The sequence below is a fragment of the Lutra lutra genome, chromosome 7 (genome assembly GCF_902655055.1).
Source record: "Lutra lutra chromosome 7, mLutLut1.2, whole genome shotgun sequence".
Taxonomy (NCBI): Eukaryota; Metazoa; Chordata; class Mammalia; order Carnivora; family Mustelidae; genus Lutra; species Lutra lutra.
The window spans coordinates 136,242,006-136,488,343 of NC_062284.1; the positions used below are offsets into that span (position 1 = coordinate 136,242,006).

Below are 246,338 nucleotides of genomic sequence, written 5' to 3' on the forward strand. Positions count from 1 at the left end.
GTGTGTGTGTGTGTGTGTGTGTGTGTGTGCACTGATATTTTGAAGAGTACGGGCCAGTTACCTTTAATATGGATTTGTCTGTCCTCATGATTGGATTCAGGTTTAATATTTTGGGGATGAATATTCTGCAGGTGGTGTTGGGTCATTCAGGAGACATGCAATGTCAGTGATGCTCTATTTTATCACTTGGTTAAAACAGTTTCTTTCCATCATAAAGGCATATTTCCCCTTTTTTTTGTGAATAAATGTTTCATGGGGTGGTACCTTGAGACCATGGAAATGTCCTGTTCCCCAATAGTGGTTTTTAAATGCTCTGACAATCCTTGCCTGAATTTTTATATCAGTAATTGCAAAATGGTGACTTTTTTCAATCTGTCATCCTTTTTCTACCATTGTTAGCTGACCATTTTCCCCCTCTACTCCTCTTTTTTAATTTGATCACTATGTACTTAAATTCTTTTTGTTTTTCATTCAATGTGTTAAAATTCATTCTTATCACTATACCTGTTGATATTTAAATTGTCCCAGATTTGGCTAGTGGGAGCCCCTGTAAGCCAGCTCCCTTTTCCCGTCCACTTATCACCATTCATTCTGGCACACTTCTTTGCTTTCTGGCACACCAAATATGCCAGTCTAACCTGGAACTTTCCCTGCCCTGGATCTGGAATCCACCCTTTCTACAAAAAGCCCCTTGGTCTCTTTTCAATGGATAGTATTTAGAAACAACAATCTCCACGTTAGAATATCCCATAACAATTTTTTAAATTGCTAACCACCATTTTAAATTGCTTCATAATATGTCCACTGGGTGGCTGGACTACAACTTAACCATTCTGTTCATTCTGGATATTTTTGGAGACAATCCTTTCACCATTCAAAATAATGCAGCAATGGAAAGGGGTGTGTGTGTGTGTGTTTTTTCAACTCAAATATATATATATATTTGAGTTGAGAATGAGTGCCTGAGAATATATCCCAGAGTGGAATTATTAGGTAAAAGGGCAGAGACACTTTTCAGACTCCCGCTGCAAATTGGCTGATTGCCCTCCAGATAGTGCCAGCTTACCCACCCACCAAAAGTGAGTTCAGTTCCTGGTGCACTCGCACCAGCAGTGTTAGAATTAAAAAGACAGATGAGGCACCTGAATGGTTCAGTCGGCTAAGCATCCAACTCTTGGTTTTGGCTCAGGTCATGATCTCAGGGTCCTGGGATCAAGCCTCGTGTCAGGCTCTACACTCAGTGCGGAGTCTGCTTGTCCCTCTCCCTCTGCTCTTCCCCTGCCCCAACAGCAAATAAAAACAAATCTTTAAAAAAAAGAGAGAACAGTTCTAGAAGTCCAGCAGAGAGCATGGTGTCTCATTGGTGGAGCATTCGTTTCTTCGATTATTGGTCAGTTTGAGGATAGTCAGAACACTTTTCTTACTTATTATTTGTGTTTTCTAAAATCAGGTCATGTTAGCAGGAAGACTCAGCACAAGAGGAACTAAGGCAACACTGTTGATGTTCCTGTCACAGTGCAAAAGGCAGGGCAGGGAATCACGAATCATTGGGCCGGGTTTTTACAATCAAAGTGGCTTTGAAGGAAAAGCGACGAGCTAGTGAGGTGTGGCTCTAACAGAAGTCTGGGGACACAGTGACAGCTCCCAGGCACCATGCTCTGTGCTAAGGGATACATGTGAATATCATTTGGTCCTTAGAACCACCCAACGGTTAACCTGACCAAGGTCTCAGAGCCTCTAGTAACGGAGCTGGGACCGGAACCAGGGCAACCCTGACACCCACCACTCCATTGCCTTCCTGCCATGACACTTTCTGTGGGTTTCAGGTGCTTTAGCTTTTTGTTTTATTTATTTTTTAAAAAGATCTTAGAGTATATGAGAAAGAGAGAGACTGTGAGGGAAAGCATACGAGCAGAGGGAGGGGAGAGGGAGAGGTAGAAGCAGGCTTCCCACTGAGCAGGGGGCCCTAAGCTGGGCTCGATCCCAGGACCCTGAGATCATGACCTGAGCCAAAGGCAGACTCTTAACCCACTGAGCTGCCCAAGTGCCCCCAGCCTTTTGTTTTCTTAATAAACAAATGTGAACTGAGATGAAATAATGCTTGGGATTACTTTGGAGAAAGAAAAAACATGAGACAAGTTCAAGGTTAGAATAAAATATGATCAAGACCATTCCTCCAGCGAGTCGTGGAAATGGATGAGCCTGCAACTCAGACCTGGCTCTGCCAATTGCCGGGCAAGTCCCTGGGCCTCTCTGAACCTCTGTCTCCTCATCCATCAAGTGGAGCCCCAGCTTCCACAGTGACGGCAGGGATCAGATGCGATGAGTCTGGTTCGGCCTGGCGTGCAGCCAGCACCGGGTAAATGTGAGCTCCCATCCTCAGTCTCTGCCTGTTCACTGGGAAAATCCCAGAGGTGTGGAAGGAAGACTCGGAGCAGCGTTGCCAGGCCACCCGAGGGGAAGAGGGCCTCTCTGCGAGCTCCTTTCCCTGCTCATCCTGTGTGGATTGCTGTTCCCTGCCAAGGCTTAATTAAATCCTGGAGCAGCGAGCCCTGATAATTAACGGTGAGGCTCGTTAGGCGTGACTTTGGTTAATGTCTATGACTGTGGAAGATTCTAGTCACGGGCAGTTAGTATTAACGTGTAATTAGGATGCTCAGTTGGCAGGAAGTGGGTGAGCGGCTTGCCTGCTTGGGCAGCAGATGGAGGGCTGGAGCTTGCCCGGGCGTCGTGGGCCGGATGTAGGCCAGACAGGGACAGGAGTCCCGCGAGGGGGTGGCCCAGCTGCCCTGGGCGTGTGAAGGCCACTGGGCCACTCGAGCCCTGAGCAGCTCTGCCTGCAGCTGGCACCTTTCGGCTCAGGGAGTCAACATCAGACGCCTGGATGGGGCGTATTTGAACTTCAAATTACAATAAAATGGAAAAGCAGACTATTACAATTTTTACATTGTATTTATTTAAGTTCTAAATAGGGAATACATTCATGTGGTCCTACCAGCAAAATGCATGAAAAGACAAACTGGAAGTCTTCCTTCCCCTGCCTCCCCCTACCTCACTCCCTTCTGCTACGTCCCCCACCTGTCCCCACCCAAGGGTGAGACAGGGAAATGCTAATACCGGCTTCTGTGGGTCCTTTCCAGAAGCTGTGTTCTGCACATGCAAGCAAATCCAAACACACACTCTGTCTCCCACTTTAAATAAATAAATAAATAAATAACAATCGTTAGCACATACATGTTGACCTTTGAACAACATGGGTTCGAACGGTGCGGGGCCACTCATACGTGGCATTTTTTCAGTAAGTACAGCGCTGCAAATGTGTTTTATGATTTTCTAAACATTTTTCCTCTAGCTTAGTTTATTATAAGAATACAGTAGATGACACTTGGGGCATCTGAAATATGTGCTCATCGACTGTTCGCCGTCAGTAAGGCTCTGGTCACCAGTACGCTATCAGTAGTCAGGTGTGGTTTTGTTTGTTTGTTTTGTTTTCTTACTTTTTCTTTTTAAATCTTTATTTACTCATCTGTGACCGGAGTCATGGTGCCCACTGGCTGAGGGAAATGTATCTGCAGGAAGCGTACCCAGGAAGAAGAGGGCACGGAACTGGGAAGACAGCCAGCAGTCAGTTCCCAGGGAAACCCCCGGACCTGGGTAGAGATGAGAAAAGAATGAATTCTTGGTAAAGTGTGTTTGAGAGACAAACATCTCTTGAATTGTGAGCTCAAATGAAAGTCATGACCTGGGACGCATGGGTGGCTCAGTCGGTTAGGCAGCGGCCTGTGGCTCAGGTCATGATCTCAGGGTCCTGGGATCGAGTCCCGCATCGGGCTCTCTGCTCAGTGGGGAGCCTGCTTCTCCCTCTGCCTGCTGCTCCCCCTGCTTGTGCTCACACGCTCTCTCTTTCTCTCTGACAAATAAATAAATAAAATCTTAAAAAAAAAAAAAAAGTTGTGACCTTTGGGAACCACTAACCAGATGATCCCTCTGGGCTCTTAAAAGAAATTTAAAACGAAAACAGAAAAAAGCAAGTGTTGACAAGGATGTGGAGAAATCAGGACAATCAATAACCCAGTTCATAGAAATGTCACTGGTGTGAAAACTATGGCAAACGGGATGGAGTTTCCGCCAGAAATTAAAAATACGATCCAGCAGTTCCACCTCGAGGCATGGACCCGGAAGAACTGAAAGCAGGGACTGAGACAGAAATTGTTCACATATTCATTGCTCTATATTCCTAGCAGCGTTATTCACAACAGCTAAAAGGTGGAGTCCACCCAAATGTACATCGTCAAATGAATGGACAAACGAAACAGTGTATCCATACAAGGGAATATCACCAGCCTTAAAGAGGAACAACATGAATGAATCTTGAGGACATGATGCTTAGCGAAATGAGCCAGGCACAAAATGACAAATACTAGGATTCCACTTCTATGTGGCGTCTAAGGTAATCAAACTCGCAGAAACGTGGAGTGGGATGGTAGCTGCGGGGGGCTGGGGGGCAGGAGGAACAGGGAACTGTCGTTTCAGCGGTAGAATTCTAGATCCGCAAGATGAAAAGATTCTGGAGATTTTCTCACAACATTGAACATATACTTAACATTATCAAGCCGTACGCTTAAAAATCAAGATGATAATTTTTTTTTTTTTTAAGATTTTATTTTTAAGTAATCTCTACATCCAACGTGGGGCTCGAACTTTCAACCTCGATTTCAGGAGTCACACGCTCCAGGATGGAGCCAGCCAGGTGTCCCCCAATTTTTTTTAAAGATTTTATTTATTTATTTGACAGAGAGAGACAGAGAGAGAGGGAACACAAGCAGGGGCAATGGGAGAGGGAGAAGCAGGCTTTGTGCTGAGCAGGGAGCCCTATGCAGGGCTCAATCCCTGGACCCTGGGATCATGTCCTGAGCCGAAGGCAGATACTTAACGACTGAGTCACCCAGGTGCCCCAGGTGCCCCAAATTCTATGTGTTTTTTAACCCACTGAGCCACCAAGTCGTCCCTTATGTGTTTTTTAATCACAATTAAAATACATTTTAAAAAAGAAGGAAATCAGGGCACCTGGGGGGCTCGGTCCTTAAGCATCTGGCTTCCTGCTCAGTGGGGAGTCTGCTTCTTCCTCTCCCTCTGCTGCTCTGCCTCCTTGTGCTCTCTCGCTTTCTCTGGCAAATAAATAAATAAAATCTTTAAAAAAAATAAAGAAGGAAATCTCTGGGATGTCTTTAAGATATTTGAACTCTCTGACTTAGCAACTCCACTTCTTAGCAAGTGGCGGGGTACCTATACAATTATTTAAGCACCAACAGCTCAAGATAGACTTATTAACATCGGCCTACAATTGAAAACCATCCCAGGGTTGAGAAACAGAGGCATGATTAAGAAACTGGGACATCCCCAGTCGAGGGAAAATACTGGAGTCACTTCAAACCATGCCCAAGAAAAGACGCTTATAGACAGCTTGCAACATGAAGAGAGCTAAGTTATAAGTAACGGGAAAAAAGAAGAAAAATGTTACGTACCACGCTATCTTAAACCCCAAAGCATGTCCGTACACACGCGCGCCCACACGCACGTGCACAGAGGAATGCGAACAGCGTGGTTTCCAGGCACAGGATGACATGGGGATTGTTTTTCTTCCTCCTCTCTTGGTTTTTCCCCGTTTCTAAAAGTTAACATACAATTTTTTTTTATCATGAAAAAGTCCTTATTTGGGGATGAACAGACTGGGGCACATCCAGACAACAGAATTGAATTCGGGGCTGAAGACAAATGAGCTGTCGAGCCACCAGGTCCCTTAAATGAGTGAGCTGAGTGCCGGAAAAAGTGCCGCACTGTGTGATGGTGACTACAGGCTATTCTGGAAAAGGCAAAATTCTAGGGACGGTGAAAAGACCCGCGGTTGCCAGGGATTAGGGGAGATGAGGGGGATGACCAGGTGGGGCCCAGGCGAGGTTTAGGGCAGGGAAACTCTTCTCTGCGACGTGTCACGGTGGAGACAGGTCCTTCCACTTTTGTCCAAACGCACAGGATGTGTGTGAACCCCAGGAAGGATTCACCAGCAGACGCGAGCCCTAAGGGGGCCGGGGATGGGGGGAGCGGCCACTGCTTGGTGGGCACAGAGTTTCAGCCTGGGAGATGATGGTGGTGGTCGGGGGAGGGGCAGCAGAGTGAAAAGTCCTTTAAGCCTCTTCGCTGCGCACTTAAAAACGGTTAAAATGGTAAATTCTAGGTGACGTGTGTTTTACCACCACGGCCAGAGAAGAAACTGTAAACTGTGAGCTTTGGGTACAAATAAGGTCACAACAGTGGCTCGTGGACTGTACCAAATGGGCCGCGCTGACATGAGACGTTACCGGGGGAGACGTTGCGGGAGGGTGGGAGTCCCTGTTCAGTCTGCTCAGTTCTCTACAAATTAAAACGGCTCTAAAGAATGAAGTGTTAATTTATTTTTAAAAGGCCTCACTTTGCTTTTCATGAAAACCAGAGCCTGGGGTTTGTCAACAACTATCTTGCGAGCCGCAAAGTCTACGGCTGTGTGTCTTCCCAGCAGATCTGGGCAGGTTCTCGCGCTGGGGGAGAGGTCAGCTCTGACTCATGCCTTGGTGCAGAGAGGTGACAAGCCTCGGCCAGTTCAGAGCAGACGTGTGTCCTTCTGCGAAGACGGTCGGCTCTCTCTAGGGATGCTCAGGGGACAGGGAACGCTGGAGAGTCTTGCTTTCCCCCCAGGGCAGGTCCAGTAGGCAGGGTGAGAACAGGGCTCAGGAGGGTTCCTGGTTGTCAGGCATGGTGGGGTAGGCACAGATGCAATGAAAGCCAGCCCCCCTGCACCCTGGACTTAAGCTTCTGGACCTCAGGCTCCGCATCTTCAAGGGAGCAATAATCTTCATCTCCTCCCCACTCCTGCCAAAGCTCCCCAGGTCCATGGCAGACATGGAGGGGTGCTGACCCCATCACTCTGTGCTACACACCACACACATCCTCACCTGCCCCACAGGGGAGGCACCAGGGGCCACCGAAAGTTCCAATGACCTGCCTCTCGTCACAACCCCTCCTACCTCTGTGCGACTGGGCTTTGGGAATACTGATGCCCCGGGAGGTTTGGATGCCGTCATTTCCGTAACTTTGACCCTTTTTCCAGAGAGAGCCTGTCTTCGAGGACCATGAGAAGAAGATGACTTTTTTCCAGTTTTTAGTTACTGTTTTATTTATTTATTTTTAAGATGTTATTTATTTATTTGAGAGTGAGAGAGCATAAGCGGTGGGGAGGGGCAGAGGGAGAAGCAGAGTCCCTGCTGAGCAGGGAGCCCAATGCGGGGCTCGATCCCACCATCCTGGGATCATAACCTGAGCCAAAGGCAGACGCTTCACGGACTGAGCCACCCAGGCGCCCCGTATCTACTGGTCTAAATAATTATATTTATTGTTTGGAATTATTCACAGTATTTTTTAACTAATTGCTTATACTTTTTAAAAAAGTTGACTGGAAAACTGATCAATGCTTGATGTAGAACATTCAGACCGTACAGAGAGAAAGAGGAAAAGGAAGATCGTCTGTATTTACTCCACCTAGAAACACCGTTACGGAATTTTGAAGTCCCGCCTCCCGCCCCTTTTACTGCAGCTCTTAATTCATTCACTAACCTCTGCCTACCATTTGGGCATGTGTCGGGCATGGTTCCAGGCACGGGGAGTACGATAGTAAGTATGGCTCGATTCCTGACCTCGAGGAGCTTTACATGGAGACACACACCCACACTTACATACTCACACACACTCGGAGTTTGGTTTGGTTTTGACTATTACTCAACACAATGGTCCCACTGAACATAATAGAATCTTTTTTTTTTTAATTTTTTGAAGTTTTTTTTTAATTTATTTATTTGAGAGAGAGAGACAGAGTGAGAGAGAGCATGAGAGGGGAGAAGGTCAGAGAGAGAAGCAGACTCCCCGTGAAGGTGGGATCCCGGTACGGGACTCGATCCCAGGACTCCGGGATCATGACCTGAGTCGAAGGCAGTCCCTTAACCGACTGAGCCACCCAGGTGCCCCCTTGGAACCTCTTTTCCCCACTTAGTGTATTCCACACGTCTCTCCGTGTGATTACATCCTGATCCACAGAATCGTCTAAATGATGACGCCGCGCTCCCTTCCGTGAATGTTCACCCCTTACTGAACCAGCCTACAGTTGAACCCTTAGGGCATCAGTGAAAATTTCTGTACCTTGATCTTCATACAGAGGTGTGCTTATGTTTTGGGGCTTACCACCTGCAAGCAGAAGGTCCGGGTCAAACCTTGTGCTCTTTCTGCTTAATCCTTCAGATTCCATATGTGGTTTTTCTCTCCCTGGGGCAGGACAAGAACTTTCTGGTCCCTACTCCCTGCAGCACTGAGCATTCATGGTAAGTTTTGTTTTGTTTTGTTTTTTTCACATTAAAAAAAAACTTTTTGGTATACAGGCTTTCCCTCCCACCCCCAACTATCTGACAGTGGGGTCTATGCAACCTTTCATTAAGTTGAAATGACATAAAGCAGAGAAATAATTACCATGAATTTTTGGAGGCTCTGCAATCAGTCCGGAGTCTGCTTGGAATTCTCTCCCTTTCTCTCCCCGCCCGCCCCACCACTCGCTCTCTCCCTCTCTCTAAAATAAATAAATAAATCTTTTTTTTTTTAATCAGCAATTTAGCTTTGATACAATCCTATTTTCTAACTCATATTCACAATTTACCCACCATTTCAATAATGTCCCCCAACCCCCCACTCCGGGATCCAAATGCAGGATCACACGGTGGGTTTGGCTAGCCTGACAGGCCCCAGTGATATCCTGTCATGATTTTTTTTTTTAAGATTTTATTTATTTATTTGACAGAGAGAAATCACAAGTAGGCAGAGAGGCAGACAGAGAGAGAGGAGGAAGCAGGCTCCCCGCTGAGCAGAAAGCCCGATGTGGGGCTTGAACCCAGGACCTGGGATCATGACCTGAGCCGAAGGCAGCGGCTCAACCCACTGAGCCACCCAGGCGCCCCTCCTGTCATGATTTTCATCTCTGATTTCTGGCAAAGCGCTTGCTTCTTCCCGTGAGCATGGGTCACTCACGCATCTCCTCTCCCGGGACACCTGCCGCTGCCCCCTGGCTGTTGGGCCTGTCGGGGTGTCCCTCTCTCATGGACTCAGAGCAGCCGCACCGCAGGAAATAGACCTGATCTTTCACAAGCAGACTCTAGCCTGGAAAAGGGGTGACCCGCTGCCCCCTGGCTCCTCCCCGACCCCGTCTCCCCCCTGCCTCCGGTCAGCCTTTTGGCCAGGGTTTTGAAATAATGCAGTTGTCTGATCCGAGCGAGGACACCCATCCATCCTTTCAAACTCTGGGGAGAACAAACGTGATTCCTGTTTGAGTTTCGGTCTGACATTTCCTGCGGGATCTGACCCCCAGCCAGCTCCGGCTCTGTTTCCCGAGAGGCCACCTGCTGAGTGTCAGTGGCCCCACGGGGGCTGTCGCTCAGTGTCTGCTGCGGTGGGTTCCTGGCATCCGAGGCCAGGCCTTGTCCCCAGAGAACCCGGGGGTGGGGGTGGAGGGGTTGTGCGCAATGGAAAACCCCCAGGGCATGCTGCCAGGTCGGACCCACACTGGGCTTCTCCCAGCTAACCTGATGAGCCCCCAGGCCGCAGCCAAGACTTTCCGTGCTGGAGAGCCAGCAAACAACGAGTCTCAGAGCCCCGGAGGAAACCACAGCCAATGCCCCCGCGGCATTTACCCCTCATGTCATTTTGTGTGTGGATTTTATCCATCAGTCCTCACTCCTCTGTGCACTCATGAAAACGAAACTGTAGGAAAAAGAAATACTCTTCTTTAATATTCAAGGTCTGCCTCTAAATCACGTTTTTTTTTCCCCCCTTCTCTCGGGTCTTAATTTTTCCTAATGAAGGAAAATTGAAATACATAAAGTTAGAGGAAATAGGATAATGAATCCCTGGGTAGTTATTGTCATGTCTGGGCTCCCCACACCCCTCCCGGATTAGTAGAGACTTCAGGCATCCTACAATTTCCTCTGTAAACACGTCAGTCTGTGTCTGCAGAAGACGAGGTCCCTTTGTTTTTCACATCGTCCTAATATCACACCTAAAATATAACAATGATCTCTTAATATCATGAAATGTCTAGCTAATGTTTAAAGGCTCTTTTTTTCTATAGCTGGCTGGTTCAAATCAGGACCCAAAGGTGGGGGGGATGCTTTGCATTTGGTCAATGTGTTTGTGGGTTTTTTGTTTTTAAGATTTTATTTATTTGACAGAGAGGGAGACAGCAAGAGAGGGAACACAAGCAGGGAGAGTGGGAGAGGGAGAAGCAGGCTTCCTGCCAAGCAAGGAGCCCAGTGTGGGGCTCCATCCCTGCGATCATGACCTGAGCCAAAGGCAGACGCTTAATGACTGAGCCACCCAGGAATCCCAGGTTGATGTGTCTTTAAATCCCTGTATTAGGTGTCCCTCTTTCTCCCCCTGCAATTCATTTGGGGGAAGAAACTGGGTCATGTCCTGCAGAGCTTCTGCGTTATGCATCTATCTGACGGCATTTTTGGTCCGTCTTCTTGTGTTCCTCCGTCCCCCGGTGTTTCCTGCAACCTGGTGGTTAGACGCAAAGGTGTTTGACAATCAAAGACAGGCTTTTTCCAAGATGCCTCTCTCAGTCCCTATGAATTGCCCTAAAGAGGGTTTAGAAAGGGTTAGAAATGATGAAAGAGATTGGGACAATACAGCCCCAACTCTGTTCCTGACCCGCTGCCGCCAGGTAAGCAGTCTGCGGTGGGACCTGGGCCTCTCTGGGCTTCAGCAGGGGAGCCCGACATAGGGTCTCAGGCCTTCTCTACGGTGCTGACTTTCTGGAATCAGGCCTCGAGGGGGCATCTCTGGTTGGCAGTGAGGAGCTCAGCCCTTTCTCTGACCTGGGAACTGAAGGCGGCTGGTTCCCCTGGTACTGGGACACCCCTGCTCCCCAAACAGCGCTGTCAGACCCTGCATGGGATGCCCAGGGGTGGGGGCCGGGCAGCTGACCAGTTTGGTTCGCAGATTTCCAACGGTGATGAGATCTGCCTGCCTTGGGGTGACCTCAGCTGGAAGATTTGCTCCCAAGGCCCCCTGGGGCACGCTGGCTGCTTGCTTTGATGACTTCAGAGACACTCCAGCAGATCTCCTCCTGCACGTTCCTGGCTCCTACTTAGACTGATAATGGTTTTATTCCTTTCTTCTCTCCGCCTGCCTCCTCCCATCCCTCTTTGTTCTTTGCCCCCTCCTAGCACAATAACCAATCTCAGTGCACTAGAGGGAGCTGCTCTTTAACAGAAGCTGCTGGAGAGCCAGCGCAGGGGAGAGCCGCCCCAGGCCCTTAAGGAAGGGCTGGGTTATGGCAGAGTCTTAAACACAGCCGGGCTGGGTTCGAGGTCTGAGTTCGAGCCCTGCTCAGCCACCACCAGCTGCAGACCGAGCTCCTTCTCTGCACATGGTCCTAAATCCCCACCCTGGCTCTTAGCTTCGGGGAAAGGAGCAAATTCCCCTCCCTCTGCGAGCTTCCTTCCCCAAAAAAACAACACAGACAGTCCCTGCCTGCAGGGTTAAGTAAGATAGTGCGCTTAGCGCAGAGCCCAGTGCATAGTAAACACTCGATGGTATTATTATTTATCAATAAGAGTTCGGCCCAGGGAACTGCGCTATCACCTCTCAGGTCTGAGAGGTTGCAGAAGAAATTTTCATCAGATAAATTGGTAAACATGGTCACGTGCAAACAAATAACTCACCTTTGGAAATGACTGTGGAGAGTACTGGTTTTTGTGGGTATTTTTTAAAGATTTTATTTCTTTGTTTGACAGAGAGAGAGAGATCCCAAATAGGCAGAGAGGCAGGCAGAGAGAGAGGAGGAAGCAGGCTCCCTGCTGAGCACAGAGCTCAGATGCTGGACCCTGAGATCATGACTGAGCCGAAGGCAGAGGCTTTAACCCACTGAGCCACCCAGGCACCCTGAGAGTACTGGTTTTATGGGAAAATGCATTTTGTGGATATGGTGAAGCTGAAGATTCTGAGATAGGGAGATCAACTGGGGTTATTGGGACGGGCCCAGTGTAATCACCAGGTCCTTATAAGGGAAAGAAGAAGGCCAGGGAGTCAGGGTGAGAAAAGCGATGTGAAAACACCGATGGGAATGATGCGGCCAAGAGCCAAGGAATCCCAGGCGGCCTCTGGAAGCTGAAAAGGGCAGGAGAGAAACACGAGAACACGGCCCCAGACCACGGAGACACCTTGATTTTAGCCCATGAGACTCCCGAGTACTCCTGACCCCTCCACATTCTCAGTGACTGGAGCCAGGAAGCTTGTGCTAATCTGTTATAGCAGCAAGACGAAAATAATACAGACCTAGGACGATGGTGGGGGAAAAAAGAAGAAATTCTGTGCCCTGATGACAAGGGAGTTCCTCTGAATTCCCTACGTCCAGATTTCCATTGCCTGAGAGGGAAATTTCTCTCTCATTTAAGACATTATTTTTCCACCCACTTTAATTCGTAAGCTTCATACTTGATACAGTGACAGAGATCACTTCATTTTAATCTTGAATTTCATGGGAATTCCTTTCGTGTTCCATCATAAAATGTGATACGAGTATAGAAGCTGAGATACCTACTCCTGTCGTGTTAAGGCAATCTCCTTATCGTTCTAAAACAAAGGCTTGAATTTCACTGAAGGCTTTTGGAGTATCTCCTGAGATAATTGTATGCTTTTGCTCACATGATTTATATAATACTTGCTACACTTTATTGGAACACTTCCATCATTAGGCTAAATCCCACTTGGTTATGTCAGATTACTCTCTTAATATACAGTTGAGTCCTAACTGCTGAGAAAGGTAGAGATTTATTCCAGACATCCATGTGTTGAACTCAAAATCAGGTCTCCATTACAAAAGGAGGGACCATGAATGAGTATAGCTCTCTGTATTCATGAGCTGTCTATAGATTTTGCTCTACTTCAGATGTTATCCAGGATTTTGTTGGCTTTGTAAAATAAATTAGGTGGCGTTCTACATTTTTCTATGTCCCCCAGAAGAATATATATGTTCTTAGGATTATTCGCCCTTTGACAGTTTGAAAGAATTCATCCATTAAAACCTCTGAGATGAAAACATTTCTGTTATCTTTGCCAGTTCCTTTCTTGGCCATTGGTTCACTCGGTCTTTGATTTCTTGAGTGGAAAGAGTTGGGCTGGGGCGCCTGGGTGGCTCAGTGGGTTAAGCCTCTGCCTTCGGCTCAGGTCATGATCCCAGGGTCCTGGTATCGGCCCTCGCATGGGGTTCTCTGCTCAGCAGTGAGCCTGCCTCCCCCTCTCTCTCTGCCTGCCTCTCTGCCTGCTTGTGATCTCTGTCTGTCAAATAAATAAATAAAATATTTAAAAGGAAAAAGAAAGAAAGAAAGAGTTGGGCTTAGAGCCCTGAACTTGGGTTTTGTCACCTACTGGCTGTGTCTGTTCATTCATTCATCCATTACTCATCCATCCACTCCCGAACTGCCTGTTACCACGAACTAATGCCAATCACTGCGTCGAGCCCTGGAGATCAAACGGTGGGCAAATCAGACAGGGTCCCTGTCTTCCAGGCCCTCACATCTTCCAGGAGGAGAGAGACTGCAAACGGGCAAAGAAACAAGAAAATGAGATGCAGGCGGTGTTCTGTAGGGAAGAAAGACAGAAGGGCTGAGACTGTGGAGATGGGGAAAGACTCTGATGGGTGGTTGAGGATGGCTTCTGGGGCAGACATTGTGCCCAGATGCCCTCAGCTCCCACCATGTGGTTCTGTGGCCGGTCCTCCTACTCTGCTCTCCTTCTCAGGCTTCACGCACACAGCCCTTCCCAGAAGTTTCTAGAGAAACTTCCCTTAGGCCACTGCAGTAGGAAGTGTCTGGGTTTTAGGTCCCCCCCACCCAAGGGCTGGGGGATTCTGGCCACTGACTGAAGTGCAGGGGTACAAAAGCCAGACCCCTTGCTTGGAGTCAAAGAAAACTCCAAACTGTGATTTACTCTCCAGGACCCCTGGCTGAGAGGTTAAGGGGATCAGACCAGAGTTTGCTTGGCCCGCCCCCTCGGCCTAGCCTGCTTTCCCGACTCCCTTCAGCCTTGTTTCCCAAGGCCAGCACTTCCTTAATCAATCCCTCACCCATGTCTCCCTACTCAGGGTTTGGCTTTGCATGGAGCTGACCTAGGACAGCCTCTATGAGGGGTAATCCTGAAGCTGACACCTAAAATGTGAGAAGTGGCCAGTTATGAGCAGAGCTAGAGAGGGCCGGGGCAAGGGGCTCAGTTTGGGGGAAGAGGGAAGAAGAGCATAGGTGAAGGCCTTGAGGTAGAAAGACATTTGAAAGTGCATATTTTGTTGGGGAAATGGTGAGCGGATCTTTCAAGTGGGAAGGAAGACAAGGCAAGATGGAACAGGAAAGGGTTTTGAATGTTCTATCAACGTCCTTAGATTTTATGCTGCAGAGAGTGCGCGGCGAGGAAGGACTCTGTGCAGAGGAGAGGCAGGGTGAGGGCTGTGCGCTAGGCTGTGAACCAAGGAGGTGAGTTCTAGAGTAAATCTGGCAGAAAGGCAGATTTGGTGCCTCCCTGGTCCCCGACGCTCCTCCACCATTTGAAGCCCCAGGGAAGGGCTCCAGGACTGCGCTGGGTGATGGGAGCCATTGTGCTTTCCAAGCAGAGAAGAGATTTGGCCAACTCTGCTCTCTAGAAAGACTTCTCGGGCAGTGATGTGGCGGAGAAATAGAGGACATCAAGATTGGGGACTGAGTGATCATAGGGGTGGGACGGGGCCACAGTGATCCGGGCACGGAGTTATGCGGGCTTGAACTTAGTGGCTGTGGGGTCGGGGGGAAGCCAGCAGCAGAGATTAGAAGATAAAATGGAAAAAGACTCAGGAGGCTGAGTACTCTAATGGAAAAATTTTTAATTCACAAAAGCAATCTGTGAAGATACAATTATGAAGAAATGATTCAAGTTTAGGACTTGAACTCCGGTGAGGATGTCCACCTGTCTGGGCGGTGGGTTCAGCGTCCCAAGCGGGACACTTGGGAGGAAGAGATAAGGAACAAGACTTGCCCAAGTTTCCACTCTCTCTTCTCTTTAAGATGAAAGGGCCGACCCAGGGAGATTCTCAGAGCTGCCTTTCAGTGCAAGGGACATTCTGCAGTTCATGTCACCCTACAGACCCGGGTGCAGAGAGCTGGAAAGCCATGCGTCTGAAGAAGTGTGCTTTCCAAGTAAGCAGAGAGGGTTGCAGGCGAAGGCGTTAAGTGGTTTCTGAATGGCTGCAGCGTGATTAAATTCACCACTTAAGCAAATTGCTTTCTATTGCTTGATCAGATGCAATTGCAGGAGATAAAGGGGCTTAATGTGAAAAGCTTGGCTGGTCTGTATGACTAATAAATTCTCTGTTCCCTCCCTCTGTGGAGCCTCCTGCTTCCTGGCCCCCAGCCTGCTGTCCTGCCCCCTGACTGTTCCCTGGTCGGAGGTCACTGGTTTCATAGGTCACCATGAAGATGGCCAGCATGATGTCCTCACTACATGAGGTCTTGGCCCTGGCATTTCCCCTCCTTGGCATTTTCTCCCTACAGTGGACAATGGTCAGTCTAGTCTCAGGAAAGAGACAGCATTGGGGCCGTGAAAAGAACAGTCACTCAAATCTTGGGTCCTGTGGCCAGCTCCCCCATTTACCAGTGAGAGACATCTAGTGAGATATTCATCGACAGAGCTCCAGATCCTAAGTACTGATGTGCACCAAGTGCTGGGTGCTTTCCCACACTCTCCCTACTCCCCCTTCCTCAAGGCTGTCAGTAGCTCCAGGAGAAGAGATGTCTTGTTGATCTCTGTGACCCCAACTGCAAGCCCAGGGCCCGGCATATAGCAGCCCCCCAGGAGACGATCTGTGCAGAATGACGGATGTATGGAAGGATGAACAGTTGGGAAACAGTTGGAAAAATGCTTTGGGAAGTGGATGAATAAAAGGATGGGGGATAAGTAGATTCAGAGAAGGAGGGAAGAGGTGGCAGATGGAAAGAAGAAAGGACAAATGGATTCAGAATGAAAGGATAGGTGGATAATGGTTAGAAAGATGAGTGAAGGTTGGTTGGAAGGATAGAAGGATGGAAGGAAGAATGGATGGATGGATAAAAGGAAGGATAAATGCACAGAAGGATGAGTGATGGCTATAAGGATGGGGGGATGGATGGATGAATGGAGGGATGGAAGGTTGCAGGGATTGAAAGACGGCTGGATGCCTTGCTGACTGCTCCTCACGAGGAGGTGCCAGTGCCTGAAAGGTTAGTCCAAACTGTTTTGTCCAAGCCCATCCAGTTTGACCCTAGAAGTGACTTGGGATTCCAAAATGTAAGTATCTCTTATCTTCACCTGTAAAGTAATGAGTTAGACTAGCTGATCTCAGTGGTCTTCTTTTTAGTTCCCGCCCTTTGGGATATTAATTCTTTTTTTTTTTTCTTTTTTAGAAAGAGAGAGCATGTGCAATCATAAAGGGCTGGGGGTGGGGGTTGGTGTGGAAGGGCAGAGGGATAGGGAGAAAGAATCCTAAGCAGGCTCCACACCCAGAGCCCCACACAGGGCTCAATCTCATGACCCTGAGATCATGACTTGAGCCAAAATCAAGAGTCAGACACTTAACTGACTGAGCCACCCAGGCGCCCTGGGATATTAATTCTTAAGAGTGAGGGGAAAATGACAATCATCAACATTTATAGTTTAGAGAACATTCACTCACAAACATCATTTCATACGATCATGCCGGACTGGAGTGACCACTGATGAGCTCTTGGTACTTCTGCTTCCTCATCCAAAACACTATTCATTCAATCACATTTATAAGGAGCCTACTGTGCACTGAGTCCAGTTCTAGGCACTGAAGATGCAGAAAGGAGCAAAAGCTCCAAACTTTTATCGTCGTGAAGCTAGTACTCTAATGGAGGGAGACAACAATATATCAACAGATGAGTAAGTTATAAAGTGTGACAGCTGTGGTCAGTGCTATTGGGAACAATGATGCAGGGAAGGGGCAGGGAGGGCTGTCAGTGGGACTGGAGCTTCAATTTTAAGGGTGACCACTAAGAAAGGCCTCACTAAGAAGGTGACATTTGAGTCAAGACCTAAAGAGGTGAAGGAATGAGCATGGTGGGTATCTAGGAACATGGCATTCCAGGCAGAAGGAACAGTTTAAGTGCAAATTCTGTGATTAGAAGTGAACCTGGCATGTTCCTGGAGTTGTATGGAGGCAGCAAGGAAAATCTAGAAAGATGAGGTCAGAAACGTAATGGGGTGGGGAAGGCATAGATTACACAGGGCCTTGAGGGCCATAGTGAGGACCTCAGCTTCGAAGGAGGTAAGAGGTCACCGGAAGGTTTTGTACAGAGAAATGACAGGATCTGATTTAGGTTTTAAGAGAATCACTTTGGCTGTTGGGTTGAGAATAGACAGGAAGGGTTAAGGTCTAGAGTGGAAGGAATGGTCACAAGGCCAGGGCTAGGGATGGCTTGAGTCAGAGTGGCTGTGGAGAAAGTAAGACATCGTGTCTGGATTCCAAATACGTTCTGAAGGTAGAGCCAATGGGATTCTGGCAAGTTGGATGTAGGTGAGAGAAGAGGAGAGGAAGAAGTCAAGGTGGATGGACAGAGGATGGGATTGAGGAGGGTTTTGTTTGGTTGGTTTTTTTTTTTTTTTTGAGGTTTCATTTTCAAGATGGGAGAAATTATATGTTCATATATTGAAATGATAATATGTTCATTATCCCTCCTTCACCCATTCACCTACTCATCCATGCACTCACATACCCACCCACCATCCAGCCATCCACTCACCAACCATCCACCACCCACTCATCCATCAGTCCATCCACTGACCTATCCATTCATCCACCCAACCATCCATCCACCCTTAAATCCATTTACCCATCCATCGACCCACCCACCTATCCATCCATCCATCCATCTATCCATCCATCCATCCATCCATCCATCCATCCATCCATCCATCCATCCTCCCCCTCAGCCTTGCACCAACTTGTCCATCCCACCAGCACTTCCTGAGGGTCCCCATAAGCTGATCCAGAACTGAGACCTGGAACAGAAAAGCCATCTGATCTCAAGTGCCCACAAGCTAATAATAGGACCCAGATAAGTCAATATCAGTAATGGTGGGGTGGAACAAGTGCTGTGACTGGGAATGTACAAACAAGTATGGGAGCAAACAATATGGAATGCCTACAGAATTTAGGAAGACTTCCTAGGGGACTTCAGTATCTGGGATGGGTCTTAAAGGAAAAATAGGAGTCTGCCTTGTAGACAAAGGAAGGGTGGCACATGGCAAGGGAGGGAGGAATCTTAGGCAAAGGCAAAGATGCATGGGAGTGGGGAGAGCTTGGACTGGAACCAGGTTTATAGGATCTGCATCCCTTCTTTGCAGATGGGAGGAAGCCAGGGAAACTGTTGGCAAGAGGGTGACATGATCAAGCATAATTTTTAGGAAGAGGGCGTGGCCTGGAGGATGGGTTCAGGTATGTAGAGGAGGGCATGGTCTGTGTCCAGGAGGTGTTGAATCATGGGCATAAATGAGAACATCCAGAAGAGTATAGAGTGTGAAGCTAAGAGGGAGCCCGAGAGGACACCAGCCTGGAGGGAAGGTGAAAAAGAGGAGGGGTCCCAGAAGGTGGGTCCTTCTGCTGCCCCTACCCCTGGTCCAGCTGGTCCCAGCCTGATGTTCCATGCTCTGCCTCTCCCTCCTTCACAGTGAGCTGACACAATCTTCCCCACCTCCCAGAACCTAGAATGCACCTTGTCCAGCCACCCCATCACAGGGAGTCCCCTCCTCAGCATCCAGCATCCACCTGAACAGCCCCAGAGATCAGAGGGGAGCTCACTACTCAGGAGGACTCTCGTTGCCCCTAGGGAAGTGCAGGTCTCCTTCCTTCCTCCTGCTCTCCTTCTGGGCCCCCGCCTGGCCCCAGATCCCAGCTTGGAATTCTCCATTTGGAAAAAGAAATGATCTCCATGTTTTTGCAAATTGAAAAAGTAACGCATGCTGGTTTTATTTTTTAAATCAAATAATATAGAAAGATAAAAAGAAAATTAAAATGACTTACAACCCCATTTCCCAGAGAAAATCATTGTGTACATTTTGCTCTGCGTCCTTCCAGAATGCTTTCGTGGGTGGGCACATGTGTGCACCCACACGCACTTTTTCGTTCAATAAAAATGACAACGCACCACACACTATTCTGGAACCAGCTCACTGTTTCTCCCTTACATTGTGAGAATGTTTCCCTGTTGGCGCACCAAGAGCCCCGTCACTGTTTTTTATTAGCTGAGGAATATTCTGGGGTGAGAAGGGGCCTTAACTGAATCACACCCTCTGACAGACGTTGAGGTTAACCCCCCCAAACGCTTTTCTTATTATAAATGATGCTCTGTGTACATTCCGTATTCATAAATCTCCAAGCAATAAAATCGGACTGTTTGAACTTGTGGGTTAATATGGCCCTCTGGCTCACGTCATGAAGGAAATTGATTTTTACTTCCAAAGTCAATGGCGATGAAATGAACAATGGTTGCCAGGCAACCTGAGCGGGGGGGAATCAGAGTGGGGGCCAGAGCAGACAGCAGCCTCCACCCCTACTCCAAGAACCCAGAGCTGCTCTGGCTCTGGGTCTAGCTAATGAGCACCACCCAACCCCCACCCCGAGCTGCCCCCAAAGACCCTAGCCTGAGCAACAGCCCCCATCCTAACCTGTTCTGAGGACAGAGGCCCCGTGGTTTCCTCCAGCCCAGCCTCCTGCCCTGAGTGCCCAAAAAATGGAATCCAAGGACTCAGCCTTTCTAGGATTCCCTTCCAAAGCTACTCCAGGTGGTCAGCAAGAATCTGCTAGAAAGGTCTCCTGTGTCAGGCTACAGTGGGCAGGGCAGCAAAGGTGCACAGAGTAGCCCAGATCCCAGCCCGAGATGAGTCTCAGGCATTCTTGAGCAAGAGGCTTAGGAATTTGGGAGTGTTACCCTGTAGAGTGTATCTATAATGTATAAGGGACCCGTTCCAACTAGTACTAGTGTACCAAGTCAGAAGGTCAGAATCTCTGAGGGGCAGGTAGAGTTTGAAAAGGGTCCCGCCCTGCCCTCCTCCGTCCAGCAGCTTGGGAATCTGGTACAGCTTCCCGGGGGAGGAGCTTGCCTTCCACCAGGAGGAGTGTTTGAAGGATTTTGAGTTAAAGAAAACAGAAAAAAAAAAATCTATAATTTAGCACTTTTCCCTCCACAGAGGAAGGACTGTTGGTGGGCCAGGAGCCCTGGCACCTGTCACAAAGAGGGACTCGAGGGCCTGCATGGGCTCTGGAGGGGTGTAGGAAAGAGCAGAGTGAGCCAGGAGCCAGCAGGGATGGAGTGGGCAGCACATGGTGGGATGGGGGCACTGAGGGAAGAGACAAGGACCCCCCCCCCCAATCCTGCAACCCCTGGGTGAGTGCAGGAGAGGAGAGGAAGCCCGTCAGCAGAACCCCCTCACTGAGTTCCCTATGCAGGATTCTAATTCCCTGTCCTCCTTCTCATGGACATAAGCTTAACAACCATCTGTCCAAGGAAGTCACCTCGGTGTCGTGTGTGCGGGGACTTTCACACTCATCTTCTCATTTAACTAGAAGCAGGCACTCTTACTCTCCCCGTTTTACAGATGCAGAAACTGAGGGTCAGAATATGCGTTTCTGCTAACCACGCACATCCACTAGTGTCCGAGCCAAGGTTTGAGCCTGTTTGCTCCGCAGTCCCCTTTCCCTCCTACACCACTTTTTAAAAATGAGATTTTAAAAAACAGCCCTGGCTCCTGCACCTTTGCTGATAGGTGTAGCTCTGGGTTAGAAGGACTAACTTCGGCCCATGTCCCATCACATGTGACTCCAACCCCACCCCTTTGGTCTGACACCTGTCATCACTCAGGACTCCTCTGAGAGAGAAGAAAATCGAAGAACTCACCACAGTTACATCAGCAAGCCTTCTGCTCTCCAGGGAGGCAGAAGAGAAGCAGATGAGCCCATCGCCATGGTGTGGCTTGGGCTGGCGGGCCTGAGGGCATCTCCTCTCAGGGTCCTCCTGGCCCCTCACTCTGGGCGAAGAGTTGAGGCAGCCCCCCATGGCACCGGGAGAGATGGCGTTACCTCCCTCTGAATGAAACTGACTCATGCAGCGTAGGGGGGATGAGCCTTTCTCTCCTGGATGGCAGGCCTGCTAGGAAGGGGCCTTAGGACCAGCCACAGGTGACCCAGGTGTGCACCCTTCAAGGTAGCCTCCCAAACCCTTGCCCCCCAGCATTCACACCCTTATGTAGCCCGCCCTGTGCTACATGAGGCTGACCTCGGTGGCCTATAGGATATTGCAGAAGTGACAGTGAGTGAATTCTGAGGTCAGATCATAAAAGATATAATTTCGACCTGGCACGGTGTTGGATCGTTCCCTCTGGGGGAAGCCAGCAGCTGTGTTGTGAGGACACTCATGCAGCCCCATGGAGAAGCCCGTGGAGTAAGGCACTGAGGCCTCTTGCCAACAGCCAGCACCAATTTTCCACGAGAGTGAGCGAGTCACCTTGGAGGGGGACCATCCATGCCCCTCGAGCCTTTGGAGGAGGCTGTGGCCCCGGTTGTGTCTGGCCCACCAGCTCCCAAGACCGCCTGAGCCAAAACCGTGAAGCCTCCATCCAGACCTCCTCACTCTCAGGAACCATGAGATAATAAATATCTGTGGTTGTTTTAAGCCTCTATGTTTAAGGTAATTTGTTACCCAGTTATAAATAACTAATACTAACAGAATGCCCCCCCCCCGGGAAGACTCGGGTAGCTTGAGAACTATTAGTGCCTGAGTGATTCTGGAAAAATCTTTAAGACCAACAAAGCTCTCACATTATGACTCAAGAATGACACCCCAAGAGACATCAGCCTTAGGGAATGTATTAGTGAGAATTCTGTTACGAAAGAAACTCAACTCATGAGCCGAAGCCAATGAAAAAAATCTAAGGGAAGACTTAGCCTATGATTAGGTCAGGTGACTTGGAAAGAGGGGGCGGAGTTGGCTGTTAGCATGGGACGATTGGGGTTTGCCTAATCCCAGGCCCCCAAAGTGCAAAATCATGAGTCGGCGGTGGGGGTGGGTGCGCTGGGGAGAGGAGCCGAAGTTCAGCAGGACGGGGCTCTTCTGCATCCCCTGGACTGTGGGTAGGAAGGGATGATGGTGCCAGAGACGCATCTGTGGGGTCAGGAGAGCAGAGGGTCCCAACATACCTGTGGCCCGTCCTCCGCCTGTCCCTCACCCCTCAGTGTCCTCAAGCTTCCATCCCTCACCCCCCACTCGCCTTTAGCATCAATATCTCATAAGAGCTCATCCCGCCCCTCTGGACAGTTCCACGTGGCCCCGGCCCTGCCCAGCACTGCCCTCATTTATCCCCAAGCCTCGATTACAGCAATAAGACGGCACCATCCCCTCGGTCTCCTGAGTCTGAATCCTTACTTCATCTCCCAATCCTCCCTTCCCCACCCTCCCCCAACAATCCTATCCACACCCTGCCCTCCAACAAGCTCCCAGATCGTCTACAACTCTCCGTTCCACCACCCCCAAGCTGCACCCTCTCCAGATTATGGTAATGGGCTCCCCAGTGATCTGCCTGTTACCAGTCTTCCCTCCTCCACCTCTCCCCTCTGCCTGGCACCCAGCATTCCGCCGCCACCTCCTGCTTCTGCTCTGCTGCTTGGCTGGGGCTGTGCGCTCCGACAGAAGCTGAACTCCCTTGTAGACTTTAGAGTTCTGCAAGCATCACCTCCTCCATGAAGTCTTCCTGGATGCTCCAGAGCTAGTAACTCCCTCCTTGGTGCTTTGCTGAATCGTCCACACACAGATTTGCAGTGCCGCTATAAATACGGTCTCCTGAGTCAGAAATGGGATCCCAGCCCCACCACTCACCAGCTGTAGAATCTCAGGAAAGCAGAACTTCACTCTATGCATCTATAAAATACAGATAATTCCTACCTCAGTGCTAGTGGGAGGGTCCAATAAGATTAAGCCTGTGGACATAATGAATTCCATCCTGACTCAGGGCCCAGATTATGGATGGGCCCTTCAAGGCCATTCCGTGGAGGACAGCCCAGGCAGGGGCACAGGTGAGGCCAGCCATCAGGAAAAGCCCTGGAAACAGGAAAAAAAACAGAGCTCCCACTTTAGGCAATGCAGAGAGAGAAGAGCAGGCAGGCTGTGGGTGGGGAGTGAGGCTGGCACAGAGTGGTGGGGTTGGCAGGGGGGCAATGGACATTTGTGGAGCTAGACTCTTCATCCATAGTACCCTCGCTTAGCCTTTGCAACAAGAGCTAAGTATTACTGGCAACGTTTTCACGCATTTCGGAAGTAAAATTCAGGAAATGTCACTTATGGGGGATAGGGGCAGGATCCGAACACCATGCCTCCCCGACAGCAAAGCCTTTCAGCTCCGCTACACTGATTCTTTGCAGACCCAGCTGGAAGTCCTGGACTTGGGACCAGGTCACCAGTCCCCAGGAGGGGAGTAAAGCAAGGGCTTGGTCAGCCCAACCCATCATGGACTATCCCCTCCCTGTGTTGCATAATAGACTTCTAGTAATACAACCATAGATGGCTGTGGCTTTGGAGTTTCCTCTTCCCAGTTGTGGAATTAGTCCAATATCGCTTACCTCCAGGTCAAAGCAGGAAAACCCTCTGCTACCCGAGAGCACCCTCCGTGTCATACCTTGAATTTATCTTCTAACTGCAGCGAGCCCTAATTCACCCCTACCTTCTGCTGGTGCCAACAGAAGGATCGCCACAGCCAGCAGCTCAGAGCAGCTTGTGCTGGATGAAGGGTATGGAATGGGATGGGGGTGTTGTTCCTTTTCTGGGGATAAATTCCTTTTGTTTCTCTGCTCAGCCCAGTTCAGCAACCACCCACTTCCACCTCCCTGGCTAATTAATCACCCACTTTCCGTCAGCCCTGATTAGATGCATCTAAGCTGCCACCCTCAGCAGCAGGAAGTCTGACTTGGACTCCAATTAGAGAGGAAGTGGCTGATTCAGGGCGGCGAAGGGAGTACAGGGCAGAGGAGGGAGGGAGGAACAGAGCTGCTGGCCATGGGGAGGCAAAGAGGAATCAGGGGCCTTCCTAGAACTTTCAGCCCTTGGAAGCCACACCAGACAAGTTCAGTCATTCAGTAAACATGAATGTACCACTTCGGCTGTCTCCGTGGCAGTCAACAAGATGGACAATGTATCCACCTATCCGTACAGGGCTGACATTCTGGATAAGCAGCTAGACAACACTGTACTGTAACGGTAATGGCCACAGTGGAAACTGACCCTGCCAGAGTCTCACGGAGTTTTGAAGTCAGCTGACTTTTTCCCTGCGGGCACGAGCCCCATCCTTCCCTCTTCCACCCTCCCGCAGCACATTCTTGATCTCGGCTTTCCACCTGCTTAGCACAGTGCTGGCCTGGCTCTCGACTGCTGGCTATTTTCTTTTACAGAAAAGGAAACTGAGTCGCTCCATGAGAGGGTGATGGAACTGGGGATAGAAACCAGGTCTCCAGACCCCTGGTCCCAGAGCTCTAGACACTGCAGGTGGCGAGGGGGTGCGCTAAGTGCCCAATGTGAGGCTCTATGCTTGGCTAACCCACCAGGAGCCACGCAGGGTTCTGGTCGTTCACACACCCTGAGCACACAGGCTGAGTCCACAGAAAGTGTCTTCCTTGTACTGTTCGCACAGGAGAGCTAAGCATTTATGGGATGGCTGGGAGTCAGGGATGAGGGCCTTGGAATTCCTCTTTTGGGCAGTTGGGTGGGAATTGACAAATTCAGACGTCTGCAGATGAAATGCCCTCATCTGGAAGTCAAGGGTCATCCAGCCCAGCATTTACCAAATTGCTACCAAATTGCTCTGATGTGAAAACCCCAAGTGCACAACAGACATGATGGGAGCGGTTCTGTTTAAAGGAGGAAGACAGGGAGCACTGCCACCAGCCCCCGGCCCCAACTCTCGACATTTCTGTGGGCGCAGGGGCTCTGCAGGGGAGCTTCTGAGCCGCTGACCTCGTCCCACCTCTTCTCAGTATAAATGGGGAACCCCGAGGCCAGGTGGCGGATTAGGCACAGAACCTTTAAGGGGCTCACTTGAGATTGGCCAAGGGGAAGGGAATGGAAATGGCCACTACTTTGGCCACACTGATTTGCTTCCTGATGTGAGGAAACGAGTAGAGGCCTCTATTGGGAACAAGAGTTGCCTGCACTGAGAGAGACTGCCTGTGTTCCGGGCTACCTCCCCCCCGCCCCACCCCCGCCACTCTGCCGTCAATGCCCCTGGGGCTTGGTTGTGTGTCAGTCCGGATGAGCTAGGTCACCCTGCAGTAACAAGTATCCTCAAAATCTCTGGCTCAAAACAACCAAAGTTTATTTCACAAACAGAAACACACACACATACACACACAGAGTCACCTCCTGAGGGGCAGTGACCCTGGAGGTATCCAGACCGGAAATATAGATGGATAGATAGATAGATAGATAGATAGAGATATCTATTTTTATATATACACACAGAAACACACACACACACAATAGATAGATATCTATCTATATAGATATATAGATATGACAGTGTATATCCAGACACTGGATATACTGTGTCCTAAAAATGCCAACCATAATCCAAATCAGCAAAGTAGGCAGAGTGATACCCACTTTATTCCTTCACTCCTTCATTTATGTGTTCAACTCACTAGCAGTGAGGTAGGATCAGAACTCAGGTCTCCCGGCTCCCAAGCCAGGGCTTGCCCCCTTTCCCATACCCTCACCAGCCTGGCTTACATTTTGGTCTAAGTTTGGCTTCTCCCTCAAGCAGAGCCTGAGACAAGGACTTGGGTGCAGAAGGTTTACTTGGAGGTGAGACCAAGAGGCCACGGGGAGGGAGCAAGAGAGCAAGGCAAGGAAGCCAGGAATGCCGACCAGATGTGCATTAGTGAGTCAGTCACCAACATGGGCAACTGCGGCTCCATCCCACCAGGGAACCCCTGAGGAATGGTGTAAAATGCACCCCAGACTGTCCTGCTTGATGGGAGGTTAGAGCATGTAGCCACCAACCACTGTCCCCCGCTGAAAGAGAAGTGAGTTTCCCACAGTTCACCAGGGTCAGGGCTGCAGCTGCTGTCTGATAGGGACAAAGGGACTGAGGACACCAGAAGCATCCACCACCGAGCTGAAGGAAGAGCCACGTCCGTCACACAGCCATATGGAAACCCAGCACAAACAGCCATGCATTGGCCCAACAACGGAGGCGAGAGCGTCTCGGGACGGCTGCTGAGCTATTTTCTCCTAACCTCCTTTCCCGATCTGGAAGGAGGTAACTCCTCCACAGGGAAACAATGAGGGAAAACAGCAGCACTGTGGTGCCAACTGACACAGGCGCAGGAACGGGATGGCGGGCAGCCACAGGTGCCGGGAGGTGGGCTCCTCACTGGCAGGGGGAGGCTGGAAAGGGCGACACAGAAACAGATTTGTTAGAGCAGCGCCTGTGGTCAGCCTGTCCAGGCCTTTCAGGAGACAGAAGCACCACCCCTGTCTTTAAAGCCTCTGGTCTCTCCAGGAACTTCCATGGCAAGAGGCAACATGGCACAAAGGGAAGGGTCCCAGCCTTGGAAGCAGATGCCCTGAGTTCAAGTCTTGGCACTGCCATTCCTTGCACATCAGCCAAGGCTGATACGGAGACAAGAATGCTGTGGGCGCTGCGGCCTGTTCAGAGTGGCATTGGGGGTTATCAGTGACCCTCACCTCGCCAGAGCAGGTTCAGCAACCACTGCATCTAAACTCAGAGGTAAGTTCTTGGTCTTGCCCTGCAAAGCACCAGACCCCAGACTTATAGCAGGCCTCTCCTAATCCAAGTTCCTCTGATCCCACATTTCTGGAAGAAAGCTGAAAGCAGCTCTCCAGCTGGGGACCCCCCCATAGAAAAACCTTTACTCTCTCAATATGGCCCCATGAGGATAAGAAGGGACAGGATAAAGGCAGGCAGGTGGTGTGACCACATGACCAGGCCGTGTCCCTGGAAAAGTGCAGAAGGCTCACAGGGTATCCAAAGGAGCCAGGGAATGAAGGTCATGGCCAAAAGGTCCTTGGGTTGATCTTGGTTTTCCCACCAAGGTGATCTGTAGGGCTCCCTTGGTGTCTGTGACATTATGGTCAAGGTCTGAGAGGTCAGTGAAGGCTGGAGAGTCAGGTAAGGCTTCAGAAGGGAGCTGACCCCTGGGGCTGGACAGGTGGCAGGGAAAGACCCTCCTGTCCCAGGACATAGTGGAACTGTAACAGATGGATCTAGTCCCCCTTACTCCAGCAGTGAGGACCTTCCTGCTCCAGCCCCGATTTTCCATTACCTCGTGCTCCCTGTCCTGCTCAAATCCCATGACATCCATGTGGCCCAGCTCTTACCTTCCATAGGAGGGAAGGGGTGTGTTGGGTTTGTGAAGAGGCCAGAGTGGGGGAAATAGTCCCATGTCCACCCCCGAAGTTTCTCAGAGACCTCCTCCTATCTGAAGAGCCATGGGGCAGGGCCCACACACCTCGAATCAGAGTGCTTAGTGCAGCTAGCCTGGGTCTCAGAGGCAGCCTATGGGCTGTGCTCATGTTCATGGAGCTGCATATAAAAGGCACAAGGATGTGAATATTGATGCTAGGATTTGGGACCTCGGAGAAGAAGAGAAGAAGAAGAAAGAAGAAGAAGAAGAAGAAGAAGAAGAAGAAGAAGAAGAAGAAGAAGAAGAAGAAGAAGAAGAAGCAGCCTGCCCTGGGAGAGGGTCTTAACTCTCAGATCCGGACAGAGTCAGCTCCCCCAGAAATCCTACAATGACGTATCTGCCCAGGGCCCTTCTTACTGGGCAAACTACCCTCTCTGTCTGTCTCCTCACCTTGTACAAGGGATCGTAACAGTACCTTCCTCATTGGGCTGCTGGGGGGCAATTAATTAATACATAGGAAGTGCTAAAACTAATACGACACTAACTATAATGGAATTACAATAAAATAAAATACATTATCACGTTCTCATCTCTGATGGAAAAAAAATACACGTGAAGTACTTAGGACGGTGGCTAGCACGTGATAAAGTCTGAGTGCTGGGGATTCGGGGTGGTGGTTGCTGTGATTGTCATTAACTCATTCATTCAGGCATAGGGCCTTACAGGTGTTGGGTTAGTGCTGAGTGAATGACTGAAATCAATGCAAGTGGATAAAAGGTTGGAAGGGGATGACATCAAAGATTGAAATAGACACTCGATTTGCACTTGATTTGGTCTAATTAGTTATTATGATCCAGTATCCATGGAAACTGCTGAATGGCAAAGCTCAGACGAGGCAGTTTTCCTCCGCGCTGAGTACACCAAGGTCCACGTGGGGCTTGGGCTCTTTGCAACCCACGAAGAGGGCAGGTTCCTCTCCCTGCCCCCCAATTCATCTCCCTCCTCACCAGGCAGTGAGCTCTTCCAAGCAGGACCCATGACTTGCGGGCACTCAGAGACCAGCATCAATGTGGTCTGGGACATAAAAGCTCATGCATTTTGCTAAAGGAACAGATGAGTGAATGTCATCTGATTGGCTTGGGAAATGGCAGGACTGGGCTTTTATTCAAGGACCTCAGAGCCTCCCGGTGGGGCTAGGGAAAGCAGGAGTTAATAATCCCCTCTTAGATCAGACTGGATTAGATGCTAGAATGATTAACACCATTCACTGAAACAGAATTGGGCCCTGTTCAAATTCAAGTTCAAAGTGATGAAGAGCTTGGGTCTGGGGGCCATCAAACCTGGGGGAAGATATCGGCCCAGCCACTCACTAGCTCTGTGAACTTAGGCAAGTTATTTAACTTCTTTGGAACTCAGTTTCAGCATCTGTTAATTGAACCTAATGATACTCACTTTGAAGGGCTGTTGTACAGTAAAAGTGATCCAATGTGTATAGAGTCATTTGACCCTAGGAAGGGAGCCATGCCATCTCATCAAAGATTCTAGGGAGTGTGGATGATTAGCAGCCCTCTCCTCTCCCAGGGGTGTCAGAACCACTAATGATCTAAGTGATGGGAGAGTTTGTAAACTGCAGTGTGCGGTGCCCATACGCCAGGTCATGAAGACAGACAGAGAGTACCAGAACCTGGAGGCTTGCCAGGGCCACCCCCCATCCTCCTCCTGTCCCAGGAGGGCAGAAGCCAGAAAAGGAAAGACCCCAGAAACCCAGCAAGGGACGTCATCCACAAGGCCCTAAATTTGGGAGTCAGACAACTCGAGGCCCACCGATGCCCCTTTCTACTTTCTGTGACCTTGGGCAAGGGAGAATCTAGAGAGGCCTGGATGTCCTTGTTGGTGATGTGGTGTGACAGTAAACATTTCATGGCTCATTGTGGGGATTAAATGGGATCAAGCCTGTGAGGTGCTCAGGCCAGGGCCTGGGAGGCAGTAAGCACTCTGCAAATATGTCCTCTCAAATTTCTCTACAACCTCAGTCTCCCACTCTCAAGGGCCAGCAACTCCTTCTTTCCCAGCTATCCTATCTTTGTTGTGCACAGTATGAGGAGAAAATAAACCAGAAGGACAGAAGGGGAGGGGGGAGCAGGGTGACCCAGCCTTATGGACAGGTCGTTATTGCATGAGGCAGGGACCACTGTTACCCCCATTTCCCAGGTGGGATCACTGAGGCCCAGCAGACACCAGGTTTTGCGTCCATGCACAAAGCTGATGCTGTTTCAGCTCTTCCAGGATCCTTCTGACCCCAAGTACTGTGTGGGTCCCCAGGGCCAGGGGAGAAGCCAGGAACAAAAACTAAATGGGTGCTCGGCCCAGCCTGGCATCCCCATCCCAACCTCCACCCCTGATGCCTGCTTAACCCTATCCCTTCCACCCCCTAACTATGACCCCTTGCCCTGGGGCCCTCTCCTGGGCTGGGTGGCCCTGTCAGCCTCTCTAGGATGCTGGAGCAGTGGCAAGAACCACCAGCCTGGCCTGTGTCCTTCTCAGCCACCGATAACAGCATCATTAACTAACTGCATTTGTCCCTTATCTCACACTCCTCTTTATTACTTCTCTGGGGAGATGCTGTAACCATGGCCTCTCTCTGCAAATTAAGCCAGTCTCCGGGCTACGAGCACAAGCCAAGCCAAGGGACGGCTATCAGGGGAGGAGTGTGGCGGGGAGGGGACATTACATCTTCAGGTGGCAGGGACACCCTGTCCCTCGGCTCAGAGCGTGCTAAGCCGGGAGCACAGCCAGTGCCCCGCAGAAAAAGCACTGGATCTGGAAGAGGAAGTGTGGGTCTTGCCATGGCCTCCACCCTGGACTGGCTGCACAACCTCAGTCCCAGCATTTAACCTCTCTGCATCGCAGGCTCTTCATGGGGCTCCTCCTGTCCAATGGGGACAATAATTCTTGCCCCCAGTGAAAATCAAGCTGGCTTGGGACTGGAAGTCACCCACCGCTCCATGTATTCTCTGCAGGCTCTATATTCTCATGCCAGCTTCTTTTTAAAAAACAGCTCTATTGACATACATTTGCACATATTTAGAATATATGATCTGGTGAGCTTTGACATATGCATACACCCATGACATCATCAGCACCATGAAGATAGTGACCACATCCATCCCCTCCCCAAATTTTCTCTTGGCCCTTTGTGATCCATCCTCCCCTTCATCCCCTTCATGTTCCCTCCTCCCCATCCCAGGCAACCACCAATGTGCCTTCTGTCACTATAGATTCATTTGCATGCCCTAGAATTTTATATAATTGGAATTATATAGCATGTACTCTTTTTGTCTCACTTCTATTTTGAGATTCATCCACCCATATTGTTGGTATGATAATGGTTTACTTCTTTTTATTGCTAGGTCATAGCCCTTTTTGTGGATACAGTACAACTCTTCTATTCATTTATCTGTTGGTAGATATTTGGGTTGTTTCCAGTTTAGGGCTATTACAAATAAAGCTGCCATGAATATTCACGCACAAGTGTTGAATGCTTTCACTTCTCTCGAGTAAATACCTAGAAGTGGATTGGCTGGATCATATGGTAAGTTTTATGTTTAATTTTTGAAGAAACTGACAAGTTGTTTCCAAAAGTAATTGTATCATTTTATATTCCCAGCAGCAATGTATGAGTTCCAGTTCCTCCACCTTGTCACAAACACTTGGTATGATTAGTCTTTCTAATTTTAGACATTCTAGTAGGTGTGTGGTGATACCTTGTTGCATAGTGAGCTCTGCTCAGAGAAGCACCCAGCCCCAGGGTTTCTTTCTTAGTTAGGAGGCAAGGCAGGGCTTGGAGACCCCTGAAGTTCTCTGTGTGCATCTTTTGTTCTCCCTTTCTGCTATTAGTGATGCTGTGGGAGACACAAGGTAACTTCCCCAGGACACTTGCAGCCTGTGGTTCTGGGACAAATACATTTGAGCTTCAGCTATCATCTCTGGCAAACATTCTCTAGCTTCTCAGTATCATTGTTCTGTGTCCACTTTGACATTTAATATTTATTAGCATTCAATGCCTCAAGAATAAGATCTCTCACTGGGATCCTGGGATGAGGTGGTTGAGTAGTCTAGCGACTGGCCTGACCTGAGAGAGCATTGTGTAACCACTGTCCTGAACCACTTCTCCTGGAGATGGGAGCCAAGAGGACTGGAGGCCTATGTGCTGTGGCTTCTTCAGAGTGCCCTTATCCAGGGTATGACAGCAGCCAAAGTCCTCTAAGACCCTTGTTCCAAGCTGGGAGTGTATCTGGTTCTGAGGCCAAGTAAGTAGGCTTTTTTTGTCTCTAAAACCTCCTGTGTAGGCACAGATCTTCTCTGGAAGAGCTGGCATGCACAGAATAAAGTGCATCATTTACATTAGGGTCCAAATCCTCCTCAACACATGACTTCCACCAGAAGAAGCTGAGATACTGTTAAAGTCACCTCAATATAAGAACAGAAGACTGGGTGTTTTGGATGTCCTTCTAAGATGGCTGTGGGTATCATTGGCAGATCCTTCACCTTATTCTTAGCAACGGGAAGTGAAGCCACCCACAAAAAACTGTCTTTTGGGTTTGATGTGGGAAATGTCCTAGATCTTCTTGTTTATTTTAAAGGGCTTGAGGAGTGCCTGGGGGGCTCAGTTGTTAAGCATCAGCCTTCAGATCAGGTCATGATCCCAGGATCCTGGGATTGAGCCTCACATCAGGGTGCCTCCTCAGCGGGAAGTCTGCTTCTCCCTCTCCCACTCCCCCTGCCTGTGTTCCTTCTCTCACTGTGTCTCTTTCTGTCAAATAAATAAATAAATACCTTTTTAAAAAATAAACACCTTTTTAAAAAATAAATAAAAAATAAAGGGCTTGAGAGGGGTTCCTGGAGATGTGAGAGACCAGCCCAGTGACTCAGGAGCCATCATTTCAACAAAGAAAGGTATCTCTCCTATAATCAACTGCAACCCCCTCATCACTTCAACTATTTGTAAAGGAAAAAAATTGAGTTCCAGATAGGTGAACTGACCTGCCCAAGATCAGTCAGTATGAAGTAGAGCTGAAACAATGTCTCTAAAAGGAAGCAAAAAGGTGGGAGAGCATTAGTTCCCATGAAGTAATGAGGGTCCTTAAAAATATAATTTTGAGGGACTTGATGGAGTAGACACATGACTCCCCTGCCCTCCATCTTCTTAGCTGTAGAAAGCATCCAACCCTTAGAAATAAGATAAAATGCCATGAGGTAAATCAACTTCATCGACTGATAAACATAACTATTACTCCAATTACTTTGTATTGATATAAAAAGTTTAAATAATCTTGAAAAAAACAATAAGATCTTTCAGCTATGACTCCTAGGACATGTTGGACAAGATCCCTCTCTAGCATCCTGGGATTTCTGGTGGGTGATGCTTCAGAACCACGGACAGCAGCACTTGGGCTTCTCATCTGTGCCTCTGCTCTTGGTTGGCACTGACTCCCGTCCACAGCAGCCAAGTAAACCAGAGACTTTGTGGAGCATCATTTGAATTCACCTGCCTGTAAGTGAGGATCCAGGGTGAATACTAATCACAGTGTGACACACACAGACATGGGGTCCAGGAAGAACCTAGCTCCCCAAATATCTCCCCAACCAGCCTTCTACTTCATCAGAAATCGTGCCAAATTTCCAGTGTTTAAGTGAAGACATTTTCACCTCCATGAAAAAACATAGATCTTGTTCCTATGAATGTGGGATTGGGGATGGTTTAAAGCAATGTTCTTCTCCTCAAAAGCCTTGAAATCTAGTTGAGCAGACAGAATAGTTGCATCAAGGTTAATCCCCAGGATAATGGTCTGATAATGGCCAAACATTGGTGCTGATAGTCTCGGCTAAACGATCTCTGTGGATGGAGATCTGGGCAGGTGAGGCCGGTCAAAAACACTTCCTGGGTGAAGGGCATAGAGTGGAGCTGATCTGAGCCTGAAAGGCTGAGGAAGACAAAGAGGCAAGAAAAGGCATTCTTGGAAAGGAGATGTATAAAACACGTGTGTTTTATAGGAAGTACTGAGCACGACACCGGCATATGACACAGGGGAGGTGGGCGAGTGTCAGGACTGGTGTGGCTGAAGCAGTCACCGGTGTGGGGAGGGGATGGGAATAAGAGAGAAAAATCAAAGAAATATGAAGGGGCCATTCTGAGAGTATGAATTCCTCACTTTTCTGGAAGGTAAAGCTGTGGCAGAACCTCCTATTTTTTTTTTCATAGTTCCTTTACCCCCTGAGTAATACCTCCTCATTTCTGTGCATGCTTGGTACCTGTCACCCTACTGACATGGATTCTCCCCCCAACTGTACTGCAGAGTAAATGGTTGAGAAAGTCCAATGCCTGGCACGTCCTGCTGGGGGTTAATTTGGGGGGAGCAGAGCTTTGACCACAAGGATGGAATTCAGATGGAGAAGGATGAGAAGTCCCCTTGTGCAGGTGAATGAAGCTGAGGATACCAGCCAGCACCTGGAGCACCTCAGGTCTTGGTAAGGAGGAAGGTCCATGATTAAGCCCCACATGGCCCAGGATTCCCTGCCAGCTCCTGCAAGGTGGAAAGGCATGAGGAGAAAGAGTTCTGTTCTGTCTCTGAGCTGGGTAAGAGAAGAGCCTGTTCTCTACGGGAGAAGGTTGCTCAGCCAACTGAGCCATGAATTTGGAGAAGGTAAGAAACTCATGTGCTGCCTTGCAGGCCCCACGTGCGTAGGAGCTCCCTGTGCATCCCTTTAGGCCAGAGCTCCCCCAAAGACACCTTAGCCTGTGCCCCTGACCCTCAGCTGGACTGGCTAGGGAGGGGCAGGGTCTGAGTGTGGGGGGAGGGGATCAGTTCACCACCTGCCCCCCTATAGAAGCAGAATTAGCATGCCCTCAGGTCTCCAGGGCACCCCCACACACATCACAATATCCCCTCTCCAGGGTTCAACTTCGTAGGATGCTACACACAGCAGTGGGGAGCTCCACTGTCTAGGACATTAGAGACACACAATCACCTGAAGGAAAATCACATCCTGAAGTTTCTTTGATAACGGGTGGGTGCTGACATTGACCTGGCACTTACTTTAGACCAGGTCCCGTGTGAAAATGCCCGACAAAGAAACTCCATGAACCCTCACAAGAGCCCTAGGAAGTAGGTATTACTAACATCATCATTTTACAGATGGGAAAACTGAGACTCCCCCAGAAGTTGAGTTTCCCAGCCCTGATGAGGCTGAGGCTTCAGTCAGCCGGTCAGCAGCAAAATGGAACCACACACAGGGGCACCTGGGTGGCTCAGTGGGTTAAAGCCTCTGCCTTCAGCTCAGGTCATGATCCCAGGGTCCTGGGATTAAGCCCTGCGTCAGACTCTCTGCTCGGCAGGGAGCCTGCTTCCCTTCCTCTCTCTCTGCCTGCCTCTCCGCCTACTTGTGATCTCTATCTGTCAAATAAATAAATAAAATCTTTAAAAAAAAAAATGGAACCACACAAACAAGTGCTTCACCAGGGGACAAAGCCTGAGGGAGGAGAGAGGGAAGCGAGGGACCTGGGATGGCCTCCTGGGACGAGGGAGGGACGGTCACACATGCTGAGTGCCCAGGAGCTGTGCTGGGGTTTTCTGTCCTTTCTTCGGTGTCCCTGAGCTGCCCCAGACATAGTGAATGCTGACAACTGTTGGTGAATGAATTTTCTCTCGGTTACATTCATAGAAGTTGCCGGGATTATTTTGGCCATCTAATAAATAAGAAACAAGCTCAGAAAGGTTAAGTGCCTGTTGCAAGGTGACACAGCAGTACAGGGAAAAGTCAGGATCCAAGCCCACGTCTCCTCGGTGTGAAGGGCAGCTCCTCCTACCAGCCTAAGCTGCTTCTCCCAGCTGGCGAGGGGCTCTGGGAACAAGGATCACCCAGAAGTCCCCTGAAGACTCTTCCCTGGAAGCCCTCGAATGCCAGGTTTTGGAGGTTGGGAGGTTGCCTGGGCAAGGGCTCCTCTCTCCCTCAAGGTCCTGGCTACCCGGCCCCATCCTAGAAGCCCCACTATGTTGCTCTGACCGTGTTCTTAGGGCAGGGGCGCCTTCCACCTCCCTGTCTTCCCCAATGCCTTGGCCAAACTTGTCCTTTTCTCTGCCCTGGGCCTTACCCTCACCCTTCTTTCCCCCCAGAGCCTAGTGTCCACTGCTCTGGTCTGCTCGGCATGGCTTGGGAGCTTGCGCACTGCAAGCTTGCGCACTGCTAAATAATTCTTGCCCAGCACCTTCTCCGTGGAGCCCCTGCAGACCCACCCCCTGGTGGTGCCCCCCTTGGATACAGTAGATTCTGACCACAGGCTGTCTCCCTAGAAGACATCCTGCCCGGGAATGTGGCACCCCTGTGAGATCCTTGTGGCAAGATAGCCCCGGGAAGGAGGTGGAACACAGGGAGGACCTCTTGCATCTGGTCCTTCTTTCCATCCTTCTGTGCCTTGTGCTCCTAGTGAGCTAGCCTCGACGTCCAGGGCTTGACGCCCACACGCTCTCCCCCACCTCTCCTACCACCTCCCGGGACAGGGCCCACTGAGGCCTTCATCCACACATTGAGGCCTGTAAACCGCTTTATTAGATTAAAGCAAACATCTGCCAAAGAAGAAAAGCAATACCTTAATTGGAGGCTGCTGGGGATGTTTGCAGAGACAGATGGCAGAGGGTCTAATGAAATCACCTCGTACTGGCCTCTGTGCAGACCTTGCAGATAAAACAACATTGCCCAGCAACAGGGCTTTGCCACCTGGAGGCCTGATAAGAGGCTTGGAGGAGCTGTGTGTTTGGAAAATATGATTTTGTAAGCTGGGCCAAGGGTGTGTTGACTCTGCTGTCCAGTGCCCCAGCACCCTGCCCCCACCATCAGATAAGCAGCTGCCACTTTCCCTGGGGTACAGGCAGAAAGTTGTTCCCAAGGGCCCCCTGTCAGGGACTTCCCAACTAGAGATGGCCTGAGCCCTAGCCAGAGGAGAAACCGGTCCCTCCCAGGGATCTGGAGCTCATCAACAGGGACATGTCTGGCCACCATGGGCAAGTGATGGCAATGGCTTTGTCTTCCCCTCTCCCTGACACCTGACTCTGAAGCATCTCTGCAGGGCCCCTGGGATAGAGTGGGGTGTTGGGGCTGCTGGAAGCTAGCTAGGTTTCATGCACACAACCATATAATGCCCCTGAGCATCCCACCACCACCTATCCTCTCTCAGCAACTCCTGTTTTCCTCAAAGTCAAGGCTAAAGTCTTCACCAAGGCCCATAAGGCCCTGTATCATCTGGCCCAGTATTGTCTCATTCCCAGCTACCCTCTGCTGACTCACTCTCTTTCAGCAACCTTGGCCTTTTGATCTGCCTCAAACCTGTTGAGTATACTCCTGCCCCAGGGCCTTTGCACTGGCTCTTCATTCACCTGTAATGTTCTTCTCCCAGATATTCAATGGCTCTCTCCTCGACTCCTTCAAATCCTTACTCAAGTTACTGTGTCAGTGAGGCCTACCCCAACCATCTGTTCGCTGAGGCCACACCCTCCCACCCTACTATTCCCAAGCCCCTTACCCTGCTCTGCTTCTCCTTTTCTCCCACCGCATCAGCACCTCCTAACCTATTATATAATGTACTTGTTTATTATGGCTTATTGTTTGCTGCTCCCAAGCCTAGAGCACAAGCTCCAAGAAGGCAGAGGTCTTGCCTGTTTTCTTCCCTAGCATATTCTGAGTATTGACAACAAACTTGGAATATAGTAGGCACTCAATAATGGAGTATTATACTCAATAATAATTGAATGGAGGAATGTTTTACCTTCCCAATGCCTCCCCCTGACAAGTGTGGTGGAGCTAATGGGAAAGAGGCTGGGTCCAGAGAGGCCAGATGTGCGTGCATGCGGTAACTGAGCCCCCTGCCCCCGGAAAGCCCCCGGGTAACCATCCCCACAGTCCCACTACAGGGGGACCACCAGAGGAAAGCAGCCTTGTCCAAGAACCCAAGGCTGGGTACCAGGAGAGCTTGGCTCCCATCACAGCCCTCCTGTGCGACTCGGGACGAGCCACTGTTCATCTCTGAGTCTCAAATTACTCTTTTATCAGCCAATGTTAGTATTTACTCTCTTCATCTAAAATCAATAAACTGCTACATTATGGCTTTTCACACAAGAGCCTGAGGTCAGATTCTGACTCTGCCGTTGAATAGGCTGTGTGGTGTTAGGCAGTTCAGGCAACCTCTCTGAACCTCTGTCTTCTAATCTATGAATGAGGATAATGATAGCAGCCGTGTCACACGTGTGTGAAGAGTAAAACAGTCAACACCTGCCAAAGGGTCAGTTACTCTGGTTCAGAGTTCATTTATACTCCTTGAGCACAACTGTGTCCTGTGTCCTCAGAGCCAGGTTTCAGGTGGGGACCCTGAGGCACGGAGTGGGAAAGTGGCTAGTCAGGGTCACTGAGCAAGTCAGTGGTAGCTCCAGGGAGCACCCTATGTCTCCCTGACCCCAGAGCCCGGGGCTCTCTGTGCCTCCTCACTCCATTGCTTTAGTGGATTTCCCCAACCCGGAGGATTTGGCCTTGGCCCATCCTCCCGCTTTGGGCCTCACCTGGCCAGAGACCCTGACATGGCCTAGCATTGCCAAGACACTTCCCAACTAGGACAGGGGTCTAAAGAGCCACGCCCCCAAATTAATGCAAAGAACGGTCAAGCCCCAGAACCAGGCATGGAGGGAAATCTATCAAGGCCCAGGAAGGGGCGAGGCTTGGAAGACACCGAGCTCCATGCGGCTCAGGACCAAGGCGCGTGATCTGGATGCTGTCAAACCACCCATACCCCAGACACGGCCGACAGGGGCCAGTGTCTTGGCTTGGGTTCCCTGAGTCAAGGATGTGAGTGCACTTGGTTTATCAGGAATCCCTAGTGAGGATGGGGGTGGGGGGTGGGGAAGGAAGGAGATGGAAGGAGGAGGGGAGAAGAGAAAAGATGAAGTCAATAAAGTGTGCAATGCAAGATTAAGCCAGACACCGCTATGAGAACGGAGCTGAATTCCTCAGGGAGCCACAGGGAAATGATACCAGGATCCTGTCCTCAGGATCCCACCCAGGGATGAGGAAGTGGGGGTATTTTTTTTTCTTCTTTTTTTTTAGAGAGTGAGAGAAGGAGAGAGAGAGCACAAGTGGGGGGAGCAGCAGAGGGAGAGGGGGAAGCAGGCTCCCTGCCGAGCAGAGAGCCCGATGAGGGACTCGATCCCAGGATCCTGAGATAATGACCTGAGTCGAAGGCAGAGGCTTAACCCACTGAGCCACCCAGGTGCCCAGTGGGGGTATTTTTGAATGAACATCTGACACTGGCTGGCAGAGGGCAAGCTCCTTAGCTTTGGCTTCTGGTGAATGTGAGCAGAGAAGCCTTCCAGGTTTCTGTTAAAAGGCTTTGGGCACTGAAGGCAGATCCTGGCAGCGAGAGGTGTGGGAGGTGGGCCAGGACCATGAAAGGTCCCAGAGACATCGGCAGAACTCGGGCTGGGCCTCCTAGTTGGAGGCGGCTAGCTTGGGAAGCAGCCAGGGTCTCTGGCCAGCTCTGAGCCTGCAGCTCCCAGTGGGCAGAGATGGAGCCTCCTCTGGGGTCTCTCTCAGTAGCAGCAATCTGGGGAGCCGCATATCTGTGGGAACCACCTTTAGCATCCTGGGAGACCAGCTCTGTGGGAGGCTCTGGTGTGCCTCCCTGGCATGCACCCCCAGCGGGACTCCTACTGTCCCGGCTTCATGCCTGGAGTGCTCCCATGTATGCCAGCTGGGTGGATAGCCTTTGTCCCATGACAAGACTGGGACACTGTTCTGTCCCCTGCTCTCCACCCTTCAGGCTAGCAGACAGCCTTCTGCAGCCAACACAATCACACATTAGTGGGCAGAGAGTGCTTTTTTAAAAAAATTGTACATAACGTAAATTTACCATTTTAAGCATTTTTAAGTGTACAGTCCGGAGGCATTAAATACATTGTTGTGCAAAGATCACCACCATCCATCCCTAGAAGCTTTTCATCTTCCCCAGCAAAAATGTTGGTCCCATGAAGCAGTGACTCCCCATTCATCCCTCCCCACTGCTCCTGGAAACCACCATTCTGTTTTCTGTCTCTATGCATTTGACTAGAGTGATTTTTTTTTTTAAAGCGTTGACAAACACCAAGTGTTTTATGCAAGTGATATGTAAGAGAACTCTACATCTGAAACTAATGTTGGCTAGCTGAATTTAAATGTAAAAAGTAAAAAAATAATTAAAAAACTTCAGCACAGTTCACACTATATAAATCTACCTTCTCTTCTCTTCCCTCTCCGCCCCTACCCCCAGGTTGGCCCTCGGACTCTGGAATCTGGGTATTTTGGCGGCTGGTCCCATACCTCTGACATCATTTCTTCATTCCTTTGGCATTCACTGCAGCAGTGGAAAAATTCAGTTAGAATCGGAGAATAAGTTTTGGCTCTTACAACTTGCTGTGTGGCCTGGGTAAGTCCCTTGCCATCTCTGAACCTCAGGAATAGGACTAGATTCTTGGCCACACCAATGTCATTCAGGGAGTTTAAGCAGTTATTCAGACAACTCCCCATTAACCAGGAGATTTTTTACCCCCATGATGAAACCCTGAAGGCTGGTATCCTTTATAAAGTCTGTAGTTTGAATGAATTTATAGGGCTTTTTTGTTTGTTTGTTTGTTGTTTTTTAAAGATTTAACTAATTAATTTATATATGGGGGGGTGCAAGTGGGGGAGGTGCATAGGGAGAGAGAATCCCAAGCAGACTCCATGCTGAGTGTGGAGCCTGACCTGGGCTGGATCTTATGACCCCTAGAGCATGACCTGAGCCGAAATCAAGAGTCGGACACCACCCAAGCACCCCAGTTTGAATGAATTTGAACAGTGCTGTCTGGGATTTGGAAATAAATATGTGCCTGGCATTGACCAGTCCCTCTCCCTTGACATAGAGAAGAGGGTCTAAAAACACACCCACCCTGGTCACCTGACCACGCTCACCCTGATGTTGCTGTTTGTTGTCAGAACTGCTCCCTGCCCTCACAGGACATTTCCCTGTTCCAGTTGGGGTTCAGCTGAGTGAACAGAATGCTAAAATGGCTTACACAGTCATTGGGAGGACTGGAGAAGTTGACCATACTGTATCAACTTTTGTCAGCTGTTTCCAGAAGCAGCTTGTAAAGTCACACCTCAGAACTGAGCTGCCACTGGTACTGCAGCCCCTGCTGGGATCAGGGACTGACCTGCCTGCCAAGTAGGGACGCTGTCACCAGAGCCACCCACCTCTGCCATGTCCACACTGGCAACATGATTGTTCTGCACCTTCTCTCTCTCTACACTTGACTCCAACTCCAGTTTCTCTGATTGGTGGAAACAAAATCATTTCCAGGTCCTTAGCTGCAAGGCAGTCTGGGAAATATAGTTTTTCACTTTCCTACTTCTGCCCACCAGAAAGAGGGTTGGGAGGGAGGTTGAGCAATCTAATCCACAGTGTCTTCAAAAAGCAAAGACTTCTTTTTTTTTTTTTAAAGATTTTATTTATTTATTTGACAGATCACAAGCAGGCAGAGAGGCAGGCAGAGAGAGGAGGAAGCAGGCTCCCCGCTGAGCAGAGAGCCCGATGTGGGGCTCGATCCCAGGACTCGGAGATCATGACCTGAGCCGAAGGCAGCGGCTTAACCCACTGAGCCACCCAGGCGCCCCAAGACTTCTTGACTCTATTCTGCCCCTCACTTCCTCCTCTCTGAGCTACAGCTCCCCCCACCCACAGCACAATGCTTCATCCGACATACAAAACCAAGACACTATACAGACAATCTTGTTTTATTGTGCTCTGCATTATTGTGCTTCTGCAGATACTGTATTTTTTACAAACTGAAGTTTTGTGGCAAACCTACAGTGTCAAACAAGTCTACTGGCACAATTTTTTGACATTTGCTCACTTCATGTCTCAGTGCCACATTTTGGTAATTCTTGCAATAGTTCCAGCTTTCCTATTACTATTACATTTGTTATCTGTGATCAGTGACCTTTGGTGTTACCACAATAATTGTTTTGGGGCACCACAAACCACACCCACATAAGAGTCAACTGGATACATAAATGCTGTGTGTGTTCTGACGGCTCCACTGGCCAGCCATTCCACCATCTCTCTCCCTCTCCTCAAGCCTCCCTATTCTTCAAAATGCACAACAATATTGAAATTAATTGCTAACCAATTGTCAGTTACTAACCCTACAATGGCCTCTAAGTGTTCAAGTGAAAGGAAGAGTCACACGTCACTCACTTTAAATCAAAAGGGAGAAATGATTAAGCTCATTGAGGAAGTCATGTCAAAAGCTGAGATAGACAAAAGCTAGGTCTCTTATGCTAAACAGCCAAGTTAGGAATGCAAAGGAAAAGTTGTTGGAGGAAATTAAATGTGCTACTTGGTAAACACATGAACGATGAGACAGCAAGATCAGTCTATTGCTGATATGGAGAACGTTTTAGTGGCCTGGACAGAAGATCAAAACAGCCACAACATTCCCCTAAGCCAAAGCCTAATCCAGGGCAAGGCTCTAACTTCCTTCGATTCTAGGAAGTCTCAGAGACGTAAGGAAGCTACAGAAGAAAAGTCTGAAGCTAGCAGAGGTTGGTTCATGAGGTTGAAGGGATGAAGCCATCCCTAAAACATGAAAGTACAAGGTGAGGCAGCCAAGTGCTAATTTAGAAGCTGCAGTAAGTTCTTCAGAAGATCAAGCTGTAATAATTAATGACAGCGGCTACACTAAATGACAGATTTTCAGTGTAGATGAAACAGCCTTTATTGGAAGAAGATGCCATCTGGGGCTTTCATAGCTAGATAAGAGAAGTCAATGGCTGGCTTCAAAGCTTCAAAAGACAGGCTGACTCTTGTTAGGGGCTAATGCAACAGATGACTTTAAGTTGAAGCCAATGCGTACTTGCCATTCCAAAAATCATACGGTCCTTAAAAATCATGCTAAATCTGTTCTGTCTATGCTTTATAAATGGAACAGCAAAGCCTAGGAGACAGCATATCTCTTTACAACAAGGTGTTACTGAATATTTTGAGCCTATTGTTGAAATGTACTGCTCAAGGAGGAAAAAAATGTTTTGTTTTGTTTTGTTTTTTTCAAAATATTACTGCTCGTTGACAATGCATCTGGTCACCCACAGGTCTGATGGAGGTGTGCAATGAGATGAATGTTGTTTTCATGCCTGTTAACATAACATCCATTCTGTAGCCCATGGATCAAGGAGTAATTTTGATTTTCAAGTCTTATTATTTAAGAAATACATGACAGAGGGGTGCCTGGGTGGCTCAGTGGGTTAAAGCCTCTGCCTTCAGCTCAGGTCGTGGTCCCGGGGTCCTGGGATGGAGCCCCGCATCGGGCTCTCTGCTCGGCTGGGAGCCTGCTTCCCTTCCTCTCTCTCTGCCTGCCTCTCTGCCTACCTGTGATCTCTGTCAAATGAATAAATAAAATAAAAATCTTAAAAAAAAAAAAAAGAAATACATGACAGAAATGCTAGAGTTGCCATAGATCGGGGTTCCTCTGATGAATCTGGGCAAAGTAACCTGAAAACCTTCCAGAAAGGATTTACCATTTGAGATGCCATTAAGAACATTCGTGATCAGAGTGGCTGGGTGTCTCGAAAGTTAAACTTAAGTTAAACTCCCTGCTCAGCAGGGAGGCTGCTTCTCCCTCTTCCTCTGTCTGCCACTCCCCAGCTTGTGCTCTGTCTCACCCTCTCTCTGTCAAATAAATACATAAATAAAATCTTAAAAAAAAAAAGAGCATTCATGATTCACCAGGACAGGTCAAAATATCAACATTCTCAAGAGTTTGGAAGAAGTGGATTCCAACCCTCATGGATGATTTTGAGGGGTTCAAGACCTCATGAGAGGAAGAAACTGCAGATGGGGCAGAAAAGGCAAGAGAATTAGAGTTAAAAGTAGAGCTTGACTTGTTTCAATCTCATGATAAAACAGAAACAAAAAACCAAACAAACCAGGAAATCTATCTATACGTTAGTCAAAACAACTGTGGCACACAATAAATTTTGGTGGGCTGCTATGCTCAGGACATGGGTAAGTCTGTAGGATAGGACTCCAGAGAGGAATCTGCAGCCCAGTCAGGGTGACCCCACATCAGAAGGGCCTGGTGCCTGTAATCTGTCAGGGCTCAGCTGACGTCTTTCACTGGAAACTCTGTTTTACGAAGGGAGCTGCCTCAATAAAGACTATAGAATACTGTATATACTTAAAAATTATTGATGCCTATCTCTGGGTGGTGTCAGTATGTTGTTTTCCTGCATTTCTGTGCATTTTCCAAGTTTTTGAGATCGATTGTGTGTTACCATTCAGCTGTATTTTCCAGGTCACTTTCGCTTTATCTCCTTGTTATTCCTGGAATGTCAGACACATTCCTTCCACTAGACATTTGCACTTGCCATTCCCTCTACCTGGAGCCCCCTGTCCCTGGACACATGCAACCTCCTTCCTCCTCACCTTCAGATCTTTGCTGAAACAAACCTCCTTGGTCAAGACCTCTCAGACCCACCCCATTTAAAACATAGCCCCCTCCCCCTCAACACACCCATCCCCCTTCCCTGCTTCATTTTTGTCCATAGCACTTGTCCCCACCTGACAGCTGTGTATTTCACCTCTTTACTTATTCATTGCCTGTCTTTACCCTTTAGAATGTAAACATCATAAGAATCAGATCTTTGTCTCTTTGTTCACTGCTGTATCCTCAGCACCTAGAAGAGCTGAGTGCCATTCTAGGGTGTTCAAAGCACACAGTAGGTGCTAAACAAATAGTGGTTGAATGAAAGAATAAATTCATGAAAAGGATCATTTCAGTGTCCTTTGGGCTCCTGCCAGGTCTTCCTTTAGGGGCAGGAGTGGGCACAGGCTGGGGCAGGAAGTAGGGAATAACAGCAGCAGATGCGGGGAGAGCCTCGCAAGAAGGACAGTCTGGACAATGCCAACTGGTGCCAAACCCTAGCCCAGTTACCAAGTTCACTAGGGCACTGGGCTCAGGCAGCAAAGGGCTTCCAGTGTGTCATCTAGGTTGGGAGTAGCAATGTGGCCCCAGGGCAGAAAGACACAAACCAAGAAACCAACCTAACACACGAAACACTCAGACGTTGAGAACACTCAAAGAGACGTGAGACACAGTCGGTTACCAGCAGCAAGAAGGTCATCCTAGGGCTAATGAGTCCACGTTACAACTCTTATTTTGGTTTGATACCAAGAGCTGTCCCCTGTTCCTGCCCCGCCACCCCGCATGAGAGCTGTCCACCAACAGCCAGAGCCCAGGCAGGATTCACTCATTCATCCCTGGCTGGACCTTTCTTTCCATCAGTAGGTTCAACAATTATCTATTAAATGCATTAACTCTGTGCCAGCTGCCCCTTTCAGCGCTGTGGAAGCAATGGTGACCAAACATTTTCAAATTAATACATATATACACCATGACAAATTGTGAAGGCACAAAACTGGGTTGTCAGAGAGAGAGAGGCCTCTCTCTAGGACTCCTGAGATATCTGAAGGAGCCCTGAGTGGTGAGCCAGCCTCCAGACTCTATCAGGGCAGGGGCGTCCCCACAGAGGGAACTCAGGAGCATGGTAAGTGCTCTAGAGCTTGTAGGGACATTGGAGGAACACGAGGTCCAGAGACTGGGAGTATCTGCCCACGGACACAGCAACTCGGGGAAACTTCTAAGAGTGGAGGGTTAGCCGAGGCCCCTTGTCACCTCCTGGAAGCCAGAAAACCGCCTCGAAGCCAGACCCAAGGCAGGTGAGCGGCGGACACCAGAAGCGAGAGGCCTGAGGATGAGGGCGGAGCGAGCTCCGGCCGGACCCCCAGAGGGGTGGGAAAAGGGGTTAGGGGCGGTCCCGATGACGTCATTTCCGGGGTCGGGGGTATATAAATTCCTGCAGCACCAGAGCCCAGTGGAGAGAGGCTGGTGGGTGGACCGACAGACAGACGCAGACTGGGAAGCTGAGCCCTCCGCCCCCAATCCGCGCCAGCGCCGCCACAACCCGCTCCCACGTCACCCGTCCAGCCAGCCCTCGCCAAGGTGCCTGTCGTGCCCAGCCCCAGACCGCCAGCTGCTCGGCGCCTCGGCTTCGCCATGCGCTCCGCTGCTGTCCTGGCGCTTCTGTTCTGCGCCGGGCAAGGTGAGCGAGCGCGGGGTCTCGTGGGAGAGGGTCCTCGGCGCCCCTGCCTGCCCTGAGGTCCAGGCACAGAGCGCAATGCGCGCCCCTCGTCCCTCCCCTCCGGCGCGGCCAGTTGTCAGCACCGCGGACAGCGCCCCCGCCTCCCTGCTCACCAGGCATAGTAGCCTCGGCGCCAAAGCCGCAGACCGGACTCTCTGGGCCTGACTCCTGACCCCACAGGACAGGACCCCCTGGCGCCCCAACCCCCTGTCTGGGCTCGACGTCTCGACTGCATCTGGGCCAGTTCTGGCTCCGTGCCATGGCTGGCCAAGGTCATTAGGGGAGATGGGAGAGCTGTGGCCGACTCCCACTCTGGCCTCTTTCTCTTCCCTGCTCCTGCTCTTCCCCTTTTTCTGCCCTTGGCTTCCATCTCCCTATCATCTCTCACGATCCTCCCTCTCCTCGTCTCTTTCCCCACACCTCTGGGGTCTCTCCTCCTCTCTCCACTTCCTTCTCCACCCCAATCCCACTCAGTGGCTGGCCTTGTTTTCATAGCACTAGCCTTCAGCTCCTCCCATCCCCCCCCCCACCCCCACCCCCACCCCCGGCCCCAGAGCGGGTGCTTTCCCAAAGGGAAGCGTTAGGGAGCTCAGTGCAGCCTCTGGGGACCATCCCCATGGGGGCAGCAGCCAGGGAAGGGAAACAAAATCAACCCTAGCATCTCATTGGGTAGGGGCAGTTTTGAGGGGGAGCACTGGGGTGAATGGGCCCCCTATAAACCCAGTTAGGAAGGACTGGGCTCTCCCCTCAGAGCAGAAGAGTCACCCCAACTCTCTCTCTTTTTTCCCCCAGTCATTGCCTTTCCTGTGAACAGCCCTATGAATAAAGGGGACACCGAGGTAAGAAGGGGTATGGGGATGCCCCGTGATGGTGGGTAGGAGGCTCCAGTGGACACCTCACAGTCAGGTTTTGGGCAGCTAGCTGCAGGAATGAGTTTGGCATAAATCCAAGAGCCAGCACTGCGGCTGCTAAGCCTGGGGACAGCTTGCAAAAGAAGATATCAAAGACTGCTAGATTTCTCTGCTGTCCTGCTGTGGGGACTTCCCCAGCTTCCTCTGAGCTGGGTACACTGCCGATGGAGCCTGTGCCTGAACCCTCCAAATCTGGCAATGCCCAGCCTGAGCTGCTGGGGGGCACTTCCTGTGGTTCTGGGTTGTGGCTGTCCCCAGACCTGCAGGGACAGTCTTCACTTCTCTGGTTCTGGCCTCCCTCTTTGATCTTCCCCTCCTCCCAAGACTCTGCTAGCAACCCCCACCCCCACCGTATAGGCACTCCAGCCCTGGATCTCCCAAAGGGCCCCAATGGAAAGACTCTTGATCATGGTTTCTGTACCCAGGGTCCTGGCCGTTTGGGGCTGCCGGGGGATGTCACCCAGGAAAGGGCCTTAGGAGATACTAGCTGGGGGGCTCTGCAGCCTGTGAGACACTCTCTGTTGGGGGGCACAATTGAAATTCATTCATGTCTGGGCTGGGGCTGTTTTTACAGTCTCTGGTGCTCACAGACACCCCACCTGTGACCCAGAGAAATTTCTACCCTTCACTTCTCAGGAAGTGTTTTCTTCCATTCTGGAGAGGCTATGATTCAACCGAGAACATCAAAGCAATTCCAACCTCTGTTTGCTCAATTATATTTCCTGTGTTTTACTTGCAGACAGGCCTGTATATGCCTCTTCCACTCTTACACTGTGTGGTCTTGGTAAAATTCCTTAACTTCTCTGAAGAGGATTCCACTTTTCCCATCTATAGTATTTCCCTTGAGGGAAGTTGTGAGCGATGGAATCATAGACGGGAGGCACCTGGCAAAACGCAGGCCCTCGGTTAATGAGCACCTGGAGTTTCCCTGCAGAGCTCCTTATTATTCTTGGGAACCATACCCAATTCCTCTCTCCCTAAGTCTGTCCTCGTGCCCTAGTGGTCATCTGACATTCCCAGTGTAAGTTCCCCAGTTGCAGGGCGATGCAGGGTACAGGCTGCAAGGTCCTTCCTACCAGATCCTCTATGGGAGACACTTTGGTCCCTATACGCAGCAGCCTGGGGTCAGGAGCACTGTATCCACTGGTGAAGACCTAACTATTCCATCCTACAATGCTGTGACTACTCGAGAGACTGTTTGAGGATTTGCTAATCCTGAATTTTTGGATGGGTTGCTTTGGCATCCCATAGACCCAGCCTGCCACCCCCTCACTCCCCACCAGCACCGCCTGATGCATGTCTGACACTTCCTGCTTTCCTGCCCGGCTCTCAGCAGCTGAAGCAAGTTCAATGTTACAAATCCTTTCCTTGGTGTGTGTGGCTCATCACGCCTTGTAGAGTGTTTTCCCTTCTGTTTCTGTTCACCCTGGGAGGGGAGCTGGGAAAGTCTCATCATACAAATGAGAAAATCGAGGCTCGGAGAGGTCAAGTCCTGTGTCCAAGATCACTCAGCTAGGATACCGCACTGCAGTTGGCCCTACCTTCAAATAAGCATTTATCAGTCGCCTGGTTAGCCAGCCACAGCACCTGCTGGCCGCTGCACAGAACTTTCAGAGATCTGGCTGCTGGGACGGGCACCCAGATGTAGCTGCTGTGTGCCCTCGTCCAGCCACAAGATCCATCCCATGGGGGAACACAGAGCCAGACCGTGAGGCTGTCACTCGCTGCATGTAACAACATGATGGGTTTTAGGAGACAGGGATCCCAGTCCTGTTTCCAGGCAGGGTAGAGCCAGGGAAGGTCTTTGGTCTCTGGGCAGTCCAGAAATACTCCCTGGAGAGAGCTGACCTTGTCGCCATCTGCAAGACTAAAGTACTTCTGCAAGACATACCTCAATGCCCAGCAGCAGCTTCCCCATCTAGAGAAACACTTGCTAGTGGGTACTGGGTACCCACACCCACCATGTCCCACAGGAGAGGGGCAGCTGCTGGCCAGATGATCAGGGTGCCTGGCGCATGGTAAGCACCATATAAAGGGTTTCTATTATTGCTATTATTGTTTGGCTAAAAACACAGATTATCTTGGGCACAGGCATCCATGGACTCCTGAAGACAAAAGCAAATGCCCCTATATTCTTATTTAGAAATCTGCCCTCAGGGCACATTGAGCCTCGGGGCGGTGGGGGCGAGCCCCATACACAAACCTGCCCCAGCCCGCCCCCACTCTCTTCCTAGGTGATGAAGTGCATCGTTGAGGTCATCTCTGACACGCTGTCCAAGCCCAGCCCCATGCCTGTCAGCCAGGAGTGTTTCGAGACACTCCGAGGAGGTACGGGCAAAGGCTGGGGGTGGGAGGGGCTGGGCCCATGTGGCTGGGGAGTGAGGATATGGGTGTGTGACTTTGGACAGAACCCAGTGATTTAATTCAACAGTCACTGATCAAGTGCCTGGCCTGGCCTGTGCTAGTGAGGGAGAGGTCTAGAGAGATGAGAGGGTCACAGCCCTGTGCTCCCAGAGCTTACAGATGAGCAGACAGAACAGAGAGGAGCACAATTAACTAGAATTCCGGGCAGAATGAAACCAGGGCCAGAACAGCAAGTCACCTTGTCCACCCTGTGGACAGAGATGTTGTGTTGCTATGTCCCCAGAGCCCTGAACAGCCACTGGCACCCGGCAGACAATCTGTAGGTTTGTGATGAGTAAAGGACTGTTGCAGGTGGGCAGGGCAAGGACAAAGTGTTTCCAGCCGAGCAGTCAAGTTTTACCCAGCTGTTGGAGGGCTGGGGTTGGACTTTCAGAGAAAGTTAGAAATCAGTAGAAAAATCAAGAAAGGGTAGTCCAGGTGGAGTAGACCCTCGAGCAGACACGGAGATGGAAACACATGGGGTGGGACACCCCTACCTCCCCTGCGGGGCTGGCTTCTCCTGGGTGATGTCTGGGGGCCGGGCCAGCAGCTGACCTTCCTGAGGCCGAAGGATGCGCTAGCCACTTGGGAAGGAGGCCACCTCCGGTGCTATCTCAAGACCCGATCTTGCAGCCACCACCCAGGTTTGGAGTCTCCAAAATAAATTCCTTGTGCTCAGCTGAAAATGTTGATGGTAATCTCTTTCTCTGCTCTCCTCTGGAAACCACCCATAACGACTCTCCTTCATTGCAGATGAGCGGATCCTCTCAATCCTGAGACATCAGAATTTGCTGAAAGAGCTCCAAGACCTTGCTCTCCAAGGTATTTTCCAGTCCCTGCTTAGGAATCTGGGTAAATTCCAGTAATTGAGAGAAAACCAGGGTGGAAGTTTGAGCGAGGTCCTAGTTCTCTCTGATTCGGTTATCGCCCTGCAATTACAGAAAGGTGGGTTCCTCCCTGCCACCTGGTCCAATCTGGCATGGATATAGTTAAAGAGATTAAGGCTCAGAGAGGTTGTGTGACTTGTCCAAGGTCACACGGTAAGTTAAGGACATGCCAAGACCAGATGCGGCTCACCTAATACCCCGCCATCTCTGGGGATCAGTCATTTCAGTGGGGGACACTTTTAAGACTAGGTTGCAGAGAGGACCCCTTTAACTGAAGAGCAAATTGGTTTCCAGGAAAGAGGAGGAGGGACCCCTTTCCCCTTGTGAGCTTCTGCTAAGGGTAGATGGGGAAAGCAAGGTCTTGCTTGCCCCCCAAACTCAGACCAGACTTTCAGCATGTTTTAGAGTAAAGTATGTCTTTCTCTAAAAGATTAAGAAAATCCACTGACACTCTTGGGACTGGAGTGACTTTGTGAGGTAGTGAGCTCCCTGTCACTGAGGGTATTTAAGCAGAGCCTGGAGAGTTAGACTGATGTCAGATGCCCACCCACAGATTCCTTCATGGGTTCACGGGAGGCACAAACTCCCTGGCAAGCTGGAAAAAAAATGGGTTCTGGCCCTGCCTCTGCCCCACGCTGATGCCCTGTGGGGAGCGGCTGCTTATCAGGGGCAGGCCCCCGGCCCCGTGCCTCTACCCCAGCATGGGCCCCCCGTCGGGAATTTCGCATCAGTTTCCAAAGGAAGTAAGGGTCTATCTTCAGGGCTGGACTTTGGTCTCGGGTGAGGTGGGAGGCACGAAAGCTGCTGCAGCTCTGGGAAGCCCCCCTCTGAGACCCTTGAGACGGACCAGGCCACCTGTGAGAACAGGTGCCAGGCGTCTGGGTGAGGGCCCGGCATGGAGCAGGTGCTGGCTAGAAACATGGCTCTTCCTTGCTTCTCACTTCATCTCCATTGACCCTGGTGGGATTTGTTTTTAGCTAAACATTAAATATTTTATTGCAATATGATAATTTCAAAATTAAATATTGAATGACTAACGTATTACATTTAAATAATTAAAGATAGTGTCAACAGAGACTGTTCTAGGAGGAGGTGTCCTGAAATGTCTATGTACACACAGATGTGTGTGTATCCAATATGAGCCATTTTCAAGACGTGTCCCTATTACTGTTTTCTGTTAAAAGAGTACAGGATGTAGCTAGGTGTCTGCCTGTCCGTCCACCTACCCAGCCATCCGTCCACTCCCTCTTCTACACTCTCAGAGTGACTTCCGAGTACCTCTGTCTTAGGGCTTCCCAAGTGGCAGCCCCGTCCTGTAGGTGAGCACCTGCTGCTCGGAGAGCTCCACTTACCCCAGATCACAGAGCGAGGAGTGACTAAGCAGAGGTCTGCCCGGGGTCAAATCTGGGTAGACTCCCTGGCCTGCAGCCACTGTGGCAGGTACATCTGCTCCCATCCCCGCAATTCCCAGCTTGGGGAAATCACAGCAGCGTCTGCAGAGTTAGCCTGGCTGAGAGACCCCATCATCTGGAACTGGGCACAGATGGGGATAGTCAGAGGAAGTAGCAGCAGCCCGGGGCCAACACAGGGAGAGAGATGTGTGGATTATCAGCAGGTGGCAGCCCGGGGCTGGAGCTCAGTCACCTGCCTGGCCTTCTCCCAAGGACCTGGATTTACGGGGTACAGGGGAGCAGCGATTGCCTGGTTCAAGATTGCCCATGAGGGGAATAGCAGTCACGGCAGTCTCCTGATGCAGGGTCCCCCTAACTACCAGGAGAAGAGGGACCCCTCCCCCCCGTTCCCATCCCTGGGACCCTCTGGTCCCTCTGAGTCTTTGTGGCTGTCCAAGGTAGCAGACAATGCTTGTTCTCATTCCCCAGGGGAGAAACGTGAGTGGGGAGAGGAGCTGTGGTGGCCTGATGGGTCCCAGCTGGGAAACTGGGAGGGGGCAGGGGCAGCCAGCACACACACACCCCCCCCCCCCCCCCCGCCAACCTGGAGCTCTTGCCCCCTCAGTGTCCCGTTAGGCAGGCTTGAAACTGACCTGCTGTTTACAGATGAGGAAATGGAAGCCTTCACGCTCACAAAAATGCCAAGGCTGGGCGTGGCTAAGTGAACTTGTTTTCTCCTTTTCTCTCTTCCCCCTTCCCCTTTTCTCATACCAGGTGCCAAGGAGAGGGCACATCAGAAGAAACACAACAGTTTCGAGGATGAACTCTCAGAGGCTCTGGAGAAACAGAATGACCAGGCCGAGCTGAAAGGTCAGAGCCGGCCGGTCTAGCCAGAGTCTGGAGAGAGAGGAGAGTAGGAGATAAGAACAGTAGTTAAAAGATCAAAGATTCCTAGGGGTCAAGGACCCCCTCCTTTAGGCACTATGAAGTACCTAGCTATCATTTTGATCTTCCCTGTCCAAATGGGGGAAACTGAGGCCCAGAGAGTTTTAAGTACCTTGTCCAAGGTAAGCAGTGTAACTAGAGATGGGAATCTGGGTCTATCTCACTCCAGAGTCCCAGGTCAGTCCCGCCTGCCTGCCATAGGGGCTCACACTCAGGGCAGGAAGTCTCTGGCCTGGCAGGAGGGCAGGCTTGATGCTGGATTTTTCCCAGAGTCCATTGCAGCAGAACCCACTCCCCCGTGCCCCCCCCCCCACCACGCAGCACCTGTCCACCCGGGACTTGGTCATGCCACAGGAGGGTCCTGTTGTAGGAGGACCCCAGAATGCGTCTCAAACACTAAATGAAACTGGGTCATCTTTCTTGGAGCCAGAGAGCTTCTAAAGGTCAAAGAGAGCATGGGCTAGATCAACAGGATGCCCCAGTACGCATCCTCCTGTCTGGAAACAGTCATCAATGGCCCCCGAGGGGCCTGCTGTTAGCACGTGTGAAGGGGGTGGATAGGCCAGGTTCTAGGACCAGGGATCTCAGTGGACATCTACTATCCGGGCCACCTGGAAGCTTTCATGGGGGAGGCAGCTGTGTGTCGGCGCAAAGAGCACCCTGTACTTGACATTTGGAGACTTGGATCCAAGGCCCTGCTGCTTATGGGATGTGAGCATGGAGAAGTCGTGTGACTTGTCTAAGAGTCGGAGGGGAGAGTTTCTGTAGAAGGGATGGGAACACCATCACTGGGGGGTCCCGGACAAATGGTGGAATGCACTTGATAGCGCTTGGTCCAACAGTAATTATTCTAGAGCTGGGAGGTATTTTTACTGGTGAAAAGGCAGCCACCAGAAAATGCCTTTTAATGAAACTGTACAAATAGGAATGGGGCGCTTCCACAGGACACTCAAGCCTCGCGTGGAAGGGAGAACGAAGTTGCAGTAATGGTGCCTTGTACACAGAGAGGTTACGATATTTGCCCAAGGTCATATAGCAATTAAGCTGATGTCCTAATTTTCAATTCTGGGGCCATTTTCAAGGTGGTGGTTGTTTTGTTTTGTTTTGTTTTGTTTTAATCACTTCCTACTTTAAGAAGTAGAATTCCAAAGAAAGAAACATCTCCCAATTGTGCTCAGATCAAACCCAGACACGGAGTGGGCAATGCTAATCCTGGCATGAGTGTCTTGGGCCGCACTTGATGGAAACCAAAAGACACAAGGGCCAAGTTGTGAAATCAGGCTCTCGGGAGCCGCCGTGTGCAGCCTGGTCCTCAGGGCCTGCCTGTTGTTTCTGCAGAGGCAATGGGAGAAGCGTCCTCCAAGGAAGCTACAGAGAAAAGAGGAGATCCTAAAGAGACAGAGAACGGTGGAGACACGGATGCAGCCAGGCCCCAGGCCTCCCCGGAGCCCGGCCAGGGGTCCAAGTTCAAGGAGGACAGTCAGGCCCTGGCGGAGCAGGAGGCCGCCAACACCAACCCCCGAGACAAACTTCCCAGCCAGAAACACCCAGGCCCACAGGCCGAGGAAGACAGCGAGAGCCCCCCCCAGGGCCTGGTGGACAGAGAGAAGAGCGTGGATGCAGAGCAAGGGCAGCAGACCAAGCAAGAAGAGGAAGACGAGGAGGGCGCAGAGGCTGGAGAGAAGGCGGTCCCTGAAGAAGAAGGCCCCACCGAGGCATTTAACCCCCACTCAAGCCTTGGCTACAAGGAGATCCAGAGGGGCGAGAGTATGTATGATGTCTGAGACCGAACAAGTGTGTCAGGGAGAGGGGGAGGGTGGGAAGAAGGACCACATCTACAATTGCATTCCACCTTCACAACAACCCGGAAAGGTAGGTAGTATCTCCATTTCCCAGATGGAAAACCGAGGCTCAGAGAGGTTAAGTAATTTGCCCAAGGTCACACCGCTAATTTGCAGTAAAAGCTGAGATTCCAACCCAGGTTTGTCTGACTCCAAAACCCTGCATCTCCCACTGTTCCACAAAGCCCCTCCCCTCCGAGCCAGGAGACCAGAGGGGCTTTGCAGCCTGGGTGGGTGGGTGGGCTTCGGGAACAGAGGGACAGCATGACAGGTAAAAACAGGCTGGTCTAGGGACAGTGTCAGCTTCACCCAGGGTTTATGAGAGCTCCTGGCAACTCATGAGGGCCTTCTCAGGGCCTTTCCTCCCTCCCCAGCTGGGTGGCCCCTGGATCAGGGCTTCCGGGGGGAGACGGAGCACAGAAGAGGCAGCCTCCCACCAGCCCACTCCTCGGAGCTTTGAGAGGGTCTTGCAAAGTGTTCTACCAAGATGGTTTTTCCTCCAAGTGGAATCACAGACCCTGAGTGCGGTCTGCGGTCGCAGCAATGGCCAGAGAGGCCCCAGGGAGTGGCAGGGACCAGGGGAAGTGGTGGTCCCTCCTTCAATCTCCTGCTCTTGTCCACCAGCTGCTCCAGGTTGGTCCGAGTCTCTGGCCGTCGATGGAGCCAGGAAGTCTGGGGCTGAGGAGGCTCAGCGCCCCAAGGGGAAAGGGGAACGGGAGCACTCCCGGCAGGAGGAGGAGATGACAGAGGCTCCTCAAGGCCCCTTCCAGGGAGGGAAGAACCGGGAGCTGGAGCGGGAACAGGAGGAGGAGCAGCTCTCCAAGAAGTGGGAGGACGCCAAGGAATGGAGCAAGATGGACCAGCTGGCCAAGGAGCTGACGGCCAAGAAGCGGCTGGAGGGGGAGGATGAGGAGGATGACCCTGACCGCTCCATGAAGCTCTCCTTCCGGGCCCGGGCCTACAACTTCGGGGGCCCTGAGCTGCAGCTGCGTCGAGGCTGGAGGCCGTCCTCCCAGGAGGACAGCGTGGAGGCGGGCCTGCCCCTCCAGGTGCGCAGCTACCCGGAGGAGAAGAAGGAGGAGGAGGGCAGCGCCAACCGCAGACCAGAGGTTGGTATGGGGCGGGTGCTGGCCCCAGGCCAGGCCTCCAGAGTGTGGGCCCAGCTAGACATACAGCCCCCCTGCCCCACGGAGGGGACATAGTCCCCATGGGTCTGAGAAGAGAGAGGCACATAGATGGCGGGGGTGAGGGGGGTGGGGGCTAGCGGGAGCCAAGCACAGCTGGGGCAGAGCTGGGGCAGGGGTGGGGAGGGTCAGGGCAGGGCGTGAGTGCTGCAGGCAGGAGAGGGAAATGCTCAGATTAAGGGAGCAGGAGAGGGTGGGGAAGCTGATCCCTGGGGCACTGAGTAGGTCTCAGCCCTGGAGGTGACAGAGGGAATCTGCGGGATTTGAGAGCGGAGCTGTTGACACAGGCAGCTTGGAAAGGCCAGGACCTGGCAGGGTCTGGTCTGGGGGTGAGGGGAGCCCACTGGCCCCAAGAGAGCTGGGGGGCCTGGGAGGAGGGGTCGTGAAAGAACATGTGGCATCCTGGGAAGCTCCTGAGGGTGGGCTGATCCAGCAACATCCTCTCCAGGCCTCCAGGCAGCCCAGGCACCCCCCTTCCTAGGTTCAGAACCTGCCTCTGTCCCCTGGGGTGATGAGTGGGGGAGGGGGCACGGATGCTCCAGAAGGCCCGGGGTTCTGCCTCTTCCTAGCTGTGTGACCTTGGGTGGGTTGCTGTCCTTCACTAAGCCTCTGTGGTTCCCCCATTTGAGAAATGGGGGTAAGGAATCCTTTCTGCTTACTTCATTATTATGGTCAGAACACACACGAACTTTCAAAACCTGGCCGTGTCCAGGGATCCTTGGTTAATTCACTGGGGTGCTGGGACATAGCCCCGGAGGTGAGGAGGTGCAAGCTGGGGTCTGTGGCAGACTGGCAACGCCAGCTCGGAGCTGGAGGAGGCCTGAGGGGTCTGTGGTCCAGGCTCAGTGCTCAGGTAGGAATCAGGGCCCCACGGGGCCTGGGACCTCTCCGTGGCCCCAGTGCTCGCTGCCCCTCCAGATTAGGGTGCGGTCCCTTCCCCGGGCGCCAATCCTCTCTCCCTGTGGGGACCAGGTTCTTGCGGCCTGAGAGGAACATCCCTGGGCAGTTGGAGCTAGGAGAGGTCATCTGTCAATGTCCCCGGGAGACTGCCCTCCACCCCTAGCTCTGGACCAGGACAAGCGAGGGCACCTCTGACCACCCCCTTCCTCACCCACAGAAGCTGGAGAGATCAGGGTGCCGTGAGGTGCCTGCCAGCCTGCCTTCTCCACAGGCAGAGGGAGCTTGGACTGCAGGGCGGGGAAATGGGGACCCCAGGGCCATGTGGACAGGACAAGGGCAGGGTCCCCTCCACACCGCCCAAGGGTCTTCTTACAAATGCTCCAGCATCACCAAAATCATGCCCCCGGGGCTACTCCAAGACAGAAGGCTCCAGGGTCCCTATTTCCATGACAACCACTGTCCATCTGTTCCAAGCGGCCCCAGTGGCTGTCCTCAACAGCCTGGCACCCAGCAGGTCAAGACTGGGTGTGGGGGCATGGCCTTCCTAGACTCCTGCTCCGAGTCCCGGGGCATGGGCTTGTGGGCATCAGTACAGGCTCAGGGGGTCCTGGAATCTTCCTGAGGCTGGGACACAGAGCAGGGCTCCCAGAAGGGTCCTCTGCCCTGAACCACCCTGGCAGCCAGAGCTGGGGGCCTCTATGATGGGGACCAAAGATCCAGGCCCACCCTCAGCAGGTAGAGGAGGACAGCTCTCATCCCCTCGAGCCTGTGCCAAAGGCCCACGGACCTTCCATCAGGGAAGCCTGGCCTTGCCCTTGGGGTCACTGTCAGTCTGGGCCTTGGGGTGAGGCGCCTGGGAGGAGCACGGGAGGGCAAGGAGGCCTCATTTTCCATGTCTGCCCAGAGCCATTCAGGAAGAGGCGGGTCTGGATCTGAAGCCACCAGGGGCTGTGTGGGGTCAGGGGCCCTGTTCCCTCTCCATTTCTTGTGCACAGTAACCCTCAGTAATCCCAGCAGGGCAGCATCTCCCATCCCCGTGGTATGAATGAAGGCCCTAAGGCTCGGAGAGGCAAAGCTGCCTGTCTGAGGTCACACAGCTGGCCAGCGGCACAGCCCATCTGGCAGACTGTGCCGCCCACCAGCTGGCCCAGCCCTTGCCGGAGCCGTGGTGTTCTCTCCTAGGACCAGGAGCTGGAGAGCCTGGCAGCCATCGAGGCGGAGCTGGAGAAGGTGGCCCACCAGCTGCAGGCGCTGCGGCGGGGCTGACACCCCAACCGCCACCACCCCCCCACCCCGGCCCAGCCAGGGCCCCGAGGCAGCCAGTGGTCCCGGCTCTGTTGTCCCCTTTGCAGGTCCTGGCCAGACGGCCCAGGTGCTGCTTCTGGTAGAGAGGCTGCTCCCAGCCTGCCCAAGCCCAGGCTCCCCCATTGCCCCCCTCACTCCTTTCCTCCTGCTCTTGACTCCCGCCCCAGTGCGCCCTCTGCAGGGCAGACCCCCTCCCCACCCCTCCACGCCCCCGCCATGACTTTAAATGGTGATCTTTTCTCTCTGGACACAGGCAGCTTTCTAGAAGTTTCCTTTCCACCGTCAGAGCCATTGGGCACAACTGCAATAACTTCTGACCTTTTGGTGAAAGCTGAGACCTCCTAACTGTAATATATTCTGTACAAAATTTATCTGAGGAAAAATAAATCTGCTCTGGGCTTTCTGGTTTTTGTGGATATTTCCCCCTTGACTCGGGGGTGGGGGGTGGATTTAGGCAAAGGGACAAGTGGAGGTTTACTTCCGCTGGAGCAACTCCTTTCTGGGCTACTTTTTAGCCATGGGACTCTGGGCAAGTGACTTTGTACCTCTGGACATCAGTTTCTTTGGCTGTAAAATGGGGAGAATACGTATAATTTCCTCTTCAGATGGTGATGAGGATTCCAAGGGCCCAGGCAGCCTGGACCATAAAACCACGACGATGATGAAACAAGGTCTTTGAACAAAGGGTCCTGGCAGGTCTAGGCCTCGCCTGTGAGGCCGGTGAGGGGCTGCCCACTGCTGCCACCAACCGTGCCAAGGCAGAGATGGACACCCTCCGAGGCTGGAGCTCTAAGCTGTTTATTTCTTCACACGTTTCAAGGGTGCACTCTACCCCCGAGAGTTCGAGAAATAACACACGCAACCCCACACTGTATTCCACGAGGCGGTCAGATACCAAAACATCTGCTACCACAACCCATTAAAGAGAACACGGGGTCGCCTTGTCCCTGAAATAACCCATCCCAAAGATGGCCACCTGTGTTGTCATCACGTGGGACACAGGGGCGCCCGGGTGGCTCAGTCAGTTGAGTGTCTGCCTTTGGCTCAGGTCATGATCCCAGGGTCCTGGGATCAAATCCAGCATCAGGCTCCCCGCTCAGTGGGGAGCCCACTTCTCCCTCTCCCTCTGCCAACCTCTCCCCCTGCTTGTGCTCTCTCTCTGACAAATTAAAAAAAAAATTTTTTTTCACACAGAACACAGAGCCCCATCAAAAGAGCCAGAGGACGTTTCCTGGCTTTTCCAGAAGCAGCAATCTTATGTACAGTCTGTATATGCACAGAAACAGCGTATGTCTGTACACAATCAAGCACGAGGCAGCTTGGGGTTCCGGTCAATGTCGCTTGTGGCTTGTGGGAACAGGATCGGAGCATTAGTGCTGGTCACAGAGCACAGGTGTCCCTACAGCTGGAACCGCCAGATTTGGGGTGAAGTCACTATGGGAGAAGAGTTTTGGGAGAAAACAGATGACCCCACAGACAGCCCTGGAGGAAGAGGTCAGCCAGGCTGTGGGGAAGGGTCAGCCCCTCCAAGCCACCAGTCATGATCAGTCTGGAAGTAAAGGAGAAACGCAACCATTTCTGGAAAAGGCTCCAGGTGGGCTGGGCAGGGCAGGTGGTCAGAACCAGAAGTAGGAGTGCCCAGGTCCGACCACCCTAATGGTCCTGCGAACGGTCTGTGTTGGAGGCTGCGGGTGTCGCTCCGAGATCACACTGGCCATGCTGAGCAGCGACAAGGGGCAGAGGCACAGGCCCTTCCTCGTGGAAGGCAGGACCTGCGAGAGCATCACGGGTCTGGAGTCTCAGCCACATCATGTCAGGCTGGGGCTCGGGCAGGGCGGAGCAGGGCAGGGAAGGGCAGGGCCGGGCCAGGCTGGCTGAGGGAGGGAGCCGCCCCGAAACTTCATCACAGATCAGCGCCCGTGGCCTTCAGGACAGCCAGCGCGCAGCTCCAGGTCTCTGCAGCTCCGGGCCAGGCCCATGGAGGGTGAGGGGCTGTCGGGGACCCCGCCGGGCGAATGATCACTTTCTAGAACACAGAGGAAAAGCCGATGCAGACCCCAGGGACGCACGTGAAGCCATTCGTCTGCTGCATGGCCAATGGCCAGTGTGAGTGCCCGAGCCGACAAGTTTCCAGAATAGGATGAGGACATGGTCTCCTTTGGTCTCAGAGTGGCCACATGGCAGGCAACTGCTGGGTATCCTCGATGGCTGGAAAGCTCGTTTCTGGCTGTGGGCCTTCCACCTTCCACGAGGCCCACGGGCAGGATTCTGGGTAGGGAGGAACTCCTTTTCACAGCTGTTCTCCCCAGCATTGACTGAGGCCCACTGAGAGGCTGCACCGTGGGACTCCCCAGGGTTCCAGCTATGTCCACCTCCATGTTACGAAGAGCGGTTCCGGCCCGGCACACCCACCAGGCCCCTCCGTGAATGTAAGGACGCCACCCCAGAGACTCCACGGGGCCCTTGGGAAGAGGTTAGATACCAAGAGCCGGCCCTCGGTTGGGGCCTGATGTCTGTGGAGTCACATCATTTTAGAATCAAAGCACCTGTAAGCAGAACTTAACCCCAGACCTCAGCTCCAGGTTGCCCAGGGCAGAGACCTTGCACGTGACCCTCTGGACCTACCCAGGGCCTCAGCCAAAATTCGGCCCTGGCAGTTGCTCCTGGAGCCCCTGACATCAGGAGTGCCTCCAGCAGCCCCGGCCACTGAGACCCCCACCATGCCCGCCACCCGGCACCACCCAGATGCTTGGCAATGAGAGTTGTAACTGCCCTTGGGGTTCTGGTGGGGCGGGCTCCAAGTGATACGCACGCACACCACAGCAGACCACTCCCAGCGGCCCTGACCCGGGGGCAGCACCAGCAAGCCTCTGGGGAAGAGGCTGCCAAGGCCAGGTGCAGGTCAGTGGCTCCTTCCCTGATGCAGAAACCACCAGGCCTGAGGGGCAATGAACTCTATGGAGAGCGCGTCCCAGGACCCAAAACCATCAGTGCGCCCACCTGACACTCCTCCCCACCGACAGCCCCTCCCCTTGTCTCTGATCCTGAAACCCTTGATCAGAGACGGTGTTTGCTGGATGGTGCTCACCAGCCCAGGCAGGAGCGGCCCACTTGCTCTCACAGGGGGTCTTCCCTCTGCCGCCACCTGCTGCTCCCAGGTCTTTATGAAGGGGAACCCCACCCCTCAGTTTCCGCCCCCAGAAGCAGCAGTCACCCTGCTTGCCGCGGGCATCGAGGCCAGTGGGTAACGGTTACTGGATCTGTGGGCCCTGGACCTGAGCGTGTGTGACCCTGGGGTGGGGGCAGGGGTACACTTAAGTTACACAGGAACACGACCTGGCCAGGGGCCCCAACCTGGCATCGGGGGTCACACTGCACCACCCCCACCTGTTCTTGAGGCAGATAGGGACTGGAATTTCAAGAACAGACCAGGAGAACGGCATAAACTTTCAGCAACATCTGTAAACACATATGAAATGCAGTTTGATTTCAGTAGTTTATTTTGGAGACAAAGCAGTGCAAGAGGCCAGTCGCGCTTTCCTGCTTCCCCGGGGCTCAGGGTTGGGCTAGGAAAGGCGCCATACAGACATTATAATCGGGGTTCAACACTCAAGTCGTGTAAACGCAGTTAGTTGGTGGGCCCTCGGGTTCCAAGCCAGCCGGGCGCTCTGATGGCACCAGCTCTCCCCGTAGGCCCAGCCCCGGCTCGGTGGCGGCCACCACCCAGCCCTTCCTTTCCTGAAGGTGGGTGACCCCCACACCCCTGCTGAGCCAGGCCTGAAGGTACCTCCAAATGCCCAGGCCAACAGCCTCTCTGGGACCATCCTCACCAGACCATGCAGGACAGCCCAGAGGCCTTCCGACTTGCTCAAAGTGAAGGGATATCTGAAGACACGAGATCATGCTCAGAGGGTCCTATGCATCTCACCCAGGTTCACCCTGATCCAGGCTGACAAAGCCCCTGGCCAGCCCCTTTCTCTGTGGAGGGGTGGGTGGCCTGCCCGCTGCACCTTGGGAACCAAGCAGCCCACGGGATCTGCTGCCATCGGGGGCCGGGCTGAGGCTCATGGAGGAGGGGGTACCGGTTTCCTACTCTCTGGGGCTGCAGCTCCCTTCACACTTGGCTGGCTTAGTGCTTAGGGCTTACAGTGAGTATGGGAAGGGTGGGCAGGCCCGCTGGGCGGATGTGAAAAGACGTGACGCACAGAGGCAGCTGCCCCCGAACACCTTTAGGCCAAGGGGAAGTGCATCAGGCTGACTTCTCAGAGAAGCAGGCTGCCCCGTCGGGGGCTGGGGCCTCATGCCTGCCCTTCCGAGTTCTCTGGGCTCAAACGCTCATCAGACATAAGGACACAGAGGCCCGGCAACTCCTGGGGCGATCTGTCCGCAAGTTGCAGCCCAAATCCTTGGCACAGGCAGGATCAGCCCGGGGGCTCCCAACCAGGCAGTTATCCTGGGTCCTGGGGAGCAGTGCCTGGTCAGGGCAGGAGGCCCCCTTGCAAGGCTGCACGGGACCCTGCATGGTCCACCAGGGCCTGGTGGACCCCTGGAAGCTGGACGTGGAGAGAAGCCAACTCAAGGCCTTGGCCTCGCCCGGGAAACTTCCTTCTCCTTCCCTTTTGGGAGCAGGCAACAGGTGGACCACAGCCCAGACCCCTGCACAGAATCCCCCAAGGAAACAGCAGGTGTGCCTCTCACTTGCTCTCGGGAGGGACAGCCGCACACCTGGCTGGGGCTCTAGGCCCTGTTCCTCACAAGGCTGCGGAGGCGGCCAGTCGGAGGGGGACAACTAGAGGGCCTGGCCTGGGTGCAGGGGGCTTGGAGAAAAGAGAGAGAGAAGGAACCCCTCACTCGCTCTGCTCAGCCACTAAAAGCCTGCTCCCCTCCGGGGTCCCCGAGGCCTGATCCACAGCAGCCATCGAGACGAACAGACGTGGATGGACACACACACACGCTCACAAACACACGTGCGCGCACGCGCACACACACGCGCGCACACACACACACACACACCCCACCTTACACTCAGACCTAGTGTTGAAGACACAGCAAGTGTAAACCCAGTGAAGACATCTGCACAGCAGGCATCCGGCGGGACGTCCGTCTCCCCTGAGGCTGGACCACTTGGGGTTCTTTGCCATCTCCCCCCTCCACCACCCCTTATCAGGTTAAAAATTAAAAAAAAAAAAAAAAGAAGAAGAAGAAGAAGAGGAAGAAGAATCAGATCGCTGGGAATTCTCGGTCGGAGCGTCACCGCCGGGAGCTGCCGGCCCAGCAGGTGCACTCTGCGGCCCGCGCCGCCCTCTGGGTCCCGGGCTCCACGGCTACTGGGAGGAGGCCTTGGTGGCCAGCGAGGCCACGCAGTGCTGCTGGAAGCTGGGGGACACGGCGGCGGTGCAGCCGAGTCTCTGGTGCGGGAGCTTGGCGGTGCCTCCCGGGCCCACGCCACCCGCGTCGGCCTCCGCCGTCCAGGGGGGGTCCGGGCCCATCAAGTTGCTGCAGCAGCCGGGGCCCGCGCTGCACGTCCGCTCGCCCGCCAGGCCGCCCGCCTGCTCTGCTAGGAGCCTGCTGTGCCTCAGCGGGGCCGCGTCCCCCGCCGCCGCCGTGGCTGCGCTCTGGCCCTGCAGGACGGTGGCCACATGGTTCAGGAGGTCTGTGAAGAACTCGCTGACGCCCTCGTAGCCTGCGGGTGGGAAAGACAACAGGCGCTGAACCAGGCTGCGGGGAAACGGGTCGGGGGCACAGGGCAGAGCCGGCGCGGGGCGCTCAGGGCTCCCAGGGCTCCCAGAGCTCAAGGTGGGCGCGCTCGGGATGTACAGGAAACCGAGGCTCAGTAACGAAGGGGACACATTAGAGCCACCAAGCCTAGACTCGAAGTTGGGTGTGGGCGGCCCCCAAGGGCTAGTCCTTGAATTCAGCTGTCCCCAGGGCGTGAGAAGTTGTCATGCTCGAGTGGACGGGGAGACGCCCTGCGCCCGGCCCCTCTCAGGCACGGTGTCGGGGTCTCGCGGACTCACCCACCCGGTGTGCTAAGACACACGTGGGGCAAGAGGAATGGCGGGACGCGGCAGGACCAAAGGCCCGCTCCTCACACTCCATCACCAACAGCCCTCTGCTCCACACGGCCCAGCCTCAGAGGGCACCGGGACCTCGCCCGTCCTCTAGGATGGCCCTCGCAGCCGCCAGCACAGCCCGAACACTCTCCTGTTACAGGAGAGCCCGCCCGGGGCCAGGCAGCAGGGGTGGCCTCCACTGTCCACAATCTAACTTGCCCAGAAAATAACATGGTGATTTTGAGGGACCCGAGGCGGACGGGAGGAAGCGGAGGTGCCCACCACAAAAATAAGCAGAACAGCTGAGACGCGGCACACTCATTCTTCACAACGCTGACAGCCTCTCTGCCCACACTGGCTCAGAGTGACTCTCTCCTCTGCGCACGCGGGATGCCCTCATGTCACCCAGCCCAAACCGCGTAGGCTGGGAGAGGCCAGCTCGGGACCTTGCACAGAGCCAAAGCGCAAACAGAGAGCTCCACGCTCTCACCACCTCCCAACTCCACCCTTCTAGAACTTCCACCCTGACAGCCCTGCATCGCCCCCCTCCCCTGTCCCACCAATCCCTGGCCACCTCTTGTCCTCACTGTCCTCACACCCATGTCCTCCCTGCTTTAGAGCCCCTCATTTATTTTCATTGTTCCCCAGACATGTCCTGGATTCCCTTGGTCTCTCTCATTCTGTCCCTTACTCATCAAAACCCCACCTCTACCAACACCCAGGTCTCCGTGCAGGGTGCACCCAGGGTGACTGGAGAAACACAGGCCATTGTCCCAACACGGGCCTCGGTGACTCACTCCCACCTACCTCAGAGTGAAACCCCACGCTCTCAACATGCCACAGGGCAGGGCTCTTCTCTGGCCTCCGTGTCCCAGGCCCTCCCGGAGCCCTCAAGGGCTAGCTCCTTCCCTTCCTGCCAGGCTCTGCTCCACCACGTCAAGAAGGAGCCCCCGGGTGCCCCGTCCTCTGACGTCAGGGCTCCAGCAGCCTCGGTCACACTGCACCTGTGTCCAGACCAGCTGGGACACACAGTAGGCCCTCGAATGAATGACGGAAAGAGCCAGTGGTGTCCTGCCAGCCTTGGTCTCCTGGGCAGTGACTTGCGATGGTGGCTGGGCCTGGCTACATGCTGAGTCAGGGGACACACGTCAGGCACGCAGCCCAGGAGCCGCTCAGCCTGGGTCACATGCCACACCCCATGCGAGAGGCCTTATTACCCTGCATACCCCCACCCCGAGCACTCCCCACAGGCCACGCTTGGGCTCTCCCCCGAGACACTAACCTCCCTGAAGGTAAAGAATCATTCCTGAAAGTTTTTATACGCATTGGGTGGTGACAGTGACTTAACCTCCACATGGCTACTTAATGAAGGGGGACAGTCCGAGCTAGCTGGGAGGGCAGACGGGCCAGCCACGGGGTGCGCCCATGCAAGGAGGGCTCATTCCGGGAACACCAACTAGGGACATCACGGCCATCACCCCTGCAGGCTAATGGTTCGCTGGGTGCTCTCCCACTGAGCCCCCTTGCTGTGTCGAGACGAGGAGGCACGACAGAGCCAGGCCATGACAGCAGCCTATAGGGGCCTGAGACAGGCTTCCCGCTCAGGGCTCTGGCAGACAGCAGGGAGCAGGTGCTGAAGCCACAGGGAGCTGGCCGGTTCCGCATCGCCAGAACCACGGCTCAGGGCCCGGGCAGGAGCACGGCCACACCACCACCGTGTCCTGTGACCTGGGATCAGTCCTCCCTCCCTAGAGACTCGGTTCCCCGCAGGTAAACCATGGAGAGTGTACTCCCTCCGGGATCCTTTCAGCTCATTCAATCTAGAAGTACTCAATAGATTAGCTGCAGTTTGGCCAACAAAGACTAATGCTGACAGTACAGCGTCAGAGGAGGAAGGTGAATGGTGTTTGGTGCTGTGCCCACTAAGTGCCCTGACCTCCCCCGGCTAGAGGCACCGACCTCGTCTGCCAACTTCATCACATGCTACAAACCCATTCTGCACGTGGGCTGAGGCCTAGTGGGACCGTGTTGACCCCAGGCCCCACGGACGGGGAGGGAGGGAGCTGGTCAACCTGACCCGCCTGTGCCAGCGTCCGAGGACACGGGTCTACAGACTGACGAAGGCGATTCCTGGCTCTGCTGCTCACCTGGGAAGGCATTGATGTCGATGACTGCGTGCTGCCCAGTCTGGTTGTTGATGATGATGTCAATCCCGAAGAGTGACACACCCAGTGCCTGCCGAAGGGCCCGGGACAGCTCCCGGATGACTTCGTCGCTCGGCCTTTCGAACACGCCCTCGATCTTGTCCAGCTGTGCGCACACGCACGCGCACACACACACACGGAAGTCAAGTCAGGCCACAGGTGGGATGGTGCAACACCTATACCACACACAGAGACCCCACTCGGGTGCCCCAAATCCTGGCCTTCCCCTCTGGAGGGGGCAGGACAGACCCCTGGTGAGCAGCACTCCCACGGCCACTCCCCAAGTCCCACAGACGACTGGGCAGGTATTAAGTGTCTAGGATGCACCACCCCCTAGTTCCTGTAACAACCCAGACGGACGGCCCCACAAGGCTGGTCTGCTCTAGTTCCAGCCAGCCGGGGACAGACACATGGATTTTCATGGGCTCCAGCTTGGCCCCTGGAAGGGCCACCAAGGAAGGGGAACCTTAGAAAGGATTTGGGATCAGGAGGACAGGGATCTGAATCCTGACAGTGACTTTCTAGCCCTGGGGGCCTAGGGAAAAGTACTCGGCCTCATCGTGCCTCAGTTTGCTCATGTGCAAATGGGACCAAGAAGGTCTCTCTCCTCTGCTGGTCGCTGATGTGGTGGAACAGTATGGGCCTGGCCATGAGGAGATGCACACCTGCATTTTAGGGCAGGGAGGGCCCTGTGACGCTTCTAAGTCCGTCAGGGGAAGGTTACAGGAGATACCCCATAAATACCGGAGTCCTGAGTCCTGGTGGCTGTGGGGCTCAGGGGCCGGAGGGGAAGAAGGGTGGTAGACCCGTCAGATGGAAAGTGAAGCTGGGTCAGAAACTGACACAGAATTACCAGGTGACCAGCAATTCCTATCCTGGGTATATACCCAACAACCTGAGAACGGGCACTCGTCTGTCAGCATTCATAGCGCTGTTCACGACAGCCAAAGGTGGAAATGATCCAAGTGTCCATCAATGCACAGACAGACACACAAACCGGTTTCCACACGACGGAGCATTATTTGGCTACACAATGGCACAGCATGGGCGAACCCTTGAAATGCCAATCCAAGAGGAAAAAGCCAAACACCATCGGTCACACATTGTATGACCCTGTCATGAAAGGCCCGGAATAGGCAAGTTCATTGAGATGAAAAGCAGATTCGTGGCTGCCAGGGGTTGGGAAGAAGAGGGAAGGCGGGGTGACAGCTGAATGGATACAGAGTTTTATTCAGAGGTGGTGAAAATGTTTTAGAACATGGTAGGAGAGGATTGTACAACATTGTACAACATGGTGAACGACTAAATGTCCCTGGTGAACGACTAAATGTCCCTGAACTGTTCACTTGAAAATGGCTACATTGTGGGGCGCCTGGATGGCTCAGTAGACAAGCCTCTGTCTTCAGCTCAGGTCATAATCCCAGGGGTCCTGGATCAAGCCCCGCATCAGGCTCTCTGCTTAGCAAGGAGCCTGCTTCCTCCACTCTCTCTGCCTGCCTCTCTGCCTACTTGTGATCTCTGTCAAATAAATAAATAAATATCTTTTAAAAAAAAGAAAAAAGAGAAAATTGCTACATTGTATGTTATGTGAATTTTACTCCATTAAAAAATAATAATAATAAGCTGAGTCAGGAGGGCTAAGGACAGAGCCCTGGGCACAGATGGTCCTTCCCCCAGCACAGGTAGCTAGAATGGCTGATAGGGAACTTCCAGACACACACAGAGCAAGGAGCCTCCACCAGGGCACCATCAGTGGTCCCCCGTGAAACCACAGCCACCAGCTCTGCACAATCTGCAGGGCCCCCAGGCCCATGACCCTGCTGCCTCGGTGTCCTAGAAGAGGAAACACCTTCTAAGGGGCAGTACCAGCCTGGCTGTGACAAGCCCTTGTCACTGAGCCCCTGCCCAAGCCAGGACCCACCTTGAGGTCACTCCTACCAGCCACAGGCTCAGCCCAGCGCGGCAGCTCGGCCACCAGATCAGTGGCCCGGGGTCCTCCCCAAGTCAGAGAGAGCCCGACAGACGCCTCGGCACAGCCCATATCCCCCTGCAGGCTCTGAGCCGTCCCGTCCCCTTCGGAGTCTGGTTTTCTCGCTCCAAGAAATGGGGTAATAGAATCACAGGCACCGGGGATGTGGGAGCCAAGAGCCGGCACCCAGGCACGCCAGCGAGGGGCTCTGCAGCTCTCCACCACGTCTCCTAACACACTGCTCAGAAAAGCACTTTCTCAGCTCAGCTAAGGCATCTCAGAAATCCTTCCAAGGCTGTTTGATGATCTTAAACTCAACAGCCATCCTAGGACAAGACAAAGGCACAGAGATCCTGGGTTGTCATCGCAAAGGCGACGATGACCCTCTGGGAAATGGGGAGGCAACGGAGGTCACCCTCCTCTGCGTCCACTAACTCCCCGCATCCCCCGACCACCCTGCAGGGCAGGAGGGGAAACAGGCTCAGAGAGGCAATGGGGCTCCCGGGCCACACGTCTGACACCCGGTGGAGTCCGTCTCACCATGGTCTGCGCTCTTGACTTATCCCCTAGACGCTGCTGTTTGGGGGCCCGAGAGTTAGGTGTCGGTGGGGTTCACCTTCAGCAGCCTCCAGAGGGGGAGGGAGGCTTCAAGGCTAGGCCATGGCTCCCTGCACGGCCCCCTGCACGAGGCCCTGATGGGGACTAGAGGTACTCCGGGTGGGAGGGAGGAAGGCAGGAGGGGCTCACATCTCCCACAGAAAGGGTCCGGCTAAGTGTGTGCTCTTGTCTTGTTTCATGTGATGTCAGTCCTGGGGGCCTCCTGCGCGGCAGTCAGGAGCTAAGGGGAAGGAGGAGATGGGGGCACATCCTATAGGTAGAGAGGAGGCCCCGAAGTCTCTCTAAGCTTTCCCATTTCACAGATGAAGAAACGGGCCGAGCAGCAGGCAGGTAATTATCTAAGAACGTTACCTGAGACCCTTGGGCATCAGTGAGCAGCCCCCGGGGCCGCCAGAGCCACATGGGACTGGTAGGGATAGCATCCCGGGAAGTCTGTGGAATGCCATCTCCCTCCCCAACTGCGAGTCACTGGCCACTCAAGGACTGAGAGCCTCTTAGGGAAGAAGCCCTGTGGACTGGGTCAGTCTAGAGTCTCTGAAGGTTAGATGACCAGCAAAGCTTTTCTTGTACAAAACAGCTTCTTACGTCTTACAGTGCACACAGCCAGGCGCTGAGAGCTTCTGTTTAAAACCTGACTCTTCTCCAAGCTTCCTGGACCATGGCACTTGTTCCTGGGCAACATCTACCAATATCTTGAGGGACACCGGTGCTCCCTCCAGGTCCCTGTCCATGCCTGTGCTCTGTCAAACCCTCAGCACACGGCTGGCTCCTCAGAGGAACCAGACACAAACAAGAAATGAACAGGCGGCCTGGGCTGGGGAGGGGATGGGGGGGGAGGCAAGATGAAATGGGTACATGCATGCCCCCAACACAGGAAGGAGGGGAGTAAGGCCCAGGGGCAGGGGTCGACTGTGGATGCTGTTGGTGAGAACAGCCTAGGACAGGGAGGAAGACCCAGGCAAATCCTCCCAGATTAGCCAGCACGGCCATGACTCAGGAGACCCAGCCCAGGGCTCTAAGGTCAGGGGCAAGGGGCAGCAGAGACCGCCAGCCCGCTGGACTTGAGAGGGATGGAAGCAAGCTGCCCCAGGACAAATTTCTAACTCTGGCTGAATACTGTGCTGCAGGTACCAGCGAGGGAATAAGTCCTAAATTCCCAAGACACGCAGCTTCGGAACAGACTGCTCTGGGATCATGAGCCAGTGTGGCCCCTGAGTGAACAGCCCTGTGAGTTTGGAGAAGTCACTCAACCCTCCTGATCACAAGCCTCCCCACTCCAGAAAATGGAGCTGTCTGCCCGGCTCCCGAGAGGCTGTGGCGAGGCCCGGCTGTGACGCCATGGGGCACCTCCGACGGTGCCTGACCCGCCGCCATGTTCACGGAACTCGCCCCGAGTTCTGCCATGGGGGAACTGCCACCCCGCCCCCACCGAGGTACTAGCAGGCCCTTAACAAACGCTTACTGGATTCGCGTGGACAAGGAAAGAGAAAGGAAAACGAGTGTGATGTTGCCTCCTACCCCCTTTTATAAATCAGGAAAAAGGCAGATTAGAAAACAGGTCTTCAAATTCCCCGTGACTTGGGATATGGGTGGGGAGATCCTCACTCTGGGAGAAAAGTTAGAAAATCTTTCCTCGGGAGTAGCCCAGAAGTCCGCGGGTGTGGCTGTGATGGCCTGTAGCAAGCCAAGAAAGGGGGTCTCTGGTCCCCCCACCCTGCTCTGCTGGAGCTCAGCCCTCAGCCCCACTGCCAGCGGCACCCCCCACCCCACGTTAGGAGGGAAGGTCGCCACAGTGGAAGGAACATACCGCGGTCAGGACCGACGAGGACTCCGGCTTGGACACGTTGTGACTGTTGAAGAAGATGGACTCCCGGTCTGAAAAAGCAAAGACAAGAAGGAGCAGGCGTTAGCTCAAGGCGGGGATGGTGACTCCAGCACCTGACACCAGGGGGCAGCACCACCCAGGCCACAGTCTTGGTGGCCTTAGCAGCAGCCAACCTGGGGCCCCCGCGAGCCAGGCACCCCCACACCAAGGAGACAGGGCATCATGACCGGAAACACGTCCACTCAGGGCTCCCGTTTCCCATACAAAATTGTCTTAGCGAGCCTACCTCTGCTACCATCTTACTGTATCCTGTCTGCGTTTCCCAACACCTATGGCCCCACCCATTCCAGAGTGCTTCTGGTGTGTCTTATGGACATGGCACTAGAAAGGGGGCTTAGGGGATGGTGCAGGGGGCTGAGCACATGGGAAACACAGTGTACCGGAAGCATCAAAGGCCTGAAGTCAAGAGGTCCAGTAAATGCCATTTAATCCAGTAGTCCCAGCCCCTCCCGGTATCTGCCCATGGAACTCCTTTTCAGGGCAGCACTTGAGAAATACACCCACGCAGCCGCTTGGCACGTGCATGTTTAGAACACAAAGGTTCTCCTGCTTCCCGACTACACACGAGGCAACGGGAAATCAGAACATGAGCTTCTGTAGGGTCCGTTCAAGGAAAGTACACAGAACGATCTGTTTGGCTTTGGAAGCTTTGGAAGCTGGCACAGCCCCCCGAAATACCCTCCTCCTCCTCCCACACCATACTTCCTGGTCCACCTCTGCCTCCCAGTACACCCTCAGTCCCACTGGGGCACCCAGGCGGGCACACCGATCCCAAGAGTGATGAGTGCAAGAAGTAGTTGGTGAGTCTATCCGTCCCGTGGGGTGAGGCTGGCCGGTCGCACGTTCTGGAGCACTTGGAAGCAGGGGCACAGGAATGCAAGAATCACAAAACCGCGAGCTTCACCACCCCATGCCCCCCCACCAAGAATGACATGGGGATGTCCTGGGCCATGAGCCCCTACGGGGCACCAGTGGCCTCTGCTTCAGTCCCTCCAGGATGGGGCATGGTGACTCCCGTCCCCAGGACACACTGATCACCCCCGGGACCCAAGGCCCTAAGCGCAGGACAGAAAGGGCCTTGGTTGAGCACCACGGTGTGGGGGGACCAGGCTGCAGGGGGCACCTGCTCTGATCGCCAAGGACCCCCGCCCCAGCTCCAGGATTACGACGCTACAACAATCATGCATGAGAAAGTGATTCGGGCGGAGGCCAAGCAGGCAGGTGCTGAGATGTACCTGGCGTCCTTCCCGCTAGTGAGGCACACAGGCCCCTTGCCGCCCCGGTGTACCCGACAGTCCTCCCGCCGCTCCGACCAGAGCCATTCCAGACGGGGGGCACGAGAGACGGTCCTGGGGAAGAGCCTGGGGAAAATAAACACCCTGCAGGACTTGCGCCAGGCAACCCCACCGATCTCTACTTCTGGGCGCTGACAGCCAAGAAGAGTGAGCCCTGAGCGGTGGCAAGGCCTGTGGGCCAGGGGACAGAGTGGGGCTCGGGCAGCTGGAGTGGGGGTCTGGGCCTTCTGCAGGCACTGCTCACCTACTTACCCTGCAGCCCAGCCAGGCCCAACCCTACCAAACTCAGGGTGCCTCCCACCCACCCCAAGGGTCCCCAATGGTGGCAGACCAAGCCTGGGTGTGGGGGGCGTGGGAAAGGGTCACACAGAGCAGGCAGACATAGCCAAGTTCAGGGAGGCCAGGAAGCCTACAGGAGCGACAAGGGATCACCACGAGTGTTTATGCCAGGAAGGCAAGAAGCTGGGCACTCAGAAGGGCAGAGCCAGCAGCTGCTGAACTGGATAGGCCGTGCCACCCAACGGCTCCTTGTGGCAGGAAGACAGACCACACATGTAGATCATTTCACAGGAGACTGCTTCCCCCTTAGCTACCTCTGACCTGAGCTCGGGCCAGAGAACTGCTCAGGACTGGTGTGGGGGGCATCCTCTGCTCACATCCTACCCGTGCCCGGCCCAAGCAGGGGCCACAGGGCATGTGGGCAGCCTCCAGCCACTCCCTGACGTAGGAGACCAGGGGGCTGAGACGGATCAGAATGGGTCACACGTCCTTTGACGTGGGGAGCTTTAAGAGACCCAGGTCCTTCTAAGGATGAAGCTGGCTAAGCCCTGGCATGCCAGTCGCAGGGGCACTCTGGATCTGAGGCCCCAGGCATTGCCTGTGTCCACAGCAGTCCTGAGACACACGGGGGTGGGGAGACAGTGAGGGGAAAAGGAGTGCCGTGGCCCCCAATTTACAGATGAGAAAAACAGGTTCAAAAGAAGAGAGTAAATGGCCAGCTCACTCCCCCAGTGCTCCAGTAACCCGGCCGTCAAGGGCAGCGGCCACCGCTCTTCTGCTCTGCCTCATCTCCATGTGTGTCTCTGGGCCGGGGGAATGGGTCACAGCGCTGCAGGGGGGACTGGGAGGAGCAGATGTTCTTCAGGATCCCATACATGTTTCCGCTGCACAGAGGGACTGGCCCTGGCTGCCCTGTCCCAGAGGCTCCCCAACCCAGTGGTGGCCCAGGACCCCACGGCTTCCTCTGGAGCCTTGCATCTGTGCCATGATGACTCTTTTCATTCTTTCTTTCCAAGTGCGTGTTCTCTCCCGCCAGAATACGAGCACATCGGGGCAGCGTGCTTGGCTGACTGTCTTGGGCCCTCCTGGATCAGGACCTGGCACGGGGCTGGGCACATGGCAGATTCAAGGCAATATGGCATCTATGGAGGCTCGAGCTGACAGGTCAGCGAACCAGAGCCTGGCGGCCTGCCTCTGTAAGTACAGTTTGTGGGACCGCAGCCATGCCCAGAGGCTTCTGTCTTGTCTGCAGCCATGTTCCTGCTCCAAGGGCAGCAGGACATAATTACAACAGAGCTGGACGAACTTACTACCTGGCGCTTTGCAGAAAAAGTCTGCTGAGCCCAGCTCTACGTGCTAAGTGATGCCATTCTTTTATGGACCCCGTGGGGGAAAAGGCCCAGGAAGGACAGCAGAATAAAGGCGCCAGTCCGCACAGTCAAGAAACAGGAGTAAACCTACCACGCAAAAGGGGGAGCAGAGAAATGTGCCCATCTGGATCTGGGCCCTAGGGGGAGAGGGGGAGCAACTGTCCCAATTGTGAACCACAGGCAGAGAATGCGCCTGGGGCAGGCCAACATCAACTGTCTCAGCCGAGGCAAGTGGCAAGATGCCGCTGGGCCGAAGACACACCTGACTTCATAGAGGTCATCCGGTAAAAACCAAGATCTGACAATCAACAGAGCACGGTCATTATGGAGGGAAGGCTAGTGTCCCTGGCTCCCCCGGGGGTCCTGAAGAGTCCCACTCAAGGTACCCCCAGCTCCGTGCGTGGACCGGGGAAGCTGCAGGCCTGACATACTGGACGAGAACCAGAAAGCCTGGATGGGGGCTGGAAGGAGGCCGGAGCCCCAGAGCCCCCGCCCCCCCTGGCTCCACTGGTCCAGCCTGAAGGGCCCCTGCCGAGTTATGCTTCTGATCCGGGAAGAAAACCCTCATCTAGAGGACAAAGCCCGCACCAGCTCCCTGGCACGAAGCCGCGAAGGCTGCAGACACGAGACCAGCTCTGGGGATGGACGGACTGACGCTGAAAGTTACTCAGCTTGTCTGAGCACAATAATCATTTTGGCATCAGCTCTGTGTGCTTATCTACTCATTGACTTAGCCCCAGCCGACATTTTATGGAAAACTGGCAAGCTGGGAATGGTCAGGAGGAGACACACAGACTTAGAGCCCAACCCCTGCTGCTAAGGGCTCCTGGTGCTGAGACAGAAGCTCGCCCAGTACTTTGCAACCAGGAGGAAAGGAAGGAACAAAAGGGATACTTTTTGTCTGCACGGCAAGGAAACCTGGTAATAAATTTCTTTTACAGGCACAGGGATTTTGGTAAGGAAAAAAAAAATGAAGAGAGAAAGAAAGAAAGAAAAAAGAAAGGAAGCTACATAAGGTATACCACTCTAAGTTTAATATATTTTCCACAGACTCCAAACACACATTTTTTTTTTTTAAATCAGGAAAATAATAGAGGATTTTTAAAAACTAGTTTCTTGGGGAGCCTGGGTGGCTCAGTTGTTTAAGCATCCGACTCTTGATCTCAAGGTCTTGATCACAAGGTTATGAGTTCAAGCCCCAAGTTGGGCTCCAAGCTGGGCATAGAGCCTACTTAAAAAAAAAAGAAGTCTCTTCCAGCCCATAATTTATAAGAATGCCTCTTCCTGGTATATAATCACACGCAAAAAGACCTCCCCAGACTATGGTCCTCTCACCCCCAGGTCATTCTATCATCCCAGGGTGACAATGGGATGTCCCAAACCCGGACAATGCAGCCTTGAGTCCTGGAGCCCCACACCGGATGGGGAAGCTGTCTGCACTCAGAAGGAAGTGAAAAATCACACATTTACCAAGTATCTGCTCTCTGTGTTGTTTTAATGGGAAGAAAGAGGCTGTCTGGGGAAGAACAGCTGAGAAGGGAAGACGAGCACAGCTGAACTTCATTCAAGAGGAGTGGCTTAAAGCCACCAGGAGCGGATGGTGACAGGCAGTCCCAGCAGGAGAGACTTTAAGAAGACACAGCTGTTGGCTCAGATGAAGACGGAACAGCCTGGTGTTTCAGCACACCTGGCAATGGCGGGTCTCCCTCGCAAAGACGGATGCACGGCGTGCTGGAACAAGCCACATGAGGACAGTCGAACGTCCTCCAAGCGGTCCTCTTAGAAGGCTCTGCTTATTTCCAAGACGCTGTCCCTCTGTTCCAAAGCTTTCTAGAACTTGCCTTAGAGATGCCTCAGGGACCCCAGAACATTCTTTTGAGTAGCCCCAGCACCAGCAAATCCCTATCTTAGTGTCTGTTTTTGAAAGGGCCAAAGGTCACCTGGTGTCAGGAGAACAGATAAAAAAAGGTCCAGCTCGTGGAGCCCTCGGCCTGCAATGATGGCAGCACCCCGCGGATACCGCCGCCCTGTGACACCTGAGGCACACCCAGGACCCGGAACCCTCAGACTTGATCCTTACCCCTGCAAGGCGGGGCCCGGTGGGGGTGACTGTGCCCACCCGAACTCACAGGAGGTCCCAAAGTGAGGAGTGCCGCAGGACTCCTTAGGGTGCGCACGGTCACCTCAGCGGCCGCAGAAGCAGCTAGGAACTTGGTGTTTCCCCACTTGGAGAAAGGGGACCTGATAAAGGAGTCAGCACTCTGGCCCTCAAAATACGATGGGGCCCCTTCCCAAGCCCTCACTTCCATGAAGGGCACATCATCCATTCCAGCATGTTCCTCGTGACTCTCCTTTCTGCGTGGGGCCCCAGGAAGCACCCTGAGTGCAGAAAGCTTTCAGACGCTTCCAGGAGCTGCCTACAGTGGTTCGCATGGATGGAGCCCCTACAACGACCTGGTGGGATGGGGTTTCACCTTGTTCTCCGAGACCTCCTCACCCAATGCACGCCAACTCCAACCTTCAGACTGGCCCATCCCCGCCCCCCCACCTCCAAAATAACACAGGGTAGCGGGGGGAGAGCTGTGGGACGGACGGCTGATGCCTGTCCCAGATGGGCCCCGGGACAGCGGTAAGCCTGGTTACCTGACGTGCCCGCAGAGAAGTTCTTCAGCGAGGGCCTCTGGACCACAGTGTAGGACTCGCCCACCACAAACACCTTATACAGGACAGCATTGTGGTTGATGAAGTTCTGGACCACACAGGGCGGCTGGATGGCACTCAGGCCCTCCTGGTTGAACACGATGGCCATCTGTGGAGATAGGGGCCAAGGGCTCTGTCAGAGTCCACCACCTACTCGGTCTTAGATACAGGGGCATGTCACCGGTCCAGAGCTCTGCCACCAAGGACCATCCCGGTGAACCGAGGACTCTCTGGGAAGAATCTCAAGCCAGGGCGAATGGAGTGAGAGTTGAGAACACCTGGGAATCAATTCACTCCTACTGTAGCGGTCTGGAAACCCTGCACCATCAGGCTCTCCCTATACGGCTGAGCGGACAGTATACTGCACAACTCCACTTTTCACACTGTAATCCAGGGAATGGCACCTGAATTGTATATTACTCAATCTTTAGGACCTCCTTAGAGGTTCCTCCACAAAGATCCAGGCGAGGCAGGAAGAGGAAGGCAATGGATGGGGAGTTGGGAGGCTCTGAATCAAAATCTGTATGTCAACAAGGGCTGCCTCTGGTTGAGCACTCACGACATGCCCAGCCCTGTTCTGACTGCTTTGTGTGAGTCACCTGGTGCTGTCCTGACAATACACCTCTAAGGCGGGTACTGTTCTCATGCACCTTTTACAGATGAGGAAACTGGGGCCCTAAGAAACTCAGTGGCTTGTTGGAAAGCGACAGAGCCCAGGATGGGACAGGGTCTGCCCAGCATGCAGCCTTGGCCTCTGACACCCGGAGTAAGCTACTCGGATGCTTGAGGGATGAGAATATGCTGCTCCCAGTCCCTGACTCTCTGGGGACAAAGGTGCCGCCCTGGAAGGATCTGGTAGGCCACTAAAGTAGGGAGAGCAGAGGGGTAGCTGGAGAAAACTCTGCGTTGGCTGTCAGCTGCCAGGGCTGGGGCCACAGCTAATCCCTCGCAGCCCATAGGCCCCAATAAGGAGCCACCAGATGCCCAGGACTCAAGGCAGGAATGACGGAGCCTGGACAGCTGGCCGCCTGCACTGGCTGCTGCCCCTGAAGTCCATGGTCCCTGAGCACCACCCCAACATTCCTGGGGCTTAGCTGCATGGGGCAGAAGTAGAGATCCTGGTCACATGGGGAAATGGAACGTGCATGCACTGTGTGTGTGTGTGTGTGTGTGTGTGTGTGTGTGTGTCTGTCTGTCTGAGCACGCGCATGCACGCACATGCGCGCGCCCCAGGGGCTGAAGAAGGGAAAGAACACAGGGGGCTCTGGTGGGGAACCTGCTACATGCTCCATCTTCCCCACTTGTAAACCAGCAGCAGTAACTACCATGGGACAGCTTCAGGGGCGCTCTGGCTTCCAGCTCAGTGGTTTAACAGAACGGGGAAGCGGTGGTAATTCCACTCTGAGCAAATCAGTGTGCTTGCAGTGGCTTAAAAACAAAACAAAACAGACAGCTCTGTGAATATACAATGAAAAGAGAGTAGTTTGCCCAAACCAGTTGGTTTTCATTGAGCTTGGGGCTGGGGAACTCAGAGGCAGGGCTCAGGGAGACCACAATACAGGCAAGGACCCTAATCAGAAAGCTTTACTTTAAAGTGGTTTAAAGCCAACCACATCCACAGAGCTGTCCCCTCTATCCTCGCTGCACTCATCCCCAGGCACCCTTGGAACAGGTGAGGAGCCTGACCCCCAACCTCCTGACTTATGCTGTGGGGGTGTCCGATCCGAGGGGGCAGCCCTCTGATGGGAAATCCTCCAGAGAGGCGGGTGGCCCGTGGCACACACAAACTCCCCGAGGGCCTCCAGATTCCAATCCTGAAGGCCCCGTTCCCAGCCCCCCACTCAGGAGAAGAGGAGCTCCCCCCCACCCACGAAGCAGCCCACCGTGGGTCGGGGGAGATGGGGAGGCACATGTGTACATTTTGGAGCCAGACTCCGACAGCTAGACTAACAGAGGAGGGCCTCCCTGGAACGCACTGACCCCATATGTGAGGGTTGAGACTCCTGCCACGGAGGGGGCTCACTTGGATCTGGATCCCCCATCATTCTGCAGTGACCTGGAGGTCACTCCATACCTGGTTCCTTCCCAGCACACCGAAGGCGCTCCACTCCATGCCAGGCCCCACAGCAGCGCATGCTGCAAGCCTGTCCTCCACAGCCCCCCTCACAAGTGCAGACACACACTCAGAGTGGCTGGGGATCGGCTTAACATCACACAGCTGGCCATGCACAGAGCCAGATCTGCTTCCCGGTCTACATGATTCCAGAACTCTCTCAGGAAGAGAGAAGCGGTTCCTCTCTTGCCAGCTGAGCTCTTCTGCATCAGCGTGGTCCAACCACGCTAAGAGTGACAACGGCCACCCTTCCATTCAGAAAACCACAAGGCGCTGACCCACAGAGGGACTGGGTGCTAGTGAAAGGGGCAGGTGGAACGTTGGCTGGTGCCAGCGACGAGAACGTGGGCTCTGGCAACAGGACTCTGGCTGCTCTCGAGCATTCCTGCTCCCTCCCAGCGCTTGGCAGGGAGGACATCGCTGGCCTGGAGCCCAGGCAGGCCCAGACAGAGATGGCTCCGTAACCCCAGCAGACAGCTGGCCTTTGCAGCAGGCCATGACTTCCAGCCGCTGCCCCCACATGCCTGCCCCGAGAAGAGGCACAGCCCCACCCCGCAGCTCCCATCACACCGCCATCTGCTCATGGACATCTCCCCACAAACGCCGGCTGGGGATAAAGAGCGCCCCAGAAATCTATAGGGCACTGCCATGGAACTGCCCATGTTTTGTCCTAAGGTTTTGAGACGATGTCTGACTGGGAGATGGCCCAAGGGCAGGCTTTCCCCACAGGGCCCTCCGGAGGGGTGATGTGTCTGCTGCCCAGAGCACCCTCCCAAGTGCCTAACAGGAAGGCCCCAAGGCCGGGCTGTGTCCCTGAGGGTACGAAAAACACATGGCAGAGGTGAGAACAGGGGGGAAGCCCTGAGAGCATGTCCTGGCTGTGGTTCCGAGGACAGCAAGGGCAACCAAGACCCGACAGAGTCCTTGCCCGGCCATCTGGTCCTCTTACCCCAGCAGGCTGCCTCTGCTTACGGTTTGGCACATGTCACTGGGGCTGCGTGTCTCGGGGACTCGGGCTCTACCACTGTGGCAGAACACCCATCTTGCGCATTCTTGCCCTGGCACTGAGGGGAGCTGGGAACGTGCACGGGGCATAAAGAACGACCGAGAAGGCGGAGGAATCACCACACACTAGCATGTGGGGTGCCCGTGCCTCTCCCGCCCTCCTACAGCAGGGCCAGCTGGTCCGTGGGGGCGGTGAGAGCCTCCCTCCAGCTTGCAGCGCGCAAAGGGGCCCAGGGCAGTGCCTGGCACAGGGCGGGCGCCCAGGCAGTGAGTGACACAAGCCAGAGGTCGCGGACCTGGACAGGTCAAACTGGAGATCCACAAGGGCTCAGAGGTGGCAGGCAGACCCTGGCACACGCCTTCCATCCCTGGGGACAGGACAGGCACGGGGCAGAAGCTGGTGACAATGTATGAAGCCACAGCAGGACAAGGAGCAACAGGGGTGCGGGCTCCCAGAGAGACACTGTGAGCTGGAAAGACGTGCAGGGTGGGGGTGGGGAGGGAGAAATGGGGGGAGAGGGCAGTCAAAGCTCCACTTACCTCATGAGAGTTGGTGCCATGCGCCACTCTGGTTTTGCAAACTACGGAGCAGGGAGAGAAAAGCAGAGAGAAACCAGTGAGGTGATTTCTCCACGAAGCCTGACCTGGCAGACACGGGGTGAAATTCTCGAAACTCCTGCAGCCCGTGGGGATAAGGGGCAGGGGAAGCTGGGGAGACACGCCGGCTCACGGCGGCCGGCATCTGCACTCAGGGTGGCCCGGACAGCCCATGCCGCCGGCGCACCCCTCTCCCCTGTGCAGGCAGGACGTGGGGCTCAGCCGTCCCTGGTAGCCAAGGCCCTCGTGCATGCTGGGGAGCCACGGACAGCCCCCACCCAGCCCACGGCCCGCCGAGCCTACCCAGGGGTGCCCAGGGCAGGGTTTGGGGGGGGCGGACACGCACTGAAGGGGAACGCCAGGCCATTCTGCTCCAGGAGTCTCATGGTGTCATCTCCACTCAGGCTCGTGAGCTCCATGAAGGGTGGCGAGCAGATCCTGTCATCTGCGGACAGAGAAGAAGCCCACGTCAGCAGACCACCCACGAGCCCTCCGGCCCACTCCCTGTGACAGACCCACCTCCCTGGGGCCACCCTCGGCCTCCCCATTCTCCCGAGCGGACACCCCCAACTCCGCAGCGAGGGCACACACATGTGCGTGCACACACACACACGCAGTGACAGTAACAGCGGCATGTTCTTTAATTACGTTTTCTATTAACATTTCCGTAATTACAGAACCAACATACGGTGAGTATCAAACCCGAACACCAAAGAAAAGAACCACGTGTACCCAGAGATGGGGCTGTTTCCGGGGCCAAGCCTTCACGAGCACAGGACTTCACAACCGGATGCTGTTCGGCTGCCCAAACCCTCACTCAATGAACTATGACCGTTTTCTGGTTTGGTGAAGGCTTCTCCTACCACACGCCTTCTGGGCTCCGCGGTGACCCGGTGACCGCAGGAGGGCCGCCGCGGGCTTGGCTCCCACCGTGTCTGGCGCTGTGTTATGGGCTGGGTGTGCACCTGCTCTCAGATCTGCAGAACAACCCTGGGAGGAGCCAGACGAGGCATGTGCTCCAGGCTACACGAGCATTCCTGAGCCTGGGGACACAGGGCCCTCGCCCTCTGGCTACCTTCAGGAACATGTCTCATCAGCCACTGCCTGCTGGGTCTGGCCTGCCGACTCCGGCCTGCCGACTCCTTCCTTCCTTCCCTCCCTCTCTCTCAAGCGCGCTCACAGCCTTCTCCAGACACACTCCAGCCCTGGCCCTGCCCCGTTGCCAACACCTTCTCACACCCTGGCTTCCCTGAGTCCCTGGTCTCATGGGGCACCCAGCCAGTGGGTTCTCAGCACGACTGGTTTTTCTGAAAAGCTCTGGGAGCGGAGTCTGCTCTGGTTATCGGGATGCTCCTGGCGCCACGCACCGAGTTAGGGCCAAACAGGTGATTTGTGGAATAACCAATGTATTCTGATGCTCCCTACCACTGGCTAGCTCACACTACTGGTCTGTTATCACTACTCCTTGTTTTGGCCCCTTCTCAGATCAGACCGACAGCTCCTCAGGAGGGGGGACTGCCCTGTACTTCTGAGCACAGGGGCCAGGAAAGGCCGAGGGTTAGTGAGCGGCCCTCCTCCCCTAAACCTTGGAAAACAAACCCAAAGTAAAGAAGCTCTGTGGCTTGTCTCCAGGAACTTTGAGCTACTTGGCTGGCCTGAAGGTCAGTACATTAAACAAGGTAAGATCCAGCCTTGTATAGCTCATAAAAACGAATGCCAAGAATTACGCAGGGCATGTTGAAAATGTTTCTCTCTCTCCCCCCACCCACCTGTAAAACCCAAACTCCATAATACAGACGCAGAAGGGCTGGCAGACGTCGGGGCTGCGGGGCTTCTGGGGGACCACGGGAGGGTGGTCGGGGGCGGTGTCTGCTGAGCCCCAGCAGACAGTGCTGCTGACCCTCCAACAGAGCCTTCGTTCAATCCTCAAACTGCTGTGCCAGCGCCTCTGTGGACAGAGGCCCCAACAGGCCCTGACCGGCAGTCTGCCCCAAGTCATAGGGATGCCCAAGTCACAGGGATGGTCAACGACAGAGGCAGGACGAGGAGCCAGGTTGAAGGGCAGGCCAGGAAAAGAGAAGTCAGGGAAATCAGGGTGGGGAGGGGGGGCTGCATGCCGGCTCTCAGCGGTAGCCACTACCTACCCAAGGCCCCATTTCCGCACCCCCAGCTGGACTCGGGGCCCGGGTGGGTAAGGTTGCTGCTGCGGACGTATGGCCCCGACAGAACATGACAGTCAACGCCTGGACACACTGGAGGCTTCAGCAGCAGACCGGCGCTCACCCGGGCCTCATCCGCGGCCCATCCCCTCCCACAGCAAGACTCAGAGCCCAGTGGAGCCCAGCGAGCCACCTCCGGTGAGAACTTCCAGACTCCCCACCAGTGGACTTGTCAGAGCACGGGCATCAGCCCGGCCTTAGATTATCAGCCTTGCACTGCCCCCAGTGGTGTCCCCTCCCACCCTAGCCCACCCACACTTTCACACGTCACCCATCACAGCCAAGTGCTCTTTATACCTGCCAGACAACACCATCTACAGAGCAACTCAAGGCCCCTCATAAGAACCCCATGAGAAAGCAGTCACCCCCAGTTTACACACCAAGTCCCCCGCCCAGAGTTACACGCTGAGTATGCGGTGTACCTGGAGAGGCTCAGACCCCGGCAGCCGGCTCCCTGGGAGATAAAGGGCCCACTTCGTATTAACACGATAAAGGACAACGCTTTTACCTAGAGGATCATCTCCACAGACTCAGAAAAAGCATCTGACGAATCCAGTGCCCTTCGGAATAAAAGCACGCCACAAACCAGGAATACAAGGAAATTTCTTCAATCTGATGAGATAGCATCCACAGAAACATTGTGCAGTGGGGTGAAGGACTGGACGCCTTCCCCCGAGATCAGAACAAGATAAGGATGTCTGTTCTTGCTGCTCATACTCAACACCGCCCTGGAGGTCCCAGCCAGGGTCACTAGGAGGGAGAATGAAATAAAAAGCATTCAGACTGGAAAGAGGAAGTAAAACTGCCTCCATATGCAGAGACATGGTCCTGTACACAGAAAATCCCAAGGAATCCACACACACAAAAACCCAAAACCTATTAAGATGAGTAAGTTCAGTAAGACTGCAAAAGAGAAGATCAATACACACACACACACACACAAAATCGTATCTCTATATGCTAGCCATGATAATTTGAATATGAAATTAAGAAAATAATTCTACTTACAGAAGCCTTAAAAAAATAAAAACACAAGAAGTAAATTTAACAAAGACCTAAATGTTGAAAACTACAAAAGATTGCTGAAACACATTCAAGAAGATCTCAATAGACAGAAAGACACCCCGTGCTCACGAATAAGACAATACAGGTGGCAACACTCCCACGCTGATCTTTAGAGTCAAGGCAATCCCCATAAAATCCTGGCTTTCTTCTAGTGGGAACTGACAAGTTAATCCTTGAATTCATATAAAACTGCAAGGACCCAGAATGGCCAATCTTGAAATACTGAAAAAGAACACAGTTGGAAGACTCACACTTCCCAGTGTGAGTCATCATGCAGTACGGTAGTAGTACAAGAACAGACATACAGCTCAGTGGGTTAGAATGGAGGGACCAGAAACAAACCCATCCATCTGGGGTCAACTGAGTGTCCCCTAGGGTGCCAATACAATTTAAGGGGGGAATGACAGTCTTTTCAACAAATGGTTATAGGAAAACTGGATATCCACATGCAAAAGAATGAAGCTGGAACCCTACCTCTCACCATACACAAGAATTAATTCAAAATGGATTGTGATCTAATTATAAGATCTAAAATAATAAAATAGGGGCACCTGGGTGGCTCAGTGGGTTAAGCCACTGCCTTCGGCTCAGGTCATGATCTCAGAGTCCTGGGATCGAGCCCCGCATCGGGCTCTCTGCTCGGCAGGGAGCCTGCTTCCTCCTCTCTCTCTGCCTGCCTCTCTGCCTACTTGTGATCTCTCTGTCAAATAAATAAAGTAAAAATCTTTAAAAAAAAAATAAAATAGTAAAATGCTTAGAGGAGAACACAGGTGTAAATCCTCATGACCTCATGTCAGATAATGGTTTCTTAGACACTAAAAGCATAAACTACCAAACTAAAAATAGATAAATCTGATGTCATCAAAATTAAAAACTTCTGTGCTTCAGAGGACACTGTTGCCAAGAAAGTGAAAAGACAACCCACAGAATGGGGGGAAATATTTGCAAATCATACATCTGATAAGGGTTTAGTATCCAAAACATATAAAAAACTATTAACAAACAATAAAAAGACAAACCAAATTTAAAAATGGGCCAACGATTTGGGTTTTCTGTGGTTCTGTTTTAAAGATTTTATTTAATTACTTGTCAGAGAGAGACAAGAGAGAGAGCGAGCCTGAGTGCACAAAAGGGGAGCAGCAGCAGGCAGAGGGAGAAGCAGGCTCCCTGCCGATGCAGGACTCAATCTCAGGACCCTGGGATTATGACCTGAGCTGAAAGCAGATGCTTAATCTGACTGGGCCACCCAGGCATCCCTGGGCAAAGGATTTGAATAGACAGTTCTCAAAGTAAGACCTACAAATGGCCCAAGTGCATGTGAAAAGATGCTCAACGTCACAAGCCACCAGGAAAAAGTGTATCAGAACCACAATGAGATATTATTTCATATCTACTGAGGATGTCTATGAGCAAAAGGACACAAAGTAACAAGTGCGGACACTGCTGGCGAGAAAGTAAAAGGGTGCCCTGCTTTGGGAAACAGTCCGGCAGCTCCTCAAACACTTAAACAAAGAGTTACAGACATGATAATTCCCCTCCTCATTCTACAACCAAAGGAATGGAAACGTATGTCCACACAAAAACCTGCCCAGGACTGTCCGTGGCAGCATCATTCGTAAGAGCCGAAAAGGGCAACAATGCAAGTGTCCGTCCCCTGACGAGTAGATAAATGAAATGTGATGTGCCCGTTCAACAGAGCATCCTTCAGCCAGAAAAAGGAATGACATACGCTACAAAGTGACCTTGAAAACAGCATGCTGAGCGAAGCGAAGGAAGCCAGTCACAAACGCCGTATGACTTCACTTATACGAAATATCCAAAATTGGCAAATCCAGAGAAACAGAAAGGAGACTGGTTACCGGGGCCGGGGCAGGGGCATGGGCATGGGGGGACAGGGTGGGGGTGGGCGTGGGGGACGGGACGGACTACAGATGGGTACATTTCTTTATGGGGTGATAAAAATGTTCTGGACTTAGTGGTGTTGGTTGTGCAATTTTGGGAATATAGTCAAAGCGACTGAACTGTATGTGTACTTCAAAAAGGTGGATTTTATGGCATGTGGATTATATCAATTTTTTAAAAAGAAAGAGAAAAAATCCCCCAGGAGCAGCAACAGCTGTCTTCCCCCAAGTACTGGCTCTCTGCGGGCACTGGGCTGAGCAAATGCTCCCTGTACGGTGTCTCCTTCAAGCCTGCAGAGTCCTGTCCCTCGCCCCACGCCCGGCCAAGGTGCAGGAGGACGGGGACAAGGCGAGTGCTTCCCCCCAGAGATGCTCGGGGTCCCAGTGAGAAGCAGAGATTAGACATTTCCAGTGAATGGACCACAGCATTAGGCCAGACATCCCCACCTTTCTGAAATTCCAGGCTTTGGTTATGAGGCCGGGCCCAACACAGAGCCACGGCGGCAAAGAACCAAGCACGCCGAGGAAGAGGGGCACACACACACGGTCACCATCTTGCTCCTTCCTCCTCGCCCGGAGCCTGCTGACCACACCACGAGCAGCAGGCACCACCAGCTGCCTCCCCCACTCTCCAGGGGAGGGGGCCAGGACGGGGACTGGCCCCAGCATCCTGCCAGGAAGGACCCGCAGCTGAAGCTCAGTACCCCACAAGAGGCCAGCCCTGGGCGAAGGCAGTCCCGAGCCTGCACGGCAGAGGCGGGAAGAAACCCCAGTCCCTCAGGAGACCACGGCTGCTCCGTGCCCCAGGCTGCCCCACTCTGGCCTCGGGGCCAGTGGACCATGAGTGTCTTCCTGAACAACTTTCTGGCTACTTGGAACAAAAACCATCCTGCATGTCTGTGAAATCACAGTAAATTAGAAACAACTGCTTTTGGTTTCAATAACCATTCACCACCAATGGCAAAAAAAAAAAGGTTAAGGTTCCACTAAATGCTAGGAGCCAAAGCTACAGCACCTCACCCAGACACAGCCTGCCCTCACGGAGCTCGCATTCCCAACAGTACACCCCTGGCAAGTAAAACGCACAGCTGGAAAGTGCTGGTGGGGGCCACAAAGTAGGGACTGAGGGCAGGGAGCGTCTTGCTGAACAAAGACAAGGGAAAATGGGGGGTAGGGGGGCACAGGCGACGCAGGTGGGGTCCACGTGCTCCCAGGAGAGGGGACAGCCCATGCAAAGGCTCTGCTTAGGGCCGTGCTGCTGCCTCTGTGCAACCTGGCCCCAGCCCGAGAGGAGGATGCGGACAGCCGTCTAGCTCTCAGACACCGAGGCCGCCTGGGTCCCCGCAGCATCAGAGCCAGTGCCTCGGTGGCAGCAGACACACTGGCCCGGCCACAGGAGCGACAACAGCAGGGGCTCACTGTGGGAAACCCACAACATCGCGTGCGCTCGTTGCCCCAGAGACAGACAGAAGGAAGACTCTTGCTCCAAGTCAGCACTGGGAGCCCAGGAAGCTATTTCTGGTTCCCAGGAAAAGGCCACTGTTGCTTATTTGTCTACCGTCTTTATTTCTGGATGAGAGTTGGAAAGAGGCTTTTTTTAGTTGGATGGTGGGTTGTGTTCTGTGAAGAGCTGAAATCTTAGCCCCTGGGAAACCGAAACTCCGCCCCCGTCTTTCCTCTCCGCCTGCCCCCATCACAGAACGGGAAGCTGGGGGCCCTCGGAGATGCGCCAAGTCCCCACGGCACCACGCGTCCACCCGTCCAAAGAGGAAAGCGTCAGAGTTCACAGCCACATACCAGTTACTGGCAGGCCAAGGCGGAGAACCCAGGCATCTCGAGTCACACCGCACCCCACTCAGCCAGGGGGCCACGCCCTTACCTGGCTAGAGGCAGCTGCTGGAGAGCTCCCCAGAAGATAAAAGGCCAACGACAAACAGGTGGAGACAGGGGAAGAGCCAGGGGTGGGGGACAAAGAGAGAGAGCACTCTGGAGCCTGACTTTGAACTGGGGGTAAATTACTCATCAGCTGTAATCTTTGGCAAGTGACCAAATTCTGCTGGGCCTTAATTTCCCCATCTGGAAAATGGGAGCGGTGTTTCCCTGGAGGGTGGTTGGGGGGCCTGGTATGGAACAGGTACTGCACAGCGGCCAGGCTGGCTGGGGACACCTGCGGGAGGGCAGGCAGATGCTGCATCATAGCTCCTGGTCACATCCAGCTTGTCGGGTGCCGCACTTGCTTTCCCGTGCTCCCCATGTGGTGCCAGCAGAGCAAGAGCAGGCCATCGAGTGGCTGTGAGAGATGCCCCAGCAGGGTACTTGAGGGGGTGGGCAGGGAAGGCCGGGATAGCTGTACAGGGACCCTACCTCAGTTCCCATTCTCTTGAACAGTTTTAATTTCTTCACCCAGATGGTATCTGCTGAAAAAATGACACAGGGGCAGCAGCAGTCCCTGGGGGACACAGAGGGCTGGAATGGTCTGAAGCCTCTGCAATGGGCAGGGTCCCAGGAGTGAACAACACCCAGGAGCCAGGGCTGGGCAGAGGGGAGAAGCGGGAGACAGACCAAGGAGGGGACCCAGGCGGCCAGGAGCCTGCTGCGTGGTCCTGAGCAGCGGGACAACACCACGAGAATGTGCCAGGAAAAGCGCGCGTTACGTCCACTGGCTTGTCTTGTCTCCCTTTCTAGAACGTTAGTTCCAAGCAGGCAGGCGGGAGATTCTGGGTTTGGTTCGCAGCTGCAGGCCGGTGCCGAGAACACTGCCTGGCACACAGCAGGTCCGAAACAAAACCTTGCTGAGTGCACGACCTGGGCCGCTGAGGGAGGGGCAAATGAGGGAGGGGCCCATGGTGCCTAACGCACAAGGCTGGCTCCTCGGGCATCCGGCCCCATCTGGACAGATGCAGGGCATGTGGTCAGCGTGTCTGGGCGCAAAGGACCACGTACCAGGTCTCACCTGCCACCAGGCCTCACACCACCACGTGGTCACACCCCTATACCCTGGGCTTGTTCCACTTGGAAACAAGAAAGCAATCACACATCCCTGCTCCGCCTGGCCTTTCCCTCCCTGAAGGGCTTTGCCTGCACAGGCATCCTCTTGGCCTACTTTGCTATGATCGTGACTGGACTCGCCACTTGAACCTCACATTACTGGACACCTGCCGTCGGTATCTTCCCGAGATCCTGCGTTATCATGGACACTGGACCAATGACGTTTTCCCTGGAATCACGGATTTACACTTGTGCCAATTCTTCTCTACCAGACCAGGCTTTGATGACAGTCCCTCATGCTAAGGTTTTGTGTTTGCAGCAAATCACGTCCAGGGGCCAGATTCCCAGAAGTGACTCTGGGGGTCTGTGGGAATCGGAGTTTCCGGGGTTCCTGCCGCGTGGTGCCACACTGTCTCCTGAAAGGACTACAGGACTTTGCTGTGGCACCTGCAGTGGGCAATCTCGACCGCGCCGTCTCAGCCCTGGGTAGTCCCGTGTTCAGAAACCTGGGCCTTTCGGGCAGTCCTTTCGGGAAGGAGGACCGTGGGTGACCCGGGGAACAACCCCATCACCACACATCCGGTCCCTCTGGGGCCAGCGGCCCACCCGGACCAGTGAGGGAGGCATGAAGACAGCGAGGCTGGTGTGGGGAGTCACTATCAGCAAAAGCTCTGGACATGGGGGCCTGGAGAGCAGCGTGTGATGCCAGCAGCTCCCCTGCGCCCTGGGCTCCTGGCCGGCAGAATGGGAGTCCTCAAGCCAGCCCTGTCTACATGCGGGGACGGAGGACAAGGACAAAGTGTCATGGGACCTGCACAAGGCCAGATAATGAAGTCAGCCCCTCGGGAGCAGCAGGGCCTGGTGCTGCCGTCCGTTCACACCCTCCTCACTCAGTGAGGGAGGCTCTGGGCCCCGGGGTCACCACAAGCCAGACAGGGACACAGAGCCCTTGGCCACCCCCCACTCCAGACAGGGACATAAGCAGCGGCCACAGGAGCATCCCTACCCCGTGCGTGCCGGAGGCAAGGCCGGCAGAGACCGTGTGACTCCGGTACTAGCCAGCGGACAGGGCCTCCCCAGCCCCAGGCGCTAAAAAGCATGTGGTTCCGGAGGGCCAACTTCTAGCTGCATCCTGGGAAGACTGGGAGGGCTCCATGGGAGGAGGCCATGCCAGCGGACCCTGGGGAAGGCAGGAAGTTTCCACCTGTACACACCCTCTCACCTTAGCCTGAGTAGCTGCACAGACGCGGGTCTGCCTTTCAGGCAGAACGCAGGCTCCGTGAGGGCAGGGAGCTTCTCTACCGCGTTCATGGCCCAATCCCCAACAGACACGTGGATGAGGGAAAAGCAGACACTGGCCTGGGCTCCCACTGCCCCCGGCCCGAGAGAAGCGGCCTCTATCAAAACGCAGTTCCCATGGGGCCGGCATCATCTCAGACACGGGCCCTGCACACCAGTCCTAGATGCGGCTTCGCAGAGCTGGGCTCTGTCCTGCCTTCCTGGGCCATACTCCACCCCCAGGGGCCCCCTGTCCCAGAGCAGGAAATGGGTGAAGCAGGAGTGTCAGTGACAGAGCCCCCACAGGACAAGACGAGGGGGCCGCAGGATTCTGGTTCCCTCTCAGTCTTCCGAGAGCTGAGGGAAAACCAATGCCCTGAGGTTGCAGGCCAGGAGCCTCAAGCATGCTGATCTCTTGGCCAGCGGATCCCTTCCTTCTAGCCCCTTCTTGGGCTGTCATCCAAGCTCCATCAAACCACCTTCCTGCTCTGGCGGGCTCCACTGAACACCCCTTCCCATGCATCGAGGAACAGGTCCCTTCTGGCTCACCTCATCTGGGTGGCTCATGACGTGTCAACCTCTGCTGAGACTGGGGACCCCACAGGTCCTACAGGGGACGCCGGCTACCTGGGTTTGAACCCCAGCTCCACCTCATACAAGCTGTGTGCCTCTGGCCAAGTAACCTTACCTCTCTGCCTCGGTGTCCTCACCAGAAAGTGAGGACAACAGTACCTACTTCGCAGGGCTGTCCCCTGCCCCCATTCAGAAAACACACTGTAAGTCAGGAAATGGTCCGTAATTACAGAATATACCTTCATACTTTGCTAGAGTTACATGACACCTTTTTTATTTAACAAAAAATAAAGCAGCTGATACAGCTACATCCCAGATCGCCAAGTGTAGGTAGCAGAAGTGGGGGTGTTGGCGAAGAGGAGGCCTGCCAATTGCCAAATACATATCCCAACCATGTCAACTGGGACACACGGGGCCAGAGGAGTCACATTAGACTGCATGGAGGTGGCAGTCACCACAAATCGTGGCCCAGAAAGCAAAATGCAGCTACGAGAATGAGCATCAACTTTGCAGCTGAGAGCCAGCCCAGTCCCTGCAACCTGTGCCCCCTGGGCCAGGCCACTGATCCTCTCTGATCCTTTCTCTCATCTGTAAAATGGGACAGCAATGTGCCCACCTCCTGGAGCAATTCCGGAGACTCAGTGAGGCCATATGCATGAAGGGCATTTGGAGACACCTTGCGAACCAGTTAGCCCTGTTTCTGTGGACACACCACCCTCCTCCAGGCACCTGTGCATCTGGGAGGGGAGGCCCCACCATCCACCCGCCGGCCAGCAGCTCCGCCCCAGGGTCTGGGCAGCTGCAGAGGCCTCAGCCGGCCCTCCTGGGACCCTGACCAAACAAGTGCCCTGGCCCAGCACTGGGGCTTCTCCCAGCTGCTTGACGACATGCTCCTGGAGTCTGGGAATCCAAGCACCTCCTTCTCGGTACCCCATCCCATAACCATTATCTCCCACAGCATCTGCTCTACCCATAGACCACGGATTTCTGGTGTCTTGCGCACCTTTTTCACCATCTGACCCAAACCACACATCGGTTTTAGATCCTGAACCGTCTTCCCAAAGTGCCCGCCTACAAGTGAGGCTGCTCTCAGCTCAAGAACTCTGTGGCTGACTCAAGGCCAAGTCCAAAGCCCTTCCAGGCTTCTGCAACCTGATCCTGCTCACCTCTGCCTGCCTGTTATGGGCTGGACTGTGTTCCTCCCAAATTCACATGCCGAAGTCCCAACCCCCAGTTCCTCAGGATGTGACTCTGGAGACAGGGCCTTTAAAGAGGTGAACAGGTTAAAATGAGGTCCTCTTGTCAGTCCCTGATCCAATCTGACCCGTGTCCTTCTAAGAAGACACTAGGACCCAGACACACACAGACGCAAGAGCAGGTGACTCACTTCTCCCAGCAGGTGACTCACCCCTTGGGTTTGTTGGGGGGATTTGTGCTGGGCTTCAAAGGAATGGAAACAACCCAACAGCTGTGACATCATCGTGTGTGTCTTCAGACCCATTCACAGCCTCAGATGAGATGAAACGAAAACCGTATGTTTTAAGACCATCACAGCCCTCAAAGCTGCCGTGCCCTGGGGAATTGGGGACCGGGGAGCCTGACTCATGGAAACCACCTGGGACTCTGCCGGGGCTTCGGGTCGGCCCCGGGAGAAGCGCTTCCTTATCCTCATGGCTCCTCGGAGGCTCCGGGTATAGACAGTCGTGGGCTAAGTGTTGGATTGAGTTCCAATCCTAGGGCCACTGTCTCAATCCAGGCCACTTCTCTGTGCCTCAGTTTCTACATCTGCAAGATGGGGACAACCGCCAGCAGCGACCACACACAAGTGAGGACTGAATAAGCCATCAGGAGTCACCGCGCTGGGACCATGGGCGGCACACGTGAGACGAACAAGATACAGCTTTGCAGTACCACCAGTCACTCACTGAGGTCCAGCCAATACCCCAGGCCCATGATGAACCTACAACGGGGCTGAGGACTCCTCGGGAGCTGGGACCATCTCTGACTCTTCAGCATAGGACATGGGTGTCCTTATCGTCCCCTCTGGGATGAGAGAGAGCCACTCACATGGCTCTGGCCCTGAGGAGCTCAGACAGAGCCGGAGGGTCAGGGCTGAGAGGGAGCGGCCCATAGGAAACCAGGTTCCTGAAAGGCAGCCTAGGGCAAGCCCTCCCCAGATCATCCGCGTACTTCACCCTGAGCAGCTGAGGGCAAGAGGGCCCGGCACCTCAAAGGCCACTGTTGAGGACAGTGGCTGTGAGGGAAGGCCAGCCAGGGCTCCTTCTACCCGGGTCCCCAACCACACAGACTAGGCAGGGACCTGGAGGTCAATGGGCACAGGGCCAAGCTGGGATGGTATTCCAGAGGAGGGGAGGGGAGAAACGGCACATCCTGAGAATGGATGGGCCTCACGTGGTCTCCTGACTGCTCCCACAGAGCACAGGGTAAGGCGTGGCAGGGAGGGAGGCTTGGCAGGTGGAGGTCCCCATCCCCCACTCCCAAACCCTGGGCTCACGCCCCAGCATGTGCCTCCCACCACTGTCACCCAGTTGCCCCTGACGGGACCAGGGACCACTCCTCACCTCAGTATACACAAGGCCTGTCCTAGAGCTGAGAACACTGCAGGCCCGCACAGGCGATACGCTGTGGAAAGCTGTGCAGGCTGACGACATGGTGCCTTCCACAAACAGGCGGACCTGGTGGGCACACACAGCCCTGTGCCAGGACCACCACAGACACCTGCAGGGCTCACTCACAGGACTCTTCTAACAACATTACGGGTAGATTCCTACTGTCCCCTTTGTTGTGCGTGGAAGGACCGAGGCCCTGGGAAGCGAAGCCCAAAGGTGGGAGAGCATGCTTGCCCAGGCCTTCACAAGGCCCAACTGCCTCACGACAGCCTGGAGGTGATACCTCTCTCCCCAACTCTCCTCAGGCCCACTGAAGGACTCTGGGCCGTGCTGAAGGACTTCTAGAAGAAGGTTCCTACTCCCATCTTAGGGACCAGGAGACAAGAGGACTCAAGCTGCCTGTGTCTCCCCACCATGGTGTGGCCAGACACTCCAGGCTGCCTGGGTACATGTGACCTGGAGAAAGTTCCCTCACCTCTCCGTGCCTTAGTTTCCTGGTCTGTAAAATGAGGATAAGAACAGTCTTCAGTCCTGTCCATGGAGTTGTTGCATCAAATGAGTTAATACAGAAAACACTTAAGGGGTGCCTGGGTGGCTCAGTGGGTTAAAGCCTCTGCCTTCCACTCGGGTCATGATCTCAGGGTCCTGGGATTGAGCCCTGCCCGCATGGAGCTCTCTGCTCAGCACAGAGCCTGCTTCTCTTCCTCTCTGCCTCTCTGCCTACTTGTGATCTCTGTCTGTCAAATAAATAAATAAAATCTTAAGGAAAAAAAATTACACAAAACACTTAAAACAGAAACTGGTCCATAGTAGGTACTAAGTGGCAGGTCCCACCGTCCCCTCCACCACTGTTACCAGCCCAGTTATTTGAAGGTCTGCCATTTTAAAGAGTCCAAGATCACCTTTGTGAGCCCAGCACCGCTCTACGTGGTCTGACAAGGCTCCCCCGGGGGGGGAGGGGGTGGGGAACAGGAAGAAAAGAGAGCAGACATGGAAGAGCGACATGCTTGCTTTTTCCTGCTCAGAGATAGTGCCCTTGACGCCAAGCACTGAAAAACACAGAGCCTTCTTGTCCATCTGTCCCCCGGGACAGAACTGGGACTCTTCCGGCAGATGAGCAGCCATCATCCAGGCCGTCCCCCAGAGGGCCACTGCTCTCCTCTCAGCAGGGCGCACGACCCGGGGCAGCAACCTCGTACTCAGAAAGCAAGGTCAGATCTGAGCTGTCGGTCCCCGGCAGGGCCAGGGAAACAGCGATGTCAACAACGGGCTGAGGAAATGTGACAGAGACGAAATGTTCGCAGGCCTGACGGCATTCTTGGTCACAGTCAGAACCCTCTGAGGCCACACAGAGAAAACTCCCCTGGCAGAGTCTTCTTCCAAAGGCAGGGGGCAGGGGGCCCCGGCCCTGACAGGGGTCCCTGACTCGACTGTGTCACTGGAGACAGAGGGCGGAGGGCACATTCCACTGGCGGCTGCAGCCCCTACCCTGCTCCTGGAGGCTCCGAGGGGCACTATGGCCTTTGCTGCAGCTGCCAATGTCCTGCCAGGACCAGTCCTCGGGCTCTCTGGCTATAGGTGGGGTGTCAAGGTGGGGGTAGGGGGACACGACACTGGAAGATGTGGAATCAGCCTGAATTTGAGGCAGGGGGTTGCTTGTGGGCAGGGCCAGAGGGAAAGAAAGGCCACAGATCTGACATTCCCTGGTCTGATGCTGCCCTGGCTGGCCAGGTGACCATTTCCTCCCGTCGGACTTCACGGATGACCTGTTTCATCTCCAGGACCCAGAGCGCCGTTTGCACTTGGGTGTTCCAAAAGGCCAGGAACAGCGGAGCCAAACACGGGCCCGGGCAGCGACACAGACATTCCTGAGCCCCGTTCCTGCTGATGAAAACGGCTGCTGGCAACGTGGATTAGCTTCATGGCAGCTGGGTCCAACGATTTATGGCCCCTTCCAGACCAAGGCAGACACTCACTGCCCCCGCTCAGCCCCAACTCCCCAAATTTCACAGCCTTTTTTTTTTGTTTTTAAGACGTTTCAAAAATAATGTTTAAAGTGCTCTCTCTGGCAGGACATATTCTAAAAGCAGAACAGAAAATGTCAGCTTGGCTCCAGTGCAAATATGAAGGCTTCCACCGATGAAACACAGTCCGTATTTTTTTTAAAGATTTTATTTATTTATGGGGCGCCTGGGTGGCTCAGTGGGTTAAAGCCTCTGCCTTTGGCTCAGGTCATGATCTCAGGGTCCTGGGATCGAGCCCCACATTGGGCTCTCTGCTCAGCAGGGAGCCTGCTTCCTCCTCTCTCTCTCTCTGCCTGCCTCTCTGCGTACTTGTGATCTCTGTCAAATAAATAAATAAAATCTTAAAAAAAAGAGAGAGAGATTTTATTTATTTATTTGTCAGAGAGAATGTGTCACACGAGCAGGGGGAATGGGAGAGGGAGAAGCAGGCTTCCCACCGAGCAGGGAACCTGACACATGGATCGATCCCAGGACCCTGGGATCATGACTTGAGCCGAAGGCAGAGGCTTGAAGACTGAGCCACCCAGGCGCCCCCCCCAGTCTGTATTTTAAACAAGAAGACAAGTTCCTTAATCCAAAAAGGGCTCTAATCAATCGATAACAGAAAGACTAACAACCCAGTAGAAAAGTGGGCAAATGACAGGAAGAGATTCACACATGGAAGAAATGCAAAGAGCCAATTAGCGAATGAAGAAATGCTCCATCTGGTCGAGGATGGAAACCGTGCAAATTAAGATAGGTATCATTTCCCTGGCAGATGGGCACGGAAGACTGAAATCCACTCAGACTTTCTGAAGAGCAATCCAGCAGTACCTGCCCGTGAAGGGATGTTTATAAGAATCTCTGAGGGGCGCCTGGGTGGCTCAGTCGGTTACGTGTCTGCTTTCGGCTCAGGTCATGATCCCAGGGTCCTGGGATCGAGCCCCGCATTGGTCTTCCTGCTCAGCGGGGAGTCTGCTTCTCCCTCTGCCCCTCCCACTCTCTCTCTCTCTGTGTCAAATAAAAACAATAAAATTTAAAAAAAAAAAAAAAGAATCTCTGAGAAAGTGTACTTCTAAGGATTAATTTAACAGAAATATGCAAAGATCTATGCTTACCACAGCCCAGTTAACAAAAACAATTAAAAGAGAATGACCTTACGAGCTCGACGTGATGGAGTAAATGGTGATTCTTTCAATCACATGCTGAAATGTTAAGCCGCCACCAAAAAGAGCCATGCGGACCCTTCTCCCTCTTCTTTTATGGGCCATGGAAAGAAGGCAAGACAGATACGAAGTTGGGGAAAAGACAAGTTCTACGAGAATACACGTAATATGATGCTGCTTCTATTTTTAAGTACATAAATCTGTATTTGTACGTGTACAAGAAGGGTCTAGAAAGATGGATTCCACACTGCTCAAAGCAGCAGCCTCTGGGATGTGAGTCACCGACAATCAGGGAATCCTGAATTCCTAGGTCTGGGAATTCCTAAAGTGTGTTGGGTGCAGCAAGGCTCTCACAGAAGCCCTACAAAGAGGAAGCAGAGGACCTACGACCGATGACGTGGAACACGTCAAATAGTGCCATATTCCACCGATTCGAAGACATGCGGTTTCTCATTTTCTATCGCTGAGGTTAAGATGTGTATCATTATTGACCGCGTATCACAATTTAATGAGCACTTTCCCCCTTATTAGTGGGATATAAACTACCAGGGTGTCTTACCTTCAGTGGTAAAACTCAGTACATCACCCTCTAGAAGACTCAAGATTCACAATCACATGCTAAAGGCTCTGAGAAGTTCTGTAGCAAAGAAGCTTCTCCAAAACGAACCCCCTTTCTTCTTCCTTCTTAATTCTCATCTTTGCCTTTCCCTTTACTTACAAATGAGATGATGCTAGGGCTCTGCGAAGTGTCCCCTATGAACGTCTGCAGAAGTCCGCGTTAGAAGAGAGGCACGCTGACTTTTTAAAATTCAGCATAACGACCATTTGGCAAATACCACCGCAGCAACTCCTGTCATCGAAAACCATCAATGGATGCTAAAACACCAGGCAAAAGTATGGCAAGAAACAGGACATCTGCTAAGGGTCTCCTTAAAAGATCACTGCCAATGACAAAGAGAAAAACAGAAATGAACAGGGGAGAAATGCGGACAGCATTCCGACCAAATGACTGGTTAACCAGATGGGCCCCACATCAAGCTCATGCCCTCCTGATAGACAGGAGGGGCAAAGGAGGGAGAGGCATCGCCGGTGTGGCATTCCTGCCCAAAATGCGGAACGTCAACCAAATCCAGCAACACCGGGGAACGTCCCAGAAGTCCAGGCCAAAGAAGGGCCCTTCCGAGTGTCATGGTCATGAGAGACAAACAGCCTGAGACCCTGGCCTGGAAGCGAGGAGGCCACAGAGGACAACCAGAAGAAGGGTCACAGCGGGGCAGCTGGGGACACGGTTCATGACAGGACCGCTGCTGATGCGAGGTCCCTGGGTCAGAGAACTGTATCACGATCACGGGAAGCGTGACCTCAAGATGCAGCCATGGGAAGGGCATAATGAGGGTCTATGGGAACTCTGCGAGCTGATTTTCCAACATTTTTGGTAAATGTAAAATTACTTAAAAATAAATAACTACACTAAAAACTGTATAAGGTGAACTTCATTACTAATAAATTACTACAAGTAATACACCTGTAATGTACGTCAAGAAGCCAGGAAGACAGGATGAGAGCCCTGCGTGGACTACAAGACGGGTCACCCTGCAGAGTCTCATTTAGGGAAAAAAACCAGGTGACGAATTTATGAACGTGGGGCTGGGTGTTCGGGGAGGATGGACCGGGGTGGGGAGCACTGCCCTGGAGGGGCCTGGATCCCGTTGGGGTCACAAGGCCCACAGTCCAGAAGGTCAGCACAAATCCAGTGCTGACCAGAAGTGCAGGAACCCAAGACTAGTAAGGTCACAACACACAGGGTGGGGTCTGACACCCACAGTGCAGGGTCACCTGGGAGAATTACCGTCCTCAGGGTATTTATGCCTTAAATGCACATTTAATCCTTTCAACGACCCTATGAGAAAGGTGCTACTGTTATTATCCCCCCTCTCGGAGAGGAAAACTGAGGCTCAGTACGGTGAAATAACTTGCCTAAATCAGTGAGGGGTCAGGACAGCGTCTGAACCCAGGCGATGTGACCTGTAAAGCTTCTGGGAAGATTGCAGCAGAGGGGCAGGTCCCCTGGAGAGGGCACTGAACTGCGAACAGAAGGCATCGGTGGGTTCTGGGTCAGTCCTACAGCCTCTCTGGGCCCCTTTTCTCATCTTTAAAGATATGGAAAAGCTTCAGAGGCACTGAGAGCTCAAGATCTCTTTTAGTTGGAAAGACACTAAGTTGGTCTTAAATTCACACTAACGTGTAAATGACTGGTGTGTGACACTTTCTGATCGAATGACCAACACAAGTATGTTTTGAGTCTCCATCTGCCCTACTCTGTCCCAGGGAAGAGCCGTTGAGAATTTTTACATGGGACCTGGGAGACTCTGAGTGTGATGGGGGAAGCAGGGGATGGACTCCTGGGAGTCTCCAGTCTGGAGGCGTTGGTCGTCACAAGCGCAAAGAAACTCCAGAAAGGGGAGCTAGGGTCTCAAAGAGAACCAGCGTCCAGCTCTCCAGCTGGCCCAGGGGCAGCCCTGCATTTGCAGGTAAGAAAAGAGTGGCCTGCAGGAGCCATCAGAGCCTGGTGGGGTCCCTCAGGAGGAATGGAGGGGTGAGTCTGTGGGTCAGGAGGAGACAGGGCTTCCCAGCAGACGAGCAAGAAGCCGGGTAGCTCGTGCAGAGGTGCTGAGCTAGATGGGGCTAAAGGGAGGCACCTGTGCTGCAGGTCCCCATCTCGCTGCTATAGTCCCAATGGCTGGGAAGGCCCAGTCAGAAGCTTGGAGTGCAAACAGTAAAGTTCTTTCCAAGAATGGGCCTGGTCTCCTCCAGGGGGGTTTTGGGATGGGCCTGCAACCAGGCACCATGAGAGCTCACTTCGTTCCCTCCATCTCTCCTCAGAGCCTCCAGTCCTGTGTCCTGGCGCGTAGCAGAGGAAGTGAGGAATGTGGCAGAGGACTGCCAGCGCAGCATGGAGGGGGCACCCCCATCGGACACGCCACGGCCGCCTGAAGGAACGGTGGAGAGTGGGGAGCCAGGGGCCAGCCTGCGGTCATTTGGTCAGAACATCCCAGCTTTGGGATGCTGGCTTCTGGTAGAACTCTAGAAAACAGGGAGCAAGGGGACACTTGCACCCTCCCCCTGGAGGGAGTCACTGCTCCCTCTGGCCTGGCAGGACGAGCCCGTGGGCCTCAGCACCAGGACGCCTGCACCCGGAGAACTCTAAGGCAGAAGCCGAGTCTGTGTCTCCAGGGAAGAGAGGCCACTGCCCTCTGGGCCCCACCTTGGCCTTCTGGAATGCAGGAGTGCGGCAAGACGGCAGCTGCTGAAGAGTGGGCTGAGGTCTGCTCGTTCCCCAAGGTACCGCTCTACCCCCCGAAGCAGGCAGGCCAGGGCAAGGGGATGCCAAGGAAACAGCTCTCTGGCCAGAAGAGAATGAGCAGGCCTGGGCCTGTGGGGGCAGGTGAGGGGACTGGCGGCGAGCAGACGTGAGCCTGTGGGGTGTCCTCCCTGTGCTCTGGGCTCTTCAGTCTGTACTGTGAGTCAGGCCAACAGGGCCGAACACTCTCAGGATTCGTGGGTCCCTGTGGGGGCGACACACAGCCTCACCTTAGAAGGGGACCTCTGAGAGCTGAGGAGGAGTGGGTAGGGAGGTGGATGGAGAAGGGAGAGATGCAGAGTCCCTCCCAGGCCCATGCAGCCCGCGTGGCCTCGGACCTGGATGCAGCCAGGGACAGGAGCAGACCCCACCCAGGGTCAGCAGAGGGCACAGGGATGGGTGGGATCTGGAGAATTTGCTGCATCTGGTGTAGGAAGGAGGCTCAGCTTTGGAGTCAACTCAGAGCCGGACGTGAAGACTTGGCAAACCGTCGTCTCTCTCGAGCTCCACTCTCTCGCCCCCAAGGGGAAGAGCCCAGCTGCGCTAGGAGGACTCACAACAAGGAGAGGAGGAGCTGCCTGCCCAGGGCCAGACCTGGTCCTGAGGATTATCCCCTCAGCCCCCCCCCGGGAAGGGCATCGACCTCCTCTTGGCAGGTGACAAAAGGAAGATTCACCAGGGCAGAGCTGGGGTTCAGGCCCAGACGCCAGGAACGTGCCTCCCTCAGCCTGGCCTGCAGGGGGCGCTCAACACACCGTCCTGCTCCGCAGACCCCTCCACTGCCGGCCGCACACGGGGGTCTCTACCCAGGTCGCTGGAAACCTGGATGGTGTTTCTCCCCCAGGCTCCAAAGTCCAAGAGGAAAACCAGGAGCCGAGCACCTACCCGAAGTCCCCATCCCCAGCGCAGCTTGTAGAGGCTGTGCCACTCGGATGGCCACCTGCTCTGGGAATTGGTCCCGGCCTGGCCTGGTCCCATCCCCTTGGCCTCAGCACAGTGGGCTGGGCCCGCTGACACTCCAGGAAGACACAGGCAGGCAGCGAGGCCTCCCGAGAAGTTCACTCAATAGTTATGAAGCATTTTCACGGAGGGTTTATCCAAAACTCTGGCCTCCTGCACAAAATCAGGCTGGCGGCTGGCTGACTTGGGAGCAACAGTCCTTAGGGTGCGTTCCCTCCCGTCCTCCTTGTCCTTCATGACTCCAGGCCCCCTTACCCCCTCCCAGCTTCTACCTTCTACACGCCTCCCACCTAGAACCCGGGCATCCAGCAGGTGTGATTCTGACACCGAATCCTGGGCCACACCCACTGCCGTGAATAGGGCCAGACCTGCTGTACCACCCCCCAGGGAGGTGACGGCAGCCCCCCACCCCGGGGACAGGTGCACCAACGACTCAGAGAGGCCCACGTCAAATTAGGAGCGCTGAGCCCAGGTCTGTCAGTGCCAAAGTCTGTTCTCTTCCACGACTGTGTGCGGCTGCTCTCAAAGGGAACCGACTGGACTCCCGGCTCCTCGGTTACTCTAGCAGACAGGGACTCTGATCCTCTGTCAAGCAAACCCCTGACCTTCTCTGGGCCAAATCATCTCCTGAACACCAGAGGGCGCCCCAGAGTGCCACTGGCTGGCAGTGGAAGTGCACCTGTCCCCAGGCGGCAGAGCCCCCACTAGACAACCACCCGGGCTTCGGCTTTGACCTCAGCTGGTCCCTGCTGTCAGGGACGGTGGGGTTGGAGGCCGCAGTACGCCCACGGGTTCAGGAACCACCAGCTAAGAGCACAGACGGACAGAACTGCGTTCAAATCCCAGCTCTGTGGCCTGAAGGGACACGCACTTCGGTTTGGAACCCTTCTCACCGGCTACGCTGCAGATGCAATCAGCTGGGGCGTGCTGTGCTCCCAGCAGCGCCCGGCATGCGGCAGGTGCTCCCCCAGGACCTACCGCATGCTGACAGAGCAAGCTCAGACAGGAAAGTGACCTGCACAGGCCACACGACGCAAGGGACACAGGCAGGTCTGAGGCCCAAGCCTTGACTCCAGGCCCCTTCCCTGGCCTCTCCTTTCCCACCCACAGGCCTATGCCCCCCCCCCAGCTCCACCACGGCCCTCCCACCCCACAGTCCTCGCCCAACGGAGGCTCTGTGGGCAATGAGTCCTCCAGGCTCTGAGGAATGTTCCTTTCTCTTCACTTGCTGTCTAGATTACTCCATTTTTCAATCCAGTTCCCCAGCAGCCTCCAAAATGAGCCCTGATTAAACTCCCATAAAACCACAGGCAGAAATGCTCCCATGTGTGCTGTGTACCTCCCTCCCCAGGGAGGCCTGGTGTCCCGAAGGCCATCTGTCACCTCCAGAGCACATGTCACCCATCACCCACCACTGTCATCAGCTCTGAAGGGTCTCTCGAGCCCTCTGTCCTGTGGCCTAATGCTCTCCATCAGCCACGGCCCACCGCCACCGCCCAGGGCTGAGAACACCAGCTTGTGTCCTCCAACCACAGCACAGCTTTCTCTCGTATCGCTTCGGCCAGTTCAGGAGGAAGCTAGAGCCTTGCCCATAATCGCTTGACCTGCAGTGGCAGAGCCAGGCCCTGGTCTCGGGGCTTCCATCTCAAAATCTTGGCCTTATGCAGCAAAGCAGGTGGCAGGGAGAGAAGAGCCCTGTAGATGCGTGCTCGGCAATCATGACTTGGTGACCCAGCCTCACCCGCCCTCCCCCATGCCTGTGCCAGGCAATGTTCCATTTCTGGGAGGTTCCTGCCCTGGGTTTGAACTGGATCCAGGTTCAGTGCCATCTGTGCCTCTGGCTAAGGGGTGGGGGTGCAGCCCCGCCCACAAACAGTCACTCAATTAGAGAACCCCGTGGCCCAAATGCTCTGGGGTGGGTCACTCTGCAAGCCTAGGGACCTCACACTGCTTTGAGCTGCTGTGTGGAAGGAATTTACTGCTAGGGTCACAGGCTGAGGCCAGTGCCCCCCGGCCAGCTGGAGGAGGAATGGTCTCATTCCAAGAGTCATTCACTCCTGGGTTCCCCAGGTAGCAACCCACTTCTCGGAAGGTAAGGTGACAGACAACTTGGTGTCCCTCGGAACTCGTTCTCCCCCTTCTTCCACAGTGGCAAAGCTCCCAATTTCAGCTGAGCACATGGGGGCCCAGAATAAACCCACATTTCCCAACTCCCCTGCAGCTCCGTGTGGGACTCAGTCCTGGCCAGTGACATGTGGACTGAGCACTGTGTCGTGGCTGTCAGAGCCTTTCCTTAAAAAGATAACCACCGCTATCTCCCCTGGATTCCTTTTCCTCTGTCCCTCCCAACCCGCAGGTCTAGACCCTGGACATGATGGCTAGAGTTCCAGCAGCACCACATGGACCAGCAGGCTCGCATCACAGAACAATCAGCTGGAAGAAGTCTGGGTCCTTCCTCTGGGCTGCTCCATGAGAGAGAAATGAAGCTCTATCTCACTTAAGCCACCGTTATTTCAGGTCTCTGTTGCTACGGCAACTTCAGGGCTGAGCAAATGGGCAGGTTTGAGACTGATGGGTCTGAGGCACCAAAAGAATCCCACCTCCCCTCTGGGCTCTGAACTAGAAGAGGATGGACCCTGGGAACAAGGAATCAAGCTGGCACCGAGATACTCAGACTGGGAGCTGGGGGTCCGGGCAGCGGGCCTCCCCTGTCTCCACAGCTGACACTCTGCGTGGACCTAGAGCGTGGACCCCCGCTCCAAGTGCTCCGCCGCCTACCGGGGAGGCCGCCACCCCCGCTGCAGAGCAGGGAGCTCTGGGCACCTCCCCACGGCAGCCTCCCCGGCCTTACTGTGCAGCTGCCCTGGCTCTCTGAGGCAGGCACAGCCACCCTGGCATGAAGGACGGTGACACCCTCAGGAAGTCTCCAGCAAGCCCCTTCTTCCAGTGCTAAAGCAGTGTCACTTGGGCTGCTCTAACTGTCTGCAGAACTTACAAGGTAATTATGGCCATTTGCAGCACGCTTAACTGGGCTGCCTCCAGGAATAGCAGGAGGGGGGCGGGGGAGTGCTGGGGATATGCCTCCCGGAGAAGGTTCTCTGCACCTGCGGGGAGGAGCCCTGGCTCTGGGAGGCTGGCGGGCGAGAGCCAGCACTGCTTCCATAAGAACGGCCGTAGGGGTGGGGAGGGGGTCAGGAAAAGGCCCCAGGAAATCCCAGCTTCTGCCCACCCTCCTGGAAGAGTGCCAGCCTGGCTCCATGCACAATAAAGGAAATCCAGGGTACAGCGGTCACAGCCCACCCACAAAACAATTCCTGCTGGCCTAGGACCAAGCCTGCCTTAGGGTTCGGTCAACACGTTCCTGCCCGGCATGGAGGGGCTTCCCCACCGCACACCGCCCGCCCCTGCCCTGCAGGCAGCTCCTGGGCTGAGGGCCCCTGGGGTTGAGGTTTCTTGGACCCAGCAGAGTGGAGGCTGATTCTCTCCCCACAGGGGGTCGGTCGCCACCCCGACAAACATGTGGCTCTGTGTGGGTCACCTTTACACCAGGATACAGGTAATGGCCACTGGAACCTGTCTCCAGGCCATGTCTGCACTGATCTAAAATGTATGCTCATGTCCTCGCTCAGCAGCTCACACGCCTTCAGTGGGTGCCCACGAACGACGTCCCCAACTGCACGAGGCATCCCACGTCCCTGACACTGACCCAACGTCTGAGGCACGCACAAGCACAACCCATCACTGGTCCCCTGCCCCTGACTGTGCACAGTCCCACTCCGGGCCCAGACTCACCCTTGACGCCAGCCCTGATTCTCTACCCATGAAAACTGAGAGAGACTCCAAGATCAGCCCCTTCCAACATAAGGGGAGCTGTGCCAGCCGCTGACATTCCCAGGTGACCCCATGGGCCAGGACCCATGCTAAGTGCTCACCAGACGTCATCCCACTTATCTCAACCGCAGACCCTGAGGACAAACCACTTATTATCAACATCTTAACAGGAAACAGGCCTAAGCTAGGTAAAAGGACTCGGCCAAGGGCACAACAGCAGCAACATCCCAGATTCAGATAGGACCTCAGTCTGTCTCCCCCCAAAACCTGTGCTCTTTGCTCTGAAAAAAATCTTCTCAGCGGTGACTTCCCTGACCCCATTGGTACACATCACTCTTCTCGTGGACTTGAGGACATGAGATGTGGCCGCTGACCCACGATTCCTCCCACTCACTAAGCAGCCCTTCTCATCAGGATCGGATTCATCTCCTGTCCCTTCACACACAGCTGGTGTCCAACGCACACAACTCCTGGGATTTCCTTTCCAGAACCAAAGTTTAGCCGGAACATCCCTACAGATCTTTCTTCTCGTCTGAGAGTTCTAGTCGGACCCAGGGAAGGAAGGCAAAGCAAAGGGAAGCTGACATCATCATTGACCATTCCACACCCAAGGGGAAAAGGGTGTCGGCATGCTGAAAAGGTCTGCTGCTTGGGGGCCAGGCTTTACGCCACCTGCTGAACACCAGGCACCCTCAGGAATAGGCCCTGAGACCCCCTCCAGGACGGCCCGTCCAACACCCAGCTCTTCCACAGGGCATGCTCCCTAGAGAAGCAAGGAATCGCCAACTCTCATGGCCAAGGTCCGTGAGGACAACTGCTTGCTAGATCCACGGCCATCTGGCCACAGACACGTAAGTTAAGCTTAGGGGCTGCGAGCTGACAGCCTGAGTCCGGGGAACCTGGCAGGATGCTGATTCTGCCACACACAGGCTGTGTGATGCGGGCCCGTCTGCTAAGCTCTCAGTCTCCACTACCGTCTGCGAAATGGGGAGGGTGACCGCCCCACTTTCAGGAGTGTGGACAGACAGAGCACAAGGAGAAGGCTGAGCCCTGGTCCAGCCAGCCAAACTCTTCCCGCCGGTCCCACTGTCACACGAAACAAGGACTGGCCAAGTCACCACCCAGGTCAGGGCCAGGCGAGCCACCGTCATGGTCTAGATGGCAGGAGTGGGGGCTGCCTTTCCTCAAAATTAAACGAGAACTCTCAGCAGGGAACGCAGGGCCAGGCAAAGAGAGCTACGTTACTGTTAACAGGACTCTTTCCCAAAAAAGCCCTTCTCACAAAAACAAACACCTTGGGAAGGCCGTCCAACTTCTCCGGAGCGGCCGGGCCCAGGAAGGTGGGGAGAAAGAGCCCTCAGGGACGAGAGGATGTTGCTGGCAGGAAAAGCTCCCGCAGCTAAGCGGGAGGCTCCTGAGTCGAGAACAGAGCGTACCCCGTGAGGTCCAGCCGCCACATGACACATCTCCACGGCTTTGATTAAAGGCCCTTCAATCTCTCTGTTTGTCTCCATTGCCCGGTTACACAACTCCCCTTCCCGGCCCGCTGCTCCGTTATTCTGCACACAGCCCTGCTCTCTAACCACTATGTTATCGGGACACTTCATCACCACTCTGTGGGCTCAAGACAACAAAACAAAACGTCTTGAAGTGGCTGCAGCCGCTCTCTTTCCCGAAGAGCACCCTGGGGCTTTTATTTCCTAATTCTGCTGGTCAGAGGAGGAGCGAGGCCCTCCTGAGAACGTGTGCCCCTGGGGAATTCAACTCCTTCCTGCCCCAAAGGGCTTAAAAATGATCAGACACCCCCCTCCTCCCACCCCCATGCAACGACCACCCTGTCACTGCGGGGGGGGGGGGGGGGGGGCACATGCGATGTGGGCCAAGCCACGTGTGTCCCTACCTTTCATGTAGGCCTCGATCTTCCGGATGAGCTCATAGGACTTGGAGCGGTCGAGGAGGGTCCTGATGGCGGGAAGGGGGTCCAGGACAATGGTCTCAGGGTGTGCATCGATGTACTCCTGAAAGGAAAACACACCTCTTCTGGTTGGAGGCTGGAGGCCGAGTTAGAAACGAGTCTTCCACAACATTCCATCCGACGTGCCCTCACGGCATCCATCCCCCTTCTCCTCCCTCCCTCCGCCCCCCAGCCCTGACTTCACAAGTCTGAGGAGGATGCCTTCATGCTCTTGGCCCCAATGGGGTCACATGATGCTGGTTAGACCAATCAGCACCTTCCACCCTGGCCATAGGCTCCAGAACAGGGCATGTGACCCAAGTCGGCCCAATCAGACGCAGGCTCAGTGCTCTCGCTAGGAATGCTGGGATAAGACCATTCTCTCCCACACCGAGGGGACCAGGCAGCTGGGAGCAGTCACCCTGAAATCTGAGGGAGAGGCCTGGCAAAGCCAGAACTGAGAACGAGAGGCCAGCCTGAGAGAACAGAGCCAAGAAAAGGAGCGCAAGCAGGCTCCGGTCAACTCGTTTGGCTCCCGGATAAAGCCTCACCTGAAACTGGCTCTGCTGCCCCTGTGGGTGACACTCAAGGAGAGGGGCCCAGAGCCCCGCACGGATAAGGATTCTGGGGCAGGGCCGGCGAGAGCAGAATGAATGCTGGGATTCAGGCGAGGATCGGTGTGGAAGGCAGGATGACAAACCCACCCCAGGGCGGCCCCCGACCCCCAGGTACCCCCTGCAACGTGCTTCTTCTCTACCCACGAGCCTCAGGGTAGACTGCAAACACTCAAGCAAGACTGGGACCAAATCAGCCTTTCAGGAATTTAGGGTCTCCCTGGTGAAATAACAGTTAGGCACCTGGGAGACGAGAAACTACCGTCTCTGACAAAATTCAACAAGAGACTGGGCAAAAGGTGTCTGGGACAGGAACACAAGGATCCCAGCCCTGCCTCTCAACACCTCTGTGACCGCAGGAGCCCAAGCCACATCCGTGGGCCATGACAGCTCGGCAGGCAGATGCAGTAAATGGGACCACCCGCCTGGCCCCAGAACACGGATTCCAAGAACAAAAATATGGAACGCTGGAGGAACAAGAGAGGGGCTAAGAGGAAAGGCTGGGTGGAAGGGAGGCCATTCACCAGCTGTTGTTATTGTGAGCTGAATTGTGTCCTCAACAGATCTGTTCGAGTCCTAAGCCCTGGTGCTTGTGAGTATGACCTTATTTGGAAATAGTGTCTCTACAGATGGAAGCAAACTAAAATGAGGCCACAGAGTATTAGGATGGACCCTAATCCATTGACTGGTGTCTTTAAGATGGGGGAAGTCTGGAAAGAGACCACTGGACACCGCGGAAAGGCAGGACAGCAGCATGGGACAGATTCTCTCTCAGCGCCTCCAGAAGGAACCAACCCTGCAGACACCTTGACTTCAGACTTTGAGCCTCCTTAACTGTGAGAGGGAAAAGTCCCTGTTGTTTTAAGCCACCCAGTTTGTGGTACTTCATCAAGGCCGCCCCATTCCCCTGCCCACCCAGTCTATGAGATCAGTCTGCGAGGTCAACAAAGGCCAAGGAGAAAGCCACAATGCTTCTTTTCAAGTCAGCCTTATCAACAAAAAAGAAAGCGCCATTTGGAATTACTCTTTTTTTCAGTGAACCTATTTTGGTTCCTAGTAATCATTTTTAAGAGCTCTCAACACAAAGCCAGAGATTTCTATCTCCTTCTCCTCTGAAATCTGCTCCCCACCTTGGGTTTCATACCAGAGTATCTGCTTATGGGCTCATTTGTATCTTTTTCTTTGAAAGTTTAAAAAAACTTCTCTGTTCCTAAAGGGTGGCCGGTACGTGCCGGTGGGGAGCCCTTCTTCCCATCCTCCCACCCACGAACTCTGTGGGGCCAGCACTCTCTTGGCGCCTCTCCCCACATACCCATGCTATAGACACAAACAGAGAAGACAAGCCACCTTTCCCCCTCCTCCCGAGAGAGAGGCAGCCATCAGCAAGTCACCCCAGTTCCTGGCCCACTTCCCTGCTTATACAGGACAAGACTGTCAGCTGATGTGGGCAAGTCCACATCTGCCACCCACCAGGGCCACGAAGACAAGCTGAGAAGTGTCCTCAAGGAAGGAGTATCCAGAGCTGCCTTCAGGCCGGGGGCCATGCCTACACCTCCTCTCTCTAGCCTCAGCCTTGCCTAAGTGCCTGCATCTCTCCATGGCAGGCTCCCCATCAGCAAGTACCCGCTGTCAACACGGTTCCGTTGGCCCAGGTCTACACTGCCATAAGACAATGTCATTCACGAGACACCAAGGTTCCTGCATACATATAAAATTGCATTACTCTCTTCGTGTTAAAAGGTCATCCACACGACAAAGTGCGTATCACTCATGGTGCCCAGGGCATCGTGCGGAGTACTAAAGACACATGGATGAATGAAAGCCTTCTGGGCTTCCCCTTACTGGATCTATAATCGTGGCCAATGAGTTCATGTTCCAGGTTACAACCTAAACGCACTGAACTGTCCCCACAACCCCTCCTCCTCTCCTACCCCAACATGCCAGAAAGCAACCCAGTGCAGAGGAAAGAGTGAGGGCCCAGGACTCAAGAAACCCAGGCTCCCACTGTTAATCACCTTCCAGGGTCACCCTGGGCAGGCCACTTGGCTTCTCTAGGCCTCAGTTCCCTCATCTGCAACTTAAAAGCCTACACTGGAAAAAACGGAGGACTGGGGGCGCCTGGGTGGCTCAGTGGGTTAAAGCCTCTGCCTTCGGCTCAGGTCATGACCCAAGGGTCCTGGGATCAAGCCCCACATTGGGCTCTCTGCTCGGCGGGGAGCCTGTTTCCTCCTCTCTCTCTGCCTGCCTCTCTATTTGTGATCTCTCTCTGTCAAATAAATAAATAAAATCTTAAAAAACAAAACAAAACAAAACAAAAAAACGGAGGACTGGTGCTTATGGAGGCAGACTTCAGGGCCGCACACGGCGGCTGCTGTAGAAGCCATGTGCTTCTGGCTGCCTGCCTTCAGCAACGGGGTGGTATCAGGGGTGCTCGCCTCGGTGGGCTGGCCCAGGTCTCCCCCAACAACTGAGTCCCCTGAAGTCCACACATGCTCCTTCCTCCCCCTCGAAAATCCACCCCCACCCCCCCAGCCCCAAGAAGAGTATCCGAGTAGTTGTTGGATCTGGTTGCACTTTTCTGCGTTAGGGCAGTGACCTTTAAAGAGAGAACTCCGAATCATCAAGACATGAATTTAAGCCAAACTCACGAGGGAAAGAAGTCAGAAGAAACGAAGGGGGAAAATATATGACAAGCAGGCGCCAACAAGCTTTTGACCCGGGATGAATGCATCAGTATTAACAGAAGAATTATTCCTAAACACGATCTCTTTGGGGACGAGGACAGAGAAGGCAAAGAAAGAGTTTTTCCAATCGCCCGCTATCCACAAGTGGATTTCCTTCCAAGCCTTTTAGCTTATCTATTGTACCACAGGCCTCATGCATTTTTCACAAGACTCTTAGAATTACCAAACAAATTGCTGGAAGGGTGAGCGCCCTGTACCATTTTATCACGACTCAGAAGAAGAAAGGCCCAAACGGTCTCCATGGCAAATGGTAAACACATGTTCCTTTAGAGCGCCCGCCGCGAAACACCTACAAAGGGAGCCTGGACATGACCAAGGGCCAGCCCGGCTCGAGGCAGACTGAAAAGGGGGGAGAGCAGACACAGCCCCCGTCAGGGGGCCAGGAGGAGGGCTAGAGAGCGCAGACTGTTTGTGGAGGGGACAAAGGGGCAGAGGCCGGCCAGGTGCCCCTGGCCCCCAGGCCCAAGGGATGATGGTGCCAGGAGGGACCCGGAACCCTCTCTGCTGGGCTGGAGGAAGTCGACGCTTCCCCACTGCAAGAGTGAGCCCAACGAGAGGATCGGGGGCGCCACAGACACCATTTCCTCTGCGGTTCCATGTACAGACAGGAAACAAGCCGGCCGATGCAAGGGTTTGCTCTTATCTGACAGAAAATGCAGGCAGAAGTCCCAAGTTCAAATCCTGCCTCTTGCACTTACCCTATGTCTGTGAAAGAAACTGCAGTTTACCTCTGAGATTCTGTTTCCTGGTGTGCAAAATGGGCATTTTTATTCCCAAAGACCCACCTATCTATTAGAGAGAGAGTGAGCGCACACACATGTACACACATAGGAGGGACAGAGGGTGAGGGAGAGCGCAAATCTCAAACACACACACACACACCCGCCCCACCCTGAGTGTGAAACCTGACCTGGGACTCGATCTCCTGACCCTGAGATCATGACCTGAGCCAAACTCCAGAGTTGGGACACTTAACCAACTGAGCCACCCAGGCGCCCCTGCATTTTAAATAAAAAACCATCTCAGGGAGCTACTTTGGGCAACAAGACCCGGACTGAAAAAAAGAGGATTCTCACGGTTGGACAGCACGTGGGCTCTCGGCACTGCACCTGGCCCAAGGTCTCTGAGCTCACCCAGCCATGCCCCATGCAGCAGACTGTGGGGCAGGCCAGCCCTGCACCTGAGGAGAACGACAGGGCTCTTCTGGATGGGGCCAACCCTCCCGCTGACGCCCAGAGCACCACACAATCCCCTGGCCTGTGGCAGCCCAGGCTGCAGGGCGCATCCCTCTGTGGACAGGTCCTGGCAGAGCCCACAATGCCAGTGGCACCCAGCCAGCCGGTCCCTTATGGGGGCGTGGAGAGAAGTGCCCGTGCCCAGTTCCCGCCCCCTCAGTTCTCAGACATAGGGGACGTTCTGACCCACCCCCCCCAACCACTGCAGGCCCCTTTTTAGAAAGCGGTGATTCATTTTTTAAAGATACATACTAAAATTATTTACAGATTAGATATGATGCCTGCAATCTGCTTCAAAGTAACCAGGCACGGCGGATGGTGAGAGACGTAGGTGAGGCAGGAGAAAACGAGAGTGGTCGCACGTGGCTACTTCGTGAAGCTGGGTGGCGGGACGGGGGAGGGAGCTGCAGCCTTCTCTCGAGTATTTTTAAATTTTGTGTAACCAAAAAACTGGGGACAGAATGGAATGGAGGATGAAATGACCAGGCCCTCCTTTCTTCAAGCCCACACACCCCTAGCTGTGCCAGAGACCGATTCAAACACCAACACTATCTTTCCCGAAGGAGCAGGAGGCAGCCAGCCAGATGGGAAATGCAGTGAGAGATTATGGAAAAGATAATAAATAAAAACAATCATCACCATAATTTTTAAATAACAGCAGCCACCATTTACCTAGGACCAGCTGGCGACATGTGCATTGCTGGGAAAATACTCTTTTTAAAGCACGATGTCCTTTAATATAAAAATGAGGTGAGATGAGGTGAGAGCTCAAACTATAGAACTCACAGAAGAATGCACGGGTGTACCTCTTCGTGGCCTTGAATCAGACAGTAGTTTCTTAAGATACGGTACCAAAAGTAGAAAAGAAAAAGTAAACTCTGTGTTCTCAACATTAGGAGCTTTTGCGAGTCAAGGACACCACTCACCTGAGACCTGGCACAGAGCCTCACCTCGTGGTGCTCATGACCCAGCCACTGAAAGGCCATCAGCCAGCACAGCCTAACCTCTAACCTCCATGGCAGGACTGGGAAACTCAGGCCCAGTGGACTGTTCCAGTAGGGTCGGGGGAGCTGGGATAGAAGCAGCAGCACCACACAGAGCCCTGGAAGCCCCTTCTCCTCTCTAGGCCTCTGGCACCTCTGTAAGGTGAAGGCCAATCCTGTGAAAAGGTTACATGCATGGGAGCCAGAGGCAGTGAGAACTGGGGTAGAATCCCGTCTTTCCCGCCTGTGACTCTGCCTCCAAAAGCCTTGGTCCTCATCTATAACATGGGGACTGGAGCAGCTCCTACCTCACAGGATGTTTAAAAAAAAAAAAAAACAGGTTTATTGAGATAGATTTCAAATACCATGCGATTTACCCACTTACAGATTATAGTCCAAGGATTTTAATACATCGACAGAGCTGTGCAACCATCTGCACGGTTAATTTTAGGACATTTTCATCACCTCAAAAAAAAAAAAAAAATTCCGTATGTTTGAGCTCTCCGTTTCAATCCACACATTCCCCCCAGCCCTTGGAAACCACTTTCTGTCTCTACAGACTTGCCTATTCTGGACATTTCATACGAACAGAATCAAGTGCGGTCTTTTGGGACTGGCTTCTTTCACTGAGCGTAATGTTTTCAGGGTTCATCCCTGCTGTGACACGTGTCTGAACAATGCTCCACCGTGTGGAAATACCGGATCTGTTCATGCATTCATCAGGGGACGGGTCTCTGGCTTGTTTTCACCTTGGGGTTACTACGAGTAGCGCTACTATGAACATCTGGACACAGGTTTCTGTGTGGACTAATGTTTTCATCTCCCTTGGATTACACACCAGATATTCTTGGGGTAAGAATGCAAAAGATCACAAAACTTCTCAGCTGCTCAAGCACAGAGGTTCTAAAGGTAGCAATCACAGAAATCTACCACAGTACACAAAAGAAACCAATTTTCTGATTTTTCCAAAGCTGCAGTCACACAAAATAAACGCTAGATTTGATTCTCAAAGCAATCTCTGTGGCCTGTAGCATAAACAACTATATTTTTATTCCCATTTTATAGATGAAAAAGCTGAGTCTCTGACCGAGGCAAAGTGACCGGCTCAAGGTCACACAACCAGCTGGGGCTTTGCCAGGATTCGAAACCACCCATTACAAGGTCAACCCCACAGCTTCTGCACTGCAACCCTGTCACCTACCCCAACAAGTTATGTGGCTAAAGTGCTTTTTAATTCCCACAAAGTCTAAGGACCCTCTTTGAACCTAAGTGCTGGATAACCTGTGCACAATTCAGTCAGGCAGGTCTAGAACAGGAAAGAGAGGACCAAAGCCTGGGGCCTGCAGGGGGCAGGGGGTGGTGGTTGAGAGGGAAGAGGCTGCGAGCTGCCCAGACCTCCCGTGGATGGAGCAGCCTCTACCGGGTCTCTGGGGAAGGCTGGCTATCTGAACGAGAGCTTCCTGAGTATTTGCACTTACAGAGCAAATCTTATGCAAGCACTGCAGCAAGAGTGAGCCCCGCCTATGTTCCAGAACTCTCCATCTCCAGTGAGGTGGGACAGGAAGCTGCACGGGGAAGGCTAAAAAAGGAGTCACATGTAGGGCTGGGCAAGCTAAGTGCCAGGTTCCCTGCCAAACATTCTGCACGTTAACCTGAAGGCTGGAGGGAGAAGCGGAGGTGGTTTCTAGGAGGAGAATTAGAGGACTGAAGTGAGTTCCAGAAAAACCCTGCTGGCCAGGAGCAGTGTGGGAGGACCAGGCTGGAAGCCACTGATAGAACAGGGATTTGAGAGCATTCAACTTTTTGGAGAAAGTTCATCTCCAGCCTCCTTCCTTCCAGAGTCCCTGTTCCCCACCCCCCAGGAAGAGGTCTTGTGAGAGGACAGCAGGACAGCAGGTCCTCACTGAGAATGCAAACAGAAAGAAGGGGCAGGGCAGGTCGGGAAAAGGCAGGGAAAGAGTTGGGGAGCCCAAGAGTGGCTCTAAGGAGCACTCTGCTCTGTTGTTTGATCTGGTCATGGATAGGTGGTGTATCTGGTTTGCAAAATTCGTGAAGCTGCTCACTTATCTGTACAGCTTTCTGTGTGTATTATCTTCAATGCATTAAAAAAAAAAAAAAAAAGATAAAGAACGAACCAAAGCACCAGACTATTCAAACAGCAAGGACCTGCTCCAGTCCCCGCTCTGCTGTGTGGCCTGCCTTGCACTTACACTCTCTGGGACTCCAGCCTCCCCTGCGGGGTAGATCAAGGATGGAAAGGGGGGTACCCATCCACCACACCTCCCCGGGGCCGCGGCAGCCATCACCACCAATTGAGGCAATGATGGCTTGGGGACCGTAACAGCCTTTTGCACTAACCCCAGTGGGATTCAGAATCCTGATCATCACTTAGTTCCAGAAGTCAGACAAGCATGGGCACCCAAGGTGTACCCCACACGCCATGCACGGAACAAATGCTCCAGGCTGATTCCTTAAGACCCCATGAGTCAGAGTTTGTGTGTTTCCGTGAGCGCTCAGTCACCAAACAGATGCTGGGGAAGACCTGACGTTCTTCCCTGTGGCTGTTAAAAATTACTCACCGGGCTTTTATGGGAAAAGAGGTAACCTTGGGCTTACTCAGCATAATCTCACTCCTTCTGACTCTTCCTGAGAGCACAACCCGAGGCCAGACCTTCCAGCTGATGGCCACAAAGGCTGGCCTTTGAACTCGCTCCTTCCACACCAAGTGGTGGATGAAAGACAGGAAGCATCCAGTTCCTAAAGTCTTACCACTGTGATGGAGGTCCTGGCAAGACGCCAGAAGGAGTTATTATTAATAATTACAGTAATAATGGTAATGATAGGAGCTAACTTTTCTGGAATGCTCACCAAGTACCAGACTGTTGTACACACTTTGAGGAATGGACACACTCATTCCTCAGAACAACCTATGCAATAGGTCCCATCAGCAGCCCCATTTGACAGGTAGAGAAACTAAGGTTCTGAGCCCCTCGGTACCTGGCCCAGGCTCGCCCAGGATCCAGGCCATCTGGTTCCAGAGCCCTCTAGCTGGCAAGACAAGGCATGGAGGGCCCTGGCTAAAGGAGAGGCATCTCAATTTTAGCTACAGCTAGAATTTCTCATGTGCATTCTTTTAAAATTTACGTTGAAGAAAGAAAACTAAGTCTCTCTCACAGTCAGCCAACCCAAGCCTAGGCTGCGAAGCACCCCAGCAAAAATGGCAACAGAGCTCCCAAGTTCCTTTCCCAGGAACAGAGTCACAGATGGTCAGACTTTGAGAGTCACAGATGGTCAGACCTTGAGAGACTAAGGTCCCTTAGTCCAGCTGGTCTCTTCAGAAAGAAGAAAGAAGCAGAAACTAGCCAGAGGCGACATGGGGAAGGGGCAGAGATGAGACCATGACCTCATCTGCTCCTTCTACTACCCCAGGGTCCTCCCTGGCTCATTCTGTCCCAAACGTCCCAAGAAGCGACCACAGTGGGCTAGAGTCTCTGCTTCCATTCCCAACCCTGGATCATAGACAAACTAACAACCACCAGAAGACAGCCACTCTTAGGAGAGTACAAAAATGACATGACCAGACGCTAGAGCCCACAACGGCCTCTGGGATGAAGATCCACATGGCACTGAGGGAAGATACGTGTAGGGTTTGAACGCACAGGATGCCTGCAGCGGACGCCTGCTGAGTGAAGGAGTAGGACCAGCGGGAGGAAGACTAATAGATGAAATGGTGTCACGGGCAATCACACCTTCAAAGGCATGTATGCTTCTGCAGAAAGTGAAACACGTTCCTGGGAGATCAGCTCCGCATGATGAGGTCATGACCCATGCTGAGCAAAGCTTGCTGGGCAGGACAGCTAACAAACACTCTGGGCAGACTACCGAAGCCATGAAATCAAAAGATTTCACGTTCATGGACATGAAATCAACTGAAGCCAGGGCCAAATGTCCCCCAGGCAAAGCCTTCCTGGCACCACCCAGAATACCTGTCTGTTCATTACACCCCACAGAAAACTGCAGAGAGCCTGAGCAATCCATGTTAGACCCAGGTGTCTTGGTGCAACACAATGTACCAGGCAGCCAACCTCGGCGCTGGCTAAACCAAAGCACCCACGGCTATTCAAGAATCACGGGCCAGGCGTCTGAAGAGGTAGCCGGGTCTGGCATAGGGCTGGGGCTAGAGATTCATGCAGCTAACCCGTGGGCCAAGAGAAGGCTGTGGTGGGATCTAATACATACCAGGGGCAGGACTGCCAAGTCCAGCCACACAAGATGACATTCACGTAGTTTGCCACTGAGCTGTGCAGTAGACAACCTATGTAACAGTCCCTGACCATCAGCCAAGGCTTCAGCCTTCCAATCACTGGCTGAGCACCTCTTTCCACCCAGCACCACCTGGCCAATCCCAATTCCGGCACATGGACCCTAAGACACTGCAAAAGTTAAGGCGAAGACCGTCAAGAAGTTTCAGTTCAAGTCTTAACACTGTCATTAACTTTATGCGTGCTTCTGAAAACCACTTAAATCATCTGTACCTCAGTTTTCCCACCTACAAAACAAGTAGGCTGGAATAATGCATTTTTATAATATCCTTTCTGACTTTGAAGTCCTAGGATCCTTGGAGGCTGTGAAGAGATAAATGAATGAAAAAACCTCTCAGGGCCCTGGAGTCTAGGACCTACGGCCCTCAGGCATACACAGTGCAGTGACTGAGCAGAACCCAGTCTCGTTAGGACAGTGACATGCGTGCCCATGACAGCGGAGGGAAGAGAGTGAGCGGGACAGGCACACAAATGACAGACAGCCAATGGCTCTGCGTCGGGGACAGACATCAGTTCACCAGCTCAAGCAAGACCACACATACCCAGACTGCCTTTCAGAGCAGCCACTAAGACAACTCCCCAGTTCTCACGGACTCAGCCCTGGCATGGGGAAGGCACCTCCTCACCTGCCACGTCTCTAACTTTTCTAAAATGGCTCCTTGGAGAGAGCGGGGCTGCCATGTCCTCAGCCACCTTGGTCTTAATCAACCCTCATCCTATTCTGGAGAGATCGCCAGTGTCTGAGCACTCAGCCTGAGGCCTCCCAGAGAGCACGAAGCCAGGAAGGGAGGGAGCCCCTATGTGTGCGCACTCGTGTGTGTGTGCGTGTGTGTGTGCGTGCACGCGTGTGCACACCAGAGTGGGGGTACCTCTGCAAGCTCAGGGAGGCCGCATTCCACCCATCCTCACCAGGAGCTCCTAAGCGCGGAGAGATGCAGGGAATGATCCTGTCTCCACACGGGAACGCGCAGGGGTGCGGGTCGGGACACTAATCTAGCCGCAGGAGGAGGGAAGCAGAGTGGGAAGCAGAAGGGCAAGAGAGAGGGTTTCCGGAGGCCAGGGTGGCTGAACCACCAAGGGTCACCGGCATGGACCACGAGGAGAACAGGCATTCCAGGCAGAGGGGACAGCACAAGGAAAGGCATGGGAGGAGGGAGCCCCACATGACCAGGGAGACGCAGGTCTCAAAGAGGAGTTTACGTAAGGCAGAGAGCAGGACAGACAGCTGGAGACACAGCAGCCAGGGAGTCTGGACATGATCCTAAAGCAACAGGGTCTCCAGCCGAGGAGGGGCGGGGCTGGTTTTGAGTTCTGCAGTGACCCGTCTATTGGCATGCGAGGCCCAGGGGCTGAACTTGGAAGGGACAAGCCTGAGCAGCGTGTCTGGAACAGAGCTGGTATTAGAGGCATGGGTGCCAGCCTTTGCCATTCCAGAAGGACCAAGATACTGCCTGACCTCTGGCATGATTTGTCAGAGCCAGAGAAAGGAAAATGATGTGCTCTGCCCCTCAGCCTCGTTGCTCTTCAGACCTGTTATTTAAACCCATGAACTCAGGCTGGGGTGGTCAGGCCCCCACAGCACAGGGAGCTCAGAAGAGAAGGGCAAGGTGTGAACACATGAGCGCCAGACAGAAGCGAGGTGGCCTGGGGTCAAGGTCCAGACAGGCTGCGTGAGCCTGGCACAGACGCTGCCCTTGCCAGGGCCCTGAGCGCCAGAAGCAAACACTACAGAATGGGGAACCAGCTAGGGGTGCAGCCCCCGATTTTCCAGAACTCAAGGCCAAATTCAACTGATGAGAAGAAGCATGTCCAAAAGTGGAGGATGACGGACCAGCTCTGTTGGTGGGAGTGTAACCGGATCGACTCTATGGGAGGAAACCGGACACCAGCAAAATCAAGAACACATGAACTCGGTGTCTCTACTTCCAGGTATCTGTCCCACAGAACCCCCCGCGTGTGCACACAGACGCATGCACTAGGGCATTTCATCACCAAGGCATGTTCCAGAAACATCAGTAGAGAGCTGGTTAAGGGAAGGATTTAAGACCAGTTAATGGTATATCATGTAGCCATTAAACAGAATGAGGCAGCCCAAAGGGCTGATGTGAAATCATTTGCAAGATCTACTGTGGGAACAACGGCTTTGTGTGGGGAAAGGAAGACCATATTTGTTCACACACAAAAAGGCTCAAGGTCCCGGGGAACCGATGGCTGCACCAAGATGGGAAGTGGTTGGCTGGGCAGCAGAGGTGGTGGGGGGAAGACCCTGACATTACCGAGACCAGTCCGTCAGGACTGGTGAGAGCCACCCACAGACGACACAGGGAAAGCCAGGCCTAAGGAATGCACCAGAATCACAGTCCACGAGATGATGGCGATTTGCTGTCCCAGACGGGGCATGAGGTGGGAGAAACACTGGAACATTCACGAAGGGCACAGCAAGTTTCCATGGAGCAGAACACCAGCAATAACCACCCCCCACACCCGTCCCCACCGATGAACAGAACACTCATAGAAAAAGGGGCTCGGAAGGGACAAGAAGCCGGAGCCCCAGGCCCCAGACTCCAGAATGAGCTGTACAGACTCATACCACTGACAGGGCCCATCCCTTTTCCGGATGAGGTAAGGTGCTTAGACAGTGCCCGTGTGGAGCAGGGCTGGGCCTGAGCACCCCTAAAACAGCAGGTTCTCCTGGGCATGCGACTCTGCATGCCCGCCTCAGTGTCCCTAACGGGCACCCCCATCCCAGAGCCGGCTGCCCCCCCATGGCTGACTGTCCACCTGACCCCCAGACAGTCTCACGTCACGTGCCTTGCTCAGCCACCCGGCGAGCAGCCTGAGTCCGACAGTGTGGTCCTGACGGGTGAGAAACCTGTTCATAGAGTGGACAAAAAAGTCCACGAATGAGCTCCCGCCAAAACATATCCCCAAATGCTGAGGAAGAAAGGGCTGGAAGTAAACAGAATGCTCTATTATTTAAGATGGCAAATGCCTTCTCCCTGGCCTTCCCAGCAACACCCCCCCCCCCCGCCAAACCGTGGAAGACAGCCCCTCCCTCTCTATCCCCAAACTACAGCACCAAACTCGTAAGTGGGCTCTCCATCCTCCGTCAGCAGGTGGCTAGCACAGGGCCGGGCTGGACTGTTCACCCGACGAATGTCCCATGCCCTGTCACAGCGCCATGGCCCTACTCAGGTCCTCTGGAGCCGGGGAAAGGACCCCCAGGGCTGGGTGCTGGTCAGAACGCGTCCCCTCACAGGCCAACGCTAAACCAGGACAGACTAGCACCTCCATTCAGGGATCCCTGTGGGGGACTGGACGGGTCCCAGCAGTCCCGGGGCCCACTCATCAGAGCCAGCAGCTGGGCAATGTCAGGACCAGAGAGAGGCAGCGGCTGCTTGGGCCCTGTGTTCCTTAAGCACCTATGTTAACACCCCTGTGTACCTCTGCCACACATGGGCCCCCACGAGCACGAGCACACCCCCTCCATGCCTGCATCCCCCTACAGGTACCCCCCAGGTGCCTCCAGTGAGCTGTGGAGCTCCCCCTGCCCTTGGGCCGAGGGACACTTCCCAGGACAAGGCCACAGGCCTGCTGGGTGGCCCCACCCACCCACCAGCACCCAGCCCTCCAGCCAGAGTTGAACTCTCAGTTCCCAGAACCAACCAAGGCCTCCCCAGGGCCCGCAGGCTGCCCAGCCTGCTGTCAGCGGGGTAGGGGGTGGGGGGAGTCATCGGGGAGCCGGGCAGGGTCTGTGGAGTGCTGCTGAACAAGGGGAAAACCAGGGGCCGCTCTAGCCAAACATGCCTTGGCCCCTCAACTCCGCACTTGGTGCCCCCAGCCATACCCCCCAGCCTTCCTAGCTTCTGGAAGGAAGGCTCCAGCTGCCCCACCACACAAGCACCACACGCCCGTTACACATCCCCCCTCCTCCCCGGCAGGAACCCTGGTTCTGAAGGTGACTCCCCTCGGCACCCTGCAGCCCCCCGCTAACCCGCAGCCGTCAGGCTCACTAGGTTCCTCCAATCCACCCACCCGGCCCACACCGCCTTCGTCAGGGTCCTCAGACCTCTGGGCCTGTCCGGCCAAAGGACTCTGTCGCCTGGCTTGCTCCCCTCTATCAAAGACCTCTCAGGCCTCAGCTCAAATGTCAACTCCTCAGAGAGGCCGCAGGACCGGGTGATAAGAACTTCCCTTTCATCTACCACAAGCCCCAATTTGTCTTATTCCCAGAACTTTCCGTAATTGGAGACCGTGTTACTTTTCTCTCTGCTTGCTTGTGTTTTGTGTGCATTCCCTCCCTCCCTCCCACCCCACCCCCACACACCCAAATACAATTGTGTGGGGGCAGGGGCTGAGTCCCCCTGATGTGATGTATTGATTACTGTATCTGCCATCTTTGAAGATTTCTGGCTCAATTAAGACTTGGCTGAATGAATGAGGTAACAGATCTGCGATGACTGATCCTGGAGATCAATGAACAGACTGAGAGATGCGGGCCAGGTCAGGGGCTGGAAGCTGGGGGCTGTGAGAGAACGGAGACAGTGGGCGCAGTTCTTGGGGCTCAGGGAGGTCCTCGTGCCTCAGAGGACCGAGGTCAGCAGAGGCCAGCTTGGCTGGTGAGCGGCTTTGTGACTGACCACAGGAAGGCGAAGTAAACCCCAATGGCTTTATCGTGAGCACGCAGCCCACATGGGAAACACAGAAGCAAGTCAGGAAGTCATGGCCCCAAAACAGGCCAGGAGGAGAATGGCAGAAGGTGACCTTTCTGTTGCAGGTGTTGTTGAAATAAGAGCCCGAGAGACTTCAGTCCCCCTGGACTGAGATCCCAATCTCCAAAACCCAGCTGCATCCAACGAGGCCTCCATATCCACGCTTTTAGAACAAGAGAGGCTTCACTTATGCGTGGAAGCCGTCAGAGCCGCTGTGCTCTGAGAAAGGCAGGGGTCTCAACCAGGCGCAAATTTGCCTCTCGCCCCCCAGAAGCCATTCAGCAACAGGCATTTTTGGTTGTCACAATTGAGGGTGGTGGAGGCCAGGGATGTTGCCGAACATTGTACCATGAACAGGACAGCCCCACAATATAGAATCGTTCAGCCCAAGACGTCAATAGTGTCAGAGCTAAGGAACCCTGAAATCACATGCATAAGTTCTTTCTTCAACCTTGGAAAACTTTACTATTAATAAACGTTAGTATTTCTAAAACCCAGTGTACCTCAAACCCTGTGCCATAAAACGCTGACGGCCCACACGCCGCCGCCGCGAGCTGGGTCAGAGCTCAGGCTTCCAGGGCAGCTGGCCCCTCCCACTGCACCACCCAGGGCTGTGCGAAGTCCAGCTCTGTGGGGAGGGGCTGGAAACAGGGTCATGAAGTCGTGGGCCTGCCTGGGGGACCGGTCTTCCTCTCTCTGCAGGAAAGGCCCTGCAGACAGCCGATGGCACTCAATGGCACCAACCCCGCGGGGAGAAAGAATGACTCACTACCCCCGCCTGACCTGGGCCCACAATGGGCAGATTGTGCGGCCATCTCCACCACTGGGGGAGGGGCCTTGTCACCCGGGGCAGGAGTCCTGAAGAGCCTGACCTCATGGCCACCCCAGGCCAGGACCTGTCCTCTCAGGCCAGGGCCACCACCAAGGCCCAGTTCTGACTCCCCTGGCATCTGGTGGCTGCTGTTCGTCACCAGGCGGCCCCAGCTGTGTCAGAGGCAATCCCGGACGGTGACCTCTTCCCTAAGGTGACCCTGAATCGCTGGCCCTCCCCCCCCCACTCCAAGCTGCTGGCCAACACTGCCCTGAGGCCTACTTGGAAGAACTGTGAGCGACAGACAATCCAGCCTCGGTGGTACTCTAGCTGAGCAGCCCCAGGCGAGTGCCTTAACTTCCTTGGGCCTGTATCCTTACCTGAAAAAGGGGTAAGTAAAAATCCCATTCTCCCAGGGACTGACCTCTGCACAAAATGAGATAAGAGATGCGGAGTGCCCAGAGCACATGAGGCCAGCTGGGACCTGCTCGGGAAGCGTGGCCTCTGGCAGGCCTCCGCAGAGACCACCCCAATCCCTCGCTGGCACCTCCAGCCGGGAAGCCCACATGCCACTAAGCTCCACTCCCAAAGAGAAACTCACTTGATTTTTGTCGGGTTTAGATGTTATCTCCCAAATCAGGTCAGAAGGCCCAGAACCACAAAATCATGCTGCTCCTGCTTCCACTCCATCCCTCCGGCATGTGGCACCAAGCCCCAGGCTGCGGCCACCCAGTGAACAATGAGAACGGACAGGGTTTGAGCCGGTGCGGCTGTGAAAGTGTTTCTGAGCCCCAGGGGTCGGGGGCAGAGCGGAGCCATGGTCCCGGAGGTGATCGCTGCCGCTTAGGACCACTGCCTTTCAGGTGGGGACGCCACAGCAATCAAGGTCCCATCCCACACTGTCATCCCAGCACGTTCCCAGGGAGGCAGGCAGGGCCCCCAAGGCCCTGGTGAGGGGACTGGTGAGAGGCAGAGCTGGGCACAGAACCTAAGTCTCTTGACCTCCACCCAGCCCTGCCTCCAGAGTCACTGCCCGTCTCCGCTCCCGGCACAGAGGACACCTGTCATCTGGGGGCATTTTCAGAACCATCGCGTTGCTGACTACAGTCACGACTAAGAACTCCTAGGTCGGCTGTGACGAGTAGCGCTGATCACAGAAACTCTTAAGAGCCAGGAAGTGCTTCGCGGGGTTCTCCTCCTCCTGCCACGACGATCTGTCCGCAGCCGCTCCGTCCCCCCAGCTCCCGCCCGTGCAGTGGGGCCCAGTTGACCCTCCGATGACGGTGTCGCAGGCAGAAATGAGCCTGGGCCGGGCTGGGGGAGCCGCTAGTTACTGCTGCGAGCCAGTCCTCATACCCTGTCGTAGGAAGGGCCTCAAAAGCCACCCCCTCCGCCCTGCCCCAGTGTGAGAGGAAACCGGAGTCTACAGCCAGCCTGGGAGGCAGGGGCAGGTCACACACCGGCCAGGGCCAACAAGCGCCCGGCACGTTTAGCACACGCGGGCCTCCAGCAGCCCTGGGAGGCAGGGACGCCGCCTGCCCCTATTTTAGAGATAAAGGAACTGAAACGCAGGAGAAATGAGAAGACGTTCCCAAGGCTAGTGGGGAGAAGTTGGGGGGGAGCTCTGGACCCAGGCTACAGGCTCTGACATCAGTGTACCTAACCACTGTGCCCTGGGGGGACGAGAGCCCGAATTAGGAAAACGGCCAATTCGCGGACTCCAGACATCGACACTCGAGACAGAATGAGGGCTGCAGGGAAGACACACAGGTGACCAAGAAGCACGCAGAGAATGCCCGCCATCGTCAGCCATCAGGGAAATTTGAACCAAAACTCCAAGATGCTACCTCACACCCACTAGGATCGCTAAAATCAACATCAGATCTAAGTGCTGGCAAGGAAGCGGAGACGCTGAAACCTTTATGCACTGCTGGCAGGGATGGAAAACAGTGCCACACGAGGAAAACCAGGCTGGGGGTTCCCAACCTCGGAAACCGCCCCCACGTGACCCAGCAGTGCCCCGCCCCCACGTGTATTCCCACAAGAAAGGAGAATGTATACAGAAGAGCTTATAGCAGTGCTTTTTTTTTTTTTTGAAAAGAGAGAGGGATGCCTGGGTGGCTCAGTCACTTGAGGGTCTGCCTTCGCCTCACGTCATGATCTGAGGGTCCTGGGTTCGAGTCCTACATTGGGCTGTCTGCTCAGCGGGGAGTCTGTTTCTCCCTCTCTCTCTGCCCCTCCCCCTGTTCATGTTCTCCCTTTGTCTCTGAAATAAGTAAAATCTTTAAAAAAGAGAGAGAGAGGGGCACCTGGGTGGCTCAGTGGGTTAAGCCACTGCCTTCGGCTCAGGTCATGATCTCAGGGTCCTGGGATCGAGCCCCGCATCGGGCTCTCTGTTCAGCAGGGAGCCTGCTTCCTCCTCTCTCTCTGCCTGCCTCTCTGCCTGCTTGTGATCTCTCTCTGTCAAATAAATAAATAAAATCTTTAAAAAAAAAAAAAAAGAGAGAGAGAGAGAGAGAGAGAGGCAAAAGAGAGAATCTTAAGCAGACTCCACGCCCAGCATGGAGCCTGACATGGGGCTCTATCTCACAACCATAAGGTCATGACCCAAGTGGAAATCAAGAGTTAGACGCTTCACCAACCGAGCTGCCCAGGTGCCCCAGCAGTGCCATTCCTGAGAGTGAGAACATGGAAACGACCCATCAGCTGATGACCGGACACACAGTGTGTGTCTCCAAATGGAATGTTACTCAGCCATCGGAAGGACGGAAGTGACGATTCATACTATGACACGCGGCGGGGCCAGCGGGGCGGGGGGTGCCTGGAAAGCCTTATGCTAAGTGACAGAAGGAAGTCACAGAAGCCAAGTATTCTAGGACTCCATTCACATTAAAGTCCAGAATAGGGAAAGCTATAGAGACAGAAAGTGGGGGTTGCCTAGGGCCAGCAAGGGAGGTGATAGCAAAAGATTCGGGGTTTTGGGAGGGGGAATGACAAAAATGTCCTAAAAGGGACTGCACAGATCTACGAATACACTGAAACCCATCAGACCGTACACTTCAAGTGCGTGAGTGGTACGGTATGTGAGATACAGCTCAATAAGCCTGTTTTTCAAGCTACAGGGGAGGGGAGGGGGAGCGGGGCTACTGAAGGTTTATTCTAAAAGCTGCTTCCTTTTAGGTAAAACCGACGTGCAAAGCGTGCATTCCCTGCCTGCATCCACGAGGTGAGGAAGGAGCTCCCTTCCTAGATGCATGTCACACAAGCCGATGGCCAGCCGGGACCCAAGAGGTGAGTGGGGCGTTGCCACGCACGGGCCTATGGGTGCCAGCCTGTCACAGCCCAGGGATCCCCGGGGGCACTGGGATGAGGATGGGGGCACTGCTGAGCCCCCAGGGGCATGAGCTCTCTTTCTACTGCAGAAACTGCCAGGCTCCGATGACTATGGTGTCCTCGCTCCTCAGAGTTCATCTTGCCTTGGCAATGGCCTCCTCCTAAGCAGGGCCTCTCTCATGCCAGGGAAATCTGATCTTATCGCCCTCACCCCCGGCCTGCAGGATGAAGTCCAAGCTCCCCAGCCTGGCAGGAAAAAGCCCTCTCCCTCCAACCTGTTCATCCTGCAGTTCCCCACCCCCCGGAGGCATCCCCACACGTACCCGACGGCCCGGGCAGCACTGTCTGCCTCATGAACCCTCCTTGGGCCCTTCTTCCAGCTGGAGCCATTTGCTCCCTCCTCTGACCCACCAGGGCACGCTGCACTGAGCCAGCACCACCAGCACCACCCCATCCCTTCACAAACACATGGACACAATTCCTATGTGGCAGGAATCATGTGTGGCAGTGGGGATCCTGGTGAGCTCAACGTGGGTGCGATCTCTGCCCCTGTGCGGCTAACCCCCAGATGGACAGACAGACAGTAGCAACCACTAGAGCATCAGGCACTTCCCAATGGAGGGAAGGAAAAGCAGAACCTTATGAGGGCCTAGGGTGGTGGGTGTGTCCTTAGAAAGGTCACCAGGGAGGCCTTCCTAAGGGAGGAACACCTGAGCTGAGAGCTAGGGGAGAAGAAGGAATCCCAAGCACGAGGACGGCTGGGGCAAAGGCACTGAGGTGGGCAAGAGTGCAGAGCTGGAGGGCAGAGGTGGGCCGAGGTGAGGATGCTGGGGGGAGGCCACGGGCAGATCACGCAGGCCTCAGGGGCCTGGTTCAAGATTGAATGAAGTCTTCATTATCGCTGCGAAGAGAAGGCACAGAATGGTCTGACACCAGGAAATGTAGCGACCAAGTCTGTGTGTGCCCGAACTCATCACTCTGGGGGCCGTGGGGCAGTTCCTGGTTTCCCCATCAGCCTTGCCTCAGGGCTAGGTCCTCACCTAGTGCTTGCGGAGCACTTACCAATCTTCTAGCTGATCGAGGTGGGGAAGAGCTGTCAGTTTAGACTCAGACCCGCCCCCCTTCCAAGCTCCTTCAGGGAAAACCCCAGGAAGATCCACCTAGACAGCCCCACATGCCCCACAGAACATAACCACTGTGACCCTTCTGGGTGATTCTGGGGATGGAAGGGGCTGCAGGAGGACCACCCCCCAGCCCCTCCTCCCAGGTGGCCATGGCTGTCACAGTGAGAAGGTTCTCCATGCTCCCCAGAGGAAACAGATCAAGAGGGCAGAGCACCCTTGAGCATTGCGATGGGGACCCTCGCACCACCCCAACCCCACTGGCCTACATGGGCAGGGCCCCCCGAGGCCTGTTCAGTGACAGCTGACCCTTGGGCAGAGCCGCAGCAGCACCAGGCCGCTGGCTCCACATGAACCCCGGGGCAGAAAAACAACTGAATCATCCTGATGATTCTCCAGGCAAAGCTCTCTTGGGGCCAATATTTAAAAAAAAAAAAAAAAAAAAGGCTTGGGGAGGTGGTTTCTATGGCAACCTGTTTTAGTGATCTGCAATGAACCCCAGGCCCACACCCTCCAACCTGTCCTCAAAGGCAGCCAGGAAAAAAGCATTAACCTCTGAGCTCAGAGAATTCCTTTCCATCACAGGCTGGAGGCTTCATGGAAGCATCCCAGGGGCAGAACGCTTTAGGGCTATCAGGAAGACCTCAGAAACACCTCTTCCTCGGCTCACTTCTCCTGGGACCTGAATACGGCATCTGGAGAAGGCCCTTCGAGATGAGCCCCTTCTGGGTCAAAATCTTTGTTTCCTTACTCACACCAAAGGCAGAAAGGCCAGCTTTGCAAACCCAAGCCCTGGGCTTGGCCTCTCTGCCACGGACCCTGTGCTCCCTCCCCACCCAAGCCAACAGCCCCTTGTTAAAGTCTTGCATGAATATTAAAACAAGAATCTGAAAACAAGCGGCATGACCAAGGTCACATGCCAGTTTATCTGGTCTGGCTCTGAACCCTACAGGTCAACTCGGTCAGTGACTTGGTGGCAGGAAGGAGGCCGGGAGTAGCCAAACGGGCCTTCCCCCTGGCCCTCACCCGGAGTCCCTCTGTCCCCCTCTTCACCAGCCCCCGCTGTCTCCTCTCTTCCCTAGGCCTCTGGAAAGCTCAGCCTATCACCCTTTTCCCCAAAGGATTGTTCTCTTCACAAAGGAGGAAACGTCCGGGCCTTATCAGATATCCGGCTTCATGCTCGAGCACAGAGTGCAGTGAAAATTTATCCCAAAAATACCAAGGCTAGAAGGTTACACTGAGGTCACCTCAGTCATCTGAGGGCTGGCTGAGCTGTGTGTGCCCTGGCTGGGACAGACTCCAGGGACCCAGTCCAAGGCTTCCAGGGGAAATGCACGCAGTGGCTGAAACCCTGAAGCCCCACGTCCCCGTACCCCCACCCCCGCCACGTTCTCCTGTAACCTTGTCTTCCACCCAGATCGGAACTCATGGACCCAGTTCTCCTTCACTATTTGGCTACCACCTGCCCGGGGCTGTGGGCACATGTGTGATCACGGGAAGTGAAGGATGGGAGCCCCCCGCTCCTCGGGGCAGTCGTTCCCAAACTCCCAGGGGCTGCCTGGGGCTGCCTGGGGGCTACCGCCCTTGATGCTGGTGAACAGAGCAACACAGGTAATAGCTGCGGCCCCCTCGAAGTCCCAGCTGCAGGAGCAGAATGCCTGCACGCTCAGCAAACAGTAGGCACCTCTACATACACAGACATTTACTTCTCATGGCAACCTGGCCGTCCTCAGGACTAGAAACTATCTGCATCCCCATTTTACAGAAAAGGAAACTAAGGCTCACGGAGGTCACATGATCAAAGTGGCCTTGAGCAGTGTAAGAACCACTTCACAGGTTTGGCATCGTGTGCTCTGACCAACGTTGTAGGAGGTTTTCCTGGTCCTGATACCGTCTCACAAATAGGAAAACGGGAGTGTAGGGAGGTTAGGGAGGAGCCTTGGGTGCGCCTTGCCCATGGCCCCCAGCCCTATGAAAGCATGAGGGACTTTGGGCCACGGGCAAGACAAAGGCCCTGGAGGACATGACATGGGGACAGCACCCGCTCCCCCCCGGCCCCACAGGCAGGGGGCCACCAGCAAGGCCACGAGCAGGACACAACTGCTTTTGGGCTACTTGCACATGGGAAGTGGGAGTCCGTGGCAGATCCGGCCAAGAAGGGGGAGAGCCATGGGGAAGCAAGCAAAGGAGGCTGAGGTCACGACCGCAGACACAGGCGGGAAAGAAAATGTTTCAGCAGGAGGGCTACTGTGTGGCCAAGGAGGCTAAGGAGAGTCCCCTTTGTGTGGCTACAGAAGGACAGGACATCAAATCTCCAATTATCACACATTGAAAAGCACGCTCAAGCATCCCCTCCCAGCAGGGAGGCCCTCCACGTTGGCTATATTTCACTGATAATACGACTCTGTTTTTCAAGGGGACGAATCATGGTCTCGCCTACAACAGAGAAATCACAGGACAAGTCAGTGGGGACAAAGGTAGCACCTCCCAAGGTGGGCGGTGGGTCACGGAGGGGTCAAGCCCGTGGGGGGATGGGGGATGAAGGCAGGGAGGAGGGAACAGCGGCCATGCTCAGAGACCAGCACACAGGGGTCAAAGCAATGAGCACGGGGGCGGGGGAGGGGGGGCTGGTGTTCTCCACCAAGGCAGGACCCGGGGAGCTGGGCAAGCTATTCTACCTCAACAGCCCCCAGGGATCCCTTTCTCAACATGAGGCAGGAGGGTCCCAGCCCCGGTGCCAACTCAGAACCATGGACCGAGACTGTGTGTGCTGCGCGGGCAGAGGCCACATCTGGACAGGGCAGCGCTCTGATCAGTAATGCTCATCTACCCCGGCAGAGAGCGAAGGGTGAGCTGACCACACCCTGGCTGGATCCTGTCTGACACCCAAGGAGACAGAGGCCCTGGCAAGGAGGTGCCCACCCACAAGCACAAATGCTGGGAGCAGCAGGACCACGACCCCGGACTAGACGGCAAGACAGCCGTTGAAGTTCTAGAAGCACACAGGGCCATTCTGGGGCCGTCCCTCCTCACTGTCCTCGCTCACCTGGAACCTGTGCACCAGCTCCAGGGACTGGCTGTCGTTCTGGTCGGCTTCGAGGATGACATCGGTCAGCTTATGGATGATGACGTCCAGGGGACCCTGCTCCTCAATCGGCCGGCTAAGGTTCAGCTGCCAGGGAAAGGCGGGGAGGACACAGAGAAAAAGAACAACTTCAGCACCTGAGCCACTGCCCGGCTGTCTCCCCCCATCCACCCCTGCCCGTCCCTGCAGCCCTGGGAAAGCGGGCAGGAGGAAGGCCGGCGCTCATGGGAAATACAATCAGGACAAAAGGCGCAAACCCACTAAGCTTCTAGAATGCCCCCAGGGCAGGCCCTGTGTGCGCATTTCTGTCTCCAAGCCCCCACAGCACCCTGGATACCCAAGACACACACGTGGAACCAAGGCATCTACGAGTTAAGCGACCGTCGCTGTGCCGTCGCTGTACAGAGAAAACATCTACTGGACACGCATGATCTGCTCTATGACCCCAATGTTTCAGGTAAGGAAACCAGGGCTCTGCGAGGCGAAGCCAAATGACTGAAGTCACACGGCCAGGTCTAAAGTGAGATCCAGGCAGGTACTCTTCCCACGGAGCGACGGCACCCCACGCCCGAGAGGCACCACCCCGAGAGACGGGCAGCTCGTGCTTCACCTTGAAATCCAGGCTCATCCCAGACACCGTGAGGGAGTGCGGGGTGGCCCTGCTGGCCCTGCCCCACAGGGGGCTCTGTTTGTTTTTTCAAGAATGCTGGGTTAGGGAGATCGAATCCCCAGGGAGCCAGACCCACCGGCTGACAGAGTGTCAGTGTCACCTGACCCCAGGGCCGGAGCACCTGCCAATAACCGGGCAGCCCGACAGCAAGCTCCCTGACCCGCCAGATGTCTGCCACCCGGCACGCGGCCACCACCAGCTGCAAGGCCAGGCCCCTGGAGGCAGCGGCGCCAGCCCGGCACCTGGCTGACCCCCCAGATGGCCTCAGCAGAGGCCAGAGAATGTCATCAGCCCCACCCCCACTCATCCCCCCCACAAGCAGGGCTCCCTCCAGGATTCCAGGCTGTTTCCAAGTTGCTAGTAAAGAAATCACAGTGTCCGCTCTGGGAAGGCATCGCGCTAGAAACGGTTTTTATTTTCCAACCACGTGATGAAAAGTGATTTCACAAATGAGGAGAGCGGGGAACACGGACTTTTGGAATCCCAGGCCCCCTCACCCCAGGGTCTGACAGCGAGAAAGTGGAGGCAATCAGATGCAGATCTGAAGCCTGGAGCGAGCTTGCCGTCCAGTGCAAGCCCCAGCCCCAAGCCCACTCTGGGCCCCGGGAGGCTGGGCTCTACAGCCACAAGCAGCTGGCCGCCCTGTCCTCTGGCTTCTGGCCGAGCGGCCAACGGAGGCACATGAGAAGATGGGGGAGAGGGGGAGAGAGATGTCCGGGTGTCTGCTCCCACTGTCCTCACACCCTCGCCGTATTTCTGGCACCAGACACCCCCTGTCAAGCAGGCAGCTCCTCTCCCAAGCCCTCCACTGTCTCGAGAGCTCCCCGCCCCTGTCCCCTCGAGCCTGGGGTGGTGACAGTTTGCCCCGCTGTGGGGGCCGTGCCACATCTCGCTGGCGGCTCTGACCCAGCTCCCACCTTGTTATCCTCTCTTGGTTAAACTCTTGTCTCGTCAAACCTTCCGAAAAGTATCAGCTAAGTACCAATATTTAGCTTTCTTAGGTCTTCCGAAAGTACCAGTACCTTAGCTTTTTTTTTTTTTTTCTCTTTTTGGCCTGACAGAAAGAGATTTCCCCTACTTAAAAAAAAAAAAAAAAAAAAAAAAAAATCCCACGGATCTCACAATAATACTGCAGGAGCCTCTTCCCACCACAGGGAGACCAGCCTGGATACAATCCAGAACAAGCCCGACTAGCTGAGAAGCCGGCCATTCCCTCCAGGGCTCCTGGATGGAGAAGGGAAGCAACGCTTGCCGTCCTCACAGTCTCACTGTCACAGACCAGGACACCAAGAGGCCAGGGAAGAAAAGTCACCGGGCAAGTCCTGGTGGTTGGGAAGTGGCCCCGAGGGCGGGGGGGGGGGGGGGGGGGGGGGGGGGGGGGGCAATGGTGCTGGAGGCCCAACAGCAACACCTGCAGGCTGAGTGTGCAGCCAGTGTCCTGGGACTGTGCACCAGCCTGGCTTCTCATGCCCCACCCCCGACTGGGCCTCAGTTTCCCCTCCAATACACACAGGAACTTGGGAGGACCCTTCTGCTTCTGCCCGCGGAGTCGGGATTACCTTCCCATCCAAACCCACTTCCCAGGGAAAACAAGACAAAACAAGGAACAGAATTGGAAGGAAGGGGAGCAAAGCCAGTGGGAAGTGGTACCCCGAGCAGAGAAGCGCAAATTATCAGAAGACGCCCAGATGCAAACCTACTTTGGCTGTACCCGCGGCTCCACCGTGACGGGTACCACAAATGAGAAGCCAATCTTTTCAGACCGAGGCAGCTAGAAACAGCAGAGAACTGGGTCACATGGGTGAAGCCCCATCCCCACCAGCGTGCACATCTCCAGGGAGGAGCTGCTGGGTCTCCTGTACGGCAGGAGGGGACAGAAATGTGTCCCAGTGGGTTTGGGGAAAGAAGATGCCCCTGGCTCGTCCTGGCCTGGCACCAGCCTCAGGCCCGCAGACCTGACAAGCAGGGGCTGTTTGGAAAATAAGCTCTCTGCGTTCCCGGCCATTCCACTGAAGGTAAACAGTTGAGTTCTGGAAGCCGGCCACCTCCCTTTGTATATTTTCCAAGCATTTTTATGCCAGTAAAACCATTTCGTGAGAACAGCAACTTGGGACACACATCAGGCCTGGTCTGGTCCTGGCTTGGCCGTCTGTCACTGCAGCATCTCTGCTGAGACCTGCCTGGACTGGCCACTGACTCCAGAATGTTCTCCAGCCCAGCTTCTCCTCAAGCGGCTAGATAAGCCACATTCACATGAAGGGTCTATCCTCCTGCAAAGACCTCAAGGGGACTCAAGTCTCTCCCTGCTGGCTGGGAAGGAGAAGGTGGGCCCTCTGGGGCTGCCACTCAGGAGCGGGGCTCAGGCAGGGTCCAGGCACACCACAGGAGAGCAGGCCGGCTCCCAAGAACCCAGGACACTACAGAGGAGCAGACCCTGGTGACCCAGGTTTCATTTCACAGATGGGGTGGGGAGGGGAGCTCAGATGGAAGGGAACTCCTTTCAACTGTCATTTTGCTTTTCTGACCACACTCTGCCCCCAGAAAAAGGGAACTTTCCCAGAGACTTGTTGTGGTCTGCAGAAGGGTTCTGATCTGTCCCTCAGCCAGTTACAAGGAGGTCTCAACGAAAGGGCCGCCCCCTGTGGCCAGAAGAGGCCTGTGGGTGCCATGCTTCCAAGTCACGCCACCCTATGAGGCCAAGGCTGGACGCTGTTCCGCACAGAGCTCAGAGCTCAGGCTTCGGAGGGAACAAGGGCTCACTGTTCCCCTCAGAGACTATGACAGGAGGCTGGCTGGCGGTCGGGGAGGGTGAGAGGAGTTGGGACAAAGGCCTCCAAAGCCCAGTGGCTGGAATGTGACCTCTGACTTCCGCAGCAAGCAACCCAGTCACGCCCAGCCCAGGATCCCAGGTGAGCTAGTGTCTGACTACCCCCGTGAGCCCCAGCAGCTGCTCAGGAGGGAGGAAGATGGGCACGGCAGACACCTGGAAACCCCATCGCAGCTTGGCTGCCCCGGGCTGGGCAGACGATGTAACTGCTCTGTGCCTGCTCTGCTCTGTGCTATGTGCCCATAAAACGAGGGCGTTCCTACTCCCGACACTTCGTGGGCTGTTTGGGTGGGTTAGAACATCGCATTTACAGATGTGACGCAGGGCTGATGCAGAGTGGATGCAGTGGTAACACCGCGGAGTGCTCGGACAACGTCCCGCCGCAGCTCGCTGGCTCATTCATTCGACAAGCATTCTCTGCTTGTCCTAGGTGCCAGACACAGACAGCCCCCGCGCTCCCTTCTGGGGGCTGTCCATCAGTAACAGGATTGTCCCGGCGCACTGTGGCAGCAGAACCAAGATACAGCCGCGTGCCGCTCTAGGTCCTGCCTGGGAGACGAGCTCCCTCTCCCCAGAATGTCCCCCGGCCCCACACCCCTTCGTCCACACAGGGACCTTGCACTCATTTTCCAAGTCTCAGCTCCACAGTTCAATCCTTTTTTAGACTTCTCAATTCACTGCACCCCAAACAGGACAATGTGACGGCTGTCTGGTCTCACCCAGAGCCCCAGGACCCTTTGCCTCTCCCTCCACGACTGCAACCTCACTGCCCAAGATAGTCATTGCTCTAACTGACCCTACCACACCAGATCCTGAGATCCCAACAACCAGCGCTGAGCCTGGCCTCCCCAGGACCTAGAATGATGGCTTGAGGTAAGAGGAGCTCGCCGAATGTGTGCTAAATGCCACTGATGTTTCAAAGAACAAAGTGAACACTGCAGACCAACTAGAAGGCACATTCCATGAAGCGGGGGGATTCTTTCCAGCCACAGGGGTTAGAAACAGCCTCCTGGAGAAGGAGGGAGAGGGAAAAGTGGAGCAAGGAAGGTATAACGCAGGCAGCAGGAGTGGCTGCAGAAATCATCTGCATTTGATTCTCCACTTGCACTTGGACAACTGCAAATGCCTGGGGGGCCACAGGCTACCACGTCTGCAGAAAGAGCTGGTCCTATAGCACGGACCCTGGGTTGGCCCCCTGGGAGGGGAGGCCTAGAACCACCCCTCTCGCGCTGCATCTACAGGTTGGAAATGGGATCCTAGAGGACCAGGCACGACTGGAGTTGTGCTATAGTGCGAACACCTAATAAATCCTGAGTGTGTTAAGGTAAAATATGGAGGTTGTGGGCTTGAACGGTTAGCCCGCCCTAATACAGTCCCCCGAGGAGAGAGCGTGTATGCAGTGGAGGACAAGGATACCCCAACAGAGGCTTCCAGACGTCCCCAAACTTCCACGCGTGCTTCCCTGATGGGATCAATTTGCAGCCAGATAGGAAAGAAATGTAAAACCATCTCCGGGGCTCATCAGGGAGGCAGGGGGCCTGGGAGAACGGGCTCCCCGCCCCTGATGCTGGGGCTGCTCATTCTTTCTGGACGCAAGATGCGAGATGTTCTGTGACTGCATTAGTCTGGGCTGCCGAAAACAACCCATCTCTCTCTGAACTGCCAGCCAGGCTGCGCGGGAACCAGCTGGGCGACAGGACCACCCTCCCGCAGCCCCAGCCTCTAGGCAAGAAGACCCATTGCCCTGTGGCTAGGGTGTAGCTGTTGCACACTCACCCAGAGTCAGGCCCTGTCCTTTTTTTTTTTCTTTAAGATTTATTTTTGAGGGAGGGAGAGGGAGGGAGCACAACAGGCAGGAGGAGCGGAGGGAGAGGGAGAATCTGAAGCAGATTCCCCATGCAGCACAGAGACTGACCGGGCCCCGTTCTAAGCACCTGACGTGCACTCGCCCATACAGTTCTTCCAACAGCCTGAGATCGGGACCCACGAGAGGCACAGCGGTCAAGTAACACGCCGCAGATCTCGCGGCTCGTGCCGACTCTTCATTGTTCCCAGGCAACAGCACGGCCGTGGAATCAGCCCGCGGGACACCCTGGCTGCGGGCACTGTGTTCTGTTCTACTGAGGACAGCTCGGTGGGCCTCCAGATGGAAGCTGGTCACCAGGAAGGCCAAGCCACAAGCTTTCAGCCCTATCTCCTGTCCGCCAGCAAGGGGAGAGGGACTCGAAAACTGAGTTAATGCTCAACCATGCCAACATGATGAAGACACCATAAAAATCCCGTAGGTGCAGATGTCGGGGAGGTGTTGAAGCACGGCGCGCTCCAAGGGAACAGGGAGCTTGGCATCCTTTCCCACAGACCCTGCCCTGTGCCTCCCTTCCAGCTGGATGTCCAACCAGACCCTTCATCACAGCTTTTTATAATTAGCCAGCAAGCAAGAAGTAAATTGTTCCTAAGTTCTATGAGCTGCTCTAGCAAATTAATGAAACCCGAGAAGGGGGTCCTGGGACTCTCCAACTGAGAGCCACCTGGCTGGTCAGGAGCACAGGTGACAAGATGGACTTGAGAGTGGCATCTGGGGGCGGGGGGCAGTAGTCTTGTGGGACCAAACCTTTCGCCTGTGAGACCTAACACTATCTCCAGGCAGAGGTAGTCAGAACTGGGTTGCAGCCACGGACACGCAGCTAGGGTTACAAGACTGCCCGTCAGGGGTGAAGGCTCCCACACAGCTGGTGTTGGAAGTGTTCTGGGTGTGTAGTAAGTGTGAGAGGAAAGGACAAGGGCAGGAGGTGTGTTTTTCTTACTCAATAGTGCACGCCATAAATGTCAGCTATTATCTTTCCTATTCCTACGGTTCACATTATTACTGACCAGTGGAAATTTCCCTGACTCTTTATCAAGCAGGGTGTAAGCACAAGCCAGAATTTGAATTTCACAAAGCTACATCCCTTGTACTGACTCACATGAGACTCCTCAAAGCGTCTGCCGCCACCGTGAAATTTACTGTCGTTGTTAGTAATGGTCAACATTTATCAAGTCCCTACTTTGGGCCACAGACTAAGCTCACAGGAGCTTACTATACAAGGTGCAGCTGAGGACACTGAGGCACAGAGGGGTTAAGTCATGGGTCCAGGGTCACAGAGTTACAGCTGCCTGGGACCCGGGTCTCCCTCCTGCCCAAGCCAGACAATTAACCTCTAAGCCAAAAGGTGCCCTGGGTGCCTGGTGTTTTCCTCCCATCCATTCTCCCCTAATTCACTCCTGCAGTGAATGTTTTCATGTGGTATGTTTTCAGCAGTGACTTCAAATGGAAGTTACTAGATGAAAAGTTTGGTCTCAACCAGGATCCAGACAAAATAGCCTGGATGAAAAGTGAGTGGGCGCGACTCGGCTGGATTCCCCTGTGCTCTCCATGGAGCTGGGTATCTGGGACAGAACTAGCACATCTCCCACGTTTAAAGCCTCACTATGCAGGAGCAGGTGTCTGCTGAAGAAGTCGGGTCTGGCACCTCACGATCAGACTTCTGAAGGGAGCCGAGCCTTGGAGGATGCAGCACCAGCCACATCTTTTCAGCAAGGCTGGTTCCAAAAGACAACTCGGGGACAGCAGACTGAAGGCTTTTCCCCAACAAGAGCAACTCTCGCTCCCCAAGGAGCCCAAAGGGGCCCTCAGAGAAGAAAGGAGCTGGAAGTCACCTGCAGCTGGCTACCAAGATCGGCAGGCTGGGCTGAAGACAGAGCCCATCACCGCGGGAGCCCCAGCCCAGGATGGGGAGCGGGACTGACGCCAACACTCTCTGACCCGATTCCCCGATTTCTCAGTAACTGGTTTCCAGTTACTGGGTAATCACAAACAGCGATCTGGCTAAGGCCAAAGAGTGAACAACCTTTTTCCCCCAGAAGATGAGGGGCCAAGCTGATGAAATGATACCAGGGCAGACGGACCTTACAGTTCCAAAGTTCGGGGCACTTGCAAGCTGACTATTTCAAAGAGCCAAAAAGCTTACACCCACCCGGCAAGCATGGCTCCTTGAGAAAAGGGCTGACCCCAGGTTCTTAGGAGCTAAGAAAAGCCTGGCCCTTGTCCAGGACTAGGGAGCCAGGTTCAAGAGTAGATTGAAAAGATAAATGCAACCATACCCTTTGACCCAATAAGCCAACTTCTGGGATGCTGGTTAAGAAAAAAAAATCAACAGGTGAAAAATCCCTCCGGCCCATGGAGATTCACTGAGGCTACAGCGACAAGAGATAGGACACAGAATACATGTCCCCAAAAGGGGCCTGGCTAGGTAACAACAGACATACCCACACCAGCAGATATTAAAGAATTACTGGGCAGATGGGGCCTAGTGGAAACAAGTGTGTGGGGGGGGGGGCGGAGTGGAGTGTCCCAACCATGTGAACCCACGAAGCTGGAAAGGAAACACACACCCGAATGAGAGAGGAGCCTGGGCACAGAGGACCCATCATGAGAATAGCAGCCCATTGGGACACATGGCAGGATGCACTTCCTGGTTTCCTTGCCACGGTGCGGTCATGTGACTGGTTCTGGCCAATGAGCCAAGAGCCGGTGAACCCTGGCCTCCTGGCACAGGGTTCCCCTGCAAGTGCCAGGGCCTCCTGCGTGATCTCCACACTGGCACAGGACTGGCAACGTTCAAAGCGGAGCCTTGGATCTCTGAGCACTTGTGAACCGAGGCCCCAGTTGACCCCTACAGACACGTGGCATGAGTGAGCCACAACAACCCCATTTTAAGCTGCAAAGATTTGGGGTTTCTTGACACAGCACACGCTAGTCCTAACGGTGTGCCCCGCAGGTTTCTCTTTTCTCATTTGTTCGAACAAAAGGAGCATGGAAGGGAAGAGGAGGGAAAGCTAATGAAAGCAAATGGTAACTTCCAGGTAACTGGCTTTTGTTGGGTTTTTTTTTGTTTTTGTTTTTGGTTTTTTTAGATATAATTCAGTATTTGGATGAAATATGACAACAGGGATTAATCCTGTAAGGGGATAGATTAAATGTCCAATCCCCTCAGACTGGAAGACAGAAACCTCGCATGGAGCCACGCCATGACATGGCTGTCCTCCAGCACCCCCAGAAGAGCCCCAAAATTGGCCCGATGAGTCCCTTGAGCCTGTGTGGCTCAGCTAAGTGGGCTGCTTCCAGCATGCGATGGTTCTCCGCGGCAGCTGCTGGCAGGAGTCAGGGCAGTGGAAACCAAACCCCCGTTAGGTGCGGGGCACCAGCCTGGTCCTGCCCCGAGGGGAACACGCAAACCACAAGATGGTGAAAAAGAAAACAGCGTGAAAAGGACCAGCAGATCTGGACCCATGGGAAGAAGAGTCAAAGTTCATGCTAACAAAGGCTGACTGCAGAGACGGAGAGTCGGGATGGGGGGTGTTGCCCCCACTTAATTCCCTGTCCCCGTGCCAGAGGGGGAAACCCAGAGCCCTTTTGCCCTTAGCACACCCTGCTCCACTGCAGGCCAATTCTCTCCCTGAGCCCCCACAGGCCCAGAGGTGCTGTGCTAAGCACACCCCTTACCCATTCCATCCAACTCCTAAGATGTCCCTAGGACGCAGGAGAGGCTGTTACCACTGGAGAGAGGAGAAGAGGAACATTCTAGGGGACAACACAGCACAACAGAGGTTCTATAAGCAGTAAGCAAGTGGGGGAGACAGTCTCTGTCCCCCAGTCCCTGTGGCTCCGGGACAGGTGTTCCTAAGCTCTCTGCTTTCCTTAGGAAATGGACAGGCTGGAGAGACCTTGTTCCTCGAGGTGACAGCAGGGGGCGGGGGTGGACACCATGCACTCTAAGACATGGTCTGCAGGGCTGCTCCCGCCCACCAGGACTGGAGGCAGGACTGTCCACCTGGGGTCACGGCTGGCACAGGGCCCCCCACATGGGGTCTGGCCCACAGCTCCAAAAAGGGCAAGATAAATATGGGAATTCATATATAAGAACAGTGGCATCTGAAAACAGGGGATAAAAGATGGATTATTAATAAACATCACTGGCATGATTTAGTACCCACCTGGGAAAAAATACATATATGGAGACACACAACTTCCTGTCTTCCACCAAGAAAAATTCTAGGTGGAACAAAGATGTAATGATAAAAACTGAGAACAGGGGACGCCTGGGTGGCTCAGTTGGTTAAGCAGCTGCCTTCGGCTCAGGTCATGATCCCAGCGTCCTGGGATCGAGTCCCACATCGGGCTCCTTGCTCAGCAGGGAGCCTGCTTCTCCCTCTGCCTCTGCCTGCCTCTCTGTCTGCCTGTGCTCGCTCTGACAAATAAATAAATAAATAAATCTTTAAAAAAAAAAAAAAAAAAAAACCCGAGAACAGAAATACTTGGAGGAACCACAAAATAATTTGAAAAATAATTTAGGGCATGAAGAACCAAAAAAATGAAAATACATCCTGAATCGTAGAACACTAGAGATTGCTTTTGGGGCAAAAACCACCTCAAGTCAAGTTCAAAGGGTGACAGGGTGAGGACATCACGCAGGTGTCAGCAGTGCCCCAGTGGGGGGCCTTCACGCCTGCCGGGTGGAGGTGCTGGCCTCAGGCCCCTTGGCTTGGAGCCTCTGTTGAGTGGACAGTGGCATGCTGTGTTGGCAGCAGGCAGGACGGAAAAATCCAGAATCCAGACCCCCGACACGCTCAACGGTGCCTCTACTCTTTTCCGCTGTTGACCCCCACATTTACTTTGCCCACTTTGGATTCTCCGTTAATGTGTGCGGCCTCATACCAACACCGCATTGGTCTGGCTTTCTTTTTGTCCTCCTCCACATTATTTTAATTACAGTAGCTGTACGATACAGTTTTATACCTAGAAAAGCTAGTTCCCCCTCTTCAGTCTTCTTTTTTTTTTTTTTTTAAGATTTTATTTATTTATTTGACAGACAGAGATCACAAGTAGACAGAGAGGCAGGCAGAGAGAGAGGAGGAAGCAGGCTCCCCGCCGAGCAGAGAGCCCGATGTGGGGCTCCATCCCAGGATCCTGGGATCATGACCTGAGCCGAAGGCAGAGGCTTTAACCCACTGAGCCACCCAGGTGCCCCTTCAGTCTTCTTTTCTCAGAGTTTTCATTTCTTTTTCTTTTTTTTAAGATTTTATTTATTAAAAAAAAAAAGATTTTATTTATTCGCTCGAGGGAGAGAGAAGGAGAGACAGAGAGAGCAGTAGCAGGGGGAGAGGCAGAAGCTGAGGGAGAAGCAGGCTCCCTGCTGAGCCAGAAGCTAGACATGGGGCTTGATCTCAGGACCTAGAGATCATGACCTGAGCCGAAGGCAGACGCTTAACTGTCTGAGCCACCCAGATGCCCCTCATTTATTTTTTTTCTGCATGTCTTCTAGAACAGAACTGGGACTGGGGGAAAGTCACGCTGATGGGCAACTTAGGGGAAACTCATGGTTTGAGGTTGAGTCTTCCTACTGAGAACATGGTATCCTGCCGTATTTGCCAACTCACATCACAAATGAGCTCCAACAAATTGCTAGGAAGGAAACAACACCACAGAAATAAAAATGAACAAAGAAATGTTCAGACTTGAGTACAGAGAAGTAAATAAAACAGCTCCAAAGTGCATACATGTGAGAAAATGCTAAACATCACACAGGAGACCAAAGCAAATTGTAATTGCACTAAGATACCACGTTCTGCCCACCAGATTGGCTAAAAGTCTGAGAAATTGGTAATACGCCCTGTTGACTGGGGTGCGGGGAAACAGGGACTCAAACCCAAGGCGGGGGATGCAAATTTGAATCCTCGCCACAGGAAGCAAGTTGGAAGTATCGGTCTCAATTGTAAGTCACACACTCTCTGGTCAGCAGGTTCGATTCTAGGAACTCAGCCCAAGTGAGTCAGGCATTGCTACTTTATTTGCTATGCCTGGCTGCACTGGGGGTTGGGGGGAGGATGGGGGGAAGGAGGAAGGGAGGAGGAAGTAAAGGAAGGGGAAGGGGAAAGGAGGAAGGAGGAAGAGGAGGTAGGAGGAGGGAGAGGGAGACAACAGTCCATCAGGAGGGACGGACTGAGGCACCTACAACACCATAAAGAAGAATGGGGGGGCGCCTGGGTGGCTCAGTGGGTTAAAGCCTCTGCCTTCAGCTCAGGTCATGATTCCAGGGTCCTGGGATCAAGCCCCACATCGGGCTCTCTGCTCAGCAGGGAGCCTGCTTCCTCCTCTCTCTCTGCCTGCCTCTCTGCCTACTTGTGATCTCTGTCAAATAAATAAATAAAACCTTTAAAAAAAAAAAAAGAAGAAGAAGAATGGGGACTGTCTTCTGCACTGAGGAGAGATTTCCAAGAAGGTACAGATCACAAGGACAGAGCAATACATAAGGGGAGAAGAAAAGACTGACATGTGCGCTGCTTGTACATGAGGGCACATCTCAGGAAGGTCACAAGGAGCCGGTCAAAGTGGCACCATCCAGAGAGAAGAACCAGGGGATCCACGGGGACCAGTGTGGGCTCTTTTTCATTTCCCACCAGTGAGACGTATTACTTAACATAATTTTTTTTAATTACCAGGTGAGCAGTACATACAAAAATTTGTTTAGATTTGGGGCCAGACCCAAATCTGAACCCAACCAGTATGTGACATACACTGAGCACCTACTGTGGGCCAGACGTTGCTGTAAGCACAGGAATCATCCCCGCAACCACCTGGGAGGAGAGACAATCTTACTCCCATTATACAGATGAGGACCCCAAGGCTTGGAAAAAGTGAACAACATGCCCCGTTCACACAGCTAATGGGGGAGGGGGCAGCGCACGCTCCCAGGGCCATAGATGAGGGAGATGACTGGACAACAAGACTTCAGTGACTAAAGCTCCAAATGCCTGGGACATGGACACTTCAAGGACGCATGCGGGGACAACCACAGGCACACACACTCTCATTACTAGTTACCTGGGTCTTGGAGCCACCCGGGAAGCAATGGGATCGCCAGCTGTAAAGGGCGATGGGTTCTACTACTGTCCTCCTGGCCCCATCCCCAACTCCTACACAGAAATCGCTCATTCTCAGTCATGTCCACTAACCAGCCTGGTTTGGCTGGTTTGGTCAAGAGCAGCAAGGGGTTCACTGAAAAATTCTCCCAGCTCACAGTGTAGGTGTCAAAGCCACAAGGAATCCTGGCCTTCTTCTCCTCAACCACTGGCTAGAGATGCCGGTGCTCTGTCCCCAGAGAGAAGTGGAGAAGAAGGAGGAGCTGTTCTGGACCTTCCACGATCAGAGCACATTAGTGGGAAACTGCAGCCCTATGGGCCCAGGCACCCAGGCAAAGATAGTTCAAATCTCTGACTTGAGCCACACTGCGAGAGACAAGCACTCCGGGAGGAGAGTCACATGATAAGAAGAACCCAGAGTCCTGGGCTACAGCCTGGAAAAACCGTCATCCTCCACCACGAAGTGACACAAGCAAGCATCAGAACCTCTGCTGTGTTAAACCTCTGAGCTATCGGGGATGTTCGTTACAGTGGCTTAGCTTAGTCTATGCTGACAAACACACCCAGGCACGAAAATCTATCACCATGTGTCCAACGCCAGCTCTCTGGTCCTGGGAGCAAATGGAAGCAGGCAGGCAGCTGTGGACAGAATCTGGGCCTTCAGTCAGTGACCGTCAATCCCTCTGAGCCTCTGCTTCCGCATCTGTAAAATGGAGCCAATGACACCTGCCCCCAGCACTGGACAAGACAGTGCTGGTGAAGCCCAGCACTATGCCAGGCCCACAGCAGGCCTTCGAGCAAGCAGGATCCTGGGACCAGGCCACCGGCTCTCCCTTCCTGGAGATTTCTCTACTCTTAGTGCCTCTAGACCCTCCTCAGTCAGTTTTTACCGGGCCCTCTCCCATTGATGCCAACCAGTTAACTGCCATTCAGGTTCAGAATGGCCTTTCCCGAACGCTCTGGTTCCCAAGCATGATGCTGACACTACCAGCAAGCTGCAGAAGAGTTCTCCACGGCCTGTGCATTCTTGCTCAGGTCAGGGACTGTGTCCTGTTCCTCCCTGTGATCCCCACGTGGCCTGGTACAGGGCCTGGCTTTGCCAGGAGCCAAAAACATGCACTGAATTGAATCCCCGAGGCTGAAGGCTCCTAGCATCCATTCACACACCCGGCCGTTCACACAACGTTTACTGAGCACTTAGAGAACCACTCCTCCAAGTACACGTTAGCTGCTTTCTCCACTAAGGTAAGAAGACAGAAAGGGACCAGGTAACCTGTCCAAGGTCACTGCCAATAGGGGGCAGGCCCAAGGGATTTCTGATCACAAACTCACCCACCCCTTTCCCCAGGGCCACCGCACCTTCAGCACACTGACTCTCCTTGGGCCTGGACCCCCCAAGGCCTCTAAGCTTAGTAGGCCCCGTGGTGGGCTCAGGGGGTGCTCCACGAGAGTTTTTCAGAGACTTCTCGGGTCCCAAAGGGCTGCAGACACTCTGAGCCTGGCAGGGCTAGAAAGTAGAGAGCCTCTGAGTGATAGAGAAAGCAAAAACACACAGGCCCAGGGGAGGGACAAGGTGACGTAGACACCCCAGTCCCAGCCCAGGACCTGCACCATGCAAAGGGCTATGGCTTACATGGAGTCCGGGGGTGGGAGGCTGTCAGCTTTACAGCAACTGTGTTCTTAGCCAAGCCAACCGGCCATGACGCTGGGGACTAGAGACAGCGGGGCTCCAACCACAGCACAAAGGAGCAGTGGGAGGAGCCGCACACCTTGGCTGCAACACGGCTTCCTGTGCCTGAGTCTTGTCCTCCTGTGCAGACCACAAGGGTCTTAAGGCCCCCCATGTCTAGGTGTTGACAGTTGAGCAAGGTGCAGGATGAGAGAGTCACCAGATACTGACCCTCCAAGACCTACGAGGTGGACAAGGAAAGGAGGCACAGGGACGGGGACACAGACACAGTCCCACAGACAGGCTTCAGCTCACCTCACCTGGCTGTCCCCCAAAGCTAACAGCCTGAGGGGCCATGGGTCAGAGCTCCCAGCCAGATGAATTCAAATGCAGCCAGCAAACCCCTGCCAGTCCACTCCCCCCAACCCCCCACCCCCCGTGCTCCCCCTGCACTTCCTGCAGAGGATTTCCGACTGAGTATGACGGACCGACCTGCATCCCTACCTCCGCCCCAGAAATTGAACTTGAGGTTGGTGTCCAGTGCCATGTGGCATCCTCCTGACCCTCCAAAGCCTCAAATACACACAGCATGCTCAGCACTGGTGGGGACGGAGGTGAGAGCACCCAGCGGGCCACCAGGGTAAGTACCTGCTTCCAGCAGAAATGATGGGAAACGCAAAAATACGGCGAGTCCCTTGACAAACCCTTAAAAGATCAAGAAAGCAGTTAATAGCCACCCTTGCAGCTGCTCTTTCGGGTTTGAACAGAACAGAAAACGCTACCAGTTCATGAATCATACATAAAGGACCATCCTTTGTTCGGTTGTTTTCCCGAAACCTCGGTTTATGTGGGCGGGAGTCCCGCTTTACAGGCTGCGTTTTCATCCGTGCAGTCGCACACTCACCCGCGCACGCGTACATTCGTTCGCTCCTGTGAGTCGGTCCTTGGTGCCTGGCGTGGCCCAAGCTCTGAAGACACGGTGGCAGACAAGCTGGCCAAGTCCCTGTTCTCAGGATTGCATACTCTAGGTCACACACTCTGCAAACATACAGACGTACACACACGATGACCCCAGGTGTCCACCAAGCATTCCATCAATCAAAGCAGTGTGAAGAGCACGATGGGAAGGTAGGGGTCCCAATCAGGGAGGGCCCGTGAAGGGTTTGGTTGTGTTCCCCAAGAATGTTCTGCTCACATGCTATCCCCCAGTACCTTAGGACGCGACCTTATTTGGCACGGGGTCATCGCAGATGCAACGGGTTAAGATGAGGGCGTCCTGGAATAGGGAGGGCCCCGCATCCACTGGGGCTGGTATTCTTACCCAAAGGGGAAAGGTGGACACAGACATGCACTCAAAGGAAATGTCCTGTGAGGATGAAGCTGGAGGTCACAGCAATGTATCTACAGCCCACAGAAGGCGGGCAAAACCGGATGCCGGGTGGGGGAGGGGCATGGACCACGTTCACCCTCACGGCCACAGAAGGAACCAGCTCTGCCCACGCCTGGTCTCGGCTTCTACCTCCAGAATGGTGGGACAACTCGCTCGTTGTGTAGGCCCCACACTGTGGAAACGTTACAGCAGCCCAGGGAAATCAGGCAAGGCCCCCTGAGGAGCAGAGACCTGAATAAGAAGAACCCAGGAAAGAGCCAAGGGAAGGGAGTTACCAGGAAGGAGGAAAGCCAGTGCGGGACCCCAAGCAGAGGCTGCACCAAGTGGGTCTCAGGGCGAGGATGGGTGAGGAGAAGGGGCCGCTTATGCAGAGCCTCCGAGGGCCAGATCGGGAGTTGGGAATGTGTTCGGGGGCGGGGGGGGTGTGTATGTAGGGGGCCACTGGAGGGAGTTGGACAGGGAGCAGTGCTCTCGGCTCCCTTTGGAGAGAACACTCTGGAAATTAACACAAATGAGGTGTCCACACTTCGCCTAGGATATGTTGTAAGCACTAATATTCGGCACTCGGTGCTGTCATTTTTACAGCTCCCACAGAATTAGGGGCTTATAGGAAGAACTTCGAACTCTGGGATGCTTCGAAGACAGTGCCTCATCTGTAACGGGGTTCCTCATCTGTAAGGGATGTGGGTCCAGTCTTTAACATGAGAGCCCCAGACCCCACTTAGGCCTCCGGGTCTGGCTCCAAGAACTCCAGGCATGAGAAGAGCGGCCCAGCCCCCACTGGGAACCCTACTTCACGTCCCAAACCACACTCCCTTCTTCCCCACCCAACCCTGGCTCAAAGCCCAGGCTGTTTTTCTCGGCTGACAACGGAAAACACATCTCAATGTATCCTTTATCTCCACGTTCCTCCCAGAATGGCAACGGGCAGCTCAGGCCACAAACCGCTCAGCATTCTCTGAGCCAAAAATACATACTCTCTGTGCACCCCTTCAACAATAAGGCAGGAAAACTCTGAGTCAAACTTCTACAAAGCCCGCACAGATTATATTTTAAGCCCCAAAGCAGTACTCTTTCTATATTCACTTAGTTCCAGTCCAAAAAGACCATTCCTTGAGGCAGTTTTCAAACAGGCATTTGATGTACTATTAATGGAGCTTTAAGAAAGAAAGAAAGAAAGAAAGAAAGAAAGAAAGAAAGAAAGAAAGAAAGAAAGAAAGAGAAAGGAAAGAAACGAAACGAAACGAAACGAAACATATTCCATGAAGAAGAAAAGTCAGGGACTCAACATTGCTGGAAAAGGTGCTGCCTTGGGTCAAGTTCAACAGGTGTCTTTAGCACAGCACTTCATGGGTACTTAAAAATGCTCGTGTGTGCTAGAGAGCGACACCTCACCTGGGAGAATTCTCGAGAATAAGGCAAGGTCACAGAAATTTAGAAACTTGACTGAATCACCACGGGAGCTCCTAGAAAATACGGGGGACCCAGCCTGGCTCTGCAGTGGGAGGAAATCCCCAGGGATCACGCACACACCGGCGTCGAGGGGGCAACCGATGCCTGCAACTTTTGCTTAATGACGTCCCGGAGGAGCCCATGACGCCTCAGTGAGCAGCAAGGCCTCATGGAGGGAGACTGTGTGCTACAGTGATGCACTCTACGGCTCTGAGCAGCTGCTCGGAAGCTCAGCGTTTAAGCTCAGGTCAACAGGTGACAACAGCCCGGACAGCTCATACCCTTGTCTGCAGGGTGAGCCTGGGCCTTCTGCAAAGGGCCTCATGGGTTTCCTCTCATGGTGGCAACAGCTGCTTGGAGCCACGCAGGAGGCCAAGACACAGGCGTGCCCAGAAGAGACTCAGAGTGAAAGAGGAGACGTGAAAAGGCCCTCGGGTCACGTGAAAGGTGCACCTTCCTAGAGCGGAGTGGTGGGGTAAACCAGGCACAGGCTTTTCCAGGGTCTACAGATTAAATCAGTCAATTCGGACGTGTCACAGATTCTGTCCCAAGGCCTGTATGACTACAGTCCTTTAGGCAAGGGGAGGACTTCTGGGTCATCGGACCCAAGTCTGGGGGATGGGGGGGCAGGGTCAAGAAAGGTTTCCCAGCGTGGGTGATGTCAAGTTTTTTTAAACTGTGCATTAGGGACACCTGGGTGGCTCAGTCAGTTACACGGCTGCCTTCAGCTCAGGTCACAATCCCAGGGTCCTGGGATCGAGCCCCACATCGGGCTCCAGCTTGGCAGGGAGCCTGCTTCTCCCTCTCCCTCTGCCTGCTGCTCCCCTACTTGTGTGCTCTCTCTCTCTGTGTCAAATAAATAAAATCTTAAAAAAAAAAAAAAAAAACCTCTGCATTAGTCTCAAATGGCTCAAAGGAACAGCCGTCGTATCAACCAGCAAGATTATATCGCCCAACAGAGTTCCTTCTTCCCACCTTCCCAGGAGCCTCACTAATGCCCCGTGTCAGCCGCAGACTCCCTCTGCCCCCCTCCCATAGCCCCCAGCACTTCCCCTGGGCCAGGCCCCATGCTGGGTCCAGACACAAGAACCAGGGCTTGCAAAGCGAGAAAATAGTAATCCATAATCCATAACCAGGGACCACCAACCTGGGTGCCCAGGGCAGGAGTACAGGATGTGTGAGGGACTAGGGAGCCAGGGCAGGGGTGTCCCTCCTGCTGGGGAAACGGAAAGAGAGTAAGCTCTGTCAAGGAAGAGGGCATGTCAGAACCCACTCCTGAGTATGGAGCGTTGGCTGGGGTCAGGTCAAGGGAGAGGCGGGAGCCTGCCAGGACAGAGGAGAGCGGCTCCAAAGAGGGTCATGTCAATTCCCTGGGCCTCAGGAGCAACAGAGGGTTTGTGATGGGAGAGAAGAGCCCGGTGTGTGTGCCGCAGGGTAAGCCCAGAGCACAGGAGGGCTTCCAGGCAGCACACAGGGATAAAGAGAAATCTCTAGAACCAGGGCAGTGATGAGCGGGTCAGGGGAGGCAGGAATATAGAGTGACTGAGTGGCCAGGACCAAGGAAGGGGGTGAGCACATACACAGGACAGAGCCACACGAAGGGCTGGAGAGGGAGCGGTGGCGGGCAGCCTCTCCCCAAAGCCAAGAACGGGGAGAAAAGACAGGCCTCTGATACCAAAGGGTCAGCCCCCTAAAGCACTCTAGTATTTTCCTGGCAGGTCCCTAACCCCCGACCCAGCACCTTCTTCCCAGGTGCCCTCCCTCGGCATCCACCCCAGCAGGCCCCCAAGAGCCGAATGATTTAGGAAGCAGCTTCCCCGTCAGCCTACAGGGGCCTGCAGCAACCACTGGTTCCCATGGCAACCACCCCTCCCTCTCTGCAGAAAAGGAAGAAATGGGAAAAGCCACACCAACCAAGGGCAAAGCCACTGGGTTTACTGGAATGCGAAGAGGCTCCTGAACTCCTTGCTTCTGATGCAGATAATTCTTCTTCCCTCTGCGGATCCCACAGGCCTCCTCTACCTAGTTACACCTCTACTCATTTGTGTGCTTTTCCAGAACCTTCCACCAGAAAAGGAACTAGGAGGTGGGCTCTACCACAGCTCCAACCATCCTGGGTCAGGATGATCTCTCTGCTACACGGCCCCCCTCGGAGGGCAGGACATGTCCCAGTCACCTGGGTACTCCTGAGACCTGGAACCCATATGAGGTGGGGACATGGCAAGTGTCTGTGGCTGGCTGAAGGGAGGCCCAGTGACCCACCAAGCAAGGGTCAAGCCGGGAACTCAGACGAGAACCACAGGAGCGAAGTCACTGAGGGAGGAGCGGACGTGTCATGCCTACTGCCGAGACGGTGACACGTCTCCTGGGTGTCTTCACTGTGGGGCCCAGGCTTCCGTGGTTTCCTCCACTTCCACGAACCGGCCCTCCTGCCCTCCCTGCCCCCCTCGGGCTACAGCGCCTCCCCCGCTTCCCCACCCCACCCCAGGCCATGCTGATATTTCCTGGGCACCCACACTACGGTGAGCACACCCCTCTCTGGGTCCTCGCTCTCTTCACAGGGCTCAGCCGACTCGCAGGATGGGGCCTTGCTCTCCCCTGCTCACCATCCCCTCCAAAACAAACACCACCACCCGGCTGCTAAGGGCCTCGGGGACCCTGGTCACACACCCTCAAGGTCCTTCACACAACGCATGAAAACTAAGCACGCCTGGCGTCCCCAGCCCAAGCAGGCGCAGACATGGCCACTAGAGACATGGCTCACTGGGGCAGACAAAAAAGGATGGGGCTCTTGCAGATCAACCAAAAAGAACAGAGTAGGGGCTCAAAGGAAAGCACGCGGTGATTCAAGTGGGGGTCTGGATGCGGACTTAGAGGCGGAGGCTGGTGAGCTGAGCTGAGAGGACAGTGGGCCCACTGCCTTCATGTGTCACCTGCCAGCAGACGCCAAGCAGGACCACAGCAGTGCCACAGACGACAGTGCCATGGAAATTGTGTATCTCAAAGCGGGGGGGAATGGGGAGGTCAGCAAATGGCCAAACAGGCAGCAGTGCCCTGGAAACGAGGTAGAGAGAACAGGACAGTCGGGAGCAGGGGTGGGGACTCGGGGCAGCAGAAATTGCATAGCTGTTCCTGACAGAGGGGAAATGGGAAGCAGCAGTCTGCTGGGCACTCCCGACGTCATCCGGGGTAGCAGTAACCTCGGACTGGCTGATAACAGGGGCCCGGGCAGCACTCGCCACGTCCATCCAACCCTCCTTGGCACAAGGAGACAGCACAGCCAGGATTCGGCCAAGCCCAGGTCAGCCTGGGAACCAAAGGCCTGGACCCTGGGCGTCCACAAAGGTCTACAAAGGTTCTAGGTCTGTGGCCGTAGACAGTGGGCCTGGGTATTCCAGACAAAACCTGGTGGGAAGGGGTATGCGGCTCCTGGTGTCCCCACCCCCGTTCCCAGCCCTGGACCTGAGCGCTCTGATGAGTAATTGATGAGTTTCTTGCTCCCAAGGAGCATCCTTGGAGAGGACAGAAACCGGTGCGGAGCGGTGTTCACCGAGGCCAAGAAACAGGTGTGGTCAGTGAAACTCCTCCCCGAGGGGCTCACGTCTGCTGTCCGGACGAACAACCAGACAGATGCCGGCCACATCCTACTAGGAGGGGAGAGTTCCCTGCAGCAAAACGCCGGGTCCCGGGATGCCGGCACAGGGACAGGGAACTAAAACACCCAAAGGGCACGCGGCCAAGGCCACAGTGGACAGCCCCTCTGCGACAGGGTGAGAAAATCTGCAAACGTCTCCTTGAGGCGTAAGATAAAATCAAAGACACCAAGAGAACGAATGGAAACGTGACAAGCACCTCACTATGCACGACCTCCCCTAAGACACCGGCGGGGCAGGTGGCCTCTCGGACCGCAGGCCCTTGCTGTTTGCAGGCAGCAGGGTCCCCGCGAGCCCCCTCTCCCCCCCCGCCCAAGCCTGGCCAGCTTTCTGTACGGCCACCTGCCTGGAGAGGGAGGCACAGGGCTCTCCCAGCCAGCTCCGATAATTACTTCCCTTTCCCGAGGCCCTGGAACACTGACCCCATTCTCTGGGCTCCGGGATCACGACCAAAAACCACGTGCTGCCCTCTCTCCCATCATCTCAGTTCCCGGGGCAGGGGGAGGACATGGCTCCAGAACTGGGAAATGCTACCCAAACTCTCCGCAGCACAGGGAGGGCAGATGGGAGAGGCGCAGCTCTGCAGGGAGGAGGAGGGCCTACCCGCCAGGGAGCGCAGCCCTCACTGCTGGGGAACTGGGAAACCCTCAGCGCCCAGGCTCTTGCCCGCCATGACCCCGCTGTCCTCCCCACCCCCACCCTCTCAACACTGCTCCTTTGTTCCTGGGCAGTGACCCCACTTGCCAGGGCTGGTTCACCAACAAGGCCACGCCTGAGGGCTATTCCCCTACACCCTGGGTGGCTCCCTACCCGGTAGCATAGGCCAGCCAAGTCAGTCCCCCGTCCCTGGGGGCCCCCGGGAGCCCCCTGACCAGAGCAAACCTCCCTGCCAAAACCCTGACCCCAACTAAGGCAAAGCCCACTCTGCGTCCCCTGTATGGTTGGCAGCACAGGGAGGACAGGATGGAGCTTCCTCACTCCAAGGTCAAATCCCACCTGAGTGTTTTATAACATGTGGTGGGGGGGGGTCCTGCCTTCCTTCCAAAGACATGACCAAGGGTCAAATTCATATCAACATCTACCAAAAATTCAAATTTTGGTAAGGATGGTATTAAAGGTATTTCAAGGGGGCACCTGGGTGATTCAGTCAGTTAAGCGTCTGCCTTTGGCTCAGGTCCTAACCTCAGGGTCCTGGGATCGAGCCCCACACCAGGCTCCCAGCTCAGTGGGAAGTCTGCTTCTCCCTCTCCTTCTGCTGCTCTCTCTCTCTCTGTCAAATAAATAAAATAAAATCTTTTTTTTTTTTTTTTAAGGTATTTCAAGAGGCACCTGGGTGGTGCAGTTGGTTAAGTGTCTGATTGCTGATTTTGGCTCAGGTCCTGATCACAGGGTTGGTGAGATCAAACCCTGAGTCAGGCTCCACAATGGACGTGGAGCCTGCTTAAGATTCTCTCCACCTCTCCCTTTGCCTCTCCCTACTGCGTGCAGGGGTGAGCTCGCTCTCTTTCTCTCTCTCAGTAAATAAGTATTTTAAAAAATAAAATTAAACAAATAAAGGCATTTCAAGAAAGCCCAAGGTCAGGTCTCACTGTCAGAAGGAAGTGGTAGGCGTAGCTGAAGGCCCCACCAGGCCTCGAGCTCCAGACTTCCAGCCCAGGACAGCGCAGCCCAGACGGCAGAGCACCTGCCCCTTCTGTCCCCACTTCACAAAGGGAACCAGGCCTGGGACCCAAACAGACCCAGTAAGAGATCACGGATTTGGGACAAAAACCTGGATTCCAAAAGGTGAGGTCTAAGAGCTCCTCACAGAGCAAAGCCACTGGGCACCCCAGAAAATCCCTAATGGAACACGGAGCTCACCCGGGAGCTCAGATTCTAGAGTGTCCCGACTGGAGACGGCGGAAACCCTGCAGGGTGGGAAGACACCAATGAGGCTATGATATAATGCAGCTTTAAAAAAAAAAAAAAAAAAAAAAAAGGCCTGATCCAATTAACAAAGGCTCATTGTAAGAGATGTTTAAGTTCCAAGTTACTTATTCACAGGAGACAATTCTTCCTCCATCTCCGAGATAACCCAGAGTAGTTTGCTATACCTCCTCCAATTTTAGATATACTGTGCCCCAAACTGGATCATCAGACATAAACAAACTTAGATCTGACTTTTTAATTAAACGTTCTATAAAGAACATTCACCTGTGAGATGACATATTCTTCTAACACAATATCATTTAAAGATCGATACAAAATTAAACATTAAGAGATCAGTAGAGCATAATTTATTTCAGTACCTCCTACCGTTTACCACGTGGTTGTTCCTAACTGCACGATCAGAAAGGACAGCAGAAAAGGATCAAATTGCACCCCAACTCCTCTTTCAACAAGAGTGGGGGTACATGTTTAAACCTGAGCGACCATTTTTCTGAAAACAAATAGGTCAGCTCCAAGCAACCACCTAAAAAATGCATTTAAGGGAAAACCGCACTTCCTAGTCATGCTGGAAAATAAGATGGTCAATAACAATGCCTGAAAGCCGGGACCTTTTTCTTGCTCAGTTCTTCTCTGAAGCTGTGTTACTACCCCTGATCCGCGGACACCGCCAGCCACTGTGGTGTCTTCCTGCAGCCAGTGCTCGCAGGGGCACTGTGGAATCGAAGCCCGCCACCGGCGCCCCTTGTCCTGCCCATGCCTGGCCCCACAGCCGGATCTGGCCCCCGCCTGCCTTGGGCTCCCCTCCCCCCACTTCACTCCATGCACCTGCCAGCCAAGCAGGAAGATGGCTCCCTGCTTCCCAGAAACGCCCTGCACCCCCCCACCCCCCGCCTCCTTGTTTCAAACAGGCCTTCCTGGATCGACTTCTACTGGCATCTCCCTCCCCGAATTCTATGCCTGGGCATCTCTGACGTCATGACGTATATGACGTATATGACGTCAGACCCACAGACCCCGAATGGTCTCTGAACCCTGCTGTGGGCAAGAGGAGGCACCAACCCTCCAAGGGTCACTATGACGTCCCTCCTGACAGAGGACAGCCTCCGCAGTACCCGACACACCCTCCCAGCTCGGCCCCTGGTGCGCGGGCCAGTAAGGCCAGGCCTGCACGGACTGGGCTACTGTACTTCCCCCAGCTCGGGCGGTGGCCATATGCACCGGGGTGGGATTGGGGTGGGGGGTGACGCTGGGCACTTTCACTTCCCCTCCAGGACCTCCTCCGCGCGCCAGCCCCACCCCGCAGGGACTCTTCCTCCAGGGCCTGCTCTGCAGCCCACCCACTCTCCCTCCACTCCCTGGATGAGGTTCCAGGACACGCTGGTGCGCCCCACGCCCAACCATGCAGAAGAAACCTCACCCCATGGCAGGCCAATGACAAACACCCAGTGCATCTTCTAGGTCCACGCAACGTTCTGTTCCTTTTGGGTAAAACTGTCTTAATTTTAAAAATTCCATATTCACACGTCCAGTAGGTTCTTCATCCTCATCCTCTCCCTGGGAGAAGACACGGGTGATGTCACGGCCATTCCACAGATCAGAGAACGAGGACTCCGAGGGCATGTGTGAGGGCAGAGAGGAGCCGCCTGGGCCCACCCCAGGGGCTTCCCAAAACAAGGGTGGCCTCCCGCTGCAACAGCAGGCGCCTGGATACGGGGTCCTCGGCCACAGCCCTGAGGCACAAGGATGCGGGGGAGGGGCAGTCTTTGCCCACCATGCCAAGCCTCCCCTGTACCAACTCCCACCAATGGCAGAATGAGGTCCAAGTCCCTGACCGAGCACACAGGGTCCTCTGTCACACCGCTCTGCCCACAACTCTTGCCTGGGCACCCCCACAAACACGGTACAGGCCGGTCACCCCAAGGGCCGCTCCCCTCAAAGGCCAATGCTGGCTCAGGCCTCAGCAGCCTGTCCCCCCTTCTCCCTGGCCTACCTGGTGAGCTCCCAGGGCTCTTGGAAGGGACTATGCAAATGCTCTCGCCCAGCAGAAGATGACCTGTGCCCAGGCCACCTGGGGCACTGCCATTCTCTCTCCCCCAAGCCCATGTCCCCAAGGGATGTGGCCATGTGCGGACATGGGAACTACTCGGGAGGCAGGAGGACCAGCTACAAAGTCCCATCCCACCGGCTGGATGGCCTTGGGAACAGGATGAGTTACTAACCCTCACGAGGCCGGCTCCTCAGATCACACCTCCTTCACTGTGGGTCGTAGAGATTAAACAAGACATGGGAGTCCCCAAGCAGAAGCTCCTTAAACACACAACTTCTCCCCCCCGCTCCTCCAGACAGAGCTGGGGTCTTGCAAGCCGCCACAATCCTGGCCCCCGGTGGGAATGTTCTGTGCCCACCTTGGGTTTTCCTACCTCGCCATCTGCAGGCCCCAGAGTGGGCCGTCCCTTCACCGGCAATCCCCAGCACTGAGCACCAGCTGAGCATGGCGCACTCACTTTACCGAGAGATGACCATGGGCCGGGCACGTCCTCAACCCTACACACCTCACGAACACCCTATCAGGCAAGCACCACTACCATTTACATTTTACCGATGAGAAAAGAGATCCAAAGAGGCGGCCAGGCCCAGGGGCCTCAGGCTCAGTAATTTCTGTGAATGAGTGAGGGAACGAACGGAGCAACCCTGGTGACTAGATTTTGTTCTCTCATCGCACACACTATGCCCAAACCTCATCCACAACCATCCCCCTCCAGGACTTTTATCCCACAAAGTTCCTTTCAAATGCCCCCTCCTCCAAGAAGTCGTCCCTGACCTTCCCTGCAGGCAGAGGTGACCATCCCCCTCTCCCTCCATGCTCTCAGCATGTGTTATTCTGCGTCCCAAAGGCCAACAGGCTGTGTGAGCACAGAAGTGACCAGGGGCTGTCATGAGCAGAAAGGGCACTCGCTGAAAGGCCACTGTGAGACTCAGAAACCTGAGACCAAGAGAGCCCTACCCAGAAACGGGACCCCAGCGAGAGGGGCTGCACCCAGAAGCACCAGGCAAGTGGGTCCCGCAGCAGTCAACGAAGACTCGCAGCATAGCCCAAATGCAAGCACATAGCACAGCCGTCCCAGCTGGCACCGACCTCTACAAATGAGGCTCCCTGTCCCCACCTCCCAAACGCTAAACCCAGGCTGTATCTGGGGCTGGCAGGTTCCCAGGCACATGCCCACGCCCAGCACGTGCCTGTGTCTACACACAGGACGGGAGGGAGCAAGGAAGTCCCTGTTGGCCTGGCCCCCGATGACCCATTCGGAAGAGAATTCCCCAGATGTCAACTGGGAGGAGGTTCAGATGCTGGGAAGCCCCAAAACACAGCTAGCCTCTATGATGGTGACCTCTCAGACCAAGGGCTCTGGGTAGCAAAGACCCCATGTCACCCAGCCTGTACCTACCACAGCCTCCGATGACCACAGGCCACCTTACGCAATGACAGCAGCAGTGACTGTCACATCCCTGCCAGGCGCAGGCACCTGCGAATCTCGGCTCAATCTTCAGGACACCCACCGCAGCCGGTGCACCCAACTTCATCACCCTAGGATAAGGAAATCAACTTCTACAGCCCTGGATCCCGCAGTCACAGGTCCACGGTTCAAGCACGGGTCTAACAAACTGGGAACACGTGTTTCTCCTACTCTGCCGCCTGACAGTAGAATATTAAATTCCAACAAATGTTTGTTTGTTTTTTTAAAGATTTTATTTATTTTTTTGAGAGAGAGACAGTGAGAGAGAGCATGAGCGAGGAGAAGGTCAGAGAGAGAAGCAGACCCCTGCGGAGCCGGGAACCCGATGTGGGACTCGATCCCGGGACTCCAGGATCATGACCTGAGCCGAAGGCAGTCGTCCAACCGACTCAGCCACCCAGGCGTCCCCCAACAAATGTTTACTGAAAGTACAATAGCCATCTATGAACAGAACGCATTGCTCAGAACAGACACAAGCCCGTCCCTTTCTCCACAGCCAGGGAGCTCCGGTCCCCATGCTTGCGTGGGCCTTGGTGCTGGGGTTCTGGAACACACCTTTCTCCAGGTCACCAAAGCCCCTTTGACACAGAGCCATTCGGCAGAAAGGGTTTGTCTGAGGCTGTTCTGAGGGTACTGCTGGAACAGCCTCACCAGGGCCAGGTCAAAATGGGTCCTCACAGGGCCTTAAAGGAAAGTTCTGAAAGTCGGCCTGTGCACCGCCTGCCTTTCCAGGGGAACGGGGGCCTGTGGGGCGAGCCAGGGACATCTACACAGTGCTGGGGGGGCTAAGGAACACAGGGGGTGCTAACGGAAAGAGAAAGGAAGGGGGCCTCAGGAAAGGAGCAGAAAATGAAAGTTCTGGCCCCATCCCTACAGACTGACTGGAAGCCCAAAGCCCTGCCTCACATGGCTACTGCCAGGATAAGAAAACCAGGCTGCCCAGCAAGGCCCACCCTCTGAGCAAAGTCTTAGAAACTTCCTGGCGCTCGCCCAAAATGCTGACCCAGGTGGGTTCACGGCACACACAACAGCGCAGCTGAGGCTCGGGAGTTAAAATGACTTGCCCGAGGTCACACCGCTCGGGTGGCCAGGATTCAGAGCCATCCTTGCGCGCGCGGGGAGGCTGGGGAGAGGCCTGAGGGAGGCAGAGAACAAGGCCGGCCAGGCGGATTTCTGCAGGCAGGAATGCCGGCAGAGGGCAAAAGCCCAATTGCTCTGTGGGGTCCCCGCAAGAGAGGAACGCACGCAGGGTCAAGCCACAGACCGTGTTTTCCTTCGGGGCTATTACCAACAGGAAATGCCATGACGGGGGGTGGGGACGCCAACCTGGATCGCTGCTAGCCGGGCAGTCCCACCCCACCCAGCCCTACCTTCCCGGGAAGAACAAAGTGCATCCGATGGGAATGTGCACCCGGGCCTCCGCCAGTCACCGCCTGGCTGGGAGGAGGCGAATTCTTCTCTGGGGCCTGATTAAAGCCAGACCCGATTACGGGCATCTCTTAGCCCTGGGGCTGGGAGGGCTGTAATCAGGTGCCTGTTACCGTTGCCCATCATGGTTCTGGGGGTCAGGCCCAAACCACAGTCTCTTCCTGACTTGTCCAGGCAGGACTGGCATCCTGCCCAAGGCCCCACAGGGAGCTGCCCCACCCCAGCCCTTCCCACACCACCCCCTCATCCCCCACCCCCACCCCCCAGAGCACTCACACCCTTCCTCAGCTCTGGATTCCACTTTGTCCCTGAGACGTTTATGGTCTCAAAGTCCACTCACCAGGTACCACTCCCACCGTGAGTTCTGAGCATCCGAGAACCCTCTCCTCGTCCCCAGAGCCCTCCACTCCCACCATGCTGGACTCTGGCTCAGGACGGTCCATGGCAAGCCTCTCACCTCTGCCCCATTAGCCAGGGAGGCCAGAGCCAGAGGCAGCAAGAAAATTCCGGGCGGGAGGGGCCTGGGGGCTAAGGCAGTTGCCTGTGGGGAAACAGGCAGCCGAGGGACTGAGGGCAAGTGGTTTAAACACGGGCCACCAATTCAAAGGAAAGGAGGTGAGAGTCCCAGGTGGGCCAAGCAAGTCTGTCACCTGCAGGCCAGATATCGTCCAAGTCACCCATCTGCGACCTGCTCGTGCCGGTGAGGAAGCTGAGGCCCTGCCACAATGAAGGTGACCGTGACAAAGGTCACACTGGGAATTACTGAGCAAGGCCAAAACGGAATTTAGCCCAAAGCCCAGAGTGGTGCTAATTAACCACCTTCGCACACCTGCCGAGCTGTGGCCCTGGTGAGTGACAGGGCAGTCGGGAACTCTGAGATGGTGGTGACCCACATGGTCCTCCAGACAGAGGACCTGAGGGCTGGGACTGATTCACACAGGACAACTCACCAATGCTGACCATCCCCCAACCCCACGGGGATGTCAGATCCCAAAGGAGGGAGGGACGGTGGCCAGGGGACATCAGCACCGAGGGGTGGTAAGAGCTCTGTTGGGGGGGGGGACCGCCTCAAGCACCCAGGCTAAGGAGAAAGAAGGAAGAAAATCCAATGACGGCGGCATCTGGGTGGCTCATATGGTGGAGCGTCTGCCTTCAGCTCAGGTCAGGATCTCCAGGTCCTGGAGTCAAGCCCCACATCGGGCTTCCTGCTCAGTGGGGGAGTCTGCTTCACCCTCTGCCACTCCCCCAGCTTGTGTTCTCTCTCTCTCTCTCAAATGAACAAATAAAAATCTTAAAAAAAAAAAAAAAAATCCAGGGCGCATGGGTTGCTCAATGGGTTAAAGCCTTTGCCTTTGGCTCAGATCATGGTCCCAGGGTCCTGGGATTGAGCCGCATCGGGCTCTCTGCTCAGCAGGGATCCTACTTCCCCGCCCACCCCCCCCACCCCTGCCTGATTGTGATCTGTCAAGTAAATAAATAAAATCTTAAAAAAAAAAAAAATCCAATGACGCTGTGACCTGCTGAGTCCAACTCCAGGGACCCCGACCAGGGCAGGCACCAGAGCTCCAGGGTCAAGACCCATCTGGCTGCGGAGCCAGGGAGGTCTAAGGAAGGGGCATCGAACAGCTCCTACCCTAAGACGCACCATAAAAAACCAGAACCCTGACTTCACGGCCCAGGCCATACAGCCTCTCAGACGATAACTGAAGTCTGCACTGCAGCCCCAGGTCTAGAGGTCCCGCATTCGCAGTGTTCCTGAACCAAATCACGCCTTCCAGTCTGGCCTCTCAGAAATAACCAGGCATGCAGGTTCCTCTCTGGGCAGACCCTCAGGTTCCTCTGTCCTTGCCTGCTGGGACCCACCTGCCACACAGTTCCTCAAGGGGCCGGCCACTCAGCCAGCGGGCAATCACAGGGGCCAGGTCACTGCAGCCTTCTAACTCCGCTCCTCAAGGACTCCCCCGCCCTGGGAGCATACCGGCCTGAAATCCTCCACGCCTCCAGGGAGCTAAGGCCTTTCAGAGGAAGGCCCTCGGGGGGTGAGGGGTTAGGGGGGCGCAGAGGGAAGGAGGCAGGGTGCCTAGCTGAAAGGTACCACAGCTCTTACAAGCCAATTAAAGACCCCAGTTTACATGCAAATCACACAACTGATTAGCAAGGATCAGATATTAAAATTAAACTGTCTTTTTACCATCTTAAACGCTCTAATCCAGAACCTGTACTGCTACAGAAGTAATTTCAGAGTGCAGTCTCTAACCTGAGCGAACCCTAATCCTACACCCTGGGCTGGAAGGGCCACAGCACTCATCCTGAAACTGCTCTCCTCCCCCCGCTCAAACACGTTCCGTGGCTCCCCACTGCCCCCAGACAAGAACCCACCCTCTCAGCTCTGCTCTGGTTGGACAGGTCCACCCGCGGTCCTTGAAACCTGACTCAAGCCCTTGGCCTGCACACGCAGAGCCCTCTCTGACCCCCTTCCCGCCATCTCTTGGGCTGTGAACACCCGTGTGTGGTCTGCAGCGAGCCCACTCCTCTGTCGTCACTCTCCAAGCATCGTGACGTGACCTCCCCTTCGGGGCCAACCCGGGGCTCCGCTTGAAGGCTTTTTTGCGGCCTGTGCTCAGAGTCTCAGACACGCACAAGCCTGCTGGCAGGAAACTGCTCGCAGGAAAGCCGCAGCCAGCAAGCGGACCAGGGCCCAGTCTAGTTTTCTGTTTTGTAGAGGAGGAAACGGAGCCTCGGGGAAATGCACTAACCCCGGGCCCCAGGCTGATGGCTCTGCCCGGCTCCCACTTCCCCTCCCACGTGTCCCCTCATGTGCTCCCGATAAAAGGAAACTCTGAACTGTGTCCCTGTCATAAAAGAGATAAGGCCAGCCTACAGGAAGTGGGGAAACGGCTGGACACAATTTAGTGCCCAGGGTTCCCAGTGCTCTGGGGCTCGGGGACCTTCGGGGGAGGGCACGGGCAGGGGGGGCCAACAGCCCACGGGGAAAGAGCACGGACAAATCTATCTCCAAACAACTGGTCAGCTAGAAGGCAAGGGGCAGGAGGGCAGAATGGGGATTTTTCCATTTCTCTGGGGACCAAACACTCCAGCCACCCTCTTCCTGCCCCTGTGACACGGCCACCACCTCCCACAGTGGCCGCCGGACTCCAATAAACAAAATCAGCAAACGCCGTTCACCATCAGCCAGGCTCAGTGTCCAAGTACCCAACCTGGGCTCCCATCAGGAGGCCGCCTGAAGGATGGACGGCGAGGGTGCTAGGTGCCCTGCTGTCAGCCCCTCATGAGCCCCGGTGCCCCAGGAGCTGCGAGGATGTAAACCACAGAGGCTTCTGGGTTGTCACTCTGCTTTCTCACCCCTCCAGCCCTCAAAGGAACGAACCGCACCCTCCCCAATGTCCAGGAACAGAAGTAGGGGGGGAGAGGCTGAGGTGGGAGAGAAGCATCAGACCCATGAACCCCCCGCTGAGTCTGAAACACCTGGGCCCCCACGCAAGCTGCCAGCGAACCACCACTCCTGTCTCTGCCAGCCTTGCGTCTACCTGCAGCCTGCCCCGAGCTAGTCCCCTTGGAGAACCTTCCGCTCCCACATTCCAGCCACATAATGCTAGAGGGTAGACCCCTACTCACTTCCGGGGTGGACACGTAACTCAGAACAGGGCAATGAGGACATTATGTCAGCCAAACCAAAGTGACTGGTTGGAGGACAGGTGATGGGGGTTGAACTGTGTCCCCCTCCCCTAGACAGGCTGAGGCCCCTCCCCCCACACCTGTGACTGTGACCTTATTTGAAACAGTCCTTGCTGAAGTTGTCAAGTTGAGATGAGCCCATTAGGGAGGGCCCTGAACCAACTAGACTGTTCTTCTAGGATGAGGAAACCACCTGGGGAAGACCAAGACACACAGGGAGAGCAAGGCCATGGGAAGATGGGGGCAGAGCCCGGATGGAAACTGTCACAACTCAAGGAACTCCTGGAGCCACCAGAAGCCGGAATAGGCAAGGAAGGATCAGGAGGAACGTGGCGCTACCAAGCCTTGAGTTCCAACTCCTAGCCTCCAGAGTGGAGAGTAAATTTCTGATGTTTTCGTTTGTTATGGCAGAGCCCCCTACAGGGAACTAATATGAGAGACACAAAACTCAAACCAGACCAGTCAGAACCAACAGCACCAGCCAGCCCCGGGACTTTGGCTGGACCTCGGGGCAAGAGGAGAGCCATACTCGCATCCCTGCGGTTGCCGAGCTGATGGCACGGAGCTGCCCACAATCATTTTGTCACAACTTGGCTAACCTGCCCCCGTACCACCTACACAGGCAGGCCAGGAAGTGAAACAAAATTCCTGGTGACATAAATTTGAGTCCCATTTTGTTTTGAACATTAAGTCCAAATGAACATGGCTCCCAAGAGCCTCCATGGATGCCTACACTTCCAACATGCGTGGTAACATCACTCAGGCACTGGGCTCCTTGTCTTTGGCACACAGCTTCAACCTTCAGAGTTTTGTTTTGTGATGGCTGGTCCTTATACCAAAGGCACGCTTGAATTTTTTTTTTTTAAGATTTTATTTATTTGTCAGAAAGAGAGAGAGAAAGCACACAAGCAGGCAGAGAGGCAGGCAGAGGCAGAGAGAGAGGCAGGCTCCCCGCCGAGCAAGGAGCCCGATGCGGAACTCGATCCCAGGACTCCAGGATCATGACCTGAGCCAAAGGCAGCAACTTAACCCACTGAGCCAGCCAGGTGTCCCCGGCACACTTGATTTTTGATAACAACAAACCAATCGGCCAAGGTCAGAATAATCAGGGAAGATGTGTCTGATCTTAAGAAATATGACTAAAAATGGCTTACATCGTAAGGACAGGTGGGTGTCCGGGGTCTCGATGGCTCACGGTCAGCAAGAACCCAGGCTCTTTTCAAGTTTTCATTCTGCCATTCTTACTGTGGTAGATTTCTGTCCTCAATACTATCACCTCGTGGTCACAAAACAGCTGCCAGAGCTCCAGGTACCTGTCCCCAGAGGGTATCTGGAAGGCAGGGAAATGGGGACAAGAGCCAAACAGCTGCCCTTCTGGAAAGGAAACACTATTGTTTCTCCTTCCATCTGACGGGTCATAACTGAAAGACACGGGTGCCTCTGGGATCCAAGTCCCTGGAAAAGGCAACTGTGTGTCCGTGATAGACCTAGGTCAAGCACCAGTGCCACCAGGATTAAAACAGGGACTGTGTGCAAGATGGAGAGTGAGAAGTGCTGAGAGGGCAACTTCCCAGACAATAAAGCTATGAAATGAGGGAGTCCCTGTGTGTCCCTGCAAAGTCCTAAAAAAAAAAAAAAAAAAAGACATACCTGTGGCTTTTAATTTGACCTTGGGGCAAAGTCAACCAATACCTAAGAATCATTGATCAAGGGCTCCCCACAGGCCAAGTTCCTTGCTGAGTACCCCTTCCTTGCCCTCAAGGGCCTCACAGGTTAAGAGCAAAAGAGCCACTGCCCTGAAAGAGCCAGGATCCCAGAGAGAGCCAAGGAGCCTGGGGCCAGGGCAGAGGCAGTCCCAGGAGGGAGGAGCCCAAGGAGGAGTCCGGACCGCTTCTGCCTGCAAAGACACCTGACTGGGTGTGCCAAGGCGGATCACAACGGGCATGTGTGCAGAGGCACAGAGATGGGGGCAGCTGGGGGTTTGCTGGTGTTTGACTTGGGGAGTGGCAGGCATCGAGGTGGCCAGGCTGGCGGCACAGAGCCGGGAAGAGCACAGGGCTTGGACTTTCACCTAAAGACAAGGGAACACAGGGGAGGGGAGTGGCTATTCTCCACAAAAGACTATTCCACCAGGCGAGGGGTGGGCCAAGAGGCAGGGACACCAGGCGTGGCTGACAATCCCAGGGAAGAGGGGTGGGGACAGGAGACCTACGACAGGAAACTGATGAGCTGTGGATGATGGGGGGACAGGGGCATCTGGGCAGGCTGCCTAGGTGGGAGGTGGGACCTTCATCATGACCCAAGAAAGCAGGGGAGGATGTGGGTTTAGAAAGGAAAATAAGTCAAGTTACAGACCATGGTGGGTCCACACTGGGGTGTTTCCCAAAGACTGCAGGCCTGCTGGGGGTGAGTGGAAGGTGAAGCCTCCCTCCCCGCTGGGAAGGGCACCCCGTGCTCGGGCTCACCTGAGTGCAAAAGGCCCTGTGAGGAATAGCCTTCCCGGGGCAGAGCAAGGCCAGGGGGCAGCAGGCTGCGGAAGAGCTTCTGCCTGCCTTCAATAGAAGCCCCGTGCTCTGGCCGGCCACAGGAGCTGACGCAAGGAGGCTGGGCTGCACTCAGGGCCCGCTCGAGGCACACTTGAAAGAAAGCCCAGGGGTTACGCTGGTTCTCCCACCCGCGTGTACTGCCAGCCTGTAAAATAAGAACTCAGCTCGCACCGGTAAAAGCCTTGTCTTCCAAGAGCCCCAAGTGGGCAGGACAGCAGCCTTCTGATCCTGACCACATCCGTGCAGCGGGGGTGGGAGGCAAGTACTTCCGCTCCTGCTCGCCCTATAAACCATCAGGTCCCCGTCCTGTACAAGGAAGCCCTTCACTCTTGCGCACCATGCGTTCTGGACAGTGCTCTGGGAGCCCCGAAAAGCAACCTGGACCCTGTGCACCATGATGGAAAGGAACAAAGCTGACACCAGGGGTTGGGGTGGCAAGTGGCTCTCTCCTACAGCTGGCTGTTGACAGTGCCCCACCCGTGCTGCACGATCCCACCCGGCCCCCGCTTCTCTTCGCACAAGTAACATTTCCCCCTCCACCACCCAGCAGAGAGGTGGCAAATCAAAGCCCTCGTGGTGAGAAGTGTGGCAAGCAGGAATTCCTGAAAGATGGGGTCAGGTGAGGGCCTGTGAAGACCCGGGGAGCCACCAGAGCCAGCGGCCACAGAGCCCGCTACGACTGGCACTGTCCAGTAGGCGGCGCTGCCTCGAGGTCTTGAGAGGAAGTGAGCGAGGCTGACCAGCCCTGCTGACCTGTCCGCAGAAACGGGACCCACGGCAGGTGTCCTTGCATCTCTGCAACTTACAACACTGCGCTCTTTGAAGATAGTGCCCAGAAGGTGCTGGAAGAGAGTCAAAGTCCACCAAAGCCAGAATCCGTCTTCCCACCCCAAAGCTCCATGAGTACTGGGGCAATTTTGTTCTCAACCACATCCCCCCTCCACCAGCCCCCCATGCCCAGCACAGGCCCAGTCGGCCCAGCACACAGACAAATGAAGAAGGCCTGATGAACAGTCCAGGAATCGGCCTGGCCAGTGGTGGCCAGCCTCCACTCCCAAGGGTTTCCAGCAGCCCCACAGCACTCTGCATACACATCACCTCCATGACCCAGGCCCCGGTTCCAGGGCTCCGGCTGCTGCCTCCTCCTGGCTCTGTCCCCCACACACCAACAGTTTTCAAACACCCCTGAACCCCAACATCCTGCCTGAAATGAAATCTAACACGGAGACCCCCAAACCAAAAACAGATTAAAGTCTCGGGTATAACCAAAGGGATCAACAACAGCTCCCTGGAAAAGCAGGCATGCCCCCCCACCCCGCAAGGAACCCCTGGGTTCCTCAGAGAGCCCAGTTTGGAAACTGCTGTGCTATCCCCCTTGCCAACCCTAATCCAATGAGCTTGAAAAGCCCGGGCCTCCCAACTCCCTAGCCTGGGAAACAGGAGACGCGGCAGGAACGTTCCCGGCCGGAAGTCAAGTACCTCCCTAGTCCCTGCCACATCACAGATGGGGTGGTGGGGAGATGGTCACCGCCACACCATTCAGGAGGAACGCCAAGAACTAGCACTCTTCTCAAGAACAACTCTGTCGTAAGAAATTCGAGCACATTCCACCCCTGAGAGCATCAGCGTCTTCCGCTTTGGAAGCCAGAGCTTGCTGGGGAGGAGTATTCTTCCCCATCTGGGGCTTCACCTGGAGGCAAGCAGAGGGCTGGGGAGCAGAATGCCCCCAGGGCTCGAATCCCAGCCCTGCCCTGCCTACGAGCAGCCCGGTGACCCGGCAGTGTCCACATCTAAAAGGCAGGACAACTAGTCATCCCCATACTTCATGGGACAGTCTGGCGTTTAGATGAGAGATTTTCTTTCAAGGGCTTTACAGACCACTCCCAAATGTTAGCTGTATCGTTGTGATCTTATTATCAGGATACCGGAGGCTCAAGCAGAACAGACTGACTTCTACTGAAGGTTTTCTCTACTCAGTCCTGGACTGTCTTGATGCCAGGCCTGGCTGACAGCCCCACCTAGGGAGGCTGGTCTGGACTGTCCTTGTTGCGGGGTGGGGGGGGAGGTGGGGGGGGGGTCTGTCCTGCTGGGAATGCTACTAGGCCCCCAGAGATGGCACGATTGACTCCGTGGTCTCCCCGCTGGTGACCTACCCACCCTGCTCCCCTGGGCCATGCTGCATTCAGTGTAATACCTCCCAGTAGCACCACCCTCCCCCCAAACCTAGGATCCCCAAGGAGCCGGTGGCCGGAGCACGTGGGCTTGGGCACAGAAAAAACGCACGCCACCTGCCACCCCAGATTCCGTCACTACTCTGAGGGCGGACAGCGCGTCTGGGAAGAGCACCCAGGCAGACTCCCCTGGATGTCCCGGAGGACTCAAAGAGAGCTTCAGTGGTTTTCCGGGTGAGGCACACCTTGTCCCCACGACATCTTTCACTATGAAGGCTTAAAGCCAGGGGCTCCAAGATGAGGGTCCCCAGACCAGCAGCCTCAACCTCCCCAGGAAACGTGTCACTGATACACAGTCTCCGTCCCCTCAGCCTCACTGGTTCAGGGCCTCCAGTAAGGCCACCAGCTGGCTGAAGACGCCCTCCTGAGGATTCTGGGGACACTCCGGGCTTGCATCCGATGGGCCACACCTGGTCGTGTATCACCCGGGAGCTTTCCATCCGCCGACACTCGGGACTCACGCGGGAGACCTTGATTTGATTAACGCTGCCCCAGCAGTGATTTTAAGTATTTAAAAATCACAAGAGGATCTGCAGGGCAGTGAAGCTAGACGGGACCATATGGCCTATGGTATCAGGATGGGATATGCTAAGGGGTACGTGTCATCACACATTTGCTAAAACCCACAGGAACGGACGCCACCAAGAGCGAACCCCCATGAAAAGTACGGACTCTGGGTGATTATGATGTGGCAGGTTTATCCCTCTGGCGGGGCGGGGGTGCTGGTTGTGGGGAAGCCCGTGGGGCTGGAGGATTGATCATACACTGCCCCACAAGCTCCCAGGTGGCCGTTATCCCCCCTCGTCAGTGGACCTGGTCTGATGCTCGGAATGGAGGCAGGAAAGCCAGGCTTCAGAGTCGCCAGATAAGACCACACAGGTCGTCAGCCATCAGAGAAGATGCCAGAAGGAGGGAAGTCATACTCATGAATGTAGGAGCGAGAGGAGTGCGGAAGAAAGTGGGGAAGGGCTCATTCTTTCCAACTCCGCTTTTAACATCTTGCTTCCCGGCATCGGCCTTAACCCCTCCCTCTGGGGTAGTCAGTGCGTCAAAGGCTGGCCTGAGAGTCACCCCACCACCTGGAGTCAACCAAAATCCCCACTTGCTAGCAGGGGAAATGGAGCGTGGCACCCGCACGTCCCCGCTTTGACCCCAGTCTCCGCATCTGTAATGGATGTCGTGAAGGTGCTAGAGGGGGATACAGGGCCTGGCACAAAGTAAACGCACAGTAAAAACAGTTATAAGCTGGCCAGTACAACCTGGAGCCATGCCGACTCCACAGGGAAGAGCAGTCGGACGGTGTTCTCACCTCCTGCCCGCACCCCCTCTCTGGCTAGGAGGCCAGAGTTAGAGAACAGAACAGAAGAGGGAGTCCTCTCTCTCCAAGTCTACGTTACCAAACACAGGCCAGACGCATTGTGAAAGAAACCCCCTTCATTCCACAAATGCTCCCAGAGCGCCTGCTCCGGGCCAGAGGCAGGGACAGGCCACAACCTGCACTCCTCTGAACACTGGGAGACTCCAATCCCGGGAAGAGCGAGGACGACGTTGCTGGGGCTACTGGCTTCCTGCCATGGAGGCTCCTTCCTGGAGCCTCTATCGTCAGCAGCAAGGGGACCATCTTCTCCCAAAGGGAGCCTCGGGAGGAGGGACCCTCAGTCCTACTGCCTGAGAACTAATGTTCGAGAGAGAACCCAAGGGTACATATTATGGAAAATGGCACACCTGGGGCGCCTGGGTGGCTCAGTCGGTTAAGTGTCTGCCTTCGGCTCAGGTTGTGATCTCAGGGTCCTGGGATCGAGCCCCACATTGGGCTCTCTGCTCGGTGGAGAGCCTGCTTCTCCCTCTCCTTCTGCCCTTCCCCCCACTTGTGCATGCTCTTTCTCTAATAAATAAGATCTTTAAAAAAAAAAAAAGAAAGAAAACTTCACATGCCTTGCCTACTGTAGCTTTTTTTGTCTTTTATGTTTTATAAGCATTTTATTCCTGTCCAACATATGATAAATAAGAAGGCATGCACCACGAGGGAGCAGCTTGAATATTCGAAATGATCCCCAAAATCAAGGCTGAGAAGAGAACCCTGCAAGCCCCAGTAGGATCTGCCATGTCCCCCACCCACCCTCCCAGGACCCTGTCCCCAGAGGTGACCACAAGCCTGCCTTCCTTCCCAGACTAGCTCTCGTGTTCAAGAACCTCACTGAGGTGGCATCACGTGCCCGGTGCCCGTCCAGGTCAGCTTCTCCAGGTGCACGCTCTGTCCACGGGATCAGCCGCGGTTTGCGTGTGGCGGCTGCTGGCACGTTCTCGCTGAGCGAGAGAATTACAACACCCACATGGAACACATCGAGCATGTCTGTTCTACAGCTGATGGACATGTCCACTTGGAGGCTCCTATGCCTACCACGGCTCTGAACATTCCATGTCTGTCTCTTGGTGGACACAGAGCTCCTTTCACTTGGGAAAACACACCCAGGGCAGAACGGTGGCGTCAAAGTTCACACGTGCTCTGCTCCGACAAGAGCACGCTCCAGACAAAGCCCCTACCAACCCCAGCCCCTCACCTGGCCTCATTTCTTTCCCTGTCCCTGTCCCTGTCCACCATCACACGCTTCACACCCTGTCCACCCATTTTTGGTGTCTCACCCTTCGGGACGGAGTGCGCCTGGAGAACAGGGGTTTTGTGTGTTCCATGCACCGCAGACCCCGCCGAGTCCCAGTTCTGCTAGGCCCAGAGCAGATGCTTGAAAAACACCTGCAGGCCAACAGAGCTTCTGCATTCTCTCCAGCACGCAGGAGCTCTGGGGAACCCCTCAGCGGGCCCCTTGGCTCCTTCTTCCCCCCGGGAGCCTGCCCACAGCCCAAGACTCCCCTCCGTCATCCCCATCCAGTCCCTAGCCCCAGCAGCCAATTCAGCCTTGACCACAGACTCCCCCTGCCCCCCAACTCTTGCTACACAATGTCCCTTTCCTGGGACGGAATGTAAAGGCTCCTGGGAAAAGCCCAGCTTGTCTTGGCTCTGCGAGAGCTGGCTGATACCGCAGGTTCTGGGCAGCCGGCTGCAGGCCAAGCCCCCGAAGACAGGCTGGGCTGGCAGAGCACCAGCCAGCTCACGGTCAGGGGAGAGGGCTGGGGCCGCAGGGCAAGCAGGCCCATGAGGCTGGGGCAGGGGAGGCCTCTGGGCGCAGGGCAGCTCCAGCAAAGCAGGGCCAAGCAGAGAGGGCCTCACAGAGAGACGTCTCGGCTGCTGTCTCTTGCTAGGGTGATGCCTCTACTTCCCAAGGGAGAGAAGGCTGGGTCGGACAGCACAAGCAGAGAGGGACGTGGGCAGAGCAGAGGGGCGGGCTGAGTGTGGAGCCTTGGATGCTGGCTCCTGGCAGGATAGAGAGGAGCAAGGGAGAGGGGTCAGAAAGATCATGGGGTAGGATGGGGGCGAGGACACAGGACCACCAGGCTCAGGCCTCTGGGCTCCGTGATGGAGTGCCGGAGGCGTTACAAACATCTCCTGCCATCTCCCTGCATGGCAGATCCGGGGGCATGTGCACACCCCTGCGGCGCAGTTCCCACTGGTTCCCAGACACGCTCGGAGCAGCAAGGGTGTGGGGGGAGACAGAAATGGAGACCGAAGCCGTGCACTCCCCTCCCCCACCCCAAGGGAAGAGAGACCAACCGACAGGGATGAGGTAAAGGTGGGATGGAACCCCGAGTCTTAAACACCTTGCCTGGCCCGAGGCTGGCCCTCAGTGTGGCAGCCACAGCTCTCCCTCGCACCGCCAGCCCATTCCAGAATCTTCCATGCTGCTTCAGAACAGGGCTTCTCCTCTAGAGCCTCAGACCCCAGCATCCCCATGGCAACAACCGCAAACACAGGAGCCCGGGCCTCCATGCCATAAACTACCCTGACAGGTTCAATAAATATAGATGTACTAGAGCAATTTGTGGGGAATTTATGAGAAATTAAAAATTCAGCTTGGACAGTAAACAGCCCATTTCAGAATTTGCCCCACTTAAAGTTATATAAACCGCCTGCGAGCGTTTTTCAAGCGTGATGTTTCAAGACTGAAATCTGGGCCTGCCCAGAACACTTCCTGAGGCTCCAGAGCTGGGTGCTGTTGCAGAGAGCACATCGCACATCTGCTAACCTCAGAGAGCACCTTACAGTTTACAAAGCAGCGGCCTTCACCCACGTACTGCCCGGGGAGACAGTGGGGCAAGTTCGAGTAACACCACCATGATGATGAGCTTTGAAGCGTCGAAGAGCCTCAAGCACCACCGTGACTTGCTCAAGGTCACTCAATCTGGTCAAGGTCAGAGACAGGACACAAACTCAGGCCAGTCCATCTCCAAAAACAATGCACGTACAGCCAGTCACGTGTGCATTTGCTACAACACACGAATGCACCCGAGCGAGGTCTGATGTGGGGAGCTGGCCGAATTCTCTAGAAATCTGCCCTATTTAAACAGCATCAAAGGGGGCTGCTTCAAACAAATCAGCAAATTCTCGCAGGCACACAGCACCCGGGGGGGCAGGCGGGCTCAGACCCACCAGGCTGTCTTCAAGATGAAAGACTAAGAAACAAGCGAACAGAGACGGAGGAAGCGTCGGAGAAAGCGCACCCTGGCTTCCTGCGAAGTCAGAGATTCACAGGAGAGGAGAGTGAGACGGGAGGCCAGAGATCTCATCAGGGGCCTCAGCCTGTTTCACAGAGAAGGAACCAGAACCCGGCCCAGCTGCATGACAGGCAGTGAGCCCAGAGCTCCTGCTGCCTGGGCCCTGGGACCCCAGGAGCCAGCCACCCTGACTGAATGCCCTCCCCTACCATGAGCAACACACATCCTCGGAGCACCTGCAGGTGCCCCCCTGGTCACTCTCCCAGGCTCGAGGGCTCTGTGACCCGAGTTTCTAGTTCAGCAATACACGAATCGCCTCAAGATCAAACAGGTGGGGGAGACTCACCAGCCCTGGGCACACTGTGCTGACAGGAGCCCTCCCAGCTCCCGCTCCCAGGTCAGGCAGAGGCCCCCTTGTCCTGCTCCTCTGATGCAGCCCTCAGGTTGTCTGCCCTTGGTAGGGGGTTGGAGACGGGGCTATCTCAGTGGTCCCAGGGGACATCACAGGGCATGCTGCCAGGGGCCTGAGTGAACCCCCAGGAATGGAAGGCATGGGGGGGTGAGCCCCTAGTCCCAGTCTTCCAAGTGTCCGCCCTCTTGATCACAACCGATAGGACCACAGAAAACAGGCCTGTACCCTAACGGCCACAGAGGCACGGGGGAGGGCCAGACAGGACCCTCAGAGCGAGGGCATCACGCTAGATCCTGGCAACGACCGAAGACCCCGAGTTCCCCTCCCAACAGCCCAGGGGTGGCACCTCTGCCCTGAGGTCCCCCAAATCACACAGCAGGGGAGAGGGGGGCGCGGGCCCCTCCTGGCTGATCCTGCTCGCACTCCCCCTGCTCCAGGCCTGGGGGCTGACCTCCGAGGACCACCAAGCCCCTGCATTTCCAGCCAGATCCAAGGGCAGGCTGACAGCGGGGCTGGGGGAGCTCGCCTTCCACTGAAGGCTTGGGCAGGGGCTTCAGCTCCGCAGGACCACAGCCTCCCTGGGACAGGCCCTCGCCCCACGGGCCCTAGGAGCACTTACAGCGCCCCACAGCTAGGTTCCGAAAACCTCTCCAGTGAAGTCCCTTCACCGGGGGTCCACAGAGGGAGTTCAACAGGGACATGGCTGCATCATCAAACATCACGGGGTCAGAGCCACGGAACAAACCTGGGGCAGAGAGACAAGCATGCAGCTGTTGCACAGAGCGGGCAGAGTATGAATCTTCTCACTGGCCGTGAGCGCAGGCTGGAGGGGTCGGAGGCTGGAATAGGCAAGCATCAGCATGGGGGGCCGGGGGGAGAGCTCGGGAATGGGGGTGACCCTGCTCTGCTGCAAAAGCCCTCACAAGATAGTGAGGGATGGGTCCAGGGCTGCAGTGGAAAATTCAATAAGGGCACTGTAGGGTTTTATGGGAAACCCGGGAGACCAGGGCAGGGGTGGGGAGGGTGGTGGGAGGAGAGAGAGCCCAGGCCCTGGGGATCGAGCCCACCCGGGTTCAGACACCACAGCAGTTAGCACTTGCTGGCTCTGTAACCTCAGACACGTCCTTAAGCAAGTGACACAACTGAGCCTCAGTTTCCCCATCCAAATAAAGAGATCCCACCTCACAGTCTGACTCTGAGAACTCACCAGATAAAGTAAAATCATCCAAGAAAAACAGAGGAACCCAGGCTCAGCAATGACAAGGGATTAGCTCGATGTCCTGTGGTCAGAATCCACTGGGACAGGGACCCATATATCCACCCTGGAAATTCTCCTCCACAGTCTGGGCTGGGGCCATTCCATCAGGGAAGCATGAGCGGGATTAACTCAGGGCTGCATCCCACTGCCCCATCCCCAAGGGAAGCAGACACGGAAGCGGGTTTGATAGTCTTTTCAAAAGTTCCCTCTGCAATCCCCAGTTCCCCGAATATGAATTGGCAGCTAGTCAGGGATCACTGGACGTGGATTTTGTGCCAAGCTCCGGAGTAAGTGCTTTGACACTCTATCTCAATTAGTCTTCTCGGCCTTAGGGGTAGGTGGACAACTCCTCCGGGAGAGGACGCTAAGGCCGAGGGCTACATAACCAGCCCCCAGACACCTATAATTGAGTGGAAAAGGCTGGCCCTGGACCACTGTGCGATGCTTGCTGCCTCTGATGGAGGCAGCACTGGGGGTGCAGGGGAGCTCCCCCAGCTCTCGGCTATGTGCTACAGTCAGAACTTCGCTGGAGCGAGCAAGCGAAACTGTGTGCAAGAAGAGGAAAGCACCTGTGAGCAAGGGGTCCCAGAGGGGGACCAAAGGGGAACAGCCTGCAGCCCCGCTGTGCTGGGAAGAAGCAGGACAGCAACCACCTCCCACCAGCACAGACTCTCTCCCTCTCCCTGGGTCAAGAACCACAGGAGGGAAAACGCCCACGGATGGGCAGGGCTGCAGGTGGCCCCAGCTCCCAGCCATGATGGGCGGGGCGGTGGGGGTGGGGGGTGTCTGGGGCCTGAATGAGAAAGAAAGGTGTGGGGGGATGCCTGGGTGGTGCAATTGGTTAAGTGGCAGGAGTCTTGGTTTCAGCTCAGGTCCTGATTTCAAGGTCGTGAGATCAAGCCCCGCCTCGGGCTCCGTGCTCAGCAATGAAGGAAGAAGGAAGGAGGAAGGAAGGAAGAGAGGGAGGGAGGGAAGGAGGTGGGGGGAGGAGAGCGTATACACAGGAAAGAAACAGGAGCTGCCTGAGTACCTGGGAACATTCAAAAATTCAGAAGAACAAACTCCAAAACAATGGTGTCTTGCCATGGTTCTCTCCAACGGTTGGGTTTTTCCCCCCAGAAGTACACATTACTTTAATAAACTGCAAGAACAGTAAATAAATATGATTTATTACTTATATAGCCCAGGAAACAATCGCAGACTTGGCCCAGTGATATCGGAACCAGATACTCATGAAGACGCTGTCACAGGGACAAGCCACAACCCCCACCGACACCCACGGAGGGAACTCCGCAACTCTGGTTCCAGGTGAGCATCATGCAGCCACTAAGAAAACAAGCCTAAGTAGAACATTTTACAAAAGGGGAAACACTAACAATAGGGTGAGCGTGTTTGTGGGGAGCAGATTCCAAAAGGACAACAATTTCGTTTAAAAATATGTAAATACATCTTCCGCACCTACATACAGAGAAAAAACTCAAAGGATGTTTGTTCGTGAAGCAGGGATGACGGTCATCCCTAGACCACCGGCTGCCCCCAAGGCCCTTCTGCACCTTCTTGAAGGACATCTGCAAACCCCTTCTGAAGGGTCAGACAATCCACGGGCCGGAGGGGGACAGAGGTGCAGCTCGGGCAGGCAGCCCCCCACGGAGCCCCACCCTGTCTGGGTGGCAGGATGGCCAAAGAGCGGCCCAGCCTGAATTCTCTGGGCTGTGTCACGGACGGACCAGCTCACCGTCAAGGCCAAGGTCTGCCCTCATCACACCCCATAACCGCATCCCCCTCTCCTGAGGCTACGCTGGCTGAGCAGAGGCCCTCATTCCCTTCCGACAAATGATAGCACTGAAGCCTCAGACCGCAAACTAAGGAGGCTGAGGGCCCAAGCTGGATTGGGGACACCCGGGTCCGATAAAGAGTGAGCCTGACACTAGTCAGCCAGGAACAGCCAATGAGCACGAACCTCATCAGGCCCTGGGCTCAGGGGAGGACCAGGTGGGCCTCACGCCCGTTATTAAGTTGGATCAAGTGTGCCCCTACCCCCCACAGTGCAGCTCTCCTCTCTCCCCCAGGCCAGGCTCCCCTTCCCCCTGGCCACACTCCTAGGCCATTAGCTCAGTCCCAAAGGCATCCTTTCCCATCCAGGCTTCTGATGATCCTGTCAAAACACTGTAAATAACTTATTTCCACTTGGCAGGGCTTGCAGCAGAAACACCGTCCAGGCAGGGAGAAGCCAGGGAGCCAAGGGCTGCCTCCATGCCAGGAAACCCACACTCCCCCTGCCCAGGGGTCCACAAGCCCTCACCCGCCGAGCATGGGAGAGACTCAGGTTTGGGGCCAAACTCCTGTCCAATTCGATAGGGGGATGGGCTTCCTAAGACCCCAGGGGTCATCTCAGGAACCAGAAAACCACGGAGCTGCTGAGCGGTCCTCACTACTCCACAACCCCACACACCCAAGCCCCCTCTGCTATCCTCAAGCCACTCACACACCCCCTAAGAAGGGCCTTCTCCCCTACTGTCGCCCCATCTCCTTCACCAGTCTTGTCACGGTCTGGGAGAGGAGCTTCAGAGAAGTTGTGCCACTTGCCCTGAGCTGCACGCCACAGAGGGGCAGAGCCGGAGCCAGGGCCGCCTTCGGCTGACTCAGTCCAGGCAGGGAGCCTCCTGAGCATGAGACGCACTGGCTTTGCCACAGCTGCCCCTGGAAGCCCACCCCAGCTCTGCTGCTCACTAGAGGGGCAAAGACACTCCCCATGTGTGAACCGCGCTCTCCCCGCAGGCCAGTGGGAGCACTGATGGTGGCACCCAGGAGGAAGGCACCAACAAGGGTCACTGCGGCCACCTGCGCTGCTGGCAAGAAGCCCAGCCCAAGGACACCAGAGCATTTTGAAATGATTATGTGGGCCTCTCAGAGCTCTGAAGGGGCCTTACGAGGGGATTACTGCCCAGAGGCCTGGGACCCCCACACGTGCCCCCAGGACACCTGGTCAAAGCTCCCCACCACCCCCCACACTGGACCGCTGAGCGCCTCCCAGGCGGCTCCTGTGGAGTGATGAGTGCGCCCTGCTGCACCGCCAAGTCCCGGGATCTCCTTATAGGGTGTGCTCCAGGGCCATCACAGAAAGTTCAGGAAGAGAAACACCGGCGTTCCTGTTGCAAAACAGGCCTGTGTAGACGGGAAGCAAGAGCCCAGAGCAACCAGGTCCCTCAAAGGGCTACCCCGCCTGCCCCTTGCACAGGACTTCAGAGACCTGGCAGGGAGGGGCAAGATGGGGCTGCGGTGATGCCCCTGGGGAGTTCTCGAGGTGGGGGCAGGGGGGCTCAAGGGGAGAGAGAAAGAGCCAAGTCACAGCTCCGGATTCACAAAATGTGGGGAAAACCCATGACATCTCAGCTGTGCACAGTACTCCGGGGACCTCCCCCCATGCAAGGCTGATCTAGCACGCCCCGGAAGGGGGGCAGGGGCCTTATGCAGCCAGGGTGGGGGGCTGAGCACTGTCAGAGGTGGCGCCTTCACCCCATGGTGGCTGGACTCAGAGAGGCAGGAAGAGGAAGGAGGTCAATGAGCCTGGGCCCTTGAATGCACCACAGGCAGGGCCAACTCTGCTCTGCCCCCCGATGATACCCCCAACCAGGCCACCCATGCCCCAGCACAGAGAAGAGGGCCACAGGCCACCAGAGCCAGGAGGAGATCTGTGAGCTGGGACGCCGCTGGCCCACAGCAGAACACCATCCCTGTAGGCCCCTCTCTAAGCGAATCAGGTGGGCCTAACCCACACAGTAACGTTTCTGGCTGCTTTTCTTGGGATAACAAATCAAGCAAGAAAGATCCTTTTATTCTGGCTCATCTACTTATCTGATCACCCGAGTTTAGACTCATGCTGATTTCCACAGGCCCCGAAGGACCTCATCCCTGTCACAACCCCGAGGCTGGCCCCATTATTACTTCCAGCTTGTAAATGAGGCAACTGAGCCTCACCGGGGGTCAGGGCCAGGCCTAAGTATGCTGGACACGGCTGGCTGCAGCCCAACATCCATTCTCCTCTTTAGTAACAGAATCCCAGGTTCATGTGAGGGGACAGACAGCGTGCCCAGCAGAAAGACTTACTTCCCAGCCTACCGGCCACCAGGCATTAAAAAGCTTGACTCCAACCAAGGCCGGCATAGGCAGCAACATAACATGGGATTTCTAAGGAGGTCACCTGATAAGAATAGACTCAGGTGCGAGGTGGGGGTGCCCTACTCCCGTACTGCATTCCTATGACCTGGGATGTAATCACAATGGCTGGAGCTCCAGCAGCCACTTTCAGAAAGGAGGCCAGCTTCAGCCCAAAAGACAGTGTAGCACAGAGAAAAAAAGAGTTCTTTACTATTCTATGGAGTCCCCCACCTGCCCTAGGTTAGCCTGCATCCAGCTTCTGAGGCACAGAGAGAAAGATTTTATTTAGGCTGCTGTTATTGCCAATCTGCTACTGGCAGCTGTATGCCAATCCTGATGGCTCCACAAGGAAGCTGCAGGTGGACGGGTGTTGGGAGAATGGGAGCTGGCCAGGCCGAGATCCCCACCCCAAAACAATATCCTTGCATGAGACTTGCAGAGAATGTGCGCAGGCCACCACCTTCCTGCTCATCTTATAATTCTCTATCTTCATCCACATCAAGACGATGAGTTCCTACTTGTGATGCTGACAAGGTGCTTCAGTAGGAAGGAAGGTTCAATCCTCCCCATGGCTCTTCCTCCTCCTTCTGAGGTCGGATTTCTTCTCTGAGGCAGTGAATCCCATTTCCCTGCAAGCACCAGCCCCTGGAGGCTCAGAATGACCCTGGTAAGCGCTCACAGCCACAGGCCCAACAGGAGACACTACAGCCCCTCTCTGCTCCTCGCCTTGATTTACATCTTCTGTGGTACTAACTCCTCCTTTGGGGAGAAAGAGACAGCGCAAAGCACATAGAACACAAAAAGGGAGAAACTTCCTAAACTATAAAATTAACGAAAGCAGCTCGTTCTTCTCTGAGAGAAGCTAAAATGGCAAATTATCTCATAAGTGAGCACTTCACAGGAACAAGGAAAACTCTTCCAGCTCACGTACACTTTCTGACCTTTCAAAACGGGGCTCCATGAGGGGCGCCTGGCTGGCTCCATAGGAAGAGCACGTGACTCCTGATCTCGGGTCGTGAGTTCACGCCCCATGCTGGGTCTGGCCATTATGTAAATAAATAAATAAGTAAACTTGAAAAACAAAATGTGCTACATGGCACATCTCCCTGTTGCTGAAAAAGAAATGCCAAGATCCCTCAGCCAGCCTCTGCCTTTATACATCATCAGGTACAGATTAAGAAGCTTCCACGATATACGAACACATCCTTGCTGTATTTCCTTGGTTCAAAGGTACCATCAGTCAGAACCATCACATTAAATGTTCGTTAAAAGGTTTCTAAGTAGGTATTAGAGATCCAAAAGACAAAAAAAGGGTATGTTAGTATAGACATACAAAACCAATGGAGAAGCTCATGCTGATTATTTCTAGAGAAGAAGATGATAGGAAACTTTGCCAATTCATTTATTTCTGTAATATTTAATTATTTTTCCACTGATGTCCAAAGAGTTCTTGATAAGGTGCACCTGTAACCCAGAACACCAGGGGGACAGATACCCCAGAAGAACAAGGTGTGATCCATGGCCCTAAGGAGGTTCCAGAGAAGGGGGAAAGGCCCCCACGGTCCGTGATTACACCATGACGTGGGAGCTTTGGCGCCCAGGAGGTGGGCTCACGGGGTATGTGGGGGCCCATGGGAGGGAGGGACTCTCTGGGCCTGGGGCATCCAAGAAGGCTTTGTGGAGCTAGTGGCCGTGAGCTTGCTCAGACAGATCAGCAAGCGTTCACCAGATGGACCAGGAAGAGGAGCGGTGGTGGGCCGCCCAGAGAGGGTGTGGGGGGACCAGGCCTCGCCACAGGGACACTGGGACGCTGCATGGGGTGCTTTGGGTGCCTCTGAGGAAGTGGCCCAGGCTGGGTTCCCTGGAGTAGGAAGCAAGTCTCAAGGGCTTCATGGACCCCCCGCAAGGAAGGGGTCGTCAGCCTGCCCCCTGGGGCTGCAGTTGAGCTGGGACAAGACGGGGCTTGTTAGAAAGAGCGTTCCGGCAGCTCAAACAGCAGACAGGCAGGCCCAGGAGAGAGCTCAAGACAGTGCAAGGAAGTTGCCGCCAGGAAGCGCTGGTTTCAGAACGAGGCAGAACCAGGAGTGGGACGCAGGAGGTCACACGTGGACTGTGACACCAGCCTGCTGGGTTTTCTCTGCCTGTGCTAGCTGAGGGACTAGGGCGAGCCCTCTCTGACTCAGTTTCCTCATCTGTAAAGTGGGGATAACAAAAGTTTATCTGTTCAATCGTGCTAATAACAGTACTGACAGTCCCTCACTGGTAGAGGGGTGAAATGAGTTAACACGGGAAAGTGCTCACAGAAGTTCCCAAACCCCAGCAAGCCTGTGCTCCCATCTGCCTTGATCCCCTCCCCCGCTCCTCCTCTAGGGCCCAGGAGCCTCAAGGACCTGCCCAGCATGGTCCTCCCCAACCTCGGGGGGGCCAGAGACTAGTACAGCGCAGAGGGCAGTCATGGTAACCTTGAGGCAGTGTGGCAAGTCCATCCCTGGGTCCCCCCCACCCCAGACTTCTGGCGGGGACCCAGGCAAGGCATTTACAATGCAGTAAACCACCGAGTCTGCGCTGTGGGGCCAGCGCAGAGCCACAGTCTCCAAGCCACGGGGCTCCGCACGCCAGGAGATCTTGATGCCTTACACTCAGGAACGCCACTTCAAAGACAGAACCCGGGATGTGAACGACACCCACGGTAGCACTGCTCGGAGCCCCAGACCAGAAACCACAAGAACCTGAGGCTCTGGGACAGAAAAATGGTTACAGACACTGGGGACGGTGTGACCGTGGAAAACGGACACCGCCCCCGGAACGTTCAGTTCCAAGGTGACGAACAGCCCAAGCACATGCTCGTCCATCCCCCAGACGAAGGTCACAGAACCTACAGACACAGAAATGTCCCACCCAGATGCACACGATAAGTAACAAATAGCGTATTTTAGGTAATGGTACGAGAAGAGACTAAAATAACTTTTCGATGATTATCTCTGAGCTGTCATTTTTTTTTAAAGCTATATACAGAAGAAGGAAACTGGACCATTCTCTCACAGCACACACAAAGATAAACTCGAAATAGACGAAAGACCTCAACGTGAGGCAGGAATCCATCAGAATCCTAGAGGAGAACACAGCCAGTAAAACCTCTTCAACATTGGCAATAGCAATTTCTTTCAAGACGTGTCTCCAAAGGCAAAGGAAACAAAGTGAAAAAAAAAGCTTTGGGGACTTCATCAAGATCAAAAACTTCTGCACAGCAAAGGAAACAACAGCAAAAGTCAACAAAACAAAGAGGCAACCCACGGAATGGGAGAAGATATTTGCAAATGACACTGCAGAAAAAGGGCTGATATCCAAGATCTGTAAAGAACTTCTCAAACTCAACACACACAGAACAGATAATCACGTCAAAAAATGGGCAGAAGACATGAACAGACACTTCTCCAAAGAAGACATATGAATGGCTAACAGACTCATGAAACAATGTTCAGCATCATTAGCCATCAGGGAGATTCAAATCAAAACCACGTGGAGATACTCAGTACCTTACAGCAGTTAGAATCGCCAAAAATTAGCAAGGCAAGAAACAAGTGTTGGCAAGGATGTGGAGAAAAGGGAACCCTCTTACACTGTTGATGGGAATCCAAGTTCATACAGTCTCTTTGAAAACAGTATGGAGGGCGCCTGGGTGGCTCAGTCGTTAAGCATCTGCCTTCGGCTCAGGTCATGATTCCAGAGTCCTAGGACTGAGGCCCATGTCAGGCTCCCTGCTCCACTGGAAGCCTGCTCTCCCTCTCCCCTGCTTATGTTCCCTCTCTCTCTGTCTCTCTCTCTCTGTCAGATAAATAAATAAAATCTTATGGAAAAGAAAAGAAAAGGAAAACAGCACAGAGGTTGCTCAAAAAGTTTTAAGTAGAGCTGCCCTATGACCCAGCAAGTGCACTACTGGGTATTCACCCTAAAGATACAGATGTAGTGAAAAAAAGGGGCACGTGTACCTCGATGTTCATAGCTGCGATGTCCACAATAGCCAAACTGTGGAAGGAGCCGAGATGCCCTTCAAAGCACAAATGGATAGGGGCGCCTGGATAGCTCAGTGGGTTAAGCCTCTGCCTTCAGCTCAGGTCATGATCCCAGGGTTCTGGGATCGAGCCCCACATGGGGCTCTCAGCTTAGCGAGGAGCCTGCTTCCTCCTCTCTCTCTGCCTGCCTCTCTGCCTACTTGTGATCTCTGTCTGTCAAATAAATAAATAAAATCTTAAAAAAAACACACACGCAAATGGATAAAGAAGATGTGGTCCATATACCCTCTGGAGTATTATTCCTCCATCAGAAAGGATGAATACCCAACTTTCGTATCAACATGGATGGGACTGGAAGAGATTATGCTGAGTGAAATAAGTCAAGCAGAGAGAGTCAATTATCATATGGTTTCACTTATTTGTGGAGCATAACAAATAGCATGGAGGACAAGGGGAGATGGAGAGGAGAAGGGAGTTGAGGGAAATTGGAGGGGGATACAAACCATAAGAGACTGTGGACTCTGAGAAACAGACAGAGGGTTTCAGAGGGGGTGGGGTGGGGTGACGGGTGAGCCAGTGATGGGTATTAAGGAGGGCACGGATTGCATGGAGCACTGGGTGTTATACACAAACAATGAATCACAAAATACTCCACCAAAAACTAATGATGTACTGTATAGTGACTAACACAACATGATTAAAAAAATAATTATTTATGAGAGCGAGCATGAGCGGGGGAGGGGCAGGAGAGAGAGAGATGGAGAAAGATTCTCCATCAGACTCTGCGTTGAGTGTGGAGACTGCCGCAGGACTCGATCTCAGGACCCTGAGGTCACGACCTGAGCTGAAACCAAGAGTCAGATACTTAGTCGACTGCACCACCCAGATGTCCCGGCCTTTCACTTTTAAGCCTGTCTTTCTTTCCCAAGATTTCAAAAACGAGCACGTATTACTTAATAAGTAAAAGAATAATCAAGAATTTTTTTATCTGTGGCTCATTTTTAACAGACACAGACACTCAGGGCCTGCCCTATCCTGTGTGGACAGCTCAGTCCTTAATCTGATCACCCGGTAGACAGAGCACACACCAGGGCCAGGCTCTGTGCTCCCCAGAGTCAAGAAAGTTCTGGTCCAGAAGGAGCCCTCAACTCACGGCTCCAGCTGGGCACTGGGGGTTGGTGGGGGGATCTGCTGGGAGAGCAGGGAAGGTGACACCTGGGCACGTCTAGCAGCACAAATAAAAACATGACAGCGGGGAGGGCAATGCCAGCTTGTCAGCCAATGAGTCAGGCCTCCTGGTGGCCTGTGAGGCGGACTGGACGGCAGAAGCGGCTCCTCTCGGTGCTGGCTGTGCACGTGGGGCCCTCCCGTCAGTCCCCCTCTCACCATGGGGTGGTGAGTCACGGTCCCCCCTACAGGCATCCCCCCAACTGCGTCGGCATGCTGCACCCAGCTGCATGGGGTGGGGGGGGTTTCAGCAGCTCTGGGCCAGGCACTCCGACCAGCCCCGGACCATGTGCCCCCAGCCAGCAGACCCCACTTTGGGCAGCAACACCCCAGGCGATCTCACCTCCCAGGGGCCTTGAATAGGGCAGCCACTTTCAAGGCTGGCTTGAACCAGCCTTGAATCAAGGCAGCAACTTTCTGGCTCTCAGGGTTGCCCTTTCCGTCCCTCCCTATTCCCCCACGCTCCACCTCACATCTCTTTGCGTATGTGGAAGTACGGAAGGGGACCAGGGCGGAGGGGACCAGGAAGCTGGAGGGGCCTGGGTCCCCCAGGACACACGGGCACCCGGCTTCCCCAGCAGGAGCGCTTTCTGTGTTAAGGACAAGCTCAAGTTGAGTCAGCGAGTCGAAGGCTGGGGAGAGAACACCCCAGCACGGAGGCTCCCGGGCCTCTGACGCCACACAGAACTGCCCCGACCCCAGAGACAGTTTCTATTTGCGACAGCGAGCTCAAAACTCAAGAATAAAAATAGACCTGACTGAACGGAAACCAGTCAGCACAGACGGGGACAGCAAGCAGCATCTCCTGAGCATTTTCCCACGTTGTCCTCCCAGAGGACCATCACTCCTGAATGGCTCCTAAAAGCACCCGAGGGGAGCAAACCCAGACTGACAGAAGGCTCCCCCCGCCCCGTGGTGACATTACTGGGAAAAATATTCACATACATTTGTCTAACACTGTTACACATAGTACCCTAAGTAAATGCGAATGAAGGTAATTTTCAATGTTTTGAAGAAAAAAAAAAAGAAATGCGAACACCTACATTCAAAAGTTAAGAAAAAACAAGAAACAAAATCTCTCTTTAAAAAGCAATTGGGGGGGGGGGGCGCCTGGGTGGCTCAGTGGGTTAAGCCTCTGCCTTCGGCTCGGGTCATGGTCCCAGGGTCCTGGGATCGAGCCCCGCATCGGGCTCTCTGCTCCGCAGAGAGCCTGCCTCCACCTCTCTCTGTCTGCCTCTCTGCCTACTTGTGATCTCTGTCTGTCAAATAAATAAATAAAATCTTTTAAAAAATAAATAAATAAATAAATAAAAATAAAAAGCAATTAGGGGAGCATCTGGGTGGCTCAGTCAGTGGAACGGCTGACTCTTGACCTCAGCTCAGGTCTCCATCTCGGGGTCGTCAGTTCAAGCCCCGTGTTGTGCTCCACAATGGGCATGGAGCCTACTTTAAAAAAAAAATTAATGAATAAAAAATAAATTAAAAAGGACTTCAGCTCAAATCCACAATAGTTAGAAACCCCAAAGTGTTACTTAGATGGGATGCTGTGGGGTGGGGCAAACATACCACATTTTTTTTTAAAGATTTTTGTTTATTTATTTGATAGAGATCACAAGTAGGCAGAGAGGCAGGCAGAGAGAGAGGGGGAAGCAGGCTCCCTGCCGAGCAGAGAGCCCGATGCGGGGCTCGATCCCAGGACCCTGAGACCATAACCTGAGCTGAAGGCAGAGGCTTTAACCCACTGAGCCACCCAGGCACCCCACGTTTTTTTCTTTAAAAGATTTATTTATTTGAGAGAGGGCAAGGATGAGTGGATGGGGAGGGGCAGAGGGAGAGGGAGAATCCCAAGCCGACTCCGCGTTGCCAGGACCCTGAGCTCACGACCTGAGTTGAAACAGAGAGTCAGAGGCTTAACCGACTGAGCCACCCAGGTGCCCCCGGACCACATTCTTCACACCAGGTGACGTATTTTTCTAAACAGCACTGCTCACCTATAGCTGTACCCCACCTCCCCCCCAAACCACGCTGTTCATACAAAGGATGAGTGACAAGAAACCCATATCCCTTAGGCTTCTGTCAGGGGTCTTCAGTCTTACGTGGTAAGCGTCTTCTTGTCTTAAAGACAATGGAAGTGGGATCGCACACAGTCAGAAAACAGGCTAATGGGAACTCAAACCCAGGTCTCTGGGCTCCATGGGGTGAGGGTCAAGCACAGCCAGGAACAACCTGCATCCCAACAATGGAACCCAGTGACCACGGAAATGTTCTGCACACAGTCCATTTCCCAATCCCGTGGCCGCCCTGCCTCAGGTGCTGGGGGTCTGCTGTCAGAGGTCAGGGTCAGAGCCACACACTGGAGCCTTCGGAAGCCCCCACCCACGAGGAGGGGGCTGGATAGTTGCCGTGGGCTCCTCTGCTGCAAGGAGGTCAGGCCCCAGTAAACACCAAAGCAGCTCACATTCCCACAGCCCCTGACACTTGGCTCCAAAGCGCCAGGGGTCCACCCCTCCGGGGCCCCAATCACCTGGAAATAAAGTCTATGGAGGGCACCGAGACAGGTTGGTGGCAGAGGGGACCCAGCTGGGGAGTAATCATTAGATGCCTTTACCTGTGTAACTTTTAAAATAATTTCTGAACCACTGAAAATATTACCCAAGTAACAAATACATTTTTCAAAACCCAACAGAGAACTGAGCACCTCTGAGCCCTGGAAAGAAGCACACGGCTCGGCCAGCGGGCTGTCCCTCTGGCTTGAAGTGAGGAAGCCCACTCACTCCTGAACTCACGTTGCCTGGATTCAACGCACCTGCGCCAGCCAGCCCGCCCTCCCCGGCCGCTCCCCTTCCCGCAGCCCCCCACCCTCACCCCAGTGCCTGCTGCATGGCCAAAGTAAGTGAGAAACCGGGAGAGTGACCCCTCCCTACCCTCCCCGGCCACATCCACCCCCGCCTTACCACCTGTCACCCCAGCGCTCCACGGCGGAACTAATTCCAGCCAGACCCCGTCAGGGTCACCACCACCACCCCAGGCCACGGCCCCAGGCTCCTTTCAGAAGACCCAGCACTCCACCCTCTGGTCCAGTCTTATCTGTCACCCCTGTGCCCTCCTGTGGGATCTTCTGCCGTGGCCTCTAACTGCGGCACACACCTCTCCCACACAGAAGCCCTTCAGTGCCCTCCCAACCAACGCCCCGTGAATAGCTCATGGGCTCCCTTTAGGTCTGGCCCTGCCGCCCTCTCCAATCTGGCCACTTGCCAACTCCTTCAGGGCCAAGGCCCCAGTGCTTCCAAACCCCTCACTGTCAACAGACCCTCTTGCCCACCTTCTGGGTCCTTGCTCACCTGTGCTCCCTGCCTGCGATGACAGTCAAGTCCCTTATTCCCCATCTGCACCTGGGCCCGGTGTACCCTGTATTGAGAAGCATCAAGTTCCCGACATGGCCTTCCTCACCCTTTGCCCGCCCCCTCCTTTAACTGTCCCCTCCTGTGTCCTCACGGGCCCCCAGCACAGAACAGACAAGCCTCAGAGCACCCCAGGGCTCGCCCATGAGCTCGGGGACAGTCCCCATTGCAGCCCCCACCCAGATGCCCAGCACACAATCTCCAGCTCTTGCCATCCTTCCATCTCTTTCTCCATCTTCCCCTTTCTGCCTGATGGTCTCACCCAACCTCCTTTCCCAGATGGCTTGCCGGGAAGCAGAGAAAATGCATGTACAAGGCACTCAGCATCCCAAACACGTGACATTCTGGAGAAACACGGAGCGAAGGCCTGCTGCCTGCCCTTGGCTCTCTGGCAATCCAGTCCCATCCTGGTGCCCTGAGAAACGTCGGCGGCTCCAGAGATGGGCTTTGGCCATGTCAGAATTCTCAAGGAATTTGGAAGGGGGACAGTGATCTCCGCCAGGTAGCTGGCTGTACTTCCCACACTTCCGGCTTGCTCCTCTGCATTTTAAAATACAACTCCATCTCCCTCTCCCACAACTGGTCCTCTGCTTCTCCCCCTGCGTTCTACAAACACCTGGTGGGAAGCCCCAGAGGCAGGGGGAAGGATGCAAAACACAGCTTCCCAAGGATGCGGAGGCTGGAGGCAGCGGGCAACAGCATGTGCTGTTCTGTCCTGATCTTCTTCCATCAGATTCAGGGCTGCCCTAGCAAGGGGCCGTGGGGTTCAGGGACAGAGAACCTCCCAGGCTTCCCTCCCAAGCCTCCCCGCAGATGGATCAGGTCAGAGAGGAAAATGCTCCCCAGGTGACAGCTTCCTGCTTGGACCTCAGCAGAGCCTCACACCCACCCCGCCAGGCCACAGATGACCCAAGTGGCCAAGACATGTTTGCTCCCAACAAAGGCTCCCTGGGTGGAGAGACAGTGATGGCTGTGCCCTGGTCGTGGTCGGCACTTGGGTGTTTCTAGCAACCTCTGTGTTGCAGGAGCAGGCAAAGCCCTGGTCGGGACCATGGGCTTGAACCCGCCTCTCGGCCTGGCTCTGTGGGGTGGACGAGGCTTAAAGCCAGCCAGGCTCACCCTGCCTCCTCAGGGCAGCCTTCCTGACCCAACAATCTCTTCCAGACGGCCGACAGCAGAAGGCACCGGGCTGTGACCCGTGTGAGTCCCCCACACCTGGGGCCCGGTACATAGCAGGCCCCCAGAAAGATCTGCAGAGTGCGGCCACAGGGAGAGCCCAGAGTTCCTAACCCACACCTGCTGGCCACCAGGGGCCTCCTCTCAGTGGCGAAGAAAGGCCGGAAATGGTCAGTCAGAGGCGTGTGGGCCCAGCATCTTCCCTACAGTAACACGAAGGAAGAAACTGAGGAAATCGGCTACCTGCGACCATCAGTCACCACAGGCAGCCCCTCGGGACGAAGGGGATGGGGGCAACTTGTCCCGCATCGTGCTCAGCTCTCCCCGTCCTCCTGCCTGAGCCCTGACATGAAACACAAGGCATGACTTCCACTCTCCGGCCCCCCTGGACTTGGGGCTTCTCATGCCACATGAGCAGAGAGAACGGCAGGTCTTCCTTATCAGAACATCTACCTGGCCTCACAGAGCCAGCCTGGGGGAGGCCGCTTGGCCTGCAGACAGGCCCACCTCCAAGGCCTTTCTGCGTCTCTGTGGATGCTCGGGCCGTGGAGTCTGAGCGGCCCAGGCCGAGGGAGGCCTATGGATGGGCTGGGGGCCAGGCCACTGCCCCCTCCAAGCTGGTACCTGCCTCAGAGCCCAGTTCTGAGAAGCCAGTGGGGTAATGTTCAAAAGCAACGGCCTTCACTTCGAAGCCTCCAGAATAAATGTTTAAAACTATGCGTCCATTTGTACATTTGCAAGCTGACATCGAAAATTTCTCATGGTAAGTTTAAATACTTGTAGAGGATGTAATTTCCAACATATTGTAAATATTAACATTTCAAAATAAAACTGTTATTGTTTCTCTTTTAAATGGATCCAATGGAATTTGAGACCCGCTGACATCCACCCTCCAGTTACCGCGTCCGCTCCCTCCTAAACCCTTGGAAATTTAGAAAAGTTCCTTTTGCCTCCTCAAATTCCAATTTCCAACCCACAGCCCTCAGTGTATTTCGTGTTTAAAGGCTTTTTACTGAGAAGTCTATCTCACTATGAGGCAAAATAAATAATAATAACAATAAGGCTATAAATACTTTAATTTTTTAATTTCATGTGACCATCAAGCTGTCAGAAATTTTCTTCTGGACTGAATTATTATTAGAATTACACTTAGTACAAAATTGATCCCTGCGACGGAAACACTACAAACTGTATAAGGAATAAACATAAAACATTAAACCCTATTAGAAATGCATCTCAGAAGAGAGACGAACAGGATTTTTTTTTTTTTATTATTATTTGACAGACAGAGATCACAAGTGGGCAGAGAAGCAGCAGAGAGAGAGGAAGGGAAGCAGGCTCCCGGCCAAGCAGAAAGCCTGATGTGGGGCTCGATCCCAGGACCCTGAGACCATGACCTGAGCCAAAGGCAGAGGCTTAACCCACTGAGCCACCCAGGCGCCCCCGAACAGGAATTTTTAAGAAGTATTTCATGTATCCATGGATGAAGGCAGAGCTTACTGTCAATTGTATTTTTCAGTTTTTTACAGATGCAAGTGCTGAAACCACTTCTTCAAGCAAATAAAAAGATGGAAGGAGATTTACATATCAAGTTCTCTGAATTCCTTTAAAATGACATGCCACGAATTACCATCATTGGTATCAAAAATCATTTCCAATGTTCTATCAGTGGACAACCAAATCAGATCCTCTTGCAATGCTGTCGCAAGACAAGAAATGGAGAGACCTCACCTGTCCTGGGATCACGGTGACCAGCAGCCTCGAGGCCTCAGTGGCCTTGGTGCCCCAGGGTCACATCGGCTGGGGACAATGTAAAGAACGAGCTTCCCATGTGCCCACTGCTTTACCCAAATTAACTCAATTAGGCCTCACGTGATCCCTGGGGACAGGCACAACTATTATCCCCATTTTACAGATGGGGAGACTGAGGCTCCGGGGGGTTAGGCGACTGGCCCACGGTCACACAACCACCAAGATGAGCCCAAGGGATCCTGACCGTCACTGCTACGGGCACTGGCTCCACAGAGATGGGGGGAGGGCTGTGGAAAGGATGTAAGGAAGGAGGGTTTACAAGCTCCTTCCCAAGCACGTGGGCCGTGGGCACGAGCCCATGAAGGAGCTGAGGAGCTGCACAATTTGCTTTCTGAGATGTGCGCTCACCCATGAATGCTTCTGGCAAATCAGTGACGTTGGTGTCCGGCATACCACCATCCGTAGTCAAGGTCAACACTCACTCGGTACTACCACCGCTCACCATTCAAGAGAACTCTCTTCCCGCGAGGACACCGCAGGGCCTTACCAGCACTTTACAGTCATGGCTCCTGACCCTGGGCCCCAATATTCTTTTTAATAGTAGCCAAGGCCCAGGGGCGCCTGGATGGCTCAGTCATCAAGCATCTGCCTTCAGCCCAGGTCATGATCCCAGGGTCCTGGGATCAAGCTCCACATTTGGCCCCCTGCTCAGCTGGGAGTCTTCTTCTCCCTCTTCTGTCTGCCCCTGCTTGTGTTCCCTATCTCCCTGCCTCTCTGTCAAATAAATAAATAAAATCTTTTAAAAAATAAATACAGACATACATACATACATAGTAGCCAGAGCCCAAAGGGACCTGGTTGCATGAGTCAGTTGGCTGAGTGTCTAACTTTTGGTTTAGGCTCAGGTCATGATCTTGGGGTCCTGAGACCAAGCCCTGCCTTGGACTCTGCGCTCAGCAGGGGGTCTGCTTGAAGCTTCTCTCCCTCTGCCCCTCCTATCCACACCCCAACTCTCTTGTGACCACACGCTCTATCTAAAATAAATAAGTCTTGAGGTGCCTGGGTGGCTCAGTCAGTTGAGCGTCTGCCTTCGGCTCAGATCATGATCCTGGAGTCCCGGGATCAAACCCCATGTCAGGCTCCCTGCCCAGCGGGGAGCCTGCTTCTCCCTCTCTCTCTGCCTCTCCTCCAGCTTGTGCGCTCTCACAATCTCAAAAAATAAACAAAATACTTTAAATAAATAAATAATAACTCTTGGGAAAAAATATAGGGACGCCTTGGGTGGCTCAGTTGACAAGCGTCTGCCTTTGGCTCAGGTCGTGACCCCAGAGTCCTGGGATCGAGTCCCGAATCAGCGGGCTCCCTGCTCTGCGGAGAGCCTGCTTCTCCCTCTACCATTCCCCTCTGCTTGTGTTCTCTCTCTTGCTATCTCTATCAAATAAACAAATAATATATTAAGAAAAAAAATAGTCCCCAAACCCCAGGTAATAACAGGCCTGGAAACGTTTGGTAAATGGAACATTTAGTAAAACTAACGTGCAAAGGAGCCCCGGTTAGCAGAAAAACCATGGGCTCGGGAGACACGCCGGCCCACAGACAAGCTCCAAGACCACCACCACCAGCCAAGTTCCCCAAGAGACATCCTGAGCCTCCATTTCCTCAACTCTAAAATGGGTATGAAAACACTACTCCTGTCACTGAGTGGCTCACAAAAAGGGACATTGCCACTGAGGCAACGGACACAAGAAAACAAGAAACCCTGGGCGCTGGCTGACAGCATGCTCACTTCCCCCCACTTCAGTCACAGACCCCTCGGGTGTGACAAGCACCCATTCCCGGCATCCAGGGACCCACCAGCTCAGCCCGGGCATTTGGCCCACAGAGGCTTGGCTGCTTCTGAAGAAACCAGCCAAATAGTCTCAGCTTCCAAATTTTGCAAAGAGTCCTTCTCTGCATCTTGAAATTCCAAGTTCTCCAAACACTGGGGGACGCCAGGAGGAGGTGCAGAGAGATACATCACAGGGGTTTTATTTTTAGATACGGGTGTGGAAAGCATCCACTTTGGGTTCTCTCTGGTCCCCAGCCACCACTTCCTCCCCGAAGTCGTCACCAAAGTGAACAACAGACACATCAAGGAAGATCTTGCAACTCTTCTTCTGCCCGGTAAATTCTAGAACAATGGCTCCAAGTCTGTGGTTCCACCCCAGACTAAGTGGATTAAAGGTTTTAGTCTAAATCTTCCCAAGAAGCCACGGAAAGCAAACACGCTATCCCCCCAGGTTGTCCTCCCATCCTGAAACTCCAGGGCCCTCTGCCCTCCCCTACCCTCCCCTTCCTCTGCGGCAGAGGGGAGGGGCACAGGGAGGAGCATCCCACCGTGTTTGTCAGGGGTCTTCCAGGACAGGAATCAGGTAGTGGGGGAAGGGCACATTTCTTCCCTTTTTAAGTAACGTGTTGGTGAGCACATGAATTCACTTCCTCTAAACCGTGCCCCCCACAGCAATTTCTGCGTGAACCCTGACAAGCACTGTAGCTAACCTCAGGGATGATTTGGAACCCTCCCGGCTGCCACTACCCATCAATCAGAAACAGCCCCACAAGCATGCGTCTTACCCCATTCTGAATTCTGACTTTCCCCCTTTTAAGGTCTAAGAAATTAAGATCCACAGAAACCCTCTGTGCAGATCATGCCACTCTGCAGAGCCAAAATAAGCCTGGATGAAAAATCGACAGCCCATGAGGGGCTTCCAGAAACCACCTCCTCCCCCAAAACCAACCTCAGCCTCCGGGTCACAAGTTCAACCCACTCCAAGGAGGGAAGCCAGAGGAAGAACTCATTCAGCAGCCCTCCACCAGGGCTCCCGCGGCTGCTGTCAGAGCGCACACACTCCATCCATCCTTCCTTCTCCAGCCAACGAGCCCCGATCCAAGTCTGCCCCCGGGGGAGGCAGCCTGGGGGTCAGGAGCCCCCTCGCTGACTCCGGCCACTCTCCAGGAGCCAGGGGCCCACAAGGAAGATCAGATGTGATCGCACTGACAGCAGGGAGGGGATGCGCCTGACCTAGGGGTGCAGAGGAGAAAGGCAGGGGAGCAAGCATCGTCTCAGAGATGATACCACTTACAAGAATGGTCCGAGAAAGGAGAAGGCTCACCCCCGGAGGGCCGAGCAGCTAAGGCAGGGGCCCAGGGCGGGGGGAGGTGGGGGGCTTGTACTCCCTCAGCAGAGACGGAGTGCAGACACAGACAAACCGTGGGGGGCAACAGGACCCCAGAGGCTCGCTGGGTGACCATGCTCCTGCACCCTGCCTACCCCACCCCTACCCACAGCTGCACCTCTCCCCCTGCCAGCTCCATCCACCAATGAAGCAGCTGCAACTCCACAAACCCCAGAGACCACCGACCACAACCCACGTCCTGCCAGGGCAGAAATCACAGAGACTCCACACAGGGAGAAGTTCAGGAAGGGGTTCAAGCACCCAGACGCTTGTGGGAGAGGTGGAGAGGGGAGCCCTAAAAGGCCCACCCACAGGAGAAAATGGCAAGGGCGTGGTCTGTACTCACCTGCACCACTTCTATCCCTCGCTTCCTGTGGAGAGAAACAAAGAAAACAAAGGTTACTCAAGCAGGCAGGAAGCATCCTTCCAGAACATTCACTAAGACCAGCTGAAGGCAGGAGGATGGGACAGCCTACCGCTGCATCCCTCAAACACAATCCCCAGAACAGACCCATTAGCAACGGGAAGGTTTGTGAGCTCCTAGTCAGTCCTCAAGACCACCTCTTGGCAGAAAGAGAGAGTCATCTCCCAGGGGGACTTTCCTATTGTTCTACAAAGACCCCAAGTTTGCCTGTTTTCCTCACAGCCGCTGTCTCCCTCTCCAATCTCAGGGCCAGCCCTTCAGGGGCACAGCTCCAACCTGGATCACCTCAGGACACTCCCCGCCACCGCATTTACCACCAAAGGTCTGACCCTCCCTCCTTGCCTCAATCATCTCCCATGGCTCCCCGTTTCCTCTGATATCTGGTCTAACAGCCTGGCCCGGCCTCCCAGGTCTGCCACAGTCCATCCACTCTCCCATGCTGCAGGAGGTCCCAAAACCCTTCAACCCTCCTCGGCTTAGTTAACACAACACCAGCCATCTCTAGCCCCTACTGACACTCTAATGCGTCCTTTGAGCCTGGTTCAACCACCACGGGCCTCACCAATGTTGCTGCCAACCTGGACCGTGCCTCCTCAACCCCCATCCACAATCTCATGGCCACCCCAGCCGACTCCAGACAGGGTCCAGTTCTCCGACGGATGCACAAAGGGCCCCTGCAACTCACCCACCTTTACCTCCCCCGCCTCAAGCATCTGGGCACATGGGCTGTGTCACTTCTCCAAGCCTTGGTCCATATTTTCCATCCCAGCCTTTCAGATATGGCTCAGACAGACGCTCTCCCAGGAAGCCTTCCCCTGACCCATGACACGCTCGCCCAACCCACCTATTCAGAGCCAGAACAGTCCCAAGAACCTGGGACCACCATCATCCTGGCCCTTCGTTCCAGAGTCCTGATGGGCTATCTCTGGGGGCAGAGCACAGGGGCAGGAACAGGAGTCTGTAGGCAATATCAACGGCACATGGCCATGCCCATGTGCACTTTCCTGGGAAGAAAGGCCAGGCTGTGACCTGACAAGGCTGGAAATCAGAGCAGGGATGATGGCAGGTCCAACAGCTGTGTGTACCGTGTGCCTACTGAGGGTGCCCGCCTGGCACCCAGGCACTCCCTAAACACTCAGCTCAGGTTCCTGTGTGCAGCCTGGCCCCGTACTCAGGGGCCACACCAAATGCTTAGGCCCTGGAGGGGTTCACGGTCTAGGGGAGGAGGAGGGCACCAAGGCCCCCAGGCACTGTCACCATCCCCTCACATGACACTGTGGAGGAGATGCCTACCAACCCTGCGTTTGTTGGTTGGCTCACCCGAGTGTTTCCCAGCACCTCCTGGGAGCTGGCGGAAGGGAAGCCGCTACCTGAATCAGCAAGACAGATGGCACACTGGTTGGCACTGAGGGATATGCCAAGCCAGTCATCCCTCAACCCGATACCTTGACATGCCGCCGGGCCCCGAGGAACCCAACCTGAAAACCAGTGGCTGATGCTTTCCGGGCTCCCCACCATCACTCAGCTTCTCCGCGGTTCCAGAACGAATGACAGCCAACACCCACTGGCTGCAATGACGTCATGAGGGGAGAGACTGGGCTCAGAGCACACCCCTGAGCCACTGGCACGCTCAGCGGGAACCCCTCAGAGCCTCGGTCTCACTCCCAGACTGTCCTTCTCCACCAGAGTATCGGTGACAGTGACCAGTCCATGGCCACTTGACTCGTGACTGGGACCAGCCAGACTGGGCTCAGAGGGACTCCTCACTTTGCCCCTGGCCCCGATCCAGGACAAAACTCTCCAACAGCTGAGGGAACAGCTCCTTGGGAAGTCCCTAAGGATAACACTTGGGGCCACACCACGGAAAGGACAGATGGCACTGAAGGGGACAGCAGGTGCATGCATACGTGACCTGCACCAGTCGGAAAGGGCTTGTGCTGGGCTGCCGCCAGGCCCTGGGTTTTCCCTTTGAGTTAATCCTCATGGCATCCCGATTATCCCGGCGTGGTTCTCATCTCCTTCCGAGGCTGACTGCGGTCACTTCCAACCCGCCCTCATCTGACTCCGTCCCAGTCAGCTCACCCGCCCCCAGTCCTAAAAACAAACAGGACTCCAACTCTGGAAACACAAAAGAACCGTAACATAAAAGAAACAACAAGAAGTTATCTTCTGCACAGGCAGGCGGAAAATCTTAAGTGGGACTGAGGTCCCAGGAGCCAGCCCAGCTCCTCTGTAGCTCAGAGCTCCAAGAATAGGATCTGGCTCGACTGGCCAGATCCTATTGTGGCTGGCCACAGGGACACATGGTGTCTCCCGTGTGGCCAGCCCACAGCAGGCCACATGGGAGACACCATCAGTTAGGGCGGCTAAAGTGCACTGGGTGCTCGCTGCCTGCTGACGCCTTCCACAGCCCCAGCAGGGAGGGACAGTGATGACCCGTTACTTGGATGAACAAGCAGAGGCCGGGAGAGCTCAGGAAGTGTGGGTGCCGGCTGCGCTGTGGGGCCACCCCACGCCCAGGTGGTAAGCAGCAGGCACAGCAGAGCTGGCAGGGGAGGCATGGAGGACGACTGGCCGGGTCTCTGCACCCTACGGTCTCAGTGTAAGGGGGAGAGGCAGGAAGGGAGGCAGGCAGGAAGCCACACGCCCCACAGTGGAGGGACCCCATGCACACCACTGCAGCCCAGAGAGCAAAGGAGAATGTAAACAGGCCGGGGTCTCATTCCTTCCTCTGAAACTCCTGTGGGACCAAGAGGCCAACAACCCTCACTTCCCAAGCAGCAGGCTCCTGAAATTGCCAAAGTCCAGAAATTGGTTTCTGACACCAAGGGGGAGGAGGGAGGAGACGATAAGCCAGACAACCGGCTGCAAGTGATGAAAAGTTCCTCCTGAAAACCCCAGCGCCGCCAGCCCACCCCACAGACATCCTCACATGTGCGGTGTTTCAGGCTGTTAACTGTGACAGCAAAAGACTGGCAGCGACTTAAAGACCCCAAGAGGGGCCAGAGAAATACTGGGCAGTAATAAAAAGAACGAGGAAGCCCCCCACGCGCCCAGAAGGCTTCATCACCAAGACAACCCCCCATGTGAAAACGCGAGGTGCAAAGCTCTGTGCGCCGCCTGCCACGGCCTGGGCTCAGATCAACCGGCATGAGAACTCAGGCTTGCATACACACACAGAAGGAATCTGAAAGTACCACCAGGAAGAGTGAAAGAAAATGGTGGTGGGTGGCCTCTGGTCAAGGGCAAGGGCAGCAGGGGGGCGGGGTGAGAAGACTTCTGTTTCACTGTACACTCTCATGCTAGAGCGTTGTGCCCCGTGCATCCAACAACACATTCTCAAACACTACGAGGGGTTTTTTTTTTTTAATTATCTTTTAAATAATTGGTAAAACTCCAGCTGCCTCCATGCCCAGAGCTTGCATAAGGTAAATGCCTGATAAAGGCATGAATCCATCGTCAATCAGTAACATGAACTGGGGGCGCCTGGGGGGCTCAGCCCATTAAGTGTCTGCCTTCCACTCAGGTCACAATCCCGGAGTCCTGGGATCGAGTCCTGCATGGGACTCCCTGCTCAGTGGGGAGGCTGTGTCTCCTTCCTTTGCCTGCCACTCCCCCTGCTTGTGCTCGAGCTCTCTGCCTCTCTGTCAAATAAGTAAATAAAATCTTTAAAAATATGTATATTTTTTAAAAATAACGTGAAGTAGAGGAGTTCAGGATTTATCTAGAAAAGCTTCCAAGTTCTACTCAAAGAGGAGCTGAAACAATGCCCTTCTGGAGCCACAAGACTGCCCTGCCGGGAGCGTTTGGTCCCAATTCTGAGCACACTTAACTATTCGACTGTCTGGCATGCAGACCAGCAGGGCGTGCACCGCCTGTCCGCTGCAGCCGCAGCAGCAAAGACATGGGTGGCTTTTTTCCTTTACATTTCCTTGTATTTTCTAGTTTTCTACAATAAGCATTGAAACTACATCCCCAGTGATAGAAAAAGTAACAATAAAAGTTAAAGTTAAAGAATTAAAGAAGTTTATTTAAACCCTGCACCTGGAGAAAACTTGTACAGACTCTGAAACTGTTTTCTCGATAAATACTGATTAATAAGTTCAGGACAGAGAACTATGCCCACGGCTCCTAATTATAAACCTGTTTTTCCAAAAGCTGAATTACTATGAAGGGAAAATCTATCTTGTAGAAGGACTCCTCCTCGCTGGAAGTCAAAGGAGAGCACAGCCCTGAGGAATTTAAAAGGCTCATTTAAGGAAACTATCCTTTCACGGCTGTGGGGGAGCAATCAGAGACAGCTTCAGGGAGGAGGTGGCATTGTCTATATCAATGAAAGGAAACTACTGACAGACACTTGGGAAGAGAGGTCAAAGAGAAACAACAGGAGGAGGACCCCCTTCCGAAAAGGTGCCTGGGGATGTTGGGGGGGCAGGAAGATCCACAGAAAGGGCAGGGCAGGGGCAATGAAAAAGGGCCAGAAGCCCCAGAGACCCAGAATGTCACAGCACAGCCTGGCCCTTACCCTGTGCACCGGCAGATCCCAAATACCAGGGTGGACAGCTAAGAATCCCCACTAGAACTTGTCCAAAACCTCAGCTCAAAGTCTGGTCCTGTGGACTCTGAGTGGGGGCATGGGAGGGATTCGAGGCTTTCCCAAGCCCCCAGGGTCCGCTCGGAGCAGCCAGGTCTGGGAACAAGGTGTAGCCTGGGCGTGAGGAGGAGCAGGGCTAGATGGGGGTGGGAGGGCTCATCCAGGGGCAGCCTCTCCAGGTCCTGGGGACAGGACAACCAGATGATGGGCACAGCAGGCCGAGGCCCAGGCCAGCACCAGCAGAGGATGGCGCGCACGCTGCACAAAGGTAGCAAAACTCTTCTGTGTTCTGGCCTGTGGTTGTACCAGGAAGGTATCAGAAAAAAAGAACTGAGCTGAGCAGATAGTTCAGGGCTAGGAAAATACGATCGGGGAGACAGGTGAAAGCAGAAGAGGCAGGTGTGTCCCTAAAAGGAGACCCTGGAAGCAGACCCAACTGTACCTCATGCCTCGGTTTCCCCATCTGTCAAGTGAGGAGAATCCTGGCACCCACCCCACAGGGCTGTTGGGGCCCATGCTAGGAATGTGGGCTTCTGTTACTTCGCTCTGTACTGCCTTCCTGCCTTCCAGAACTGGCCCTCCTCGATCCCACACAATGGGCATGCGAACAACTGAGGAGCTGTATCCTCTCCTGGGGTGACACGTGGCCTGGCACCTCGCTTGGATGCAGGATGGGCAGGGGGCTCGAGGTCCTAGGGGACTGTTCACAGCACAAAGAGCATGGCCAAGAGCGTTAGCGCTCCGTGGCCTCTCTGTGGCCAGACTGACAAGGAGGAGGCCACAGCAGGAGAAAAAGCCAGCACCGTCTTGTCAGAGCTGAAGCGCTCCATCCAGCCGGCCCGGAGCCTATCCTCTCCAGCCCCGCAGTTGCGGAATTGGCTGAAGTCAGTTTACACTGAGTTTCCGTCACCGACCATTGTTGCGCTGACGACAGCAGGTGCTCTGTAAGTGACAGCGGCTACCACTTCCTGAAGACAGCCTAGCGCCGGAAGACAGGAGATGACAAAGGAGTCAAATGAAGAGAATCAAAAGCAGGAGGAGCAGGAGGTCCCTGAAGTCAGGGAGGCAGAGCACCCGAGGGAGATGTGTCCACGAGCCCATGCCACAAGGAGGCCACTGCGCGTGGCATCAGGAGGGCCAACACGGGACCTTCTGGGAGAACGACCCCCAACAAGGGGCAGGCCTCCCTCACCACAGAGCAGGGCCCTGTGGAAACCAGCAGCAGGCCGGGGCCTGGGTCTCAGCTTCCCCATCTGATGAATGGGCATGACCCTTCCAGCCCACCTTCCAGGGCAGGTGTCAGAACTGAGGCTGCAGACGAGTAAACCGAGGGGGAGAGGGTGAGGCTCAGACCCAGAGGTCTCCTCTGACCACCGGGGAGAGAAGAGTCCGGCGGCAGCTGGGAGAACTGCAGGCCCTTGGAGAGAGCAGGGGGGCGGCCATTAAAGAAGCTCATCCAAAACTGGAGGCTCGCGGGCTCATCAAGAACCGCTGTGCTGCAATCTGCAAGGCCACGGTCACTTGCCCCCTGCCCAGGCACAGCTGAGGGCTGGCCACAGGGGCAGGCCACCCCAGAAAGCCGGCCTGCAGGCTAACCCAGCGGCCAAGGAAGACTCACGGCAGAGGGAATCAACCCAGAAACGCAGGCTCCCTCCCACCGAGAGGGGACGGGAAAGGAGCTGCACCTGCACCCAGAGCTGAAAACCACTTAGAGATGGGAAGTGTGTAATTACGCAAGTGGAAAGCCAGGCATGCGCTGGTCCAAGCCATTTGTAGCTCGGTTTGGTAACTGGCCGACTTCAGGAGGCCAGAATAATAATGGCCTTTAGCACCCAAGAGGCCTGCAGGCAGCCTCCCCGCCTCCTGCCTCCTGCCCCTCCCCACCCTGCAGAGGGTCAGGCCCTGAGAGGGCCTCCCCGGGACTCGGGTGAAGCCGCAGCTGGGCCTCCTCCCTCCCACATGTGTGCGGATGGACACATTGCCCGCTGCCCCGACTGCCACCCCCAAGGTCACTGCCTAACTCACACTCGAGGCCAGCTCCCCAGGAGCCTCCCTTGGCTCCCAACCTCCTTAGAGTCCCCGAGCCCCCGCACTGAGCACAGAGAGGCCGCCTGGCTCCGTGTCGCCGTCCCCAACTAGGCTAAGAATGCTGTGGTGGACAACGGTAACGGTGGCCCCCGATCCTGGAAGCTCTGCTGGGCATTCCCCTGCCCCCCGCACACACACCCACCCCCCACCCCAGGTTCAGCAAGGCCCCACAGCTTGCTTTGGCCAATGAAATGTGCACAGAGTGATCCAGGTCATTTCCAAGTTCAGGCTCTCACCTGCCAGCGTCCAGCTCCGCAGCCAGTCCTCCAGGACTAGCCACGGCCGTGGGAGCATGAGAACACAGATGGCCCCCAGAGCTGGCCCAGACCCACTCCTGAAAAGAAATCGGGCAGGGTAGCCACAAAGCCAGGCCAGGAACCAGAAGGATACCGGTTAAGAGGCCCTTGGGCTTGTGGGAGTTCTCAAACGGGGTACTTTTTGCTTCCAGGGGACAGTTGGCAACACCTACAGACATCTTCACGTATCACCTGAGGGGAAGTGCTCCAGGCGTCCCCTACAAGTCACGACCCCCGGAAACAAAAGACTCTCTAAGCTTAACTGGAGAAACGCCAGGGTGCGGAGACCAGGCCTGAGCCGCGGACTAGGGACAAGCTATAAATCAACCTGTCGCCGCAAACCCCGGGGCCTGTTGGATTCTGCAGCCTGGCCTGCCTGGTAGCCGCTCCGAGAAAAAGGGCCAGTGGCCTCTGTCTACGCCCCCAAATTCTGCACACAACCCCTGCCCCATGGCACATGGGGACACAGCATAAAGGTGTTGGGGGGAAGGTGGCACCAGCCCCTCCTCTCAGGAAACCTTCCCAGGAGGGACCCCATTTTCTAAAAACACCTGGACCCGACCCACCTCTGTGCCTTGGCACAGACTATTCTCTCTCTGCCTGCCATGGCCTTCCTCCCCCGGCAAACTCCTGCTCAAGCATCACGAACAGCTTGGACATCATGCCAGCTGAAGGCTGTTCCCCTGCCCCTTCCCCAGGGCACAAAGGATGGTTCTGTGGCCCCACAGCCGTCTGACACTGAAGACGGCCCATGCTGGGTTTTGGACCCTGGGCTCCCGAGGCCAGGGGCTGGGAGCTCAGCACCCCGTGCCCACTGTGGACCCTGAACCTGGCAGGTGCTCTGTGGGCCTCTTCCTGGATGAACACCGCAGTCTCCCAGCACCAGGGGGCTCCCACCCTGAGCCATCCCTGTCCATCTGCAGCCTCGGAAGCCCACTTCACCTACTGATGGTTTCACAACTTGGGATTTCCCTCTTACTCACAATGCCAGAAACTGAAATGGCCCAATATAAAGGCAACATACGAACAGAATTTTAAAGGCAGTAGAAACATTTGAGTTGTTTGGATAGCTCCAGAAAGAACCAGATAAACTGGAAGCTGCCATATGGCCATACGTCTTTCGGCGGGGGGGGGGGGGGGGTCCCCCTGAGTGGACAGTCACCAACTCTCATCACTGAAGACCTTCCCCCAGACCAGGTGCCCCACCTGGAGGAGGCGGGCAGCTCACAGGTTCTGCACGGTGCAGACCCAGGAGCATGAGTCAGCGTGTTCCTTCCGACACAGAACAAGCCCCAGGGGTCCCCGAAAGGGGCTTTCCCTGGTGAACCCAGGAGTTGGGCGACGGGCAGGGCTGGTGACTCACCTCCCCAGCATCTCCTGCAGGAAAGGAGAGCGGCCAGGGCCACCAGGGGCCAAGGTATGTTTAAAATCTCCACCCCTCAGGGGCGCCTGGGTGGCTCAGTGGGTTAAGCTGCTGCCTTCGGCTCAGGTCATGATCCCAGGTCCTGGGTTCGAGCCCCACGTCGGGCTTTCTGCTCAGCAGGGAGCCTGCTTCCTCCTCTCTGCCTGCCTCTCTGCCTACTTGTGATTTCTCTCTGTCAAATAAATAAATAAAATCTTTAAAAAAAAAAAAAAAAACCTCCACCCCTCAACTTTCAGGGTAGGGAAACTGAGGCAGGGGTGGGCTGGAGATTAGCCCAGGGAGTGTCCTGCCACATCCAAAGTGTCACCATTTCAGACTGGAAATCACCGCAACTTTTCATCTGAAAACAAATACTGAGATTGCCTCAATGGCACTTGACACATTCCCACTTTCTGAAATTAATAACTCTCCGAAATTCCTTGCAAGTCTTTTACTACCTCCTTGCAGGTGCTGTAATTTTTCTTTCTCCTAATCAGGGGTGGGCTGTAAATGGCTGGGGCGGGGTTGGGGGTGTTGCTAGGAGACCCCAGGGGCTGCAGGAACGGCTGGTTCCAGCAAACGGCCCCCCCTCCCATTGTCAGCCTGGCCTGCCTCGGGGCTACCCTGTTCTCTTCACAGCAGTTTCTCATTTCCAAGAAAGCACAGTCAGATGAAAACCAGCCTAACAAACACAGTACTAAGCTACAGCAGGAGGAGAGACAGGCATTCCAGCGCTGACATTTTCCTCCTTGGGAGCCACTGGGGGAGCGAGAAGCCTGCCCAAGGAGGTCGGAATGTTTTTATCACCTATCCTCCAGGGACCACACATCCTTAAAACAGCCGCACCAACGTGTGTCCTGGGCCTGCACCGGTGAGGGTGACACTTAAGGGCTGGGTTCCAGGGGAGCTTAAACGTCTCTACCCACCCAGATCCTGCCGCTAACACTCCCTTGCGCTTGAAAGCTCCCTTCCGGCCGGAGGCTGGATTCCAAGACCATGAGAGGGTTCTTTGAAGCCCTGCAGTTTGGGGGAGGGGGCGGGCCGCTGTTGGGCGGCCCACTACTGGAGCACAGAGGTCCCCGCAGCACTGCCATCAAACGTTTGCTGGGCTTTCTCTTTTCAGCTCTGGGCTGGCCTGGGAACAGAGGGGTCCCCTACGCCACAAGCCCTGCCTAGAGATGCTGGTGGCCACAGGGCCCCCCTGAATAGAGCAAACATTTGGTGGGGGCGGCAGGGATTGCGGGAAGGCTACTAAAGATTGCTGGTTGAGCTGAGCCCGGAGGGTGACCAGGAGGGAGGCTGTCCAAGCCAGGGCTTCTGGGCGCGGAGCTTCCCCAGCCCCCTCCACCCCATCAAAGGGAGGGTGAGGTTCTCCCCACCCCCGATCTCAGAAAACTTAAACCATAAAGCACCTTATTTAAAAATGTCCCCAATCCCGGGGCTATTTACAGGATGGTGGTGGTGTCCCTGGTCCCAGAGGTCAAGTAACAGCCTTATCCAGCGGCACGTGACAAAGGGTTGGGAGTCGAAGCCTGGCTCTGACCATGACCCGGTCCCTCCCGGAGACCAGCCTGGAGAGAAAGGCAGTGCGGACAAGCACTGTCCTCATTTCCTATTGCTGTTGTAACAGATCAGCATAGACACGGCCCCTGTGCCAGACATGAGTGTCTGCTCTCACGGCTCCGGGGGTCAGGAACCTCAACTGTGTCGGCAGGGCTGAGTTTTCCTTCTGGAGGCTCTCGGGAGAAAGCATGCCTTCGCCCTGGCCAGGTGCTGAGGCCACCCGCACCCCTTGGCTTGTTGGGGTCCCAGGACTTCGACCTCTGCTTTGCCATCCCATCTCCTCCAGACCCTCCTGCCTCCCTCTTGTAAGGACCAGCGTCATTACGCCGGCGCCCCCCAAGTGTCCAGGATGCTGTCCTCCCTCCAGGCCCCCACGCACATCCGCAAAGCTCCTCCGCCGAGTGAGGGAGCACCACCCCCAGAAGACACCTGGCAGGGGCAGGGGGTGTTAGTCCATCTCCTCCAACACAAAGGCTCTTACGGCCCCGCCAACCCATGAATCTTAGACACCCCCCTGAAGTGTCCACAGGTGGGTCAGGGACAAATCAGGAGGTTCAGCCCGAGCCTTCCCAGTCACCAAGGAGGAGTCCAGAGCTCAGCCCCATTGGGAATCCTCGAAGGACCCCAAAGGGCAGAAGCAAACACCCACACGGGGATCCCTGATGGGGACAGGCATCCTGGGTCTGGGCCGTGGAGACCTGCGGCCCCAGACCTGGAAGCCTTGGCCCTAAGCTGGGGTGGGGGGCAGGGAGTATAATATTCCTGACCCTTGGGTCCACCGTAAGGCCCACGAGAGATGCCCAGCCCGACCAGGCCTTTCCACCGCTCACTCCAAGGCCACCCGGCTCCACTGAAGGCCCAGTCCCCCAGACCCTGCCAAGTGACTCGGAGCAGCGACAGACACTCCCCGAAGAGAGGTATTTGCAGCCTGAGCCCAGCACAAGGCACGCCGAAGACCCCAGGGGCCTTCCGGGCCCCCATGTACAGGTCCGAAGCTCCCCACCTTTCTGGATGCACTGAACACCCAACTCCAGAAACAGGCAAAGCCTTCATCTGGCGCTCCTGGGACCCTTAAATTTAAGGAAGATTCCAGAGCCCCGGCACAACCCGCACAAATGATCAGCAACATCAGTCAGTCATTCCTGGGCCCCCTCACCCACACTCAGGCCTGTTCTCCCTGAGCCAGGGAGAGAGGGCAAGGGAGGAGACGGGGACCAGAGGGGGCGTCATTTCAAAGGCTGCATTGCTGCATTAGGGGGTGTGATGGTCCTGTTTCTTCGAGTGAGGAAATTCACAGCGAAACTCGTCCAAACTTGGACGGAGCAAGACAAACCCTGCTCGGTGTCACCTACCTGTGGAATCTAACAGGAAAAAAGTCAAGCTCGTGGGAACAGAGAGTCAAATGGTAGTCACCGGGGGCTGGGGGGAGGGGCAGGAGGAAATGGGGGGAGGCTGGCGAAAGGGACAATTGTTCAGTCCCAAGATGAGTATGTCCAGGGATCTAATGTGTAACACAGTGACCACAGTTGACAAGGCTGTGTCGCAGGACTGAAGTCCACGAAGAGTGGGGCTGTTCCCGCTGCCAGCAGAAACAGGCGAATACAGGGGGAACCGGCTGTGTCCGCTAACTCCACCGGGACAGTCACTCCACGGATCACAGACACATCGAATCTTCATGTCCTCACGCTCTCAATGAAATTTTATTTTTCAGTTACATCTCAATAAAACTGGGAAAACTATACCTGTCTCTGTAAACAAAGAAACCTGCCCCCAAACTCAAACCAAGTAAGCCACAGCGGAACCACAGTCTAAAGTTGCACCTGTCGGCAAAGACGGGGCTCGGCCATGGCCTGGGGCGGGGGGCGGGGGTCCAGCAGGTCTGTGGGGTGAGGCTGCAGGGATTTCCGGAGGAGCAACTGAGCTGGACACAGCTGCCCCTCGGCCCCCCACCCAGCCAACCGCCCTGATCCTAGGCTGACATCCCTTCTCCACACTTGACCCCAGGGCGGCTGGGGGAGGCCTGTGGGGAAAGAGCCAGAAGGCATTTCTAGGGGCCCTGACATCCTGAGACCACAGGGAGTGGGGACCAGCCAGGCCCCAGATCACCTGTTTCTCCCACCTCCCAAGGGCTGACAGCTCCTCGGACTACGATGTCACTTGGAATCCACGCCTTCCAAGCAGGACCACAGAAGCAGAGTTCAGCCCAGTAGCAGAGGGAGCTGCAGGCTCCCAGCAGCAGGCAGCGGGGGGACTGGCCCGTGACCACAGAGGCAAAATGCCCACCATCGGCAGCGGGGGGAGACTGGTACGTGGGGGACATGGTGGGGCTCATGTCCTAAGAAGGTTCCAAATCCACCAACAAGAGAGAACAGCTGGCCAGGTTGCTCGAGTCCAGGAAATCAAAGGCACCGTGAAAACACAAGCCAGCCTGGCCTCAGGGAGCCCAGAGCCTGCTTGGGGTGACAGGCACACGCCCCCCACCTCCTTCTTTGCTCAGGCTCCCATCCTCCCAGGCTCTGCAGCTGCAAGCCAGGGCAACAGGTTCCGAGCATCGTGAAAAACCCCGTAGACACCCCCATAGGGGTGTCACAGCAGCAGCGACCTAAAGCCAAGAGCCCGGGCCTTGGGCAGAAGTGAAAATGCCAAAAAGGGGAGGCTCTGATTCCTCAGAAGGGAGAAGCCTGAGTGCAGGCAAAGGGCAGACACCCCACCCTGAGAGACACCCAAGTCGCTTCCCTGACTCAGACGCTTTTCTGCTGGACAGCTCTCCAGGAATGACCCTCACCGCCAGCGTAAGAACCCAAGACAGACAGGAATGAATCCAGTTAGCAGGGGGCACACAGAGGGGACTTTTTTTTTTTTTTTAAGTTGCCAGGGGTTTTCTTAAACTAAATTCCTCCTGGTGACTTGCTTTCACAAAAACTACCTTTCTATCCAAAGTCTTCTTTTATTCATTCACTTGTTTCACGCCTATTTCCTGAGCACCTACTATGTGCCCGGGCCAGTTTTACTACTGGGGACACAAGAGTAAAGAGAGTTGAGAGGATTCCTGTCATACAGGAACTCAGAGCATAAAGAGGAGCGTGAACATGCAAACAAGTGAAATAAATATAACAACACGTGACATGCTCTGAGAAGAACATTCAAGGGGCTGAGGCAGAGAAGCTAGGTCTGTGCTGAGATCTAAAGGCCCAAGAGGCCAGTGGTGTGATGAGGGTAGAAAAAGCCTGCAAGGAAGCAGGAACTGCATCATGTGCAAAGATCCTGAGGTAGGAAAGAGTTTCGAGCAGCTGAAGAACTGAGGAAAGATCACAGTGGGGGTGAAAGAGAGGCAGGGGCAGGAGGCATGTCTTGGGGCCCTGAGGGGCTCTTTTTATACCATTTGGTAACTGGGACCCAGAAATTCTTTTTGCTTAAGCTCATCTGAACTGGGTCTTCTGGCACTTGCACCCATAAGAATCCTGGCTTCCACAGTGTCCAAACCACAGCATCATACTCCATCACGTTCTCCACCAACCTGTGCCTCAGACTTGACAGCGAGCGCCACCACCCACCCCGCGGCCCCAGACCGGCCTCACGCCCACCTCCCCTCTCCCTCGTCCCCCATCAGTCATCACGGAAAGCTTTCACAGGGGCCTCCAGGCAGCCAAGGGCTGGGGGTCCCTCTCCCACGGAGGTGGCACGCTCTATGCTGGAAGGAGAGGAGGAAGAGAAAAACAGATGGTCTCCTGGCTGAGGGAAAAAAAGAACCCCCGATAACACTGGCTGATTGCATATAATTAGGAAGGAAAACGCTCTTTCAAATTAGCTTCCCAAATGTGGATATAATTTCAAGTGTCCCTCGCAGTGTGATTATAGCATCGGCCCGACAAGTGTTTTACCGGCAGCTCAGATCATTCAGGCCCCTGCAGGCAAAAACTAACGAAGCCAACAAAGGCGCCAGCGCCAGCCAGCCTGCTCCGGGGAAGCGCTCCCAGCTGCCCCGGCTTCCCGCACCTGCCCCCCTGGAGCCCCAGCGGCACCAGCCCAGCCCCTCCGCCTCCAGTGCAGGGCCCGCCCCAGGAAGGCAGGGGGCCCTTCTCTCTCTCTCCTATTTCTTTCTGCACCTTCAGGGTCTGTGATGTTCGGACTCAAGTCCCGAGAGCAGCCAGTTAATCCTAACAAGGACAGCTTCACCTGCTGTATGCCTCCTAGAGCCAAGGGCAGCGCTCTGTGCCTCAGTTTCCCCATCTGTAACTGGGCATGACGGTGGTAACTTATGACAGGAGGAGTGAATGACACCTGGCACGCAGTGAGCCGCCTGTCAATGTCACCCCGACCCTTCGCTGCCTCCTCCCATTTAACCCTCGTTAGAGCAAGGACCAGTTCCGCGCATGTGGACCAGAAGCTCAAAAAGCCACAGGCTCTGGCTGGGCGGCTGGCCTCCATTCCTCCTCTCTGCCACGGCAGGGGTAGGGGGGGACCTGATAACTTGAGTCCTCCACTGCAAAGGGGGCCCCCATTTTACACACAACAGAACCAAGGCAAGGACTGAGAGGGACTTGAAGTCGTGGGAAAGTCAGGAGGAGGTCAACTGTCACCAGGCACTTGTGGACAAGCCCCACGCTAACGGATGTCGGGGGAAGGACACCACTCACCAGTGTCCTCAGTCCGCACTGGCACCCACGAAGAGAAAGGGCTATCACAGCCCCATTCCAAAACGAGAAAGCCGAGGTTTGGGGCAGTTCGGACGGTTCAGGGTCTCCAACAAGGGCGTGAGAGAGCCACGCTGTTCCATCTGGGCCTCCTTCCTGGCAGGCAGAGAACCAGCCACGCTGAGCGACCACGAGCACACCGCCACAGGGACGGGTCGCGGGTGTGTGGGAACGGTGAGCAGCGACCAAAGCAGGCCAAGCCCGTGCCCGGGGAGCAACAAAGCCAGACTGGAAGCCAGACGCGAGCCCCGAGAGTGACTGCCCCCGGGGGACATCGGTGATGCCTGGAGACGCTGCTGGTTGTCACAACTGGGGGAGGAATGGCACCCTGAGGCTGGAGACCAGGGTGTCCCGTGGCAGGACTTGTCCACTCTGTGAGGGGCCATGCCGAGTAGTTAGGAGCCCGGCCCCCTGGCTCGAAACCCGGCTGCCCCACTGGGACGTCACTGCAGTCTGTAGGCTTCAGCAGGGGGTGACGACAGGCCCCCTCACTCGGCTGCTTGCGGGGGACAGGAGGTCTGTGAATAGCACTTAGCACGAGGCGAGCACTTGAGGATAAAATGGTGGCATTTAAACCTGCTCCTCGAGGCTGAGTCTGGCTGACAGCCTCCTGTTGCCTTACCCGCGGGGGTGGCATGTGGGGCTGGGGGGACAGATGAGTTTCCAGGGGGACTTGGAGAGACGCCACTCTGCTTCTTGCTGGCTCTCATTCTCAAGCGGCCCACAGAGCCGCTACCTTCCTGCGTCTCCCCCAACTCCCTGCCCCGGTGGTCTCCTCCCACCACGGGGCTGTTCCCGGCTGGGGGGAGGCAGGAGGGGACCCCGACATCCTTGGGTGTGCTCAGCCTGGCATCGAACGGATGAGGAGATCAGAGGTTGGATAGCCTCTGCTGGGCCCCTCAGGTAGAAGGACTGGGGTGCCCCCACCCCGGGCCCTCCCTCCGGCGGTCAAAGCTGGAAGGAGCAACCAGGAGCCAGGAAACGTTGTCTGGAGCCCGACATGGGGGATGAGGCCCGAGTCAAGTCCAGGTGGCACAGGGTCCCCGTAAGCCATCACTGGGCACCTGGGCCTTGTCTGGAAGCCTGTGGGAGCCGGAGCAGGCATGTGGGCAGGGGGGCCGGGGGCCGACGTGGAGCAGTGCGGAGCACAGACCGGAGCGGACAGGACCGGGGCTGTGGGCTGCAGGGTGGGAGGCTGCTGGGTTGACCCAGCGGGGAGGGACTGGACTGCTGGCCAGCTGTGAGGACTTGCTGGGACCTCGCTTGTCAGGTGTGGTCTGGGATTGGTGGCCTTGGCCGGGAGGGAGCTTGTGAACCTTGCAGTCTCCCCCGACCCAGACCCACAGCTCAGGGCCGCATTTATGCACGGTCCCCAGGGGGTGGGGGGTGTTGTGTGCATTTGTACATTCACATCTGAGACGCCCTGGTTTGGAAAACCTGCTGCCCCCTGGGTGCGGGTCTGAGAGGAGGGAGGGGTGAGGCCCAGGCCTGCCCATGGGGGAAGTGGGCCTGCGGATGGAGGTGCGGGTCAGGCGGCAGGCGGGAGGAGGTCATACGGGATGTGGGATGGGCCTCCCTGGCATAAGGGGCCCCATCACGACCACCCAGGGTAGCGTGGGGACTACAGAGGGGGTACTGAAGAGGGCTGCAAGGGCTGGGTTCCACAGGGTGGCCCATGGCACCTAGCTCTGCCCTTGGGGCTCTGGAACCAGGAGGCCAGTCCTTGGTGAGGCTTCTCTGCAGATGTAAATGTGTCGTGTGGCCACCCCCGCGGAGTCAGGTGATTAGCTGCCTGCTGGGTGGGGAGATGGGCTCTGGGTCCAGACATGCCTGACTGTGGACCGTAGAAGAGAACAAAGTCCTGGTTTTGAGTGAATGGTCGTCCTCAGGGTGGGAGGCAGACGGTGTGGAGTGTGCAAGGGTGAGAGCTGGGTGAGGGGAGGAGGGTCATGGTAAGGACCAAACAAAGCAACTGCCAGAAAGGCTGGCGGGGTCGGGGAGCGCCTGGCAGGGGGCACAGTTGGTTAAGCCTTGACTCTTGGTTTCAGCTCAGGTCCTGATCTCAGGGTCTTGGGCTCGAGCCCCACGTCGGGCTCCACGGTTTAAGACTCTCTCCCTCTGGGCGCCTGGGCGGCTCAGGCAGCTGGGCATCCCACTCCTGCTTTCGGCTCAGCTCGTGATCTCAGGGTCCAAGGGTCAGGCCACGTGTTGGGCCCGTGCTCAGCACGGAGTCTGTTTGAGATTCTCTCTGCTCCTGCGTGCATATTGTCTCTCTCTCTCTCTCTCTCAATAAATAAATAAATCTTCAAAGAAACCAGAAAAGGGCCGGCTAGGTGTCCGCCAGGCCTTGCTGAGATGTTGCTTTGCGGGATGTGGTTTCCATGATGGGGGGCAGGTCTTGGGAGGCAGGTGTCCTTGGCCTGAGGAGAGGGTGACTTCGTGCCTGGGGCTTGGGAGCTTAGCAGAGGCAGGGTGAGCCCGCCCTTCCAGCCCTCCTCCTAGATTCCTGGCTCCCTGCCCCTCTGGAGTCTGCTGGTGCCGAGGCTCAGCGGGGCCCAGGCCAGTGAGCACACGCTCCCTTCTGCTGGAGGCTGCTTGTAATGGGATGGGAATTTGGCTGGCCCGGTTGGCACGGGCCAGGACCACAGCATGCCCAGCTTGGGCTGGGTCACCCCATGGGCTCTGACATCAGCCATGCCTAGGTGAGAGCTGCCAGAGGCCCAGCTTTGTGGGGACAGGTGGGGTGGGGATGGCGGGGCAGGACGTCTCTGGAGTTTGACTTTCTGCCTCTGTGGGCATCTGAGTCAGGGTCTAGTTACAGTTGTCAGCGAGACGTTTTGGGGTGACTGACCTTGGGTTGTCGTGCTCTGGAGGCTGTCGGAACCATGAGGCTGAGTGGTGGAGGGAGGCTGCAGGCGGAGGGAAGGGTTGTTTTGTTAGTTTTGAGAGAACATAAATGCACTGGAGTGGACGGTACAGTTACATGATTCAAATGCAAAGGCAGGAAAGGATTTATGCTGGCAAGGGCCCTGTCCTAGCTGTGCCCCTTCTCCCCTAACTGCCCTGCCCCCCAAGCTGCTCCTTGTTTTCGATCCTTCCAGGTTATTCTAGCATATGTAGAGCAGTGCATGTCATGCGTGTACCCATGTTTCTGTAGAAGCGTCTGTGCACACACACACACACGTGTTTATTCGGAAGTTTTGGTTTTCTCAGCGGACTGCACGTCTAGGCAGATCCCCGTGCTTGTCCACCGAGGACTGGGCTCCTCAGCTGTGGACTCTTTGCACAGCGGGGCTAGATCCTTCTCTCTCGTTAGGGGCTATCCTGGCCATCAGAGCACCCTGGTCTCCAGCCTCGGGGTGCCATTCCTCCTCCAGTTGTGACAACCAGCAATGGCTCCAGGCATCACCAGATGTCCCCCGGGGGCAGTCACTCTCGGGGCTCGCGTCTGGCTTCCAGTCTGGCTTTGTTGCTCCCTGGGCACGGGCATAGGTTTAGACACCGGCCTCACAGTGTCTCACCCTCCCACACGCCGGCTCACAACCTGAACTTTAAACCCTCACCCCTCTGCCCAGGGAGGCCCGCCTGACCCCTGACAACGCCGCGGGGGGTGATGCCCCTGCCACCCACCCAGCTGAGCCCCCAGGGCATGGGGGTGCCTGTGTTCTAGCACCCAGACCCACAGCACCGCCGGGGGAACGCTCCCCCTGCGACGATGCTGCCCCGCGACAGTAAGACCAGCCACCCACGCCCACCGCTTGCCCGCCGCTTTGCAAGGAGCTACAGGGGCTGCTTCGAATATTTATAAACAAACACACACAGAGGCAGCAAACCACAGGGCTTTACACTCACTCTTCCAACTGACACCCCAACTGCGAAGGTTAGGTCCGTGTATACCCCACAGATGTAGAAACTGAGGCACAGAGACCTTCAGTTAACCAGCCCAAACCACAGAGCTGGACGGTGCCAAGAGCAAGGTCCGTCCCTCCACAGCTGCCCCAGGCACCCTGCCTGGCCAGCAGCTGGAGGGGACCCAGCCCGGCGGCCCTGTGGGGACAGAGGTGTCCGCCAGCCCAGGACAACTGCTGGTTTCAGGCACGGCCACACCCACAGGCCATCACCCATCTGAGGACTGGGCACAGCACCACGGACAGTGGGAGCACCACTTCACGTCTGACACTTACCACCTGCCTGTGCGCCCGAGCACGGAGCTCCGGCCGTCCACCCCACCGCCAGCAAACGCTGCCCAAAGCTCTTTAAAGGATCACTGCATTCACAGTTTTGTGCAGTCATCTGATGGGAGCCTTTGCCCTCATCCGTCACATAAAACTTTATACATAATCTCGGCCTAGAAAGGCCCTTAAGAGTCTGGCCCCCGCCTGCCTCCCTGTTGCTCCCTCCCTCACATCTCTAGCTTTGCCCCCCTCCCTGCTGCTCCACAAACACACAAAAGCCCTTGCTCAAAAGCACCCCAGGGCCTTTACACGTGCTGTTCCCCTCTACCTGAGAGGCTCTGGCCCCAGACTTTCAAATACCTGCTTTCTAACCAGTCAGGCCATAGCCCTTTCCTTTAGAAAGGCTTTCTGTGACCACCCTGAGGACAGTCACCCCTGCTAAAATTACCCCCTTTAACTTACCGGCTGACATGTCTGTTACAGGCCCTCCCCCCTCTTTCCTCCTCAAAGACTAAAGCTGCAAGGACATGTCCATTCTGGCCACCACAGGTCTCTCATGAGGGCCGGTACAGCATGGAGGGACACCACCAGCCATCTGTGCTCACACACTCTCCCAGGGGATGCACGAGGTGTCCCTCCCGTGGAAACACGGAGAAGCAGACCAACAACAGGAAACTGAGCCTGGAAGCATCGAGAAGTGCTACAGCACCCACCAGCTCAGGAGGGAGTGATGGCCAGATTCGCGCTAGTTTCCCCGCTGAAAGCCCCGAGGGCTCTCCCAGTGAGAATAGTCTGGGATCTGGGGGCCCCGTTGTTCTGCCGTTCTCTTCTTCCAGCTAAAGGAAATGAAGGTCAGGCAGGGAAGCAGCCACACAGGTAACATCAGGCTACAAATGGGGACCAACACTGCACACACTGCGATCACACCTGCAACTCCCCCCACCCCGCCCTCCCCCATCCGTCGTGAGCCTCTCCTTAAATGGACACCAAATTCCCAGAGGCCCAGGCCAGAGAGCACCTGGCTAGAGGCAGGAACAGAGTGGGGCACTCAGAAATGTTTTCTGAACAACGGATGGGCATTCATCCCTCACAGAGCCCATGCAAGAATGAGCACCCCGGGGTCTCCCGAGGTGGACCCTGGCTTCTCCACCCCCCGCATGCCCAGCACAGAACACTCTGAGCACCTGCCAGGGACCAAAGAAGGAGGGGTCTGCGGGGTGGCTGGCAGGTACACAGGGCCAGATCACACACTCTTACGTGCAGACAGGTTCCCAATTCTTGACCCTGCTCCGTGTCGGTGCCCTCTGCAATGACGTCACTGCCCCAGTCAAGAGGTGACATCTACTGTGCAAGCTAACTGCTGTGACGAGGTGTTAGTACCATGGTCCCACATTCACAGACGAGAACACGGAGAATGACAAAGCTAACTTCTTTGCCAGAGGTCACAAAGCTAGTAAGTTGCAGACCAAGCGGTATCCGCCAGCATCTCCCAAAAAGTCTTCTCTGAGATGCTAAATAGGCCACACGGACCCCACCAAGGTAAACAGAGATCAAATGTGCTTTCAATCTCATGGGATGCACTGTCCCCAAACATACGTGAGCACGGAACTCTTTAGTGGATCACCTGCTAAGAAACCCTGTTCTGAAAAGGCTTGCATGTTCTTTCCCGAAAACCTATACCACAAGCATCAAACAAGAACATTTTCTCTGAGATCCCTAGAACCCTGACTTCAGAAAATCCGTGGCGTTCTTTCTATCACAGCGTGTGTATCGTTAGGGGTATTTTCCTAGGAATACGTTCTGCAGCTTTCGTCTGAATCTCAAAGGCAGCAATGACCTCCAGGAAAGGAGAAGTAACCCTGACCTCCAGAAACAGGTGATTTATGTGAGGGACTTCGTATTTCCGTCAACGAATTTCCTGTTACCTTTTTTTACAGATTTATTTATTTATCTGAGAAAGAAAGAGAGACAGAGAGTACAAGCAGGGGCAGAGTGAGAGCGAGAAGCAGACTGACTCCTCACTGAGCTGGGAGCCGGACATGGGGCTCAATCCCAGGACGTAGAGATCATGACCTGAACCAAAGGCAGACGCTTAACCATCTGAGCTACCCAGGCGCCCCTCTATTTATTACTTAAAAAAAAAAAAATAGAGGTGAAGTTCATTTTCATTTCTTGAGTCGGGGCTGGCCCTGTGACTTGTTTTGGCCAACAGCTGTGGAAAAAAGATCCGGCCTCCAGGGGCCTGGACATGCCCACCTCGTCTTGGAAGCCTGCCTCCTGGACCGGAACACAGCAAGGCAGCGTGCGGGAAGAAGGATACACGTGGCCAGGTCATCCCCACTGGCCCGGGCAGCCACAGGCCACTCCATAGAGGCGGAGACCCTGACTGACCTGACGCTGACGGCGGGGCCATCGGACCCCCGAGGGAGCCCAGAATGAACAGCCAGCCCACCGAAGGGTGAGCCAAACCAATGAGTCCTGCTCAAAGCCACTACCTTCAGATGGCTTGTGCCTCAAGGGTGACTGATCCAACTCCCCTTACACACAACGGATCGGAAAGGGAAGGGAGATATTGATCTTCACAAAGATGGGGGGCCTGAGTGTGGCTCAGTCCGTTAAGTGACCAACTCTTGTTTTTAGCTCAGGCTGTGATCTCAGGGTCACGAGATGGAGCCCCGTGTCAGGCTAGGTGCCTAGCACAGTCTGCTTGGGGTTTTCTCTCCCCTCTCCTTCTGCCTCTCCCCTCTGCTTGCTCGTAATCTCTCTCTCTCTCTCTCTCTCTCTCTCAAATAAATAAATAAATATTTAAAAAAATATATTCACAAAGATGTCCAAGACAGTATTATCTATACCAGCAAGGGAAGCGAGAATAAGTATTTGATAACAAGAGAACATGTCGCTCACTCTATTACACACGCATGTCCAACAGCAAGAACAGTTCCATCCTGACTGGAAAGGATCGTGCTCTGTCACTTTACTTTCAGGTGTGATAACGGCACTACGTTTGTGTTTTAAAGGCCGTGCTGAAATATTTACATGTGAAGTCATACGTCTGGAGTTTGCTTCCAAATAATACGTGGGAAATAAAAGGCAAGATTAACCGTAAGTCCACGAGGGTTAACACTTAGTACTGAGATGGGGGCTGTTCATTTCTTTTTCCCTTCTTTTGTACATGTCGGAAATTTTTGTGATAAAAGCTCCTAGAAACTACATTTTAGGAAGATCATTCCGAAGACTGTAGGAACACGGACTCTGTTTACAGTGCTGTGGGCAGGACGCAAAAACGACGCTGAGCACATGATGATTCCTACTCTGTGCTCCATACAAAACACGGGAAAAGACATAGTGCAAAAAAAGCGGGAAAGACATAGTGCAGGGGGTACAGGAGACCTCTGTCTCTTCAGATTTTGTTCTCATGATGTCTTCAGTGCTCATGTCTTCATTCATGTCTCATGATGGTCTTCACAGAGGACAACTAATTCCAGGGAAAAGGATGGCACACAGTTATCGCTTCCTTGAGCCAGGACTCCGCGTGAAGGGAGAGCTGGCTGGCGGGGGGCCCTCCCAGAAGTATGTGGGGCTGGGAAGGCGGGTGGACTCTGCTGGAAACCACAGGAGGCAGCTGGGGAAGCTGTGGAGAGGACACTCAGCCGCCCACAAGGGCCCTGGCCCCCTACCCCAGCTGGCCAGAAGGCAGGGAAGAGTGCAGAGCTAGGGGCTATCAACCAAGATCTGTCCTTCCAATTTAAGGGATCTCACCAGTAGCCCCTTCCTTGGGCCAGTTTTAAGAGGAGAAACGACACTTAGCTCTCTAAAATTCATCTTGCGAGAGAAGGAAAAAAAAAAAAAAGATGATTTGGGGAAGAGGGTCAATTACAATCAGATCGCCCGCTATGTGCTGGAAACCACCAGCAACAAATCAGCCATCATCTCTCTGATCCCCCAATCTGCCCCACAATCGGGTGATAATGTTCCCATTTATAGATGAGGAAAGGGAGACCCCTCACCTGCCCAAAGTCGGTCATGCCCCAGGCACGGAGGCTGGGTTCAGAAGCCAGCTAGTGGCAGCACACCTGTCACCTCCCTCCCCAGGCAGCGCCCACACTGGGCCACACGTAGGCCAGGTAGGAGGTAGAGGGACCAAACTGGCCTGAGGCCCCGCCCAGCCTTAGACAGACAGCAGCTGGTGTCGCGCAACCTCCAGCAGGAGAGCCACTATGGATGAAACGTCTGGCCAAAATTCATGGGGCAGCCCGAACTCCCAATGGATGGTATCAGGAGTGGGGCCTTTGGGAGGAGACTGGGGCTAGAGCAGCCTAGAAGGGCAGAGCCCCATCATAGGGTGAGTGCCCTTAGATGAGGGCCCTCTGCGTCTCTCCCCTCCACAGGCGGACACAGGGAGAAGGCGGCTGCCGATCCACTAGGAAGAAAGCTCTCCCCGGGAACTGGCCTGCCAGCCTCCACAACCACAAGGAATGAACGCCGGCCGTTCAAGATTGTTTGTTACAGCGGCCCGGGCGGCCTAAGATAAGGAAGACGGTAAACGGCAAGTGCCGGGGGCAAGCCCAGAACCCCAAAGATGGGCTACTGAGGGGCCCCGCAGCAGAGCGGGTGCCGTGCGGGGACAGAGGCATTTCTCCGCTGCAGCAAACGAAAAACAAAGTTAAAGGTAGGAGAGCAGAGGTAATGGGCCATCGCTGGTGTGGAAACGGAAGCGGAGGGCTGTGTGTGTGCCCGCACCCATGCGCACACGCGTGTGTGCATGTGTACATGCACGTACACACTGGCGTGTCAGCTGAGCACACGCCCAGGAGGCGGCCATAGCGTGGTACCATGGCCTCCAGGGATCAGGGTCAAATGTGTGGAAGAATAACTAGGATTTCACTTCTGATCATGTAGGTCAGGCTGTAAGGAAAGGTTTTTTTTAGCGTTCACAAGTCAGATACGAATCTACCCGGGAAAAACTCAGCAATTTCATTTGCCGACAAGTCAGCAAACTTCTTGAACTTGGTTTCAAGTGCTGTTTTTTATCAGCAGATAAACTGAAATGACCCCTCCTTGTGGCCTCCCACGATAGACCTGAAGAACTTCCTAGTTCTCCACTGTCCAGCGTGACAGCTCGGGTCCAAACAGCGGCCCCCCAGCAGAGTCGCAGGCAGCGGGTCGCAGACTCACTTCCCAGGGCTCTGAGGGGGCCCTCATGTAAGGAGTCCCCGATGAATGCCCCACGACCAGACAGCAGAAGAACCAGACCTCAGCCCCCTGACCCGGGCTCCGGCCACCGGCACAGTCCCAAGAAGCTTCTGGGGGGCTAGCAAAGATCGGGCCAGCCCTGCTGGCTGTCCACAGTGGGCACAGCAAAACAGAGTGCCCAGGACCGCCCTCCCTTCCACTGCTTTCCCCCAGTACCACCTTTATCTCTCCACCTCGGGATGCCACGCCACGGAAAAGAACCACTGGCCTCTGAGAATTCTGGAACACCCAGGCGGAGGTACCTGCCAGGTAGGACAACAGCTCTGGGCTGCACAGCCCCTGGCTTCTCAACAGTCCCCACTTCCTCGCTGGTTCCAGAAAGAAACCAGGAGGGACCTCAAGCCCTAACTGGGCCCCATCATCCTGAGCCTTCTCCCAGCCTCCAGCCGGGCCCTTCAGCCAGGGGCCCTCAGGACTGGGGCCCAGAGGTGTGCAAGCCTGGGTGTGGACACTCACCATTCACTTCCTCCCCCTACCAGGCAGAACTCGCCCTGGTGCTTCCTCCCGCACCGGGCCTGCTCAGGAGCAGGAAGGCCAGGATGTCAGCTAAGGGCGCTGTACCCACACCCCCCCGCCCCCCAGGACAGAAGGAGGTCCCCTCTAGTTCCAGAACCTCAATCAGAGAGTTCACAACTATGACATGCTCCAGGCTCCTGGCCTAAGAAGGAAAGATGCCTTCTAAACATTTCCTCATGCACGGGACAAGGCCATCAGTAACAGTTTACATAACATGGGACCGTTTCACCCCAAAACACCATCCAACACCAACATTCCGCACAGCATAGCGGGGCACAGAGGACGTTAGCCTTCACCCTGGACTACTGGCAGCCTTTCCCCAAAGCCCCATCAAGATCCATCCCTCAAGGCAAAATTACGTAAGCCCTCTCTCCAGGACACCCCGTGTCAGACCCCTGGGCCCAGGGCCCCCAGAATCTACCTGTGTCCAGCTGGCCACGGGTTCGTTCTTCAGATGGAGCGCAGGGGCCCAGCCTTCGGCTCTGACCTGTGGGGGTTCTCTTTGCTCCCCTCTCAGGAGCAGTGGCCTGGACTGGGAGACCGTGTGTGACCCCTAGGCTGGCAGAAGGCAGCCCCCCCCCCGACCCTAGCAGGCCCAGGAACCCAGAACCAGGGAGCACCCCTGCCCCCCACCCCGACTGCCCAGTGCCCATGACAGTCTGCTCGGCAAGCAATCCCCAACTTCCTGTGCGGGGTCCGCCCTGCCCATACCCAGACCGTGTGGTAAGAAAAGGGACACTGACCGGCCCCCACAACGGGCTGGCTCAGGGCCAATGAGAACTAATCCTGGGTGTCTTAGGACCTGCACCTGCGCTGGAGGGCGGCCCTGGAGCCAGCATACCCAGGTCTGAATCCCAGCTCTGCCACCTGCTAGCTGTGTGACCCTGGCAAGTTCCCCAGCCCCTCTGCGCCCCCATTTCCCCTGACAGGAGACAGGAGTGGGCTTAGATCACACGAGAGAGCACGCCAGGAACTCAGCACATAGCCTGGCTCGGGATAAAGGTCGGTGTGAGGTCTCACCCGGAGCCACACAGCCTGGGAACGGAGGCAGCACAAGAGAGGCCAGGTCCTGGGACATCGTCGGAGCCCCTGAAGCCAGAACTCTCCGAGGAGATCCCACTTACAGAGCCTCGTCGTTACTGAGCCCGGCTGGCACTGAGTTTTCTGTAGGAACCAATACGTCCCTGCGGCTTGTAGGAATCAGCCGTCCAACCCACAGTGCTCACCATGGACTTCATCCTGTCACGATCAACTGTGATTGAGAGAGGAGGGAGAACACGGGAGCACGCAGCTGCCAGGGTGGCCTCCAGCCACAGGGACAGATGTGCAGGCACACGGCCAGGTCCACAGGTCTCACCTCAGGAGAGTCCCCGGTCCTCTGCTGGTACACAGGCACCCACAGAACTGCCACATCCCACATGGCTGCCTCGGGGAAGGAGGCACCTGTCCACGCCCCTACCCTTCCCAGCGGAGCTTCCAGAATCCAAGCAGCTGGCTTCGGCATTCCCAGCAAGGCTGGAGGAAAGATGGGAAAGACCACAGGGGAGGGTGGTGGTGGAGGGACCCCAGCCGTCTGGGCCCAAGGACCAAAGCAGCCCATCGTGGCCGGGGATGGCTGACCCAGATGGCCCAGAGCAGAACAGACCCTGCCTCACCCTCCCATGTGGTTCCCGGGAGGCCAAAGGCAGGGGGGTGGGGAGGGGGGCAAGCGTGGGCTCTGGAGCTGGGACCCCAGCCCGGCCACCTCGCAGCGCATGCGCCAACCTGCCGGGCCAGGCGCTCTGAACCCTAAATCTTCATCTGCAAAGATTCCTGGTAGCTCGAAGGTTCTGGAGAATTCCTCCTCCAAGACAGTGAACCTCATCACCAGACAACCTTTACTCTGCTATCACCTATAGACAGACACTACAGGTGTGACTGCAGGTGAGGGGGCGAAGGACAGCCCCTTTTCTCCCCCGAAGATGGTTTCTGGCCCAGAGGAAGGAGGGGGAATTCTGCCTGCAGAGAGCCTCCTGGGCACAGGCACGAGGCCAACTCCTAAAAAGAAGGAAATTCAAGCCCAGAGCAGAGCCAAAAGGCACCCAGGGCTACCCACCCAGTAAGAGGCCAAACCAGGGTTCAAATCCCACCACCAACCAAAACACACGTTGTCCCCGGACATCACCCGGAACCACGGGGCCGGCCTCCCCAGCTGAGCGGCTGTCAACTGAGTCAGCGCCTAAGTTTCCTGCCTCTGGGCAAGCGGGACTTCGAAACGAAATTGAAAGGGAAAAGGAGAAAAGCTGATGACCCAGGGCACTGAGGACGAGGTGCTGGAAACCAGCACCGACACAACGAAAGCCATCCTCCCATCTTCTGGGTCCGTTTGCCGAAAGCAACACCCAACACCTGGACTCAGGCAGAAGGCTGTTCAAATCCCACCCCGGCAGTGACCCGCTAGGAACTCCAAAAAGGCTCCCAGACCCCTCCTCTGAGCCTCTGTTTCCGTACACGGGCTAAGAGCCTTAAGGCAGCAGCTGGTACGTCAGGCCGAGCAGCTGTTCCCTGACTGCGGTCTCCGGCAGAGGCCAGTGAGCACCTCTGGGCAGTGGGGACCCAACAGTGCCCCCCCACACCCGGGGCGGAAGCACCCTCCTCCCCGCGGGGGCACTTCCCGATTTACAGACAGCCTGCGAGAGGCCCAGTGGCTCCAGCCGGGACCTTCCTCCCCAGCGCAGTGAGGAAGCAGGCCCTGGACCTCCCTCTGCACAGGGCCCCGCGTGGCTGCGCCCAGGTCAAGGTGCGGGCAAGGGGACTGGGGCGGATTCCTCAGGAAGCAAAACTCCTTCCCGCCCGGAGCTCCACCCCCCCCACCAGCTGCTCACACGGGCAGAAACAGGCCCTCCGAGGGTACAGTCGGACCTCCCTTTCTTTTCAAGAACCCTGCAACAAATCTTTAGAAAAAGATTGAAGAATAAAATCTTTAAAAATAGAACAGTAGGGGCGCCTGGGTGGCTCAGTGGGTTAAGCCTCTGCCTTCAGCTCAGGTCATGATCTCAGGGTCCTGGGATCGAGCCCCGCATGGGCTCTGCTCAGTGGAGAGCCTGCTTCCCCCTCTTCCTCTGCCTGCCTCTCTGCCTACTTGTGATCTCTGTCTGTCAAATAAATAAATAAAATCTTAAAAAAAAAAAAAAAAAAGAACAGAACAGTAAAGAAAATAAACTTTAGTGTCAGCAAGGCCAAGTGCAAATCTAAGCTGCCCCTCCTATTAGCTCTACAGCACAGGGCTACATCTTCTTTCCAGGCCTTCATTTCCCCATCTACAAGATGGGTGCAGCGCAGGGGTGCCTGGGTGGCTCAGTCAATTAAGCATCTGTCTTTGGCTTGAGTCATGATCTCAGGGTCCTGGGACAGAACCCCGAATCAGGCTCCCTGCTCAGAGGGTGTCTGCTTCTCCCTCTCCCTCTACCCGCCTCCCCGCTACTCATGCACGAGAGCGCTCGTGCGCTCTCTCTCTCTCTGGGTCAAATAAATAAATAAAATCTTGGGAAAAAAAAAAAAAAGGATGGGTGAGGTGCAAAGGGAAAATCCATCCAAAGTGAAACCAACGGGGCGGGGCGGGGGGGGGGGGGGGGAAGCCTGGCTGGCTCAGATAGCACAGCATAGGACTCTTGATCTCAGGGTTGTTGAGTTCAAGCCCCAGGCTGGGTGTAGACATTACTACTCAAAAAAAAATAAATGAAGTAAAAAATTTTTCAAATAAAAAATAAGAGCCCAGAGAGAAACCAACAGTCCCACAGCACTGAACATTCCTCATGAAGACACCCAGGATCCTGAGAGGGCGGGAACCGGTCCTTCCAGGATGGGCACCTGGGACTCACACACACCGCCCCACCCACCCACCCACCCCCCGCTCACGTGCTCCTTCTCTCCTCTCCAAGGATCCCCACAGGGCTCTGGGAGAAGAGAAGAGAACCCCACGCAAGCTGCACCCCCTGTACCACCCTCCCCTCTTAGGGGCACAGCCCAGCAAATGTTCCCTAGGAGAACTGGGGTTGTCGCAGGGGCCAGAGTGGACTCCGTAGGGCTCAGGGCTCTATGGGTCCCTACGACCCAGGACTGGCCAGCATGCAGCAGGCACTCACTAAATACTGTCCTGCGGCTACTGAGGGAATGAGCTGTTTAAACAGAAGACAGCTGGGCCCACCCCAGACATTCGGGGGGTGGGGGGTGGCCCATATGTTTCCTCGCCATCACGCCCCAGCCCTCCACCGATGGATGCAAATAGGGCGGAGGGCAGAAATAAAAGCCGAACACCTCGGTGCCACCTATCACCCCCCCGGCCCTCTCAGGAAGCAGCGAGCAGGGAGGTGGGAGATGGGTCCTGGTCACTGACACTGCAGGACCCCCACACCAGAAAAGGATCAGGAGGGGAGGCTATGGGGGCTGCCTGTCTGCCCCAGACTGGGGGCTCCCGGAGATTCGTCAGAGGCCCCAGGCTGGACAGGCAGGAGGGCCAGGGCAGCACCCTCCTGGCGAGAAGGGGGAATGCCATCCTCCACGACGCACCTGCCGTGCTCACTAGCCCCACAGGTGGCTGCGTCAGGCCCACCTGACAGCAGAGCGGAGGCTGGGGCAGGCCTGTCCAGTCACCCTGGTTTGCCTCTGAGATGGCTGTCAACCCAGCGGTACCTAGATGTGACTTTCACACTGGGGGCCAAGGCCCCCTGACAGGGCAGCCACGGCACGCACGGTTGCAGGAGTCAGCTGGCCGCCAGCGTCAACTCCAGCTCTGCCACTTGCGGCTGGGTGACCCGGCAGGTCACTGGGCCCCTCCCCAGGCCACAGCATTCCCATCTGGCATGGGGAGACACACCACCCACCTGGGAGGGCAGACTCCCCATCGGCAATAGTGCCTGAGCCAAGGCAGGTTCTCGCTCCGCTCTGACATGAGCCACCGGTTTGGGGATTGGGGGGTGGGAGGGACCATCACGACAGCCTCCCAAAGCGTGGAGGGTTGTGTGGATGAGCCCCAGGTCCCAGCTTCATGGCTCAGGCACCACAGGCTCGACCCCAACGGGCATGCAAAGCAAAGTACAAAGTGGGGACCCGCGGGGCAGGCCGCCACCCCCCCTCCCAGCCCTGGCCTGACAACCCCTGTGATACCCCCAGGACTGTCTCCTGTGCAAAAGCTAGTTCCCGTCCAGCCTCAGGACCCAACTGTATGTAATTCCACTGCAAGCCAGCAGCCAGAGGGAAGCAAGGTTTAGAAGAGGAGAGAGGACTGCCCAAAAGGTAGCCAACCGCCCGCTGAGCTCCCAGGACAGACGGGCCTGGGAACCTTCTAATCGGATGCCCTCCTGGAGAGGCCTTGTCCTCGAGGGACCCCTTCTCACCTGTTTAACTTGGCATTAAACACACCTGACAGCTTTGGGGGAGACCCTAGTAACACACTCGGGGAAAGGCCCATGGGGGTTTCCCAGCACAATCACCAGGGCACTGCTGCAGGCAGAAGACTCCCCGACCCCTGACCCCTGCCCCCGAGACCGTGAAAGGGGACGGGGTGGGCTGAAGGACGTGTAGTTTCCACCAGTGCCCCGGGTGCTTCTTTTATTGGGCACGTGAGCAAACACTTGAAGGTCAATGTATGTTAAAGACAGCTAGCAGCTGTGGCCTCCCTCCCCCATCCCAAGACCCCACCTTGAGGCCTCACCTGAGCTTTGGGAAAGGGCAAAGGTCAGCTGCCCTAGGGCTTTCCCATCAGGGCTGTGGGATCCCCACCCCACCCTCCCCTCCCTTCCCTCACCCACAGGGCTCACAGCAGCTCCTTCCTGAACACAAAGGCTGGACCTGGTTCGACCTGGGGGGAAGCATGTAGCCTCCAGGCCCTGACCCCCAGGGACCCCAGAGCGTGGTTGCAGCCTCAAGTGGGAGGAAGGTCCCAGGGCCACCCACCCGGCACCCCATCACACTGCCAGTGAACAAGGATACCAAGGACACTCTACTGCCTTCTTTGACCCCCTGTCTGAAGTGGAAACCAGCTGACCACGGTCCACACGGGACCCAGGGCTCTGAAAAAGGCAGCTGGGGGCACGTGGCCTCTCAGCAGCAGACAACACCCACCCCGGAGCTCTCTCAGCATCCAGAAGAAACAGCTCTCAGCCTCTTTGGTTAAACATTACCCCCAGAGAGGCCTCCTAAGACCACAGGGTGCTAAAGTGGCTGCAGCTACCCCTGCCGCAGCTCTCCCGTTCACAGGCTGCCCGGCACTAACGACACTGTGCAGCATGGAAGTGCGTCTGTGCGCTGACTTCACCATCTCCCCACCAAGCATGTGGGTGCCTGAGGACAGGGACCAGCACGAGGCAAGGGGTGGCTAGGGCTGGCCGGCTGCCTGCTCAGGATATGCTAAATGGAAAAAAAGAATGAAGGAATGAAGCTCCTCCCAGGCATGGAAAAGGCTTCCAACACCAGCCAGTCAGTTCCTTGCTTCCCTAAGAGGTACTCTTCTGGGCTCCTACATTGTGTCCCGGCGGAGGCCCTGGGTTTCGGAAGCAGACACAACAGCAGGTCTCCCCTCTACAGAACGGCTCTCAAATGAGAAAGAACACACTCTTCCAAGAGAGAGAGATAGAGAGAGAGAAATCACACAAGGCACCTCTCAGAAGCTGTCTTGGGGAGGGACCTCGCCTGACTGTGTGTCCGGATTCCCCCTCCAGGGGCAGCCGATGGCTTAGCAGTGGGCTCTGCCAGCGGGCCTGTCCCACAGGGTGGGATGGCTTCCGGCCACTCAGGGCATGCCGGGGACATCCTCATAGGAGCGGTCCTGAAGTCCCCACACACAGTGACAGAGCCAGCCTCTGAGCCCCAGGAGCGGGGTAGGGGGGAGGGCACAATCCGGGAGCTGTCACAATCCTCGCCTGGCACCACGAAGGGCCTACAGAAACCAGCCCGTGAGGCCCAGCTGGGGAAGTGCAGGCCGCAGGGCAGCTGGTTGCTGAGGGAGTCCGGTAGCAGGCAAGACAAAGCCCCGGGGCCGGATTCAAACAGCCCAAGGGGAATGGCCGGGCTGCTCCCCAAGGCACCTTCGGAGGCAGGGCTGTTAGAAAAGGGACTTTGGGGACGCCTGGGTGGCTCAGTTGGTTAAGCAGCTGCCTTCGGCTCAGGTCATGATCCCAGCGTCCTGGGATCGAGTCCCACATCGGGCTCCTTGTTTGGCGGGGAGCCGGCTTCTCCCTCTGCCTCTGCCTGCCATTCTGTCTGCCTGTGCTTGCTCGCTCTCCTCTCTCTCTGACAAAAATAAAATCTTTAAAAAAAAAAAAAAAAAAAAAAGGGACTTTGGCGAGGCGGTGGGGAGGGCATACTGGCCTTGGAGCCACAGCTCACGCGTGACCTTGGACAAGCCACCACCCTGCCAGGCCTGGGTCTCCCTCTTGGGAGTCTGTAGAGCGGCTCCAGAGTGATGATCTGCTTTCTATGGTGAATCTTACTTTTTAAAAAGGAGGTACCAGAACATTACCACAAAGAGCTAGCTTACCAGCTGAATTCACAACATGAGTGGGAACAGAAACCCTATTTACTTGCAACTGTTTAGGCACTGCCCTCGTGAGGCACTTCACTTCAGCATTTACCCAATGCCCCGAGCCTGCCAACCCACGCGGGGACACACAGCGGAGGCACAACGGCCTCAGGGTGAGGAATGGAGGGGCCCAGCCTGGAGCCCCAGGGAGCCCAGCTCTGCCCCGAAGCCCGAGCCCCACAACCTCAATCAGTCTCAATCAGTCTCACCAGCAAAAGAGAAATGCAAATTTACAGTCCCATCCCGCCCGTGCATGTGGCCAAGATCCAAACCGTCTGCCTGCCACAGGGGCTACACTGGGGAGGGTGTGGGTAACAGGCCCTCCCCTTCGCTGTCACTTGGTAGCAGGCCCCCTCTCTTTGCCAGCAGTTTCAGAAAGCCCCAGAAAAAGTACACCGCCTGTGCCCTTTGACCCAACACTCCCTCATCGAGCCATGAGCACCCACATGGCTGTCCCACTGACTCTACCCAAGGAGGCCCCTCAGCAGGGGAGAGACATGGTCTGTCATGAGGACAGCTGGACCACTCGGCCAGTAAAGAAACGAGGCAGGTGAGATGGATCTGCCCCCCGATGAAGCAGAGATGTGCTATTTCTCTAAGACACGGGGTTCCGTGAAATGAGCCTCAGCTAGAACACGCGTGTTCCCGTCCGCACAGCACACCTGGAGAGAGGGGCTGCCGGCAGCGGGGGTCCCTGAGGGACGGGAGCTCAGGAACAAGAAGGAAATGGACTTTTCAGCGTGTACTTGCAGTCCTCTGCTATTTTTGTATCATATACGTGGAGTAATCACTCACAAAGATAAAGGAAACAATAGAAGTTACTAAAAATCGTAACACAATTGCTCCTGAAGACTCAGCATTTTCAGGAAACCCAGCACAAACTCCTCTGGAATGTGCAAACTTTGGAAAAGAAAAGGAAGGACCGTCGTGCTCCTGTGTTAAACAGGCAAGGGCAGCAGCCCTGCTCCCAGCCCCTGTGAAAGGAGAACAGGACCATCCCTGCACCTCAGCCTGGTCTGACGTCCCCACAAACCCCACACCCAGCAGGGTGATCAGGCAGCACTCACAGTGGGACTCGGGGTCTCCCACAAACGGCCCAGACCGAGAACACCAAACCTACAAATGCCAAAGATCCCGGAGTGGGGAGGCACCTGGGGGCTAAGGCACGCTGACCCACTCACAGACAGCCCTGCGCTCCAGCAGGACTAAGCACCGTGGACAGAGGCGCAGGCCCTCACCCTCCCCAGCCCCAGGTCCTGACTCCTCTCCTGCACATGACCCTGAGCTTTGTAACTGCGAACATCCTCACTTTGCCTAGGGGAAACTGAGGCACGGAGGGCCCAGTGTCATGTGGGTGGTCTGTTGTGGAATCAGGCTGGGGACCCAAGGATGGCACTGTCCAGATGGACAGCTTCTCCCGCAGGAAGTCCGGCTTTCCCCCTTGGAGGCAGGGAGAAAGCGTTTCTTTGCAAGGCTGAGCTAGGGACAGTCTCGGGGCACTGGGGCAAAGGTCACACAGTCAGTCCCTCCTCCCACCCCTACACCCCCAAAATGGGGCACACCCAGACATTAAGACAGAGAAATACCGACCCCCAGACCAGCATCACTTCACCCTAGCAATGGTGTTCCTTCCCCTCCCTAAGAACCTCCTGTAAGAATTCTGAGCCCAGAATGCTCAGCCATCCCGGCAGAAAGGGACCGTTGAGACACCCCCTTTTAAAGGAACGAACGTAGGGCGAGGAGAAGGGAGGGCCTGATGGTACCCAAGCCCTTCCTGGCAGGCTTCCCAGGCCAGCTCACTGTGAACACCACACTCCCAGCTCCATGAGGGCAAGGGGCTCCGCCCTGCAGCCCCGGGACCTGCTGCCTCTCAGGCCAAGCCTGAGCCTCAGTGGACACTGGGCCCAGTTTCTTTGGAGGGAACTGGTGGGAAAGACCGCGACAAGAACGTGGTCTAAGACTGCTCCCAAAACCCATTTCCTGCAGGCCTCGTCGGTCCTGCTGGCCTCCAAGGTTCTCTAGAATGAGAACTTCACAAATGTTCTTCTGCTTTTGGAGGCTTGAGGAAGCCCCAGTCTAACCTGGGCAGAGAAGAGACATAACAAGGAAGCCATGTCATCCAGTGAAGAGGCCTCGGGACCGGGCCCCGGAAAGCTGACGGGCTGTGCGGTCTCTTCCCCACCCTCCCCAGGCCTCAGCATCCCCACCCCTCAGTCCCCGGGCCACTGGGGACACGAAGTGAGACCAAGTGCCTGGAAGGACCGCATGACAAAGGCAGCGGACCTAACAGTAAAGACGGACAGAGGGCCACCCACATCTCATACCGAGATGCTTCTGGAAGCCCCATGGACTCTCCACCGCCTCCCCCGGCACAGGTTCAGCCGAGGGACAGAAAAGGGTGAGAGGCCAAAGACATGGAGGACGAACATGGATGACATCGACAGAAGGAACACAGGGGTGGGGGCCGGCCAGTATTTCCACACAAGACCCTGTAGAGAACTTTAAAAAAATTAAAAATTAAAAACCTCCCCGATATTTCCAACCACCAACTTATTTTCTCTAACTCCCCCAGGAAGTCCCCCCTGGGCATCCTGAAAAAGGCACAAGGAGAGGGCGTGAGGGAAGTGCGAGGCTGCTCCGGTATTAGCAGAAGGGCAGGGAGGATGGTGGAAAGAAAGAGAACACAACCAGAGCCTCATCCGCGGCCCTGTCCCCGAGGGGGGACTACACCGAGAGGGACAGGAACAAACAGTACCACGAGAAACGAGCTGAGTCAAAGGCCCATCTGCTGACTAGTCAAAAAGGGCCATCCCATCAAGGTGCCCCAGGGAGGTGAAGGGTGGGCCCTCATGCCAACCAGACATACATCCTGGCAGGCCCAGGTGCCAACCCCCTACCGCCGCCAAAAACATGCAATGCCCTCTGGCAGAACAAGGCATTACATACTTGCTAAGGGCTCGACTCAGCTTTGCAAGGAAAAGTGTCTCCAGGGGGCGCCTGGGTGGCTCAGTCAGTTGAACATCTGCCTTTGGCCTGGGTCCTGATCCCAGGGTCCTGACACTGAGCCCCCTGTAGGGCTCCCTGCTCAGCAGAGAGCCTGCTTCTCCCTCTCCCTCTGCCCCTCCCCACCTCTCATGCTTGCACTCTCTCTCTTTCTTGCTCCCTCCTGCTCTATCTCAAATAAATAAATAAAAATCCTTTTTTTAAAAAAGAGGGGCGCCTGGGTGGCTCAGTGGGTTGGTCCTCTGCCTTTGGGTCAGGTCAGGATCTCGGGGTCCTGGGATCAAGCCCCGCATCGGGCTCTCTGCTCAGTGGGGAGCCTGCTTCCCCCTCTCTCTCTCTCTGCCTGCCTCTCTGCCTACTTGTGATCTCTCTCAGATAAATAAATAAAATCTTAAAAAAAAAAACTTTCAAAAAAACTAAAGAAAAATTTAAAAAGGAAAAAAGAAAGAAAAGTGTCTCCAGGACAACAGGGCAGCAGCTGGACCTCTGTGAAGGTAAGAGGGTGCCCAGGTAGAAAGGGCTTTCTGTGGGGGTCTCCAGGTCCCCAGGCCGGGCCCGTTCTAGAAGTTCAACAAAAGGAAGAGAAGTTTGGAAGCTGCCCCTCTCATGCCTGTCTCCCCATCTGGACAACAAAGGAGCTCGATGACATGATCCCCAACATCCCTTCCTGTTCTAAGAGTTTTACAAGGCCTGACATTCTACTAAACAACCCATCTGGTCCGCTCAGGCCCTCCTCTCTGGCGCGGACTGCCCTAAACATTCAAGCAGAGCTTCAAACCATTTTCAAACATTTCTGGACTTTCTCATCATGAGAAAGTCACGGGCAATTCATCATCCATCAAAACAGGAGCGTTGCACTCCCAGGTTGTGAAGGTCAAAAAAAGGACAATGTCTCCTCTTGGGCCACTAAAAATCACACCAGCATTCATACCAAACACAACAACAGCAAAGGGCTCTGATCAACCCGTCAAGGGAGCTTCCTGCACCCGGTCTAGAAATGTGGCCACCAGGGGGCGCCTCCCAGAAAGTAATAAAAGAAGGAAAACTCTTTCTTGGTGTTTTCTTTTCCTTCTTAAGCTTAAGTGATAAATATCTAGACCTGCTCTAATGAAAACCCAAGTGGGGCTTCCTGAGGTTCTAGAATGGCCCAGATGCTTTCTGTCTTCTCTCTGAAGCCAATATTCTGGCCAGAAGTAGGCATCTAGACTCCGAGGGCCACAACCTTCTCTGAGAAATTAACCCTCCACGCTGGATTTCCCCCGGAATGGTTGACTTCAGGGCTTGCCTTGCATGCCCCTCCGGCCCCACTTAAAGGCCGGGGGAGTCCGAGTGGAGGGAGAGGCCATCTGCAAGTCCAGCGGCAAGACCCAGCCCCGAGTCTGGGCTGGAAGTGTTTTGCAAGAGGCTCCTAATTAACGAGCAAAACATACCAGCCAGATGACAAGCCTCGTGCTCTAGCTGCAGACACAGGATGACACAAATACAGACAGACCTCAGGAGAAAAGGGTGCAAGGTATTAGCTGGGATTTCCCAAGACTCAGATGACTACAGGAGGAGCTCAGGGACCTCACACCAGCATGGGGCTTCAAAGATATGTCAAAGGGACTTCTTCACCTCTCCTATGTCTCGGGGACTTTTCCATAAGTGTGTGTGTGTGTGTGTGTGTGTGTGTATCTGTGGTGCCATGTTCAAGCATTCTTTTTTAAGGTTCCAAAGTCCTAGGACCCATTTTCAAAGTTCTAGCTGCAAGTCCCTCCTGATTTCCTGATTTCCTCCTGAATTCCCGAGCTGCTTGGCATGCCTCACCACCCATGAAAAGCTTGCTTTCTCCTGAGGAAGAAAGCCTGAGAAATGGCAGCCAAACTCCATCCCCAGGCCAAAGGATGCAGAGCCAGGAGCTGTTTCATAGGAGCTGTGCCCAGGGCAAAGGAGCAACAGGCCCTAGGGATGGGCAGGAGGGGTACGGAGATGCCACAGGCTGGCAAGTGACCGGCTCAGACCTGCCACTTGCTCTGCAGACCAGGAGATAAGGAAATCCAATTGTTCAATTCTGCGACACATCTGGGGACCCAACGGGGGAAAAAGTGCAAATAGAATACACTTTCAACAATCAAATCTACCAAGAGGAGACACTGCAAAACAAAAGGATTCCACCTACACTTTGCAAAAGGGTTGGGGAGCCAGAGTCTCTTGGGATTTACCTAACAGCTTCCCAGGGGTAAAGCCACGGCTGTAGAGCAAGGTGAGGTGTACCTGACCCAAGACTGGAAGCTTCTGTAATAGACTAGAAATGTGATCTTCTTAAAACACCATGAATCCCCACCATTGATCACCAGCATGGGGGCAGGGGGGGAAGGGGGGGCGTCAGACAGAGGAAGGCCATTCTACATCACATACATTTATCCCACCTCCTCTGCACCAGCCACTCCCTAGCTCTAGGACCCCAGGCGGACAGGCAAGGTGGGGGACCCCACCTTTCTGCAGATCAGCTCTCCCTCCTCAAGACACGTGGCCCAGAATCACCACCCTGGTCAATTCTCAGGGCCGGTGCGAGGCTCTAATGAGACAGCAAATCACCACATACATGCCAGTATTGCTACTCGCCGCACACAGGCTCAACCCGGTGACATGCAATGACAGCGTCAAGGGCTGCACACGCGGGGCACACAGTAGGTGGTCCGCAAACGTACAAATAGCGGTGCCCTTCTCCACGAAGGGAACGAAGGAAGAAAAACGCTCCAATCCAAAAGTAACCTCCAGCCACAGGCAGACAGCGTGGACTCCCCGATTGCCCAGATCCCTCTGCCACCTTTAGCGGCGCCGCCAACGCGCTCTGGGCAGCTGGGGTTTTCCCCACCGCGGGGGGCGGGGGGAGGTGGTCACCGTGCACCTGAGAACCCGGGTCCCGGACACACCGCCCATCCTGGCCGCCGCTTCCCTCGAGCACAGCCGGCAGCCACCACAGCCACCTGGCCGCTCGGACTCAGTATCCCCGCGTACCGCTCCTTCCCGATCGCTCCAGCTTCCCGAAACAGCCGCTGAGGCTGAGCCGGGCTCGGGCCGGGGGTCCCCGGGCGCTCGAGCCCCGTCCCTCCTTACCTGCACAGCTCGGCGAAGGCCTGGAAATTCAGCTTCTTGATTTTCTTCTCGCTCAGCCAGTAGCCAACTCTTTTCCCTTTCAGAAAGGTCTGCATCTTCCTCCTCGGGCGGGGAGCTCGGGTCCGGAGGAAATCGCCCACAGGCCGAGTGTGGCGGCCCGGCGCGCGCCGCGAGCGTGCGGGCACCTCCTCCGGCGGCGGGGACGCGGAACGGGGCTCGGGGCGCGCAGTCCTGCCGGGAGGGGCGGGCCGGGGCGGGCGCCCGGGCGGAGGGAGCGGCGCTCAGCGCGGCGTGCCACTGGCTGCCGCCGCCGCCGCCCACGCCCCCGCCGCCCGCGGGGCTCGCCGGCGCGCCAGATCGCCAGCGCCGGGCCGGGGCCGCAGCGGGCTCCCGGAGCCCAGGGACCCCCCCCCCCGGGCCGCACGCCCCCCCGGCGGCCGCGGCGGCGCGGGCCCGGCCCCCACCCCCACCCCCCGCGTCCCTCGAGGCTCCTCCTCCCCGCTCTCCCGCCCGCGCCCGCGGGCCCCGACCCCGAGCCCCGGGCGGCGCTATCCGCTGCCGCGAGCCGGGCGCGTGCCCTTCCCGGCGCGCTCGGACCCCGGCGGGGCGCACGCGGCCGCCCGCGTTCCACCCCCCACCCCCACTCCCACCCCCCCCTCCGGCCCGGCCCGCCATCCTCACCCGCCTCCAACGCCGCCGCCGCCGCCGCCTCCTAGTTCTCGTCCCCGCGCGCAGCCCGTCCACCCGCCGAACCCGGCCCCGCCGCCGCCGCCGCCGCCGCCGCCGCGCTGACCCGGCCGGCCGGCCCGCTGGACCCCGCCGGGGCGGAGGAAGCGCCGCAGCTCCGGCCGCTAGGGGGCAGCGTCGCTCGCCGCCTCTTAAAGGCGCCGCGCTCTCCCGGCCTGGCTGTTTGCGGCGTATTTGCGTCCGGGCTCAGGCGGGTGAGCTTCGGGACGGAGGGCGCGGGACTGGGTGTAGGGCGGCCATTGCCCAGGGGTCGTTGCTTATTAAAGGAGCAACAGGCGTCATGCTGTGGGCGTTTTCTGCCTGGCCCCGTGGGAGTTTCTTAAATCAAAAGCACCTCTGTACCCCCAGCTGTGTTCAGCGCCCCCCCACCCTGAGTAATTCAGTAGAACTGCAGTTGCGGGGCGGGGGGGCGGATACGGACATTCAATGAGGTCATCTCATTGAGGAGACAGACCCCTGCCCAGGGCGGCGGAGGGGTGGGGGGGGAGGACTGCCTGGGGTGGTGACCTGAACACCCAGGGTCTTCTCAGACTTAGGATGCTGATTGCCTCCCCGGGTCCCGTTTAACTATGTGGGTACGGGGCGGGAGCTAGAAGCATGTAAGATGAAGCTGGAACACTTCCAGGAGACCCACTGCTTTCGGAGTTTAAGTCAGCGGTAGCCTCAGTGCCTTTAACCCTGCCTCGCCCGACCCCGCCCGGCCCCGCCCGGCCCCGCCCGGCCCTGCCCACGCCCTGTGAGGCAGGGGAGCCTCCAGCCTTTTTGGAGCCTTCAAAGAGCTCCGGGTTTGGGAGGAGAAGACATCTCAGGCTCAGGCAGGAAAAATGAATGAGGGGGGCGAGGCTCAAAGTTTCAGGGGGAGACATTTCAGCTGGCCCGGGAAAATAAGGAAGATTTTGGTAGGCCTGAGAAGGGAGAATAGCTAGAACCGAGGTAGAGAGAAAGAACCAAGTTGTTAGGAATGACACTCTCCTTGACCAAACTTGGGCTCATGCTTTTAAGGGCCTGCCTTCTTCCCCTAATTACAACCTCCCCCCCCCCTTCCTGCTGGTCTTCCAAGTTGCAACTAGGAGAGGCTAGTCTGCCCTGAGACTTGGGGAGTGATCACACGTGACCACTTCCTGCACCTCTGACCTCGATGCGCACTTACTGGGTGACCTTGCAGTCCCCTGAGCCTCTCTGGGCCTCCTGTGCTCCCTCTTAGCACAAGAGATAAGCCCTGCCTCAGGAGAGCCCTTGACACTTCGAAAGTGCAGTGACTGTGAGGTCTAAAACGTGTGACGTTGTGGGGCGTGGGGAGATGGAGACCGGGCCTGGGGGTCCTCGTTCAGCTCCCCTTAGCTTGGACCAGTCACTGTAGCCCTCCGAGCTTCAAGGTGGGGAAAGTCATGCTTGCCTTAAGACTCCAGTGAGGATGAGAACGGGGTGACGGGCTGGTCCTCAGCAGGCCTCCAGAAACCGTGCTTGCTAGTGACTCAGCCAAGGACTCTTAACTTGAGGCCCTGTTAAGAGCCCACCCCACCCCAGGACTTCCGGAACCCCTGCAGCCGCCAGACCTTGGGTACACAAGGCTTTTTACACACGTGGCTCTGTGATTTGCCCCAAAAGAGCCAGTAATGACTCCATCTTGCTTTCTTACTCATGAAGAAACGGGCCCAGAGAGGGAAGGGGATTCGCCAAGGTCACTGAGCAAGTAGATGGGAGAGTTGGGACCAACAACGCAGGGCCAAGGGGCTCCCCCCCTCACCTTGGCTCACCGTCCTTCTGGAAGTAGGAGGCCTGGGGAGTGATGGGTGAGAGGCAGACGGGTTCTGAGAAGTGGATCACTGCTGGAGTTATAGCCAAATCCCCCCCACGCACTGGTGGGACCAGGGATCCACCCACATTTCTCTGGACCCCTGGGCAGGTGCTGGCTTCAGTCCTCCTCTCCAGTAAGAATGGGATTTTTTCTGGTTTTTATCTCTGTGTTCAGTTCTTGGTCATCCCGTGGAAGGGTGGGATTCTGGCGCTAGAACCACCGTCCACAGTTGTCCCACTTGGACTAAAGGAGTGAACCATTTCTCCTATCCCACTGCAGCCCAATGGATCGGTCTTTGGATGTGAGTTGACCTCAGGGAGGGGCATGACCTTGGGGCAAATATTTCTCAATTTACTACTTCCTGCACCTCTTTGAGTAACCACAAAGCCTACCAACCCTTCCTTCCTTGTCTGTCCCCTGTAGTCCCCTCCAGACTGTTCTCCACTCTTCAGCCATAACAGGGTTCAGAAAGCAAATCCGCCGTACTTGGAATAAAGCCAAAAGTCCTTGACGAGACCACCACCTCCCAGCCTCATCTCCCACAGAACTCCCCTCACCCTGCCCCCACCATCTTAGCCTCTGGGATGCCCGCCTTCCCTAGGGTCCTTACATTCGGTCCATTTTCCTGGTGTGTTCTTCCCTTTTTGCTTATGAAGTCATCCACTGGCTCTCAGCCCCGGGGTCCCTTGCTGGCATCTCAACCGTCTAGTTTCCCTATACCTTCAATGACCAGGAAACTATCACACTTGTACTCTTACTTGACTCATGTTTGTCCCCTACTGTGAGCCCCTCGGCAGGAACTGTGTTTTCTGTCTTCTTACCACTCTGAGTTTCTGAACACAATAGACTGGCTGAGAATCTGGGTTCGGTGTGGCTTCAGAAGAAGTCAAATTTCTTCTACCAGCGGCCTGCGCAGAAGTGCTCATAAAAGTGATCAGTAGGGGCGCCTGGGTGGCTCAGTCGGTTAAGCGGCTGACTTCAGCTCAAGTCATGATCCCAGTCCTGGGATCGAACCCCGCATCGGGCTCCTCACTCGTCATCTGCTTCTCCCTCTGCCTCTCCCACGCTCCTGTACGCATTCTCTCTTTCTCTCTCCCTCTCAGATAAATAAAATCTTTTTTTAAAAAGTGATCGGATATGGGGCGCCTGGGTGGCTCAGTGGGTTAAAGCCTCTGCCTTAGGCTCAGGTCATGATCCCAAGGTGCTGGGATCGAGCCCCGCATCGGGCTCTCTGCTCAGCAGGGATCTTGCTTCCTCCTCTCTCTCTGCCTGCCTCTCTGCCTACTTGTGATCTGTCTGTCAAATAAATAAATGAAAATCTTAAAAAAAAAAGAATGTACAAAATAAGAAAGTAAAGCGTATAGTATATTACACAAGGGATGCGTGCTACGGGCAAACAGTAGGGCATGCTCACGGAGACAGGAAACCATGGACTGGGATCTTAATTGAGTGGAAGTCCCACTGGCAGGCAACATTTGAACAAAAATGTGACAAAGATGAGCGGCCAAGTGGTGCAGGTGTCTGGGGTAAGGGCTCTCAGGTGGAGAAACAGCAGATGCCCTCACATAGCCTCGGGCCTGGGTGTTAACAAGGGAGAGTAGGGAGGCCAGTCTGGCGGGAGCAAAATGAGCAAAAGTGGGGGTAAGAGGAAAACACAGGGAGAGAATGTCAGGCTCCCGGGACACCATGCACACCTTCCTCTCTGAACAAGACAGGATTTCTTGAAGGAAGGAGCACAGGACCTTGCTGGTTTCCCCAGGACGCTGCCGCCGTGGGCAGGAGAGACCCGGTGAGGCGGTAAGAACAATGGAGAGACACGGTGACGGTTCATTGCAGTACTCTAGCAGGAAAGGATGGTGGCTCAGCCCTGGGCCCTAGCAGGGGAGGATGGAAGACGTGGTCACTTTCCCCAATATCGCTCAAAGGAAGAATCCATGGGATTTGCTGGTAGTGGGGTATGGGGTTGAATGCTAGAGAGAAATCATGGATGTCTGAGGTTTGGGGCCTGATAGCTGGAAAAATGGATCTGCCCACAATTGAAATGGAAAAGGCGGCAAGAGGCAAGGGTTCAGGGATTATGTCACGAGTCCTGTTTTGAACAGTTTAGGTTGGAGACACGTGTCTGACATCTGAGGGACGTCAAGTAGACCAATTGATAAGGTTCCGGGGCATGACTCAAGCTAGAGATATAAAATCAGGAGTGGTCAGCACAGAGGTGGGACTGAAAACCGTGAGCCTGGGTGAGGTCAGGAAGGGTGTGAGTATAGGTAGAAAAAAGTTCAAGGCTGGGCCTCAGAGGTATGACAGTGTTCAGAGGTCAGGGAGGAACAGAGAAGGCAACAAAGGAGGTAAAGAGGAGGAAAACCAAGAGGGTCCTGGCCCTGGGAGCCATGTGAGAGAAGTGGTCCGGGAGGGAAGAGTGTCAGCTGATGGCACAGTGGGAAGACAGGTGGCCTTGGACCGGACAATGGGAGATCGTTGGTGGCCTTCAGACAGCTGAGTATGGAAGGCTCTCTCAGATATGTTAAGTCAAAAACAAAACAAGTGTAATTCGGTGTAGATGGGAGGCTGCCACCAAGTCAAAAAAGTAGGGGACCACACTTCCATATGTATGTTTGTGTGGATGGAAACTGTCTTGCTTCTGAAGGTGCACAAGAAACCATGAGCAGTGGTTGCCTTGGGGAGAGGAACTGGGAGAACAAGATCCCTGCAGTGAGAGGGGTCTCGTATTACCCTGTATATTTATTTGGCAATCAAAGTATCTTTCATCAAACATGTATTACATTCAATGAATAATGTATATTTGTTTGGCAATCAAAGTATTTTTCATCAAACATGTATTACTTTTTAAATGAATAATAGTGGGACACCTGGGTGGCTCAGTTGGTTGAGCAGCTGTCTTCGGCTCAGGTCATGTTCCCAGCATCCTGGGATCGAGTCCCACATCGGGCTCCTTGCTCGGCGGGGAGCCTGCTTCTCCCTCTGCCTGCCTTTCTGTCTGCCTGTGCTCGCTCTCTCTCCCTCTCTCTCTGACAAATAAATAAAATCTTTAAAAAAAAAAATAAATGAATAATAGTGACAGAAAGGAAAATCACATGACTATTATGAAATGAGAAAATATAAAAAGGGCTGGCACCCAGGAGATTTCCGGTAAATGTCCATTCCCTGTTGAAAATAAATGTCCTCCTGTGGGACATTGACCTTCACCACGCTGAAAATGAATCAGAATTGTCTTCAGTATGCATCTTTTTAAAATAACATTTTCTAGGGGCGCCTGGGTGGCTCAGTGGGTTAAACCCTCTGCCTTCGGCTCCGGTCGTGATTCCAGGGTCCTGGGATCAGGCCCTGCATCAGGCTCTCTGCTCAGCGGGGAGCCTGTTTCCCCCACCCTCTCTCTGTCTGCTTCTCTGGCTACTTGTGATCTGTCTGTCAAATAAATAAATAAAATCTTAAAAAAAAATAACATTTTCTAATAAAACCACATTAGCATTATGATGTTTTAACACATATAAAATATGGGGCGCGGGGTGGTTCAGTCGGTTAAGTGACTCTTCATTCTCAGCTCAGGTGTGGATTTCAAGATCGTGAGTTCAAGCCCCACATTGGGCTCTATGCGGGGTGGGAAGCCTACTTAAAAAAAAAAAAAAAGGAAAAGAATTAGAAAATAAAAATAAATTTAAAAAATTTAAAATTTTTAAAAGTAAATAAAACATAAAAACAATTCTTTTTTTTTTAGGATTTTATATATTTATTTGACACAGAAAGAGAGAGATCACAAGTAGACAGAGAGGGAGGGAGAAGCAGGCCCCCTGCTGAGCAGAGAGCCAGAGCCTAAGGCAGAGGCTTAACCCACTGAGCCACCCAGGCGCCCCCATGAAAATCAATTCTTTACTGTCATCTAAAACTTGATTCATATTTAAATGCCCCTAATTGCCTCTCAAAGTTTCCTTTACAACTGGTTTTTCTAAACCGAGACTTCACATTGCCATTGGCTGTCCTGTCTCCTGATCTCTTCTGACCTTGACCAGTTCACCTTGTGAAAGAGACTAGATTGATTGTCCGGCAGAAGGGCAACCTGCTGGATTTCTCTGCATCTTCCCTCATGGTGTCCTATTCTCTGTGAGAGGCACACTGTTGTGTATATATGTATATACAAACATACTGTTGTGTATATGAATTTCTCCCGGGGCCCCTGGGGCGGCTCGGTCAGTTAAGCGTCCACTTTCTGCTCAGGTCATGATCCCAGGGTCCTGGGATCAAGTTCTGCTTCGGGCTCCTTGCTCAGTGGGGCACAAGCTTCTCCCTCTCTCTCTTGCCGCCGCTCCCCCTGCTTGTGGTCTCTCTCTGTCAAATAAATAAATAAAAATCTTAAAAAAAAAAAAAGAGGGGCGCCTGGGTGGCTCAGTGGGTTGAGCCGCTGCCTTCGGCTCAGGTCATGATCTCAGGGTCCTGGGATCGAGTCCCGCATCGGGCTCTCTGCTCAGCAGGGAGCCTGCTTCCCTCTCTCTCTCTCTCTGCCTGCCTCTCTGTCTGCTTGTGATCTCTCTCTGTCAAATAAATAAATAAAATCTTTAAAAAATTAAAAAAAAAAAAAAAAGAATTTCCATCCTTACTGTCTTATTTCATCGGGTGAATAGGCCACAATTGTGTTGTCCATCTCCTTGCTGACACTTTTTTTGGAGGTGGGGGGTGCGTGCACACTCACACACACACACACACACACACACACACACACACGCAGGGTGGCGGTGAGGATAAGAGTATCTCAAGCAGACGCCACACCCAGCGCAGAGCCAGACACAGGGCTCGATCCCACCACCCTGAGATCAGGACCTGAGCCGAAATCAAGAGTCTGAGCCTTAACCAACAGCACCACCCAGGCGCCCCAGTGACATACCTCCTTTGATTTGAGCACCAACTGATAATTTTGCCTAAATCCACGATTTCCTCAGAGGTTGCAAAAAAAGTCGGCTGTCACCCCAGGAAAAGTGGGGTAGGAGAGACGGACAGTGGCCTTGCAGCTCTAGTGGGAGGGAGCAGACGCAAGGCAGGAGATGGGTGGCTGGGTGGCTGGGCGCCTGGGTGGCTCAGCTGGTTGAGCGACTGCCTTCAGCTCAGGTCATGATCCTGGAGTCCCAAGGTTGAGTCCTACATCGGTCTCCCAACTCAGTAGGGAGTCTGCTTCTCCCTCTGACCCTCTCCCCTCTCATGCTCTCTCTCTCTCTCAAATAAATGAATAAAATCTTAAAAAAGAAAAAGTGAGAGAGAAATGGTCATTGAGAGGAGACACAGGTGCTGAGTCCCTGCAGTGTGGTCTGCAGAGAGCTCCTTGGTACTTTGCAGGAAGGATTTCTGCAGCCGCCCTGTGAAGAGGGGAGCGTGGGTCTCCCTTTACAGCGAAAGAGCACCTGGAGGGCCAAATGCCCCGCTGAAGTCACACGGTTGGTGGCGGTGGCAGAGGGGGGCCTGAACCCCATGCTGGGCTTTTCCTGCTCCTCTCTGTTACTGTGGGAAGCCGCAAAGAGGGGTGAAGGGCGGGAACCTTCTTTTCAAGACCTCCGGAGGAAAGAAGGAAGGAAATACAGAAACAAGCCCGCGTAATCCCATTTCGAAATGCAGCTAACTGTGGCCACACGCCCTCTATCCAGGCCCACTAACCGAGGCAGAGGGAGAAGGGCAGCCAAGCAAAGCTGAGGGAAGCCGTGCTCCAAGGATGGCCAGGCCAGAGCCTCCTCGGCCTGTGCTAGCTCTCTGCCCATACCATTAGATTCAGGCCCAAAGCCACAGTGGTCCAAAAAAAAAAAAAAAAAAAGCAGTGACCAGGCCCATGCGTGGGGATTTGTCTCCATGAAAGCCCCCTTCTACGATATCTGTTCTCCTTCCAAGGCCTGGGAACTGTCCCTCTGCAAACCATCTGTCCCTTCTATGCCAGACATTTAGTGACATTCCTTTAGTCCTCTGTGGCACTTGGAAAACATAGCTATTGACTAACTATATTAAGAAATGCCATCCACAGGCCACCCTTGGCAGCCCCGTGAGCCCCAGTGACGTCCACTCTCTGGGGTCATGGGGAAAGAGGCCCCTGGTGGCCTCCCGAGTCCTAAATTGCTTTTCCTGGCACAGTCCCGCCCTCTGGACTCTGCCAGACAGAGAACTGCTTTACCAGAAACCTAAATTAAAAAAGAGAAAAAGGGGGGGAAAGACAGAGAGAGAGAGAAGGAAAAACAAGTTCATAGCCCACGTCCTCTACCGCTGGTGCTTTACCAGGACCCGCTCCGCTTGCGTCGAAAATCGGATTCCATCGAAAGCGCCGTGTTTCTCAACCACCACTTTGGAGCACACGTCACTTGCAGAAAGGGAAGCGGAGCCACACATGACACCAGAGCAACGTGCTTCTTCAACTTGTACGAGCACAGGAATCCGCCGGAATCTTCTCGAAGATCCAGCGGGCCTGGGGGTGGGGGGCTGGGACCCCGCTTTTCTAGCAAGTGCGGCTGCTGCCGCTGGTCCGTGGGTGACTTTGACCTGCAAGATACTGGCAGTTGTAACAGAACACGATCCCGTGCGTCCCTGGCTGCACGTTAGAATCACTGAAGAGCTTCCGAAAGCACATATCTCTGTCGGCGCCCCGCCCCAGACCGGTGGATCAGAATTCTTACCTGGTGGGAGAGTGGGAGTCAAAAAATAGACAAGAGCGGCCTCTTGCAGGCCCCAGGGATGGTAATGCGCAATGAGATGAAGACTGCCGTTCTTGAGATCGTCTGTTCCTGAGATCAACGTAAAGATATACCAGACAGGGGGGCGCCTGGGTGGCTCAGCGGGTTAAAGCTTCTGCCTTCGGCTCAGGTCACGATCCCAGGGTGCTGGGATGGAGCCACGCATGGGGCTCTCTGCTCAGCAGGGAGCCTGCTCCTTCCCCACCCTGCCTACTTGTGATCTCGTCTGTCAAATAAATAAGTAAAATCTTTTTTAAAAAGAGAGAGAAAGAAATACAAGAAATGGAACAGTCCGTCTGCCCACAGATATTTGAACGCAGGTGGGATGCAGGTAGGGATTGAGAACCAGTGCCCTGTCCCAGCACGTTGGGGGTGGGGGGAGAAATGAGTCATAAAATCATCATCATCATCATTTATAATCAGCTACCCAGTGTTCTTTATGGTTAAAAAAAAAAATAAGCGCACTTATCATGACGCACACTGAGTCATGTAGAGAATTGTTCAATCACTCCATCATACACTTGAAACCAACATATTAAACACTGTGTGTTAACTATACTGGAATTAAAATAAAAAAACATTTTTTAAAGACTTTATTTTTTTTTTTAAAGATTTTTATTTATTTATTTATTTGACAGAGAGAGATCACAAGCAGACGGAGAGGCAGGCAGAGAGAGAGAGAGAGGGAAGCAGGCTTCTTGCGGAGCAGAGAGCCCGATGTGGGACTCGATCCCAGGACCTGAGATCATGACCTGAGCCGAAGGCAGCAGCTTAACCCACTGAGCCACCCAGGGGCCCTTAAAGACTTTATTTATTGGAGAGAGAGGGAGAACGTGAGAGAGGGAGAACACAAGTGGGGTGAGGGGCGGAGGGAGAAGCAGACTCCCCACCGAGCAGGGACCCTGATGTGGGGCTTGATCCTGGGACTCCAGCATCGTGACCTGAGCTGAAGGCAGAGGCCTAACCCATTGAGCCACCAGGTGGCCCAAAACAAAAAATTTAATTAAAAACTATGGGTTTTTTTCTAATTTTAAACAGACAAAGTGCTGAAAAGAGAAGAAAAAAAAAAAGGAACTAGCCACCACACACGAATTTATCAGGCCCTGACTGCATACATGCAAAGGTCTCCTTCAGTCTCCTAAGGATCGTCTTGTAGGACCGTGGCTGCGGCCAAAGCCAAGTCCTCCCATCTGACACCTGACGACACCGAGGGGCTGAGAGGCTGAAGGACAAGGTCAGAGTAAGCGGCTGGAGAGGCTGGAACTGACCCCAGCATCCACACTACATACTGGCGACAGCAAGCTAGAACCCAGCCAAACCCTGCCTATCGCTGGTTTTGGTACAGACAAGCATCTAAGAATGGGTCTCCTAGTTTTATTTTTTTGGAAGATTTTATTTATTTATTTATTTGAGGGAAAGAGACAGTGAGCAGGGGGAGGGGCAGAGGGAGAGGATCCTAAGCAGACGCCACGCTCAGCACCGAGCCGGACACAGGGCTTGATCGCACGACCCTGAAAGGGTGACCTGGGCCGAAATCAAGAGTTGGCTGCTTAACTGACTGAGCCCCCAGGTGCCCCTGGTTCTCCCGTTTTTTAAATGGTTGCAGGACAAAAATTCAAAGAAGAAGAATTCATGACATGTGAAAACTACGCAAAATGAGGATTTCAGTGTCCCCTAAATCAGGTTTTCTTGGCACACAGCCGCCCATTCTTTTCTGTCTTGTCCACGGCCGTGGCTCCTGCCTTAATTCCAGAGCCAAGTCATTGCCACGGGCACCGGACAGCTTGCCGCGCTCAAAATGTTTGCATCTGGCCCTTGCCAGCAAAGGTTTGCTGACCCCTGCTCCAAATGGTCACGCTGCTTGTCAGTTCTCCACTTTTCCTTTTTTTACACTTAAATGACTCCTCTTTTTACCCTCAAACTCTGCTACATTGGACCCTGTAAAAAGTTGCGTTTATAGAGTCGTTGAACAATAAATCAGCCGGTTGCTTGTCCACGATTTCTGGTGGATTGACGTAAGTCCGAGAATGAACGTGAACATGCTGACGGGCGAGGCGAAAGAAAGCCTCACCACCTTTCTCGTGTCTGTCTATGGGGCACCGGTAGCCCTCTGGAGGCTACATGGGACCAGGCATGAAGAAAGCAAGCCGCTGACTAAGAGAAATAAAATGGCAAAGGAAAGTGGGCAACGAACTCCAAGCGTGTGTGGGATAGAGGAAGCATTCATTTAGCAAACACAACACACTCTCCGGGGAGTCAGAGCAAAGAGACACAGCCTTTGGCCTCAGGAAGCTACGTGGGGAGCTCTATGGGCAAAGGAGGAGAGGCTATCCTGGAAGGCATCCTGAGGAGGTGAGTGTAGCATGGGTAATTAGCAGGTGCTACATAAAAACACTGGGCGGAACACCCCCCAGGGTAGGCTTTCTGTGTTTCTCAACGCCAGATTCCAGCTGCTCTGCTGCAGGCCTGGACCTGGTACCTAAGAGGCATTTATTAAATATTCCCTTGAGTTTAGTGGAAAGCGGGGAGAGTAGGTAAGACAGACAGTGTAGGCCTCTGTGCGATGACCTCGGGTAGATTCTGGATTCCATATGGCTACCTGGGAAAAAAAAAGGAGGATTGGAGAAGACTTTCCAGTTTGGTTTTGTTTGTTGAGAGTAAAATCTAATACACACTCAGTAGAGGATTTTTGGAAAAAAGAGACTGTGGGAGCAAAAACTAACAGTCACAGTTAGCATGGATTTCCCTTCCAGCATCTTCTCTAGAAACAGGTAACAAGTTTTGTGTGTGTGTGTGTGTGTGTGTGTGTGTGTGTGTGTGTGTGTGTGTTTTTAATGGTTTGTCCCACGTTCTCCCCATTCATTAAGCATGCTCTTTGTTGGGGAATGTCCGGGTGGTGCGGTCAGTTAAGCCTCAGACTCTTGGTTTCGGCTCAGGTCCTGATCTCAGGGTCATGAGATTGAGCCCCACCTCGGCTCTGCGATGAGTGTGGATCCTGCTTGAGTTTCTCTCGCCCCCCTTCCCCTGCTCACGCTTGCTCTCTCTCTCTCTCTCTCTATCAGATAAATGAGTAAGTAAATCTTCAAAAAACCAAAGCAAGCAAGCAAACAAAAAACAACCTTCTTTGTTGGAACAGCCTTAATAATCATTAGTTTTAATGACCCACCATTCTGCCTGGACTGCAGATGGGACTCGAGAGCTTCCCCCGGTTTTCAGTCTTACTGTGAGAGCTAAGCAAGCAGCCCGTGGAAGTACGCACAGCCGCCGACCTGCTAGCAATGTTAGAGATCGTGCTGGGCGTCTCCATCCCTAAACCTCCCTTACGGTGCTGTCCTTGGAAATGACTCCTCAGCAGGGGAATAACGGGTCAGCCTCCTTCAGCATCGAGGGGTCAGAGGATTTCCAAAGGCTGATGCTGACTTGGGCTTCCCGGGAAGCTTTTAAAATGGTGATTCCTGCTCAGAGCGGCCATTTCAGGGTCTATTTTTTCTAGTGCAAATGGGGCCGCGTCTTCATATGTAAATGAACCATGTGCAGAAGCCCTGAATTACCAGGGAGGTCCTTCCCTGACAAGTGTTTTAAAGACTCTGGTTCACCCCTGCTTGCTTACTGTATTTATTTACATGCAGCCCCCAAGTTTACCAGACTGAACAAATTAAAATACGGGAAGCCCAGTTACATTTGAATCCCCAATACAAAGTGAATAATTTTTTTTTAGTATAAGTATGTCCCAAATAGGTTATGGGATATACTTATACTTCTATTTTATTTATTTATGTATGAATGTATGCAGGTATGTATGTATGCATGTGTGTGTGTATGTAGGCCCAACACCCAGCATGAAGCTCAATGTGGGACCTGAACTCATGACCCTGAGATCAAGACCTGAGCTGAAATCAAGAGTCAGATGCTGGAGTGCCTGGGTGGCTCAGACGGTTATAGGTCTGCCTTTGGCTCAGGTTGTGATCCCAGGGTTTTGGAATCAAGCCCCACGTCGGGCTCCCTGTTTAGTTGGGGGTCTGCTTCTCCCTCTTCCTCTGCCTCTGTCTCTCTCTCTCTCAAATAAATAAATAGAATCTTAAAAAAAAGAGAGAGAGATACTTACCTAACTGAGCCACCAAGGCATCCGAGGATAAACTTACACTTTTTCCAAATTTGGTTTTTGTAGGAGATTCCAATTTTCCTGGGCCTCCTGCAGTTTATCTAGCAACCCTACCCTAAAGACCCCCATGCAATCTTTGAAGGCCCCTCAGTGTGAACGTGACCTTTATCTGCCACCTGGGGTTAGCCCCTCCTCTGCTCCTGGGAGTGGGACGATCTGAGTGGACTGGATTCCAAGGGCAGGGTCCCTGATGTTATATTCGGGAAGCTGGGCAAGCAAGGCCTAGAAGAGCTGGTTTGTTTGTTTTGTTGGGTAAAGATTTTGCCGGCTTACATTAGTGGGTAAAGATTTGTTTTCTTTTGGGAGAGCCAGAAATATCCAGGCGGCGCTGGGCCCAGAGGGCTTGAGGAAAGAGGGTCAGAGAGGCTTCTCTCCTGTCATCCCTGAGGAAGATCCCCTCAGGGATGTTCAAGGCCCCTCAGGACATTTCCTGCTGGAGGCTCTCTGGAGCGTCTCCTCACCCAGAAGCTCCCCTCCCCCAGAGCAGCCCATTTCTGCGTCCACACCCTGACTTCCAGAAAGCACTTCTGTCTCTCATGTCCAACTTCCAGCTCCCTTGCTGGACTCAATCGCTTTTATCTTCTAACGTAAGACTAGGAACACTCCAGGAGCCTCCTCTCTGCCTTGTGCAGTGTGAACCTTGGCCTTTCTCCCGGACTCTGACCGTCGGTCAGGAGCACCAGGTGTCCTTGGGACTCGGGGAAACCCGGCCCAGCTCCACTGCCCTCTGGGCCACCCTTCAGAGAGAAGCCCGCCAGCCCACCCGAGGCCCGCCTTCCCTCTGGTCTATCTCCATGCGAGAAGGGCTCCGTTGCCTCCTGCGGGTGCTGCCTCCTGAGCCAGTTCCAGGCCCCCCTGGGCCCCGCTGGGTTCCCCTGACTGCCTCAAGGTAGAGTCGAATGTCCTTTTCTTGAGGTAGACAGCAACACGGCTGTGGATGTGGCTGCAGGTCAGATAAGGAGGCTGAGGCCAAGGAACCTGCCCAAAGTCACATGGCAACTTGGTGGCAAGACAACACTTGGAACCCAGGTCTCTGGGTCCTGAGCCGGACTTTTTACTCTGTGCCGCCCAGAGCATTTCAAGAGGAGAGGATAGCTCGGTGGCTCCCCGTGTGGGCAGGGCATGTCTGGCACTCAAAGCCCAGGCCTCACCCTTGGATAGGTGAGGGGCATTGAGAACACTGGTCAGCCTCTCTACTGAGTCTCAGTTTCCCCATCTGTAAAATGGGGAGAACTCTAGCACCTCACTCAAGGGATTTCCCAGAAGATCAAAAAAGATATAATCCTTATCTTACCCAATGCGGGGCATGTGATTAGTATCTAGTGAATATCACTGACTGTTGTTCTTATGCTTAAAATCTGATTTGCGCCAAGAAAGGGATGGTCGTGGTCACTCTTAAAAATCTCAATGTTGGGGCGCCTGGGTGGCTCAGTGGGTTAAGTGACTGCCCCTTGGTTGTGGCTCAGGTCATGATCTCAGACTGGTGAGACTAATCCCCCTCTCCCTGTCCCCCCCCAACTCTCCCCAAGCTCCAGGCTCAGCAGGGAGTCTGCTTCAGACTGTCTCACCCTCCACCCCTCCCCCACCCCCTCTCTCTTAATTAATTAATTAATTAATTAAAATCTTTCAAAACAAAACCAAAAATCTCAATGTTGTACGAAGTGGGGGGCTGAATGTAAGTCAACTTTGGCTTGCAAATCTTGTATCCTCCTTAAGCTGATCCTGAGCACACAGCAGGCAGAGGTCTAGGGACCGAAATTAGGGTGATCCTGGAGAGGACTCCTAGATTCCCTACTTTCCCGAGTGCTCGCGGGCGCCAGGCGCTGTCCGGGCCTCGGCTGTGCATCAGTGCTTGAAGCAAAGCCCTGCCTTCCTGCAGCTCACATTCTAGTATTGAAAACAGACACTACACAGACCAAAAATAAAAAAAAATAAATAATAATAATAATAATGTAGCGTACAAGATCAGGGAACGGTGGAAGCCCGGAAAAGTAACACGGAGGCCCCGCGACGGTTCTCTCTCGAGAGCAGCGACGCCTAGCGGACATTATAAGAAATGTCCGGGGTTGTCCCACTGGTGGAGCACAGTAGACGTTTAGGTGGCCGGTGTCAGGGACACCAGACGTTCTTGGATGCACAAGACAGATGGAAGGATGAAGGGATGAAGACTAACTCCCTTCTTGCAACTCTAGAATGTTCCAACCGAAATCCATGTAGGTGAAAAATCTGCTTATAATATACCTATAATACGAGCTTGGACCCTAACTTGGTTTTATAATGAAGCACAAACGACTTGATACACAGAGTTATCACTGCATCTCCAGGAATCCAAGAACCGTGTCTACGGAGGGAAAGTTATACTTTGTTTTGCTTGGGACTCCACCAAGAGTTGGTCACTGTTTTTAGGAAATCACATCCCTGTGGAATTTGAGTCAACACATCACTTCTGTGTCGTGTCCCATCTATAATACCTCTGTGTGACACAGACTGCCACCAGAACATTTCTATGTTAAAAATACATATGAAATTGGGGCACCTGGGTGGCTCAGTGGGTTGAGCCTCTGCCTTCAGCTCAGGTCATGATCTCAGGAGCCTGGGATCGAGCTCCGCATTGGGCTCTCTGCTCAGCGGGGAGCCTGCTTCCCCTTCTCTCTCTGCCTGCCTCTCTGCCTACTTGTGATCTCTTTCTCTGTCAAATAAATGAATAAAATCTTCAAAAAAATACATGTGAAATTATTCAATGTTAACTTTCTTTAATTTCTCTTTTAAATTACAGTATATCGGGCACTGGTATGGTCCCCATCTCACAGATGAGAATACTGAGTCTTAGAGAAGTGACCAAACCTGCCCAAGGTCACATAACAAGAGTCAAGGCGCCTGGGGGGCTCAGTTGGGTTAAGCCGCTGCCTTCGGCTCAGGTATGTGATTAGCCTTCTCAGGGTCCTGGGATCGAGTCCCGCATCGCGCTCTCTGCTCAGCAGGGAGCCTGCTTCCCTCTTTCTCTCTGCCTGCCTCTCTGTCTACTTGTGATCTCTCTCTGTCAAATAAATAAATAAAATCTTTAAAAAAATTACAGTATATCCTATTTATTCTTTTTAAAGAATGGGCTTAAGGAAATTTTATTATCTGTGAATTTATTTCATGCTGTGAACATTATAAAAGGAGCATTTGGGCAAATGTGCAGATGAGCAGAGGGGCGTCTGGATGGCTCAGTCGGTAAGCGTCTGCCTTCAGATCAGGTCATGATCCCAGGGTCCTGGAATCGAGCCCCGAATCGGGCTCCCTGCTCAGTGGGAAGCCTATTTTCCCCTCTCCTACTTCCCCTGCTCGTGTTTCCTCTCTCACTGTCTCTCTGTCCAATAAATGAATAAAAACTTTAAAAAGAATAAAAATAAAAAAATAAAATAAAAATAAAAAGCTTGGCATTGACATGTTTTGTGAGCCCGGGGTTTTACTTCCTGAACAACGCCAGAACTAGCCAGAACACAGGAAGCCTCAGGCCGACAGGTGAAGGTGATGTCAGGGATTAAGGGCCAAAGAAGGACAGGACAGCGGGTCGGCCAGGGTTCAAGTCCTGGCCTTGACTCTTGTTATGTGACCTTGGGCAGGTTTGGTCACTTCTCTAAGACTCAGTATTCTCATCTGTGAGATGGGGACCATACCAGTGCCTCCCCTAATATTGCTTTGAGAACGGGAAGAGATAATATATGCAAATCCTCCAACACAATAGTACAGATAATTGTATTGTTCTTGTAGATGTAACTGAGGATGGGTCAGAGGGTGAGAAGGGAGTTAGCTGGATACCCTCAAAGAACAGCTACTCGAGCGTCAGTCTCGCTAGTGGGGAAAGACCCCCCAACCCGGGGCTAGTGCCGAAGCAACACCAGGCTTTGTGCCTCCAGCCCCTTCCTGCAAAGAGGCCCTTTTTAAAAAATTTATTTTATTATTTTTCAAGATATTTATTTATTTGACAGCGAGAGAGAGAGAGAGTGTGTGTGTGTGTATGTACAGCAGGGGAAGCGGCAGGCAGAGAGAGAGAAGCAGGCTCTTCGCGGGGCAGGAGCCCAACCGTGGGGCTCAAACCCAAGACCCTGGGATGATGACCTGAGCCAAAGGCAGACACCTAATGACTGAGCCATCCAAGCGCCCTATATACACTTTAAAATAAAATTGTTTATTTGTGAGAAAGAGCACATAAGCAGGGAGGAAGGCAGAGGGAAAGGGAGAAGTGGACTCCCCACTGAGCAGGGAAACCCACAATGCGGGGCTTGATCCCACGACCCTGAGATCATGATGTTTGGCTTTAGTTTAACAGAGTTGCTTTTGTGGTGTGGGACCAACGTGACAAGAATACAGGAAAAGGGGACATTGACTTTTATTGATCATCGCCTGTAACCAAGGCATGTCACATACATTGTCTTTTAATCTTAACAGTGACTCTAATTAAAGAGAAAACAGGAGGCTCAGACACAAAGTGACTTGTTCATGGTCCCAAGCCTTAGTGACAGAGC

The 246,338-nt window shown here is 54.6% G+C and overlaps 2 protein-coding genes across 4 annotated transcripts; one reads left to right on the top strand and one right to left on the bottom strand.

Annotated features, from left to right (window-relative positions):
* Positions 1-45,532: 45,532 nt before the first annotated feature.
* CHGA (chromogranin A) lies at positions 45,533-57,977 on the top strand. The gene is made up of 8 exons (XM_047736797.1): positions 45,533-45,772; positions 46,604-46,650; positions 48,957-49,050; positions 49,879-49,947; positions 52,178-52,273; positions 53,687-54,115; positions 54,814-55,298; positions 57,456-57,977. Exons 1-8 carry the CDS (start codon positions 45,727-45,729, stop codon positions 57,537-57,539), a joined length of 1,350 nt encoding a protein of 449 aa, XP_047592753.1. The 5' UTR covers positions 45,533-45,726; the 3' UTR covers positions 57,540-57,977.
* Positions 57,978-61,055: 3,078 nt separating this feature from the next.
* Positions 61,056-229,185, bottom strand: ITPK1 (inositol-tetrakisphosphate 1-kinase). Of its 3 annotated transcripts, none has more exons than XM_047736801.1 (12): positions 229,174-229,185; positions 228,405-228,636; positions 190,086-190,110; positions 128,517-128,642; positions 105,542-105,659; positions 80,013-80,111; positions 79,610-79,650; positions 75,895-76,060; positions 71,543-71,668; positions 70,230-70,297; positions 65,779-65,941; positions 61,056-63,261 (listed from the first exon to the last, which is right to left on the bottom strand). In XM_047736801.1, the coding sequence occupies exons 2-12, from the start codon at positions 228,497-228,499 to the stop codon at positions 62,903-62,905; spliced, it is 1,386 nt and encodes a 461-aa protein (XP_047592757.1). In that variant the 5' UTR covers positions 228,500-228,636; positions 229,174-229,185; the 3' UTR covers positions 61,056-62,902. The 3 variants fall into 3 exon arrangements, with proteins under 3 accessions (XP_047592757.1, XP_047592756.1, XP_047592755.1); XM_047736800.1 differs by having other exon boundaries at positions 228,405-228,635; positions 229,158-229,180; XM_047736799.1 differs by lacking the exon at positions 71,543-71,668 and having other exon boundaries at positions 228,405-228,635; positions 229,158-229,177.
* Between the last annotated feature and the right edge of the window lie 17,153 nt (positions 229,186-246,338).

Excerpts from the sequence above, each read along its gene's own strand:
- CHGA (XM_047736797.1), top strand. The coding sequence starts at position 45,727 with ATGCGCTCCGCTGCTGTCCTGGCGCTTCTGTTCTGCGCCGGGCAAG. Across the intron at positions 52,274-53,686 it reads TGACCAGGCCGAGCTGAAAG|AGGCAATGGGAGAAGCGTCC; the intron begins GTCAGAGCCGGC and ends TTGTTTCTGCAG. Across the intron at positions 55,299-57,455 it reads GCGCCAACCGCAGACCAGAG|GACCAGGAGCTGGAGAGCCT; the intron begins GTTGGTATGGGG and ends GTTCTCTCCTAG.
- ITPK1 (XM_047736801.1), bottom strand. The coding sequence starts at position 228,499 with ATGCAGACCTTTCTGAAAGGGAAAAGAGTTGGCTACTGGCTGAGCGAG. Across the intron at positions 76,061-79,609 it reads ATGGCACCAACTCTCATGAG|ATGGCCATCGTGTTCAACCA; the intron begins GTAAGTGGAGCT and ends CTATCTCCACAG. Across the intron at positions 71,669-75,894 it reads CTTCTCTGCGGGCACGTCAG|GCTCTTCCCCAGGACCGTCT; the intron begins GTAACCAGGCTT and ends TATTTTCCCCAG.